General features: G+C 43.0%; 2 protein-coding genes and 1 non-coding gene across 12 annotated transcripts; all 3 read left to right on the top strand.

Moving 5' to 3' along the window:
• The first annotated feature begins 150,896 nt into the window (after positions 1–150,896).
• TAF1B (TATA-box binding protein associated factor, RNA polymerase I subunit B) lies at positions 150,897–206,427 on the top strand. 4 transcript variants are annotated; one of them, XM_005287733.5, is made up of 15 exons: positions 150,897–151,209; positions 153,481–153,579; positions 157,863–157,950; positions 160,850–160,947; positions 161,279–161,374; positions 162,883–163,021; positions 167,328–167,490; positions 171,977–172,076; positions 193,996–194,143; positions 197,373–197,550; positions 197,948–197,994; positions 199,393–199,483; positions 199,965–200,035; positions 200,794–201,019; positions 205,704–206,427. In XM_005287733.5, exons 1-15 carry the CDS (start codon positions 151,192–151,194, stop codon positions 205,867–205,869), a joined length of 1,728 nt encoding a protein of 575 aa, XP_005287790.2. In that variant the 5' UTR covers positions 150,897–151,191; the 3' UTR covers positions 205,870–206,427. The 4 variants fall into 4 exon arrangements, with proteins under 4 accessions (XP_005287790.2, XP_042704652.2, XP_005287791.2 ...); XM_042848718.2 differs by lacking the exon at positions 205,704–206,427 and adding an exon at positions 203,011–204,713 and having other exon boundaries at positions 150,898–151,209; XM_005287734.5 differs by lacking the exon at positions 161,279–161,374 and having other exon boundaries at positions 150,915–151,209.
• On the top strand, positions 206,039–281,292 carry GRHL1 (grainyhead like transcription factor 1). Of its 7 annotated transcripts, none has more exons than XM_065587716.1 (17): positions 206,039–206,179; positions 224,433–224,619; positions 228,524–228,594; positions 229,807–230,191; positions 231,003–231,079; positions 232,069–232,225; positions 232,744–232,855; positions 233,823–233,917; positions 249,163–249,321; positions 260,133–260,220; positions 263,285–263,424; positions 263,883–263,920; positions 264,816–264,904; positions 271,012–271,097; positions 276,015–276,079; positions 276,582–276,630; positions 278,959–279,152. In XM_065587716.1, the coding sequence occupies exons 2-17, from the start codon at positions 224,554–224,556 to the stop codon at positions 279,004–279,006; spliced, it is 1,725 nt and encodes a 574-aa protein (XP_065443788.1). In that variant the 5' UTR covers positions 206,039–206,179; positions 224,433–224,553; the 3' UTR covers positions 279,007–279,152. The 7 variants fall into 7 exon arrangements, with proteins under 7 accessions (XP_065443788.1, XP_023956321.1, XP_023956319.1 ...); XM_024100550.3 differs by lacking the exon at positions 206,039–206,179 and adding an exon at positions 219,455–219,784; XM_024100553.3 differs by lacking the exon at positions 276,582–276,630 and having other exon boundaries at positions 278,959–281,292.
• Positions 231,269–231,453, top strand: LOC135982705 (U2 spliceosomal RNA). Its single transcript, XR_010600262.1, has one exon. It is a non-coding gene; the product is annotated as a U2 spliceosomal RNA (small nuclear RNA).
• Positions 281,293–288,358: the final 7,066 nt, after the last annotated feature.

Raw genomic sequence — 288,358 nt, 5'->3', positions numbered from 1 at the left:
AAGCTATCCAGTTTGCTTTGTACAGCTGCCCTGTCCTCCTCATTATTTACCATTTCATTTATTGGACCAACTTCTGTTCCTGAGAAAGAAAAGCTTTTGAGCTACACAGAGCTCTTCTTCAGGTCTGGAAAAGTTACTCTGGGTGTCACAGCTAAATACAAGGTTGCTTAGCATAACTCAAAGGTGACCAACCTGTGGCTCCAGAGCCACATGCAGCTCTTCAGAAGTTCATATGCGGCTCCTTGTACAGGCACCGACTCCAGGGCTGGAGCTACAAGCGCCAACTTTCCAATGTGCTGGGGGCTGCTCACTGCTCAACTCCTGGCTTTGCCACAGGCCCTGCCCCTACTCCACCCCTTCCCGCACCCCTGAGCCTGTGGTGTCCTCACTCCTCCCCCTCCCCCCAGAGCCTCCTGCAAGCCATGAAACAGATGATCGTGAGGGAGGGGGAGGCGTTGATCGGTGGGGTTGCTGGTGGGTGGGAGGCACTGGGAGCAGAGTGGGGGAGCTGATGGGGGGCTGCTGACATATTACAGTGGCTCTTTGGCAATGTACAATGGTAAATTCTGGCTCCTTTTCAGGCTCAGGTTGGCCACCCCTGGCATAACTAGTTAAAACATTTCAAGGGACCAAGGTGAAGTGGCCCATTAACACCTTTGCAGTGGTAGGTGTCAATCTTTGGGTCATCCCCAAATTTTATCAGCAATGATTTTATATTTATTTTTAGATCATTTGATGAAAATGTTGAATGACATTGGACTTAGTACCAATTCTGTGGAAGCCCACTAGCAACACCCCATTTGATGATTCTCCATTGACCAATACTTTTTGAGATCAGTTAGCCAGTTCTTAATCCACCTAACATGTCCTTTAAAAAAATAGCACTATACAATATCCATAATCAGAATGTTATGTGGTCAAATGCCTTACAAGAGTATAAGTAGATTACATCCACAGCCACCTTTATCAACCAACGTTGTAATCTCATCAAATAATGAAATCAGGTTTTGTTTGACTAGACTTATTTTCCATAAAACTATATTGTCTAACTTTAATTACATTCCTAGCCTTTAATTCTTTCTCAGTTGAATTCTGAATCACCTTTTCTATTATGCTGCCTGAGACTGATGCCAGGCTAACTGGCCTGCAGATACCTGTTTCTAGCTGTTGGCATTAATGCAACGCTCATTTCCACAACCAGAGGCAGATGGAGAGCATGAGAGATGGTGGGGGGCATCTTGACAGCTGCTTTTCTCCCCGAGAAGGCTTTGATGAGGAGATCATGCAGACATGGGGGAGTGGAGATAGCTGATGCAGGTTTTAATAGCTCTGGAATCCCTCTATGCTGACTGGCAGTTCTGGAGCAGGATCACAAGCACAGCATGGTGGGATCACATTGTCATGCAGCTTAAAAGCTTTGGTTTAAACTTCCTGCCTCTTCTTTACATTCCAGACACTCTCACACCAATGGACTGTGCAACCAAATATTTGATTAAAAACCAACCACAAGCAGCCCAGCTGTCGCTACATAGAGAATGCAAATGATGATAAGTGTAAACAAAACCCACAGTAAAGCCAATCAATGCAATGGAATTGCACAGGACGTATTCTCACTTTCATTTGCAAACGAGGTTCAAAGCACATATAAACCCAGATAAAAGCCTGGGCTAACCTTGCAGTGAAGATGTACCCTAAGAGGCAGACAGCAGTTACAAGAAGTAGCCCAAGATGTAGTGGAGGCGGGAAAAGTGAAGTGTGAATGGAGTGTTTGAGGCTGGAATGGACACACATTTCACTGTTTAAACGCATTAGTGCTACCACCATGAGGTGATGTTCTGATATACCTGTATAAAGAGGGGTGGATCCCTGCAATCAAGAGGTGAAGGTCACACAGTTGCTGGGAGAGACCTTGGTCGAGACAGTGAAACTGGACAAAAGCTTTTTGTTTGGATTTTGGTTTACCGTGGAAGGGGTGGAGTTATTAGTTTGTCAGGAGAGCTAAACTATCCTGGACAGCAAGTGGGATTTTACAAGACTATGATAAATTTTGTACAAAGTATACCTTGTGAGGTATCATTTGAAAAGTCAATATTCTGATTATCCTGTTGAAATACGTGTAGCAACACTTTATGTAAAGCTATGAGAGTCTACTGTATTAATCAACAGAGGGTCCTGTGGCACCTTTGAGACTAACAGAAGTATTGGGAGCATAAGCTTTCGTGGGTAAGAACCTCACTTCTTCAGATGCAAGTAATGGAAATCTCCAGAGGCAGGTATAAATCAGTGTGGAGATAACGAGGTTAGTGGAGATAACGAGGTATAAATCAGTGTGGAGATAACGAGGTTATCTCCACACTGATTTATACCTGCCTCTGGAGATTTCCATTACTTGCATCTGAAGAAGTGAGGTTCTTACCCACGAAAGCTTATGCTACCAATACTTCTGTTAGTCTCAAAGGTGCCACAGGACCCTCTGTTGCTTTTTACAGATTCAGACTAACACGGCTACCCCTCTGATACTGTATTAATGTTACCCAGAATTACAGCATATTTTGTAATACCCACAAACCAGTTTTTCAGAGTCAAAGACACTGGCACCCCCAGACAGGTATCAAAGTCAAGAGGGCCATCACTTACTTAAGCAGCCATTCTTCAGCAACGGGAAGGTGAAAACAAGAACTTTATATTTCATCACAGAGATGGTTCCAACACTCCCGTCCACAAGAGACTACTTGTTGCCTGCACCCGAGTTGGGGGTAATCCTCAATGAAGGAAGGGTGGTATGAGAGAGAGCGGCAGCGGCCTCCATTCCACTTCTCTTTCTTCCATCTCTCTGCTCATGACATCAACAATCCTCAAAGAATTGAACTAAGGGGAAGTCGACCCAGGCATATGGTGAGACCAAACCTTTGCTTTTAAGTTCACTTCACTTATTAAGTTAGGCATTAGCTTGCATATTACTCTTATTTTCTTTTGTAACCAATCCTGACTTATGCATTATCACTTAAATCTCTTTTGTAGTTAAGTTTATCTTATTGTTTTATTTTAACCAGTGTGTGTGCACATTAAAGTATGTGGGGAAAACTCCATTTCGGATAGCAAAGCAGATGCATATATAATTTTCCTTTGATGAAATGACAGACTTTCTATGAGCTTGCATTGTTCAGTAGGGTGCCGGACAGTACAAGATACTCATTTCTAAGGGGAACAAGGCTGGGACTAAGAATTTGCAGGTACTTCCCTGTACGTAATTCATGAGTGACTGGTCAGAGTGCTCCTGTGTTTAGCTGGAAGTGACTTTGCATGCTGGCAGCTGTGTGAGCAGGCCAAGAATGGCTGTTGGGGCAGTAAAGCAGTGTAAAAGGCACCCCAGGCTAGAGAGTTAAGGGGACACAGCTGTTCAACAGTCCAGTTTGTACCCTGGGCACATAGGTGCCGACTCCATGGGTGCTCTGGGGCTCAAGCACCCACTTAAAAAAATAGGGGGGTGCTCTGCACCCACAGCAGGGCTGAATTAATCTTTTGTGGACCCCAGCGCCTGGACCGTGGCCCCGCTCCCCACTTTGCCCATGCTCTGCCCTGAGGCCCCACCCCTGCTTGGCCTCTTTCCCCTGAAGCCCCACCTGCCACTCCGCCTCTTCCCCTGGAGGCCCCACCCACCACTTGCACAGTGGAGAGGGGGCAGAGAGGAGTGAGCACCCACTGGCAAAAACAAAAGTCACCGCCTGTGCTGGGGAATGTCACAGAGACGACCTACCAGCAGGGAAATGGAGGTATGGCTGCATCCTGATGGCAAGAGGCAAGGGATTGTATTATTGGAGTGGTAATCATGTGCAGTGAGAACCCAGGAAATTAATGCTGGCAGGGCCCCATTATTTCCTTACACACCCCTGTGAGGTAGGGAACCGCTATGATCCCCATTTTACAGATGGGGAATGACACAGATTGAGAGACTTGTCCAAGGTCAAACAGGAATTTTTGGACAGAGCAGAGAATTGAATCCAGTCTTCAAAATCCCAGTCTAATACCCAAACCACTGGACCATCCTTCCTATCTGATATTGATTGATGCTGTTCCAGGTCCACACTCCTTAAATGGGTATGTGGTGTGCCCAGTAATTTTTGCCACCTTTCCTTGTGTAAATCTCCTAGGTTTCCCAGTGTAACACGCTATGTAGATTAGCATGTTCCCATTTTGTCCCTGTGGGACCTACTACCCCCTCTGTGGCTCGACGCAATTTCTGAAGTGTGTTATTGACAGAGGGCTGCAAGTGGCTACACATGGGGCAATAAGGACAGGGAGAAGCCTAGCCACCTAAACCTGCCATGTAGCAGCCCAAGTCCATTTGCAAGGGATTGCTATTATTTTACTTTTCATTATACAGGGGAGTGGATCATTTATTTTTTCTGAGTTACAACAAGTACATTGTTACAGATACCTGGTTCTTAGTTTGGTTATGATTTATGACCTCTTTTTCTGTATTTGACATAGACAATTTATAAATGAGAAAATGTTGCTTTTCAGCAGGAGGGCCTGGAATACTTAAAATTACCTCATGCGTCAGGATCAAGAAGACTGGCCATCAACACAGCTCCAACAGCACAATGGAGTGGTCTACTGTCAGGGTGAAGCGTAAGGGTAAACATGGGCAGTGGGTATAATAGGCCAGGGAAGGTTTAGCCTTCCCCGATGCTGCTGCCAACCTGCCACTGGACAACTGGGCCACGGTGGCCCCACCCCTTCCCCAAGAGCCCCACCGCCTTCTCCACTCCTCCCACTGTCCCCGGCGTCCAGAGCGCCGGGGGGAGGGTGGCGAGCCTGCCGCGGCTCTGCTCTCCCCGGCGGCGAGTCCCGGTCGGGGCTCCGCTCTCCCTGGCGGCCAGAGTGCCGGGGGGAGGGCGGCGAGCCCGCCGCGGCTCCTCTGTCCCCGGCGTCCAGAGCGCCGGGGGGAGGGCGGCAAGCCCCGGCCGGGGCTCCGCTCTCCCCGGCGGCCGGAGCCGGAGCACCACGCCGCCCCCCTCCAGGTGCCGCCCCAAGCACAAGCTTGGTGGGCTGGTGCCTGGAGCCGGCCCTGTCCCTGGATAGTTTGTATCTGGTACGCTTCCCTGTAAGAGTCCAAAGTGGAAATCCCCAGAGACAATCTGGGTCCCTTGAAAAGATTCTTGGGAAACTGGCAGTTTATTACATCACTACCACCATTTGGAATTACAAACTGTGATGCACCTGTGCATATACTTTACCTGCTTTAACTTCTCAATAACATTTATTTTTCTTAGCTAATAAATCTTTATTTAGTTTACTATATAATTGGCTGCCAGGGTTGTCTCTGGTGTAAGATCTAGAGTACCAATTGATCTGGGGTTAAATGACTGGTCACTTGGGAGTGGAAGCAACCTAAATGTGATGTGATCTTTGGTGTGAATGATCATTTATCACTAAGTCCAGTTTGTCTGGATGGCAAGATAGATGGGAGCATATAAGGGGACTCTGTGACTCCATGGTATTAAGACTGGTATCATGATCCAAGAGTTCACATTTGGAACTGGCATGGTGAGAACACACCACCAGTTTGGGATGTCTGCTCTGTTTTCTGACAATCTGCCCTGACATATGCACTCACAATTGTGAGCAACTTCAGACAGCGTGAAACACGTCTCCTTGGCCTTTACTAATAAAAGCACACAGCTAAGATGACCATTATGCCATGGTTTTACTCTGATAGTTCTAGTTTTTCACATTCTTCCAGGAACTTCATTGGCGAATCATGAAATGTCCAAATTTTGCATTCATCATTCAAAACAGGTTGTTTTTTAAATAACTTCAAAATGCTTGTGCAAGAAGAATTCCTAAGACCTTTACAAAGAACTGTCCAATAGAATGAGTGTTCAGTGTGCTGAACAGGTTCGAGTGAATCAAAAAGGCAGATGAGTATAGATGCTCTTAAAGCTGTTCTTTTGCCCAAAGTGAATTATCTACTCTAGTTCAGTGATGCATGCTGTGCTCTAAAATTAGTCTAAGCCCACCACTAATTTGCACTTTCCTCTGAAGCATGTGATATTGACCACTGTTAGAACACAGGGATTGCTATACTGCATCTGACCAGTGATCTTGTCCACCGTCCTCCTGTGTCTATTATGTGTTTACATAGTGCCTAGCCCAATGGGCTCTTAGCTCCGATGGGATCTCTAGGCACTACCGTTATATGAATAGCTTGTATTCTCTGCTTTCTAAACTCTAATGACTTGAAATAGAGATCAAAAGATGTTTTTATTTGGTTTAGTGATGGAAAAATCAAGACTAAGGGATGACTTGAAAGGTGTATTCAAAAGGAAATATTTTAGGGAAGTTCTGCAGCCTGTGTTATACAGGAGATCTGACTAGATGATCACAATGATCTCTTCTGGCCTTGTAATCTTTGAATGGGTGCACTAGAGTAAGCGAAATGTATATGCGCTCTGTTCTGTGTATGCAATTCCTTGTACACACATTTTCCATAGAGTTCAAGGCCAGAAGGGACTATTAGATCATCTAATCTGACCCAAGTTGTAAATACAATTTAGAAATAAAAAAAGTATGAATCATTTTGAAATTAACCTTTTTAATCTTATACCAAAACAGCTACAATTGCCTGTTACACTGTCTCAGTAACAGAAGAACACAGCTGTTCTGCAGCATCAGAAAGTATTCTCAGAGAAGCTGGGCTACTGATCAAGGGACCAAGAGGACACCCCCCCTAACCCCCAAAAGCAATATTGTCACTTTGTTGTTGGTTTTAAAATCTGAACATGTCTTAGTTGTAAAATATTTGTGAACATTTTTAGACTTCTGTTTATACAAACACTTTCCCTCGGCTAATGATGTCAATGCACTACTGAAAACATTCAAAGGCTGCCTCTGAATTGCTGCATTGAAATGCAAATACTTAAACATCTCAAACATGAAATGTGCCCCTCAAATCTAGTAGGCCTCAAACATCCATTGGAATAATAACAGCTTCCCTACGAAGACTGTTCCCTAATAGAGAAGGGTTTTGTCCAACAGAGCATCAGAGTAGGATCTATTTCCAGCTTTGCTGCTTTTATATGACCTTGGCATTCATTAAACCTCTCTGCACCTCAGTTTCTCCCTTCATAATATGGGAAAAATTATACTTATTTACCTTCGAGGGATTGGCACAAGGTGTGACGAACTGGGACTGTTCTTGCTGGGGTGTGTGAATGCTGACAGGGGAGTGTGACTAGGATGGTCTGCATCGGGGGATGGGAGCCGGCCCAAGGGAACATACCTGAGCTTGTAACATGAGAACCCAGGAGGGGGTTGGAGGTCAGATGACTCCGGGGCCCGGAAACTGAACAAAGGCTGTGGGAGGGGTCGCTGAAGGGAGAGTGCTGGAAGCAGGCTGGGAGGAGGCTGGAGAGATGGCTGGGAGGCAGAGATGGCTCTGACCCCCCAAGGGGGTGGGCTGGCATGCCCTGGGACCCCAAGCTGGACCTAACTGAGGGGGGCCCTGTTGTCTGTGCCTGCAAGACCTGTCTTGGACTGTATTCCTGTCATCCAAATAAACCTTCTGCTTTACTGGCTGGCTGAGAGTCATGGTGAATCGCAGGAAGCCGGGGGTGCAGGGCCCTGAGTTCCCCAATACTCCGTGACACAAGGCTAAAGCAAATGAAATTTGTAAAGCACTTACTACAGGTCCATAGTGGAAGGATGTTATATAAAAGCTATCAAGTGGATGCTGTTTTTGTGCCATTACCTGTATCATTACAGTGCTCATATCATATTTTTTCTTTTAACTTTTGTGATGCAATGGTTCAGCATGATACATCACAGTGGCATAAAAATGGCTTCAACAGAACTCTTTTACCACATAGTAGAGCTTTGCATCAAAGGGATCACAAGCTTCAATCCAAGAGAAAACATACTATTGATGCACTACGGTGGGAATAAAATAAGCCTTTTTGACTCATCTATAGTTTATAAATATGCATTTGTACCAGTATAATATGTCCAACCGATGATTCATGCACAGTTTCACATGTGTATGCACAATTCCAATGTATATTACTCAAAAAACTTCAGGATGAACTGATGAGTTTACTGTGGTATCATCTGTTCTCTCTCTCATAGGTTCCCCTGTGAGCATCTAAGTAAGCAGAGGTAGACAAGAGAGGAAGACACCATTCCTGTCTCATGTGACACAAATCCAATACAAAATGCATACCAACATGAGCAGGAGCGCCGCCAGCTTTTTTTCCGCCCTTGGCAGCAGAAGGTCCCGCCCCCGAAATGCTGCCCCTGACAGAGGCGGCGGAAGGTCCCGTCCCTGAAATGCTGCCCCCGACAGAGGCGGCGGAAGGTCCCGCCCCCAAAATACAGCCGATGACTGGGGTGGCCGAAGATCCGGCCGCCGCGGTCACCGCCCCCCAAATGTTAGTGCCCTAGACGACCGCCTAGGTCGCCTAATGGGTTGCGCCGGCCCTGAACATGAGCCAAAACTTGGGTACATAAGTTAATGCTGCAAGTGCACTGACTTGTTCTGTGGGGTTTTGATGTTTTAATTACTGTTTGCCAACAACAAGCAAATACCATAGCAACCTCACTGTTGCACAACTCTCCATACTTTTTCAATTTATTTCAAAGCAGACTCAAACTGTAGCTTATGTAAACACTTACATGTTTAAGCTATTAAAAATTGAAAGGAGGGACACCAATGGACACAGAGGTACCAAAAGCCCCAGTGAATGAGAGGGGTCTCTCCTCTGTTACTCTTGACAAGTAAAATCCAAACCCAGTAACAACTGCAGCAAAATTTGCTCTTATTCAAGTATCTCAAAGCACTTAGCAAATATAAAGTAGGCTTCACAACACTCATGTCGGGTAGGTGTTATCCCCTTTCCACAGCTGAGTAATAAAGAGTGAAGTTGAGCTATGTAAATTTCTCTGTATGACACCTTTAAATTTCTAAAGTCTTGTCTTCACACCAAAAGTGTAGTAATTTATTTATACTGGTATTTTTTGCAGAACATTTTAATTTTGATTGATTTCTTTATCAAAAAGTGAAAAAAGGTCATTTAATTTTTGGTAATTTTTTTTTAAATCAAAGATCAAAAGGTGTTTCTAAAAATGACTCCCCTAGTTTTGGGGTTTGAAAAAAATAATAAACTTCACAGGAAGTTTGACTGCCTCCCCGGCCCATGATTTCCAGTAAAAAAGTCATTGGTATTTCACAATAAACTCTACTGGAAATTTATTTTAAAAAATGCCTTTTTCTAATGGGCTTCAGATTGTGGCATCTTCTAAACTGGCAATTCAATTTTTGTACTTAAATCAACATTTTACATTGGAAAAAGGGCAAAGGTACAACCTTTGAGAGGAAGATTCATATTCTTAGATTCCAATGCCATAAGGGACCATTATGATAATCTAGTCTGATCTCCTGTATAACACAGGCCATAGAACTTCCCCCAAAATAATTCCTAGAGCAAATCTTTTAGAAAAACATCCAGTCTTGATTTAAAAATTGCCAGTGGTGGAGAATCCATCACAGCCCTTGGTAAATTGTTCCAATGGCTAATCACTCTCACGGTTAAGAGTTTATACCTTATTTCCAGTTTTCATTTATCTAGCTTCACCTTCCAGCCACTGGATTGTGTTATATCTTTCTGTCAGATTAAAGAGCCCATTATTAAATATTTGTTCCTCAAGTAGATACTTTTATACTGTAATCAAGTTATACCCTTAAGCTTCTCTTCGTTAACCTCAATAGATTGAGCTCTTTGAGTCTAGCACTATAAGGCTTGTTTTCTAATCCTTTAGTCATTCTCATGGCTTTTTTCTGAATCCTTTCCAATTTATCAACAACCTTCTTGATTTGTGGGCATATGCACAATGTGCCTCAGGCGGCACGTGACCAGGATTCATTACTGAATTTGGTCTGCTGGTCGGATCATTAGTTTCCCTGGCCTGGACACTGACGTCACGGGGAATGTGTCGTGAACACTGATCCATACCCTCCAGTCACACCAATGCAAATACAGAGGTAAAATAACCTCTCTACTCCTACTTGAGATTCTCTAGTTTATGCATCCCAAGATCGCATTAGCTCTTTTTGCTACAGCATCACTCTGGGAGTCATGTTCAACTGATTATCCACCCTGGCCCCCAAATCTTTTTCAGAATTACTGCTTGCCAAGACACAGTAAGTATGGCCTACATTCTTTGTTCCTGGATGTACATATTTACATTTAGCTGTATTAAAAACACAATGTTTACTTGTGCCCAGTTTATCAAGCGATTCACTTTGCTCTGAATCAGTGATCTATTCTCTTCATTATTTACCATTCCCCTAATTTTTGTGTCATCTGCAAACTTTATCAATGATGATTTTGTGTGTTCTTCCAGGTCATTGATAAAGATGTTAAATAGCATAGAGCCAAGAACCGATCCATTCAGAACCCCACTGGGAACTGCTCAATGATAATTTCACCATTTACAGTTACATTTTGAGACCTATCAGTTAACCAGATTTTAAATCATTTGATGTGTACATTTTATATTGGTCTAGTTTTTTAATCAATATATCATGCAGTATCAAGTCAAATGCCTGAGAGAAATCTAAGTAAAGCTTCAAAAACAGACTCCAACGAGAGACTGCTGAGCTGGAATTGATATGCAAACTAGATACAATCAACTTAGGCTTGAATAAGGACTGGGAATGGCTGAGCCATTACAAACATTGAATCTATCTCCCCTTGTAAGTATTCTCACACTTCTTATCAAACTGTCTGTACTGGGCTATCTTGATTATCACTTCAAAAGTTTTTTTCTCTTATTTAATTGGCCTCTCAGAGTTGGTAAGACTACTCCCACCTGTTCATGCTCTCTGTATGTGTGTATATATATCTCCTCAATATATGTTCCATTCTATGCATCCGAAGAAGTGGGCTGTAGCCCACGAAAGATTATGCTCTAATAAATTTGTTAGTCTCTAAGGGTACGTCTTCACTTACCGGAGGGTCCGGCGGCAGGCAATCGATGTTCTGGGATCGATTTATCGCGTCTGGTTAAGACGCGATAAATCGGTCCCGGATTGATCCCGGAAGTGCTCGCCGTCGACTCCGGTACTCCAGCTCGGCGAGAGGAGTATGCGGCATCGACGGGGGAGCCTCCGTGCCGTGTCTGGACTCGCGGTAAGTTCGGACTAAGGTACTTCGAATTCAGCTACGTTATTAACGTAGCTGAATTTGCGTACCTTAGTCGGAAGTGGGGACTTAGTGGGGACCAGGCCTAAGGTGCCACAAGTAGTCCTGTTCTTTTTGCGTATACAGACTAACATGGCTGCTACTCTGAAATATGTCAACATTATCTTTTTAAATCAAACTTGTAATAGAGTAAAAAAAAAGTTAGACAGGATCTATTTTCCATAAGCCCATGATGATTTGCATTAATTACATTATCCTCCTTTAATTCTTTATTAATTGAGTGCCATATCACCATCTCCATTATCTTGCCGAGGACTGATGTCAGACTGACAAGTTTATAATTACCCAGGTCATCTTATTTACCCTTTTTAAAAATTGGCATGACAACATTAGCTTTCTTCCAATCTTCTGGAACTTCCCCAGTGCTTCAAGAGTTTTTGAAAATCAACATTAATGGGCCAGTGAGGTCCTCAGCCAGTTCTTTTAAAACTCTTGATTGCAAGTGATCAGAACCTGCTGATTTAAAAAGTCTTACTTCAATAGCTTCTGTTTAACATCCTCCAGAGATACTAGTGGAATGAAAAGAGTGTTGTCATCCTTATGTCTTCCTGTGTATTTGGAAAGTGCCTGCCGGGTTTTTGCTCTTGCTGTAATCTAATGCATAGTAATTACATGGCTGTCTCAAACTAATGTTTTAGTCAGTGTTATGGAAGTCTGGAAGCCTCTGTTCTATTCCTAGCCTTGCTAAAGGCTACCTAAATGAATTTGGAGAACTCCATTAACTTCTCTAGCCCAGATCCCCATAGGTTTTTAGGCATCTAATTCCCACTGAAATCAATGGGAGTTAGCTGCCAAATACCTTTGAGAGTCTGGACCTTTATACCTCACTTTCCATATCTGTAAAATGAGGATTACACTATTTACTTTATGGGCTGTTTTATTACATCCATGCTTCGATGTCCTCTGATGGAAAAAGTGACAGCAGTGCAATCGATTGTTTTCAGCCCTGGATTCTTTCCGGTAAAATAGTCTTGTTGGCCAGACCTTAAAACTCTTCATATCAAACTGGTACGATACCACTAGGGAAATTAGAAATAGTGGATGGAAGATGCATGTGGTTTAACATTTACATGAAGAAGAGGGATTCTTCTTACAAGAGTTGAGAGTTCTTACACAACAGCAAGGTGTGGCGAGACTATAGCAACAGCAGCTGCAGTTAAGCATGTCCCACAACACTCCACTGGCTTCACAGAGTTCAATGGAATCACATCAATGGAGTTACACCAGAGAGGAATTCAGCTTTCCCTTTCAGTAACTCAGTGAACACCCAACTATTCCTAATCCAATTTTGACACAGTTCATACTATATTTTCAGATCCCATTTAGTCCTTGCTAATCAATCTTTTCTAGTTCAGCATAATTATACAACTGCTCAGTGGATATGTTGGATTATATTTATTCTCCTTGCAAGATTGGTCAGAAAATGTTAGGCTTTTAGTTTTTCCAATAACTAAATTCCTATTGAAGAAGCTCTTTTCTCTTTCATGTCAATAACAGTGATTTCTGTTATGTCAGGCATATTATCCTGAACTATTAATTCCCATCATGTTAAAAATAAAATCTTAAACTCTATCTGATGGTTAGATAGGAAAAAAATAATCCTTTCTAAACCACCCTGCTCCATTAGACCAAAATAGCCAATTTCCCTCGTAAAAGGGATGGCAATATTATACTCAGAGGAAAAAAATTACAATAACATCCAGGATTTTCACTTGAAGTAGAGATCTGGGTGACTGAAGGAAGAAATTGGATATGATCACTCATGTTTTCCATAAACTAAGAGCAGGATGTGTGCAGGATCCAGGGAAAGAAAAACAAAGCAAAACACAAACACATATAAGATGGCCATGTAAGAGAAAGCAGAGCATGGCTCTCACTCCTTCTCAAATCCTCTCACAGCTCTTGCCCTTTGGCAGGCATGCAGACTCCCTGAGCCAAATGTATCCCTGCTGTAACACCATTAAAGCCAAAGGAGTTATACCAGGGTTGAATTTGGCCCCATGAGTTTTAAGGAGCAATACACAGAATCATAGCTACGTGGCCCTCGACGACTTGGTACAATTTATAAAATTACAAGGCAACTGATGCGCTTCAATTTTCCCATTTAGTTGACTGAGTCAGACAGTGTGCATGAGAGGCACCAGCTGGCATGAACATTGTCTTCAAATTTATCTCTGAAGTTTAATGATGCAGAGAACTTGTTAGGGCTCCAGAGGTGGGAAAAAGGAGGTGGAGAACAACAACATGCAGCTGACATCCTACTGTGTTGTTGGATTAGGGTCACTGACCACATTCTCTTTTTGCTAACACAGTTGGCATACCTTACAGTGCGCCAGACATTTGCATTTCTGTGTTAACTGGCAGCTATTTCTCAGAATGGCTCTTGGGATCCAAAACAGCCAAGAGGATGTTTCCAAGCCTAAACAGGACAATTCTTTGGCCTGGTCCACACTAACCCCCCACTTCGGACTAAGGTACGCAAATTCAGCTACGTTAATAACGTAGCTGAATTCCAAGTACCTTATTTCGAACTTACCGCGGGTCCAGATGCGGCAGGCAGGCTCCCCCGTCGATGCTGCGTACTCCTCTCGCTGAGCTGGAGTACCGGCGTCAACGGCGAGCACTTCCGGGATCGATCCCAGAAGATCGATTGCTTACGGCTGGACCAGGAAGTAAGTGTAGACCTGCCCTTTGAGTCCATTTGCCTTTTCTGATTCAAGACTTGCAATTTTCCCCTTGCTGTTACTGCCTTTCCATCAAGCAGGAAAATGGCAGCTCAGAAGAGAAATGACAAATACAGTCCTGAAACCACTTTGTGGGTAGGTCTATACTTACCTCCGGGTCTGGCGGTAAGCAATCGAACTTCTGGGATCGATCCCAGAAGTGCTCGCCGTCGATGCCGGTACTCCTGCTCGGCGAGAGGAGTACGCGGCATCGACGGGGGAGCCTGCCTGCCGCGTGTGGACCCGTGGTAAGTTCGAACTAAGGTACTTCGACTTCAGCTACGTTATTCATGTAACTGAAGTTGCGTATCTTAGTTCGAAGTGGGGGGTTAGTGTGGACCAGGCCTTTGTCTTTGCTCATCATAGAATCATAGAATCATAGAATATCAGAGTTGGAAGGGACCTCAAGAGGTCATCTAGTCCAACCCCCTGCTCAAAGCAGGACCAATTCCCAGCTAAATCATCCCAGCCAGGGCTTTGTCAAGCCGGGCCTTAAAAACCTCCAAGGAAGGAGACTCCACCACCTCCCTAGGTAACGCATTCCAGTGTTTCACCACCCTCCTAGTGAAATAGTTTTTCCTGATATCCAACCTGGACCTCCCCCACTGCAACTTGAGACCATTGCTCCTTGTTCTGTCATCTGCCACCACTGAGAACAGCCGAGCTCCATCCTCTTTGGAACCCCCCTTCAGGTAGTTGAAGGCTGCTATCAAATCCCCCCTCATTCTTCTCTTCTGGAGACTAAACAATCCCAGTTCCCTCAGCCTCTCCTCATAAGTCATGTGCTCCAGACCCCTAATCATTTTTGTTGCCCTCCGCTGGACTCTTTCCAATTTTTCCACATCCTTCTTGTAGTGTGGGGCCCAAAACTGGACACAGTATTCCAGATGAGGCCTCACCAATGTCGAATAAAGGGGAACGATCACGTCCCTCGATCTGCTGGCAATGCCCCTACTTATACAGCCCAAAATACCGTTAGCCTTCTTGGCAACAAGAGCACACTGTTGACTCATATCCAGCTTCTCGTCCACTGTGACCCCTAGGTCCTTTTCTGCAGAACTGCTACCTAGCCATTTGGTCCCTAGTCTGTAGCAGTGCATGGGATTCTTCCGTCCTAAGTGCAGGACTCTGCACTTGTCCTTGTTGAACCTCATCAGGTTTTTTTCGGCCCAATCTTCTAATTTGTCTAGGTCCCTCTGTATCCGATCCCTACCCTCTAGTGTATCTACCACGCCTCCTAGTTTAGTGTCATCTGCAAACTTGCTGAGAGTGCAGTCCACACCATCCTCCAGATCATTAATAAAGATATTAAACAAAACTGGCCCCAGGACCGACCCTTGGGGCACTCCGCTTGAAACCGGCTGCCAACTAGACATGGAGCCATTGATCACTACCCGTTGAGCCCGACGATCTAGCCAGCTTTCTATCCACCTTACAGTCCATTCATCCAGCCCATACTTCTTTAACTTGGCGGCAAGAATACTGTGGGAGACCGGTATCAGAGGGGTAGCCGTGTTAGTCTGAATCTGTAAAAAGCAACAGAGGGTCCTGTGGCACCTTTGAGACTAACAGAAGTACTGGGAGCATAAGCTTTCGTGGGTAAGAAGACCGTATCAAAAGCTTTGCTAAAGTCAAGGAATAACACATCCACTGCTTTCCCCTCATCCACAGAGCCAGTTATCTCATCATAGAAGGCAATTAGGTTAGTCAGGCACGACTTCCCCTTCGTGAATCCATGCTGACTGTTCCTGATCACTTTCCTCTCCTCTAAATGTTTCATAATTGATTCCTTGAGGACCTGCTCCATGATTTTTCCAGGGACTGAGGTGAGGCTGACTGGCCTGTAGTTCCCCGGATCCTCCTTCTTCCCTTTTTTAAAGATGGGCACTACATTAGCCTTTTTCCAGTCATCTGGAACCTCCCCCGATCGCCATGAGTTTTCAAAAATAATGGCTAATGGCTCTGCAATCTCACCCGCCAACTCCTTTAGCACCCTCGGATGCAGCGCATCCGGCCCCATGGACTTGTGCACGTCCAGTTTTTCTAAATAGTCCCGAACCACTTCTTTCTCCACAGAGGGTTGGTCACCTTCTCCCCATGCTGTACTGCCCAGTGCAGCAGTCTGGGAGCTGACCTTGTTCGTGAAGACAGAGGCAAAAAAATCATTGAGTACATTAGCTTTTTCCACATCCTTGGTCATTAGGTTGCCTCCCTCATTCAGTAAGGGGCCCACACTTTCCTTGATTTTCTTCTTGTTGCTAACGTACCTGAAGAAACCCTTCTTGTTACTCTTAACATCTCTTGCTAACTGCAACTCCAAGTGTGATTTGGCCTTCCTGATTTCACTCCTGCACGCCTGAGCAATATTTTTATACTCCTCCCTGGTCATTTGTCCAATCTCCACTTCTTGTAAGCTTCTTTTTTGCGTTTAAGATCAAGGATTTCACTGTTTAGCCAAGCTGGTCGCCTGCCATATTTACTATTCTTTCTACACATCGGGATGGTTTGTTCCTGCAACCTCAATAAGGATTCTTTAAAATACAGCCAGCTCTCCTGGACCCCTTTGCCCTTCATGTTATTCTCCCAGGGGATCCTGCCCATCTGTTCCCTGAGGGAGTCAAAGTCTGCTCTTCTGAAGTCCAGGGTCCGTATTCTGCTGCTCTCCTTTCTTCCTTGTGTCAGGATCCTGAACTCGACCATCTCATGGTCACTGCCTCCCAGGTTCCCATCCACTTTTGCTTCCCCTACTAGTTCTTCTCTGTTTGTGAGTAGCAGGTCAAGAAAAGCTTTGCCCCTAGTTGGTTCCTCCAGCACTTGCACCAGGAAATTGTCCCCTACACTATCCAAAAATTTCCTGGATTGCCTGTGCACCGCTGTATTGCTCTCCCAGCAGATATCAGGGTGATTAAAGTCTCCCATGAGAACCAGGGCCTGCGATCTAGCAACTTCTGCTAGTTGCCAGAAGAAAGCCTCGTCCACCTCATCCCCCTGGTCTGGTGGTCTATAGCAGACTCCAACCACGACATCACCCTTGTTGCTCACACTTCTCAACTTTATCCAGAGACTCTCAGGTTTTTCTGCAGTTTCATACCGGAGCTCTGAGCAGTCATACTCCTCTCTTACATACAACGCAACTCCCCCACCTTTTCTGCCCTGCCTGTCCTTCCTGAACAGTTTATATCCATCCATGACAGTACTCCAGTCATGTGAGTTATCCCACCAAGTCTCTGTTATTCCAATCGCATCATAGTTCCCTGACTGTGCCAGGACTTCCAGTTCTCCCTGCTTGTTTCCCAGGCTTCTTGCATTTGTGTATAGGCACTTAAGATAACTCATCGATCGTCCCTCTTTCTCAGCATGAGACAGGAGTCCTCCCCTCTTGCGCTCTCCTGCTTGTGCTTCCTCCCAGGATCCCATTTCCCCACTTACCTCAGGGCTTTGGTCTCCTTCCCCCGGTGAACCTAGTTTAAAGCCCTCCTCACTAGGTTAGCTAGCCTGCTGGCGAAGATGCTCTTCCCTCTCTTCGTTAGGTGGAGCCCGTCTCTGCCTAGCACTCCTCCTTCTTGGAACACCATCCCATGGTCGAAGAATCCAAAGCCTTCTCTCCGACACCACCTGCGTAGCCATTCGTTGACTTCCACGATTCGACGGTCTCTACCCCGGCCTTTTCCTTGCACAGGGAGGATGGACGAGAACCCCACTTGCGCCTCAAACTCCTTTATCCTTCTTCCCAGAGCCACGTAGTCTGCAGTGATCTGCTCAAGGTCATTCTTGGCAGTATCATTGGTGCCCACGTGGAGAAGCAGGAAGGGGTAGCGATCCGAGGGCTTGATGAGACTCGGCAGTCTCTCCGTCACGTCGTGTATCCTAGCTCCTGGCAAGCAGCAGACCTCTCGGTTTTCCCGGTCGGGGCGGCAGATAGATGACTCAGTCCCCCTGAGGAGGGAGTCCCCGACCACCACCATCCTCCTCCTCCTCTTGGGAGTGGTGGTCGTGGAACCCCCATCCCTAGGACAGTGCATCTTTTGCCTTCCAATCGGTGGAGTCTCCTTCTGCTCCCTTCCCTCAGATGGGTCATCTAGTCCACTCTCCGCATTAGTACCTGTAGAGAGAACATGGAAACGATTGCTCACCTGTATCTCCATTGCTGGTGCATGGACGCTCCTCTTTCTCCTTCTGGAGGTCACATGCTGCCAAACCTCCTCACAATCCTTCTGTCCCTGCTGCGCCTGCTCTGAATCTTCAGAACATTGCGGCCGTAGAAGCATCTCCTGACGTCTGTCCAGGAAATCTTCATTTTCCCTTATGCAACTCAGAGTCGATACTCATTTCTCCAGCCCTCGAACCTTCTCTTCCAATATGGAGACCAGTTTGCACTTTGTACAGACAAAGTCGCTTCTGTCCTGTGGAAGAAAGACAAACATGGCACAACCTGTGCAGGTTACAACAGCTGATCGCTCACCTTCCATATCACCGTCCTCTTAAGAGCTTCCTCAACTGTTGCAGGAACTACTCAGAGAAACCTGCAGATGAAAGCCTCGGTGCGCTCTCCCCACGCGAACTCCCAGGCAAACTCCCGCTGTTAGCCTCTGCTGTTCGCCGCTCAGCTGGTTCGCTGCTGACTGCCCTTATATACCAGTCAGGCCCACTCTTGGGGGCCTCTTTGTTTGTCTCTTTGTTTTGGAGCTACTTATTTCCCACTACTCTTTTTCCTTTTGCAGCATAGGAAGCTGCTATAAACGATACCAGGGACCGGGCCAGTGCAGAACTGACTTCAGGGTGTATGGGTGCAAACTGGTCCTTTGCACCCCCACTCCTCAGCAGTGCCCCGCACTCCTTTGGGGCAGCTCAGCAGCTGCCCCTAAAGTTCACTGGAAGATCTTTATACAAGGAAGGCTTCCGTACCACCTCAGCAAAGGCTCAGCTCCTCTGACTCACCTCTGAACCAAGGTCTTCTCCATCTAGGGGAAAGATCCTTTGTTGGTGCCAACTGTCATAGCTGCATTGATGGAGCTATGACAATATACCAGCAGATGACCTGCCTCATTGTAAACACTTTAAATTATGAGGCATCTTTTTAACATTGTAACGATTGCTATGTCTATATAGCTTCAGGGGCATTTATCTGAACTTCTACCTTATCCTGGGCAGGGCCGGCTCTAGGCATCAGCGCTTGGGGCAGCAAAAAACTTGGAGCCGGCCCTAATCCTGGACCTGCTCCCACTGAAGTCAATAATAATGCTAATGAGAATTATGGACACACATCTTAATCTGCTACAGTTGCCATTCTAGCCTCACCCAGAGGAGCTCAGATTACTCAGACAGCAGGTTCTCATGTATTAGAATGTTAAACCATATTGAGAGCTACTGCAAACATCTGTTTACAGAAGGAAATAGGTTAGATGATATAAATAGGGCCAGAGTGAGTTTACATTACAATGCAAACAAAGCTGTTGAAAATCAAGTGAAAATTGTGTATTTTGAAAGTAGCTAAGTGGGGAAAACACATTTCTGGCTATTTATTGGCTAGAAATCTGTGTACTTTGAACTCCGCTGCAGATAATTTTAATAACATCTGATTTTTAATAAGGTACTTGGCAGCTGGGTATAGCTGTGTAATGACTTCAGTGTGTGAACTGGAAAAGGAGGTAGCTTTTGATTCTACTAAGAGATTAACATTGAAAACAGGCTCTGTCTGCCCTACTCGATAAAACCTGAATGCTGAGCAATCCCTGTGACCTTTTTGTGTACTCCATTACCTCTAGCCTTGTTGTCTTGATATTGGTTTTAACTATTATTTGACTTATTTTACTTATGCTATTAGGAGATCCTTACAAGAGGCTTTTCTCATTTAGGAAAAGTTAATCTGGTGGTCCAAACAGTTAAATGTATGGTTCAAAATATTTGATTAGTTAATAGCAATAAAGAAGAAAGAAGCTGTTCTTCATGTAAGAACTATACTAATCTAGATACATTCTAATAGAAAGTGTGTGTTTCTATAAATAAACCTAAATATTATGGATTTTGGGAGAATGGATGAACTAGGGCATTGGAAATAAAACAGTCTTTTACTTCTATATTGCTAGTTTTTAATTCAGTGCATGTAGTAGCGCCTAAAAGGCACTATTCTCAGATGGTTTTGTGGTGGACTGCGATAAATAAAGGGGGTGGGGAGCTCTCTTTTATGGACACCCAGCTAGCCAGTTAGCTATAAAACCCCTGTTAGTAACTGTTCTCTATTTGCTTTACCTGTAAAGGGTTAAAAAGTCCATAGGTAAAAAGAAGGGGGTGGGCACCAGACCAAAAGAGCCAATGGGAAGGCTAGAACTTTTTAAAATTGGGGAAAAACTTCCCCTTTGTCTGTCTGTTGTGGTTCTCCGGAGAGGGGGGGACAGAGCAGCAATGAGGTAAAAAGCTTTGGGCCAGGTATGAAAATCATCAGATCATACCTAGAAACTATTCATTTGAAACCCCAGATATGTAAGTAGATCAGGAAATGCCTAGGAAGACGCGATTAGGTTTATCTCTTATTTCTTTATGGCTTGTGGACTCCTCTGTGCTAACCCCAGGTGCTTTTGTTTTGTGTGTAACCCTTAAGCTGGACCTCAAGAAGCTATCTTGATGCTTTTAATTGTTTTTTTTTAAATCTAGCAAAAAGCCTAAGTTCCGGATGTATTTCTTTAATAAAATTTACCTTTTTTTTTTAAAGAACAGGATTGGAGTTTTGTGTCCCTAAGAGGTTTGTGCATATCTTTTTTGATTAGCTGGTGGCAACAGCTGATTTCCTTTGTTTTCTTTCTTAGCTCTTCCCTGGATGCAGGGGTGAAAGGGCTTGAGGGTACCCCACAGGAAGGAATTCCCAAGTGCGCCTTCCTGGGTTCTCAAAAGGGGTTTTTTGCACTTGGGTGGTGTCAGAATCTACCCATCCAAGGTCAGAAAAAAGCTGTAACCTTGGGAGTTTAACACAAGCCTGGAGTGTCCAGTATTAATTTTGAGAATCCTTACCTTCTGCACTCAAAGTGCCAGAGTGGGGAATCAGCCTTGACATGGACTTTGTGACCCCAGTCCAATTCCCAGTGTTTATATTGCAAAAACTGCTAACACCATGGACACAATTCTCACCAGAGAAACCAAATATTAAATGGGCCCTGGGAATGAAACTCATCTCTCCCTCACTGGGGTGGTGCCTAGAAGTCAAGACTAAGCATATTGCTTGAGCAGGTTAAGGAGGCCTGAACTGCTTGTGCTGGAAATGTTTTGTGGCTAAACAAGAGGACATAGGCAGCTCCTAAGCTGGCGTAAATGAGTATAGTGCCACTGATTTCAATAGAGGCATACTGAATTACACCAGCCGAGGATCTGTCTCTTTACCGCCAAGGCAGTCAACCCAGAAATCTTCAGCAAGTACTAAATTCATACACACAGATTTGGATTCTGATCCTCAACAGATGTAAATCAACATTGCCCCACTAAAATCAATGGCGCTACACCAATTTACACCAACTTAAGATCTGACCTATATTGTGAATTCACATCCAATTGTTCAGACACACACAGGATTCATTCAGATTCACATTGTTTTATAAGACTGAAATTAAAAGTATATAGAAAATGTTCTGGTCATTTCCATGTGAAAGAGCCAATGAAGGTTAACCTAGGTTATTCCCCGCAAAATTAATTTGGAAGCTTTCATTTGAAAAATTTCTATCCTGTTCTAGTGTGATGGCACTGTCGTCAAGGCTATAGTAATAGCTCCGGAAAGCTTTAGATTCTGGCTTTGAGGAAGGCCACCATCCATTCAGTGGGGAAGCTGTTTTGCAGCTCAAACCCACTGTCAAACAACAATGGATTGCTCCATGAGGAGCAGTTGCAGAGATGGCTGTGAGATGGGGAATTCATGTGAAGATCCTACTGTGTCAGTTGTTCTAAAATAAGTTGTTAATTCGACTGTGAAAAAAGCAATTCTAGCCCGGGCTCAGTTTTCAGAGTATGTGAAAGTGTTTCACAGTTCAGTGTATGATTTCTTCTAAAACAGACAGAAGACATGGGATTTTCCAGACAGGTTCAGGCATTGTAATACTTTCCTCAGGAATGCCTTACAAGTTCTTACAAATGAACCTGAAAGTGGGCTAAGTCACATTCCCAGCCAAATTAAAAAAAACAAAAAAAATCAGAGGCGAATTGTTTGCAGGAGAGAGGTGGCTGCTAACACAGGTGAGTCTGAATTAACTCTTTTTATATGCATGGACTAGCTGTGCTCCCGTGGGATTTTCCTGCTGGTTTCCTATTCTTTCCAGGACACATTTCTATTAGCATCGTAGGCCCAGTGCACGTGCATAGAATGGAATGTGTGCATTGGACATGGGGTAATTTGCGTTTCAGGTCAGAAATAAATCTCCTGGATTATTCTGGCTTTATTTTTTTAAAGTGGGTTTTGCACACTTGGTTTTGGCAATACCACTGCTGCCAAAGGGGACAGCAATACCATATTGAACTGCTATATCTTTCAGCACTATCTCAATCCCGATCTAGCCTCTTGGCTGGCAATGGCAAAACTCCCATTGACTTCAATGGTGGAGTAGCAGGCCCTAAATAGGTATTGCAAGCAGGTAATGGAAGAACCACCATTCAAATGGTCTTTCTGCTAGTTCATTATTTCCATGTACATTTGTCCTCTAAATCAGGAAGGGCAGAGAATATTAAGAAAAATGTATGTTTATCATAGATGTATCTATGCTTGCATGTGTGTTAGTTAACCAAACTTTTCTAAACCTTAAAGAAAGTTTGGATCTGTTTGAATTTGGGTGCAGGTTCTGCTCAGTTTATTGCTGTGACAGTGATGAATATAAGGGTACAACCTTTTACAAGACTATGATAAATTGTGTACAAAGTATGCCTTGTGAGGTATCATTTGAAAAAAACCCTCATGCTTTACTGAACATTATTGTCCTGGTAAAATGTGTGTAGCAACATTGTATGAAAATTTAAGATTTTACTGTACGACATTGCTGAGATATGCTCCAAGTTTAGAAAAGCAGCCCAAATCAGTTCTGCAGAGACAAAAGGTTAGCCAGCACCTCAGCTAGGAGTCAACATAATCAAGTGGACTATTACCGGGTTGAGCGGCCATTGGCAGGAAGAAGGATATGAGTGAGAAATATACATGTGGGCAGACAGACTTGCTGTCACTGAATCCCAGCTGGAGATGATTCTCAGAGAGGAGCGAAAGATATAAAAATGAGGAACAGTGGACACAAATCACCTCTGTCCCCTCATCTCTACGCACAGCATCAATGACGTTTGAAAGATAAAAGGAGCATCATCGAACTGTGGGAGGGCTCCTAGCTGGAAAGCTTTCAGCCAGTAAGATTGCTATAAGTGTAACGCTGACAGACCCTGGTTGTCGGTGGGTAGGATTGAACCTGGGGCCTCTGGAGCTTAGTGCATGAGCCTCTACCATATGAGCTGAAAACCAACCAGCTGATAGCTAAGGCTGTAGAGCAGACTCATTGTCTCTAAGTGGTCTTGGTGCCACTAGATGGGACAGAACACCACACCCAGGAGATGTGTGGGTTACATAAGCATATGGTGAGATAAATCTTTGCTTTGAATTCACTTAGCTTGTTAAGTTAGATATTAGTTTGCATTTTACCTTTTATTTCTTTGTAACCAATTCTGACTTTTATGCCTCATTACTTGTAACCACTTTAAATCTTTCTGTAGTTAATAAACTTGTTTTATCTAAACTAGTGTGTTTGGACTGAAGTGTTTGGGAAACTCCATTTGAGATAACAGGGTTTGTGCATATCATTTCTATTGGTGAAATGATGAACTTTCTATGAGCATGTACTGCACAGAAGGAAAGGGCTAGGCAGTAAAAAAACATTTCTGGGGGACAGGTCTGGGACTGGGAGTTTTCTGGTGTCACTCTGCAATATAATTCAGGAAAGGCTGACTGGAAGCACTGCTATAATTCAGCTGGGGAGTGATTTTGCATGCTGGAGGCTTGTGTAAACAGACCAGGAGTGGTTATTCTCACAGCAAAGCAGTGTGAAAGACATCCCAATTGGAGACTTGAGGGGACATAGCTGTCCAACAGTTCAGATTGTACCCTGGGGAATGTCACAATTGCCTTATCCAATTTGGTTGCTCACCTCTATTAACAGTATCTGTGGAACTGAAGATATAGGCATTGTTTTCCTCACTCAGTGTTTATTCAGAAGAACTATCATTGAAGTCACTGAGAAAAGACATTAGGATTTGACTCTGTATTTCTCTTCCTCTTAGGTTTGTTTTCTTTGAACAGGACAGTATATACATTTGTCAGAAAAGCTCTTGATTATTGGCTATGACTCATGAGTTCAACTCCCCTAATTGAATACAGTGTAATTGTTAAAACTATCACTTCAAATTACATGTTTTAAAAAGTTGCTTTTGGAAACATGTAATCGCAATATTGTGAAGCTATAGCATCAATACAGGGCTTTGAGTACATGAAGGAGTTCACACTGGAAACTGAAGAGGTCTGTTATTATGGGTAGCTCCTACTGTGTAATCTGGACAGAGTGGGAGAAAAAGAAAACTTCTGTTTGATGTTTCTGAAGCACAGAAGGGATAAATATATATCATGTGAACAATTATGAAATTAGAGGTGCTTGAACTATTCATTACAAGATGCATTCTGCACAAACTTAGCCCCTCTTTGGCTAGTAAATAATTTGTGAACCAATTCTGATTTTCCTCAAATATATTCACGATTCACATGCATCTGCCAAGCAGATTTTGAATGAATGAATAATTGTGAGTCTACTGGTCCCACATTGTTCATGGCATCTATCTCCGGTCCATGGCTGGTCACCTAAGACAACGGACCTATGTAGATTTACATCAGCTGAGGATCTGGCCCATGGTATTTTTATTGCCAAAACATTTTAAACAAGAGCATAAAATGACGAATAATGTATAAGGATTTGTACTAAAATTAGTGAAAATGGTTGCAAATCCAAAAGTTTCACTAATACCATGTGAGACTCTGAATATTCCTGTATCATATGGCCCCATAAAAGCAAACTGCACTCAGCATCTTTACTCACAGATCACAGCACTCAACACCTTTACTCACAGATTATCCCCCACCCCAAACTATTCCATCAGCTTCATATGAAACACATAGTCTACTAAATACAGTGTGTTGGATTAGGGCTTTGTCTACACTAGCACTTTTGCTGCAAAACTTTTGTCAGTCGGGATGTGAAAAAAAACACATACACAAGACCAACGTAAGTTTCACTGACAAAAGCATTGGTGTAGACAGCACCATGTCGGTGCTGACAAAGAGCGGCTACACAGGAGACCTTACAGCAACGCAGCTGCAGCGGTATAGCTGTGCGCTGTAAGGTCTGTAGTGTAGAAATAGCCTAGAACTAGGACAAGAATAAGAATTTACCTGCATGGGAGGGAACTAGAAATTCCCTCTCTGTGTCTTTCTGAGACAATTGCACTCAGCTTGAATATTCGAACTCTTATCACTTCATCTTGTGGCTCAACTGTTTGGTGTGAATATTTGTAATTCATGTCGTGCTGGTTAGCTACTCAAGTAAGTCCTTTCCACTAGTGTCTGTTCCCTGAATTGTGTCTTATATAACTTTAAAATGTGGAAATTTTACAGCCAAACAGACTCTTGGAAATTGATATTTAAGTGTAACATTTGCATTTCGTAAGTTTTCACACTGATAAAGCTCAAACACTCCAATATTCACAGGAAGCCAACAGGAAAGCATCATGAACACACCGAATCAAAACTTAATTCTGAATTTGCAGAAATCATTCCACTGTTTGTTCAGCTCTAATGAAAACCACAGCATATTAAATATGCTAAGGGATAACTATCCTTTGCGTGCAATCTGAGTTTGATGCACTATTTAAATAGCACCAAAGCTATTATAAGAACAGCCCTGAATCTGCCTTCTCTCAAATTATTACTTTGGCCTCATATTTAATACTATATGGATGATGTTATTACTGAATAGCAGGAAAAAGTACCTAGTATTTGTGCCTGCAACCAAAAATCTCTCAGGCCATGGTAACTCTTCCAGAGGAAAGGCCAACTGGACTGAAATGTCTGTTTCCTGTTTTCCTCTCTACACTATAAACCAATTACTATAATTTGGAAAGAAGAGCCTGAACCAGAGCCTTGGATCTGAACATTGGGAAAGTCTGGATTCAAACTTTGCTGATCAAGTCTATTTCTGATAATTTTTAAGTTCTGAAACTTTGATGACTGCTTGCTGGATTTCCTAGTTCGTATTACTGGATACAGAACTCTAACTACTCCTTTATCTTAGGCCTGGTCTACACTGGGGTGGGGGGGGAGATCGATCTAAAATACACAACTTCAGCTACGAGAATAGTGTAGCTGAAGTCGACGTATCTTAGATCGACTTACTTCGCATCCTCGCGGTGCGGGATCGACGGCTGCTGCTCCCCCGTTGACTCCACTTCCGCCTCTCGTCCTGGTGGAGTTCCGGAGTCGATGGGGAACGCGTTCGGGGATCGATGTATCACGTCTAGATGAGACACGATACATCGATCCCCAATAGATCGATCACTACCCGCCGATCCGGCGGATAGTGTAGACATACCCTTAGTGTATTGTTCAGAACTAAGGGCAGGTCTTAGGCTGTGACTTCATGCTAATGCTAATTTTAAAATGGGAGGTTAAAAAACTCAGTTTACGTAACATTTGTGCAGATCCCAAAAGTATGCTGTATTTATTGTATAAATAACAAACACACCATTACCATGTCTGTGTAAGTGATGATCTATCTCCAGTAAACACCAATTATGCCATCAGGGCGAGCTGGGAGGGGAATCTCATAACTGCAGTCAAGTCTAATAGCTGTGTGTGTAATTAAAATCTTTCTGACTCTGGTTGCTAGCTTTCTCATGTCTCTTCCTCTTAGCATATTTCTCTCCATAGCACTGGGTGCACATGATTAACTCTTAGCCCTGGTCTACACTACGAGTTTAGGTCGAATTTAGCAGCGTTAGATCGATTTAAACCTGCACCCGTCCACACGACAAAGCCATTTTTACTGACTTAAAGGGCTCTTAAAATCGATTTCTGTACTCCTCCCCGACGAGGGGATTAGCGCTGAAATCAACCCTGCTGGGTCAAATTTGGGGTAGTGTGGACGCAATTCGACGGTATTGGCCTCTGGGAGCTATCCCAGAGTGCTCCATTGTGACTGCTCTGGACAGCACTCTCAAGTCAGAGGCACTGGCCAGGTAGACAGGAAAAGCCCCGCGAACTTTTGAATTTAATTTCCTGTTTGGCCAGCGTAGCGAGCTGATTAGTACAGGTGACCATGCAGAGCTCATCATCACAGATGACCATGGAGTCCCACAATCGCCAAAGAGCTCCAGCATGGACCGAACGAGAGGTACTGCATCTGATCACTGTATGAGGAGACGAATCAGTGCTATCCGAACTCTGTTCCAAAAGATGAAATGCCAGAATATTTTTAAAAATCTCCAAGGGCGTGAAGGACAGAGGTTATAACAGGGACCCGCAGCAGTGAAGCCTACCAAAGAACCAGAGAGGCAAATGGCCACTCCGGGTCAGAGCACCAGACATGCCGCTTCTATGATGAGCTGCATGCTATTCTAGGGGGTGCCCTACAACTCCCCCACCCCTGTGCTTCCTTCCTCCTCCACCCCTCCCGGGCTACCTTGGCAGTTATCCCCCCATTTGTGTGACGAATTAATAAAGAATGCGTGAATTTGAAAAAACAATGACTTTATTGCCTCTGCAAGTGGAGATCAAAGGGGGAGGGGAGGGCGGTTGGCTTACAGGGAAGTAGAGTGAACCAAGGGGGCGGGTTTTCATCAAGGAGAAACAAACAGAACTTTCGCACCGCAGCCTGGCCAGTCATGAAACTGGTTTTTCAAAGCTTCTCTGATGCACAGCATGCCCTGCTGTGCTCTTCTAACCGCCCTGGTGTCTGGCTGCGCGTAATCAGTGGCCAGGCAATTTGCCTCAACCTCCCACCCCGCCATAAACGTCTCCCCCTTACTCTCACAGATATTGTGGCACACACAGCAAGCAGTAATAACAATGAGAATATTGGTTTTGCTGTGGTCTAACCGAGTCAGTAAACTGCATCAGCAAGCTTTTAAAAGTCCAAAGGCACATTCTACCACCATTATGCACTTGCTCAGCCTATAGTTGAACTGCTCCTTACTACTGTCCGGGCTTCATGGGCCATGGGATCAAGGGGTAGGCTGGGGTAGGTGTGACCATGCAGTGCTGCTGACTGGGAGAGCAGCCTGAGGCAGAAGCCTCCAGCTGGCATGATATTCCAGGCAGGACTGAATCTCCATTAGATGAAACTTAAAGAAGAGAATGACCTGGAGTCATTCCCATTTTTGTCCAGGCACCCCTGACCGACCTCACCAAGGCCGGTCAGGAGCACCCATGTCTGCCCAGGCTCCCCTGACCAACCTAACCGAGGTCGGCCAGGAGCACCCGCGGGATGATGATGATGGCTAGCAGTCGTATTGTACCGTCTGCCGTCTGCAAGGCAAGGCAAGGCAAAGCAAGGCAAGGGGATGCTGCTGTGTAGCACTGCAGTACCGCATCTGCCAGCAGCACCCAGGAGACATACGGTGACAGTGAGCTGAGCGGGCTCCATGCTTGCCGTGGTATGTCGTCTGCATGGGTAACCGAGGAAAAAAGGCGAGAAATGATTTTTTGCCGTTGCTTTCATGGAGAGAGGGAGGGAGTGGGGCCTGATGACATGTACCCAGAACCACCTGCGACAACGTTTTTGCCCCATCAGGCATTGGGAGCTCAATCCAGAATTCCAATGGGCGGCGGAGACTGCGGGAACTGTGGGATAGCTACCACAGTGCAACGCTCCGAAAGTCGACGCTAGCCTCAGTACTGTGGACGCACACCGCCAACTTAATGTTCTTAGTGGAGACACACACAATCGACTGTATCAAACTGATTTCTAAAAAATCGACTTCTATTAAATCGACCTACTTTCGTAGTGTAGACATACCCTTAGAGCCCTCAAAAACAACTCAGACACTTGCCTTGAAAATCTCTTAAATATTCCTACTAGTTTTCTATATGTCTTCTGACAGTCTGTTTGTTTTGTAAAAACTTGATAGAGAAATAACAGACAATTAGCAGGTTGGCTTATCTGCGACAAACAGGCTCTTCAGCATCTAGCTATCTGAGCCTGGTTAGGTGCTGTAGATATAGTGAATTCAAGCTATTAGTGCATGGAGTAGCTCTTATTTTCTACCAAGAGAGGCTGCAACTGAGGGGGAACTGCACTGCCATTCAGTTTTGTACTATAGCTTTTAAGCCACAATCAGGGGTGAAAGTAACTTAAAGGACTTACCGGTACGCCGGAGTCCTGAGCGGGCCGTGGCCTTAACCAGAAGAAGCGGGGCCTTTCAAGATTTAAAGGCCCTGGGGCTCCGGCTGTGGCTGGGAGCTTCAGGGACTTTAAATCACCCCCAGAGCTAGGAGCTGTAGAGGCGGCTGGGAGCCCCGGGGCTCAGGGCGAATTAAAGGACCCGGGCTCCAGCCACTGCGGGGAGCCCTGGGCCCTTTAAATCCCTGCCAGGGCCCAGCTGCTGGAGCTCCGGCGGTGATTTAAAGGGCCCGGGGCTCCCCGCAGCGGCTGGAGCCCTGGGCCCTTTAAATCACCACCGGAGAAGCCGGTCCAGTCCGGCACGGCGTACCGGCTTACTTTCACCTCTGGCCACAATTAATATGATATTCTGTTGGACTTTTATGCTGAGTAAGAATTAGATTTTAATTATTAAAACACATGAATTAAGGATTAACATTGTTATAATTATCCTGAGATCCCTGTGGACAAGAGCTGGGTGGATATAGCCACCTTAATTCTTCACTCTCTTTTAATTTGGAGAGGGCCATTTTTGCAATTCAATATTATGGTCAGAGTGGCCTTTTTCCTGTTCTCATAAAAGTCTCATGTTTCTGCATTAATCAAGGTAACGAGCCAAGTGTGTATTTGCACCTTCACACAGTCAGGGTAGTACAGTTTGTAAAATATTCACCCCCGGGACTTAATATACACAGAAACATAAATGCTACACGGGGAAAAAGGCTGGTGCTGGGGCAGTGCAGAGGGAGGGAGAGGGAAAAGTGACTTGAGCCTTGTCTTCCTCAGAGAAAGTGCCATTTGTTCCCTGTACAATGCTTGCAATACTCCTCTCACAGAAAGAAGAACAGGAGGACTTGTGGCACCTTAGAGACTAACAAATTTCTGAGGATGCTAAATATTGCTTGGAGTATACGAGGCTTATACTCAACAGGACTATATATCAGTCCCAATCATTTCAGCCGGGACTATTATAGTGCCAGTATGGACTAATACTAATTGCATTGGTTCAACTACTCCTCTCTCTGCTGTCCCACAGTGCATTGGTGGCCTTTTGAAATCTCCCAGAATGGACTGAGATCTATTGGATAAGTATTGTGACTGAGATGGTTGAAGACAGTGTTACTTCGGTGTGGGGAAAGCATGCAAGGGTTTTAACATGACCGAGCAAGGCTGGTGGGGCCACACTGAACCATTTGTGCTCATAACAATCAAATACTATCGGTTAAATTACAAATACTCCTGTTCTGAAGTGCAGACAAGGCCCTAGAAAGGATACCAGCTTACCATATAGGAATGGGGTCAGGGCAAAAAGAGACAGGCAGAATATGAACACATAGCCAAACTCACATAACTAGGGGAAAATCATGAGAGTTGGAAACACTGTGTTGAAATGACACTTAAAAAAACCCACACATGCACAAATTCTCTTTTTTTTTTAAATAGAATAATGTCATGGATTTTAAATAAATCAGCTGTATTGGTAACTTCTAAAATATAATTACATTCCAGTTAGCATAACATGCACTGTAACTGGAGGCTGCCATATTGACAGGAAGTATATAGGCAGAAGAGGAACTCATTTTGCACACAATACGAACAGCAGAGAAACATTGAGCCTGATTCTCCATTCGTTGCTCTCCGCCTTGGACAGTCAGCTAAGCCAGTGCACAGTGGGTGTGAAATGTTACCAAATCAGAATGAGTGTTTTACCCTCTCCCACTTGGTGCTGCTATAAATAGCCACACAAGGTACATGGCAATGGAGAATCAGGCCTGGTATATTTCTAAGTGTCGCTTTGCTCGGATAGCAAATGGCCTGTTTTCACCAGTGTTTGGACACTCAGTGGATGCCAACCCTGCAATCTGAGGTGGGATTGCAGCTTGGCTAGGCAGACCAGTGCTAACACAGTTACAAATCAGCGTAGAAGCAGCAGTACAGGCTTCAGCAAGGGCTGAACAAGCATAATAGGAACGCTGTCTATCTAATCTGTGTTGCTAACCCACACTGGGTGGAGATATGTCTACTTATGCCACAATCACACTGTGGCATCAACTGCAAAGGTCCTCAGGCCCTACATCTGTATATCTGAGTTATGGCAGCTACTGGGTGGCCAATCAGTGTACTTGCACTGGTGCTGATCCCAGGTTAGCTGTAAGCAGAGGTGAAAGTGGGCCGAAACGCTGTACCGATAAGAAGCCGATACCAGCCTGTACGCAGATGATGTTAAAGCGCTGCAGTGACTGCCCCTTTTGCCCCACCCCCCCGAGCCGCCGCCCGCAGGGGAGGGTGGAGGGACAAAAGGGGCAGCTGCCCCAGCGATTTAAAAGGGATGTGCTGGCCACCGCTTCCTGCAGCCTCCATTAGCCTGGAAGGGTGAACCACGGTCAGTGGGAGCTGTGATCGGCTGAACCTGCAGACGCTGCAGGTAAACAAACTGTCCTGGCCTGCCAGTGGATTTCCCTGATGGGCCGCGTGCCAAAGGTTGCCAATCCCTGGTCTATAATTTCCCAGGTCCTCTGTGTTCTTCATTTTAAACATAGGTACAATGTTTGCCCTTCCTTAGTCCTCAGGTACCTCACCCATCCTCCATGAGTTCTTGAAGATAATTGCAAATGGTTCCAAGATTCCTTCAGCTAGTTCCTTAAGTACCTTAGAATGAATTTCATCAGGCCCTGTGATTTGAATACATTGAGCTTATCTAAACATTCTTTAACCTGTTCTTTCCCTATTTGGACTTGTGTTCCTTTCTCCTTGTTGCTGATATTGATTGTGTTGAGTATCTGGTCAGTGAAGACTGAAGCAAAATAGGCATTGAACACCTCAGCCTTTTGAGGTCATCTGTGGTTAGCTCTCCTTCCACACTAAGTAGGGGACCTACACTTGCCTTCATTTTTCCTCTTGCTCCTACTATATCTAAAGAATCCTTTTTATTGTCTTTTATGACTCGTTAGGTGTAACTCATTTTGTGCCTTAGCCTTTCTGATTTTGTCCCTACATGCTTGTGCTATCTGTTAGTCTTTAAGGTGCCACCAGACTCCTTGTTGTTTTTGTAGATACAGACTAACACGGCTACCCCCTGATACTTGCTATTCTTTTGTACTCCTCCTTAGCAATATGTCCATATTTCCACTTTTTGTTGGATTCCTTTTTGATTTTCAGACTATTAAAGAGCTCCTGATGGAGCCATATTTGCCACTTACTATATTGCCTATCTTCACTTCACATTGGGATAGGTTGCAGTTGTGCCTTTAATACTGTCTCCTTGAGAAACTGCCATGTCTCCCGAACTCCCTTGTCCCTTAGATTTTCTTCCTAGGGAATCTTACCTACAAGTTGTCTGAGTTTATTAGTCTGGTTTTTTTTTCAAGTCCATTGTCCTTATTCTGTTGCTCTCATTCCCTCCTTTCCTTAGGATAATGAAATCATTATTTCATGATCACTTTCACCCAAGTTGCTTTTCACCTTCAGACTAACCACCAATTCCCTGGCGGTCAGAAGCAAGTTTAAAATGGCTGTCCCCCTCGTTACTTATGCCACTTTCTGAAACAAAAAAAGTTGCCCAGTACATTCCAAGAACTTACTAGAAATTGTGTCTTGCTATTACGTTTCTAACAGGTGTCTGGGTAGTTACTATCATATATGTAGATGCAATTAAATAGTGCATTTAATATATGCATATTTAAATATCTCTTTTCTCTTCCTAATACCAATGGTAAGGTAAATCATTCCCTTATATTTTCCCCTTTGCCTTAGTGGCTGAAATGCATGGAAGAAGAGTGATGGGTTACTTTGTACGCCTCATTCATACAGTGTGTCACTGGGCACTTCAGCATTCCATCCACTTCAGTCCCCATGGAAGTGGCTGCCGGGAGTCTCAGAATGCAAATATTAGAATCCTATTTTGCAGAGAACAAAAACCCATTACATGCTCTTAGTTAAACAGTAAATCAGAGAACACATTCTGTAAGATGTGTTTCTGTCTCTCCCCCAGTTCCTTCCCCTCTATGGGTCGTGTTCAGACAGTGCAGACACCAAGCTGTAAACAACATTTTTTCAGCAACAGCTGGCTCCATAAGTGGCTATTCTGGCTGCACTGTAGCAGGTTTTATTATGTAATTAGGCTGACCATGAGCTAAGTGATCATCTGGACGTTCCAAAATTCCTCTGCAGAGGAATTTACACATTAACAAAAAATAAATTAAAAAAAAAAATCAAGAAAACAATCCTTTTGTGAACTGGAGGTGAATCAGATAGGAACACCCCCACCCCCTGCTCCAAATGGCTCTGTCATTTGGTTCACAAGTTATTTTTCTCAAGGTTTTATACTTGGGGACAGATGACACTGAGTCCTAGATCTCCTTTTCATCTGACCTTGATTGTCTAGCTTCTGTGCATTCACACTGATGCAGGTGGTGAAGTGGAAGACAGCAAGCTGGCTGACGCTCTTCATGGACAATACAGAAATGGTGCTGGGTAGCAGGGCAACTTTCAGGAGGGATAGGCAAATATAATGCCTGACGTCACCCTTCACCAACACGGTTCACAGACTAGGGGATGTACATGTTTCACTGGAGCTTCTAGATTCCCAGACACTGAGAGTGACTCACAGTGGCCAGGATGGCCAGGAGACTAGAGCCTCTCCTGCAAGTCTTACCATAGGGACCTGGGTCCTTGATCAGCTCTATACTTGAAAGTATTATCAGGATAACTATTTTGGTTGGGAGCATGATTATTTTACCATTATAGGTACATCCTTGAGTGTGGACACAGTTTGACTGGTATAAAGGTGCCATGCATCCAGTGTAGCTTATTCCACTTCCCATACAGGAATACCTACACCAGTAAAGCTCCTTTATACTGATTTAACTGCATCCATGCCTGAGGAATTGTTTCACTAAAACTATCCCTGTTTAGTTAAAGTGGTACAATATTGTACGGTAGACCAGCCACTGCCAGGAAAAGGGGATGCAAGCAGCATCCTGGAAAGTGAGTGATGCTGTTTTGGGAAGATGGATAGCCAGGGCTGCTAAGGAATGCAAGGATTCAGGACAGACACTTAGGGTACGTCTATACTTACCTCCGGGTCCGGCGGTAAGCAATCGATCTTCTGGGATCAATTTATCGCGTCTTGTCTAGACGCGACAAATCGATCCCGGATCGATCCCGGAAGTGCTCGCCGTCGACGCCGGTACTCCTGCTCCGGGGGAGGAGTACGCGGAGTCGACAGGGGAGCCTGCCTGCCGCATGTGGACCCGTTATTCACGTAGCTGAAGTTGCGTATCTTAGTTCGAAGTGGGGGGTTAGTGTGGACCAGCCCTTAGGGTGCAGGGGTGGGAAGTGCAGGGTCTGGCCTATAGCATTAATTTAAATTAGGCATTTCTGCTGTGTATTCCTTGTATGTTTGCTAAGGGATAGACTAAATACCCAATGCTGCAAGGTGCTTAGTGCCCTCCCCTCCCACTAACTGTAATGGGCAGAGAGGGCCCTCAGCACTTCACAAGCTCATCCATTTCAACTGCATTTGTACTCTTAATACACTCAGTCTTTACTCAGAGTGTTCTTTTTTAAAGAATCACCATCATCTGAACATTCTAGATCTCTTTGGGATAAGACAAGAGTGGTGAAGTGTGTCATAATGAGTCCTGTCCCCGGTGCGGCTCTTGGCTTTAGGCTTTTACAGACCGTGTCAAAGAGAAAGTTCCACTGCTGAATTCCATAGGCACCTACTGGCATGCTGGGGAAGCGTTTTACAGAACAGCATGAGAACGGATTCCTTAGCAGGCCCTGGCCGAAGTGAAGCAAAGATGGGGGAGGGGGAATAGCCCAACAGCAGGGCAAATTCAGTGCTTAACTGAATGGAGTTCTAAGCTGGTGCAACTCACACTTTCCACCAGCTCCCCCCGTGTGCGTATTACACCTCTTAGATGCCATTAAATTAAAACCCGCTTACTGACATGTAACTTGCCTCCTCTTCAATATCACCTCTGAGTCGTGCCTTCCGAGTTTAAGTTTGTGTAACTCACATGCCAAGGAGCCAGAAGGGAGGAGCGTAGTGGGAAAAGCAATATCAGGAGGTGTTACCCGGGGTTGTTTTAACCCAAAGCTCTCGGTAACGAGGTGGTATTAGGCAATAAATCAAGGGAGACACGGCAGTCCGACCGATAGATAGGCACAAACAGGACAACACAAGAGTGCTTTCACTTAAAGCTAAACTTTACTTAGTCTCAAGCACTTACACATGTCTGCAACAGGTTAGTGAAACACCCCCAACCCTTGATAATTACCGAAGCTGAGCGTGGCTTTTGAGTGGCACCATGACAGGCTTCAGCTGGCCAGGCTTCTGTCGACCCGAAGATACGTCCAGAGGGAGCGTCCCTGAAGAGCCCCTCCTGAGAAGTCCAATTACCTCAAACTTCCCCCCCTTATTTATACATTAGTAATACAATGACATATCCCTTAAAGAAAATTTGCTAAGCAAGCAGGGTTAAAAGGTCAGACAACTTATGATTGCCAATTAACCAGAAAGATTTTTTTTTTTCAGAGTGTTCATGCCTTGGGGCCCTGACAAACATTCCCGGGGGCACATATAAACACACTTCTTGCTTTTTTACAATACATGCATCAGCAATTTTAACACTCTTAGCAGGAAGGGTGCGGGGTCAAGCTGTCCAGCCTGTGGCACCCGAAACCCCCGCCCCTGGTTACACTGAGGCTGCTGCATGACCAATTTACGACCTGCTGACTTGGCTACTTTTAGCAATAAGCAAAAATGGTTCAGTATGGCCTGTTAACTTAACTGCTGTTAGCAATACACAATAGTGGTTTAGCCACTTTACTGGTTTGCCAAAATCTTCCCAAACAGAGGGTTTAAGAATATGTAGATGAAAGCAGGACATTGCCTACTTTACATACACCTTCAAACTCCTCAACATGTGAATTATTATCACTTATCATTGGTCTCCTCTGCAGCTAGGCGTGTGCTTCCCAGGGCAGGCAGACAAACACATACTAGCTCTGCTCATGCTAGTGTGCTAAATCTAGCAGTGTGGCTGTGGCAGCGTGGGTGGCAGTTTGGGCTAGCCAGCTGAGTAAAAATCCACCCAGACCCCCAGACATGTACTCAGGCACTAGCACAGAGGTGGGCAAACTATGGCCCGCCGGCTACATCTGGCCCGCGGGATCCTCCTGCCTGGCCCCCGAGCTCCTGGCCCGGGAGGCTAGCCCCTGGCCCCTCCCCCGTCGTTTCCCCTTCCGTGTAGCCTCAGCTCACTGTGCCGCCGGCGCAATGCTCTGGGTGGCGGGGCTGCGAGCTCCTGGGGCAGCGCAGCTGCAGAGTCCCACCTGACCTGGTGCTCTGTGCTGCGTGGTGGCATGGCTGGCTCCAGCCAGGCGGCACGGCTGTAGCGCCGCCAGTCACCAGTACTCCAGGCAGTGTGGTAAGGGGGCAGGGAGCAGGGGGGGTTGGATAGAGGGCAAGGGAGTTTGGGGTGGTGGTCAGAGGGTGGGGGTGTGGATAGGGGTTGGGGCAGTCAGAGGGTGGGGAACAGGGATTGAATGGGGGCAGGGGTCCTGGGGGACTGTCAGGGAACGGGGAGGGTTGGATGGGGCAGGAATCCGGGGGGGGGGCATCAGGGGGTGAGAAGCAGGGGGGGGTCAGATAGGGGGCGGGCCACACCTGGCTGTTTGGGGAGGCACAGCCTCCCCTAACTGGCCCTCCATACAATTTCCGAAACCCGATGTGGCCCTCAGGCCAAAAAGTTTTCTCGCTCCTGCACTAGCACAAGCAGAGCTAGTGTGTCTGTCTACCTGTGCTGGGAAGTACGCTCCCAGCTGCAGTGTAGACACACCCCAAGACTCCCTTACACTCAGACTCTCTGGACCCGATTCTCCTCTCAGTTCCACTAGTGTAAATCTGATGTAATGCCACACATGCATCTGAGAGACAAATTTGGTCCTCTTGCACCTACTGGCACCCACTTATGTAGCATCTTTAAATTTGGCCTGGTAAATGTAATTGTGAAATATTTGACGCACTGCAGAACCACGAGAAGGGGGTCAAAGTGACCTTAGCAGAGATCTGTGGAGCAAAGTATTTTTGGAACTTAATAGTGTGCATGCACATGTGCTCATATGGGCGACAGGGAGTTGGAGAATGATACTGATAGCAGTTCCTGGCTAGGGAAAGGAGCAAGACAAATCACCCGGTACTTTACTTTTAGTCTGAGAAATATATCTGGCTAAAACCCAAGCTAAACAATGGGCCAAATTCAGAGGGAGACTAAAGGAGTTTAGATTTGTAAGACTAATACTTCCTTCTAACCCCCTCAGAGTATAACTTGCGGTTCTCAATCTGGTGAGAAGTGTGGACCATATTTAAAATATAGGAATAGTTTCATGGATCACCTCTTTTACAACCTTGTAGCAAGGACAGTACTGCAGTTATCTACATAGAAAAGCCATATTAGGAAAGTCTTTGTATTTTAATACAATTTAGCTGGAGGAAACAGGGAGAATGAGCTAATACCATTTGACCAGCCAGGTCTCAGCAGACCACCAGCAAGTTGTGCAGAACTGGCAATGATCCAGAGATCAGAGTTTGAAAGCTTCTAGTGTAAGTTGTTCCAATTTACACTCACGCTCACTTACTGATGTGTATCATAGAATATTAGGGTTGGAAGAGACCAACCTCACATATAGTCAATTTTGCCAGCTGAGTCAAAAGGAGCCTAAACTGTAATTCACATGCAAAGGGGCCAGAAGAGAGGATTAAGAAAAGAAAAATAGCAAAAAGGTAGTAAAATGGTGTAAATTAAAGCAGATTATATTTATCCTCCCTGTAGATTACCCACTGGGCCAGATTCTTGTCTCATTTAGTCCAGGATTACAAATTAAAGTTGATTAGGAGAACCTGATTTATCTTAGAACCTCCCGAGAGTTGCTTTTCCTGCTCCCCCCCCCACCCCCTATGTGTAAATGGCATGTGTGACCATCTGACACCAGGGCCTGGTTCTCCATTGCCTTGCACGTTCTGTAGCCACTTACTCCTGTGCAAAGTGGTTGTAAAACCCACTACCAAATAACAATGTTAGCAGTCACATTGATCCTGCACGGGTGCAAGTGACTACACCAGAAGCATCAAACCCCAATTATACAGCTACTTGGAGCCAGACCCTCAGTTAGTGATCGATTTTAACAGAGCTTCACTGATGTACACCTGCTGAGAATCTAGCCCATCCTCATTTAGGGCTCTGCGTAATTTGGCCCAGACCCTTCCGTAGAAGTTGTACCAGTTCACTACAGGCTACTCTCAACTGAATTTGACCCATAATGGGCCTTACTCACCTCCCACAGTGATTTTATACTGGGATAACCCCATTGACGTCAATGGAGTTACTGCTGTGAGAGGAGACCCCTGGCGTAACACTGATGTAAAAATCAATGTTGGTGAGATAAGAATCCAGCCAGGGGCTCTCACTGCTTCACAATCCCAGAGAGACTCATAGGGAAAAGTCAGTGTATAATTCCCATACATGCCACAGATGGCTGCATGTGAACTAGGCCATATTATGACATTGAAGAAGCAAAATAAGGTCAGGCAGTATCAGCAGTATTCTGTGGAATTCTTACTGTTATTTAATAGCATCATAACTAGGGCAATGATTTAATCTCCCTGAGCCCTTGAGTATGGTGCTTAGTTGACTATGAATAAAGGAAACTAATTTTGAAGGGCGTGCCTGCTTAGAGAGAGAGAGAGAGAGAAAGATCTCATATCAGCTCTGACACTGCTGAGTGAGGCAGTATTATGCAGAGGATATGACTTCCCCGTAGAAGTGACTCAAGCTCTTACTTGGGCGTTGCCCCAAACCTCCCTCCCATTCACACATAAAACTCTCACCTGAGTTTGGTGGTGCTATAAATCCAGACTTACTGGCCTGACTGGGGGTCTAGGCTAGGGCTTGGGTACCGCTTTCACTCAGGCAGGTAACCCACCCACCTGATTGTGAGGATGCAGCAGGCTAAATTATTGAAGCACTGGTAGTTCTTTAATGTCTTCCCAGTTCCCACAGTCCCCACCCTCATCCCTCTATGCCCAGAAGGAGATACAAGTTCTCCCACTGGGGGTTGGGCAAGAGAGAAGAGCCAGAGTGGCTCACATTACTATAGCACAAAGAACCATGGTATACGTCCCCAGAAATCCTAGTGACACACACAGGAGAATGCAGCACCAGTTAAGGCACTGTAATGCATGCAAGGCTTTGTTTGCAGTGTGGCTGCTCACCCCTGGGCTAGGCTAATCCAGGTGCTGGTCAAATCCTTAGGATGAGCGTGTGCATATGCGATCATATTTATTAGTAGTTCATGCTGCTTGTGTTAAAGAAATCTGCTATGAAGCCAGTTTTCAGAGGCTTATTAATTAGGCAGAAGAGTCACTCTAGGCACAAACCTTGTTTATATAATTGAGTATTTGCTCAATTTCTACCCCCCCCAAGAGGTGCTGGAACTATTTTTATAGTGGGGGTGCTAAGAGCCATTGAAACAATTAACTTGGGTTTGAATAGAGACTGGGAGTGGCTGGGTCATTACACATATTGAATCTATTTCCCCATGTTAAGTATCCTCACACCTTCTTGTCAACTGTCTAGAATGGGCCATCTTGACTATGACTACAAACGTTTTTTTTTTCCTGCTGATAATGTCTCATCTTAATTAATTAGCCTCTTACAGTTGGTATGGCTACTTCCACCTTTTCATGTTCGCTGTATGTATATATATTTCTTACTATATGTTCCATTCTATGCATCCGATGAAGTGGGCTGTAGCCCACGAAAGCTTATGCTCAAATAAATGTGTTAGTCTCTAAGGCGCCACAAGAACTCCTGTTCTTGAAACAAAACTGTAAACCCTGTATATAATGGAAACCACTTCAAGCCAGGAGGTGCTTCAGCACCCCTCGTTTCAGCACCTATTTCCCCCCCCCCCCCCCCCCCCCGTCAAGCAGTCTGGCTGTTTTTGTCTAACGTGAAGTTAAAAGAAAGGGCCTGCTTTGAGATGTCACTTCAGCCTGCATGAGACAAAGTCGCTCCACCTTAAAAAACAAACAAACCAACCAAACAAAGCTAGAACCTGATCCAGAGTTTATTGGTCCCTGGGACTCTGTCTTCGGTTTCAGCAGGATTTTGGATCAGGCCCTTTAGGGCAAACAGACCACTTAGAAGCAGCATGTTACGCTACCATGCAGGAGCCTGCTGCACAGACAGCACCTCACAAGGGTGGCACTGATGGGCTCTAATGAGAGCTGAAGCCAGGCTCCCTCCCCTGGCCTCTGCAATATGGGAGCCATTCAAAGCAAGACCACAGGAGGCCGGAGAACCCCCTTCTGACTGCTCCCCTGGAATTCATTGAGAAGATAAGGGCAGGTCATTTTACTAGACTGAAGAAAACAAAATAATCAATAGGCAAGACAAGGTACTATAGCTCTGAAGGAGGCCTCACTCTCCACTGATTTAATAATGGCTTAAGCATCAAAGCAGATTTCATGAGTGCCCATTGGCTCCATTACTCCCTTAGAGTTAGTGAGCTGGTTAGTAGAATAGTAAATATATTTTTACCTAGGCACCTATAAGGCAGTTTCAGGCAGACATAATTTTTCACAAGATTATTTTTTCCTAAAAAAAGTGCATGTGTCTGTGTCTGCGTGCACACCACTGCCCACACCCACTTACCTGCCTCCCTATGTTATGCTGAAAGTGCTAATGGCTGCCAAGAGGGAGGTCTTGGATTCAAAACCAAGCCCAGACTTCATTAAGGCCAATGGTTGTCACACAGCCCTGGCAGAGCTCCCCTAGCTGGACACTTGCCAGGCTGGTGTGTTTGAGTCCGAACACTAGGGGTGAAAGTAAAATTGAGCTCTTACTGGTTCGGGGACAGCTCTGCCCCCCGTCCAGAAGGGGTGGGGCCTCGGGTGGAAGGGGCGGGGCTGGGGTCAGCGTCCCCCAGCCAGCCTATCTGCGCTGCTTGGCCTGCACTGCCCGGGGCTCCAGCGGCGATTTAAAGGGCCCAGGCAGAAGCGGTGGCCGGAGCCCTGGGCCCTTTTAAATCACAGCCCCGGGGCACTTACCTCTTTTGACCCCCCCATCGGTGGCCGGAGGGGGGCGCAAAAGGGGCAGCGACATTAAAGTGCTGCTGTGGCAGCACTTTAAAGTATGTAATACAGGCTGGTACTGGAGGCTATTTTTTCCCGGTACGCCGTACTGGCCCGTACCACCTTACTTTCACCCCTGCCTAACATGCTAGTCCCATGTGCTCTCAAACATCCCTTGGTCTGAGCAGGCTGCAGCACTGTCTCTTGCCTTGCTCTCTGGCGCATTTCCTGGGCATAGGTTCTGTCTCTTGTCCCATTCCCATGAAGGGGTCTCACAGCCCAGCTGCCTTAGCTCTCCTAAGATCCCACAGTAGCTTGAGCACACCCTTTCCCAGAGCTCTAGCCATATGGGCGCTCTGGATTTACTGTTTAGCTCTTCAGGCACATACACTTAACAGATACAGGCTTTGAAAGGGTTCCAAAAAAGAGTCACTCTTTACTTTAGCTAGCTCAAGAAACAAACAGAGCTAGACAAAACACTCGTCTACTTCCTTAAAGGTGCAGTTCACGCTTAATGCAAAGTGCTAGATCAACAACCCTGGAGAATGAAGTTTTCTGCTTATCCACAGAGGGACATCACAGCAGCAGCAATCTTCTTCCCCATGCCCTGTCGGCGTACATCTAGTGTCTAGCTTGATAGGGAGGGATCAGCTAGAGTCGCTTGTTGTGTGTGTGGCCACTTAAAGCTGAATCCAATACCCATTGAAACCAAGATGCCTACTTATTTCAATAGGCTTGGATCCGCGCCTTAATTCTTGATGTCTCTATGGACTGTCAACATCAGTGCCAACTGATGCAACTGTTTTTTATGGCAGACATGAATGCCCAAGGAACTAGACCAACATGAGCAATTCATTCCAAATAGTCCATTAAATAGCCATCAGATAGTAGTGACTTTAATCAGCTACCCTTCCAGGCTGGATTTTCATCTGTTACCTGGAAGTCAGGGGCACTATCTCCTATGCCAGTCCCCCAAGCAATCCAATCCCATAAAACAAAATTCCTTTTTGCTTTCTCATGACCCCTGTCCCCTCCTCCCACCTGGGTTTTGCTCATAGAGATGCTTGGTGAAGAGAAGGCAGATTCATCCTCCACAACTTTTGAGCAGATTGAAAAATAATGTATCTTTAAGCTTCATTTTCTGTGACTATTACCTGGTTTCCATGGAAACCAGAATGACTTTCCCCTCTTTTCCCTGGGAGGACGTGACATTAACTGCAATACACATGGTTGTACCAAAATTTAGCAAAACAGCTCCAAAGGCAACTGCCTTTTAGCAGGAGAACCTGCAGCTAGTGCCGCTCCTCACTAGAGGTTTGTATTTGGAAAGAGAGCCCTCACTTAGGATCCCAACCTGTGTGGTGCTGAGCAACTTAATGAGGAGCTTCAGTGGGAGAGGACAACACTCAACACTTCACACTGCTGGGTGATTAGAAACCTAGTCACTTCTCAAAGCACACATACAACTTCCATGGTTAATGGAAATGGAAAACGACACATGTGCACATGTAATGCAGTGGCTTAGTACATGTGACCATGTCACTCTCTAGTGGCTGACAGAAGAACAGCCTTCTACTCCGGAGCTAGTCCTTTAGCTTAGGGATAAGGACCTGGGCTTTTGATGCTGAACGCTGTGTGTTCAACACCAACTGATGATCACTGTGCTCAAATGTGTGTGTCATGCAGCTGTGAATGGCCCTTACTGTGCCATTTACCCTTAGATTAGGCCTTCTCCCCTTCATTGCCAAAGTGGTGAACAAGCACCACTGAGGTTCCCATTTCAAGCAAAGGACCACGTGACAAAACCCCTGGGCACTGTTTGGAAAAGTAGGGATGTAAGAACCTAATTCAGTGGGTTTACTCTTAAGACTCTTCCCCCATCCCCCCAAGTATCCCACAAACGTGACACGTTTTTACAGCATCTTAAGTATGGCTGGCAAAGATGAAGCAGGTGAGCATACTTAGGATGTCTACCTAGCTAGGACTAGAGTCCCCTCTCTTATCCACACTTCAGATCTCTATCACAGACTGAACGCAGGGCTCAGCTGCAGCCAGAGGAAATTGCATGCCCAGACTGAGCGCCCTGTGTAAGAGAGAGATCCCCCAATCCGCATAAATAAGAGCTGCCGTGCAGCTCACAGCTGAACTGTCTGCACAGATTTTCTATAAACACTAGCTGGGAGTGAGAAGTGAACAGCTATTCTTCAGATTTGTTTATTTCCAGGCAGCTTTCACTTGACCTCTTTCTAAATAAAAGGGAAGAGCCTAGGCCCAGAACCTTCCCTCTGTGTTCTAGACATCCTCCCTCTCCTCTCCTCTCCTCTCCTCTCCTCTCCTCCTGCCCAGCCTTCCTCAAAACTCAGTCCCAAACTACCCCCTAGTGCTCTCCCATGAGCCGGCTCCCTTTGTTTCTTGTGGTTCTGTCTCCTTCACTCCCTATGGGCTGCTCTGTTCAATTGTCCACTTCCTTGTAAGTGGTCTCTTAGACTAGCGCATGTGTGAACCCCTTATGCTTAATGATCTGCACAACTTATATTTAATTCACTTCAGCAATCTTTCCCAGATCTGAAGAAGAGCCCTATGAAGCTTGTCTCTTGCACCAACAGAAGTTGACCCAATAAGAGATATTACCTCACCCATCTTGACACTTCTCATTATGTCAGCCATCTAATTAAGGGCAAGATTGTGGCTCTCTATGATGGGGCAAGATGGGTGGATGGAAGGGGTTCAGGGAGGGTCTTCTGCTCTTTGTGCAAGTGTGCCGGGGTAGGCTAAAAGGCAGGTACTTGTGTGAACATGAGGGGGAAGGTTAGTATCACTAACAATGCCAGACATGTGAAGGGAGGTGGGGTGGATGGGGACTGGCACTGAAAAGAAAGCACAATGCTCCTTCCCGTAGCAGCCACTCCTCAGTGGGATTCTGCCCACTTGTGTGCAGTGCAGAGAGAATGCCTCCAAGCACTTTGACCCTAGGTCAGTCCCCTCTGTATCCCACAATGCAACAGTGCTGCTAAAAGTCATACAAGAAGGTTTAGATTGTAAGCCCTTTATGCAGGGATATTCTCTTCTCTCAAGTGTTATGTCCATCAGTTGTACATCATTAACAACACTAATCTGTTCACTGCATGCGTAAAGTGCATGAGGAGGCTCTCATGAAGTAAACTAATAGATGGCAAATGCTAGCACTGATTTATAGTACTGAGGTATCATCTTATCAAATCATTCCATCATACCAAAGGCATGTTCTCAAGAGGCCAGTCTGGACTAGTGGTGACATATGCCATACAACACTGACTGAACCCTTTGAAGTGCGGGGAGGGCGCCATGCTTGTATGTGGCATTGTGGTTGGGATTCCCTGTGCATCCACGGACAGATCTCCATTTCTTCCAGACTAGCTGACCAGACAGGGATGAAAACAGAGGAAATGATTCATTGTTTCTAATGCTCTTTGTCTACAGGACTCTCTCTGATACAAGACATTCCAATATTGCAAGCCCGGCTGTAAGCTTTTGCCACGCCTTTCAAGAACATTCATTCTTTCAGTCCAGAGGTCAGCTTGGCTACATCAGCTACTTGAGACAAAAAAAGAGGATGGGGGAAGGGAAGAAACCTGACTCACTGTTTCCCTTAGAAGCAGATAATTTTTTGCAAGTGTTCTCATGCACAAAACTCCTTTCAGCATCAGCTGGGGGACAGAGAGACACACCAGTGCAGTGAGACTAGACTCTTAATATTTGTTCAGTGCAGAGTTCATGGAAACATGCCTGAGGATTTTCTCCTCTAGCTTTATGAGCGGCTGAGTTAGCACAGGACCAGAGTGAGAGTGCCCTTCCAGGGGTGCTGGAACAATTTTTATTGTGGGGGTGCTGAGAACCATTGACCCAGACTGTAAAGCTCGTATATAATGGAAACCACTTCAAGCCAGCTCCCCCTGCACTCCTAGTTCCAGCACCTATGTGCCCTTCTGTAGTTGTCTTCCTTTTATTGCCTTTATAACTACTCATGTGATAAAAAGACGAAATTAACAATACCCATCAGGGACAAAGTAGAATTTCACTACGCTGGTGCTGTTTAATTAGCCAGGCAGTGACAGGCTTAAATAGGTAAGCAGCAGAACATGGACTCCAGAAGGTATTTTTAACTGCAGTTCCTCCTTTGTACAGCGTTCTTCGCTTCCTGACCTAAACTGTTGTTTAGTGTGGACTGCTACACAGTGGCTATGTTTCACCCCCCACCTCCCTTTGTGGCTGTCCTTGATTGGTGGGTGAAGTGGTGGGACAAAGTTTGTAGAGGGACTATGGGGGTCTTTTGAGATGAAAGATGCTACAGCTCTCCTTAAATAAAGAAAGGCTTGGTAACATCTACACCAATATGAGATAGCACTTGCCTTTTATGTATTATTTCTGCTAAAGTGCGCTGAAAATTGAGACCCAGCATGAAAGCGCTATTTAAGTGAAAGGCTTTATTACAGAAATAAAGGAGGACTCTGTATTCCAAGGCGGATGCAGCTCCCTAGCACTGTTTCTAAATTGTCACTCGCTTCATGGCCCTTAGCGACTCAATGCATAAATAACACCATTTCCATAGAGTGGGAGATGTGAAAGTCCTTTAGAAGTGAAGGGGAGCGTGTCTGCCTCCAGAAGATTACCAGCTGAGGGGTATCACAGAATAATGATCATGATAACCAGGCACGCAAATTCCCTTGGATTCCTTCATGAATATAGCTGCTTTGTGATACTGAAACATAAATGGTTTGTTGCTGTAAGGCTAGGAGAATTGTTTATGCCATAATAACACATCAAAACAGCAACTGTAGACAGTTAAATATTTGTTGCTGCATCACCACTAATTTAGCAAGCATTAATTCTGTAGAAGAGAAATTATATTTTGACTCACATTAGCTGGCTGCAGAAAATTAAATTCAGGCAATAGCCCCTAAACACAACAATGAAATAAAATGTCAGCCTTTGCAGACAGCCCCCTGCAGAATAGCTGATCAAACTAGCATGAAAGGTCAGCTCAACATTTCCCTTCTCTCAAATCTCTCATCATCATGTCAGGAAACAGTGCCTTTCGTCCTGGAGGATCCCAAAGCCCATTACATTCCCAGACCAGAACACTGTTAAGGCTGTAAAAATGTGTCAGTTGCCTCTGTTAAGATATATCTTTCACCTTTAAGCAGTTGACCCTACTGCCATAGCACACCCAGTCTCAGTTCATGACATTGCAGGGGGTCCTTTGCCTCTAGCACCCCTACTCCCTCGGTTCTAGCTCTGCTGCACCCTGCATCTTTCACATCCTAGTCCTCCAGCCAGGTCACCTTTCAGTTCAGTCCCCTTCTGGGGTAAGAGAGTCCAAACAAAACCCTAGAGCCTTGGTGACCACATAGCAGGCCTTCAGACCAGAGCTGAGCTCAGGAGTCCTTTCCCAAGGCTTATCCTGCCCCTAATGAAAGGGGATATTGGGAAGCCAGGCTTACCCTCTCCTCTGGGCTCCAGTCTAGACTTTTTGGAATAAGCAATTAGGGTCTGTTTCTTACGATCCCTTTCTGCTTTGCTGGGCTGCTCCCCACCTTAGCCTAGATGCAGTCATGTGTTTTAGAGCTGTGCTCTCCAGTCCTACATTCATCGCTTCATGCAGCTTTTCTCAGGCTGTTGCTAAGGAGTTTTCTCCAGCTCTCTCAACCACTCTGGCAGCCGCCTGGAACCCCTCTTTCTTGCACTCCCCACTCCCAGGGTATAAGCTCTCTAACCTCAGCTCTCCCTTCCTTGGCCCTGCAGTCCTTCCTTTAACAGAACCACCCACTCCCCAACTGGGCTGAATCCTTAATGAGCTGTCTCCCCTCCAGGTGCCACAGAATGGGATAATTGGGATCTTAGTCAAACTCCCCGTTAACTCTTTATTTGCCAGGGTGGGGCATAAACCCCATCACAACAATGTTGTGGTGCAACACAAAATGAATGCCAGGAAATCCTAAGGGCCAAAGGTTGGTTTGTTTTGCAAATTGAAAGTCTGAAAATTCGGAGTTAAATTTTCACATCCATCTGTATCTTGGCCCTCTGACCCTGCCAGGCCTCATTATAGGCCTTGTCTTTGCTACAAAAAAAAGTATGATTTTAACAAGTTAACATACACAAGGTAAAATCCTAGTGAAGACAAGGCAGTTTGTAGTTCTCACATGAGTTAGCAGATTGAGATAAAAACTATGGGGAAGGTTTATGAAAAATGGCATGAGATTCCAATATGCAGCGGCATTGTAGCCATGTTGGTCTCATGATATTAGAGAGAAAAGGGGGGTGAGGTAATATCTTTTATCAGATCAACCTTGATTGGTGAGAGAGACACGCTTTTGAGCGTACACAGAGCCCGGACCAGAAGACTAGCTCTGTGTACGCTCAAAAGCTTGTCTCTCTCACCAACTGAAGTTGGTCTAATAAAAGATATTACCTCACCCTCCTATTCTCATGAGATTCTAACGTCCACAGAGCTTAGGCCAAGTATTCTGTAACTCTGCAGCCATGAAATTTGCCACAGAATTGGGCTCCAAAATGTAAATATTTTATTTTAAAATAGTATGTTTCCAGCCCAGATACATTCGGTTCACATTTTTTGAGGTTAACTGAAGCAATGTGGTCTGAGGCTTCAGACAGCTTGAAAGAATAGCTCTAAGACATGCAAACTGAGTCCCCCAGCTATAAAACAGGGATAATACAACCAAAGGTGGTGTTAGCCTGGGTTCAATTGCACCCAGAGAAATCATGAAATCAAGGGTGCAGAAAACAGGCAAACATACGCTTCTTCCACCCTGGTGCAGAAGGGAGGCCCCAGGGGAGGGAAGGGGCTGGAGAGTGAGGCCTTTCCACACTCACCCTGGGCTGGGGCTCCGGCCCCACAGGGCTGGGCGTGCTGCACAGGAGATGGCACAGTAGTGGGAGGGCTTGCTCTCCAGCCTCCCCCCACTGGGCTGGAGATTGCTACTGCTGGTGGTCCATGCCCCCTCAGCAGTTTAATACAGTGTACCCTTGACTGGGGAAGCTACCTTCACCCCTGCATAGAATACCTCTGTCACCATTTCTCTGTCTTATCTATTTAGACTGTAAACTCTTTGGGCAGGGACTTTTCTGCACTATGTTTGTACAATGTCTAGCACAATGGGCCCTGATCTCACTTAGGGCTTTCAGGTGCTACTCCAATGCAAATAATAATGTGAACTACCCCATTCATCTCAGTGGGATGATAGTTTTTTAAACCTAAAAGATGACATCAGTGCAGCAGAAACATCCAGCTAATTTGTCTATCCCATAACCCCAAACTCCCTCCCACCCCTCCCAGGTGCCAAAAGCCCCAATTGCCCCCTGTCCAGCTGCAAAACCTCTAGGTTTTCTCAGAAGAAGTGCTGCCATGATGCCATCAGGGCTAAAATATGTGGCATATCAACAACTAAGAATGTGGGACACAGCATAAAATACAAGGACGATAATATCAAAATAAATAAGTCAGGGGCTACTATCCTGCCTGTATTATTCAATTTCTTACTTCATTCATTAAGAGCCTCCATTTCTTAAGTTTGAATGGAGTTCCATACATACTACAGCATCTAGGGATCCTGCTTTAAAATTTGGGTCCAGTTTGCTACTGTGCCTTGGTTAGCAAGTTCATTTTGTGTCTCATCCAAAAACCAGCACCTTCAGTGACATGGTACCTCCTAGTACTAGGCTCTGGCATTAGTTTAGTTCTGACTCATAGGCAAGACGGCTGCCTAATGAATTATCCATGCCACTTCCTGGAGCGCCTGAGTTTTCCTTGGAGTTCTCATCCAAACATGGCTGCAGTCCAGTCCAGAGCTGGGGGGGGGGGGGGGGAAATCACAGCTTAAGATGACATGGCTGGATGCAACCTAGTTTTGAGTTTGTGTTGATTTTGCGTATCAGTGTCATTGCCAATGGGGTTTATAGGGCACTTCCAATTTCAAAACCATTACTTTCAGGAGTTGGTGACTTGCAGATAAAATGCACCTTTTTATAATATTTTGTATGTTTTAAATCTACAGAGGAAAGAGTGAATAATTAGGATCTGCAGTTCTTTTTCAGCATGGTGGTGATTTGTGCTGAGTTTTATTCTCAGGGAGCGCTCTGTTTTTTCAGGACATGGAGGTGGGAAGGGCTGTGAATCAGAGTTTACCTTTCAGCTGTCAGGGTGTTGCCTGTACAACAGTCACCAGCTTATATATTTTTTAAAAGGCAACAAGACTTCATTGGAGACAAAGATTGTTAGGCAAGAGGGTACTTTCCAGGTTTTCACCTATTTAAATAAGAAGGACACCTGGAAGAATAAACTAGATTTTAAATGGAAGCCTAAATTCATTGAGAGGGAGCTGGCTAGACACAGCTAGTATTGGATTCGTTTGATTGAAGTGGAGGGGAAGTGAATGGAACAACCCAGACAATGCCGTCATTCTTCCCAGCTTTGATTTCTGAAAGGATAGGCGCTTTCTGTAACATCACCGTGCATTGCAATCCCATGACATCAGTTCCACATTACCTGCACTGCAACATATGGATGAAAGAAAAAAAAAAACCCACTATGTAAATACATGGAGGATGAATAGAATTTTACTTTTAATTTCCACTAGCTCAGGCATCCCTATTGATTTTAAAAGGACTCTTTATGCCAGTAAGTCCTGTTCCTGAATTAAGAGATTGCTGGTTCGAGTCCCACATTCTTAACATTGCCCAGTTAAACCAGGCAGTTCTAGGTTTTGTCTCCCTCGTTTTCAGGTGGATTGTTGCCATTTTTAATTTGGCCATTTCCTTTCTTTCTCTCACTGAATTTTAAAAATAGGCTTCAAATGAATATTTGGCAGGTTGGCTGCTGGTTTCATTATCATCAGTCTGGCCCCCAATCTACAGCCAGTACGGGACTCTATTAGGATAAAATGAGCAAGTCAGCCAGTCAGTCAGCTGGATCCTGATATATCAGATATATGCAGATTGTAAAGTTTGATCTGCTATTGAATTATTCCTAAGATGATTACATTATTTCTTTAGGGGCTATATATATATAAAATCTTTTTTTTTAATATATCACATTTGTTTCCATAAACTAGTTTTTTTCATGGCACTATGCAGCCACTCCTATGCATCCACTGGAGGTAAAGGGCAAATCTTACTCTTTAACAAATAAAAATATTATTTAGATTAGATAGGGCCCAATATGTGCCAGGTACTTTCCAAACTTAGAAGAAGTGCCTCTGCTAGCTGCACATGGCATACATTCTAGCATTTTATTTTCATTTGAAAGAGGCATCTGTGATTACAGCAATTCAGAATCACACAAAAATAAATCTGATGAGAAATGCTGTGTTTAGAATTAGAGTAAAGGATAACCATTGGCACGTCACTAAAAGGAAATTCACAGATACTAATAATATTAGACACACCACCATTAGAAGGACAAGGTAGATGAGGCAATATCTTTTATTGGGCCACCTTTTGTTGGTGAAAGAGACAAGCTTCCGAGCTACACCCAGGGACTGCAGTGATAATTAAGGCTGAAATTTTAAAAGCTGAAAAAGGGTCTTGCGTGCCCAATTCCAAGAATTGAGCATCCAAAGGCCCTAAGTGCCTTTGAAAATCCCAGGCTAAAGAGCTAATAGTTCCAGTTGAAAACATTCACATATCTCCATCACCCACTGGTTCAGCATTTTCCTGGTATCACTAATATGTATTTCAGCATCACATTCCCTGAGGGTCCAATCCATGGGACCAAGGACTGCAGACTTGGACTGTATCATATTGAATTATTTCCCAATATATTTTTCAATAGTCCTCCTTCAATAAAGCATGTTGAATACTAGACCAATGTTCTAACTCAGTACACTGAAGTAAATGCTGGAACAGAAACAGCTGGTAGCTGGATCTGCTTGGTGTCCTATCAGTAACCACCCTGCACAGCTACAAGGGAGACCTGGGATCAGGTGCTGCTCCTGGTCTCCAGGCTACTAGAAGCTAACTGTGTTACATACTATGCTCATGGACTTCAAGATGTGATAGAACTCCCCAGTCAAATTTAAGGGCAATCCAGTCCTCCAGCCAGTAGGGTGAGAAGCAGACTTATAGTGACAAAAAACAGCTGATGGGGGCATGGCCTGGAGCCTTAAAATTCAGAGGACCTTGGCTTTTCCTATTATTTAACATATTAGAATATCCCAGCAAGTACTGGCCATAAAACTGGGGCCCTTAATGTAGGAGGCCTATAAGCCTCTGGGGGGAGAGGTATCTATTAAGTGGCAGTCTTCAGAGATTGGCAAGAGCTTGAGGAAACAAAATAGAACCTCTGTAAATGAAGAACAATGTACCCACCTTGATGAACAACTTGGAATAAAGAGAAAGCTCAGGTGCACCTGGCCACAGGTGCAGCCCAGCATATAGCAGCAGCTGTGCACCATGGCTCCATGAGCTGAAGAACATTTCCTGCTGTCAGGTCAGATATTTGTTTTTAAAGCTCAAGTCCAATCTTCCAGTGAGGAAAAATAGTGATTTGGAATGATGGTGTGAACTAGCGCATGCGGGCCTGGGGTGAAGAGAAGTGCCTTTCAGCACCCTGAGAGTGTGCTGGAATGTAATTTGGGGAAATCATACTCATACTAATCCAGAAAGATAACATTTCTAAGGGTGTTAGCATGCCCCATTGTCCATCATCACATGCATACCACTATCCCTCTACAGATCTGCCTGGGATTTGGCACGTATAGAGTCATGTCTGCAACAATTAAGCTGCATAGAATTTCTCTTGCGAGTCTTGTTGTTTTGTCTGGAGTAAGGACTAGTCTTAGGGCTGCCAATTTTGGTTGAATGTATTCCTGGGGGTTTCATCACATGATAATCTTCAATTAAAGATTAATCTGTAATTCCTGGAGACTCCAGGACAATCCTGGAGGGTTGGCAACCCTAACTAGGTCATGCCCAGCCTCACGGGGGAGGGAGCACAAAGGGAGGGAAGAAGGGCTGGATGCAGTTACAGTCTTTGTGCTCCCTGTGTACAAGGATTACCCCAGGCTAGCACTGGTGGTGGCACTAGGTATGCTAAAGGAGGACAGGCGGGAGGGAAGCAGGGTCATTTATCCACTAGCACTAGCCAGAGATAAGCTAGCATGCAGAAGGAGGACACATGCTCGGGACCAGCAACCCAGGCAACCGCCTGGAGTGTCTGGCTTGGGGGTGCCGGGCTCGAGTTGCTGTTTTTGGTGTTAGCGACAAAAGGGAAAATTGAATGTTGGAAGTAACATGTTTCAGGTATTCTGTATGTGGATTCATTTTTCACTAACCTCCTACAATGTTCTGGACTTTGTAGAATCTCATGGAACCTTCTAGACTTTCTGAGAACTACATTTTCCTCAACCTTCCTAGAACATTGTCAGCCATGCCCTCACCGGGGGGGAGAAGGGGGAGAGGAGAAGAAGAGTGGAGCCAAAGATGCTCCTTGCCTGGGGCACCATTTGGCCAGCCCCGCACATGCTGTACCTTTTAGGAGTGTCAGATCTGCTTCCTAACCTCAGGAGAAATTCTGACTGAGTCAGCCAGAAATCTTCCCTGGGCTCCCCGTGCAGCCTCCTGTCCTACTAATACAAGCTGTGGCTCCAAGCCACAGTGTTGCTCTAAGATTCTTTACATTTGGATAGAGTGGCACCATCCCTATTGACTTTAATAACCTAGCTGTTAATAGGCAAACTTGAACAGATCTCTCTAGCTTAGCCTCCACTCAGATCTATTCATATTTTGAGACTGTGGGCTATATTCTTTTCTCAGTCATATCAGTGCACCCCCCTGACTTTAATGGAACTGCATTAGTGTAACAGATAATCTGATTCTTAAAAACCCAAAGGACTTAACAGCTCCTCCCTGCCCCCCAGATCTGTGTGCAGAGGGTCCCCTCCACATGTGAATTTCAGTGATTGCTCCCCTAGCACCATCAGATGCCTGCCATTCATGGCATCACATTACATGCCTGGACTACAAGGATGTGTGCAATAAGGCAACCCCTGCCTGAGGTGCCTCCCTCTCACACCAGGCAACAGCATAACAAGTATGTCTGCCTGAATTTCCCCTTAGGCCAGCCCTAAAAAGAACAGTCTCTCTTGCTGCCCAATACCAAGTCCCATCTCCAGACTGAATTTATTTGTGGCATCATGAAAAGCACTATAGAATCACATTGCAATGAATAGTAACCATCACATAAGAGTCTTTGACCAGCAATCTTCCTCCATGTTTCGTGGCTTTCACACAGCCTTGAGAAGTACTCCATACTGCATCCCATCCAGTCAGCCACATCATCAAACCACGCTGACCGCCGGCACCCTCTGGCACCAGTTTTAGCAAAAACTTGCTTCATCTTCCTCCACTCATCTGATGCACATGTCCCACAAACACAAGTTTTCTTTGTCTTCTCTTGATGATATTGGGTACCTACTCGAGTTTGAGCAATTACCTCTTCGTTAGTTATGTGTGAGGTATAGCTAACGTGCAGAAATCACCTGCAGCTTTTCAATTTGAAGGCAGAAAGCCTCTTAAGGTCTCTTTTTTCTTAGTGTCCATATCTCATGTGCATATGAAATGCTAGAGACAAGAGACTGCAACAAATTTCATTTTGCACTTCATGGTAATACCTTTGCTTCTCTGAATGTACATTTAATCACATACACTAGTCTGTAGAACCCACACGGTAAAACCATTTTCCCACTTCCCACAATAAAACATGCCCTTAGCGAGGGGAATAGCTATCAAAGCCAGGTCATCCACTCATCAGTTCACCAGATTTAAGTTCCCAATTCTTTTCTGCCCTTGTTTCAGGGTTTTACTCTCCCAGTCGTTCACGTTGGAGTAACCATTCTTCTACCCAAACACAGTCCAGCCATTCAGCCCTCTTCAGTCTTCCAGCACTGGCTCTCCAGCTTAGGGAAATCAACAAGCTAGCCCATCTGCTGTTCTCTCCCCAATTCCTCTTTATTCGCAGAGATGACCTGCAGAGCTTTCTCTCCCAAGCAGCTCTCACATACCCCTTTCCTTTCTCTTCTACTCTGTGCTATGAAAAATCTCTTGTCTGTACTCGTCCTGATTCTCTTTATATGGTCCAGCTGCCTTCTTTTAAATCCAATTGGGAGGCAGCTAATCAGTCACAGGTGAACTAGACACTGCTCCCTCTTAAAGGGGAGAGTCACCATGGAGTTTGATCTTGATAGATCAAATTTTGCTTTCAGTTGCACCAGTATAAACCCAATGACCATAGTAACTACTCCAGATTTATACGTATAAAACTGAGGTCAGAATCTGACCCCTGGTCTTTGTACGCAAAGAACAAAAAAGAATGGATTATAGTGTGTGACAATTTCTTAAGACATGGCTGGGTTCCCAGACCTGTGGGCATTCACATTGACATCAGTGATCATGGGTCAGTCCTAATGAATGGACAGGGAAGTGGACAAGCGGCTGTTAAAGGGTGCAACAGCAAAGCAGTAAAATAAAAGATTTGAATCTTTGCAAAAAGATTTACAAAAAGAGACGGATAATGGAAATGGATAATGTGGGGCCAAGATTTTACTGGAAGTTTCCAGAAAGGTATTACACAACACAGAGAGTTCAAATAATAAGTTATCTAAAAGTAACTGACAGTCCTTTAAAGATATTGCTACAGTGTGCAATAGGAAGTACCATATGTGCACATCAACCCTCTGGGGACACATTAATAGGAGAAGACAGTTTGCAATAAGTTACTGCACTGACCCCTTTGCTGATGCTTTTGCAAATATAATTAATCAATGGATTCCCTTTTCAGCAGAAGTTCAGCATGATACAGCAAATAATGCATAGATTTTATGTCAGCAAATTCCCTATTAATCCTGGGAGCTATAGACTGTGCTTAAGTATCATTGGTTCTTGCAGTTGATTAGGTTATAATTAGAAACAGAAAGTCCTATCATTGGCTAAACAAGCCAGTTCTGTATGGTGGTTTGCAGATCCCAGTAACTGATGCTGCAGCTAAATTTCCAAGATTATGTAATGACCTATTCAGATCACAGCAATCCACTAGGGCAGTGTTTATACTAGAGTACTGTATTATTGCAGCTTGCAGCGAATCAAGATGCAACAGTTCAAAGAATTCATGCAAGCCATCCTGTTTTGGGTGCCACGGGTGCAAGGATGGCTTGCATGAATTCTTTGAACTGTTGCATCTTGATTCGCTGCAAGCTGCAATAATACAGTTCTCTAGTATAAACACTGCCCTAGTGGATTGCTGTGATCTGAATAGGTCATTGCATACTGTATCCACACAAAGCTCACTGCATTCACATCCAGCATTCACTGCAAGCACTGCAGGATTTCTGAAGCATTACAATTGTCCCACAATGCTCAATACAGCTCCTGTAACTAAAGACCTGGTCCCACTCTCATGGGGAACTAAATCAGGTCTCAGGTGCACAGTGACTTTGGTACATTTGCACCTATTCACATTCTCTCCTTTTCAGTCTGTTCTGTTGTCTGCTTTGGGAGGTTCTGTCCACAACAAGGATCCACACAAGCAGGGGCTGAGACTGCTACACCTTCACACTTATATTGCATAGGCATGACAGTCAGCTGCTCCCTCTGCCTTCTGCCAAAGGCCAGTAGTTTGCTACAATGAGCACAGTCACCTGTGGGTGTCACCACTTGAAGAGATAAGGATTTTATTAATTTCTTCAGTCTGTTTTTTAGCTTATGGTTCTCCCTCCCCTGTTATGTCATGGGGTTGTTTTTAGGGGCTGGGGACTGAACTAATGTTTCTCTCTCTCTCTCTCTCACTTGTGCAACGTTCTATGAGCTTTACTAGGCATGGACTGAGCTTGGGACCAGAGAGGAAACATCCCTGCAAGCCCCTCCAACCTGGATCAATGCTCAGGAAGGATGTGGGAAGCAGGTGGGGAATGAGCCTTGTGGAGGCAACAGAGGTAAGTAGCTTTACTTGGGTAGAAGGGATGTGGGAGGGCGGGTAGCTTTGCTGTGTATCTATTAACGAATGGCCTTGTTCTCTATTTCAGAGCTTAGGAGTGTGGGAGATAATGCTGAGGCAATGCCTGGGCTTCTGGGGCACCCCCCAGTAGAGTAAGTACAAGGGGTGAGAGGAGGAGTCCATGTTTGTATCTGCACACAGAGTACGGTTGCCAGCTTTCTGATTGCAGAAAACCAAACACCCTTGCCCCGCCCCTGTCCTGCCCCTTCACTGAGGCCCCTGCCCTGAGGCCCCGTGGCTGCTCACTCCATCCCCCCTCCCTCCATCGCTCATTTTCACTGGGCTGGGGCAGAGGATTGGGGTGCGGGGGGAGGGGGAAGGGCTCCAGCTGGGGGTGCAAGTTCTGGGGTGGGGCCAGGGATGTGGGGTTTGGGATACAGGAGGGGGCTCCGGGCTGGGGCAGAGGGTTGGGGTGCGGGAGGGAGTGCGGGCTCTGGGAGGGGGCTCAGGGCTGGGGCAGAGGGTTGAGGTGCAGGCTCTGGGTGGCACTTACCTCAGGCGGCTCCTGGAAGCAGCTGGTATGTTCCTGCAGCCCCTAGGTGGAGCAGCGGCCAGGGGACTCTGCACTGCATACTGCTCCCGCCCTCAGGCACCGCTCCCACAGCTCCCAGTGACTGCGATTCCTGGCCAATGGGAGCTGCGAAGCCTGCGCTCAGGGCAGGGGCAGTGCATGGAGTCCCTGTGGCCACCCCTGCGCTAGGGGCCATAGGGACATGCCAGCTGCTTTCAGGAACCATGTGGAGCTGGGGCAGGCAGGGAGCCTGCCTTAGCCCCGCTGTGCCACTGACCAGACTTTTAATGGCACTGTCAGCAGTGCTGACTGGAGCTGCCAGGGTCCCTTTTTGACCAGGCATCCCAGTCAAAAACCGGACGCCTGGCAACCCTAACAAAGAGGTGATAGTAGGACCAGATCATCAGCATAGAGTAGGCATTTTATCACTTACACTCTCTCTATTTTCTTTCCACTGTTGGAATGAACCCAGTAACTGGGTTCCCTAAATCTTCTTCGGTCTCTGCTCTTCCTTATATTTGGCACTATGAGTTTCTTTATGCCTTTCTCTTCCCCTCCATTGTCGCACAGTGCGTCTTCCCCCTGGGCTTTGGGAGCAACTAGGTTTTATTTGGAAAACGGGGGTGGGGGAGGGGAGGAATCAAGAAAGCCCTCCTATCAGCAGAGAGAGCTGGCTGTCAGTGGGGCCCCATTGTTGTGAAGGTGGGTTCAGCTTCCTCTCAGCTCAGCAGATGTTTAGAAGAGTTGTTCTGTGTTATTCAATGTAGGTTACTAACTGACCTGGATTGTATGAAATTGTCCTTAACTCTTACACAGCATGGCCTAGATTTTCAGGCAACTGCAAATAATGGATTATAAATTCTGGATAATGAGGATAACATTATTTTTCCCCTCATAGGAAGGGTCTTATAGGGGGATCCCCTCCTTTTCCCCCACTTAAATATCCCCTAACTTTAAAGGCATTGCGCTGTGGCCAACATACTTCCAGATAAGGGAAGCATGACATTAACTTACTCCAGAGGCTAATGTTGTTTCTGAATCAGCTGCGGGACACTAAAGTGAATTGAATGATGCAAGTTACTCCTTCCTTTCAGGAGGCTAAGTATTATAGGGGAATGACCCCACATCCTCAAGGTATCTCCTTCCAATGGTGTGTGGATGTCCCTGAATAAGGTGGGCCCCTAAAGGAGCGGAGATCGAGGATAGGGAAGGGTGAAAATATCCTCCACAGAAATGTAGGTCTTGGGCTGTCCCACAGTGCAAGGTATACCAGTGGCTGGGATTGGTGGATCCGGTACTTCCCTGACTATGGTGGATGTCAGTTCTTTCCGGGGATGGGTCAGAACCAGCACAGAGTCTAGTCTGGAGCTCTTCGACTGTGCCAGTGGTTGCCGATCCTTGGAGGGATGCTGCCCGTCGGCTCAGTCTGGTGTACAAGGGGGGATGGGCTCCCTGGCCTGGATCCAAGTGGAATCTCATGGTCTGCTCCATGAGGTGTTTTCGTATTTGGAGCTCATGCCCTCCTGGGTTTGGGGAGGGAAGGAGTGACAGATTCTGTATTTAATGGAGATGTGAGCCTCACCAAAGCAATAAAGGCAGTGCTGGTGCTCGTCGCTCACTGAGAAGGAGTGGGGACAGGAGATGCAATTCATGAACCCTGGGACTCTGGACACAGACCTTATCCATGAGGGGAAAAAACTCCAAGATAGGGAAAAAACTGAGCTAACTATACTAAATACTAAGACTACCAATACTAACCTACTAAAAATACTAAAAACTATTTACAATAGTTCTACTTACAGGTTGAGGAAAACAAAGGTAGCTATGGACACAGAGGATTCGGACTCAGGGCATGCAGTGGTAAGAAGGAACTGAAGAGGCTCTGGTCTTCACTGCCCCTTATGCCCTCAGTTCAGAGCATGAGGAAAACAACTGCACCAGCATGGAACCAAAAGACACTACTTGCTAAAATTCTCTGATCTCAGGCACATGGAGTGCAGGTGTACCCATATGTGGAATGCACATAGAGATCAGCATTCAGAGAAAAACAATCTCATAGACACACTAAATCCAATGTAGGCCAAAAATACTGGTTAAAGTCAACAAAATCAAGAATTCACAGGCTAAACCTCTTGTGTCCAATACTGGATTTGAGAGCAACAAATTAGGCAAGGTAACATTGTTTATTGGACCATCTTCTGTTGGTGGAAGGTACAAGGTTTCTAGCTTCACAGAGCTGTTCTTCAAGTCTGGGGAAGGAAGCCAGAGTGTCTGAGCTAACTACACATTAGAACAGATTATTAAGCATAAGGAGTTAATGCATGCTATAGAAGACCACTTAAAATGAGGTGGGCAATTAAGGGTTAGCAGGCAAATTGATGTAATGAGCCATAAAACCAGCGTCTCTGTTGAGTCCATGGTTTTTAGTGTCTAGCAGAGTTATGAATTTAAGTTCCCAGGCTATTGAAGACATTGTGCAAGTTTCTTTTGAGAAAAGTGTTCATCCATGGGTGATAGGGTGTTTTTTGTTTTATCATTTTTTCAGTGAATTTATTTGAGAACATAGTGATTGTCTGATTTCACCCACATAATTGTAGTTGGGAAATTTGATGCCCTGGATGAGATATACCATATGCTGTGGTAGGCACACGTAGGACCATGAATCTTGAAAGATGTGGTTGTGGGGGCTATTGGTCATCGTAGCAGTGGAGAGATGTCTGTAGGTTTTGCATCTGTTGTTCTGGCAAGGTGTGGTGCCGCTTTAAGTTGGTGTGTCCTGGTCTGTGGGGAGCTTGCTTCTGAAGATGAGCTTGGAGAGGTTGGGGGGCTATTTGAAGATCAGAAGAAGGGGTTTGGGAAAGATTTCTTTCACGTTGATGGGGACCACATCAACGATGGATTGTAATTGTTTGATGATTCCCCATATGACTTCAGTATAGCTGTGTGGTTAGTGGTTTGTTTTTTCCCCCTGTATTGAAGATTTTCCCAGGATATTTGGGTGGCCCTTTCTATGATGTGATCTACTTCTCTCGTCCTTGTTTAGTGAAGGCTGTTTTAAGAGTGTTTATGTGTGTATCCGGGATTTTCTCCTCTGAGCAAATTCTGTGGTGTCGGCATTTAGGTCTTCTGTCCAGTGGATTTAACAAATCATGCAGCGTGCATGCAAATTTAGTTAGACGAAACAAAAATAAATGTCTCAATGTTAACAGAGAAAATTGCATTACCCACTAGTCCTCAGCCTTGAATCAGTGGCAAATGCAAGTGTGGCCCTGAAATCATAAAAATCAACATATAAAATGTAAGAAGTTAGCTGACCTGACGGACAGTAGCTGGGCACTGAATCATCTCTATCTGAAATAAGGGAGTGCCTTACTAAACACAAAAGCAACCACTCCACAGTGTTGCCAAGTCTAGCAATATTATCATTAGCCTTGTGATATTTGATGTTTTTCTTAAAGCCCCAGTTTCATGTGATTTTGCGAGACTCTCAGCTTTCTTTCTTTCTTTCTTTCTTTCTTAAAAAGCAAGTCTCTAGCTCTCATGTTTGTGGGGAAAAATATTGAAAGCATGATCTGAGTGAAGTCTAACAGCTCAGAAACCAGTAAGAAAGAAAAAGAACTAAAAATTTGTGATTTTTAAGTTAACCTCATGGTTTTTGAATGCTTGGTGTTGATATGACTGATTCCAGCTGATCTGGGAGAAGAGCTCATGAGTTATCAACAATGTCTTGTCTACCTTGCCTCATTTAGCAGGATAGTGATTACATCTGCTGAGGGGCATAATTCAGGGAGACTCAGGCCTGGTCTACACTGGGATAACGTAGCTGAAATCGATGTACTTAGATCGACTTACCGTGGTGTCTTCACCGCGGTGAGTCGACTGCTGCTGCTCCCCCGTCGACTCTGCCTGCGCCTCTCGCCGAGCTGGAGTACAGGAGTCGACGGGAGAGCGCTCGGGGGTTGCTTTATCGCGTCTAGACTAGACGCGATAAAGCGACCCCCGCTGGATCGATCGCTGCCCGCCGATCCGGCGGGTAGTGTAGACATACCCATAGAAGGGAGGGGGATTCTCAGCCCTTCACAGAGATGTGTTTTGTAGGTTCCTTTCCAGGGATAAAGGAGAGACAAGCCAGAACGGGGAGGGAGAATCAAATCAGTATCTTAGATGTCTGTATACTGGCTCCAGTACTCAGTCTATTGAGTAATGCAGTACCCAAACAAACAATTAAATGTGCACAACAAATTTTAAGTGATCTTTGTTCTCGCTTTTTGCTTTTGGCCACCCTAGTAGTAATTTTCCTCAGCTCCACACAACTGTTTTCTGACACTCCCCCTCTTCTACAACCTACACAAACTAAGACTCTTTCAGGGAACATCCTCTGGTCATGTAATCTGGACCCTGAACAGCAGAGTCTGCATCAAATCTGTGTCTTAATGAAGGCCCAATTCCATACATTCCCCACTCCCCCCAACACGCCCATATGATCCGGCTGTATAAAATCAGGGTCAAGTCCTCAGCAAAAGGGGAGGAAATGAGCTCCCTCTATATAACTGTACTGCTAGCACCACTTCTGATCTGTGAGATGCAAAGGTCACTCTTGCTTTGCCGCCACTCCACAAAGTTTTCTGGCAAGGGAGAATTTGCACTGGAATTTTCCACTGAATACTGTATAGGCCCATGAGACAATCTACTAGACATTCAGTAGTCATTTCACATAGAAATAGTTAATGGAAGTCATTATTTCAGAACTCCTTCAATTATATGAGGATGAGCAAAAGCTTTTTTTGTGGCTGTTGCTTCTCGAAAGACACTCATAATTCTGCACCTCATCTGTCCAATAACGATCACACAGTCATAGTTAGCTTAGCTTAGTTTATTGTGGTTTCCTAACACAGCAGCACACTTTTATCTCACCAGCCCTCTTTCCTAGCTAGTCCTCCCTTAACTTCCTGTTCCTCCCACAGCACCTCCTTTCTGAACATCCAGGGATCATGGGATATGTGGTTTGATGCATACCATGCCACCCTTACTTCTGTGCTGCTGTTGGCATGGGTGCTACCTTCAGAGTTGGGCACCCAGCCAGCAGCCGCTGCTCTCTGGCCACCCAATCGGTGCTTAATTTGTGTCAGGGCTTGCCGGGACTAAGCCCCGGCATCTCGTTCATTATAAATTGAGCACTGCCAGTAAATTACTTACTAAGGAAGCCATAGGCAAATGATAGGCAGTGCATCACTGTTCGTGAATCTAATTATAAACATTTTTTAAGGTGAACTAGTGGGCCTCACAGGAAGCCTTGGCAAGCCACATTTGGCCCATGGGCTGTCTATTGAGTATCACAGGTGTATTGCCGTCCTTACCTCTGCGCTGCTGCTGCTGATGGCAGCACTCCCTTCACAACTGGGCAGCTGCTGCTGGCTGGGTGCCCAGCTCTGAAGGCAGCGCTGCTGCCAGCAGCAGAGCAGAAGTAAGGATGGCGTGGTATGGTATTGCTACCCTTATTTTTGCACTGCCGCTGGCGGTGGTGCTGCCTTCAGAGCTGAGTGGCCAGAGAGCAGTGGCTGCTGGCTGGGAGCCCAGAGGTGCCGGGGCTATGAACTGACAAGCCTAGAAGTGCAGGGCTCAGCCCCAGCAAGCCCTGGCACAAATCAAGCACTGTTTACTGGATCTTAAGTTCTTGCAATAGAACTGGCTATGACTGAGCTAAGACACCACCCATTTTTTCATTAGTGATGGAAATGGAACCAAAAAAGAATGTGAGTGGGAGTAAATGTCGCAAAGTCAACAGTGAAAACTGAGCTTTTAACCCAAACTGGACAGCAGATTTTCTTTTTTATTATGCCATCACATTTAAACACAAAACCTTTGTGTTTAATATGACAAACTACTGTATCTGTTTGTAAAGTTGTCAACATGAGGTGCCACTTTAAATCAAAGCATAGTAACTTCAGTGCGGCCTATCCTCCCGGCAGTGTTGCAGGACATGACAAAATTGAAAATCTGAAGTCTTCGTATCACACTTCAAATGTCATTCTCACAACCTCAGCAACTGTATAGGAAAAAGCAACAGCTGCTTCTCTTTCCCGGATGCCGAGCTTGTGAAGGAGTGCACATTGGAAATGCTGGAGGAGCTTTTTGCCAGAGATAAAAACAAAGATGACATTGTGAACTGTGTGAAACAAGTTCCCCTGTCTGATTCCATGGCAGTGCGAAGATTGGAGGTAATTTACGAGGATTGTTTGGCAGCCCAACTTTCTGATTTAAAAAATGCCAAATACATGTCTTTTGCAGAGGAAAAATCAAACAGTTTAAGTGACACTGCCTAGCGACTGCTGTCTGTTGGATTTTATGATGGTCAGTTTTCCAAGGAAGACTTTTTGTGCTTAATACCATTAGAAACATGCACCACAGGAGAGATCATTTTTGAAAAGGTAAAGGCTTTTTTGAAAAACCGGTTTAGAGCTGCAGAAAGTAAATTTGCTTGTTACAGATGGCGGTCCCTCCATGACAGGGAAAGAGAAGGGCTCTGCTTCACGTTTGGCAGTGATGCACCCTTCATTTAATACACTTCACTGCATCATTCACCAGACTATCCTGTGCGGTAAGTTGTCTGGGGACATGAAAAAAACAGTGGGTATAGTGATTGGTGAACTACATACGCTCAATTTTTAGCTTGCAGCATTGTCTTTTTAAAGCTCTTTTACAAGACATTTCAGCCAAATGCAGTGACCTGTTGCAGCACAATGACGTTTGTGGATTAAGTAGGGGTCATGTATTAGAGAGGTTTAGTGTGCTTCAAAAAAGAAATAATAGAATTTCTTTCAAATCACAAGACCAACAAGGCTTGCAAGTTCCTGGAATTTATGAATGATGTCCCCTCTATGTCACAGGTAGCTTTTCTGTGTGATATTACTGATCACTTGAATTCCCTCAATTTGCAGCTCCAAGGCTGTGCAAGCAGTGTTGAGGATCTGTTTGAAAAAGTGTGTGCCTTTCAGAGGAATCTTGAGATCTTTCAGACAGACTTAACAGGAAAGATGTTGCACTTTCCCACAATGCGTGTTGTTGCTACAGATGAAATTTCAATGAAAACAAGGCAAGAATTCCTAAACAATCTGATCAAAAATTTTATAATCTGATTTGAGAATTTTAAAATTCCAAAGGATTTGTTTTATTTGTTTGTGATCCCTCTGTTGTCTCTGTCGATGGACCTTGCCCTTCTGAAGCTAAGAACATTCTTGATTCAATTGATGAAGATTCAATCCAGAGCTCAGATGTCTTGAAGGCAAAATTCAGAGAAGTGGGACTTGGTGATTTCTGGACTCAATATGCTGACCAGTTTCAGAATAGCCAGAACCTAGCCATTGGTCTTTAATGATGTTCGGATCAACGTACCTCTGCAAATCTGGGTTTTCTACCATGAACATTATAAAAAACCAACACTGCAATCACCTGACAGATGAGCTTCTTCACCAGTGCATGCACCTTGCCCTGACCTCCTACAAATCACTTTTCACAAAGCTTGCCAGAGATCATCGATGTCCCTTCTCCCATTAGAGATCACCCCACACGGAGGTAATAATGTTGATTTATAAACTTTGTTAAAAGATAGAAACACTAATACTTACGTTGCCATCAAGAACTTTATTTATTGGCAGCTGAAGTTTATTTATTTCTTTATTTAAAATTTTGTCAGCCTTTTGCACAAATGGCCCGCCTCTTGTCATAAAATTCTCAAATTGGCCCGTGGGTAGACCTAATTGAGTATCACTGCCCTAGTGTGTGAGAAGAGAATATGGAAAGCACCCATAGGGATCTGGTAAGTGGGGGAGTGCCCGTTTTCTTATTTTTCCAAGCTGGTATTCCCCTCCTGCCTTTCTGTTAGAGATGGGCCAAGGAGGTAGGCTTCAGATCTGGGCTAGGAAATGGAGTTTGGTTTCAAGGCTGAACGAGGGCTAGAGGTCAGTTTCAGGAGACCCCAGCATCTCATGAGCCGTTAGCATTAGTTTTTGTTGGAAATCTCACTGGATCAGCTGATCTCACAGGATTTCTGCCAGCGTGGGCTGCATCTGAATCTGATCTGAAAAAGAGGTCCCTCCTGGCTTTGGATCTGTCCCAGAACCAGAACTGCAGGGCTGGCTTTGGACTGAGGGATTCACTAGCGCAGAATCCCCTACCTCTAAAAATTTAGGACAGGGGTTGGATCTGAGGGTCCAATATGGACTCATCTCCACATACCATAAATTACAGAGTCTTACACATTTCAGCTGCAAGCATTCTCTTTAATAATTTAAGATGCTGAGAAAACAATAAATCTGCCCTGAAATGCACCTGTCTTTCAGCCTTTTCTGTGTGCTCTGCACAGGACTGGGAGTCAGGAGATCTGGATTTTCCCCCCAAAATTCCACCACTGACTTGCCATATGGCCTTGGGTAAGTTACTTCACCTCTCCATGCCGCCATTTCCCCATCTGTAAAATGCAGAAAATAACGCTGTTCTTTGCAAAGCACTTTGAGATCTGAAGATAAAAAAAGCTGTGACAGTTCTAAGTATTTTGATTCTTATATTTTACAGAGTTCAAGTAATTCTTTTTGTTTCTTTTCCTAACATATGCTTAAGCTAACCCCCCAGCCCCCAATATCCAAATTTAGTAGCCCTGCACTTGTGAGCAACCGTGTAATTACTAAACAGGTATTCCTGACAGTGGAGAAAGGAAACAGTACTAGTAAGAAAGAGATCTTTATTGCAACAAACAACTTGAACCAAAATGTCTATGCCCATCTAGTTCTGGCCTGCTCTGTGACCTGTCTGTCCCCTGGTGTAAATGAAGTAAGAAGTCAGGAGTTTCTTTAAGTTATGATGCCTCCCATTGACTTGCTTATGAACTGCTCCACTGGCCGTAGAAGTGCTGTGTATGCTAAGATGATTCCCTGACTTGACCCCTAAACTGGGGCTTCCCAGAAGGCTGTGTAAGGCAGTTAATGATCATCTTATGCGGTTCCTGAACTGGGGGAATTCTCCTCCAGCTAGCTAAAGGGCTTTTACTCTCCCTGTCTGCCACCACAGTGGCATTCGGGGCCACACTAGGAGGGAGAATACCTCTCTCTGATTTAAAAATGAGTACTACACATTGACAGTGTCTTTTAAAAAATGAATTCAAATTCCTCTTCAATCTAATTGATCCAAAACCCACCAATGGCATTTTACTGCTCTACACCTATACCTGAGTTTTCCCACTCCCACTTCTGAATCAGGTGCGGTTGCCTAGGACTTCATTTCACTCCTCTCATCCCTCTAACCTCATTCTTTAATTTCTTATTTGTTTTAGTTTCTCTCCCCCATTCCAAAGACAGGCAGAGGAATGGATTTTATTTTTTTCTATTAAATGCAGTGGCCAATAATTTACTGGGCTGGCTTTGGAAAGAAGTGGGTCTTGCACTGTGTCTTGACAGCATTCAGGTTTGTGGCCATCTTAAGCTCTTGTGGAAGGGAGATCCACAACTGAAGGCCAACAGACAAAAACGCTCTATTGCAGATCCTGTGTTTGTAATCAGATGAGGAGCTGCATTTTGCACTAGTAGGAGAGATTTTTAAGTGTCTTTGAATTCATTACCAAGTACAGTAGGTTTCAGTAACTAAGCCTGCATGGATCACTGTAGCTGGAGCTGTCCCTGATGGGATGTGGCCTAATTTGGCCAGCTGTGTGTGGAAAGAGGAATTTTTTAGTTTCTGTGCTTTAAGACACAAGATCCACTGAGTTAAGAACAGCAGAGTCACAGAGGTGACTGAGTACTGAGTATGGCATGATTAGAGCCTCCTACTCATATTCACTGCAAACCAGGTGGAACTTTAACATGAAATACACATAATCTTTTCTAAACTCAGTTACATGTTGCTGCAGTCAAATACACGGAAAGAAAAAGGACATTGTAATACAATTTCCTTATTGCCCATGGAAACAACCTGTGTACACTGTGAGTTTAACTGTCCTGGTGCAAAGTCCAGTGCTGATGATGGATACACCAGATACTGATGAAGGTGAAGGGCGTGTCACTGTTTTGCATAGATTAGAACATTGCTATGTAATGAGCCCAGCATGGTAGTACTTTTTTTTGTTTGGTTAAATGGAGAAGGTTGTTTTGATGTAGCCGCAGAGCCTCTGCAGATCAGTTCTTTGAAGGCTATTTCAGTTCAGTAGCTCAACTAACCTCTGCAGTTCCTTGTGGGGCTCTCTTGTGAGGTTCCACATAGCAGCAGGTCCTCTTGCCATCCCCCTTCCCGTTACCCTGCCTGAGCCTCCATGTGCCCTCTAGCAATGCAGAACCATGGTTACAGAGGCTGCTGCAGGATTTCCCCCAGTCCTGCCTCTCTGCTTTGCACAGCTTCCCTGCCCGCCTCAGCACACCCTTTCTCAGCACCATCTTGGCTGCAGGCCAATGCAAATACTAAATGGCACTCAGACCCATTGAATGCTGCTCTGTGTTTGCATTGGCCTACAGCCAAAACACAGTGAGGAAACACCTTCTACAAGCAGCTTGATCTGAACCTGTATAGGTGATGTCCGCAAAGAGCAGGCAAGTTGTCAGCTCTGAGTCGCCTGACCCCAAGATGGGTCAGAGGAAGAACTCTAGAAGGCTGCCACTGCTTTCCTGCAGGAATCCTCCTGCTCATCTCCACATTGTAAAGCATAGCAGTTGTGATTTGAGGCTGGGGGTCACTTGACGTGAAACTCACTTGGTGCAAACCCCTGCAAGTCAGAACCACTAAAAACTGTCACCAAGCCCCACACAGCTGGAAGCTACAAAGCTCCACGCAGTTCCTACCTCGCTGTATATTTCTCCAGATCGCTGACCACGGCGAATGTGAGCTGCCCTAGGATTGTAAAGGGACATGATCCAACTACAAATCTTACATTTGAAACTATTTATTACCAGTGTTACTAATAATAACTTAAATAATTTAAATAAATCTATCAGCACCTCTGTCAGGTTGGGCAACGACCCCACTAGACTACATTTGCTTCTATAGCCCTTTCCCACCGTAGCTCTCAAAGAGCTTTACAAGAATTATTACTCCCATTTTCTGATCAGTTTCAGTTTTTGATTTGCAAACTCCTGCCTTGGTTCACAGTGCTGCAATGGTTGTGGTTCCAGCCCTGGAGGAAACTGATCAAATATAAAAGTCATGAATTTTGTTTTAAAAAACTTGCTTATTTGCTGTTTCATAGGGGTGGTTACCGGTAATATACAGATGTATGTTCAAACAAAATACACAGGTAGGTATAAAGGTTTTCAGGGTGGGGCAGATAAGAACAAACACAACTGGTACACTATTGCATAAGTATATGCACTGATATTATTATACATAGGTAAATCCACACATAATTGTTATAGGTATACAGCAACAGGACTATGGATATTTGGTTATACTTGAGTAAATATTCAAGTACTATTTATTCAGTAGTTAAATAAGCAGTATAGGACATGTAGTCTTAACTTGAGCTTGTTTGTTCTTGCTTGTTACATTGGATTCAGTCCTTGTCTTTTATGATACTGTGCTTGTTGCTGTCTACCAGCTTAGAAGGGTTGTCCTGAACTCTGGAATGCTTCCGGTAAGTGGGCAGGGTTATGCTTCAGTTAGAGCTTGTAGAAATCTGCCTTATAAACCTTTGGGCCTGGAATTTTGCATGTTTTCATACTGTGGACAACATCTTAATATAGGGAGCATTGTGTGGCCCACCTTGCGGTAAGACAGAATTTTCTCAGGGCTGGCCCCAGACTGCAGAACAAACTCCCATAAAAATGAAGCACACTCACAAACCACACCACCTTCGGCTCTCACTGCAAGGGGTACTTTTTTTTACTTTGCCTTCTGTACCATAAACACATAGCAATTTGATTGTTTGTATTTTAAAAACCTACCAAAAGACTACACCCAACCTCCCCCTGAGACGATGAGACAGAAAATGCACTACACCTGACAGATGTTGGTGATGTTGCTTAGTGTACTACTGCCGGGTGCCCAGACATTACAGTGATTAGGGTGGTATAAGAAGCAATGCAGCATAGAATAGTACGTGTTTGTCTTTTTTTTGGAGAAAAATTAATCATATTGGGTAGAATTTTCAAAAATGCCTAAGTCCCATTTTCAAAAGTGTCTTGGGTATTTAGGCTCCTAAATCTCATTGAAAGTCAGTTGCTTGCATAAGCAGTCCCATTGACTTAAGCGTGACTACTTGTGCAAATGACTGCTCACCATCAAAAAGAAGGGGTTCACAACCAGGCCCTGTGGGATCTCCATATGGATGACTCCAGGCATAGGCCAGTTTGAGAACCTTTGATCTCAGAGATGTAGTGAACTCTTCCTGTTTCTCTTTTTCTGGTCCTTCCAGGAGAGCTGCTGAGCAGATCAGTGAATTTGGCTGCTATCAGGAAATTCTATACTTTGGTGGTGAGATCAGGGTATTGCTCTTGCTCACAGCAAAGGTTTTGGCAGCCGGATAGCTAGCGAGGGTCGCTTCTTTTGCTTTGTTGGCAGTTTCATTGTACCCTGGGTAGAAAATCTGGAGGTATGCTCAGGAGCGCTCTGCTGCTTCCTCATTTGGTATGAGAACAATCTGCTTGTTCTAGTCCCGTTGTCAGAATAGTTTATATTACCAATACTATTGTGAATTGTTCCTAAATTACATATTACATGTACTAGGCTGAAGAGGGATTCATATTACTATGAACAGTTCATATCACTGTGTACAGTAGTTAATTATAATGATCCCACCCCAATTTAAGGACGTGGCGTATTTCATAGCAATGTAAAATACAATTAACATTTAGTAATCCAAAATAACAGTAGAAAATGAAAAAAAGCCAATTGGTCCATACCAAAATTGGGCAATAGGTTATTCTATTTAATTCAATTCAGCTGTGTTTTAGAGGGTTAGGTCTTTGGGGGTTATATTTCTAAGGGTGGGTCATTGTGGGCGTCAGGGATTTAAGTGTTTCGTTCTGCTGCTTTTACTCCTAAAGGCTACTTCTAGGTGTGATGGGTTGGATCACAGAAACCCCCTTGGGAGCTGCCACCAGATGTGCAAAGACTACCTCTGCTCCTGTTTTCCCTGCCAGCTCAGGACTCCAGCACCCTGTCTTGCTGAGCCGACTCTCCCATCTGCTCCAACATGGACCCAGGGTCTGAATCACTTGCCCCAAAGCTGCAGGTTTACCTGAAAACAGCTCACAGAAGTGTGCTTGTCTTTAGCAGTCAGATGCCCAACTCCCAATGGGGTCTAAACCCAGATAAATCCGTTTTACCCTGCATAAAGCTTATGCAGGACAAACTCAAATTGTTTGCCCTCTATAACACTGATAGAGAGATATGCACAGTTGTTTGCTCCCCCAGGTATTAATACATACTCTGAGTAAATTACTAAATAAAAAGTGATTTTATTAAATACAGAAAATAGGATTTAAGTGGTTCCAAGTAGTAACAGACAGAACAAAGTAAGTCACCAAGTAAAATAAAATAAAATGCGCAAATCTATGTCTAATCAAACTAAATACAGATAATCTCACCCTCAGAGATGCTTCAGTAAGTTTTTTCTCAGACTGGACACCTTCCAGGCCTGGGCACAATTCTTTCCCCTGGTACAGCTCTTGTTCCAGCTCAGGTGATAGCTAGGGGATTCTTCATGATGGCTCCTCTCTCACCTTTGTTCTCTTCCACCCCTTTATATATCTTTTGCATAAGGTGGGAACCCTTTGTCCCTCTGGGTCCCCCCCCCCCCCACTGGAAAAGCACCAGGTTAAAGATGGATTCCAGTTCAGGTGACATAATCACATGTCACTGCAAGACTTCATTACTCACTTGCCAGCCCACACATATACAGGAAGACTCACAGGTAAACACAGCCATCTGTAGACAATGGGAGTCATCAAGATTCCAAACCATCCTTAATGGCCCACACTTTACATAATTACAATAGGCCCTCAGAGTTATATTTTATATTTCTAGTTTTAGATACAAGAGTGGTACATTTATGCAAATTGGAGGATCACACTCAGTAGATTATAAGCTTTGTAATGATACCTTACAAGAGACCTTTTGCATGAAACATATCCCAGTTACGTTATATTCACTTTTTACCATATTTTTCTAAAACTATCCCAGTTATATTATATTCACTTATCATGTTTTTATAAAACCATACAGACTGCACAACGTCACACTAGGATCTCCCACTGGACTGCCAGTGATACCTCTTCATTGCTCTTAGTTCGGAGGATTTCTTGTCTCCATCTTTATGGAATGAGCATTTCTTAAAGCCCTTACTCACGCTGAGTTGTACTAACCTTATAACAAATAGGTCCACTGAGTTGAATGAGACTGTTTGAGTGGTAAAGTTCTACTGAGCAAAGTAAGGGTAGCAAAAACTGGCCCTAGGAATATGTATTGTAAGAGCTAAGCTCAAACTTTTAATGTAAATGAATGAACAAACAAACAAAGTCATCCCTCAGACTGTTACCCTCCTGAGTCCAGTTTGGCCAACCAGAGAATCCAGGCCCAGGTCTCTTGCCTCCTACTCCTGTTCCCTATTGACTGCACCATGCTATTTCCTTGTTATTCATGCATTAAAAAATGTAATCTAGTTACTGCTCTCATTTTTGTTCTGAATGTTGGGAGGAGAGTGTTATTCTTGGAGGCACTTGCCACCTTTCCAAGGCTGCTGCCATATTTGATACAAGATCTTTTCCAGTGAGGAACACTTAAAATACTCAATTTCAGTGCTGATGGTGCAAGCTTTTCTGGGGCTGTCTGAACAGCAGGGCCGGCTCCAGGCACCAGCGAAGGAAGCAGGTGCCTAGGGCGGCCAATAGAAAGGGACAGCATTCTGTCCGTTATTGGGGCAGCACGTCCAGGTCTTCGGCGGCACTTCAAGCGCTCTGCTTTAGTCCTCAGCGACACTTCGGCGGTGGGTCCTTCACTCTGTCTCTTCTTCTTCGGTGGCACTTCGGCGGCAGCTCAATCGGGTTTTTTCTTTTTTTTTTTCCCTTCGCCGCGTGGGGCAGCAAAAAAGCTGGAGCCGGCCCTGCTGAACAGGCAGCATGCTAAGTGAAGCACCACTAACTTTTTTCCAAGGTAAAATCACTTATTTGCCTGGGTATCAAGCACAGCACCTGGGTCTGGCAATTGACTTCATTTTCTGTCTGCATTCACCCTTGCAAACTTCTGTCCATTTCACCATTACCCTGTTCAGCTTGACCCATGCTGAGGGCCTCACTGGCGACCAGCTGAGAACCAGAGGAGGCACCATAGCAGTACTGTCTATCAGGTAACATAGCTCAAGGTTTGTGTGATAGAGTTCACTGGAGATGTCTGCACTTGTAGCTGGCGTTGATCTAATTCTTGGCTGCTTTCCCACCTACAGAGTCTTGTAGCAGATTCTCATTTGGGGTGGGGTATGTTTGCACATGGGAAAAAGGAGCATAACTAATATAAAGTATAATTAAATAGTGGGTAATTGCCCTTTTCATTTTCTGCACCCTGCCACAGGCAGTAATTACATCTTAGTCCATATCAAAATGCTCTTCAGTAGTTTAGCAACAAGGGAACAAAGCTTGTCTGCTATCATATTTATAAAGTCACAGGTCAGCAAGATAGCCAGGTAGTTGACATTTTGGGACACATTCTGGAAGGACCACTCCTTGAAAGTGTTCAAGAACAATAATTTAACAGGAGCTATATGTCATCTTTGGGCCAGATTGTGAACCCTTTACTCCTCTTGACGGGCAATTACTCACATGAGCAGTCCCATTGACTTTAATGGGTCTACTTGTGAGAGCAACTGCTCACCAATGGGCATAAGGGGCTCACAACCTGGCCTTTTATGGCCAATATAGAACAGATACCAATAGTCTAATCTACTCCATCAGCCAACACGTGATGATGAAATAGGGCTTTGCACAGCAGCACTGGTCAGATCAGACTGCTGATTATTTAAAATAGTACTATAGATATACCCTGCGCTTTACAACAGGCTGAATCCGCTAAAGAAAATGGAAGCCTTCCTTGAAGGGATTATATTTTGAAGAAACTATGTCCTAACAACAGAAGTGGGCAGAATACGATGGGTAAATAGCATCTAGGTAAACAGAGTGGCATGTGGTCATTGAGTTATTTCTGTTATTATTTGTATTGCAGTAGTGCCTACAGGCCAGGGCTCCACTCTGCTAATCATTGTACAACACAACGCAGAGATGATCCCTGCCCCGAAAGAACTGACGGTCCTGTGATTTCCATTCCACTCCTTAAGCTTTTCCCATCATATTATTCCAGTTGAGCAAGAAACGTTTTGTAATTCAATAGAATCATAGAAATGCAGGGCTGGAAGGACCCTCAAGAAGGCATCAAGTCCAGCCCCCCCTGCACTAAGGCAGGACCAAATAAACTCATACCATCGCTGACAGGTTTGTTTTTAAAAACCTCCAATCATGGGATTCCACAACTTCCCTTGGAAGCCTATTCCAGAGCTTAATACCCTTATAATTAGAAAGTTTTCCCTAATATCTAATCTAAATCCCTTTGCTGCAGATTAAGCCCAGTTCTTGTCCTGTTTTCAGGTGACATGGAGAACAACTGATCACTGAACTCTTTATAACAGCCCTTAACATATTTGAAGACTTATCAGGTTCCTCAGTCTTCTTTTCTCAAGGCTAAATGTGCCCTGTTTTTCAGCCTTTCCTCACAGCTCACGTTTTCTAAACCTTTTATAATTTTCATTGCTGTCCTCTGGATTCTAATTTGTCCACATCTTTCCTAAAGTGTGGCACTCAGAATTGGACACAGTACTACAGCTGAGGCCTCACCAGTGCTGAGTAGAGTGATCCAATTACCTACACTGTCTTATGTACAACACTCCTGTTAATACCTACCCAAATGATATTAGCCTTTTTCACAACTGCATCACATTGTTGACTCATTCAATTTGTGATCCACTGTTCCCCCAGATCCTTTTCAGCAGTACAGCTGCCTAGCCAATTAGTCCCTAATTTGTAGTTGTGCGTTTGATTTTTCCTTCCTAAGTGAAGTACTTTGCGCTTGTCTTTATTGAATTTCACCTTGGTGATTTTAGACCATTCTCCAATTTGTCAAGGTCATTCTGAATTCTAATCCTGTCCTGCAAAGTGTTTGTAACTCTTCTCATCTTGGTTCATCCACAGATTTTAGGAGTATACTCTCCACTGGGACTTTGCTCTTGCAGTGAAAAGAAAGATGCTGGCCGTTAGGTCTAGTCAACTCCTACTCACTTTGAGCACAACTGCAATGGAAAATTGAATGTAGGTTAATAATACATAAAGATGGATGCCCATCCAAAGAGTAAAACTTGTTTTAACTTTAAAAGTTTAGGCTACTATAGGATATAGCAGCCTGGGAGTGGATATTCATTGATAATAAGAGTTAGAACAAAATCGATGTCTCTTGAAAATGTTGCCTATTTGGATTGGTAGTTAATATTTTAATGTATTGGTTAGTACGTGTGACTGTTACGCCCTCAACTGACTAGAATTAGTAGTGATCAGATTTCGTTCATAGGCCTTCTTATACTTTCAAAAGCTAATGAGATTCTGCTTTATGTAAACAGATAGGGCTTTATGCTTTGGAGCAGGAAGATCACAGTGCTATCTTCACTATTACCATGAATTTCCAAGTGGCCATGGTTTGTAGCACAGTGACAACCATAGAGTTCAAGGAGGCCAAGGATTTGTTACAATGTTAACAAGCAAGAACACCAAATAAGTGTCTTTATCAAGAGGTTCAGAATTGACTTTCTTCATTAACCATAATTTGGGATAATAATTCAAGTGACATTTGGTGGTACTCTTTTATAAGGTGTTTTTGCAGCAGATGCCCATGGTTGTACTGACCCCAATTTAATTCTGCAGTTGCTACAGTTTAACATAAAGTTTATTCTGCAAAGGGCCTTGCGGGTATTGACTGTCACTTGTGTTCAATTTTCTGCAGCAGTTTTAAGGAAGTTTTTACTGCAGTCATTTGGAAAGCTTGGGACTGTGCCTGCAAGTTATGGCTGCATTTTCTGGCAAGAATATGACTGAAGAGATTGGTACAGAACTGAACATATCTGAGAGGGGAGGCTAGCTGAGCTGGCTCTTACGGCACCACATATTGCTGCTGTTGACTACGCTGGCCCAAATCAGTTAGAAATCAATGGGAGATTTGCCTGAACAAGGGCTACAAAATGGGCCCTCCCTGTTTGGGTTCATCCTACACTTACCCCTAACAAATACCTGCAGTTTCTCACATCTCTCACAGCAAAGTCATGTCTCTTCTGGGTGTGATCACTGTTCAGATTGCTGGCTTGCTCTTCCTGTCAGTGTGGAAAGCTGAGTGGTATAAGCAGAATAAAGCATCAGAGAAGCATCTGATTAAAATATACTGGAGGAATACTGCAATACATTTCTCTGTGTATTTGCTGGAATTAAAAAGGGACTTAACTTTGGCCAGGCTCCCTCCCATTTTGCATGAATGTTAGAGCAAGTGACCTAATGCTTGCAGAAAGTGGATATAAATTCATGTGCGACTATTCACGTGGGAAAGGGTGTATTTTATATGGGATGGGACACTGCTCCACACAGCAAAGAACAGCGTTCCTAAAACCTCTTGTTTGGTTCATATTATTCCTATTGATTTACATTTTTGATCTATCTACAGTAATGCCTAGATGCAGTTAAACACCAAGTCAATCCAAACCACGTCAAAAGAACATGGAACAAAAAGAAGATCCTCCCTATTTGTCTGGGGCAAGGTGGTCTTTTAGTAGCCCTCTTTTTTCCCTTAGTGGTGAAAGGCCTAGCAAGAACCATTGTCTGGAAGTTAAAGCCCGACAAATTCAAATGACAAATAAGGCACTCATATTAACAGTGAGGGTGATTATCCAGGGGAACAAACTACCAAAGGAAATGATGGAATCTCCCTATCTTGAAATCTTTAACTCAAGACTGGATGCCTTTCTGTAAGATATGCTTTAGTCAAATACAAGTTATTGTGCTCAATAAACAGGTAGCTATGGCTTGTGTTATACATGAGATCAGACTCCATGATCTAATGTTTCTTTCTGCTTCAAAAATCTCTGACTGCCCTGTCACTGGCCTCATGCCATTTATACCAGGAAGAGGATGTTAGCTCCCATGGCTCAGATGATCTCAGAGTCAGCTGCTGCAGTATCACAAAAAGCCAGGTCCCAAACCATTTATGGCCTTAAAGATCAAATCACTACCTTCTCCTTGAAATCAACTGGTGCTAGTACAGATTCTGGGGCACAAATGTAATGTACTCTCTGCATGAATCAGCAATGAGTATGTAGTCTGCGATGTTTTGCGCTAGCTGTGGTCCCATGTAGAGTGTGGTACAGGAACATAATATTTAAATGAAAAAGCATTTTGCTGAGATTATCTTGGTGCAAGCCCTAAGCATTACCTCTTGCAACACCTCAGCAAGTGTCACCGTGTCCTAAGCATCCCAACGGACCCAAAGACTGTGATGCAGAAATGCGAAGTGACCTGTCAGCCTGAGATAACACTAGAAGTGAGTGGCAGAACCAGGAATCATAGAATCATAGATTATAGGACTGGAAGGGACCTCGAGAGGTCATCGAGTCCAGTCCCCTGCCCGCATGGCAGGACCAAATACTGTGTAGACCAAGAGAAGAGAAGCCACACTTCCTCAGGCCCAGCCTGTAACCGTAAAAGCTTCTCTCCTCTACAGAATTTTTTTTTCATCCTATAAATAATTAAGTGAAATAAAAAGATGGGTCACCTGGGGCTACATTTTCAGAGAGGCACCAGACTCATATGTGCTAAATATACAATTGTATCTACAATTTAACACACATTAGATAAGTGCCACTTAAGAGGACAAAACCTCTGTAACGTGCTCAAATGGAAGAGTCAAAATAAGAGGACTGCTCCTGTTCATGTTTTGAAGGGTCTGGTGTTCCAGATTAGAACTAGATGGGTCTGAGACATGCAAGGCCAGATTCTCATTTATATTTAATGCCTCTTTACACATCACTTGGACATAATATCATCCTAATGTAAATGAGAATCTGGCCCGACAGTTCATAGCTGGCTTTAGTTCCAAAAAAGTTCAAGGAGGGGGTCACTAGCTATTGTTTTGGTTCAGGCCTGTCTTTAACATCAGAGTGATATGGTCTTCTGGATTTTCAGAAGACAAAAAGAACTTGCACCTCTCAGGCAGGGAGACTGATGGGAAAGTCTAAATGTGATAATTCCGAAATTCCTAAAGGCCTTTAGAAGGGAAAGAAAATAAAATGTTTTTAAAAAGTAACATTACCCTGGACAAGGAACAAACTTTCTTTGAAGGAAATTACAGAAGAATAAGAAAAAAGCAATATACGGTAATTGAGAGTTCTCATCTCTATTAATTGTTTCCACCTAGGGGATTAAGCTGTTAAGACTGAATGTGAATCATATATTGCAGCCTCTGCATACCATTAAATATTCTTTTGTTCAAGTGGTAGTAAGAGGTTCATCTTGTTGCTACAATGAGTAGTCATCCCTGAACCTCCCCCTCGCCCCCACACACACGCAAAAAAAGTAAGTTGGTCTTGGCATAAGATGTATCACACAGATGTTTCTATGCTTGGATGGTGGCATGGGTGCCGAGGATAAACTGTTCAGACTGATAAAGCAAATATCAGGTCAGACTTGATTAGGCCACAGAAAGAGGGTGGTTTCTATGGTGATGAACAGCAGCAGTTATGGGAGGTGTGGTGAGTAGGTGGCAGTGAAAGCCAGATTAGCTCCATGCAAAAGTGGTTAGTTGCTTTGGTGATTTTTCAGTCTGCGCACTAGAGCACTTCTTATAAGAAATATAAGACGGAGATGGAAGGATCATTGGATATGAGATATGCTTTAAGTGAGCTAGGGAGTAGATAACAAATGAGATAATGTCAAATGTGATGTATTTTGGTGATTATAAAGGTAGTTGAAACCTGTTCTGTGCTAAACCCCAGAACTGAAATCAGACAGACGTATACCATAACTTGATGAAAGTCAGGAAATTTATGTCAAAGGCAGATTCTCCTCCCTTGACTCACACACTCTGAAAAACAGAGGCAGATAGGTTGTCATGAGTTAAGATGGACTCTGCTAGAGTTTTAATGTCAATCCATTTACTGCTCCCCCCCCTCCCGAAAGACCCTAATCCAGCAAAGCGCTTAAGCAGATATTTAACTTAGCATTTCACCATCCCAGGGCCTCATCTAAAGAAGCAAGACTCTAGCAGCAATGTTTAAAGTATACATGGTGTATAAAATAATGTAATTAATAATTTGGGGGTACCTGGTTTGGCTGAATATCCCAAGGCCTTCCTACCTCCTCCAGGTCTTTTGGGGGTAAGGGTATTAAAGAGTCTGCTGAAATCATCTACCTGAGGCTGGACCTATCCCTTTACTTGAAAAATAGGGATGTGGAGGAAGGAAAACAATGGACTCTCCCCATGTACCCACACGTCAAGTCAGCCTACTTTGTCTGTGCCTCCTGTCTCAGCTCAGATCTCATCCCATGGAGCAAGTGCTCTGCGAGGTCTGGTGATGGGGAATAGTGCAGTGGAGGTAGCTGAGTCCTACTTTCACACAGAAGTGGGGAGATCCACGTGTTGATGACCGTCCATGCCCAGATCCAGGAAGGCACAATATGGCACTTCAGACCCCATCTAATTGATCCTTACAACACAAGCAGTAAGTACCATCATTCCCAGCTTACAAACCGGGGAAACTGAGGCAGAAGGTGACTAGCCCATGGCCATATGACTTGCCCATGACCACACATATAGCAAGTCACTTGGCAAAGCCAGGATTAGAACTCAGGAGTTCCTCACTTTCAGCGCCGTGGTCAAACATTTCATTTTGATTTGTGGAGTACAGGTTTGCTCCCTGCCCTTAGGTGGAGTGGGGTAGAATGCTCTGTGTCAGGTCAAAGTGGCAGACAGGGTTAATTTTCTACTGTACAGAAATGAACTGCAACACCTGGTATACCTGGCAGGGTAAGAGCAGAAGCCTGTGTCACTGTGTGTTCACTGCTATTTCTAGCTGCACTAACTACATTAAAGCTAGCACAGGTATACTTTCCCGAGCTGCAGTCACACCTCTGATTGCAATGTAGACATACCATAAGTCTCCAATTGCCTGCCATACAGTCCCTGAGACGGGGTGGAGGGCCAGATTCCGAACTCCCTTCCACTAACCCTGCATAAACCATAGGCTGCATAATCAAAGGGAGAGTAAGTACAGACCTGAAAAAGAATTTATTAAAGTGTTGCCTGTTAGATTTATGCAGGGGGGAGAAAAGAAGAGAAACTCCCCACCCCCACATTTTCAGGCAAGAAGCAATGAACATCTATATTGATCAACTATGTTGCAATTAATTAGTGGCTGCCAAGACTTCCCATTATTGTTATGCTGCAAACCATGACCGTTAAGAACTTCACACTGGTAGCAGGAATTGAACTGGGTCTTTCTTCTCCAAATTCACAGCCCCCCTCCCCACCCCCCCATGCCTGGTGATAACAGAAAATTTCCATTAATTGTTAGCATTACAGGGCCTAAAGACAGACAACTGAGCAGTCCTGATTCCATCCAATAGAGGGCGGTGATGCACATACACCCTAGCTAGTTCATTACATTTTAAAAAGGCAGCAAGATGAGTCAGAGGAATCCACATATGTATTATAGGCGTGCATAATGAGTCCAATGCAGATTGACTGCCTCGTCTGCTAGCAACATGATACTGCTTTATGTAAAGTCCTTTCAAAAATTAATCTTCACTTTCATAAATTTTTTAATTTGAATAAACTAGTAAAAAAAGAGGGAATAAAGAGAGACCTTAACAAATGATTCTACAAAAGGAACCTCATCTGCAAACAGGTTACTGTGCATATATGAATGACAATCAGGTCTTTTGAAAGTCAAAACGCCTCCACCAAGTGGGAGAGTTAAAAAATGATGATTTTCCCCTAGATTGCTTATTAGAAAGACAAAGGTGGATATCTGATGTAAATAATGGTGTGCAGTGTAGTTATAGCTGTGTCAGTCCCAGAATATTAGAGAGCCCGGAGGCAGAGGTAATATCTTGGTCCAATAAAAGATATCACCTCACTCACCTTGTCTCTTTTAATTGATTTTATGAACTCTGGTAACCGGGTAGCAAAGCGCACTGTACATGCTGAGGTCTGATACACTGATTCTTGAATTATATAATTAAATTGCCCGATACTATTTTCATTAAAAGGAATATTACTCCCACAAAACTCTTTGAACTTGTGTGCTGGCCCATTCCAGTGAGCAGTCCCCATGGACACTGGAGGGTTAAGTTCACTAGGCAGACTAATGACAGCAATCAGTGAACAACAACAACAACAACAAAAAGTTTTATCTTGGATGCTTTCCAAAGGATGTCACTCAGGTGAGATGTTTTCTTTTTAAAATGATTGCTTTCTTGTTTTGTAGTCTGAATCATTCTGTTCCAATACTATACTAGATATTTTTCATTGAATAGCACTTGTCGTTATCAACAGGGATCCTAGTTTTCTTTGATAAAACCCCCCCGCAAAATTCTCTGATAAAAAAACATAAACATCAGCATTTTTCCACAATTAAAATGAAATGCTGAACTTTAGTTTCCTAGCCACAATATATATAGGTATCAGGTGAACACAATGTTTTATTGATATATTTACAATTTTTAAGCAAGTTCAAAGCCTACCATTGCCATCATTATAATAAAATAAAATGAATAGAATGATCCAGTCACAGTGCATTGTTTCCTTACTGTCGTTGATGGTCCTTCTGTTTCAGCCTCTTGTTTTTCGTTTCTTTTCAGTTTATATTTAGCGCTTTCCATGTGTTCTACAATTGTCTGCCTTTGAACGTAATCTACAGCCTTGCTGCCTACAGTACAGAATAGCACATCACCATCAACGTCAAATTTGTCCTTGCCAAACTCAGTGACACGGTCTTTAGGGGTGATTTTTAAAGTTTTCAGCATCTTTTCAGAACTTTAATTACTCTTGTCTGGAGGCTGAAGTGAAATTTGAGATGCATTAAAACACGAACCCCTGTACGCCATTGAGTAACCTCTATCCACTGGAAGCAATGTATTGAAGTATAGCTAGCTATGTAAATTTAAAGTGCATTTTAAAAATCAATCACAATGTGGGAGGTTGTGCGCATTGAATAAGTGACACTGGTAATTTCAGTAACATGTAGTTAATATATGTTTTTATTTTTTCACAAAATATAAAAACTAAAGATTCTCTGTAAAAACGCAAATTCCACGTTTTCCCATGTCAAATGAATTTCTAGGATCCCTGGTTATCAGAGACCTCTCATGCAGGCAGTTGGACACTGTGTCAGCTTAGTATTGGCCCCTATGACACAGACTGACTCTCCATGGAAGCAGCATTGTGTGGAGGATGGAGCTTAGGGTTGGGAGACAGGCTGTCTTAAATTCTAATCCTGGCTCTGCCAGAAACCTTCTCCATAATTTTGGGTAGATCAGTTTGCTTCTTCAGTTCAGTTTCTTAGTTAACTACCTCATAGGGTTATTGTGAGGAGTAAGTACTTAATCTCTGTCAAGTGCTATACAAATGCTAACAATTATTATTCTCCCTAGTTTGTACTGGAGTGAAAAAAATAATTTTGCTATTTCCTGGGGTCTATGTTTCAAATGCTCTCCTGTCTGCTCACTTAAAAAAAAAAAAACAGACAACTCTGTTCATAATGGATGGATTCTTTTTACAAACACTTGTGTCTCCAGGGAATGAAAGGCTATAACCTTAAATATGATGCTATCAAAGAGAATTAGTTAAAACATTTATAAAGCAAACCACTGCTCAAAAAAGAGACTCCATACTGCAAAAGAAATCAGAAATAAAAGATATTACTTATGCTATTAGAAAGCTTTTGTTAGACAGAAAAATAAAAGTTAATTTAAGACTTCTGAACATCCATGTCAGACTCTGTTAGTTTACTCTTTCTCATGAATCAACAATCCACCACTGTTTGTGAATGATTGAGGGGGACTGCATCTCTCCCCTTTATTTTGCCTTTTAGTTTCACAAACATAGCCCCATTTCGCTCTCTCTCTTAGAGGTAGTCTAAGTGGTAGATCATGTGAACTTTTGATGAGCCATCCAGACAGATTGTCTTAAAGTATCTCTTCTTTTTAGCATATAATGGAATCATAGAAACATAGGGTTGGAAGTGACCACCCTCAACTTGTATTGATTTCAAAAGCTCTGAATCTCACCCAAGTGAGCATAAGGCGAAGAATGTCATATACAACTGAAACTGTAAGGAGAATTCTAGGTAAGCAGACTGTAAGTGCCAGAACTGGCATTTGGTCGGGGCATGACAGTTGACTTAAAAACATATCTACTCTTGTGGGAAGTACCATGACATCATTAGGTGGCAGGTGCCACCGGTGGCAAGTACTTCATTCTTCTTCTCATCCAAAGGAAGGTGTCTCCAAGAGCATAATGCTCACTACCACCATGCTGGGGTGGAGATAAAGGCAACTTTTAAAAATTAGTTTTACTGATTTATGAAAGCAATTACTCACTAAAGTAGAAATTACAGTAACCTTATTCCTGCAGGACACCTGGGGATGTAAATTAATAATTGATTCTGAGACTTAGTGCCACCAATTGAAGCCCTGATTCAGAATGTTACTAAGCATGTGCCTAACTAATCACATAAATAATCCAACAGAAGTGAATGGAACTACTTGCATGCTTAAAGTTAGACATGTAAGTAACTTGTTGAATCAGGACCTGAATGATCTTCTCTTCCCGCAGCCTCTAGTTGTTGCTTGAAGAACTTCCAACCAACTACTGATATGACTCAGCCCTGCATAACTTGTGAGATTTAACAGGATAAGAAGATAAAGTGACCTGACTGTCATGACAAGGAGCTTTCTATGAACTATGACAGTCAGGTCACTTTATCTTCTTATCCCGTTAAATCTCACAAGTTATGTAGAGTTGAGTCACATCAGTAGTTGGTTGGGAGTTCTTCAAGGAAAATCTAGAGGCTGCAGGAAGAGAAGATCATTCAGGTCCTGATTCAACAAGTTACTTACATGTCTAACTTTAAGCATGCAAGTAGTTCTATTCACTTCCGTTGGATTATTTATGTGCTTAGTTAGGCACATGATGGATTAAAATGTATGTCTTAATGTATAAGACATTAGATATTCTAATGGAGAAAACTTTCTGGAGATATTAATATTGAACATGCACTATCAGGATGTCATATAATCCAACAAGAACTGTCTGTTTTGAATTATTATTCATGGACATAGAATATGTATTTTTTTAAGCAGCATTGTCGATTAATGCTAGAAAAATCTAATTTGTAATTTAAATGTAAATCAGAGTTGACTCAGAATATAATTAAGCTTTGAACTAATAGGTAGTATCTACTAACTAGACAAAATTTTGTCTTTTGCCTAAGACTTAAGAATATATTATTCACTTTAAATGACTCCATGTACATCACTTGTAGGAATGTGCTATAAAAATGTAAATAGCACTCTAAAATTAGATTGCACACTGCTGTATTTTGAATCAATGCATTTCTGTGAAATTGAACAACTATTGTTCCATCAGAGAGTCAAATGAATTCTGTCTCAGTTTATACAGACTTCAGGGGCTACAAATAAGCTAAAGGAAACAAAATTAAGGTCACCATAGCAGCACAGTACAGACAGGTCTTCCCTGTGATTTTTGCTAGTAACAGAAATTTATATTAAAAATTCCCAGAATTGAAAGGCTATGGACTTTGAGCCTGATGGATTAAAGATCTAGGCCAAGATCTATTCTTCAGTGAGAAGCTATAAAAAGAGGCATTTTGGAAGAAAAAAAATAGGTGTCCACTAGATTAGGTGAGATATTGGAAGGACAGAATGGAAAACTTGCAAATATATCACTAACATATAGGATCTGTTGCTCCATCTACAGTATGGAGCTCAAGCATCCTTAACCCACACAGAGGAAGATTGTTCTCTGCTACCCTGGATGACTAGAGGCCTGAAGTTGCGTCTAAACCCAGATCTCCGAGACATCAAAATGAGCTTTCACAGCCACACATGCTCAGCAGAAGCTACTTTTTAAAGTGTAAAACATATAAAGAGTCCTTCTCGCATATCACATGACTTGAGTGGTCAATGCTAATCATCTTCTACAAAGGAAATACTGAGACATCATAGGCCCAAATTCTGTCTTCAGATACATGGGCCCAACTCTCATTGATAGGCAGAATGGAGCATTATTACTGAAAGCTGAAATCAGATTTTAGTAATGACGTGTTCTTCAATGCATAGATGTAGGGACGCATAGCTCCCGAATCGCTAGCCCACAGGCGCGGCAAACTGCTCCCATGGCTACGAGGCAGGAGTGACCTTCAATCCAGCGTTTGTGTTTGGGAAACTTATTTGGCTGATTTGATTGTACCCTCGCAGCTGGTGTTCACGCGCTCAAGAGATGGGTTCGTTATCTTATGTGCATGTATACTGCCTGGCTTTTCTATGCGCAAGAATGTAACCACTAAGAAGAGTTGTAAACAAAGTAAGGAGAGAAATAAAAACCCCAGGAAAGTTTTCCTGGGAGGCTTTTTGCAAGAGGCTTGTGAAGCTCTCTGGCTACCAACAAACCTGGCGTTCTGTTTCCTTTCCTGTGTCGTCACCACACATAGACACATCAGGGAAGCAACAGAGAGGCCTGATTTTGTGACATGGCACCTGTCAACCATGCTCCTTGAAGTGAGATTTCTCAGTCCCTTAGAAATGCTCAGCAGCTTTCAGGATTGGACCCTTGATGTTTTCTTAATACAAATAATGGGCTGGATTTCAATGGGAAATTGGCTCTTGTACAGACTGCAGCATGAGGGCTCTGTATCCCTACACAGTATTCAGAGGTAGAATGATGTATTGGACTATGTAAATGTATAGCAGAGGGAGAGAGAAGTCAGGTACAGGCAAGAGAACAAGATACGTTTCAGATTAATTTTAAACAGAGCTGGAGATTTGATATCGTGGCTTCTCCCTTAACTGGGAATTCCCATGCTTCTATTCTTTTGTATAATTGTTTCTCAGTCAAAAGGGCCCTTTCAGTTTAACTTCTAGTGGTTATACAGTTTTAATAATCACTGAAATCTTGACTGAGAGCACATCTACACAACAGGGAAGTTTCACCTGATTAAATTCAATGTGAATTTAAATGCATTTAGTTAAACCAGTGCAAAAGGCTGTGTAGACACTCTATTTCAGCTTATTTTCATTTGGTTTATGTTGATTGGGAACAGGCTTAAGGTAAACTGTAAAAAGCCGTTCTTTAACCGAAATAAAAGTGTCCAAACAGATTTTTGTGCTATAACTTTGTTGTGTAGAGAACTCCTAAGTTCAAATTACCACTGGTTTCAATAAGTGTTTTGCCTAAGCAAGGACTTCAGGTGTTGGCCCTATGTTTATGATTATCCCTCAGTGCTAACCCTGAGGTAACACTATCTCTTTAGCAGATTGCAATACAATAGTCCAGATCAAAAGTTAATTAAAAAATGCAAGTGTTGCATGGCTGACTAAAATTTAGGGTTGTAGTTTTTTGCAGCCTTATGTTAAAGGGTGACTAATGATATCTTGCATTGTTGGTGCTTGTTTATTCCAGTTCTCAATTCCACGGGAGAAAGGTTGCTGGAACACAAATCAGATTCAATACAAAGCACCCAGCTTGGGCTGTGGGACCCTTCTCAGAGTTTGCCTTCTCTTCTCTCCCCCATGGTTAGCGAGCCAACAGGATAAAAGTGAAGAGCTGCAGAGAGCTCCCTCTGAGCTTTGCTTGCTTTCCCCTCCAAAACCCGTTCTTCATTTCTTGCTCTCCTACTTGTGCTTTCCCCTCGGTGTTACTTAGCTTGGAGAAAAGGGAGGAGCAATAGGCTTCAAGAACAAATGTTTCCACTTGTAGGAAACATTTTATACTAGAGCAGAGAACGTCCCTCCTTGGTCAGACGCATTGCCATAGGACAGGGCCTATCACAGGCGTAAGTTGGGGTTATGTTCTTTATTAAAGGCCTTTTACCAAGCTGGAAGCAAATTGGGCCAAATACATTTTTGGGGGTACCTGTACTGAAGACTGTGGAGTTAGACTAAGGATGAATTTAGATCACTCATTACTAATTTGTTTAAGGTTTGACCAAAACTGAAGAATTAACAGCAAAATATTTTAGAAGGGCATCCCCACCAATCACATCTTTAAGCAAGATATTAAATCTAGCTGTGTGACTCCAGTAAAGAAAAATATTTTCATCAGAATTACATATTAATATTTTAATCAGACACTTTTGGACAGTGGGCTTGATTGGAAAGGAGTAGAAGTTCCAGCACTTGGGATATTTAAAACGGGACTGGACAGCACTAGAAAATACACTCTTGGGAACAATCCTGCACTGGAAAGGAGGCAGACTGGATGATGTACTCGGTCTTTTTCTCTCTAACTTCTATTATGTCTGTGATCTTGATGGTGATTTATTTATTTCATGTTACCACCTCCACTTGAGATGACCAGAAAGAGTGAATCTCATGAAAGCGACTCCCTTAGAAGTTGAGATCCACAACTGAGGAAGAAAGGGATACTAGAATTATTTATATTTTTACTTTATGAATAATTTTCTGGCTTTGATAAGTAAAATTACATTCAGGAAATATACATATTTTCCCCCCAGGCAGTTAAAATGAAAATGAATTGAAGAGTGACAGTAAGAGTAAATGTAGGTTTTAGTAAACTGCATCTTAAAGAACAATGCATTCTTGTATTCCTCTGTCCCCCCATCCCTGATATGGCTCATAGATCGTCGATCACAAACATCTTCCTGTGTGGTATTTGTGGCTTATAATATTTCAGCAAATTGGAATATTTCAGATTTGTTAACTTGTTTTAGTGTGAATAATAGTTTACTTGTTGGAGCAGGAGTTCCTTCCTCTTTATAGGCTGGACATTACAATCCACTTAAGTCTATGCACTACCTGGTACAGCAAGGCAGGAGGAAGAAAGCTGAATCGAGCGGAAAGCTTATTGAAGATGCACAGAATACCATCCTCAGCCAAGCAGAAAATTTTACCCCCCTTTAATGGTGTGTGAACTTCCATGCTCTTATTTTTCTTTAATTAGCTAGTAGCTAGCCACCCTGTTTCAGTTTTAATTAATAAAGAGGCATCTACAGTACTTGTATAGGCACTGATCCTGCCAGGTGATGAGCACCTCCTATGAGGTTCAGAGCAACCCTCAACTCCTGTTGATGCCTTTAGTGTAGTAGATGGAAATGAAGGGTCCTCAGCAGGATTAAGTCGTCTCTCACAATCCAAACTCTATTCACAATACACTATTTCACCGACAGGCTACGCTACTTACATGCATTCTGATTGCTAATTGCATCCCATTATTTCAGAAAATTCAGGTGAAAGAAAGTGCCAATTGCACATTTCTCCTTCCTATGTATTCTGAGCACCCGACCAATCATTTTATCTGATTCCATCACCCTGGCTTGTCGTCAAGATAAGATGGGTGCTAATGTAGGGGATGAAAATATGACACATTGGAGAAGTGTTAAAAAAATAGTTTCTCTAGGGAGGCTTCCCATTCTGAAGTAATCAGTTGGCAAGGGGAAGAAAACATGGGGGGAGGGGGGAATCAGTCACCATGCAACCAAATAACCATCAGAGGCTTAGTTAGTTTTTATGTACTGACAATAGGCTTGGGGCTATAAGACACACACAAAAACACACACAATCCCTGGAGGAAAAACAATTGGAGTAGACAGGGCACCCTGGAATACTCTGGGGAGGGAATAAGTTTAAAAAAAAATACAATTATATGTTTGACTCACTTGCTGATCACCCAGAACAGGGGTGGCCAACCTGAGACTAAAAAGGAGCCGGAATTTACCAATGTAGATTGCCAAAGACCCACAGTAATACGTCAGCAGCCCCTGCCCTCCATCAGTTCCCAGTGCCTCCTCCACCGGCACAGGGGAAGGAGCAAGGGCATAGCAGGCTCAGGGATGGGGCGGGAAGGGGCGGAGTGGAGACAGGGCCTGTGGCAGAATCAGGGGTTGACCAGTGAGCACCCCCCGGCACATTGGAAAGTTGGGGCCTGTAGCTCCAGCCCCAGAGTCGGTGCCTATACAAGGAGCCACATATTAACTTCCAAGAGCCGCATGTGGCTCCAGAGCCACTGGTTGGCCACCCCAGACCCAGAAGAAGTGATTCTCTTGGAGAGATCTGAATAAAGGCTGGATGGAAGAGTTAAATAGTGCAGTGAAAGAATGTGGGCCACGTTGCCCTTGGTCCTTGTGCGACAGCATGGAGGTGGAGAGGGCCTTGTGATTCTGATTTAATATTGATACTGCAACAGGACTGGCAGCCCATTGTGCCAGACGCTGAGCATTGGTCCACAGACTGGTCCCGGCCCGGAGACTCCGCTGCAACACCCAGAGGAAATCAGCGAGTTAATGATGGCCTGGGGTTAATTTGCACTTTGTTTCTTTACACTTATTAATTTTTTTTTTTTGCAAATTGTACTGAATGGGATAGAAACTAACAGACTTAGTAAAATATATATTGACATTTGTTTGTATCTAGATATCTGATAACTCCACAGCTAAGTGTGAGGGCCTTCAGAAGAGTATTTACAATCAGTAATTATTTGGATGGGACAGGAATTATGTTTGAAAATACACTCAGTTTTCTTTGGGATGTTCCTCTTTTGCTTTTCTCTCCAAAAAACACAATATTGAATGATGGCACACCATCCTGTACTGAATACAGTGTGAAATAATGGCTTCTTTTTAACATCTTCATTCATCTTAAAATCATTCCACTTTAGACTGGAAGTCTTTCAAAGAAGTTAAATCTCTACTACCGGTACCTCCAGCCTTCTGATGTCTGTCATTTAATGCAGGTGCTTCCAGAAGGCAGAGTAATATGGTTAGTACACTGGTTTGATAAATTTTCACTTTGGTATCAAATAAGGTTTTTCTCAGTCCATAATGTAGTCAATCCATCAAGAGTTAATCTCCTTAGTTTATGCAGCTCACATTGTACAACTGGCAGACCCCTTTGAATTAATGAGGATACTCTTTGCTACTTTGGAAAAGTGGTGTTGTAACAGGAACGTGCTACTCATCACTCAGTGACACCTCCTGGTGGCTCATCTGGGGAATTAGCTCACCACTGTCCACACGCTGTCCAGCCGTCGCTCAGCCCGTTGCCTCAGTCACTGGCTCTGCAGCCCCTCTCTTGCTGGCAGGAGCTGCAGTGCCTCTGCTTCGTGGCTTAGCCCTCCAGCCAAGTCAATCACCCTCCCCTTCCGGGATCTCACCAGAGCCTCTCTCAGGCAGCCTCCATATCCACTGTGCTGACGGTGCCACTCCCACCATGGCTTACAAGGGAACCCAGACCTACCTTCTACATTGGGTTCCAACCCAGGGGCCTTTGAACCAGCAGTTATCATAGAATCATAGATTATAGGACTGGAAGGGACCTCGAGAGGTCATTGAGTCCAGTCCCCTGCCCGCATGGCCCCTCTCTTGCAGTTCAGGTCTATTCTCTCAGCCCTCACTGCTCCTTCCCTGGATGCTGCTTACTCTCCTATTACAGGCTCCTACTCTCCCACCTTGTATCAGGGAGTGAGACTGCAGGCTTCCCTGCTGCAGCCTTCTTCTGTGTGGCCAGCTCCCTGACTTTATGGAAGCCCTGCCTGTTTCTGCCCAGGTAAGCATCATCCCCAATTAAATCTCATTGAATCCTAGCTCCCCTCCAGGTGCAGCCTATGGCTAATTGGCCTCTCTTGCTTTTATTCACCCTTCCAGGGCCTGTGTGGGGGTGAGCCTCCCATCCCAGGTGTAGTTGACTTGAACTTGCAATAAGTGGCAAAAAGACAATGTGGTTGCATCTTGGAAAAGGGACAATAGAGAAAATGTTGAAATGAAGCAGCGGTGAAGTCACAGAACAAGTAGAATCTTCTATGTACTTAAGAAGCTTGATCAATGCTGAAAGTTCCACCAAAAATGAGGTTTAAAGGAGATGTGCCTTAGCCACAAGTGCTGCACAGAAACTGGGAGCTAATATCCATGAATAATAATTAGCACTTACAGTGCTTACATCTTCAAAGCGCTGTACAAACTTCAGCTAATTAATCTGTTCAACACCCCTGTGGGCTAAGCATAATTATTCTCATTTTATGGACGAGGAAATGTTAAGCAACTTACCTTAGGCCAGACAGAAAGTCAGTGGTGGAGGAGGATTTAGAACTCAGGAGTTAGTAACTTTCAGTCTCAGGCCTTTTATTCCACTAGACCATTTTCTCACAGGCCAGGGATACAAACGTGTATGTGAAACTAATGAAAAGATTTCAGCTCATTCTTTAGCCCTCTGTGAGTGATGTGGTTATGCCAAACTCATGCCAATGAAACCATGACACTAGCACATATCCTCACATAATACTGTGTATATGGGAAATAATAGCAGGCCTCAAAGTTTGAATCTGAATCTGAGGTGGTGGTTTGGATCTGGTGTTATGGGTTTAATCTGTTATGAAGATAGGCATGATCTTGGAAATTCAGATTCAAATCTGAACTTTCCCAGAATTTGGCGAGAATGGGTTTTGCACCAGGTACAGATGCATCCCTATACACATATGTACAGAATATATTGTAACTTCACTTGCAGGAGACAGATCTGTCCTTGCCTCTTCGCCTGTATAGATTATATAAGTCTGTCATATCTTTGGCATGTTGTCATGTCTGTGCTTATGTATCAGTGGTCTGATTTTCAAAGATGCTGAATACCTTGCCTTCAATGGCACTCAGCTCACTTTGAAAATAAGAGCACAAATGTATAAACAAATTAATAATTAGTGGATGAGTCATAAAATTCTCATTCCTTCATGGCAGCGTCAAAGCTGCTCGGTGAAGGGGGGAAAAGTAGCTATTAGCTACTGTTAACTACATAAAACATATCAATCATAGGTTTCAGAGTAGCAGCCATGTTAGTCTGTATCCGCAAAAAGAACAGGAGTACTTGTGGCACCTTAGAGACTAACAAATTTATTAGAGCATAAGCTTTCGTATATCAATCATAGTCACTTCAATCCCGGAGGGAGGCGTCAAGGTAACCAAGCCAAGAAAGTTATAAATGGCTATTATAATATCCTAGGCCACAGTTCAACAGAGTACTTAAGCATGTGCCTAATTTTAAGCATGTCAGCCATATTAACCTCAATGAGACCATTTCTATGCTTAAAGTTAGGCCTGTGTTTAAATTCCTTGCTGAATCAGAGCCTTATAGAACCTGGCATCAGCAAACTGCCAGATGATTAAATAACCAAGCCCAGTGGAAAAAACCTTCATAATCTTTTTAGTTACTAATAAACAAACACCTGCTGCATTTTGGGTTTGACTCTGATCCCCCACCAATTTTACACTGATGCAACTATGTTGACTTTAATCACATACTCCTAATCCATAGTGTGAGATCAGAATCAGGCCTTTAAAGTGAAGTAATACACTACATGTAAGTGTGTCATGTTCTGTGTTTGTTGTCTCTTATTGATTCCTGATCAAATATATTCAGTTTAAAGCAAGGTGGTTGTTCTTATTGCAAACCTAGTATCTGACTAGACGATCACGATGGTGCCTTCTGACCTTGAAGTCTATGAGTCTACGACAGCTTGTGTTTTTCTATTTGTGAGCATTATCACCAGTAATAGAGTTCCTACAATCAGAACAGACACCAGCTTCCTGGTCCAGTCCTATGATGCTGTATGTATAATAAAAGGATATTGGAAACTTTCAGAAAATACTGCACCTATAACATTCCTTTTGTATTAAACATTATACAATGTATCCATCCTTGGTGTAACTCCAGGAAAATCAGTCGGGATAAACTTGACCCAATATCTTGAATAACATCCTCAGAAGCTGTTAAGGCGATTAGAAAAAAAATACAGTGACATATTCTCATTGGACAGTATAAATACTCCCTTTCTGGTTAAAAATATTTCTTTAAGGATACAAAACCCTTCCCAAACATACCGGATCTGGGACAATGACACTTCCTCACTGCAAATACAGTAAGAGGCTTTTGCCAGTAAAGGATATGCTCTGCTTTGCAAAGGAAACTCATGTTGGCAGGTTTCACCATAGAAACTCCAGTCCTGGCTGTAAATAGACAAACTCACCTACTGTCAAATGTTCTTACCTTGGGAATAACAAAGAAACATACTTTAAAAAAAAAAAAGACGGAGTTAAGTCACATGAGAATTGGGCTTCCTGGCCTCCGCTGTTCAAAGTGAAAATAAGAACATAAATGCAGCACCAGCTGCAGCAGTGCAAAAATAAAAACAAGTAAAAATGATTTCATCTTCTATCTACTTTGTCTCCTATTCCGCCATCCTTTCCTCTTATTAACCAGGCTGTGTATTCGGAGTGCCACAAGGAACACAATCCTCAGCCCTCACCATAGTTTACAGAAATTGTAAATTACAGCATCCCTTTAAATAGGTTAAAAGCCCTGTAGTGGAACGCACTGCGTTCTTTGTTTCAGAAGCTACCAGAACCATACCAGAGTAGCAGTGTGTATATGTAGCTAGGTCTTGCATGTTGTATATAGTTAGTAAACACAGTTATTTGGACTCAACCAAGTCCATGTAGTTCACTCATAATAAGTTTGTTGTATAAAAAGCAACACTACATGTACCCCCCACAAACCTGGTGACTAGGACTTCTGGGTAAAGGGACGGTGGTGGGGTGAGAAGGAATGATAGATGCCATCTTATACATCTTATACCTCTATATTGGGGTTTGGCCAGTGGACTATCTCAGTGGATCTGATCTGCTGGTATGAAGAGGCCAGAAACCTGGCAGATTTAGCCAAATGGAAATTCTCCTTGCATAAGCCACAAGAAGTGTGGTCAGGGAGAAAGGAAGCATGGCCGAAACTTCTATTCTCAGCTGATGGAATGGTGCCATACGCAGGTAGGAATAAGTTAGACATGCTGAGGATGCTTTAAATTGTGCAGAGTGCGGAACTGTCTCCCAGCTGGCTTCAGAACTGGGAAATTACAAAATTGGCAAAAAAACAAAACAACAACAACAACAACAACCTTTCCTCCCTCCTGGTCCTGACCCCTTCAGGTCCTGTGCCACACATAGCTTGGCCAGATCTAAGAATCAGGCGCAGAGTCTCCTCCTTCAAATCATGCCTTAAAACCACTTCTTTCACCAAACTTTCCCATGTTTATTTATTCAGAGATGATACCTCAGACTGTAACTTCTTGGGCTTAAACAATTATTCGGGGTACATGAGTTAGATTAAGGATTCTTTGGGAAGGAACACTGCATTTCTGTGGGGTTTGTAAAGTGCTTTGTACATTTTCAATTATATTTCAATAGAGAGACAAATCCTGCTCATCTTATTCATACCAGGGAGCTATTTAGTTTGAGCTGGTGAGGGAAATATCTGTGCTCTGAAGATGATTTGCCTTTCTTAAGGTATTTTATAGACTTTCAAGTTGTTGCATACCTCTGTGCAAGTGACTACTTTGACACATCTCTACAATGTCTAAAATGGAGAGAGACACAGAAATCCACTATGAATAATCAAATACTCTTGCCATCTCAGCAAGGCTGATGAAAGGCTACTAGGACCTAAAGGTTGACAAATACCTACTGTGAATTCTCCTACCGCTCTAAAGTTTTCTGTCTTCAAATAATAAATTCAGCCTACATTTTTGTCCCACTATCTCAGTCAGACAATAGTAATGAGGCACTGTGGGTGACAGACTGTTGAAGGCAGACAGCTATACACAGAATGAAAAATAGCACAGATAAGGCAAGATCAGTCACAGTAACTGAAGAGTGGACATCATAGAATCATAGAATCTGATTGGAAGGGACCTCAGGAGGTCATCTAGTCCAACCCCCTGCTCAAAGCAGGACCAATCCCCAACTAAATCATCCCAGCCAGGGCTTTGTCAAGCCTGACCTTAAAAACCTCTAAGGAAGGAGATTCCACCACCTCCCTAGGTAACTCTTTCTAGTGCTTTACCATCTCGCTGATATAAAGAGAGTCTATAAAAAATGAATATGCACCATCCTCTCTGTAATGCTTTCCCCTTAGTCACTCAGAAGAGCTTTCCTCTACCACTCATGTCAGGGAAAAGGTTTTCCCCTTGCACAACACTACACCCAATGGTGACTTCAAGTGAACTGAAAGACAGTCTCACACAAATGTCTTACCCTTCTTGTTTCTGGGAGGGGGACAAAGTTTTCCTCTTTTCTTTTTTATATTTGAGATCCATATAATATCTCACTTTCCTGTTTTGCTGGAAGACCACAACAACAACTTGGAATGATCTGACTAGTGACAGGGCATGAACTGCTGCTCTCCATCCTTCCAGCTGAAGCAGAATGGGATGCTAAGCTCTTGACAGCAGTTAGGAAGAGGGAGAATTGCAGCTCAGCTTATAACCTCATGCAATATCACCATTCGAGTACACGAAGGACCGTGCCATAGTCTTCCAGGGAAAAAACAAAGGAGCGAAGTGAGGACCCAATATTCATGATTTTTAATTTAATTTGAAAAAAAAAAATCCCAAACTAACCCAATCCAAAACAACAAGAAGCAGAAAATAAAATATTTTGAAAAGCATTTGAGGGAGCAGAATAGGGTGAGAACGAATATTTTCATCTTGTTTCTGTTTCTCTTTTCATCTTTAAGTTCTGGATTTGTTAGTGTCATTTTATCTTTTATATCTCAGGCAACATCCTTGATGCACAATATATACTGTACTGGTTGCTGTCGGGCCATATGAATATAACTATAAACTCTACTGATGCGCTAATAACCTTTATGGCATGCCTCAACACAGAACCATGTATCCAAAATTACCTCCACCAAATTTGGTCCAATAGTTGGCCTGGTTTTAAGTGAGGCCTCAAACGACCTCTACTTGTATACCCATAAGCAAGTTTGACCTCAGCACAGACACCTGGGTTACACTTTCTGTGTATTAACACAGGCATGCAGGTGATAGACTATTCCTATGGAATACCCATTGCGCATGACAGAATGTACACAGGTGTTAGTGCATAAATATTGTATACACAGATGTGTGTATTCATGCACACACAAACGGAAGCCATCTTTTAAAACATAGGCCCTCTTTGTCTCCTATACTTGCCGAAGCAGGGATTTGACCAGTGAATGGAATGTGCCTCTTGAGCTATTGTGTGATACAGCCCTGGATATCTCTTAGTATTACATACAGTTCCACTGAACTTTAAGATCTAAAATGGAGCCTTATGTCTGATATGCACAAACCTTGTGGAACATACACAGCAGTGGTGTCTGATAATTAGGACCCTACCAAATTCATGGCCATGAAAAATGCATCACAGACCGTGAAATCTGGTCTTTTGTGTGCTTTTACCCTATACTATATAGACTTCCTGGGGGAAATCAGCGCTTCCCAAATTGGGGGTCCTGACCCAAAAGGAATTTTCAGGAGGGTCGTAAGGTTATTTTGGGAGGTGGGGGGGGGGGGGTCACGGTATTGCCACCCTTACTTCTGCACTGCCTTCAGAGCTGGGCAACTGGAGAGCAGCAGCTGTTGGCCGGGTGCTCAGCTCTGAAGGCAGTGCCCTGCTCGCAGCAGCACAGAAGTAAGGGTGGCAATACCATACCATGCCACCAGTGTTCCCTCTAAATTTTCCCACCCATGTGTGGAATGAATTTTGTTATGTGCACCAATATGGAGGTGATGTCTGACACATCACCTCCATATTGGTGCATGTAACAAAATTCATGTGGCTCAGGTGGGGTTGAGGGGTTTGGAGTGTGAGAGGGGGCTCAGGGCTGGGGCAGAGGGTTGGAGTGTGTGTGGGGGTGAAGGCTCCAGCTGGGGGTGCAGGCTCTGGGGTGGGGCCAGGCATGAGGGATTTGGGGTGCAGGCTGCCCCAGAGCTGCGATGGGGAGAGGACTTCCCCCAGCTCTCTCTCCCCGCAGCAGCACCTGGCCTGCAGGGGAGGGGCGCCACTCCCCACTGAGGCAGCTTCGGGGCTGGGGCTGCAGGATAGGCGCCTCTCCCCCGGCCGCGGCAGGTCCGTGGCTGGGCTGGGTTGGGTCCATGGCTGCGGGAGAGGAATCTCTCCCCACCACAGCCCTGAGCACTTGCACAGCGCTTAATAGGCTGCTGTGTGGCCCTGCAGCCATGCAGCTTAGAGGGAACTTAGCATGCCACCCTCATTTCTGCGCTGCTGCCTTCAGAGCTGGGTGGCCAGAGAGTGGCAGCTGCTGACTGAGGGCCCAGGTCTGCAGGCAGCAGTGCAGAAATAAAGCTGCTAATACTATATCATGCCATCCTTACTTCTGCGCTGCTCTGGTGGCGGCTCTGTCTTCAGAGCTAGGCTCCCAGCCGGCAGCCACTGCTTTCCAGCTGCCCAGCTCTGAAGGCAGCAGCGCCACCAGCTGCAGTGCAGAAGTAAGGGTAGCAGTACTGCAACCCCCTCTACAATAACCTTGCAACTCCTCCCCCCCTCACAACTCCTTTTTGGATCACGTACAATACATTGAAATTTCAGATTTAAATAGCTGAAAACATGAAATTGACGATTTTTAAAATCCATGAAATTGACAAAAATGGACTGTGAATTTGGTAGGGCCTTACTGATAATCTATGACAGCCTGCAATACAGTGCATTGTGCAATGCCCCTCCCTAGTCCACTGGCCAGCACAGAGGAGAGAAGAGGCAAGTTCTTGCCCTCCCCACCACTCCCTATCCGTGGAATGTGGACTAGTGTTGCTGCAGACAATAGAATCCACCAGCTTTTGTGCATTAGGAGTGTAAGAATCAACACTGTCCTCTGCACAGGGATACAAGTATGTGTGTGTGTCCAGGTGAGAAATGGCTCCTCGTATCCTGTGACAGGGTAAAACAGCCAGGAAAGGGTGATGGGCAACCTGCCTGTCACATGACTCAGCGGGGGATGTAAGGGAAGGATGTCCCCCCCATCTTTCTGAGGGCTGAGTGAGGCAAGAGGAAAGACCCCTGCGGGCTGCAGCCTGTGCTGGTCAGGAGAATGGCTTTGTTTTTTGTTATTTGTTAGTTCTGTGTTCTGTTCTGTACAATAAATGGTTCCTTGAGTCAAGGGCCTAAAATGGACTTGGCATATAATCAGTTGTGTTATGCAGCTGTTGTAACTAATAATCCTATTGCCCTCTACAGAAACTAAAACAAGGGCCACAGGAGTCTCAGTTATCTGTTACTGGTGCAGTGCCTACTATGAAAAATCTGTCTTCCATGCTGAATATTTGAGTCTTGAAATGAAAACAAATTAACACTTCTCAGATTCAGACATTGCTTCAGTCTTAGTTTCTGGAGGGGAAAAACACTGTTTAGATGCAGCCATTTCATGATATGGTCTTACGGTCACAGTCTGGACAGTATTTATCAAGTGAACTGTACTTGTTAGTGTTATGTTATTATATTTCTCATATTCCTCCACTTTTTTGTGCTTTCACTCATTAGTCATGTGATCAGTCAGATTATATGTACTCTGATTACTTGGCTGCTATATAGATAAATAATAATTCATGATATGATCATGTTATCACTTTACCAATGTGAGCTAGAAACCCAGAGAACTGGTATAGGCTATTAATTGCAAATAATTAAAATGTTAAATGGATTAGTTCTTACAATGAATTTATTCTTGCAAATTAATAAAGTTTTAGCAAATCTACAATACAAATACCCTCCCCCCCGCCACAAAATAGACATTTGTCTGTATATGGAGATCATTACTCCCTTGTAGCATTGATCTCAAATATGAGACCATGTTGTAAATCTTGGGGTAATGCTAACCTTTTCAATGTCATATGACGACCTGCAACTCAGTTTAAATGGAGTTACATTTCAAGCACTTTCACATTCATTATACCCAAGTTATATTGTTATGCAATATTTTAAGTTATGGTTTTTAATTTTGGAAAAGTTTGGTTTTTTGCTTTACTTTTGTGGTTTCCCAAAAAAATATTTACTTAGGCAAAAAAGTCAAGACCCAATCAGATATCTACATTAGTCTGAAGTGTTTTTTGAAGAGTATCAAAAGACAGGAGAGCTGAAGTTCCGCAGTTCTCTTTTGAGCTACTTTGCTCTCCCTCACTCATTGGCAGGTGAATTCAGTCCAGAAACTTATGCAGTAAATCATTCAATATTTGTATCCTCTACATTGTAATGATCAGGATCTGAGTGTCCAAGGCACAGAGGAACAGGACCATTATTAGAATTCCAGAACCTCAGCAATAGGTAAGTTGCACGATATAGGGTAGTTTAGAAATTACAAGCATTTTTGACTACTTTTATAATGAGGCTGAGATATTTTAAAATCCCAGACCCCAAAATTGGTTGATATATAATCACTCTGCCTAGAACGTATAATTTATTGCTTGACTTACTCCTAATGTGAGAAAGACAGAAGATTTGAGTGATGATGTAGAGAATGAGGGAAATAGCTGTATTTTTAAAAATATAATATGTGCCTCAGTTTACCTGTGTGATATTATTCTGCAGGACTGCCAGGAATTAAATCAGAGGAGACTGTTAGGGGTAGAAACAAAGAGGAAATGGTAAGGATAAGACACCTGGGATAGGCAACTTCAAAGGACTTCAGATAAATATGAATGGGACCATGAATTGGGAAGATGTTATCTTCCAGGCAAAGCAGTTAAATCCCTGCAAAATGATTGGCATGGGCAGCCTCAAAAGGTCCAGTTACTGGTAAAATGGTTTCTGGTTGGGTTAGGACAGGGGTGGCCAACCTATGGTTCCGGAGCAACATGCGGCTCTTCAGAAGTTAATATGCGGCTCCTTGTATAGGCATGGACTCCAGGGGTGGAGCTACAGGCGCCAACTTTCCAATGTGCTGGGGGGTGCTCACTGCTCAACCCCTGGCTCTGCCACAGGCCCTGCCCGCACTCCACCCCTTCCCGCCCCCTCCCCTGAGCCATGCCCTCGCTCCTTCCCCTCCCCCCCAGAGCCTCCGGCACACCCCAAAACTGCTGATGGGGAGGGAAGGGACACGCTGATTGGCGGGGCTGCTGGTGGGTGGGAGGCGCTGGGAGCAGGGGCGGGGGGGCTGATCAGGGGCTGCTGACGTATTACTGTGGCTCTCTGGCAATGTACATTGGTAAATTCTGGGTCCTTCTCAGGCTCAGGTTGGCCACCCCTGGGTTGGAAGAAAGGAAGAGGAGCGACAGACTTGACACCTTGAAGGACCTCATGACATCATTGAATGCTCGAGAGCCATGTTATCACGAGAACCCTGCCTTTGCTTGGCTGAAATCCTTCATTGGGGATTTTTCATATGAAGAAAGAGGCTCTTTGCAAGCTAATGGTATTATATCATGTGTAGAAAATCCCTGAAGCTTCTGAGGGACACCTAGTAGAGAGTATGTGCTCCTGTTATATCAATAATACTAGCCCTATTAGCCCCTTTCTGGCCCTAAAACTGCAGATTCACGCACCTTTTCTTATAGAGTTCAATAGAAAATAATAGGTTTATTGTAGGTTTTTTGATCCATTTTATAGAATTTAATACAAAATAATATCCTTGATATAATTCTACAGGCTCATTTTGGAAAAAAATTCTCTATGAAATTCCCTCACTTTTAGATTAATTTTTATACACTCCTAAAGAGTTAAACTATATAGGACACTTCCATAAGGGCACATAGGTGCTTCCATGAGGTTTAAGGGGATAATTCTGCTTCTGTACCATTCCTACCCTTCCTCATGCAACAGCTGCTTTTGCCCTGCATTTGCTCAGTTTTGGGATCCACTATGATCTGAACTTTAGTGCTTACTTAAAGAAAGCTCCCAGTGAAGTCAGAGTGTGAAACACATGGTTTAGCACTTTGGATTTATGGAACAGAGATGAATATTCACGCGATTTATAGTAGTGTATGTCCAAAGAAACATCCCCATTTGTTTTCATCATGTTATATGCACACTCAGTTTATTAAAAACCTCACTAAAAGTTGGAAGAAAATACTGGGGTAATTTAATTCAAGGGGTCTTGTAATCCTGGTGCTAACATTTTCCTCAACATTTATTTGTTTGTTCACATACCTAGGCCATCCCATCCCCATGATTCTGGCAGCTGTACAAAACCTTTTCAGAATGCTTAAATGAAAGCAGGGATAGCTCAGTGGTTTGAGCATTGGCCTGCTGAACTCAGGGTTGTGAGTTCAATCCTTGAGTGGGCCATTTAGGGATCTGGAGCAAAAATCTGTCTGGGGATTGGCCCTGCTTTAAGCAGGGGGTTGGACTAGATGACCTCCTGAGGTCCCTTCCAACCCTGTTATTCTATGAAAATGAAGCTGGGCTCAGTGTCACAAAGAGAAGCAGCTTATCCTTAGGACAAAGGAAAAAAACACCCCAAAACAAGAGAGCTTGTGGGGGAAGTGAGGATTAAATGGCTGAAGATGAATTGCCCCAAACCAGGAGACCTTACACCTTGCCTCTGAAGACAGTTACTGGGGTACTTTAGCAGATATAGTCAGAGAACTAGCTACATATATAGGATCTCTGAACCAAAAAGGCCCAGATAAAGCCACAGGATAACCCAGCCAACCTCAGATTTGGAGTAATATCGAGGAAGACAGAACTGTCAAGGACCACATGGGCATTATATATCATCACCAAAATCCTAAACTGAATCTCTTGGCTGATTGTTGAGTATGGATGTTTCCCATTGTTGGTCTTGGTCACTTCCTCTGGTTGGTGGAATATATTTTGCAAAAATGCTGATGCTAGTTATTACAGAGGTTGCTAATAATTCTTTAGTTAAAGATGATAAGATAATGAATTCTTTTGTGTTCTGATTTTTAAGGGCTGGTAAAAATGTGCTTGTTAATGTTTAAAAATATGCAGTTAGTCCCTTGTTGTCCAGTAATCTCTTTTCCGATTGTGACGTTGTACTGTGTTGTTTGTCAGAAACATTGTATGGTTGGCTGTCTTTTTAAATTAGATGGTGGGGAGGGGTTAGCTATGCATGGAACATCATTTTCATGGGTTTCCTCCTTTAAAAAATCGTACATGAGGGTGGAGCTAGCCACCAAAAGGCAATTAAAAGCAATCCTTTGATATGCTTACATATAGAATCATAGAAATATAGGACTGGAAGGGACCTTGGTAGGTCATCTACTCTAGTCACATGCACTGAGCCAAGACTAAGTATTATCTAGACCATCACCGACAGGTGTTTGTCTAATCTGTTCTTAAAAACGTCCAGTGATGGAGATTCACCATCCTCCCTAGATAATTTGTTCCAGTGCTTAACTACCCTTATAATTAGAAGTTTTTCCTAATGTCTAACCTAAGAGTCCCTTGCTGCAATTTAAACCCATTACATCTTGTCCTGTCCTCAGTGGTTAAGTAGAACAATTTATCAATTTCTTTATAACAACCTTTTATATACTTGAAAACTGTTATCATGTCTCCCCCCCCCCCCCCAGTTTTCTCTTCTCCAGATTAAACAAACACAATTTTTTCAATCTTTCCCCATAGGTCATGTTTTCCAGACCTCTAATCATTTTTGTTGCTGTCCTCTGGACTTTCTCCAAATTGTCCACATCTTTACCAAAGTGTGGTGCTTAGAACTGGATACAATACTCTAGCTGAGGCCTTATTAGTGCTGAGTAGAGAGGAACAATTACTTCTTGTGTCTTGGTTACAACACTCCTGCAAATAAATTCCAGAATGATATTAGCTATTTTTGCAAAAGTATTACATTGTTGACTCATATTTTGTTTGTGATCCACTATAACCCCCTTTTCTGCAGTACTCCTTCTGAGGCAGTCATTTCCCATTTGGTATTTGTGCAATTGATTATTCCTTTTGTAAGATTAGTACTTTGCATTTGTCATTATTGAATTTCATCCTATTTAATTCAGACCATTTCTCCAGTTTGTCAAGATCATTTTGAATGTTAATCCTGTCCTCCAAAGCGCTTGGGTTTGGGGTTATTTATGCCCTTAAGTGAGGTTTTTTTTCCAGGCTTTCATTATTGGTTCCTATCAATAATAACTAACAGTATTTGCCCTATTCTGTTCACTCCCTCTGAAGCCTCTGGCACTGGCTACCTTTGGAAGATAGGATACTGGGCTAGACGGTGTGATGGGTTCGGTCACAGAGACCCCCTTGGGACTGTCACCTGACGTGCTAGAATTACCTCTGAGCCCGTTTTCCCTGCCAGCTTGGGACTCCAGAACCCTGCTCTGTTGAGCCAGACATGCTAGCCTGCTGCAACACAGACCCAGGACTGGTCCACACCCCCAAAGCTGCAGACTTTAACCAAAAACTACTCAGCACGTCACCTGTCTCCAGCACTCAGATACCCAGATCCCAATGGGATCCAAACCCCAAATAAATATGTTTACTCTGTATAAAGCTTATACAGGGTAAACTCATGAATTGTCCGCCCTCTATAACACTGATAGAGAGATATGCACAGCTGTTTGCTCCCCCAGGTATTAATCACTTACTCTGGGTTTACTAATAAACAAAAGTGATTTTATTAAGTATAACAAGTAGGATTTAAGTGGTTTCAAGTAATAACAGACAGAACAAAGTAAGTCACCAAGCAAAATAAAGCAAAAACACACAAGTCTAAGCTTAATACATTAAGAAACTGTTTACAGGTAAAATCTCACCCTCAGAGATGTTCCAATAAGCTTCTTTCACAGACTAGACTCCTTCCTAGTCTGGGCCCAATCCTTGCCCTGGTACAGTTCTTGTTAGTTACAGCAGCCATCTTAGGTGGAAAACAGGGGTGTTCTCATGACTGGCAGCCCCCTTTGTTCTGTTCCACCCCCTTTTATATCTTTGGCACAAGGTGGGAATCTTTTGTCTCTCTGGGTCCCCAACCCTCCTTCTAAATGGAAAAGCACCAGGTTTAAGATGGATTGCAGTATCAGGTGAAATGTTCACATGTCCTGTGAGACTCCAGCCTCCATTCTTCCAAGGCTGGCCTGCACATACACCGGAAGGCTTGCAAGTAAACAGAGCCATTTACAACCAATTGTCCTAGTCAATGGGAGCCATCAAGATTCTAAACCACCATAGTGGCCCACGCTTTGCATAGTTACAATAGGACCTGAGTTATACTTCAGATTACTAGCTTTAGATACAAGAATGATACATGCATACAAATAGGATGAACACACTCAGTAGATTATAAGCTTTGTAATGATACCTTACAAGAGACCTTTTGCATAAAGCATATTCCAGTTACATCATATTCATACTGTACTTATAAGCATATTTCCATAAAACATTATGGAGTGCAATGTCACAGATGGACCACTGGTTTGACCCAGCATGGCCATTTTTATGTTCTAATAACTAGGGAATTTATCAAATGATCCATCCCCATCCCTGGTGGTGCTTTTTGGGGCATTTAATTCAATTGGTATTATTTTTGTTTCTGATTTACATGACACTACACTGGGCTGCCTATGCAGCTCCCCTACTCCTGTAGTGCCCCCTCCTGGCCACTAACTCAAGTCTCTAAATCCTCATCAGTACCGCTCCTTCCTATTGTTATCACTCCTGGGCTCTGTGACAGCACATTCATCTATTTCCAGTAAACTGGCATCAGAATAATCTTTTCCAAATCCATCAGCAGCAGATGCAAAGAAATTCAACAAAAGCAGCATTTTTGTGGCAGTATTGCAAATCCTGAAAAGGGACACATTTAGAATATCTCAATTTTTTTACTAATTTTTCAAAATGTTCTTGTGGGTATATCCTTTTGGCTTTTACTAATCACTTGAGACATCCAGTTCACCATTGACAGAAGAAAATTATATATAACATAACAACCACCTGGATGGGTCATCAGCAGGATTGAACCTAGCACCTTTCAATCTACAACCACCACCCATGCTGCCTGAGCAAAAGGACTGACTCTGAACTAGAAGTAATAGACTCATAACTTCTTATGAGGACCAGCCACTAGAAGGGAACAAAGACACATACATATTAATATGAGTTACATTTACAAGGCCTAATTAGGATTTCTTGCACATCCATACTTGGAATTACTTTAAGATCAGAAGGATACACCATGGGAATTGAGAGGTATTTTAAGGTTGGGATGCAACCTTTAAATGCCCACATTAAATATAATTTTCCCATAAGCATTTTTATACAGTCTGTTTGGTTGTGCTCACTGATTATAAAATTTGGCTGGCGTGTCCTAGTTTCCTGTGTCATGCTACCTAGGCTAAAATTCAAGATGTGCCCTGTGACAGGTCGAACGCTGCTCACCTTATTCACATGAATAGTCCCACTAAAACTCTACTTGCCTGAGGGAGATATATATTGCAAAGATAGGCCTTGCTTGATTTTTTTCATAAAAAGAAAATGTACATGGACTGGCAAATCTCTTCTAGTGTTTAGCCCTGAATGGGCCCTTTTGGGGCCAAATCTTGTCCCTTCTTCAGAGGATACAGAAATGGGGTAGTTCCACCGTGCAGAGAGAGAGAGAGAGAAGGTTTGAAAAACTGGATTCCCAGCTTCTAGGCCACTGCACCCAGCCCGGCAAGGGTTCCCTGCATTTCCTAACTCAGTGGGATTTTGGGGAGGGATTTCCACCTGCTTCAACTTGGAGCCACTGACTATTGTCCCCAACCAAATGGGGAGCAGAAGGGATGAGGGCTACTTTAGTTTCTGGGCTGCAGTGGCATCCTTGGCATGGTTCCATTCTTGTTCTACAGCCTCCGTGGGAGACTAGCTACTTGGAGTTGGTGCTAAAGACAAGATTTAGTCCCTGAGGACTGTAACCAGCTCTTCCAAACTACTGAGTCAAACTCCTGCAGGACAAGTAAAGGAAAGTTCACAAAGGGCCCAGTCCTACTCCCACTGAAACAAATGGCATAACTCCTATTGACTTCAATGGGAGCAGGAACAGGGCCTGCAATATTGACTTCACTGGGAGTTTTAACTGCATCAGAACTACAGGGATTGGGCCCACTAGTGGGACATGGAATGGGCAATTTTAACAGAAATTAAGTGTATGAATATTTATGGGTTTTTATTGGTATTGAATATGTTAATGTTGATATAAATATTAAAATATAGTTTATATAATAGTAAAAAAATACTGGCTCCCTCAGACATTTGACCTAACTACTTCTTGCTCAAATTCGTGAGTCAATTTGACCTACCTTCCCTCAACTCTTGTTCCATCAAGATTACTTTTTTCTAGCACTGTTGTATAGGCCACAATATGACATAATGAGTATCAACTAGGGTAAGTATGTATTAAATTCATATCTGACTGATTCCCATACTTGCATTAAACATGCAAATGAAAACACTTAATAAAGGAATTACTTTTTCATGTTCTTGGGCAAAGTGAACACATTTCATTAATATGCACATATCAAAGAAGGCTCTAAATGCTGACTTTTGGAAAGATTTGTTAAAAAAGTTATAGAACAAACGGTTCATTTATTTTTTTATTATTTAAATATAAACTATAGTGAGAATCAATATAGCAAAACATTCTGTCAAACATTTGACAAGAAATATTCAAAGCAACTTCACCTTTTTGAAATATATATTTAATGATGCTCATTTACCATTTTAAGCAGTCATTGGAAACAAAAGCTTCATATCTTTAATATTTTAAGAGAATTCTATTTGTCACATTTGCCACATTGTGCAAGTGAGCAACTCCTTTGATGTACCACGTCAGTGAACAATTATTACCAACACAAAGCCAAGCAGGACAGGATGGCAATTGTGGGGACTTTAGAAAACAGGGTAGAAAACAAAACAACATATATAGGGACTGATTCTCATTTATATTTATTCACTGCTTGGTGTTAACTACATTTACATGCATTTTAAGATCCTTTTACACTTCCAGAGCAGATTGTAAATTAGAATCAGGGCCTCTGAGTTTTTTTGTCGGGGTGTGTGTGTGTGTGTGTGTGTGTGTGTGTGTGTGTGTATCCTCCATATCCCACCTCTTTCCTATTCCACCCTCAGAAAGAGGATGACTTCATGCTGCTCATGCAGGAGGCTCTCAGGGACCATAAACTCCAGATAGGTGGTATTTGACAACACAATAATATGTTCTGAAAGAATGGACAAAGGACTGAGAGTTGGGGATTCCTGAACTTTAAATGCAGCTTGACTGCTGATTTGGCTGTGTCTGTGTGGCCTCAAGCAAGTCACTTAACCTTTCTGTGACTCTGTTTTCCACACTGTAAAACTGGGATAATCATTACCTGTCCCACGGGGATGCTTTGAGTATTAATTAGTTAAGATTTGAGCAGCACTCTGAAAATATAAACACACTGTAAGAGCTGAGCATAAATGGCCCATAGGAATATAGAAGACCTCTATGAGCATATAATACAAGGAATTAAAATAAAAGGTAATTCTGTTATGTTTTAATGCAACATAGAATCACAGAAGTTAGAGATAGTGGAAGAGTCTTATGTTATGTAGTCCATCTCCCTGCCAGTGAAAGATTGTTCTATATTGCAGACATAAATATTTCTACATTTACCAATATTTTTGCCCAGCTTTGTTCTAAATGGCCCAAACGGGTCTGGATTGTAAAACCATGGGTTATATTGTCAGTATTTCACTCAATACATGGTGGTCTCTTTGGTTCAGTAATTTATCTCAGGCCTTGTCTACACTGAGACATCCAGGAAAATCCATCCAGATTAACTAAAAGGTGTGAATCTGCAATAGGTTAGTTAAACTGCATTCAATACCTGTGTGAACACCTTAGAACATAAGAACGGCCGTACTGGGTCAGACCAAAGGTCCATCTAGCCCAGTATCCTGTCTACCAACAGTGGCCAATGCCAGGTGCCCCAGAGGGAGTGAACCTAACAGGTAATGATCAAGTGATCTCTTTCCTGCCATCCATCTCCATCCTCTGACAAACAGAGTCTAGGGACACCATTCCTTACCCATCCTGGCTAATAGCCATTAATGGACTTAGCCTCCATTAATTTATCCAGTTCTCTTTTAAATGCTGTTATAGTCCTAGCCTTCACAACCTCCTCAGGTAAGGAGTTCCACAAGTTGACTGTGCGCTGTGTGAAGAACTTCCTTTTATTTGTTTTAAACCTGCTGCCTATTAATTTCATTTGGTGACCTGGGTCTGCCTCCTGGGTCTGCCCTGAAAGACACTTTGAATTGACAGATCACTACAACTCAGTCACCCTTAGGCTTTAGATGGTAACTCATTGGTGTCTATATGTTTTCTTGCTTTAACCTGTAAATAACTCTCATTTCTTTTTCCTAGTTAATAAACCTTTAGATAGATAGTTTATTACAGGATTGGCTACAGTAGTGATGCGCTGCCAAAATCCTAACAACAGGTTCCCTACCAGGTCTTCGGCGGCACTTTGGCGGTGGGTCCTTCAGTGCCGCCGAAGACCCGGAGCGAGTGAAGGACCCGCTGCCGAAGTGCCGCCGAAGACTCAGAGCGCTGCCTGGTGAGTACAAGCCCCACGTGTTTTTTTACGTGGTTTTTTTTAGTCATCCCTGCCAGGACCCTGTCGAAACTGTTCGAATTGGGCCCCACACTTCCTAAAGCCGGCCCTGGGGTTGCAAAAGTGTATTGGGGGCTGAGTAGGGAAGGCTGTGCCTCCCAAAACAGCCTGCCCCCCATCCGACCCCGACCCATGTCCTGCCCCCAACTGCCCCCCTCAGAACCCGCAACCCATCAACTCCTCCCCTGCTCCTTGTCCCCTGATCACCCCCTAACTGCCCCCCAGAACCCCACCCCCTACCCAACTCGCCCCGCTCCCTGTCCCCTGACAGCCCCGACCCCATCCACCACCCACCCCGACAGACCCCCGGAATTCCCACACCTACCCAACCCCCCCGTTCCCCGTCCCCTGACCACCACCCCAGAACTTCCGCCCCCTCCAACCGCTCCCTGCCCCTTATCCAACCCCTTCTCCCAGGCCTGGCCCCCTTACCATGTTGCTCAGGGCAGCATATATGGATGCCGCGCGGCCCGCTGGAGCTCGCAGCCCCACCCCCTTACCATGCCGCTCAAAGCGGCAGGAGCTGCAGAGCTGCCCAGGAGCGGTCCACAGCGCTGGCGCCAGCGGCGCGGCACGCTAAGGCTCTGCGAGAGGGGGGGAAGGCGGAGGAGGGGCCAGGGGAGCCTCCCCAGCCAGTAGCTCAGGCGGGCCGGGCAGGACAGTCCCGCGGGCCAGATGTGGCCCGCGGACCGGAGTTTGCCCACCCCTTTAACAACCGGTTCTAAACCGGCTTCTAAATTTAACAACCGGTTCGCACGAACCGGCTCCAGCTCACCACTGGGCTCCAGGCATTGTCTTTGGTGTAAGATTCAGAGAACCAACTGATCTGGGGCTAAGTGACTGGTCTCTTGGGACTGGAAGCAACCTGAATGTGGTGTGATTTTTGGTGCAAGTGACAATTTATCATTAAGTCCAGTTTGTTTGGGTGGCAAGATAGACTGGAGAGTCCAAGGGGACTGTTTATGACTCCATGGTAAGGCTGTTATAGTAATCCAGGAGTTCACCTTTGTTACTGGCTTGGTGAAATCTAATTGTAGAATACACCATCAGTTCGGGGTGTCTGCCCTGTGTGATTAATTTGAACAAGAGTGTTGTCAAGCTTAAAAAGAACAATAGTATTGTCAGTATTAGGCCTAAAACTTCCGGAAGCTTCACAAAGCAAACCTTGTAGAATTAGCTTTAAGAAGCAAGCTTTGCAAAAGGAAACAGACTTGTGGTCAAAATGCTCTGCTACCAGTTACCACATTATGCTAACTCCTATAAAGTTAGATAAGTTTTGTAAACCCCCCCCGGGCACAGCTTGTCTAGCCCACATTGACCATATTTAGAACATTTGGCTATTAGACAAACCACTGTTGAGACAATGGGCTATATGGACACAAGTTATCTCCTTGTGCATAACTTATAAAACTAAAACGACAATTGGCTGCAAGAAAATAAGTAAGCATAAATTATACAGCCAAAGAAACAACGCTAACCATATTAAAGAATTGGCCTAACCTGATTGGTTGACCTGGTTCAAAACACGGCGGGCAGATGAGATTAAATGTGTAGAGCCTCCGGTGGGCATGTGTGTGTGTGTCTTGGTCTAAGAGGTTATTCTCTTTGATTGGTCCGACCCACACCCCCTGAACTGAGGAAACCTGAAACACACCGACTATCTGTACCTGGCCAGTGCAAAGAGAGGTTGACTAAAAGGTAGCATATTCTCAGTAGGGTAAGGTTTTAAAATAAAATAGTCTGGTTGCATGCAGAATAAGGTAATGGAGTAAAGAAGTCTGGGTTGCTGACCTGATTTGATCTCAAGTTATACTGACACTATACTATTCAAAATGGTAGTGTCGGGATAATTTGATCTCAGATTATATTAATGCTGCAGTATTAAAAATAGTAGTAAAAGTTTACTTGTACTTGTGCTTGTCTTCTGTGTTGCATTTATAGCTGTAAGTCATGAAAAGCCTGTCTTGAGGAATAATCAGTAGTTTTAATTTTTTATACGGACACCACTTAACCTCATTACAGCTGTTTTGGGTGGTGGGAAGTAGTGATCACCCAGAGCCCCATTTGGGCCTGATGTGTGTCCCCTTCTTCCTATATCTCCGCACACTGTTTTTGATATTGTCCTCAGCTAGGCACTCACGGTTGTGAGTCACTCCAGGCAGTCTGACACCGATATAAGCATTTTTATAGCTTATTCTCCTTTCCATACAAGAATAAGTTATACTGATATAATTGTATCAACACTAGGGGGATGGTCAGGGCTGGCTCTAACTTTTTTGCTGCCCCAAGCAGCAAAAAAAAGCGCCGCCCCCCGACCCCCCCGCCAAGCGCTGCGCCGCCAGCCGAGCGCCGCACCGCCCCCCCGCCGAGCGCCGCCGGAACCCCCCCCAGAGTGCCGCCCGCCCCGCCGAGCGCCGCACGCCGGAGCCCGCCCCCCCCGCGCCGAGCGCCGCCGGAATCCCCCGCGAGCGCCGAGCCCCGCGCCGCCCCCCCTCGCCGAGCGCCGTGCCGCCGGAGCCCGCCCCCGCCCCCTGCCGAGCGCCGCCGGAACACCCCTCCAGCGCCGCGCCTGCGCCGCCCCCCCCGCCGAGCGCCACGCCGCCGGAGCCCGCCCCTGCCGAGCGCCGTGCCGCCGGAGCGCCCCCCCCCCGCGGAATGCCGCGCCGCGCTACCCCCGCCGCCCTTTACCAGGTGCTGCCCCAAGCATGTGCTTGGGTGCCTGGTGCCTGGAGCCGGCCCTGGGGATGGTACTGCTATAGTTATACTGGTATAATTAAAGTGATATGACTTAAACTTGCCTGCACACTAATCTTCCTCAACTATTATTTTATTTAACTTTGTACTTTGTATGTATGTGGGATACAGTTCGTAGGAAAGCCCCAAATGAAGGTGTTCTAGTCTATTTACTTCTATTTGTTTTTGTTGGAAGCCATGAAAGGAACACGAGACTCCACAATCAAGACATCTAAAGTTACAATTATTTTCAAAGGGATGGTGTCTCAATCCTTGCATTTGAAATACTTTTCTGTATGTACTGTGTAACCTAGTTGTTCACTGTGATCTCACATAAATACAGAAAACTATTGCTGTAGGTGGAGGCCTTCCTACAAGAATGCTATTAGGTAAATGTTATTCTGCTGATTCACAGCATAAATAACTTTTTAGTTCTGTGCAAACAGCTTTTTGGTGATGTAATTCTAGAAGTCAGTTGAACATCCAGAGTACTGTATTCTTATGTAGTCAGTGACCCCTGTTGACAGACTGATTGCACTGACTAAAAATTGCCTTCCAGATTGACTTCATGGTACTGTGCAGCATCCACAACCAAAATGAAGAAATGCAAATACATAGACTTCTTTTATCTTAACTTACTCTTCTGCAAAGTGAGAATCAGGTAAAAGTTGAGCATCACTTCTCTTTATGGGATCTCTTTCCCTTACTTGCAATCCATGCAATCTCACAACAAACCAGAAGTCTAGTACATTGTAGAAGCTGGATATTCAAATGTATCTTAAAACTGATTTTACAAGTGAGTCACTGGGAAAAGAGGGTAGATCTGAGCTTTTGGAGTCCAGTCCCCCAAGCTTCCAAGTATTTCCTAAGACATACAGAGAATTGACTTGAGCTGGAGAATAGTTCTCCATAAGTCATGTGAGCTGGGTGTATAACTCAGGGGTTTACAAAATACTGAAGAAGTCCATTTCATTCCATTATGAGGGTGCTAAGGGAATACAGTTATTGGGTAAGGGAAATTTCATGTAAGGAAGTGTCATTTAAATTTTGTATTTCATTCTTGTGAGATCACATTCAAGGAGTATTCATGGAGGAAGGATAAAAAAATGGAAATGTGCCCAGTTATAAAAAGAAGAATACATCGTAGTTATAACAACGAGGAAAAATGTAAAACTGACAATTTGAGACAGTTAAATCCTTTTAGCTAGGACACCTCTGCAGACTGCCTATCATCCTGATTAAGTTGCTGCCCAGAATAAGGAAAAAAGCCATTAAAAAAAAAAAAAAAAAAGCTTGTGAGATTTGAAATGAAATAACATACTATAGTGACTTCAAATGCAAGAATCCAAGCAGTATTAACTCAGCAACAGTGACTGCACTCTATTACTGATGGTTGAAATTTAATCTTAAATGTGGTGTTGGTTATTTATTCAGTTAGGCTGATATCCCGCACTGTGTGAAAAAAGGGGTGAAAAGAAAGGACCTACTAGGCACTACAGTCAGGGCCGGCTCCAGGGTTTTGGCCACCCCAAGCAGCCAAAAAAAAAAAAAAAAAGCCGCGACCGCGATCTGCAGTGGTACTTCGGCGGGAGGTCCTTCGCTCCGGGCGGGAGGTCCTTCGCTCCAGGCGGGCGTGAGGGACCATCCGCTGAATTGCCGCTGAATAGCTGGACCTGCCGCCCCTGCTTGCCAAGCTGGTGCCTGGAGCCGGCCCTGACTACAGTAATGCAAATTATTAATTAGAGATGTGGGTCCCCTCCATTCTGCTGTATTGTCCTTCTTGAGATGTGGAGCCTGGGGTAATTGTAGATCTGAAAGGGGGCATGGGCTGAAGATCACATGAAGCCTGAGGATCCAGGAGACGAGCAGGAAAAAGGCCTGTGGATTTCAGCCCGCTTTGCATCTCTTTCGCGCTCAGTCACTGATAGCATGGCAGGCCCTGGAAACTACCCAGTGCTCAGAACCTTCTGTGGAGTATCAAAGCTTCAGAGGGAAAGTTGATCACCACAGCAATAACTTCTGATCATACTGCTTTGTAAACGATGGTACTCTAAGAGGGGAACATAGTGCATAGAGCAAGTGTTCCCTGACTCTGTCTAGCACCACAGCCTAGGAGGGAGTGCAGGCACTTTTGTGAATGAATGCTCAGCATTCTCAGTAAGAGTTATAAGGTTATAAGGATACTTGGTCGTGTTTCTTTTAAATTGATAACGATACCCAGATGCTCACAATGAATTCTGTAGAAAAACAATTATTGAACCCTTGTAATTTGATAACCCAGGGAATCTAGAATTTCTCTTTTTGTCTATTTCTGCATTTAATGGTGGTGTTTAGAGTACATACACTGCATGCCCCCTGGCCTGGATATAAATAGCAGTGTAGACAGTGAGGCACTGCTTAGGTGAGTAGAGTAAAGACATGCCAGAACCTTACGGTACGTACCCTACATGGCTCTTTACATGCCTACGCACATCAACACTGCTAGTTTTCGTAGTGTAGTGTCCCGCTGCTTCCCCCCACCAGAGCCTTTCACTGCCATATGTGAACACACAGTGCAGTGTGGATGCAGCCTGCTTTTCACTGTCCTGCATAGCTAAACATACTGGTAGACAAGGCCTTACTTAGATACCACAAAAGGGTATTTAGCCTCTGATTAACCAGAGCAGATAATTGCTGATTTCTCGGGGGGGAAGGATAGCTCAGTGGTTTGAGCATTAGCCTGCTAAACCCAGGGTTGTGAATTCAATCTTTGAGGGGGCCACTTAGGGATCAGGGCAAAATCAGTACTTGGTCCTTCTAGTGAAGGCAGGAGGCTGGACTCAATGACCTTTCAGGGTCCCTTCCAGCTCTATGAGATAGGTATATCTCCATTTATTTATATTTTGTTTTATTTCTTTAGCTATCCAGGGATGGTAATGATCTTGCCTGGTCTTTTTCCTCTCTAGTGGGTAACATGTTAATTTGTGAAAAGAGAGATTTTTTTCATTCACATTTGCATTTATGTTTATGCCACACTTTCTTTCCGCAATTGCAGGTTCTTGACAGCAGCCTGTTGCAAAGGCAAAATGATTTTCATGCATTTTAAAAACCAGTATAGTACAGAGCATAAAAATGTAAAGACCAAATTCCCAAACAATTCTGAATTGAGGCTTATGGGATCTAGTGGAATTAGAACTATTAATAAAAAAGTAAAACAGGTCAAATTTTGCCTTCAGATGTGCGTACAGAATTCATAAGGACATCAAATTCCAGCAAGAATCAAAGCAATTTTCTTTCCTCTTGGTTTTATCTTTTTACACCACACACAACAGGACTGTATCTCTAACTCAAGCCCTGCATTGTTGCTAGGAAACAAAATGTATTTCAGTAACACTGCCCAAGTATTTGATTGTGTGATTGTCTTTCCCTTATTTAGTTAGAGAGTTTAAGTAAAACATATCATTTAACTGTGTCTGCAGTAATTAACAGAACCTAGCCATCTGTCTGCAAAAACTGTGTGTAAACATAAAACACATACACATGGTATGGGTTTCGTTATTTTACAATGGACTACATAGGGGGTGATTCTCCATTAAGCATAGAGTTCTGACAGGAGATGAGAGCAGAAATGTTGCCTAGGGAATACCCCTTGAAGGAAGGGGCTCCTATTCCAGAGCCCTCAATGTAAGTGGCCCACCAGGGATGAGAAGGAGGTAGTGTGGCCACAGTGCTGTGGTCTTTAGCTATTCTGCACTCCCAATAGTCTTTGCCAGCGTTTCTCAAACTGGGGTCTGCGAGGGTACTCCAGGGGGTCCACTGATCAACTCCTCCCCCTCCCAGCACCTCCTGCATGCCAGGGAACAGCTGTTCAGCAGCATGCAGGAGGCGCTGGGAGAGAGGAGGAGGAGTGGGGACAGAGTGCGCTAGGGGAAGAGGGTGGAATCAGGTCCAAGGCTGCCAGCCCTTCTGATCAACTTCTCCCCCTCCCTCCCAGTGCCTCCTGCATGCTGCGGAACAGCTGTTGCTTGGCATGCAGAAGGTGCTGGGAGGGAGGGGGCGGAGCAGGGATGGGGCATGCTCAGGGGCATGCTCAGGGGAGGGGGCTGAAAGAGGCGGGGAAGAGGAGGGACGGGTTGGAACAGGGGCGGGAACAGATGGAGTGGGGCCTTGGAGGAAGGGGTGGAATGGGGGCATGGCCTGGGGCTGAGCAGGGCGCTTGGGAGTCTGCGGAAAATTTTTAAATCAAAATGGGGGTCCTTGGGTTCCTAAAGTTTGAGAACCGCTGGTCTATGGGAAGCAGAGTAAGTTACGGAAGCTCTGAGCCTGCTCTACCTCAGTGGTTCTTAACCAGGGGTCCGGGACCCCTGGGAGGCCGTGAGCAAGTTTCAGGGGTCCTTCAAGCATGGTCAGCATTAGACTCACTGGGACCCAGGACAGAAAGCTGAAGCCCCACTGCATGGGGTTGAAGCCTGGGCCCTGAACCCTGCCACCTGGGGCTGAAGCCAAAGCCTGAGCAAAGTAGCTTTGCAGGGGCCCCAGTGGCATGGGGACCCAGGCAGTTGTCCTGTTTGCTACCCCCTAATGCCGGCCCTGGCTTTTATTTGCAGAAAACCAGTTGTTGTGGCACAGGTGGGCCATGGAGTTTTTATAGCACTTTGGGGGGCCTCAGAAAGAAAAAGGTTGAGAACCCCTGCTCTACCTTATACTCAGCAGGCCCCTGAGAAAGCCCAGAAGAGAGGGAGTGGAATGGTGGCTTCACGCCACTATTGCCTCTTCCTCCTCACATGCCTGCCTTTTACTCCCTACAGTCCCGCACCAAGTACAATCAGCCCCATGGTGACTTGTTAAGGTGGGCAGATCTTGTTTTCAGAAAGAACTTAATGTATATGTAATGATATAAATGCAATTTTAACAGAGTAAAATTACATTTTAAATCATGTTTAAAATGTAGAATCAAATTAATTTCTAGTGTGGCTTACCAGAAGTTGACGGAGTTTGAAGGATGAATTTAGCTCATGTCTAGAGGCCAAATTCTCATTTCAGCATACGGGTGTAAATGCAGAGTAATTCCAATAAAGTATAAGATGTTACTCCAGTTTCACGGCAGTGTAGCTGAGATGACACTCTGGGGCTAGGACTTTCCATGTTCCAGGTGAATGATACTGAAATTTTTGCTCTGAATTTTCTTTCCTCTATTTAACATTTGGGGCAAAGCTATTGTCTAAAGTTATAGGGTTTTGCTATGTACAGCAAACACAGTCAGCAGCAGTGCAATCATGGTAAACTAGCAGAGAAAATCTGATTGGAAACCCAGGAAACAAAGATGAGCTAGCCAGTATATTAAATCACTTGACTAAATGAGTAATTGTGGGTTTAAAAGAATCTTGATAATTAGTCCTGAGACTGATATAGCAACAGATAGCACTGGTATTGCAGTAAAGAGAGATAGTTTATTAGAAGCTGTCCTAACTGATAGAAGCAAACAGATAAAAATGGAAAGGCGGAAATAGAAAGTAAAAGACTGGATTATAAATCAGCATCAGTCCACAATTACTAGACTTAGAAGATGACAAAGAAAGTGTTACATGCAGTATAGCTGTAGCTGTATCGGTCCCAGGATAGAGCGACAAGGTGGGTGAGGTAATATCTTTTAGTGGACCCAACGTCTGTCCACTAAACTTTTGTTGGTCCACTAAAAGATATTACTGTTACGTTATTGACATGAACTGTGACCGTATAGACCATTGTTGCAACCAGGGTCCTATGGTTACACCAGGTCTTGTACAGAGGAGGACAAGTGGGATGTCTATGGAAAGTTGTAGTTTGCTGGTTATGATTATTCTGTCTGTATGTTGTATCATTTTTGTATTTGAAGTTATGAATATTGGCTATGTACTTGTATCTCAATGTGTTTGATTCTAAGTAGCCTCAGTGCGGCATTTGGTCAGCTTCTTGAGAACGGACTATTCTCAGTAAGTGCCCAATCAAGAAACACTTAACTGACAATGGACTTTGGGAGATACCAATCCACATCTGAGCTTTCCTGGGAACGTTCAAACTAACATAAAATGTACTGCCCTGGGAACCAGGAGACCATGCATTCTAGACACAGTTCTACTAGCTGATGTTAATAATTCTGTGCCCTTACTAACCGTTATCATCAATCAAGGCCCCACATGTTACACAAGCTGAACATAGAGCCCAGATTTCTAATACAGCACACTGAAGACTTAACCACACTCTGTCTCAAAAGCAGTTGGTCTCACGTTTGTCCTCCTTGGTTATGCTGTCTGCAAAATGTAGCTAGTCCTATATATGCAACCCACCAATTCAGTGTGTTATGCATCCTCCTCTAGTGGCTGATCCATAGATAATACAGCCTGCCTCTGCTGCCCAGTAACAAAAGTAGTTCTTTATCTCAAGTGGTACTGTCCTGAAGATTTAGTGTTCAAGATTTAGTGACAATGTGTGATGGTGGAGGGAGGAATATTACTGTTGCACCTACTGAATTTGATTTTGCCTTTTTTCTTAACAAATAACCAAACTAGAAACTACATTAAAAAACGATGTTAAAATATTTAGGTTGCAAATTAGGTACTACAACTTTATGAAACAGTAGATTTAAGGTTGCACAAGCAAACAATTTTTAATTTTATGATCTCATACAATGATTTCCTCAGGACCTCTGCTTCACTCAGTGCACAGGATGGATGGTGTTCAGGGGGAAAAAAATCAGGGGAGCGTAGTGCGGGAGATGGTTGAGCAGGACTTCCACCTCCTTTGCTCTAAAAGTTGGAAGTCTGAACAATCAGATGCTAGATGTCTCAAGCTGGGGTGCAATTACAGAGGTATTGAAAATGAATGGAGATTTTGCTCTTAGTGACCTGGTGCCTCAATTCCTTGTCTATAAAATGGTAATACTACTCTGCTATCTCACAGAGGTGTTGTGAAGATAAATAATTGAGGCTAAGACACTAGGGTACTGAGCACCATATACCCTGTGCATTGAATGAGGCAGGACCCTGCAGAACAAACAGTATGAGTATTATCATAATGCATATGCACAATGTGGACAATTTAAGGTTGCACAGGCAACCTTAATTCTGGCATTTCCCAACTTTTGCATGCATAACTTTTCACGGTTCATAACTTTATTTGAATATAGCATTTTTAGATGTAATACTAGTAGAGATTTAGCAGTACAACTCCCATTGATATTACTGATATCACTGGGCAACTTTCTGTACGCTACTGAAACTCTATCCCACAGAGACAGAATGAAACAGATGCTAGTGGATTCTTTAGACACTTAGGTCCTGACCAAACGAGGTGCTGAGTACCTTCTACAAAGTACTGAAGTGAATGGGAGTTGAGAGAGAGCTCCGACCTCGCAGAATTAGGCCCTCCGGCCATCCAACTGAACTAGCAAGGATGAAACAAGAGTTACTTTGAATACTAGGGCTAAAGAGGACAGTAACACTGCACCCCATATTCTTATTATATGATTATGACATAGTTATTATGTATTTTATGCAAGATATGTCATGTGAGAGGTCATTGGAAAGGTTATGATTTGCTGAATATGATTATCCTATTTGTATAGAGGTATCATTTTTGTATCTGAAGTTATGTATCTATTTCACATGTAGCTATTCCTGGGCAACACCCAGTAGGCAAAAGGTTGGCTGGCTGGCTAGGAAGGGTCCAGTCAAGTGAATCATAGAATCATAGAACTGGAAGGGACCTTGAGAGGTCATCTAGTCCAGTCCCCTGCACTCAAGGCAGGACTAAGTATTATCTAGACAATCCCTGACAGGTATTCGTCCAACCTGCTCTTAAAAATCCCCACTGATGGAGATTACACAACCTCCCTAGGCAATGTATTCCAGTGCTTAACCACTCTGACAGTTAGGAAGTTTTTCCTAATGTCCAACCTAAACTGCACTTGCTGCAATTTTAGCCCATTGCTTCTTATCCTATGCTCAAAGGTTAAGAGGAACAATTTTTCTCCCGCCTCCTTGTAACAACCTTTTATTTACTTGAAAACTGTTATGTCCCCTTTCTGTCTTCTCTTCTCCAGACTAAACAAACCCAATTTTTTCAATCTTTCCTTAGAGGTCATGTTTTCTAGACCTTTAATCATTTTTGTTGCTCTTCTCTGGACTTTCTCCAATTTGTATAGATGTAATGAGACATTAGAGAGAACAATAGGCCTTAGGAGAAGCTTATTTTCCACGTGGGGAGCCTTCCGGAGGATACTACAGACAGCCTCTGCATAATGGCTGCTGTGACACTATAGGGCATATGACCACATCACCTGTGCCTGACTCCATCTTGGGATGTCAGTATTTTTCCACTGACTGGCATGGGAACCAAGCTTTGAAACAAGGAGTTCCCACCATATGCAAAACTATCTAAGGCAGGGGAGTGACATCATCTTGATTCTTTTACTGACTCCCCCACCCCAGAAGATTCCTGGAAACACCAGAGGAACAAAGACTGAATTGGGGGAAGTGCTGGACCCAGGCTAAAGGGATTTTTAGCCTGTGAATGGAACACCTGGAGTTTCCAAGTTGTAAGCAAGTGCAGCTTTCCCCATAAGAATCTGCAGCCTGCTTGTATCATCACTTAGGCCAGCTAAGGATCTGCTATTCATATCCAGTCTATGTAGTATATTAAGCCTACTTTGTATTTTTTATTTGCTAGATAATCTGCTTTGAACTGTTTGCTATCCCTTATAATCACTTAAAATCTATCTTTTGTAGTTAATAAACTTGTTTTTGCTTTATCTTAAACCAGTGCGTGGGAGTCATAACTCGGGTGCAGAAAGATGTCGCATATTCCTCTCCACATTGAAGGAGAGGGCGAATTTTATGAGCTTACACTGTACAGCACACATTCCCTATGCAGCACAAGATGGTATAATTTTGGGTTTATCCTCCAGAGGGGTTGTGTGCCTTAGGGACTGGGAGGTGCCCTAGCTGAAGCCTTCCCATGAAGGGGCTGGTCAAAAAGCCTGTCTGCATGTACTGCAGCTGAGTGTGTATGTATGCTGGTGAAAGTGCAGGCTGAAGCCTGGAGGGCTTGGCAGCTTGTTACAGCAGTACAATGTAGAAGGGAGTCCAGGCTGGTGGGTCGGGGGGCTCCGTGGTACCCCAGTTCTGGGTGACCTCCCAGGGGGAACCTGTCACAAACACAGTACACAATTGTAGTAGGCTATCCCTTTCTAGCCCCCCTTTGGGGAGAAGCTAGGCACTGTTCCTGCCTCAGAGTCCAGTCCAGGGCATAGCCCTCTGGCTGTGCTCTTCAGGGTGTCTGTCCCTTTTCAGGGTGACTTACAGTAGTCCAAACAAAAGAATTTTTATGCTTCTGCAGCACACAAAAAGCAGAGTCCTGGGCCTTAGGGAAGCCAAAGAGGAAAAAAAAGAAAAGTCTTCTTTCTGAGAGCGCCAGGGCAGCCAAGGCGCTCAAGCTGTTTCCCCAATCTGCAGCCTCTGTTTCCAGGGAGCTCCAAGTTACAGCCTTGCTGCTTCAAGAGTGCCCCTCTGCACTGAGCTGGGATTCTCCCTTTTAAGGACCTGCCAATCTTCAGGGTTGACAAGCCTTACAGGTGTGCTGGGTTGAGGCTGGTTGTGTTGAAAAAAATTCTTTGACCAGTTCCTGACTGGGGTGGCAATCTGAAGGCTCTAGTTGCCTTAACAAAATCACTAAAGCATAATGAATACAGATAGCTAATTGCTCAAATGCATCCAAGACCAGGAACACTGAAAACCCCAAATAAAATCACCTTCCACATCCCATTGTCTCAAGACATCATACACAGACAATAAATATATTAGGTGCAGACAGTATAACATATGACCTATTATGCTGTTAAATCCTGACATACATATATATATATTTGGTGAACTGTTATTTCTAACAGGAAACTAGGAATCATATTCAAAGAATGAAACACAGTACAATTCATTGAATTGTACGTAAAGCTAATCCTGCATATCACATTAAATCAACATAATAGGTGCAGCAATGGAATAAAAATAATTCTTTATTTCTTTGCATAACACGTGTCCAAAATTTTATTCATTACAGAAGTCCTATCTAGACAGCAGTATGTGTAATAGAACAAGATTTTTTTATTCCCAGCAGTTCTAAATAAAAATCCACAAAGCAAACTTGAGAAATCCAAATTCTATGTGGCCATTTTCTATCGTTCTAAAAGAATCTTCACGTTTGTGTTGCACGATTCAACCTGCTGTGATAAATCTCACTAAGGAAACCCTGTTGTGACCCAGACCTTAGATATAAGCTTTTTTTAAAAAAAGGAGAAACCCCACAGTGCTCTCCAAGCAATAAGAAGTTCAAACAAGACTCATCCCAGACATCTAACATTCAGGAAATTAGATTGCTTCAGTAAAAGGAAACAAATTCCACTTTTTAAAATCAAGCCGTTTGTGCCAATTTATATCTTTCACCTGCAGTAACAGGTCTGATTCACAATTTACTTCATCTGAGCCAAAAATGTCTTTACATTCATCATTTTAAAGCTGAGAAGTGCCAGTAATAGATCAAGCACAGCTCCCTGCAGCTACTGGAATAGCAGAGTCTACAAAGCTGCCAAAAAAGAAAAAAAATATTAAACTCTATGACGACTTCATATTATTGCTGTTTGGCAAAGAAGGCAGAGCTGGAGACTGACATTTGCCACACAGCACATTTCAAATGCAAACAAATGTGAAAAATAGCTGGCAACGTGTGCAATAATGAATCAATAAATAAACCATTTCAATCCAACAGGAAGCCTGGAGAATGACATTACTGCGACAGAAAGCCTGAGCACTGAGCCCTTTCCATCGATCATGCAAGTTATTTAGGGTAATGCCCAGGGCCGCCCAGAGGATTCAGGGGGCCTGAGGCAAAGCAATTTCAGGGGCCCCTTCCATAAAAAAAAGTTGCAACACTATAGTAACATGTATTTGGAAATGTAAAAAATAACTGGTGAAATACATTCAAAAATTAATTTGTAATAATTTGAAAATACACTAAATACATTATTTAAAAACATTAAATGCTTTAATGGTATGTATACATTTGCAATTACATAATGGGCTGTTACTGAGTGATGGTGATGGTTGGTGCCAATGGGCTGTCGCTGCCTGGGGGGGGGGGTGCTGCTGTTTCCCAGGGCTGGGTGGGGAGCTGGGCTCTGGGTTGTGGGGTGCCCAGCTCACAGGGGCTGGGCTCAGGGCTGTGGGGAGATGGGGTTGGGGGGTGCCCAACTCAGAGGGGCTGGGCTTGGAGCTGGGGGTCGGGGCAGTGGGGGGGATGGGGTCTGGGGGGTGCCCAACTCAGAGGGGCTGGGCTCGGAGCTGGGGGGATGGGCTGTGGGGGGGATGGGGTCGGGCGGGTGCCCAGCTCAGAGGGGTTGGACTCGGAGCTGGGGGTCAGGGCTGTGAGGGGGATGGGGTCGGGGGGGTGCCCGGCTCAGAGGAGCAGGGCTCAGAGCTGGAGGTCAGGGCTGTGGGGGGGATGGGGTCGGGGGGGGTGCCCGGCCCCTTACCATGCCACTTACCCCCCTCTCCTGGAGCCTCAGCATGCTGCATCCAGAGCTCCCGCCGCTCGGTTGCAGCTTGCAGCCCCGCCCCCTTACCAGCTGAGATGCTGGGGGATGGAGGAAGACGGAGGCGGGGGGAGCCTCCTACATACTCATGGGGGCCCCTCCGGGGCCCTGGGCAAATTGCCCTACTTGCTCCCCCCTCTGGGCGGCCCTGGTGATGCCACCTGCCAAGGGCAAAAGGCAAAATGACAGAGGGAGAAAAGTTCACCAAAGGCTCAGCTTTAAACACAAGAACACCCTTTCCAGGCATGGTTTTATTGCATGGTTCTGCGTTTAACCAAACTGACACCAATTTAACAAAAGTCCCTAGCTAGACTCTTTCCATGTAGTTTTACAAGCACTAAATTAAAAAGAACAACTATCCCAAAACAAACTATGCATGTCAGCTTTGTACGAGTCCCCAGATCTCCCTGTCCTAGCTTCTGATCAGCACAACTCTCCCCTCTAGGGCCTAGAAATGTTATTGTGACTGAACATGGCTGTCAACAGGGGCTGACCATAGTTTAGTGGTCAGTGTAGATCAGGACAGACCATGTTCAACACCGTCAGCTAAACCGTCTCAAGGATTTTAGCATGGCTAACTGACAAGACATGATGCTAAACGTGGCTTGTTCTACCCTCCACTGACTGCTAAGTCACATTCAGCCCTGGGTCAGCTAATGTGATTGTTAACAACTGTGTTCAGAAAGTAAAAGTTTGTAGTGTAGATCAAATCTGAGCGTAACACCTTTCTTTTATAGTGTTGAATTCATCCCCAGCAGGTAGTGCCTACCTGAGCTGCCTTTGAGCTCTGACTGGAAATTAATCCCCCCATATCCCAAACCATTGGCTGGTTTGGCAGGGCCTTTTCCTAAAGACACCACCGGAACATGCCCTTCAGGGAACGCCAGATAATCTGTGTGACAGGTTGGATCACAGAAACCCCCTTGGGAACTGCCACCTGATGTGCCAAGACTACTTCTGCCCCTGCTTTCCCTGCCAGCTTGGGACTCCAGCACACTAGTCTTCTCCAACACAGACCCAGGGTCTGAACCATGTGCCCCAAAGCTGCAGACTTAACTGAAAGCAACTTAAGAAGTGTTCCTGTCTTTAACACTCAGATGCTCAACTCCCAATGGGGTCCAAACCCCAAATAAATCCATTTTACCCTGTATAAAGCTTATACAGGGTAAACTCATAAATTGTTCACCCTCTATATCACTGATAGAGAGATACGCACAGCTGTTTGCCCCCTCCAGGTATTAATATATACTCTGGGTTAATTAATAAGTAAAACGTGATTTTATTAAATACAGAGAGTAGGAGTTAAGTGGTTCCAAGTAGTAACAGACAGAACAAAGTGAATTACCAAGTAAAATAAAATAAAACACGCAAGTCTGAGTCTAACACAGTAAGAAAACTGAATACAGACAAAATCTCACCCTCCATGGTGTTCCAGTAAGCTTCCTTTTACAGACTAATCTCCTTCTAGTCTGGGTCCAGCAATCACTCACACCCCCTGTAGTTACTGTCCTTTGTTCCAGTTTCTTTCAGGTATCCTTGGGGGTGGAGAGGCTATCTCTTGAGCCAGCTGAAGACAAAATGGAGGTGTCTCCCAGGGGTTTAAATAGACTTTCTATTGAGGATGGAGACCCCTTCCTCTCTCCTATGCAAAGTCCAGTTCCAAGATGGAGTTTTGGAGTCACATTGGCAAGTCACATGCCCATGCATGACTCAGTTTTTACAGGCAGCAGCCATTGTTTACATGCTACCCTGAACATCCTCAGATAGACTTCTTATGTGGATTGGAGCTTTCCAAGATCCATTGTCCTTTAAGAGTTTCTTGATTGGGCACTTAACTTGCAAATTCCTTTCTCAAGGAGCTGACCAAATGCTTTACTAAGGCTACTTAGAAATCAAGCAAGTACACAGCCAATATTCATAACTTTGAATACAACAATGACATAGACATACAAATAGGATGAATAGATTCAGTAGCCCATAACCTTTACAGAGAGATATGTTACATGGCATATGTAGCATAAAACATATTCCAGTTATGTCATATATATACATTCATAAGCATATTTCCACAAAGCCGTATGGGGTGTACCGTCACAATCTGTACCACCACAGAGGTTTTATTATTATACTTCAAAAATCTAAAAGAAATACACCTCTACTCCTATATAACGCTATCCTCGGGAGCCAAAAAATCTTACCGCGTTATAGGTGAAACCGCGTTATATCGAACTTGCTTTGATCCACTGGAGTGCGCAGCCCCGCCCCCCCGGAGGACTGCTTTACCACGTTATATCCGAATTCTTGTTATATCGGGTTGTGTTATATCGAGGTAGAGGTGTATTAGAAAATTAGAAGCAGTGGAAACCCCAGATATATGGAAACTTAGAGAAGTGGCTGCTTACAGCTGCACACTAAAGCAGAAGATACACAAACACATCATTTTGCATCTGTGATAATTTATCCCCGTCAGACTCTGCACTGCAAATCAATGATATGTGTAATGGGCCACTGTTGTGAAAGTAATCTTGGGATTCAGCAAAAAGACAAGAGTAAAGCTACAGTAGAAAGCTCCACTTATGTTCACATTATATTGATGAATGATTGGGACATTTCCCTAAAGCTCCAATGGGCTCCTGATCTGTTACCATATCAGAAAACAGAAATAAACTAGCCCTCAGAAGCATATAGTTTTGAGTTCATGACCCTGCAAAAGAATGTGTGTGAGGGACCCTTAAACCCTCGCAGCCCCCTTTTGCAGTACTGGGGCCTAAAGCTATATACATCCCCGAGTGGGTTTTTAAAATGTGTACATCAGTTTAATGAGGAATTATTTTAATTAAAAACAGTGGGCCAAATTAATCTGTGTTATAAACACTATGAAATCAATGACATTGCACCAGGGATGAATCCAGCCTAATTTTAATCATTCGGACAGGTAATAAGTGACTTATTACCTGTAGCTTTTTGCTTAAAGGCTCAATTAATAAAAATAACATTTAAGCAGCTGTTGCTACTACACATGGTTTATTAGCAGAACATTGGTGTGCCTTGAACAATGTGAGCACAATCTTTTAAAATTATATATTCAAGGCAATACACAGAAGTTGTATATATATAAATAATACATGGATGCCTACTAGTTTATTGGGCAGCATCCAGATGCATAAATTTACTGAAAATGTGAGCTCTATTTACTAATTTGTATTTAACAAAGTCTCAAAAAATTGGTGTGTTATATAAAAAAAGTTGCAGAGTACATTAGTGCCTTGTGGGTGTAAAAGAAGGCGAAAGTGTATGTGCAGAAATAAACCGACGCTATGCCTCTTTCTTTAGATGAGATGCGATTTTTGGTATATTGAGGAATACTGTAATGGATTTCAGTACTGATGCATCATACTATCATGAAGGTATCCGAGTCTGGGACTGTAATAGCGTGTCCGGTTCTAGCACCCAACAAAAGAATGCAAGACTGTTTTGTTGAGCCACCTTGACAATGTAGAAAGTCACTCCACAAGCCCCAGAGCACAAGGGGTTAACCAGATCTCTGCCTTTCACATGGGAGATGGAGATGGGGCATGCAGATCAAGATTTTAGGGCTTGTCATCACTAGCAAGTTAACATGAAATATAGCTCGAGTGTTCCCATTAAGTCAACACTCATCCACGCACAAAAACCCATCTTGTGTTGGCTGGGGGAATAGGGCAGACTTCGACTGAGCTTCCTTTGAGAGCCACTATCTATCTATAGACTAGATGCAGGATAGTGCTGCAACATTACAGCTGAGAATTGCTAATTTTCCAATGCCTTCCCACAATTCCCTCAGCCCAAGGCCTTTTCTTGCCATCTACCTGTCCCTCTTTCCTGACCAGAAGCCACCTACACCTGCAAATAGGCTGGCTCAGCATTCTCTCCTCACAGTTGCACACAGCTTCCAGTACCAGCAACTGCACTTACTTTTATTTTATTTTTTAGACTAGCCACTGGGACCCTACAAGCCCCTTTATGCCAACTGGCAAAGGATGCACCCAACTCACTGTTAGACTATTTAGCCAAACAGTGTCTTGTAAGACAATGGTTTTCAAACTGTGGGTTGTGACCCAGTACAGCGTCACGGAATGTAAGGCACTGGGTTGCGGCAGCTCCGATCAGCACCGCCGACCGAGCTGTTAAAAATCCCACTGGCAGTGCTGCCCGGCTAAGGCAGGCTAGTCCCTATCTGTTCTGACACCGCGCTGCACCCCGGAAGCAGCCAGCAGCAGGTCCGGCTCCTAGGCCGGGGGGCCACAGGGCTCCACCCTGCCTCTAGCACTGGCTCCGCACTCCCATTGGCCCAGAACCAGCCAATGGGAGTTGAGGGGGGGCGGTGTCTGCTGGTGAAAGCCACGCGGAGCCACTTGCATATCTCCACCTAGGAGCCAGACCTGCTGCTGGCCGCTTCCGGGGCGCAGCGCAGTCCGTGGTACCAGGACAGGCAGGAAGCCTGCCTTAGCACCCCCGCTGACTGGGAGCCGCCCAAGGTAAGCGCGTACCCCAACTCTGTTCCCCAACCCTCTGGCCCAGGTCTGAGCCACCCCAAACCTTGAGCCCCCTCCTGCACCCCAGACCCCTCATCCCCAGCCCCACCCCAGAGCCTGCATCCCTAGCCCAGAGCCCTGACCCCCTCCCACACCCCAACCTCCTGCCCCAGCCCAGAGCCCCCTCCAAACCCAGAGCTCCCTCCTGTACCCCAAACCCCTCATCCCTGGTCAGACCCCAGAGCCTGCACCCCCAGCCCAGAGCCCTGACCCCTTCCCGCACCCTAACCCTCTGCCCCAGCCCTGAGTCCCTCCCACACCCAAAACCACTCATCCCCAGCTCTGTTGGGTCATGGGCATCAACAATTTTCTTCAACTGGGTCACCAGGAAAAAAGTTTGAAAACCACTGTTGTAAGGTATCACATGAAAATAGGTGACACATTGATCATGAATATTGTGTGATTAAAGCTACAAATCTGTCATGGATTCCTTGATTTTATGAGACCTCTGTGACTTCCTGTAATTTCCAATAATCCAGCCCCCGGGGGGTGGGGCTGGGGCTCTGGGTTTCTGCCATGGGCAGCAGGGCTGGGATTACTGCGATTTATTGTTTATTGCCTGCGTCCTATCTGTGACTTTTAATAAAAATACCTGTGCCAAAATCTTAGCCTTACAAGTGATGCGTGTACAGGTAGTGTAAAAAGTTAGGTAGGCGTGCTGGAAATATGTTCTTAAAATGTTGATAAACAAGCCTGCCCTAGACAAAGAAATGTGGATTTACCTGTCATCAGCCTAACAGATGAATGAGAAAACAACATGTCTTGATTACAAGCAGAGCCAGTGCTAGGCATAAGCAGACTAAACAATTACTTAGGGCTCCGAGCAGCTCAAGGGGGCCCCCTATTTGCTTATTATAAGAACTTGCCTGTTTTAGCATTGGGGGAAGAGAATATTCCTGCTCAGGGTCCCCAGTGGGCTAACACTGGCTCTGATTACAAACAAAGACAATGAAAATACATTTGCTTCTAAGGTAAACAAAGTGATCAAGCCAATGGAGAAAGCAAACTGACCAGAGAACGAAGAAGGAGCTTGGCCTGCACTTCAAAAAAGCAGCAGCAGGGGAGGGGAACTTTTTCTGGGTTCGCTTTTCAAAAGATACATTTCAAAACTCTTCTGGACTATAAAAGGGGACTCCTTTGTTTTCCATCCCTTAGGGGAGAAAGGACTCAGAACCCTCTGACTCTGAGCTGTGGATTCTCTTGTCTCAGGCTGCTGATAGCTTGATGTAAGCGAAAAAGATGCTTAGGCAAAGATTGAAGCTTGCTAAAGTATTAGGCACCAGAAAGCCTCTTTTATTTTGTTTTTAACGTTACCCGTCTCTTTTCTCGTGCTTAGTATCACTTAAATCTATGTTCTTTATTAATGAATTGATTAATAAAACAAGAATAAGTTTATCTCAGTGCTGTTGTACTAAAGTCAGGGGTGCATCCTCAGCTGAACCAATGGGCTGGTCTGTATTCTGTCTCTTGGTAATGTCTAAGAAGTGTCCAGTGACAGGGACTGGACACTGCGGATAGATGTGTCTGGGGAACTTGGATTCACTGAACGTTGCCTGCAAGAAAAGGTTAAGATGGCAGAGTCTCGAGGGGTTTGCTGGAAGGAACTCTGGATACCATATAAGTATGTCACTATATTACTGTTGCTAAACCAAGTCTGTGTAAGCTGGATACAAAGTTTCCAAAGCCTTGCAGTGATTATATAAGGCCTGTACCTGAGAGACCATAAACAACTCTGATTGGTTTCATACATTCATGGTTTTGGTATATTAATGTTTTTACCATAGTGTATGGTTACAGAGAAGAACCTCTTGAACTGATGGTTTGCAAAGCCAATAATCTTCATACAAAAACAAAATGGACCAACTTGTGGATAAATCAGTGGAGGCCAGGGACCATATGGAGGAACAGAAGACCAGTGGGGACTATGGAGAGTAGAGGTTCAAGAGGGGATATGGAGGCCAGGGGAGAAGAATGGAGAAGGGCAATAGACTTGGAGGCATAAAGTAAAGGAGTGGTGGCATGGAGCAGTGCTCTCCACTCTTGTTTGTGTGTGTAGTATTTTATGCTCTGTGGAAGAGAGGAGAGGCAACAAAAGGAAAGCTACTCTGTATAGCAGGGGGTGCAGGAAGAAAGGAAAGGGTGCCACTGGAGAAGGCTTGAGTGTGGCAGGAGATGTGAGCTACTGGGGAAGGGGGAATGGGTTTTGGTGGAGGAATAATTTTTGTATTGAAAGGGAAAAAAAGATTTTCCTTTAACCATTATTGAGCATGCTTAAAAAGGGAAAAGGAGCTAGGTCTGAAAATGTTTCCTCTGTTTCCTTTTTCAAAGTGCTTTTAACATCAAGGTGTTTTTGTTTGCTTGGCAATGAGGTCCCAGCTGCCCATCAGAGTGTTTTCAGTCTCAAGCTAGGTTATCTACTGCTGCCCATCTTGGAGAGTGCCAATGAGTCACTCCCAAGCTAACGCAAGTAGGCAGTGCACCCCAAACCACTGTTGCAACTTCTCCTTTAGGCCTGCAGGTGGCAGTTCTAAATATACACTGTAGCTAGTGTTCTCAAGTATGCTTTCCAAGATCGTCTCTAAGAGCAGGTCTGTAGGATTAGATAGGTACATAAAGGGTTAAATTACCTTGGCTAATATATATATATATATATATATGCTTTGCAGTTTGTGGAAAGTGCAGGTGCTTAGCATTGTGGAAGAGCCTTAAAAGATGGTATCCTTAATTGGAAAGACTGGGCTTGGAATGTGGCTGATAAGATAGGAGGAATATCTTTGAAGGAAAAGCCCCAATTATCAGGGATGGTTCTAGCCAGTTTTAGCAAAGAAAGGAATCCAAGAGGCAGTGACTACAGTCATGTAGGTTCTGATGGATAAGGTATAAAAGGGTAAACTCTTAAGACTGTTTCTTGCTAGAACCTGCCTGTCCAGTTGGAGCCAGCCCACGTGGGTTTGAGCATCTTGGAGCTAGTCCTGTTGTAAGTACCTGATCAATGCTTATAACTACATGCAACTGTATGGGTGGGATGATTGCTTAGGCATTTAAGGCACATTTGGAGCATCCAATTCAGCCCATTGGATTTAATAAAGGAAGTTATGGTCAAATTGGTGTCATGATGATATCCTGTATTATATTAATAAATAAATAAACAATACTACCACCACCAAGGTCCAGGGAGCAAAACCCTAGAAAAGAAGAGAAGAGAGGGGCTAAATAGGAAGCCACTCAATATATGCTCAGCTGCCTTAAAAAACAAATTCTTAGATTGGAATGCCTGGGAGATCAGAAACTCTATTTCCTTCAATGGCTTTGTCTCTTTGGTAGGAGGAGGCCATCATAGAAAGGAGAAGAAAGGCAGAGGAAGAGACTAAAGATAAGAGGAGAAGGAGAAGGAGCAGTACTGAGTACAGTGAGGAGAAGAGGGAAACTGAGGAGAAGAGATGGAGTCAGTTTGATACACATACATTTGAAATGATGGAGATATTAACATGGTTTCCTCCCAGAACACATTTGGGACCATGGATACACTGAAGCCCCATTTCTGGCACACTGTGTACATGGGAATGAGTGCTAGTTCCTCTTTCCTTAGCGATGGCCTCTGTCCATCTCAGAATAGCAGAAAAGGCTCCCAGGGGTTCTATGAAGACACTGACAAGATCTTTCAATCACTCATGAATAATCAATTACAAGCAAGTAGGATAATTGCTCTTTCGTGTCTTTTATCCCCAGATTAAACACTTTGGCAAATGCAGAACATTTTTCTATCTTCATAAAAAATAGGTTCTGCAGGGACATTTGTTTGACTATAAAAGTAAAAGGAAATACTATTAAGTACAGATATCAGATCCTCCTCAAGTCCTGCTTCTACTGTGATACTTACAAAAAATTCCCAATTAATAATGGCTAAATAGAGGACTGGTGGGGAATGCTGCTACACATTTAAAATGATAAAATCAGTTTACTATTTACCCATCTTGGACTATTCATAAGTTGTTTATCGTCTTACACTATGCGCTTTATGAGGCAAGGATTGCATCATATCATTTGTTGGGAAATCACTTAGCATATTTGGATGTAATCAAATTAAATATAACAACATGGGATGCTACAGCACAGATATTCCATTGATTCCAATGTGTGTTGTGCAATATACTCCATCAAGCTCTGCCATGTGCAGCTAACTGGAGAATTTACCCCTAAGGACAACATCCCCCAAGCAACTCCCATTAAAATCAATGGACGCAGGACTCTTACCATGGATGAAAAGCAGGATCATATAGACCTGATTTTTTTGTAGCAACATTAAGTTTTTTAATTTCTCTCTTCATTGTTGTGTCCTGCAGGGAGATGAAATGAGAGTGGAAGGACGAATATTCCAATAAATAAATAAATAAATAAATCTGTTGGGTAGCTAGAAAACTGATCCTCTTCACCTGTTTCAGATGCCAGTCCTACTCTACCCATGTTGGAGGAACCATTATTACCCAGCAGAATGTACATTTTCTTTTGTAGGGATAATTATGCTGGATGGTGTTTTTTCCTCAATAGCTGTTATATAGCTACTTGGCTATGTCTGTTTACTTATGCTTTCCACAAACACCTTCTTAAACCTTTTGAAGTGAAGGGATGTGCATGAATATTTATATTTGCTGTTAAAAGTTTCACAGTAATTTTAGACTGGATTTGTGGGTGGGATTTTTCAAACATACTTTATATAAATCTTGTTAGAAGAAACCACCCCACAAGTCTAAAATCACTCAGGAAAATTTTAATGTATGTTAACCATCTCGTTTGGGTGTCTTACAGGGTATTGCACAAACAATAGTGCTTTGTGGGCACATTTTTAAAAATGGCTGCCTAGACATGGTTTGTGTGTGCATCAGTGCTTAATGTATGCAGGATTGCAACAGGACACAGACCCTGGAAATAAGATTTCTAAAGACCTAGCCATGTCATCGAGGGGTGTATGTTTTTAGTATGTCCTGGGGAAAAAACCCTCTGATTGACTGCTTTCCCCACATGCCCATTCAGAGCTGCTGCAGGAAGCAGGCAGAGCTTTCCCCTGTCCCCTCAGGAGTCAACATCATTCTCACAGAAAGGGAGTGGGGGGAAATGGGAAAGAGGGAGCAGAAAGAGCCCTGCTGCTTGGAGCTGCTCTCATCCCTCCTCCACTGCAGTACCTTTTTTTTTTTAACCTGGGAAGGGGGAGTTGGGACCCCTTTGCATCCTCCCCCCAGGCCAGGGAGTGGGGTGAAGAACCCCCAGAGCTGCAGGAGGAGCAGAGATGAGGCTGGGTGGGGGAAGAACTCATGATGAACTGGGGACTGGACTGATTTGAGAGTTGGGCAGGGCCCAGGCAGATGTGGGTGTGATGATAGACCCACCATTACCACCACAACCACCATTTTTTTCAGACCACTTTAAGCACTAGTGTGTAGACCCTGGCATTATAACATAATCCATATGCTCATTCAAGACAGGCATCTGCAGGCAATTTCCCTTCAGCATGTTAAAATGTGGGATACATGCATGTAATGAGGACAGAGTTTTGTGGGCACAATGCTTCAGCATATTTATACTACTGGGAAGTGAGAACTAGCAATTTATTTGTAAAATTCATAATAGAAAAACCACACAACAGTCTCAAAGCTGCTGAGTGATACACATCAACCAGCATGTTGTAATAGACTTAGCACATGACAGTAAAATATATAGATGAGGGGGGGAGAAGCATATGACTAGGCTGGGAAAACACTGAATTTTCAGAGCCTGGGAACAGACAATTTGGGGAAGAAAGAAGGATGGAATATTTAAGACATTACCCATATAAGTAAACAGTGCTGAGAACACAAACTTGTTCAGGGGTGTGTGAATGGATTGAAAAAACAGCTGTACCCATTTGTGGTTACCTAATGCTGTTTCTGTGCATGATCTTCTCTTTGTTTACTGTTCTAAAGTGCTTAAATGGCATTAATTACTCTGGTGATACCGCATATACTGTTTATGCCTTTGCTTGTGTTTGTTTGTCCTTGTCCTATGTACATGGAAGAGATTTTTTACCTGACTTTCAGACCCTCTTTATTTTTCTCTCTAGTGACTGGCAAAGATTACTACAGTTAACTGGGATTTCAGAAAATAAGTCAGTGGAATCAATGAAATTATGCTTTCCCTGCATAAATGGTATTTTTGAATGAACATACAGTGCCATACTTGTATGGGACTAAGGAATGACATGTAGATAATGATGACCATAATTTGGTTGTGCGTATATATCTGTGTGTGTCCTTTCACCACACATGACTTTCATTGTAGGAAAACAATTTAGGGCACAGTCATCAATAATAAGATTTCCTGGGTGAAACCCTTGCTCCACTGAAGTCAACAGAAGACAGCCCGTTGACTTCAGTGGAGCCATGATTTCACCCACTGACTTCAACCAGAGTAGGCTCAGGCCCTCAGATGCTCAAGAACTTAGAATGTCTTTTTACAAGCACATACTGGCTCTTTCCTTGGGGCTACAATTGAATGCTCATCTGAGTACACTATGTGCCACAGATTTATACACTGTATCTGGTTCAAACATCTTTTCTCTGAAGCAGCTCATGTGAGAAAGAGATCCAAGTAGGATCACTACTGGGGAAGTGGAATTACCGCACCTTCCAGCATCATTTACATTCACAAAAGGTGATCATCTCCTACTGTTCAGAATTATACTGTGCAACAACTGGCACATGAGATGGGAAATGTAAAAGACTGTTACAGATATATTTTTCATAGTGCAGAATTGTAAAAGATGAAGCAAGAAACTGGGGGAAATGAGATACCTGTAGCAATAATAAGCTATTACATGCAACACACCAGCAGCATGATTTTATATTGATCTGAGAGACAACTCCTGGCCTCTAGTTCTGCAAGCATGGCAATGCAATGGATCCATCTGTAAATAAGGACAATGATACTTCTATCGGGGTAGCCGTGTTAGTCTATATCCACAAAAACAACAAGGAGTCCGGTGGCACCTTAAAGACTAACATATTTATTTGGGCATAAGTTTTCATGGGTAAAAAACCCACTTCTTCAGATGCCATTTGAAGAAGTGGGGTTTTTACCCACAAAAGCTTATGTCCGAATAAATCTGTTAGTTTTTAAGGTGCCACCGGATTCCTCGTTGTTTTAATGGTACACCTCTACCCCGATATAACACGACCTGATATAACATGAATTTGGATATAACGTGGTAAAGCAGTGCTCCGGGGGGCGGGGCTGCACACTCCGGCGGATCAAAGCAAGTTCGATATAACGCGGTTTCACCTATAACACGGTAAGATTTTTTGGCTCCCGAGGACAGCGTTATATCGAGATAGAGGTGTACTTCTGTTTCATGGGTGATGTGAGACTAAATTCCGGGGTGGGAAAGGTATACCTAATCCTGCCTCAGGACAACATGATTATGCTGCACCATCCTGAAGGTTGGTTCAACATGGTCATCACCCCAATGCATAGATAGGCTCAGGGAGCGATTGTGCCTGTAAGGCACAGTCTGGTTTGGGGATGGTCTGGAGCTAATAATGCAGTAAGGAAGGCCAGCTTGATTTTTCCAGCAGGAAGGCCATGAAAAAATAGATGGTTAGGATGAGAATAAAAGTAGAAAGTTCATAAGCCTTGAACTTTCTAATTACTTCTGTGACATGAACCAGCCGTGAAATGTGATTAAATAAAAGTATTTCTATGTTCTCTATTTCACTGTATTTTAATTTAAAAACCCCTTTTATTGCTCCCTTCTAAAAATATCCATGGACTTCACGGCTTCTAGAAACTAAATTATTTGTCTTCACATTTCTGAATCCTGTTATTAAAACAGGAATAATATGAACTCCTTCTCTTGGTAGGACTTTGGAGCCTAAAGAGTACTGATGAGAAAATTGAGATGCTATTATGAAGTGGGTGGACAGCATAATTCAAGAAAAGGGTGTCTGTTACTTTGCTTTCTTTTCTGAAAAACAGCAAGGAAGATGTCCTAATTTTGGATTTACTTATTTATCAGCACAGAGCGAGCAGCTAGGAAGTCAGTCTGTTTTCTTTTCATTGCTTTTATCTTTCCAAGAATGCTCCTGGTTTAGAATAAAGTTTGCTCATGTACTTTGTAAACTTTAGGCTATGTCTACACTAGCATTTTTGTCAGTAAAACTTGTCAGTGAAGGGTGTGGAATCATACCCCTGATTGACATAAGTTTCACTGACAAAAGTGCGGGTGTGGATTCTCTTCTGCTGACATTGCTACTGCTACTCGTTAGGGGTGGTTTAATTATGCCGGCAGGCAAGCCCTCTGCTGCCAGCATAGAGCAGCTACACAGGAGACCTTACAGCAGCACAGCTGCAACAGTACAGCTGCACTGCTGTAAGGTCTGTAGTATAGTCATAGCCTAAGCCCTAAGTGTATGTGTGTTTTGGGGCGGGAGGGGTCACTGTCTTGTGAAAGCTGATTCTATTGGAGTCTCCCTGGTGATAGGTCTGAGTTGTGAAGATCAGATCTGAATCCAAAGTCTGGAGGTGTTCTGATACAGGGTTTTGTTTCAAACCCATTCATAGTCCCCAGATACTCAGGATAATGATATTAGCTATTGAGCCAATTGAAATGAGGTGAAGAGGGATCTGCTGCCTAGTGGTACCTTGCAAGTAGCCCACTCAGGCTGTTTTGTTCCTTCTTCGACTGCTGCTTCATTTCCCAAGGTGGGCCCAGGGCTGCAGGATTCATTGCACTGGATGACTTTGCAATGCATACTACATTCCAAATCTGACCTAAATATACCATTTGAAATTATTTCATGGATGTGCTGACTGATTTTCTGGCTCCTTTACAAGGTAACCTTTTAAAATTACCGATGGGCTCATCTCTTCCAAGAGCTGACTAGTGAGAAATAGGGGCAAAGGACAGCTAGAGAAACAATTCTGAGGTGTAAGGCACCCTCATAAAGTAAGCCTTGCAGTCTTCTCCTTCGGAATTGGATTCTTATCTTCTAAACCCCCCTTTTATTGTGTCAAATGAAATTATATGTTTTTCTACCCTTTTTTGGTACATTTGGCTCTCATTTATCTGCCTTTTTAAACTAATGTTGAGATCTTGCTCATAGTGCAATGTCTGTGTGTAGGTGATAGCCTCTCAGAATCAGAGCTGAATAGATTCCCCAGTACTGTATGAAAGTGCTGTTCGCTTTGAAGTCCCATCTTTTGGATATCATTTTCCTACCTAGTTAAAGCAGTTGTCCCTGCTGTCCTTGCTAAATTCTGATTTCTAAGTACATTTTACTTCTCTAAATTCTCCTTTTTATTTCAGCTGGACACAGTATATCCTTCATTTCCTTGTCATAAGCTGCTGTGTGGTGTTCCTACATGCCAGGCATGGCAGCTTCTGGAGCCCTCCCATACACCTCCCCCCATTCTCCACCTACAAAACTGGGCAGGGGGAAGCTTGGGGCTTCTGCCCTGCAGGGAGACGAGTCTGAGTACTTTAGCCCTGCGGTTCGGCACCAGGGCAGAAGCCCCACACCCTGGTAGGTGCTACCTCATGGGGCAGGTTGTGCATGTCTTGTGGCTCTTGAGCTTCTGAAGATTATTGTATGAGGCTTGGAGGGTCAGTAAGTTTTGCCACTCCTGCTATATGCTATTCAACTGTTGCCACATTCCATCTTACAGGTATTCAATTTCCGAGGTGGTAAGTAGTTCTTGTATACAATGAAACCTGTCTGATGTGACCATTCAAGGCACTGACAAATAGAGGTTGCTTCATGAGGTAGCCTTCAAAGAGGTTTTAAAAACAAAACAACTGTACTCAATATGTTGGAGATGCTTTGAGGTAGGCTCTTAAGCCAAATCCTCTCAATAAGTGTGAGCTAGTGTAGAGGTTTCACTATATATAGTTCTCAACGTATAAAGGTTACTATTGTTTTGTTAGCAGTGATTTAGAATGTGGGAACTTTCTTCAGCACGTGCACTATCTGAAATGCAATTTAATAGAGAACTTTGCTGACATATAGTTAGTTAAGGAAGCTCCTGGGGCTGAAGTTTAGCTCAGTAGAAGCTGAGTGAAAATAATCATCCTGTGGAGAACTGGCTTGTGTGAGTAAGCAGACTGAGTTCCTGCCAAATTACACTGGGCCCATTTATCTCAACATTAGCAAATATAATGCCTGCACCTGGGTGCTTGTATCAGTCTTAAGCATGGCTTTTCCCTTGCTGCCTAAGGGTCACCCCTTTATAAAGGCATTTTAATGAGTATTATATGCAAAGTTCATTTTAAGACATAACAGGTACTAAAGAAACTGAAATATCTATTTGCAAGGAGGCTATATATCAAACACACAGTCTACTAAGGACTATTGTGGCAGTCAGAATGGCCATGATTGATGGAGTCAGAGTAGACATCTAGTGAAGTTCCTAGATCTGGCTCACTCCTGCAAATCCACAAGTCTGATGGGTGGCCCTGGGGGCAGCACCAGGTAGGGTCAGGCTGTGCACCTCTTTTGTGCATTGATGGAGAGTTTAAGAGCACAGGGTGCAGGAGTGTTTTTGCCCATCCTTGCAACATGGCCAAGAGCATGCAATGCTGCTTTTTAATATAATGAATGATTGAAGGAAGGCCAGATCTCTATGAGATTGTGACATCTCCTACAAAGTCAAATGACTTTATGCTCAGGATTTGGCACTTACACTGCATATGAAATGCCTCTACCTCCTCCACATCAGCTTTAAGAGGGTCCAGGTTTCTGACCCATCTAGCAATGCAGACAGTACACAGGTTTGATAGATCCTGAATTTTTTCCCAATGCAAACATTAGAAAGCAGGAGACATGTGTTGAAGAATGTCTGGTTTGCTGTGACCATTAGAACTCTGCTTGCAGCCTGGGTGACCATTAGTACTGCAGCCTAGGTGGATGAACCTGTCAACACTCCCCACAATACAATACTCGACCCCCACTTACACTGGGGATTCTGGTGGCCCAGCTCCAAAGTTCTGGACCTTGATGTTCTGGCATGAGACATTCAACCCCCTAGTGCAGGCAGCATCTTGGAGCCCTGGGACAGCAGGGCTGAAATTCTCCAACTTCTCCACAAGCAAGACAGCATCAGCGGTGTAGTCCTGGTCAGGAAACACTTCTTGACCAACCTTGATTCTGACACATGGAGTGGCAAATCTTAATATCCAGTAGCTAGCTATAACACCAGGTTTTGGACCTTGGAAGCATCACATAGTTCGAGTGACTGGGGAGCTCCATGGGGAATGATGGGAGAAGAATCATTATGGAACTGCTGTGGTATCCTAAAGATTATATCAGCCTCTGTGACTAGTTCACTTTCCTTGTGAAGGGCAGAATGATTGGTGGATCCCTACAGTGATGGATGCCCAGATCTCATTGCATCTACCCCTGTGTGCTGGGGCACAAGGAGTAAGGGCAGAAGAGCTGTGGCATGTAAAGAATGCAGACCTGCTGTGCGAGCGCCACAAATTCTGTGCCTACTCTTCACACCGCGGAACAGCTTCAGGATTCACTGCAGCTGCAGAACATCCTAGCATGTAGCCCCTAGGAATTTCTATACTTCACATTATATTTTAAATGGTAACTGCATTTGGTAAAAAGAACAGGAGTACTTGTGGCACCTGTATCTTTTTGCGGATACAGACTAACACGGCTGCTACTCTGAAACCTACATTTGGTAAGGTAATGAAGTCTACATACCATGAATTTTATATATTAAATCCACCACTGAATTTAAGACAATTTCATTTATTTATGCAGTGGCAGCTGTTTCTGGCCTCTAGTCTCACAAAACACTGAATTGCCATGACATTTCAGGATATAGTTATTTTATCACCGTGCCTCCCTCAATCTGCTACTTTCTGCATTGGTCCTCAGTGTCAGGCTCCTGCTCACCATCACAGCTACATTTCCTTGTTGACTAGTTTTAATCAGGGGAGGAACTGTGAGAGCTGGATCCAAGTATGTGCTTATGTACAAGATGAAATGTATACAGAATAGCTAGGATAGGAATTCACACCAAAGTTTAAGTGTTCCACCAGATATGTTGTGGAATAGGAAGTTACTAGATAGTACAAGGTGGCTCCTTATCCCTTTTTAAAAAGGGCGCTGTACTCCTGGTCTACTCTGAAAACCTGACCTACAGTATGTGATCATTGCAAAGTGTAGGGCGTGCTCCTCCCCAGGTTGGCATAGAGGAACATTCTAGTGGGCTGTGGGGTCACCTGCCATCCTGAGGCTAGCAGAGCCCCCCTCCACCCCCAGTCAATCATTTCCAAACTACTACCTTTCCCATCTTCCAATTTAGGATCATATGCTGTCCTTACTGCAAGGAGTTGTGTAGTGCTTATTCCGCTGGGGAGTTAGATTTTTTTCCATATCATTCTGTGGTAAAAATGGATTGGTACAAAAGATGGTAGTGTTCCAAGAAACAAAAGCCAGAACCTGAAATGGCTAAAGTTGATACAGGGAATTAGACCTGCAAAAAAACAAGAAAATATGATGCATATTTGGATTTCATTTCCATTAAGGTCTAATTTCTCCATTAACTGCAATGTTTAGTGTGTGCAGTAACTTTAGCAAATGATAGCCTGAAGCCAACAAAATTAAGATGACATTTAGAAACAAAACATGGCGATCTGGTAGAAGACAGATTTTTCTTTTTAATGGAAGCTATAAGAAATTAAACAAAAAGCCACAATGAAAAATGTGATATTCACCCCTGCAAGTGCTTTAAAAGCATCATATCAAGTTCCATACCAAGAATAAAAAGCCTTATACAACTGCGGAAAAACAGATTCTCTCAGCTGCAATTGAGATTTGCAGGATGATGCTTGGTGACAGTGCAGCAGAAAAGTTAAAAGTGATCCTGCTGTCAAGCAGTGCAGTCAGCCCCTGAATCTGACAGGTCAGAAAATATCAAGGTACATCTGATCTCTCAATAGCAATCCAGTTTATTTGCAATCCAGTTGGATGAAACAAACAGATTATCAAAAGCAGCTCATTTAATTGCTTACATTTGGTACTCATGAAACCATCAATATTGGAAGATTTTTTGTTCTGCAAGCCAATTAAGATGCAGGCAACTGGATCTGAACTGTAACATTTTAAAAACTTTATAGCCTTCCCACTTCAACTCATGAGAAGTTATGTCTGAATCTGCACTGATGGAGCCCCTTCTATGTCTGGAGGTAGGGCAGGCTTGAAAGCCAACATGTTTGAAATTGCTCCACATACATCGTTGACTATGACACACCACAAAGCTCTTGTAACTGGGGGACTTACTGATGTTCTGAGTTCGGTTATTAAAATCATGAACTTAACAAGGTGCAACCCACAAAGGCACGTCTCTTTGCAATGCTTTGTGCAGAAATGGGAGTGGAGCACAATGCTTTGTTGTTTCACACAGAAGTCAGGTGGCTATCCAGGGGGAAAATATTGCAGCATATTTATGAACTGAGAAATGAAGTTTATCTTTTTCTAGTGGTTTTGAATTTCAGCAATACGGACACACTGATATCCCCGCTGGCTTGTGCTTTTGGCTTACCTTGCTAATATTTTTGACAAACTGAATTCTCTAAATGTCTCATTGCAAGGAGTAGAAAGTACTATTTTTGACTTGCATGACAAGATATTAGCATTAAAGAGAAAGATAGATCTCCGGAAAACAAAGATTGAAACTGGTTTAAGTGTTCCATTCCCATTAACTGATGCTATCTTAGGCTAGATCTACACTATCTGCCTGAATCGGTGGGTAGAAATCGACCTCTCGGGGATAGATTTATCGTGTCCCGTCGGGACGCAACAATCGATCCCCGAATCGACGCTCTTACTCCACCAGCGGAGGTGGGAGTAAGCGCCGTCGACGGGAAGCCGCAGAGGTCGATTTTGCCGCCGTCCCTACAGCGGGGTAAGTCGGCTGCGATACGTCGAATTCAGCTACGCTATTCGCGTAGCTGCATTTGCGTATCTTAAATCGACCCCCCCCCCCGTAGTGAAGACCTGCCCTAAGAAACAGAATCTGAACAATTGAGTGTTGTTGAGCCAATCAAGAATCACTTGACTTCTCTCAGAGCCAGTTTGGATAAATATTTTCCTGAAGGAAATGCATCACTGAATGACTGGATTATCCAACCTTTTGTAGCTGAGGCAGTGACCTTGTCACCTCTCAGATAGGATTCTGGAGAAGCTGATTGAACTTTAGGGGGATAGGATCCTGGACATTCAATTAAAAACAGCCTTTGAGAAAATTTTGGTTAAAAGTCAGCTCAGAATATCCAGCTTTGTCAAAGTATGCGATCAAAGCTCTTTTAGCTTTGGTTCATCTTATTTGTGAGAGATCTGATTCACTGTGATGGCTGTGCTAAAGCCAGACTACTGTTCGAGACTGGAAATGGAGGACAACCTCAGAGTGCTGATTTCAAAAAAATCTCCCCACAAATTGATACTGTCCACAGAGAAACAGGCACACCCTGGGGGAGGGATAGCTCAGTGGTTTGAGCATTGGCCTGCTAAACTCAGAGTTGAGAGCTCAATCCTTGAGGGAGCCATTTAGGAATCAGGGGCAAAAAAAATCTGTCTGGGGATTGGGCCTTTTTTGAGCAGGGGGTTGGACTAGATGACCTCCTGAGGTCCCTTCAAACCCTGATATTCTATGATTCACGCTAAGCATCTGTGTATTTGAAATTTACAGGTGTAAGTAACTTAAAGTTACGTTAAGGTCTTGGAGTAGTCTATCAAGCATACTTTTGCATATGTAATTTTGTCTGGGTTGGGGAGGACCAAAATTTGTAACTAAGGGGGGGGGGGAAGAGTGGGGCCTCAGCTCAAAAAGGTTTGACAACCAGAGCTGTAGGAGACTTCAAGACAATGCACTAACAATGTGGTGTTTGAAATGAAAATCCTCTTCAGTAGAACTTGTTTGACTCAGTTTTCTTACACTAAAGCCAGAGGCCAGAGTCTGACAACTAGAATCATAGTTATCATACAATATCAGGGTTTGAAGGGACCTCAGGAGGTCATCTAGTCCAACCCCCTGCTCGAAGCAGGACCAATCCCCAATTTATGAAGCTACACTTTACATATTTGGATGAGCAGTAATGCTAAGAGAATACAATTCCAATTCAACAGAGTATTGACAATGTACAAAAGCAGAGTGGGACCTCACCAATGCAACCCCAGCAGAGAACAACATGTGTGGCAGGAAGAGAGGAGTGTAGTACTCCCAACCCACCCACCCAAAAACATCTCTCAACTGTTGGCCTGATACTGGGAGGTGGGCTTGCTGTTCCCTAGGAAAGGGAGCCTTGCTGCCATTCTTGGGTTGTGTCCCCAAGAAGCTGCCCCTTTCTCTCTGTAAGGGGTAACCTTTTGGCATACCACCACTCCAAGCAAAGGGCCTGCCAGGACATTAGGGCCCCCATGTTGTAATATGCAGTATTGCCAATCCCAAGCATTCAAAAATCATAGATCAGATTTCTCCCCCCCCCCCATCAAAAGTTTAAGCAGAAAAATAATGAGTTTTTAAAAAATAATAAATGTGAGGCTTGTTACTTGCCTTTGAGCAATTAGCGTTCATGTTCTCAAGCTTTTCCATACCAGAAGAGCTAGACACTCATTGTTTAATAAAATCTAGGATTGTCACATATGGGGGCCTTAAGAAAAACACCAAATATCACACAATTCCTGGGGTGGCCGGGGCAGAGGGAAGAAATCACAAAGCAACACTGCAGGTGTCTAAAATCCTGGATTGCCATAATCCATTCCTGTCTATAGCATCAAATTCAAGCTTTTTGCCACTACCTTCAAAGCGCTAGTCAACTCTGCCGTCTCCCTTCTTATCCTCTCCTCCCTTGGGTCAGTGACCAGGGCATGCATGATTGTGCCTAGTGGTTAGAGTCAGGCCTAGTGGTTAGAACAGGAGATAGTAGCCAGAAATTGGAGTCAAGGATCAAACCTGGATTCAGATATCAGAGCCGAGCCAAAATAGGAAGTCAAGAATCAGAGCTGAGAGTCAGAGCCAGGTTACCTGGAGTACAGCAAGGCAGGAGTACAGCCTGAATAAGGATAGAGCAGGAGCTATTAGAGCCAAGGGTAAGTGCTTCAAGCAACCAGGGCCCTGCTGCTGCTGGTCTTAAGAGCTGGTCTGCTGATCCCCTCAGCTGATCAAATGGTTTGGTCAATCAGGCACCTCAGATGGGGCCCAGCTGTGCTCATTAGTCTGCCTGCAGGGTAAGCTAGCAGACAAGCAATCTAGTTGCAGGTCCTTACTCCTGACACATTGTTGAACTTGCCCCCACCCTTTACACTTCACCAATGTTTCCACCTTTGTCCACTCACCTGTCAGCTTCTTGCACAATTGCATCTCTGTTTCTTCCATGTAGCCCCATCTGCATGATACATGCTCCCTGAGTTCATCCACCATCAGACCACTGAGCTCCTACAATGCTGCTTATAGTGAAGCTAGCAGACCTGGATAAAAATTACCTATTTCTTGTTCCCCTGATCTTAACCTCTGCCTACTTGTCTTTATGCCCTTAGAATGTGAGCTGTTCTGGATAGGGACTGTCCATTGCTGAATGTCTGAAAAGCACCTATCACAGTATGTGTGCTACCATAAACAAAACAAGCAACAGTGATAATAACAATACATTTTTTTGAGAGACCAAGCAGTGGCAGCTCTAAAGGTTGGCCAGTCTCTTTATACTTTGTAGACTCATTGAGGTCAAACATCGGCTCAAACCCTTCACAGGAGGTCCTGACAAGGAATTATATTCATGAAGAGTTTAGATCAATTGGAGAAGCTCTGTTAAAAGTTTCTGGAAAGCTTTTACATCCTGAAATCAATGTCATACATTACCTGTACCTTAAGGAAAGGCTGAGGTAAATTTGCTTCATTTCAAAATATGTATATTTGTTTGTTCAGCTGCATGATATCTGGAGTTAAGAACCAGAATTGTGATGCTAGCAATGGAACCCAGATCATTAAAAATTCAAACTGATGCAAACAGGGCATAGTATTTATCTGAGTCATGCATCAATCTGACTGCTCTGCATAATGATCTTAATTAGAAAAGTGAACTGAAGCATAAAGACAGTCTGTCTCCTAGCTTTGAAATTATCATACCCCTATCAGTATTTCAGTATGCTTGGGTAACTTGTAATTAGGGACAAAGGTTATACATAATTTTACATGTTGAATAACCGGTTTTATACATATCATTTTGAAATGATTTAAAGACAAGTTACAGGACTTGATTTCCGCAGTATGCCTGAAATTTTGTAACTCAGCTATCAGGCTGCACTAATTAGTGGATGAGCATAATAAATAATGAGTAATAATAAGAGTTGCATCCTTTATTATATAATATAATAATAGTGCATGTATAACTTTTCATCTGTAGATCACAGATGATTTTCCAAAATTTGGCAAGCATTAATATCCCTATTTTGCTGACAGAGGAAGTGAACCACTGGAAAGTTAAATGACTGGTTACAGGTCACAGAGTAAAGTCTTGTCTATATGGAGAAATTTACTAGCATATGGGCGTACTGTGGAGACACTCTTATTTTGGAATAAAAGTTCCTGTTCCTGGTTTAGCATATATTGCTTCCAAAGTCACACATGCTCAACCAGAAAAAAAGGCAAACCCTGCCTGGGTTCTGTCAGAACTTGGCTGAAATTGAACTGTCTCCATGAAACATTTCTATTTCGATGTGTTTGGAAAATTCTGATATAAAAACATTTTGTGGAAGTTTTCTGATAGCTCTAATTAGAACTCAAGAGTCCTGAGTTAAGCAGGTGCTGAAAATCAAGCACATATGTTTCATTAACTTTATGTACATTGAGCAGTACCATTGACTATTTACAGTGTGCAAAGTAAAGCATGTGTGTAAGTCTTTGCAGGATCAAGCCCTTAGATTCTATTTTAAGAGGTCTTCACATTTAATCATATTTCTGTACATTATTTCCATCTGATTTTCTGAAATGGTATTTCATCTTACAAATTCATTGGAAATTAGCACCTATTTCAGGCAAATGATAAGGCCTCACTGTCCCAGACTAGGATTTACACATGCTAAAAATATGGAAATTAAAACAACAAGTGGGAGCTATTTCATTAAATATTTGTTACATTTCTACAGGGGTGATAATCATCTTTTTAATATGCAAGGAATTTATGGGCATTACAATTCCCATTAATGGGCATTACAAGTGTTCATCCCACACACATTGAGAAAAAGAGGACATCCTGAGAGCTGGTACAAGTAATAGATTTTTTTTTCTTGAACATAAATTGTTCCCCTCTAGCTCCCAGCCCATCCCCCAAAATCAGTGACACCACAGCTGTCAAGTGACCTTCACCTGTTTCTGCATAAATGTTTTCATTTTTTCCCCATGTTTTCACTTTATGGGCCATTTTTTTAAAAGGGACTTAAACCAGGTTTCCTGTTTTGTGGGGACAATTAATTGCAGCAAAGACCCTAGTATTTAGGCATCTAATCATGAACATTGGTAAACACAGTATTGGAGACCATTTTCAAACATCTGGCCTTAATGTTTTTTAATTAAGAGTGAATTTTAAAAGCAATGTAATATTAATACTTTATACTTATATAGCTCCTTTCATTCAAGGATCTCAAAGCTCTTCACATATATGAAGTAATTGCCCTGCTCTACTCAGCACTAGTGAGGCCTTATTTGGAGTATTGTGTCCAGATTTGGATGCTACACTTTAAGGAAGATGTGGACAAATTGGAGAGAGTCCAGGGGACAGCAACAGAAATGATAAAAGGTTTAGAAAACCTGACCTGTGAGGAAAGACTAAAAAAAACTGGGGATGTTTAGTCTTGAAAAAAGAAGACTGCAGGGAGACTTGATAGCAATCTTCAAATACATTAAGGGCTGTTGTAAAGAGGATGGTGATCAATTATTCTCCATGTCGGTAGAACAAGAAGTAATCAGCTTAATCTGCAGCAAGGGAGATTTAGATTAGTGTGATGGGTTCGGTCACAGAGACCCCCCTTGGGACTGTAACCTGACATGCTGGAATTACCTTTGAGCCCATTTTCCCTGATAGCTTGGGACTCCCCAGAACCCTGTCTTGTTGAGCCAGACATGCTAGCCTGCTGCAACACAGACCCAGGTCTGGTCCACACCCCCAAAGCTACAGACTTTAACCAAAAACTGTTCAGTGGATCACCTATCTCCAACACCCAGAACCCAATGGGATCCAAACCCCAAATAAATCCATTTTACTTTGTATAAAGCTTATACAGGGTAAACTCATAAATTGTCCACCCTCTATAACACTGATAGAGAGATATGCACAGCTGTTTACTGACTCAGGTATTAATCAGTTACTCTGGGTTAATTAAGAAGCAAAAGTCATTTTATTAAGTATAAAAAGTAGGATTTAAGTGATTTCAAGTAATAACAGACAGAACAAAGTAGGTCACCAAGCAAAATAAAGCAAAAACACACAAGTCTAAGCCTAATACATTATGAAACTGATTACAGGTAAAATCTCACCCTCAGAGATGTTCTAATAAACTTCTTTCACAGACTAGACTCCTTCCTAGTCTGGGCCCAATCCTTTCCCCTGGTACAGTCCTTGTTAGTTCCAGCAGCCATCTTAGGTGTTAACTAGGGGTTTTCTCATGACTGGCAGCCTCTTTGTCCTGCTCCACCCCCTTTTTATAGGTTTTGTACAAAGCAGGCGTCCTTTGTCTGTGCTTGGCCCCCACCCCTCCTTCTGAATGGAAAAGGACAAGATTAAGATGGATTCCAGTATTAGGTGATATGATCACATGTCCTGTGAGACCCCAGCCTCCATTCTTTCTGAGCTGGCCCACACGTACACAGGAAGGTTTGCAAGTAAACAGAGCCATTTACAACCAATTGTCCTAGTCAATGGGGGCCATCATGATTCTAAACCACCGTTAATGGCCCACACTTTGCATAATTACAATAGGACCTCAGAGATATACTTCATATTTTTAGCTTCAGATACAAGAATGATACATACATACAAATAGGAGGAATATATTCAGTAGGTTATAACCTTTGTTATGATACCTTACAAGAGACCTTTTGCATAAAGCATATTCCAATTACATCATATTCACACTCATAAGCATATTTCCATAAAACATATGGAGTGCAACGTCACAATTAGATATTAGGAACAACTTTCAAACTATAAGGATAGTAGGAATAGGCTTCCAAGAAAGGCTGTGGAATCTGTGTCATTGGAGGTTTTTAAAACTAGGTTAGACCAATGCCTGTCAGGTATAGTATAGGTGCACTTAAACCAGCCTCAAAGCAGGGGGATGGACTAGATGATCTGTTGAGACCCCTTCCAGCTCTACATTTCTATGATTTTATAGCATGGAACCACTATGCATGGAATACCCATCGTGAGCCACAACACCAGGCTTCTACCATCTCCATGTTCAATTGCCTCAACTGAAAAAAATATACTTAGCATTTATATATCGCTATACATGTTCAAAGCATTGTACAGAGATTAACTAAATTAATCCTGACAAGACCCTTATGCTGTAGGAACACAGAAATTGCCATGTGAGATTGAAACAGTGGCCTGTCTTTGACAGTGGCCAGTACCAGAGCTTTAGGGACAGGTGCAAGAAACTCTGCAGAAGAAACGTATTGGATAACCTGTCCATAAAGAGAGTTTCTTTATAACCCCCAGTAGTTACAGGCTGTCTTATGCCCTAAAGCATAAGGGTTTATAGCTCTTCCAAACTTTGTTTTTTTAAATCCTAATTGTTGTAACTCTGGATGTTTTCCTCATTGTATAAATGTCCCATTTATTTTAATTATGCCAAGTATTTGGCCTCAGTGATATTTTGTACTAATTAACTCCACAGACCAATTGCATTTTGTATTACAAAATTTGTACATTGTATTGTACAAATAAGAAAACTGAGACAGCAAAGCACTGGCAGATACAGGATTTTAACTCAAGGTCAGGTCAGGATTGTGATCTCCTGACACACCTTCACCTTCCCAACAAAACCCTCATTGATCACCATGTTGTGTGTTAGCCTTGCTAAGTATCTACATAATCCTATTGTTATAACTTCTTCTCTTCTTCTTCTGGCCTCTCTGTAGAGAGCTGCAACCACAAAAAAACAAACCAAACCAAACCAGGGATCAGGAAGAACAAAATTAAAAGGGAGGAGGCTCTGGGATTTCTTCCCAGGACAAATGAAATAGCAATTTACATCCCTCAAGAACCACATCTCTTGCCCAAATCTCTCCCTTCTTCCCTTCACCCTCAGCTTCTGGGAGGTCCAGGACTTCTTATGCCCCAGGAGGATCCCATAAAGCTCAGATTTTGGCTTCATTTCCCTGCACTCATGGTCTACAGGAACTCCTCCCCACACACACTCCAAACATCTCCCCTTCTTTCCCCCTTTAGTACTTAGGAATTCCTCCATCCTTCTCACTTCCCATCACTTCTCACCTCACTCCTCTGGGACCTGCTTGGGCTGCTGCTGCTACCTTCTGTGATCTGATGAGAGAGAAGATCTTTATGCCACTATTCCTGGTTTTTCTCTTGAACCTAGTACATTTTTGGGTGCTGTGACATAATTAGTAAGAGTAGTAAGACTTCTCCATAGCTAATATGGTTCTATGATAAGTGTAAAAGGAACTCCATGGCATGGACTGTTGAACAGAATGACAGAAGCATTTCTCAAGTGGCTGTAGACACCAATCCTTTGGCCATGTGCCACATGGCCCTGCAAAGGCATGTGATTATGGTAGAACAGTTCATTGTCTAGTGTGGTATTGCTCAGATATTAAACAAACAAACATTAATAGAATGTTTCAGAATAGTGCCCTGTTTATGGACATGACATAAAACTGAGCCCTTGACAATTAAAAAGCAACAGTTTTAAAACTCAGAAAAGGAAAAAATTTTTTACACAATGCATAATTAACCTATGGAAATCATTGCCACAATGTATCACTGAGGCTAAGATCTTAGTAGGATTTTTTTTTAAAAAACTAGACATTTACATGCATAGGGACAACATTCACAGTTACATTGCATAGAAGAAGGACGACAAACTGTAATGGTTTAGGATATAAAGTAACTACTAACTGACAAAGATTAGGAAGAAATTTCTCCTTCAGGTAGGTAGGTTATATCATATTTGTCCATTATGTGATTTCTTGCATTTTCTTCTGATGTATTTCATAGAATCATAGGACTGGAAGGGACCTCGAGAGGTCATCTAATCCAGTCCCCTGCACTCATGGTGAAGTAAGTATTATCTAGACCATCCCTGACACGTCTAACCTGCTTTTAAAAATCTCCAATGCTGGAGATTCCACAATGTCCCGAGGCAATTTATTCCAGTGCTTAACCACCGTAACAGTTAGGAAGTTTTTCCTAATGTCCAACTTAACCCTCCCTTGCTGCAATATATGCCCATTGCTTCTTGTCCTATCCTCAGAGGTTAGGAAGAACAATTTTTCTCCCTCCTCCTTGTAACAACCTTTTATGTACTTGAAAACTGTTATCCTGTCCCCTCTCAGTCTTCTCTTTTCTAGGCTAAACAAACCCATTTTTTTCAATCTTCTCTCATAGGTCTTGTTTTCTAGACCCTTAATCATTTTTGTTGCTCTTTGGACTGTCTCCAATTTGTCTATATCTTTCCTGAAATGTGGCGCCCAGAACTGGACACAATACTCTAACTGAGGCCTAATCAGAGTGGAGTAGAGCGGAAGAATTACTTCTCGTGTCTTGTTTACAACACTCCTGCTAATACATCCCAGAATGATGTTCGCTTTTTTTGCAACAGCGTTACACTGTTGATTCATAATCTACACTGGCAAGTGAACGACAAAACTTTTGTTGTTCAGAGGTGCTAAAAAAACACACACACATCCCAAAAGACAAAAGTTTTCTTGAGGAAAAGCGACAGTGTGAACAGCGCTTTGTTGGCAAGAGTGTCCTCCCGCTGCTCATTGGGGGCGGAAGTTTTTTGTCCTCGGGAGAACACTTTCCTGACGACAAACACTGGCTACACTGTGCATCTTTTAGTGGGATGGCTGCAACAGCACAGCCGTGCAGCTAAAAGCTGCGTAGTGTAAACAAAGCCATATTTAGCTTGTGATCCACTATGACCCCCCCAGTCCTTATTGAATTTCGTCCTATTTACTTCAGACCATTTCTCCAGTTTGGTACAATCTTAACTCTTTACATTTAAAATATTGATTTGTTTGAAATATCATTGCAATAATGGTTTATTATAAAAAAAAATGAAGCGCAACCCACATTAGGAAAGAATGGATCTGAGTTCCACTAGTGTGTCCTGTAAACTTGGGTTTACAGCTGCTAGGTGATCCTCCTTTAGCTCAAGCAGCAAGGGCCACCTGCTTTTCGCGCTACAAATCTCGGGCTCAGTCATTAATCAGCTAAATGAGGGTTAAAATATTGAATGTAACTTCTTCCTCTGGCCCCTTTAGCGTGTGGCTGATACTCAATTCTGTAGGGCAGATTCCCTTCCCACCCAGGCTGTGCACAGGGAATGAAAATTGGCTCCACTTCCCCAGGGCCTAGGGGCAGTGCTTCTATATCCTGGGAACAGGGGCGGCTCCAGGCACCAGCGCAGCAAGTGCGTGCCTGGGGCGGCAAGCCACAGGGGGCGGGTGGCCTGCCGGTTGCTGTGAGCGTGGCAGTCAGGCAGCCTTCAGCGGCATGCCTGCGGGAGGTCCGCCGGTTCTGTGGTTTCGGCGGTAATTCGGTGATGGGTACGCCGAAGGCGCGGGACTGGGAGATCACCCACAGACACGCCGCCGAATCCACGAGACTGCCGTGCTTGGGGCGGCAACAAACATAGAGCCGCCCATGCCTGGGAAATTTCCCAAAATCTGGGAATTTTTGAGTAAAATGTTTTGAATGAAAATTCCCAATTTCCCAGGTTGAAACATTTTCCTCACAAATTCCCAGGTTTGGGGAAATTTCCCAGGATAGAGAAGCACTGTAAAAAACTTTATCTGGGAATTTTTCACCAGATTTGGGAAATTTTTACCACTAAGTTGGGAAAAGTTGGTCTCACGATCTAGAAGCATTGCTTCGGGTTGTCGGGGGGGGGGGGTGATGGAAAGAGGTGGTCGGGTCGGGACCGGGCTAGCCAGCGCTGCGCCCCGGCCCGCTGGCGGGCAGTCCCAGCGGAGCTGGGAGGCCAACATAGAAGCGGCCCCAGGGCGCAAGCCCCAGTAGCAGCACGTGCCGCGCGTCAGGCGGCACCATCCATTGCTACCGGAACCCAAGCGCGCGGCCCCGGTTCCCGGCCGGTTGCCTTCCCCAGCGCTCCGCAGGCCGTTGCTATGACTCGGGGCCCGAGGCAGCGCGAGGGGTGAGGCGTGCGGGTCCCAGGCATGGAGGAAGAGGATACGGTGAGTGATGGTCCGGAGCCGCCCCGTGCCGGGTTTACACCCCTCGGGGAGGCGGAGGGGGGAGGACCGGGAGCGGGGAGGTAATGGGGTGGTGGAGAAGGAGGGGTTTGGGTGGTGGAGAAGGAGTGGGGGAGGCCATGGAGGTAGGTTGGGGGAAGGTAATGGGGTAGCTGTGGTGGGAGGAGTGCGAGGACGTGGGCTGTGTGTGTGGGGAGTGAGGATTGAGGTGGGGCTAGAGGTAGGTAATGGGGTGGTTGTGGGCGGGGGTAGATTGGGTGGGGTTGAGGTGGTGGGGGCAGTTTTCGGGTGAGGAGTTTTTGAAGGCATGGGTTGGGAGGTGAGGATGGAGTAGGTTGGGTTGAAGTGTGGCTGTAGGTAATGGGGTGGTGGTTGTGGGGTAACACATTTTTGAGGGTGTGAATTGTGGGGGGGTGAGGAGGTGGGGGGTGGGGCTTGTAGGTAATGGGGTGGTTTGGCATGAGCTGTTTTTGAGGTCATGGGTTGGGGTGGGTGAGGAAGGGGAGCTTGCGGGAGGAGTGCAGGAAATGGGCATGGTCTGTGGTCTTTTTCAGGGCCTGTTGGTCTCCGGGTTGGTGCTGGGGGCTTAGAGACTGGGAGGCTTGGTTTAAGGGGGTGGTGGTTTTTCAGTAGGTAGCCGTGTTTATTTGTATGTAGCAGGTTTGTATCTTTTTATTAGATCCAGTGCAAAATAATCCTGAGCATGACTGAAATTCAGAAATACTGGAATCTACTGATCATTAACTACACCTCCAGCCCGATATAACACTGTCCTCAGGAGCCAAAAAATCTTACCGCGTTATAGGTGAAACCGCGTTATATTGAACTTGCTTTGATCCGCCAGAGCGTGCAGCCCCGCCCGCAGCGCTGCTTTACCGTGTTATATCCGAATTCGTGTTATATCGGGGTAGAGGTGTAGTTTCAGTCCCAGTTTAGCTAGAGTTTTGGAAACATAAGGTGGAGAATGAAATAGTTAAGAGGGCTGTTTCTAAGGATTGGCGGAAGATCTCTGATTTAAGAAAATGTAATGCTTCACATGGTTCATTGAAATAACGTTGCGTTTTGCATGATGAAAGGACACTGGCATAGATTTAGGAGCCACTGTGGGCAAATCAGCGCAAGTGACTTCTGGGGTGAGAGGATCCATGATCCTGCACTGACTGGTAAATCATGGGTTAGCTTGTCTTTCTTCTGCTAGCTGGATTAGACAACCTGATTTAATCTCTCGTTAAACCCTGCAAATCATGCAGATGACTCTTGAGTAAACTAACATTTTTCAAACAGAATTTTAGGATGTTTTTCAAAAACTATTTCCTCCATTGATTCTCTCCCATTTCCTCAGACCTTCCTTAATGAGACCTTAATTTTTTTAATAATCTCCTCTTTTCTTGGGTCTCTCTGGTCGCCTTTTATTCTTGCAGGCTTTCTTCCATTCCTTGTGTTCTCTAACTTTTTCCAGTATTCAAAAAGCTTACCAAAGTTTCCCTTTGCTTCCTTTTATGACTGTCCTCTACTATTCTCTTCCCTTCCTAATGTTTTCATTAATGCCCTGTGGTGTCATGTATCCTAGGCATAGGATACATGGGTTTTCCCCTGTGATAGTATTGCCACGTACAAAAGTTAACACAGGTCAGGTAAAGAATTAGAAAACATACATTACAGTGCTAGACCCAAGAATCTCAACAAAGCGATTTAACAAAGAGAAGGTTAAGGGGTGACAAAAAATGTGCTAATGGGCTCCTCAGTCTAGCAGACCAAGTTATAGAAAAAGATCCCATATCTGGAAGTTGAAGCTAGACAAAGTCAGGCTGGAAATGAGGTACAATTTTTTTATCCGTGAGTGTAGCTAACCATTGGAACAATTTTTCAGAGGTTTTGGTGGATTCTTCATCACTGTAAACTTTTAAATCGAGGCTGGAAGTTTTTCTAAAAGATGTGCCCTAGTTCAAACAAAAATTAATTCGGGGAGGCCCATGGCCTGTGTCATACAGGATATAAGACTAGATTATTATAGTGGTCCTTTCTGACTTTATAATTGATGAACTGAAGAAGAGATTGAGTTGTCCTAAATCTTATGTAACTGTTGATCCTGTAAGTGGTATGATCGCTCTGCCATATACTAAAATGTTTTGTTAACCACATTTTGTTTTGTAAATATTTCAATCCCAATAGTTTGCCTGGTAAGAAAAATTCATTTGGTCTCATTTATTGTAAGTGTAATACTAAAACAACCTTTACTTTTTTTCCCCTTAGAGAGATTACAGTGAACCTTGTGTACAGTGTTCTGTTGTAAACTGGGGTCTTACTGATGAAGGCAGATTTTATTGCAAGTCTTGTCACAACGTCATAGAGGTAAGTGTGTATTTTTAAGTATCAGAGGGGCAGCCATGTTAGTCTGGATCTGTAAAAAGCAACAGAAAGTCCTGTGGCACCTTTAAGACTAACAGATGTATTGGAGCATAAGCTTTCGTGGGTGAATACCCACTTTGTCAGACGCACGTAATGGAAATTTCCAGAGGTAGGTATAAATATGCAGGCAAAAATCAGTCTGGAGATAACGAGGTTAGTTCAATCAGGGAGGGTGAGGTCCTCTGCTAGCAGTTGAGGTGTGAACACCAAGGGAGGAGAAACTGTTTTTGTAGTTGGCTAGCCATTCACAGTCTTTGTTTAATCCTGATCTGATGGTGTCAAATTTACAAATGAACTGAAGCTCAGCAGTTTCTCTTTGGAGTCTGGTCCTGAAGTTTTTTTGCTGTAAGATGGCTACCTTTACATCTGCTATTGTGTGGCCAAGGAGGTTGAAGTGTTCTCCTACAGGTTTTTGTATATTGCCATTCCTGATATCTGACTTGTGTCCATTTATCCTTTTACGTAGTGACTGTCCAGTTTGGCCAATGTACATAGCAGAGGGGCATTGCTGGCACATGATGGCATATATAACATTGGTGGACGTGCAGGTGAATGAACCGGTGATGTTGTAGCTGATCTGGTTAGGTCCTGTGATGGTGTTGTTGGTGTAGATATGTGGGCAGAGTTGGCATCGAGGTTTGTTGCATTAATTGGTTCCTGAGTTATAGTTGTTAGGGTGCGGTGTGTGGTTGCTGGTGAGAATATGCTTAAGGTTGGCAGGTTGTCTGCGGGCGAGGACTGGCCTGCCTCCCAAGGTCTGTGAAAGCGAGGGATCATTGTCCAGGATGGGTTGTAGATCACTGATGATGTGTTGGAGAGGTTTAAGCTGAGGACTGTAGGTGACGGCCAGTGGAGTTCTGTTGGTTTCTTTCTTGGGCTTGTCTTGTAGCAGGAGGCTTCTGGGTATACGTCTGGCTCCTTATTTCCTTGTGCGGATATCGTAGTTTTGAGACTGCTTGGTGAAGATCTTGTAGGTATTGGTCTCTGTCTGAGGGGTTGGAGCAGATGCGGTTGTACCTCAGTGCTTGGCTGTAGACAATGGATCGTTTGGTGTGTCTGGGGTGGAAGCTAGAGGCATGAAGGTAGACCTAGTGTTCGGTGGGTTTTCGGTATAGGGTGGTGGTAACATGACCATCACTTATTTGTACTGTGGTGTCTAGGAAGTGGACCTCCCGTGTAGATTGGTCCAGGCTGAGGTTGATGGTGGGGTGGAAGCGGTTGAAATCGTGGTGGAATTCTTCCAGAGTCTCCTTCCCATGGGTCCAGATGATGATGTCATCAATGTAGCGTAGGTAGAGAAGGGGCGTGAGTGGACGAGAGCTGAGGAAGCGTTGTTCCAGGTCAGCCATAAAAATGTTGGCATATTGTGGGGCCATGCGGGTGCCCATGGCGGTAGCACTGGTCTGGAGGGATATATTGTCATCAAATTTGAAATAATTGTGCGTGAGGATAAAGTCACAGAGCTCAGCAACAAGTTGTGCTGTGTCATCATCAGGGATACTGTTCCTGACAGCTTGTATTCCATCTGTGTGTGGGATGTTTGTGCAGAGAGCCTCCACATCCATGGTGGCTAGGATGGTGTTTTCTGGGAGATCACCAATGCATTGTAGTTTTTCTCAGGAAATCAGTGGTGTCACGGAGATAGCTGGGAGTACTGGTGGCATAGGGTCTGAGCAAAGAGTCCACATATCCGGATAGTCCTTCAGTGAGTGTGCCAATTCCAGAGATGATAGGATGTCTAGGATTTTCAGGTTTGTGGATCTTGGGTAGTAGATAGAATAACCCCGGTCGGGGCTCTAAGGGTATGTTGATTTGTTCCTGTGTTAGTGTAGGGAGTGTCCTGAGTAGATGGTGCAGTTTCTTAGTGGGATCTGAGGAAAGTGGCCTGTAAAATTTGGTATTGGAGAGTTGTCTGGCAGCCTCCTTCTGGTAGTCAGACCTGTTCATGATGACAATAGCACCTCCTTTATCAGCCTCTTTGATTATAATGTCAGGGTTGTTTCTGAGGCAGTGGATGGCATTGCGTTCCGCACATCTTAGGTTATGAGGCAAGCAATGTTGTTTTTCCACAATTTCTGCCTGTGCACATCGGCGGAAGCATTCTATGTATAGGTCCAGAATGTCATTTCGACCCTCAGGAGGAGTCCATGTGGAGTTCTTCTTCCTGTGGTGTTGGTGGGAGGGTATCTGTGTATCAGTGCACTGTTCAGTGTTAGCTTGAAAGTATTCTTTGAGTCGGAGGCGGCGAAAGTAGGCTTCCAGATCACCGCAGAACTGTATCATGTTCGTGGGGGAGCTGGGGCAAAAAGAGAGTCCCCGAGATAGGACAGACTCTTCTGCTGGGTTGAGTGTGTAGCTGGATAAATTGACGATATTGCTGGGTGAGTTAGGGGTACCACTGTTGTGGCCCCATGTGGCAGGTAGAATTTTAGACAGCTTACGGTCCATTTTCCTTTGTAGAGAGGTGAAGTGTGTAATGTAGATCTCCTGTCTTATTTTAGTAAAGTCCATTTGTGTGGAGGGTTGGTTACTTATGAAAGTCTCCAGGTTGGAGAGCTCTTTTTTGATGTTTTCCTGTTTGGTGTATAGGATGCTGATCAGGTCATTCCTCAGTTTCTTTGATAGTGTATGGCATAATCTCTCACTGTGGTCTGTGCAGTATGTAGATAGCAATGGATTTTTCACCTTCAGTCCATTTGGTATGATGTCCATCCGTTTGCATTTGGAAAGGAAGATGATATCTGTCTGTACTTGTGCAAATTTCTTCATGAGGTTGATAGATTTCCATTCCATACGGCTAAATGCAATGCCTTGCATGGAGTCAAGTATCAGAGGGGTAGCTGTGTTAGTCTGGATCTGTAAAAAGCAACAGAGTCCTGTGGCACCTTTAAGACTAACCGATGTATTGGAGCATAAGCTTTTGTGGGTGAATATCCACTTCATCAGACGCATGCCACATTCACCCATGAGCCACACTGTTGATCAGGTGGTTATAGAAAGTGCAGTGTAACCTGCATTATTCAGATCTCGCTATGTGAAAAGCTTACTTAAACAGGGTAGTGGTTTCAAGCACGAGCTGTGTAGTTATTCCTCTAACATAACAACATGAACAGATTTTTAAAAGGCACAAATGGCTGTTAGATGCCTAACTCCTGAAAGTCAAGTGATTTAGGTGCCTTATTGCCATTTGTGCTTTTGAAAATCTACTCCACAAATATTTTTTATTCCCTCGGGCCCCTCAAACCTTGCGTCAGAGAGTGTCCTTTCCTGGCTACCTGCCTGCTGAACAGGTCAACATTAGGTAAGGTAGCTTCTTGAATAATTAGGCATGCTGGGTCTGCAGAGGTGCACTGAGATGTTTCAGATGCCCTTCAGACAGTTGAGGTTGCACTGTATTTAAATTTAAAGAAAATCCTTCTTTCCTTAACTGTGCTGATAAATATTCTTTAGGGTTTTTTTTTAACTGAATGAATTTAAAGAATTATTTCTTTTCTTCATTTATGCTTGTTTTCTTCTTGCATTTCACTTATTTTGGAGAATGAAAACAGACTAGTCAGTTTTGCTCTCTTCTCAGGTGAGAGCAAAGTTGCCAAGTTTAAATCCAAACATAAGTGTCTTTGTTCAATGATACTGCTATGGTTTGTCAAACATAAACTTTTATTTATAATTTATTCACAATCCTAAACTTTGGTTAAAAGTGTCTACTTTTAACTTTAATGCATATACATTTTGGTGATCTAAAAAAGGTAATGAAAAATGTCAGTGTTTTGTTGAAGCTTAGTTAAATATTTACTGCATATCTGATTACATGTGTGATGTCTAGTTGTATGTAGATAATTTCAGTATATAAACACTTTTAAAAAATTTTTTCAAGCATACTCATAGTTACTTCAGTATCTTGATTTAGTGCATGGATCTTTTGTCTCTAATTTTTTTTCAATGTACAGTTAAATTTAAGTATTTATCTTACAATAACTTTGACACTTCGATTTCCAATATTTTCTAACAGTGAAGCCTGTTTAATTTTCCACTGCATCATCCAGATGTTCCTGTTTGTTTATCATTCTTAAATTTAAGATTCACAATTTTTTGAGACTTAGTCTTTTCTCAGTTAGGTGTAATGATTAGAAGTAATTCTCCAATTAAGTTATACAGCAGAGGCAGGCCATGCAAGTAGGGATTGCTCTTTTCTTGCTAACATTACACTTTTATCAATTATCTTGCAGAGGACTAAAGAGGTTTTAACTTCTGATGTTGTTCCTAACACAAAGATCCAGTCCATCTCCAGAGGATTTAGAAAGAGAAAAAAAATTGGTATGTTTACTTTTGTCTATATATTACTTCTACATTTTGTGTAACATATCTTTCTAGTTGTGTATAATTACTAATTTTCTGGTAGTACTTACCAGCTTGGTTAGTGTGAGCAAATGGGTTTTTCTACAGGACCATACAAACTGAATTGAGCTGAAAATGACCCTTTTGTTCTTGCTGGGCCTGCTCTAGACACAAGCTGCATTGGTTTAATTAAAGATGTGATATTAAACAGGTCCAATTTTTTGTTTATACATTCTTATATGGGTTAAAATTTGGTTTACATTATATTTGCCTGACTCTGTAATTTAACAGTGATGCACTAATGTAAACCAGGCTTAAGAACAGTGTAAAAGAGTTTCCATGCACAAAGTTGTACCAGTTAAACTGACTTAGTTAAACTGGTGCAACTTCTGTGTGTTAAGTCTCTGTTCTCTTGCTGAAAAGTGCTTTCAACAGGAGATGTAGAAATCATAGAATATCAGGGTTGGAAGGGACCTCAGGAAGTCATCTAGTCCAACTCCCTGCTCAAAGCACGACCAGTCCCCAACTAAATCATCCCAGCCAAGGCTTTGTCAAGCCTGACCTTAAAAACCTCTAAGGAAGAAGATTCCACCACCTCCCTAGGTAAACCATTCCAGTGCTTCACCACCCTCCTAGTGAAAATTTTTTCCTAATATCCAACCTAAACCTCCCCCACCGCAACTTGAGACTATTACTCTTTGTTCTGTCATCTGCTACCACTGAGAACAGTCTAGATCTATCCTCTTTGGAACCCCCTTTCAGGTAGTTGAAAGTAGCCAGCAAATCTCCCCTCATTATTCTCTTCTGCAGATTAAATAATCCCAGTTCCCTCAACCTCTCCTCATAAATCATGTGCTCCAGCCCCCTAATCATTTTTGTTGCCCTCCGCTGGACTCTTTCCAATTTTTTCGCATCCTTCTTGTAGTGTGGGGCCCAAAACTGGATACAGTACTCCAGATGAGGCCTCACCAATGCCGAATAGAGGGGAATGATTACGTTCCTCAATCTGCTGGCAATGTTCCTACTTACACAGCCCAAAATGCTGTTAGCCTTCTTGGTAACACTGTTGATTTATATCCAGCTTCTCGTCCACTGTAACCCCAAGGTCCTTTTCTGCAGAACTGCTGCCTAGCCACTCAGTCCCTAGTCTGTAGCTGTGCATGAGATTCTTCCGTCCTAAGTGCAGGACTCTGCACTTGTCCTTGTTGAACCTCATCAGATTTCTTTTGGTCCAATCCTCTAAAATAGTAATTGTGTGTCTTTAAATTGTGCTCTCAAGGTCTCTACCAGTCCTATGATCATATGCTGTTATACCTATTGTAAAGCTATTGCTGAAACTGGATAAACGTACTGTGAAGGTTGTGGCAGTCATTTGTTCTGTTGTCTTGGCCACTTACATTGAGACACCTAAAAAAGTATCTGACTTTATAAAGAATCTTAGTGCTGCTATACAAACTGCTGTGCCACAGTGAAAGTGGTGGTAGAACGCTGAAGTGCTGAAGATTAGGAAAGGGAACAACCCTTGTGGCTCTGCTCCCTTCAGGCTTTTCGGGCTCCTATGACCTGATCAACCCACAATTTTTGTACCGATTTTCAAGTATTTGTTAGGGATATGGTAAAAAATAAAGTTAGATTGTTATAGCCCCTAATGTGGATGCAGTTATATACCATTATAAAGGTGCCTTATGCTGATACAGTTTATTCTCCTAAATTTACAGGAGTTAGCCATACCACTATAAGCACATTGAAACCACGATAGATAGTGGTACAATCCTGGTATAAAACTGGCATAGTTAAAGCAGGATAAAAATTATGTTTAGACAAGCCCTAAGTGTGGGTCGAGGAGAAGGGAAGCTGTTGGAAGGGAGAAGCATTTGTAGATGAAGTAGATCATGAAGAGGGAAGAGGAAACTGAGGCAGACACTTGACATATAGAGGAAAGAAGGACATTTACATAACACATATGGTGAACGGCATAGGGGAAATGAGAGAGTGGATAAACACACAGAAAATTCACAAGACTAAAACCCAGTGTAGGAGGAATGAGTGCACACAAAAGTAAAGGCACAATTAAAATACGTAAGACTTGAATTCAGGAGACAATAAAGGGAGAAACTGTGGAGAAACATACAAAGGGGGATAACATAGGAGACAATCATACAGAACATATAAAGAACGAATACTTTTTTCTCCCCCATTCACTACTGCAGTGGGTTCCAGTTTTTTGTGCTGGGAAAGGGAGAGGAATAAGCACACCTATTCTTTCCTTCATGACTAGTATCTTGTGTTTTATTTTAAAATTCAGGTCACCTAACAGTCATAACATACATTACAAACACCAAATTGATAACTCTCACTTTGCTACAACTGTTTTGGTTCTTGAGAAATGTTTGGGGAAACTGTTGTAGTTTGGCTGGTTTTGGTTTTTCTTAATTTAAGATTCTAAATTTCACTTACTTATTGAGGTACTTTAATCACTAAGGCTTGGTCTACACTAAACCCCCAAATCGAACTAAGTACCTTAGTTCGAACTTACCTCAGTCCACACGTGGCAGGCAGGCTCCCCCGTCGACTCCGCGGTACTCCTCTCGCCGAGCTGGAGTACCACAGTCGATGGCGAGCACTTCCGGGTTCGACTTATCGCGTCCAGACAAGACGCGATAAGTCGAACCCAGAAGTTCGATTGCCAGCCGCCGAACTAGCGGCTGGGTATAGACGTACCCTTAGTATGTTTTTGGCCCTTTGCTCCAGCATTTGGGATTTTCTTATTTAAAAGAGGTACCTAGTCCCTGCACCAAGAGATTAATATATTAAATATTAAAGTGTAGATATGTAAAACCAGAACAATCCCAACAATTTTTTATTTGTTGCTCTTTAGATAAAGGCTGGGAATGGTATGTTTGTGAAGGTTTTCAGTACATACTCAAGAAGCAAGCTGAAGCTCTGCAAACTTTAGGAGTGTGTCCACAGATGAAGGTATGTTGATCTGAGCATAAGGTTTTGTATTAGTACATATAGTCTTTATGATTTTTACTTAAAGAATATAATTATTTTAAGGTAGACAGAATAATTTGCTCTTAAAAACTGACAGGAAATGGGCCAATAGATGAGGGGCCGAGAAAGAGAACCTCTGAAAATAAAATTTACCAGGAACAGTAAAAGTAATTTATAATTTTATAAACAAGGTTTTCGTGAAAGCTGGCTCAGAACATTTTTCAAGATTCTTGAATTGTAAAGTCACAATTTGTTTTTTCAGACACATGATTTTATAAGATATAGACTAATCATTCATTATTATGCTTATCAGGATGAAATTCTATGCAATTTCTGGAGACGTTACCTTCAGAAGAGCAAACAGGCATATTGCACCACACCAGCTAGTTATACTAGCAAAGCATTATCTGTAAGTGAAGTTCATAGCTGATAAGCAAATTATTTTGCATTTATCTTTTAAAATGTTGTTTTTGTTATTCAAGCCATGCATACAACTTGCTCATTTTAATGAAGCCCATTTTCTAAATATATTTTGCCATTTTAAGAAAATATCTGTTGTGCTGATGGAAAATTGTTCATTTTTAATATCTTTGCTATTGTGTAGCCAGCCAGCAGATGGAGCACAAATTACAATGCACTATATTTCTAGAGCTGTGTTGACGCTGACATAATCCACAAATGATGGCATAGAAACAAATATGTTATGGGTATGTTACGCTTCAATACAACACCTGAGGCTGGCCCATGTCAGCTGACTTGGGCTCGGGCTACAGGGCTGCTTAATTGAGATGTAGATATTCAGACTCGGGGTGGAACACAGGCTCTGGCACCTTCCCCTCTCATGGGAGTTAGCAGACCCTGGATTTGTTAACGTATGGCTTAAACATCTACTCTCATTTGTAACCCCAGATTCGGAATTGTTGAATCCTGGGTCACCACCTGTGACCTCCAGTGTCTACACTGCATTGTGCAGCTCTGAGTCCAACTACCCATATCCCAGACTTTCTAGTGCCCTGTCAAAATGCCTGCTCTAACCCTTTGTTCCTGGTGCAGTGTGGGAAAACTTGACTGTCCACCACACTTGACTATCCAGAGGACAAAGAAAGTTATCCTGTGGGGTGATTTTGGCAGACTCACAGAGCACGAGTCCAGTGGTGCTGCGTCTACACTGCAGAGCAATAGGGCTTGAACCCTGGGTCTGGGCTTGACTCAGGCTCAGACCCTCCATCCCTGTAGGGTCTTGAGACCATGGGTCCAAGCTCTGGGTTGACACAATTTGTGTGTTGATGGAAGGGGGTTAGGCTTGAGCCTGAGTTTGACCCCTGGGCTTACACTGTGGTGTAGACATACCCTAAAGGGCTATCTTGGCTTGTGATCCATAGGCGAGACTATTTGCAGATGTGAATCCTGGTGGTCATGCAAGTATTTTGTGTGGAGAGTGGTTCTTTTTGGACCTATCTTTGAACCTCTCTTTGGAAGAGCCATTCCTGTGGAGTTATCTGATCTCACACAGGTTATAGAGCTAGTCAAAAAATTATTTAGTTCTAGAATTTTCCAATCGGCTCCAAATCTAACAGTCTTCCCCCTTCTCAAATTGCATATTTCATGAATATTTATGATTCTGTGTATTGGATACCTCCTGGGTAGTATGGCAGGTTGGGATGGCTACCTAATCATTGGAATTATTTTGTTCTGACAAACACACTGTTAAAATGAGGAAGAGCTTTTTGAAAGGGTGGTTTCTAATGCTATGAATTTACATGATTAAAAGCAAAAATATTCTCGGTATGACTTGCTTTAGCTTACACATAGACTGTCAATCACATGTTTGCTAACTGAGACATTATTGAGCTTTTACAGGTCAAACTTGCGTTAGAACTAACATGGGATAAAACTGTAACTTATTTAAAAAAACAGATATCTGACATCAGTACAGATGTGGATAGTGAACCAGAGAGAATAAGTATTCATGGCTTGTCATCTTTCTCTGAAAGTGATGGAGATTTACAGACAGAAAGCAGCTTTGGACATGTTTCTTCCATTGGTAATGCCTCAGGTAGGAGCAGATATAATTTGAAGTCACTGTTCTATATTGTTAGGATGCATTTTAAAAATGACTGTTTGTTTAGTACTAATCAGAAGTCTTTGTTGCTTATATAGAGGTAGAAAATGTAGATGGAGGATTTCCTTCTTATTTATCAACAGTGTACTAGTCATATAAATAGTCACGGTCCTTCTCCAAGGAGTTAAAGGCTAGACAGACACGTGAAACATGAGGGTCGCTGAAAAAAGTTCTATTTTTTCTTGGGGGTGGGTGGGGGGAGTTGTTTGGTTTTGTTTAGGGGGGTGATGGTGGTGGTTGTGGACAGGGTTAAACTTTACCTGATGACTGCTACTCAGGGTAGAAAAATAATGAGCCAGCATGCCCCTCAGAACCATGCCTTCAAAAGCACTGCAATTTTAAGGCAGTAACATATGTGTAGTTAGTGACAATTTTGTCACTCATATCTCTATTAAGTTTTCAAAAATATAGTTTATTGTGTGTCTTACTTCTCTGTTAAGTATCAGAGGGGTAGCCGTGCTAGTCTGAATCTGTAAAAAGCAACAGAGGGTCCTGTGGCACCTTTAAGACTAACAGAAGTATTGGGAGCATAAGCTTTCGTGGGTAAGAACCTCACTTCTTCAGATGCAAGACTTCTGTGTTATCTTCTTTCAATTTCTGGCTGTAGTTAACTTTTTCTTTCCTTTAGGCAAAGAATGTGTTGTCTTCAGTGGTTTTTTTTTTTTTTTTAATCTCTTCCATTTTTTCCCCTACGTTATGCTCTCTGGTTTCTCTTCTATATTTTCTGTCTGTATGTTTTTCTCCCCCCATAACTCCTCTCTACCATAATTCAGTTTTTTAACTTCCCATCAATCTCTCCTGTCCACTCACAGACTTGGAAATTTTACTAGACGCTTACTAGCCATTGTACTAACCCTTCTAACTAAAACCCAATACAAAATTGGAGGGGCAGGAGCACTGTCTGGATAGAAGCCAGGAATACCACAATATCTGTTGTTGGACATAAAAGCATCTAAGTAGATTTGAACTTTTACGTCAACTTCAATCTTGTCCATAACCTATTTTCACGAATCTCTTTGTTTGCATCTCCTTTTGCTTCCCCGGTGCCACCTCTATTTTGCCCTATGTCAGATGCTGCTGCCATGTTTGTCTTGCTCCTGTTCGCATTTTTTCTCCCTTTACGCAGCCTCATATGCCTGGAATCTCATCATTCTTTCCTGTGCTCTTCCATTTGGTCTTCTATTAAAATGCAGCTCTTCTGAAACCTATAAACTCTAGTTTTCCCTTCAGTGAAGAACATCAAGAATAACAAAATTATAAAAGAAAAAAATCCAAACAAAAATAATGGAAACAGTAAAACACACGCTTAGCTTTCCCATTCATTAACAACACGTGTTTTATCCCATTTCCCATCCTATGTCTTTACATTTTCTACTTAAGTAGCAGGGTCTTCAGAGCAGGGATTTTTGTCGTCTTCTATATTCACATAGCACACTGGCACTATACAAATAATAGGTAGGGCAAAACTTTTTAGTGAACATTTACTGTTATAAATGTTCCAACACAGGTTGCTTTACAATTCACATTGTCTGTAAAGCTTCTTCCTTCCTTAGTTCCTTCTTCCATTTAGGACGGTTCCTTTCTGCAGTAACATTTATCTTTTATAGCAGTTGTAGAGTAACAGATATAATTTTGAGGAAGGCAAGTAATTACCAGATCCTTCCTATACTCCTGGGGGAATTCTGCACCACTGTGCATGTGCAGAATTTGTGTTCCCTGCAGAAAATTGACTTTCTGGTGGGGAAGCAAAGGGAAGCCACAAGAGTGGTCATGCGACCCTCCCCAGCAGTATGTTTCGGATACCCAGGGCAGCTGGCAGAGAGGTAAATCACTGTGGGGTAGGGACAGGACTGGTGAAGACCCAACTGATGGCTACTACCGTGTGCCGGGCTCAGCTGCTCGTCCTGGCTGGGCTTGGGAGGGCGGGACTTCCTCTTCCCCTGCACGGCATCAGGGGCTGTCAGACTCATCCCCAGATTTTTCCCGTGCATCCAGACCCCCCTCATACCCAGATGCTCCCGCCAAACCTCACCCCCATCGACTCAGGACACTCCCTCTCCCCCCGATGAGCTTCACTCCCCCTGCAGCTGGACCATGCCATCGAGCCACCCGGATCCCCACTCCACTGAGCTCCAACCAGCTTCATCTGGATCCCCACTCCCCCAGCATCTGGGACCCCCCTGCAGAGTCCCATTACCATTGCACCTGGAACCCCCCAACAAGCCCCTGTGCATCCAGACCCCCTCCCACCTCACACACACAGATCCCACACTGAGCCGCCTGCACCCAGATTGCCCCACACAGAACCATCTCAACCCGCACCTGGATCTCTCCACACTTGGATCCTGCCTTGCTGAGCCTGCCTGCCACACCTGGTGCACCTGGCACAGAGGGGCAGGCCCGGTCCTTGCGCTGCGTCAGGGTTGGGTGCAGCCTAACCACTGAGTCTGTATACCGGGGAGAAGCTGCACAGTGATCTCCCACCTCTGTGCAGCTAGTGGCCTCTGCTCCCCAATGCCATGCTGGAGCCTCCACATTTATTTGACTAATAAAATTTGCAGAATTTTGCAGAATTTTTATTTTTTTGGTGCCGAATGCCCTCGGGAGTATTCCTAGCTTATCATTGTTTCACACTGTGGATTACAAAAATGGAGTCCAGATTTTTTTAAGTGATCGCACCTGTTTTTATAAAAGTACTTTAAAAGTCAATACTGTTGAATTCAGCAACATAAAATTACTGGTGCGTTTTGGTTAGCTGTGTCTAAGAGATCATATGTACAGAGTAGCTGTCATTTGTATAATGAAAGTTAGTCCAAATGAGCAGTATTGCATTTTTTTCTATGCATTGGCTACTCATAAATTGTGTATAATTACATTTTTTCTGTGCTGTTTCATTGAATTATTGATGGTTTGCTGAGGGGGATTTGGTACCCTTTTAAAATGCTTTTCTAATTAATAAACATTTTATCTTTGTTATGTTTATCTGGGGATAATAGCTCATTATTCAGCAAGCTGATAGGCTAACATTCCATTTGGTGTAGTCTAGTCGTTGTTTGAGAAGCCTATTAAATTCTTAAGTTGTTGTTATGATGTTTAATTGTATGTTGTGTCAGGTTTAGTGCTGACTGAGCAATGTGCCCTTTATAACCTGGAACAAATGAAAGGAAAGCTGCTATGTCACCAAGACAGCTACAAATAGAACAAGAGGATTATTTTTAATTAAGCCATATATAAAGTTAGCAATGAAGTTTCAACCACGAGGCCTCCTTTAGACACAGCTTATACATATAAAAGGTGAAATTGATGATTGAAAGGATTACCTGACATTCATACTTTTGTTCTGTAACTCGCATGCACACAATAGATGTTCTAGGATAGCTTTTGTGTTGACTTCGCCATTTTTACCAGACATGCACTGGGGAATCAGTTCCGTGATAACTCTATTTTAAATGTCTTTGCGGCATCTTTAATGCCTGAGATAAAAATGTAATTCTCTTTATGAGGGCACTTCTGAGAGCCAAGAATTGCTGAGTTCTAATCCCCAACTCTGACACATTCAGCTTTGGCGAATCACTTATCCTTTCTTCCTTGATATCCCATGTGTAAAATTAGGATAATACTTGTACCTACCTCATGGGATGTTGTGAGGGATTAGTCAGTGTTGGTAATGTGCTGTATAAGAATTAAGTATTAGCACCTTTCTAGAGAGCCAAGTTTAAACATGGTTATCACTAGAATGGTGCTTTCAGGTTTAACATTTTTGTATAGACTGAGGTGACGCACACAGTTTTTCTGGTGTGCCAGTGGGAATTTCCCCTAGAGAATGGCCATACTGGGTCAGACCAAAGGTCAATCTAGCCCAGTATTCTGTCTTCTGACAGTAGCCAATGTCAGGTGCTTCAAAGGGAATGAACAGAACAGGTAATCATCAAGTGATCCATTCCATAACCCATTCCCAGCTCCTCAAATATTTGTTACTTACCCTGATCTCTTATTAGCGAGTCTGTGGAGCTACATTGGCACTGGTTCTCAGCCAGCTTGTCTTCTTGTGTTGCAGTAAGAGGTACTTTGAGAGTTAAGCCATTTAGAACACTAACGCCAAAGCTTTGATTTGAAACCGTAATGGCTAAACACAGCTTGTTGGATGATCAATTTCTCTTGTTCTCTGCATATTTACATGTTCAGTGTAGCATATTTTGTCTATAAAGTTATTTTATATGTAATTTTTTTTTCTTATCAGCAAGAGAAACCACATCTATCTGCTCCGGATCGGTAGATGGTGGCTCATATTTACTTAAGAGGAAAAAAGGGAACTTGAGGATGTCTATGCCAATGACACTTTCATTCTGCTATATTGCATTACTCTGGCTGAGAGAACCAGTGACATTATCAGATCTCTTAAGGTATGAATAGTCTCTGTGAAATATTTGCTGCTGTTGTAAGTAATGTTTTTTTAATTTGGGTTGCTTGCTTGTTAACTAGTTGAATTATAGGTAGAGCTGATAGTGATCCGATATTTTGTTTGCCTCACACTTTCCATGATAGAAGATTCTTGCAACCATTTTTTGAGAGTCTCTAATAGCTCTGTTGTTTGCAGCAAGTGTTTGAAATTTGTCAGGGAGAAAGTCCTAGTGTTAGAGAAGTGCCTTTTCTTTGTCCCATGAAATTATTTTCAGATTTAGTTGAGTTGTAAATAGATATATATTGCAGTTTCACTTCTCTCATTTGTATTCCTGAGGAGAATGTTGATAGCCTGCCTAATAACTGAACGAATACTCTAAAGATCCAGGTTTGTGGTACTGCCAGAACATCAGCAGCAATACAAACCATAAATCTGGCATTTTCTAGCTTTCATTTTCTTGACCTAAATAATTGTCTTTTTAACACATTTTTGTATGCAATAAAGTATAGGCATAGACTCAATGACAGACCAAATTGAGAAAAAAAATATGCCCAGAAATTGTGCGAATATTCAGGCTTGCCATTTTAGTTCTTTGTAGGTAGTTCATGAATATTTAAAACAATAGAATAATAGTCGTGCTAAATGCTCCACCTTTTTTTTGTGTGTGTGTGTGGTTTTCCCGTAAAGTGGTAGTCAGCTGACTACTGCTCCTCCCCTGTGATTCGTGCTTGGGCACCACATCAGGCAACCAGACAATTTCTAAGGGATTTATATTACAGCACCAAAAATATTCTTATTGCTATTTGGTGCATTCAGTACATAACCTTGCAATTAACTCATCTTAAAGGGACACTGTGGTTAAAAATAACATTTTTAAAATGTTCCTACATATGTTTCAAATAGCAATATTTGAAAACTAACATTCAATGTGCTGTTTATTTTTTGTATTCATCTCAACAAGTAAGACTACAGTTTTAACATTGTAGACTTCACCTGGCTGTAGAATAATACTGTAATGCAATCCAAACCTGGCTAAATCTAGCTATGTTGGCAAGACCAAAATTGTAACCAGTTTGTTGTACTTCTGTTTTGTGGCCTTGGCATATTGTTTTTTTCATATTATACATAAGACCTAGGGCTTATCCACACTTGGATTACCATATTTAAAAGGACAGAGACTATAAGCCCCATCTCTGTTTTTGCAATAGAAAAGTGTTTGAAACCTTGTTTAAACATAGTTTATTCTAAATTCTAAACAACACTTCATAAAATGAGTGTGGACGTGCCAAAAGATGTTAGAACTGCTTTTAAAAAATATTCTCGAACATGGGCTCTTTGGGTAGGTGTCATACGAAAATTGGATGTTTTCCCACACAATGTTTACCTTCATTGTAGTATTTGTGATATTCTCTATATTTAGAATGGAGAACATGTCACTTAGATTAACTGCTGTGAGTGATAACTAAGGCTGCTTGGTCGCAGAAGTCATGGATTCTGTGACTTTTCATGACCTCTGTGACTTCTGCAGTGGCTGGTGTGGCTGACTTCAGGGCCAGCTGCTCAGGCGCTCCACAGCCAGCTGCACTGGCTGCTGCTGGAGCGACCTGGGGCTAGCTGCTCCGGTGGTACCTGGGGCTAGCTACACTGGCTGCTGCTCGGGAAGCCTGGGGCCAGATGGCTCCAGGGACTGCCCAAGCAGCAGTCCTGGGGGAGATCCCGGGGAGCACCCGTTCAGCGGTCCCCAAGCAGCTGGCTCCAGGGACCACTGGAAGAGCGGCTGGTGTGGCTGGCTCAGGGAGTGCCCAAGCAGCAGTCCTGGGTGTGCCCTGGGGACTGCCCAAGCAGCAGGGGTCCCAGGGTGGCTGGAGCAGGGGCCCCAGAAGTAGAGATTTAGTCAGGGATATTTTTGGTAAAAGTCATGGACATGTCGTGGGCCATGAATTGTTATTTATTGCCCGTGACCTGTCCATGACTTTTACCAAAAATACCTGTGACTAAATCATAGCCTTAGTTGATAAGTGTCCAACTTTGTAATGGGTCCTTTATACTAGGGCTATGAGGGTTCTTTAAAAACAGTTGTAACAGGTAGAACCATGTTTAGTGAGTACTGTGTTTAAAGTGTATCAAAATACATCTTGCCCCAGGCAAATATAGACTGGTCCTGTAGTGCAGTTGTCTAACACAGTTCTCCAGGGGTCGGGGAGGAGAGGGGATTTTATTGTCCATATTGGTTTTGAAAACTGCATCATTCCGATCCCAGTGTAGACTGGACATTTCAGTTATATAATTAATTCCTTATTTGTGAATCAGTGATGTCAAATTGATGGAAGAGTGCACAGAATTTCAGAATAAAAAGTACTAGGCAAGATAACTTTCTAAAATCACATTAAAACTGTTACAAATGTTGCAATCATTCTATTTATTTAATGTATCTTCATTTTAAAATAACTTTGAATCTAGTATTTCTAGAATAATTCAGCATAAATTTATACTGTAGTTCTAACTATACTATGAATTTAAATTCCAGATCTCAAAGAAATGGTCATAGAGTGCAGTCATAGGGAGTGATTGACATTCACTTACAGTAGTTCTTCTTAAATGGAATGTTGATAAATAGCAAGTAATATACAACAAGTAGCTTCTTTTCTATGACTTAAATCTTCTTGAGGAATGCCTGTTTAGTAATTTCTCTAACTTTGTTTTTACTTATAAAAGTGAGTTGAAGGAAGGGATATTCTGTCTCTGCCCTCTAGTATGTGGTGTTTCTTTTACTTCCTTGACACTGTCTGCCAGGGCCTAAACAAAGAGAAGTACTGCATGTTTGTTCAGTGAAATTTTGCAAACAGGCACTGACTTTTTAGGAATATGTCATCTCAGTATTGGGCCATCCAAGTTCCTGGTGTCCTTTTCTAAAATCAACATTGCATTTTCTGTTACAACAGTGACTTCTTTCATTTTTCTTTTTTTTAAACCACTGCTCTTTACTGTTTTTGTTCTTGCTTATTGAATTAAGGTAACTGCCCAGATATCTAGGTATAAGCCTCTCTCCCCCCCCTCCCCACCTGACCAGCATAAGTTACATTGACAGAAGCGCTGGTGTGGACAGTGCTATGTTGGCGGGAGATGCTCTCCTGCCGACATAGCTACCGCTGCTTGTTGGGGGAGGTTTAATTATGTAGACGGGAGAGCTCTCTCCTGTCGGCATAGATCAGCTACATGAGAGGTCTTGCAGTGGCGCAGCTGCATCGGTACAGCTGTGTTGCTGTAAGGTCTCTAGTGTAGAAATAGCCTAAGCGTGTGATCCTTGTGACTTAGTACTTGGTACTGGTGTATTTTAAAAATAAACCAAAAAATCTTCCCTAACTCTACAGTCAAAACCTATGCTGTATCTGAGTATGTCTTAAACCTCCTGCAGGAAATTTAATTTTCTTGTTTTTCTCTTTGTAATAAACACATTTTGCAACATTCATACCAACCAGAGTATCACTTCCTACCAGGAATCCTATTTTAAAAATCCTGGGATTTTAAAAAAAGTGTAGTGAATTTAGCGTTCATGAAACCTGTTGGTTTGATAACTTTCTAGGCTGAGGCCTGCTGTTTAGCCTCATCATGGGTAGTATAAAGTTTCCACTAATGTGCCTTAATTCCGACCTGGAGCGGCCACCTCTTATAGTGAGGTTAATTCAGTCTCCCTCTCAATTCAAAACTTGGTTTGTTTGCTGATAATGTCCAGCTGGGTGCCAGATATTGGTAAGTGTTATGGTGTTTTTTGTGATTTAAACAGCTGCCTACTAAGAGCTAGACCACAACTAATTTCATGTGAGCTATTGAATAGCCAGCAGATGACACTATTGAGATGGGCTGGATTTGAACCTGTGATCTCTATGTGAAAAAGCCCATGTTATTACCACTCTCTCCTCCCCTCATTTCCCCCCCACCATATTTTTTGAAAAATTAAAAATCCGAAGTGTGTTTAGACATTTATCTAAAATAAATGCATTTTATATATTGATAAAATACATAATTGTATGGTTTTCTGATTTAGTTACATATAAGCTAACAGTTCTATGACCCTGATTGCACGAGCTCTGCATACTTGCTGTGGAAATATTAAACTCTTCTTGCATGTTTAGTTAAGTATGTAATGGATTTGGGGAGCAAAATGCTATAGCCCTATAACAGTGTTATCATAAAAGTGTACTTACTGTCTTCTTAAGAGCATAGCCCAATATTGAAAATATTTTAATTAAATTATTCTACCTATTCGTAAGAATTGACTGTATAAAGAATGTGCAGGGAAAGCTGGATATAAACATGTCTGTAGTAAACTCAGTGCCCTAACTTTATCTAAGAGTCACATCTGAGCTTGAATTTTAATATTCTAGCTCTCATGTTAAAGAACAGGCAGCTTTAAGTGCCATTTAAAAAAAAAGTACATGATGCTTTAAACTAAATGTTGATTTGACTTAAACTCTTTTTTTATTTAGGTTTGTTATAGATGGTCACATTCCTTACTTGAATGCTTTTCAGTATTTTCCAGAGGAGATGAAATTGTATGGAGTTGATCTCAAGATCTTTCGTGTAGAGGTGACTTTTATCCTTTTATTTTTATTTAATAAGCTACATATCTTATGGTATATTGTACTCCTGGGTTATGGTACTGACAATTTGAGTGAATCTACCTTTGTTGTGATATTATTTTGCTTCCTGGTAGTCATGCAGGAGCCAGTGAGCAAATTATTCTGATTACTTTCATATTTAAATTAGAATAATTAGGTTGATAACTTGATAAGTACTGAACAGGTTTTTCTCATAGATTCCAGGGCCAGGAAGGACCATTGTGATCATCTAGTCTGCCCTCATAGAACATAGGCTATAGAACTTCTCCCAAAATAATTCCTAGAATATATCTTTTAGAAAAATGTCTGATCTTGATTTAAAAACTGTCAGTGATGGAAAGTCCACCACGACCCTTGGTAAATTGTCCCAATGATTAATTACCGTCAAGTGTTTGTTTGTATTATGTTTGCTTATCTCTTCGGAAATACAGAAACATAAATAGAATTTAGGCTCTTTTTCCCATAAAGGCAAAATATCCTTTGAATACTCAGTTGAAATCTCCCTCTTTTTGGAAGCAAGTTCTATCAGTTTATAGTATGATGTGTTCTTGCTATATTTATTGGATTTTTTTCTTTTTTAGTGTTTCGTGTAACAATGTAAATTTTGCTAAAGAGATCACGTTAATATGTTCTGTCCATATGAAAATAGTCTCCCTGCTGCTCGTACTTAGCTGCCTTTCCCTTTGGCCCACTTTGTAGAACATCTAAAGCACTTACTGCCTCGTACCCCTTCTAGCTATGGGATTCTCTCTTTGAGGGCACTGCACAGTCAGATCCTCTTCTGCCTGATGAGAATTAGAGAAATTAGTGGCTTCTGCGTGTGTGGTTTCATTTCCTCCTCCCTTTCCCCCGGGAAGGAGAACTTGACAACATCCTGTACCTGACCATTGATGCCCTACCAAGGAAGGCATTACAAGAGCTGACTGGAAACAAGAATTATGTTTCATGAAAAATTTTGAGGATTCAGAATTTTCATTCCACCTAGAAAGAAAACCGATCTTTTGACTTTCCCCAAAAAACGAGGGAGGGAAGGAGAGAGACCAGAATACCCCAGAATGTCCAATAACCTGTTGGCTAAGGCACTTGCGTGGAACATGGAAGACCCAGGTTCAAGCCCCTGCTCTGCCTGATTCAAGAAATATGTTAGCCAGGCAGTCAGATTGCACAGATTATGCTCTGAGGAAAAAGTCTGGGGTGCACATTTTAACACACTTAAAACCACGGTCACCAAACAAGAACACTTCACCAGAGAAGTAGACTGCATCATTGAACAGGCCACCCAAATACCCTGTATTGAAGCAGGTTCTCTCAGGAAAAAGCCCTTTGATCACACACTCCTAGTCCATAGACTCGTAGGACTGGTAGGGACCTCAAGAGGTTTTCTAGGCCAGTCCCCTGCACTCAAGGCAGGATGAGCCGACGATTCATTGTAATAAGAGCAAAAGCAAAAATGTGATTGTGGTCCATGCTCACAATTAAATGTGCACACTGCGTCGTAGCAAACAGATTAATGTATGGATGGCAACAACTCTGTGTAATGATATGCAAGCTTAACAGAAATTTGTCAAAATGCACAGCGACATCGGGGGACCTGATATATCTGGAGGAATCAGCTTTGCTAGTTATTCATTGCTTGTGGGTAAAGCTTCATGCCCCTCCCACCCCCCTCCAGTTTGAGAACCTCTGATCTAGACTATCCCTGACAGGTGTTTGTCTAACCTGCTCTTTAAAATCTCCAATGACAGAGATTCCATAACCTTCCCAGGCAATTTATTCTAGTGCTTAATTACCCTGACAGGAAGTTTTTCCTAATGTCTAATCTAAACGGCCCTTGCTGTAATTTAAGCCCATTGCTTCTTGTCCTATCCTCAGAGGTTCAAGAGAACAATGCTTCTCTCTCCTCCTTGTAACAACCTTTTATGTACAGTACTTGAAAACTGTTATTTTGTCCCCCCCTTAGTCTTCTCCAGATTAAACAAACCCATTTTTTCAATCTTCTCTAATAGATCATGTTTTCTAGACCTTTAATTGTTTTTGTTGCTCTTCTCTGGAATTTCTCCAATTTGTCCACGTCTTTCCTGAAATGTAGTGCCCAGAACTGAACACAATACTCCAGTTGAGGCCTAATCAGCGTGGAGTAGAGTGGAAGAATTACTTATTGTGTCTTGCTTACAACACTCCTGCTAATACATCCCAGAATGGTGTTTGCTTTTTTTTTTTTTTTTAACAACACTGTTACACAGTTGACTCATATTTAACTTGTGATCCATTCTGACCTCCAGATCCTGTTGCACAGTATACCTTCCTAGGCAGTAATTTCCCATTTTGTATGTGTGCAACTGATTGCTCCTTCCTAAGTGGAATACTTTTACTCTTAAGTCACCTACCACCCCACACGAGAACTCCCATGGGGTATCATTAAACATTAACAGCCCATACACGATAGGGACCACATGCTGAAAGAAAGCTTTCCCAACCCCCGCTTCTGGCTTTCAAGCAACACCCTCCAACTTTGCCAAGCTCATCATGAGAAGCAAGGTCTCCCTACAGACCAGGACACGTCAACTCAAAGCAGCACCAGACCCTGCCAGAACAACAGATGCAAAACCTGCAAACATATCTCCACAGCTACGATGATCAATACCCCCACAACAAACCTTTCAAGATTCATGGGTCCTACACATGCATATCACAACATGTGGTATATCTCATCCAGTGCACTAAATGCCCCAATAACTGTGTGGGTGAAAACAAAATATCTTTATTCTCTCAAATGAACTCTCACAAAAAAATGATAAAAGTCAAAAACACTATGTCACCTGTGGACGAACAGGTTTCACAATGTAATAACTCCATATCTGACCTCTCAATCCTCATCCATTTAGGAAATCTGCACAGCATCTTCAAAAGACAAGTCTGGGAACTTAAATTCATCTCTCTGCTAGACACTAAAAATCATGGACTTAATAAAAACATTGGATTTATGGCTCATTTCAGCAATCTGTAACCCACTAACCCTCCTTTGTTGTATGACTGTAGATGTGTTAACTGCCTGCTTCACCTTGAATGTTCTGTTCTACCTTGTATTTAGTTGTGACACTCTGAGGGTATGTCTACTCTGCAATTAGACACATGTGGCTGGCTTATGCCAGCTGGCTCAGGCTACGGGGCTGTTTAATTGTGGTGTAGACATTTGGGCTCAGGCTGCAGCCTTTGCTCTAGGACCCTGTGAGATGGGAGGGTCCCGGAGACGTCCTTGAATGTCTGCATCACAGTTGAGCAGCCCTTTAGCCCAAGGGCCAGAGTCAGCTTGCAAGGGCCAGCCTTGGGTGTCTAATTGCAATGTAAACATACTCATAGTATCTTTTCCAGGCCTGAAGAAGAGCTCTGTGTAAGCTCGAAAGCTTGTTTCTTTCACTAACAGAAATTGGTCCAATACAAAATATTATCTCATCTACCTCGTCTCATTCATATTCGAAATAGGGCTGAGCTGCAAAATATCACCGAGTTTTCCAAAGTGTTGAGTGTTCAGAGGTCTGCCCTTGGATTTTGCATCTCTCTAATTCACTGTTTATAGTCAAAAGTACAGTTGAAAGATGGCTGTGGTGATTATGATCTGTGAATATTTTTCTTTCTTTACTTGTGACCACCTAATATCTTGATTGCTTAATAAAAATGGCTTGAGTTAAACAGATGCCACAAATATGCAGCAGAATCAATTCAGCATTGTTCAAACAAAGCTAAAAAGGTAAAAGCCGTTTTGTTTTATAAATCTGTCAAGTTTTAGTTGTTAAAGCAGTAGGAGTCTTTTATTTTCCCTGTGAGTGTTGGATGCAGAATAATTGCTAGTTAGCCTGAAGGAAAATATAAAATCAGAATTTCCCATGGATTATGAAGCGAGACTTACACAACAGTTTTGATAACTTCCTGCCATGCGTGACAGAAACAAGGATTGGACTTGTGGGCCTATATGTTAACCTTAAGGGCTCAGTTTTAGAAATTAGTACTTTATATCAAATCCTTATGGATTTCAAATAATCTGCGCTGGTTCATTATAAAATTTGTTAGATGATTGTCAGTAAATCTCCTTTTAGGATTAGGTTTACATTACCTAATTAATCCAAAGAGAAGTAATAGCTCTGCTACACACTCCTTCAAAAAATAGTTCAGTACATTCACAGCACTGAATCTACTTTATGGAAAACTACATTAATATGGCTAATAATGAAAAATGAATATTTTTTTAGTGTATTCTGGTCTTGTATTTAAACTGGTTGGTTTTTCTTTAGATTTTTTTTTTTAAGGATTTTTTGTGTGTGCACGCAATGCTTACAATAAGCACTTATTATAAATAGATTTTAAAAAATGTTTGAATGCAAAAGCATTTTGGGTTTCTAAAAATCATCCATTGTTATTGTTTTTCTTTCACTTCTTTAGCACACATTCCTTAGCTAGCCTTACAAAGATTAGTCTGTATTTAAGATAAATGGATTACTGTGTCCTAATAAAAGAAAATGATCACTGATGTTTCCAATTTTTTGGAAAAAAAAATTTGGAAAAATTTCTTTAATACATTAGTAAGGATGACTTAAGGTTTTTTAAGATGACAAAATATTTAACTATAAGTGTGGTTAAGCTCTGGCATAGGCTTCAAAAGGAGGTTGTGGAATCCCTGTCATTGGAGGTTTTTAAGAATAGGTTGGACAAACACCTGTCAGGGATGGTCTAGGTTTACTAGGTTCTGCTTCAGTTCAGGGGGCTGGACTTAATGACCTTGTGAGGTCCCTTTCAGCCCTATGTTTATATGGTTCTATAAAACAATATTGAACTACTGTTTTGAGGTCCAATCCCACAAAGATATGTATGCAAGTAGTGTCCTTGAAACAAATTAGAACCGTTCATGTGGCTAGCGATACTAATGTGCATAAGTCTTTGTAGTATCAGAGGAAGTCTACACTACAAAATTAAGTCTACTTAAGTTATGTCAACGTACAGCTACCACAGTAATTACATCATTTTTTTTTTTGTGTGCACACTACAGTCCTGTCAGCAGTGCGTTTCCTCAGTAGGAGCACTTCCCCCGATTTAACTGTCATTGTGAGGCAGTGACAGGCCGGAGCTCCAGGCTGTCAGCCACCAGGGGCTGACAGCTGGAACAGTCAATGCAGTGTCTATACTGACACTGCCTCAACCTAACTACATTGACCTAAGCGTTACGCCTTTTGCAGACGTTGAGTTATTAGGTCAGTGTAGTGGGTAACTTACATTGGTGGGAGCAATGTTGTAGTGTAGACACTTAGAGTTATGTCAACATAACCTGCATTACGTTGACCTAACTCTGTAGTGTAGACCAGGCCTCAGTCCCTTAAAGCCTGTTATTAAATAGAGCTCTGAGATGATCCCTTTAAGTCAGGTTTGAGGCACAGGGACAGCACTATGAGGCAGTTTGCTAATCCTGTTCTGTGGATTAGAGGACTAAATTTCCTAGCTCCTACTTCCTTCAGTCCACTATAACACTGCCTCTCCTCTTGGTGACTCAGTAAGGTGTCACTTTTCCCCCTCTGAGTCAATACTGAATCAATGCCCTAGCAAGGCGTCAGTTGGCATTGATTTGTTAGAGTTTGTGTCTTTTGGGGTATGTCTCTCTGCACAGTTATTTTGGGCTCTTGCTTGGCTGTTGCCCCTAGCCCCTCTCTTCTCCTCTCCCCTGTATTGTCCACATATAAAGCCATCTCACCCAAGTTTGGTGGTACTTTAAACTCAGGCTGGTTGGCTTCTCTGTGGGTATAGGCTAGAACTTGGGTGCTACTTTCACTCGGGCTGGTAACCAATGTACCTTGCAGGAATGTTGATAATCCTCCAATGCCTTCCCAAAATTCCACCTGTTCCCAGAAGGACAGACAAATTGTCCTACAATTCACTGGGGGAAAGTATCCTAGAGCAGCTTAGCTTAGTGCAGCACACAGAACCATGGGATATGCCCCCAGAAAGCCTATTGATGCACTTGGGTGAGCGCAGCATCAGTGAGGCCATAGTAACTTGGCTGTGTCTTTGCAGTATGCTTGCACCTGCATGCTGTTAAGCAACTACCATGTTTCACCTAAAAAATGAGTGCATTTCAGTAATTGACTGTGATTTCTGTATATGTAGTTTATTTGGGATCTTTTGAAATCAAGGATTCTATATAAATGTATTATTTCCTCAACTTCAATAGCAGAAAAATTAGAAGCTGCTTAACATTCACTGTTTGGGTAAGCTGTGAAAGTTTATAAACTAGACAGTATTTCTTTAGTTATAGGTGTGGATTTATTCTTCCTAATTATAGTACTTTTCTAGGAGGGGCTGATGAAATGAATCACTCAGTTTTAGAACTGTACTTACCTACCTCGTTCCGCCTACTTAAAGAAGAGTAAAATTCCTTTTTATTTCTGGTGTTCTGTATCTTGCATCAGGCCACTCTGTTGAAATTCTTACCTTCAGTTTGATTGAAATAATTTAGCTAAGTGACACAGATGTAGTCTAGGTTTTGAAATATGTCCCTAAAATGAACACACGAACATGCTAAACCATTTCCTCATCTCTTTGGAGTTTTTAATATGTAAGAAGTTCCCCTATTTTTAATTTTGACTTGTAAACCCAATGAGTATTTTACTAGTGCTTGCATATGTCATTTGCTATTACTTTACTTCATAAAATAGCTTGGGTTGAAGATCTGAATTTCCCATTTTTCTGAGTAAAATTGTAACGCATTGGTCAGAGAGCATGTGCGTCCATGTCTGTCCATCCCCTCCTGTTCCCAGATGGGGTGTGAGTTTGTTAGCTTGTGCTGTAAAGACTCAAGCATTTCAGCTATGGAAGTCCCCAGTTCAAACCTTAAGTGATGGCCAAGATGGTGACTGTTAGATATGCACATGTTGAGACCATAAAGCTTCATCATCAACCAGATCTCTGTTATATCCAATTTCCATAAAAATATTTAAGTATTCATGATATTTAGTTTCCTCCATTTCCTGGTTTGTCAGGTCAGAAGTAAGAAAACAAGTCCTTTAAAGTGTGGTTCTGCTCTGAGAAGTGGCACTGCAAAAAATGTTATGGTCATGGTAACCTGTACATCTCAAAAAGAACAGGAGTACTTGTGGCACCTTAGAGACTAACAAATTTATTAGAGCATAAGCTTTCGTGGACTACAGCCCACTTCTTCGGATGCATACAGTCTGTACTGTATGCATCCGAAGAAGTGGGCTGTAGTCCACGAAAGCTTATGCTCTAATAAATTTGTTAGTCTCTAAGGTGCCACAAGTACTCCTGTTCTTTTTGCGGATACAGACTAACACGGCTGCTACTCTGAAACCTGTACATCTGTTATTCCATTTCTAAAGTATTCCGTTTGCAAGTTTAAATTTTTTTATTTGTTTTTAGACTGACAGCTGTGCAGACTTATTTTGAGATCTGAGAGTCAAGCTGAGTTTTTTACTGTACTTGCATCATCTTCACTAATAAAGGTTCTACAGGCGTTAAGTGACACCTGTAAATTCCCTTGCTTTGAATGGCTTTCCACATGTGTAATTGATCAAATTTAGTACACAAGCCTGCTGCACAAAAAGGAATAGAATTAAAATTCTCTGAGCTGTGGTGACTCTGCACAAGTAATCAAAAGTAAAAGCAGAAAAAATATGCATTTGTAAATAGCATAAACAGATGTAAAGGTATATACACATAAAATCAGGTCTGAATACGGCGTCGCTTTTGCAGGTAAAACAGTAATTTAAAAATATGGCACCTGTAACCCATCATTTCTTCCAGCTCATGATTAAGGGGCAGATTAAAATTAAATTATTTTCCTTATTCTTCTCTCTCCCTTCTCTTCTTTTGTTCTTTTCATTCTTCTTTCCTTTGCAGATGTAAATGCTCAATTACTGGGCCCCAATCAGCAGGAATGGATCTTGAAAGAGAAGCCCATCACCCAGTTCCCTTGCAAAACTCCTTGCTCCACTGTATTCACATTAAACTGCTTGGCTTACCAAGCTCTGCAAGTAACCTAAGAAGGGTGGAACAGGGCAGCAGCAGCTTCCCTTTCAAACTCTGATCCTGCCAAACAGTAGATTTGTAGTTGTCTTGAACATCTACTCAGATTGCTCTTGCTGATACAGCTTCAGGGTTAGAAGGAAGAGTAGGAAGAAAGGAGAATTGGAGTGGAATGGGGAAAGAGGGTTTAAACAGGAATTCAGATACAAACAATGTTATGTCTTCTATATGGAATATTTTTTGGCAATTACTATTACACTAGAAGGTTTTCATTTGGTTTCTTTTTTAACAAATCATTTTATGAAGATTCATTGACAAACAACTAATTGTTCTAACACGGGAAGGAGTGTGGTTTTTTCTGCTAGTTTTGTGCCGCAGTGCACTCCAGAAGTGCATATGTTGATAGGTGAACAGGCACAAACTATTGAATGATGTTTGCTTACATGTTCCTTGGTTTTTAGTTACTCAATTTTATTCTGTTGGCATGCCCTGTTATCATATCTGATATGCCCAGAAAATGGAGATTCCTTCTGACCAAAGATTTAGTGGGAAAAGATTTCCAGAAAATTTCTGTTTTGGGAGAACCAAAGTAAAATTTTCAGCTTCTGGGTGAAAGTAAAATTGACAAAAAACTGTCCAGGTGGGCAACCTGGGAGCCATCACTTCAGATTTTCTGTCAGAAAATCAATTTTTCAGCAACATTGAAATTTTCCTATGGAAAAAGTTTAATTTTGTGAAACAGGCATTTGCTGTTTGGAAAATAATGATAGTGGAAATTTCCTGACCAGCTCTACTTGCCTGCTGCTCTTCTAGCTTTTAACCAATTGTATTTGGTAAGCAGGTACTTTACTGAATGATGCTAGGCATTACAGTGTCATTGTAAAATCAGTGGCTGGCTTCGTATCACTAATGTTTGATTTGTCCAGTTAAAAATGTACTGTAGTAAACAATATATTAGAATAATCATGCTCTTTAGTCTACTCCTTTTATGCTGAGTATCTTTGCTTGAGAATGTAGAACTGAGGACTCCTCTGAAAATATAGTACCTCAATTGGGTGTTTTATGCTCTGAAAGGCAGAGGAGGAGTATTCAGAGACTCTTGAATTATTCATTTATATATTTCATTTGTGTAATTCAAATTTAAAGTGTATTTAAGCATTGTTCTATCTCAAGCCTCTAGCTAAAACTTGTGCTGTCCTTTGGAAGACAGCGTTGTACAAGAACACATGATAACATATCAATCTTAAACAAAGAGCTCTGCTCGGCCTTACCTATGATAGGTGCTGCTGCTGCTCCTCCATAATGTTATTTAGCATAGCTGTTTGCAGCCCCGTTTTACTAAAGATGACTCAGAATTTGTTTGCTCTCAGTGTTAAAAGATTGAACAGTGAGAACACTTAAATCTAAAACTCTCACAACCACAAAATGGTTACATTAATCTTTTCCCCCCAAAAGGTATGCAGGTTGTATAAATTAGATCTAGGTTAATGTCATCCTTCTAGGATTTCAAGTGGATGTTATGATTTAACGTTTCTTCTCTTCAGATGTATCGTTTTAAAAAGTGTGTGGGTGGGTGGGTGGTGGGGAAGCCTAGGTTTCTTTACCATAGGCTAAAAGTGGCCCCATTAAAAATAGATGTATGTGAAATCTTTGCTTAAATATGTCTACGTTTTTGTTTTGGAGGAGTTGTTAGGACAGCTTGCTAGTGAATGTTCATCTCTTCAGCATGGCTCACCTTTTCATCTTGATTGCCAAGTCTCTTTCACATTGGTGAATAATGTTGTCATCCCAGCACCAGTGAAAGGAAGGAAAAATCACAAAAAATATGATGGGGAAAAATGCAGTAAAAGCAGAAGCTTAATAATGTTAGATTAAATTGATAGAGCATGTGGTAGCCACTCTGGAATAGAAGACATGACAAACAACGTTTTATGAATTATTCAATTTATTTCTCTCTAATATTCCAATTCTACTTTCACATTAAACAGATTATTTATCTGTGTATTTCCAGACTGTTTGAATCAGATTTCTGAGCATTGTCTTGTTCAGCTCTTACAGAAATTCAGGGCTTTGATTCATGGATAAGTTAAACTGATATAACTTACATACAAAAAAAACTACATTTAGAAGTTCTTTTGTTGGCAGAGGTAAGCACTTAAAAGTTAGGAAATGCCAGAATTGAGGTTTCCTTATAAGCTTAATTTGGTCCCCTTGTGTGTATGCATTATGATGCATACTTTAATTACATGATCACATACTGTTTTTAATATCGGACCCATTTTTAGTGCATAGCATGGATGGTGCTTGGAAAATGAAGCAGCTGTTTACTATTTATTTTTATCCTCATAATTCCAATGTGTGGCTCCATGCCTTATTTACTGCATGCCATCCAACCCCTGCACTGACTACAGAATGCTTCAGTTCCTCATGATCTCCTCTTTGGCATTCATCACTGTAATATCAGCATGCCTCAGTCATTAGTGAATTTATCTTTACACCTTTCCTGTGAAAAGAGAGTATTATTATGATCATTGTACGGTGGGTAAACTGCGACAGATAGTGACTTGCCCAAGGATACACAGTGAATCTTGCAGAGGCAGGATTGGAACTGAGGATGACCACCTCCTCCCATTGGGACTTGTACTCCTAAATTTCTTTGGCTTTTTGAAAATCTCCCCCCCCCTTTTTTTTTTAAATGAATTTGAAAAAATCATTTAAAGACATACAATTTAAGGGCACGCTATTGAAATTAGACAATCTCAAATAATTCAAGTTGTCAACATCCCTTATAGGAAACTGCCAGCATTTAAAATATTCCAGTCTCCCAGGTTTGTTGGATTGTACATTTGCATTTTTATTGTAGGCAGCTTCCTGACGGTAGGTAAATCTGTTAACCAACTCTTTAAGACTGATCTGTTGGGAATTAAGTTGAAATGTTTGTTCATTTCCACAAAACTTTCCCCACTCCAGTGACAACTGTACATCATTCTCTACTTCTATGTATCAGTCCCTTTGTGAGTCTTTAGGCCCTATTGCATAGTTGGATCTACACAGTGCAGGCAGATTCTTGCCTCCAAGGAGAGCTCTGTTGAAATCAGGATCAGGGTTTTAGTTTGTAAACTTGATGCAGCAGGAATCCTCTTCTTTGCTTGGCAAGTTTGCCCAAATTTAAAATGCTATACACACCTTTTTAAGGTAATATTATGGTAAAATTATGTTTTATTGAAGAATGCATTGTTTCACTTTGAAGGGTAGTGTGTCGTGTATTGTGGCCACAATTAAGATTACATCATGGTTAAAGCACATATTACATCTTTTAAAGCACTTATGTTTTACAAGAAGCAAACTTGATTGGGCAGTGGCTAAGAGACTTAGATTATTTTTGGAGGTACAATTTTTAGAACCAAATAAATTGGTTTACACCATAAAAAGTAAACACAGAACAGAGATGGTTACTTGGTGGTAGTTTCTAAGAATGATAGCAAGTGGGCCGCCTCTTTTTTTTTCTGGCTACTGAGGTCGGATTTTTGCCAGTGGGAATCCTCTGAGTGTCATTTCATAAAATTCTTATCTCTATTCCCCTTTCCCAGAGATGTTAGATTTGACACAGAAGCCAGTTAAGGCTCTGTTGAGTTTTTAGAACTTAGTAAAAAATATAAATAGAAGCATATAAGTTGTGCAAACCAACTCTGCTGCCGTCATTTTTTTCATTCCAAATCATAAACACCAGTTCCCGCCGCAGTCCTGCTACTGTTTTTGGAGTACATTTTAACCCTTCTATTTGGTGGGATCCCCCCCAAATGTATTTTTTTTTAAATGTATTGCAGATATGCAATTAACAGGTGCCAATAGCCCTTCTTTCTCTTCTGAAATGACTTCAGAATGATAATAAGCAAGGGTGAGGCTTTTTTAAAAGCGCTGAGGAGGAAGTTCACTTCTGACAGGGTTATTGTAATCAGGTTTATCATGGGAGCCTGCTGTTGTGTAACAGAAACTCTAGCTTGTCTCTACCTGTCTTAAAGCATTGCTTAATGAAGGAAAACAAACCTAATAAAATATTTGTGAAATTCTATAAAACTTGTTCGCAAGCTTTAAATTTTAATACTTGTTAGACAATTCAGCATAACACTAGGTAGCATTTTAAAACTTATTAAGCTTAAGTGTTGTAATATAAGTCATCATTATCACTCAGATTTGCCTTGTGAGCATGTGCAAAGCAACACTCAACCATGTGTCTTTGCCAGTTTAATAATATATTAGAACTCATTCAACCAGAACTTTTTTTATCCAAAATTACCCAATAACCAAAGTAGTGTTATGCATCCCCAAGAAGTATTGTATTGAAAAGTCTTCCAGATAGAATGGAGAAATTGAATTTATTTGGCTATCTAGCAAAGCAGGCTTTTTCTGTATTCAGTATTCATCCTCTGATCCCTGTTTGTTTGTTTGTTGTTTGTTTGTTTGTTCCCCTTGTGTGGACAGTCCTGCATTCTTCAAATAGATATGTGATATGATTGCACCATTAGGTAGTCATTCTCCATAGCATCCCAAGGATTTGCTCACAGAAGTGCATTGATCATTCTCTATATGTTGAACCTTTTTAAATGAAAGCTTTTCCTGAATAAAAAACATTCCTCTGATGCCCAGCACAGCCCTCTGGAGTAAGTTTTGGCTTCTGAAACAACACTGGTAGCTTTAACTGAGAGTTTAAAAGGTGTGGTTATTCTAGGAGATGGACAGTGAGCCAATGTTGCTTTTCATATGATTTGATAAGGATGATCTTGGCTGCATTTTTAATATCCTAGAGAGTTTAGGAAACCATCTCAACAACATGCATGCCAGGCTCTACAAGGTGGACAAGTCTACTGCTACTATTATCTTAGTGCTTCGTTCCTGTGGAATCTTGTAAAACTTATTTTTAAATGTGACATTGATCTGTGTATTTCTTTTCTTTTTTAGTGGAGGAGTACTCACAATTTTTTTCTCTTCTTTGGAATATTGAACAGTTATCTAAATGGAGTTGTAAGAATTTCACCCTTTATTCTTTCCTGCCATTTGTTCACCTTTAGTAATCTCAGGCACGCCCCTCCATTATTACATCAGCAGCAACATGTGATTCATAGATATTAGGATTGGAAGAGATGTGTGCAGTCATCTAGTCCATCCCTTATATCACTGCTCTATATTTCTTAAACATTCCTTACAGATCCAATATTTTTTTTTTAGTAAAGTCTTTTGCTGTGGAAAATGTAAGCACGCCATATTAGAAATGAACTATAAAACAGAAGTAACTATGCTATTTTCACTGCCCAAGTTGAATGTGGTGCAAAAAAAAATAAAAAGTATTCTTGGTGGAAAGTAAACTTGATTTTTAAAATCTTTCACTTTTAATAATCTAAGGTGTTAGGAATACATTATATGGTAATTGCTTTGATGACATTCCAGAACAATTTTAGAGCCCTTAGTACCTGGAAATATTGTAAAAGTTCTTCCGGTCAATGCATTTTGGTGAATTCCTTTTCCATATGGGTACCTGACTTTGCTACATGTCTTTGAAGAGACATTTCATCTATTTGATCTGAACGTGTGTTTGTCAACCTTGGGGGATGATCCCAATGAGCTTGCAGTTTGGCAGGTGGATAGAGTTTAGGGGAACAGGAAAAAGTCCTATACAAATCATCAAAACTCACTATAGATAGCATTGGCAGAAGTGGGTTTTTAATACGTACTTAAAACGGGGAAAGTAAGGGTCTTGTGGTGCATGATCTCAAGGAGCTAGAACCACAGTGGAGGTTGCATAGAAGAATGTTCAGATGATTGAGAGGCTGACAAATGGGTAGAGAAGGGTGAGAGTGACTGATCTGAGAGCAACACAAGGCAAATAAGGAAATTCCATTTTAATGTAGGAATTTTTAAGCTGACAGTCTCGCCAAGGACATCTATCTAATACGAAGTACTGAGTCACCAGCTCATTCTCATTCCGTTTCAAATATCAGTGTGACGTTGCAGTCTATATGATTTTATAAAAATATGCTAATGAGTGAATATAATGTATCTGGAATATGGTTCATGCAAAGGGTCTCTTGTAAGGTATCATTACAAAGCTTATAATCTACTAAGTGTGATCATCCTATTTGTATAAATGTACCACTCTTGTATCTGAAACTAGAAATATGAAATATAACTCTGAGGGCCTATTGTAATTATGCAAAGTGTGGGCCATTAATGGTGGTTTGGAATCTTGATGACTCCCATTAACCAGGACAGCTGACTGCAGATGGCTGTGTTTTACTTGTAAGTCTTCCTGTATACATGTGTGCTTGCAAGTGGGCAATGAAGTCTTGCAGTGATATGTGATCATGTCACCTGAACTGGAATCCATCTTTAACCTGGTGTCTTTCCATTGAGAAGGAGGGGTGGGAACCCAGAGAGGGACAAAGGATTCCTGCCGTATGCAAAAGATATATAAAGGTGTGGAAAAGAACAAAGGGAGGGGAGCCATCATGAAGAATCCCCTAGCTACCACCTGAGCTGAAACAAGAGCTGTACCAGGGGAAAGAATTGTGCCCAGGCCTGGAAGGTGTCCAGTCTGAGGAAAAATCTTACTGAAGCATCTCTGAGGGTGAGATTATCTGTATTCAGTTTGATTAGACATAGATTTGCGCGTTTTATTTTATTTTGCTTGGTGACTTACTTTGTTCTGTCTGTTACTACTTGGAACCACTTAAATCCTACTTTCTGTATTTAATAAAATCACTTTTTACTTATTAATGAACTCAGACTATGTATTAATACCTGGGGGAACAAACAACTGTGCATATCTCTCTATCAGTGTTATAGAGGGTGAACAATTTATGAGTTTACCCTGTATAAGCTTTATGCAGGGTAAAACGGATTTATTTGGGTTTAGACCCCATTGGGAGTTGGACATCTGAGTGTTAAAGACAGGAACACTTCTGTTAGCTGCTTTCAGGTAAACCTGCAGCTTTGGGGCAAGTAATTCAGACCCTGGGTCTTTGTGGTGCAGATGGGCATGTCTGGCTCAGCAAGATAGGGTGCTGGGGTCCCGAGCTGGCAGGGAAAGCAGGAGCAGAGGTAGTCTTGGCACATCGGGTGGCAGCCCCCAAGGGGGGTTCTGTGATCCAACCCGTCACAATCAGTTTGGTTGTAAATTTCACACCTGGCACAGTTATTGGAACTAGTGTCAGCTCTGTTATGAAATCAGCTAGTGGTTATATTAACACTTCTGCATCACCCAGAAGCTATGGCTCCTTACTGCACCACATTTCAGATTATTAGACACATGCAGGTTATTCTAGTTTACAAACTTGATTTACTAGCTCTTTTACAATAAATAGCTTACTGTGTTTTGTGTTTATATTTGCCTTTATAAAGAATATATGTGTTGCACCAACTTTTGGGTGTAGTTATAATTTTTTAAAATCCCCCTACCCCCCCAAATCATAGCTTGATCTTCACCTAAGCCTTCATATTGGAATAATCAATATCCTAGTCAGTGGGCCTTGTCACCCTAGCACATTTTTCCAAACTAGTCTGGGGAGAGGTGGCTGGTCGTAGGCTGCTTCAGATAGGTGAGAGTCTTTTCAGATAGTCCCACAAGTATTGAACCTCTTCATTTCAAAGAGGCATCTGGACACATGTAAAAGTACACCTCCACCCCCGATATAACGCTGTCCTCGAGAGCCAAAAAATCTTACTGCGTTATAGGTGAAACCGCTTTATATTGAACTTGCTTTGATCCGCTGGAGTGCGCAGTCCCGCCCCCCCCCCCCCCAAGAGCACAGCTTTACCGCGTTGTATCTGAATTTGTGTTATATCGGTCGCGTTATATAGGGTAGAGGTGTAGCTGGAAAATAGGAGGCAGGATTGGCCTCTACCAGGTTCACTGCTAAAGAGGAGATGGAAAAAGGAGACCCTTTCAGCGACTGCAGCTGCTGACCACTATCAGTAGGGGAATGTTCAGAGGTGTAGAGAACAAGACAACTAGTCAATATGCCCAGAGGAGCATGGGAAGAAGAAATCCTGATATCTAGACTGCATATCCAGGAACGAAGGGACCAAGTGGAAGCAAAGCATGGTCAAAAGGAAAAGGAATAATCAGTTCAAAAATTTACAGGGAGAGAGGAATAAAACAGAAGAAGAGAAAATTAAATCAACAGCAAAGACGACTGCATAGCAAATTCAAGAAGGATAGATCCTTATCACATTAAAGTGGGATCACCACTTGTTCCCTTCGTTCCTGGACATGCAGTCTAGATATCAGGATTTCTTCTTCCCATACATGCAAAACAATTGCTACAAGGATGTTATGTGATCACAAATGAGAGGAGAAATGGTCCATTGGCTTTCTCTATTGAGATGTGATCCATGGTAATAAAAAGTTTGCAAACCCTCAGTCTAAGAGAAGCAGGAAGAAAATGCATCTGAAAAGTTAGCCAATAGGTTCTCAGTTTTTTACATGTTGATCAGCAACATTCTGATACTGTCATAACAAGCATGAGAGGATGCAATCTGGGCTCACCCAAAACAATTACCTGTTTCTATGCCCTGATTATTCATAGTAGCAATTTGGATCATCTACTTTGTGGGAACTAGTTTGTCCTCCTCTTCTATTACAGGAAAAAAATTCTCCCAGAGAGCTCTGAATGATAAAAGAATTAGCTAACTGAAACAATCCAACAAGTAGCACTCTGGATACCATATTCTAGGTGCTAATTTTCCTACAGAATAGTCTGCCTTGTGAGTTAAATTAAACAGTGAGGGATAAAAGTATAGTAGATATTCTCATGTAGTATCAAATTCCCTTATTACCTTCTAGATTCAAAGTATCTTGTTTTATAATATGTGGGGACAAGAGATAAAGGACCTTTCAAAGACCAAAAAGTTGCCCAAGAGCAGTTGCATCCACATACAGACAAGTCACTGAATCTCCCACATCAGTCTTCAAAAAACTCCAGTTTGCCAAAAGTATGAGAAGACTACTAGCTGGTTGTCATACGTATTATAATGGTTCTTCTGTCTTTGATCCTTGGAATTTTAAAATGCCGTCATGAACTTGTAGCTGAGAGTTACAAACTGTTTGGGGGACTCCCAAGGACTGGGAACAGTAAACAAAAGCACAGTAATTCCAGAATGAGATGGATAGGGGAACCCTTGTAAATATTTAGCACAAACACAGCTGAAAATATGTAATGTGAAGAGAAACTTTGGGATTAGGTAACAAAAAAAATTATACTTGGGTAATCTGAGGCATATGATCTAACATCTCCAACCACACCTTCCCTGAATTTAATCATGAGGTGCTGGAGGCAGGGCATTCTCAGTTGAGAGGGCCGTGACTCCAAAACTTGCTTCCCTTGTTGGTTAATCGAAGCCTGTCTTGGTTGACTTTCAGGATGACTTGTTCTATCAGGCTTTTTCTGGGGAGGGACACACAAGTAGATGGGTGGAAGGTGATGAGTTTTGAGGCAGGGCAGTTTGACGTTTGCTATAAGTTTGTCTACAGTGAATGTATGTGTATCCAGATATGGGAACGTATTTTATAAACCCCCCTTTACTGTAACATGAATACATTATTTGTGTGGTAGACTCTGCAGAAGTAGGAGTGACAATTTTCACATGGGGACTTCACTGCAAAAGCTAATAGCTCTTTTGACATTAAACTGTGTAAAATGTTTGTTGTGATTAAGATGTTTCAGTGCTTTCTGAATGATAGAGCTCTCTACAGCCATTGTCATCTTCAACTAACTAGGTTCCTGATAGAAAATTATCGTGTGTGTTGTTTAACTTTAACTTTGCTATTTACAGACATGAAGAAAACAGAATCACTACTATGTGCTTTTGGCAATGCATAAGTCACTCAATCTAGCATTGTAATTATCTATCCCTTTGTAATAGGAAAAATACTTGAGTGTTACAGTAAATGTAAACAGGCTGTTGGGGTTTAAACCACAGGAGGAAGGAGGAATCAAGAGAAGGGTTTGGTTGGGGAGGCCTTGTCATGAATTAGTGTGCCCCTCCCAGTGTATTGTATGTCCCAATTCTACTAAATCCATTGTGAACACATACCCAGGGGAGAGCACTCCTGTCTATTTATACTCAAAAACATCCTTAAAAAGAGGCCACACTGTAGTATTTAGGTTGTTGGTATCCTTTTAAACTATTTGTGGTGGTGTTTTTCACTGCAAACAAAATACTATTATTTAGGAAGTAGTATTTTACATCACTTAAAAAGCTGATCTTTACCATCTTATCATAAAATTAAACCTTGAATTTGGTTTGAAAAAATTGAACAAAAGCTACTTATAATCTTTTGTGAAGTACCGTGAATGCTTAAATAACAGTGGTGATGTTTGTTTAGTGACTTAAAAAGGATGCATTTAAGCTGCTTTGAATTCCTTATGTACCTCACTTTTCATCTTTAACACGGGGCCTGATTGATATTTGGGCAGATCAGTATTTGCATTTCTTAGTCTCATGGGAAAGTTCTGTCTCCACTATATCTAATTAAGTATATTATTTTTGCACTGTATCTATTTGCATTATTTGTTGATTTTCCAGTGTGCTCTTTCAGAACACTAGGAAAATGATGCATACATTTCAAAATCAGTGGGATATCAAAGAATGTATATAATTTCAAACTTGAAATCCTGACTATTTAAATTTTGTTCAACGATTATTCTGTTGTAAAGCTGATGAATTGTTTCTTAGAATGATTGGAGGGGACTGTAAACCTTGATTTTTGTAGTATTCTGGTAACACATGTATTTCTTCTTTCTCAAGATAAGTCTAACAGGTGAGTAGATTACATTTCATCACTGTTTGTTTAGAAAACAGTTATAAAAGTTACTCCTGTAACTTTAAGTGACTTCAATAGAACTATTCACATGCTTAAAGTTAAGCACATTCTTAATTAATTGCCGGCTTGGGGCACTTTTTAAAAATGGAAATACTGTTAGCAATCATTCAAAACTGTTAAGTGTGAATGACAGTTGAATTGCCTATATTAAAAGAGTTAAACATCACATAATGGAACAAAAAGAGACTATTGAATTTCAGTTGTTGTTGGTAGCATAATTATTCGGCTTTTTTTTTAACCTGGGTTATAAAATTTCAAAAATAGAGGTCCCAGTTTAGCAGTTCATTCTTATTCAGCGGAGCAGTAAAGCCTGCACTGAATTAAGCGTGTGCTTAAAATTGACACTATAGTGATGTATGTGCTTAAATATTTTGCTAAATATGAATAGACATAAACACATGCTTTACTACTTTGCTGAATTGGGGCCAGAAACATTAAATAGCAGAGGAAAGAAAGGGGGAGGAGAAGCAGCTGCAGGGAGGGGAGGGGTTTTTAGTGGATTATAGATTGTTGCAATAAACCATAAATTCACTGTCACTATTCAGTCCACCTACTATAAAGAACTCAAAGAAGACCCCACACAACAATTTACACAGGAATTTAAGAATCTCATCAAATCCCCCCTCCTCAAACAACTCCAAGAGATTCTACATACTCATCCTCCACGAACGTCTGTATGCTTCCCAAGATACACAAATAAGGGAACCGATAATATCTGGCCACGGCACTCCTATTGAAGGAATATTGGGACTCATAGAAACCATCCTCAAACCACTCATCACACAAAGGGTTAGCTTCTTCCAACTAACTTCCTCCACAAACTTCACAATATTCACAACCTTCCTCAGAACACCATCTTTACTACCAGGAGGTCACCTCCCTGTACACGATCATCCCTCCAATGATGGCTTAGCTGCCTGCTCTAATATTTACAAGACAATGGACAACTCTCAGATATCCACCCCAGACACATCGCCAAATTCATCCATTTCATTCTCACCCATAACAATTTTACATTCAACAAAACACATTTTATCCAAATCTTGGGAACAACCATGGGTACTAGGATAGCGCTCCAAAATGCCAACCTCTTTATGGGCTACCTTGAAGAATTGCTGGGCAAATGCACCATGAAACCAATGGTGCACCAGAGATGCATCGAAGATATTTTCATCCACTGGACAGACGACTTCAGCTCCTTCTTAGATTTTCACCAAAACTTTATTAACCACCACCTGTCCATTAAACTCTCTCTGAAACAGTCCCACACCAGCATTAACTTCCTGGACACCATGAGCAGCTTCAACAATGGAACCCTAGAAACAAATATATGCAAGAAACCCATTGATCACCATCCCTACCTTCATACATCCAGTAACCATCCGAAACTTACAAAGAAATCTGTTATCTACAGCAAGACACTCAGATCCAGAGAATATGCTCTGAGGAGGAAGTCCAGGATATACATCGTAACACAATCAAAACCACCTTCACCGAACAAGGATGCTCCTTCAGAGAAGTAGATCACATCATGGAATGGGTCACCCAAATACCCAAGAGAACCTGCTTCACCACAGAAATAAAGCCCTCTCCAATCGCCCACCTCCAGTTGTCACCTGTCACCCCACACTGGCACCCATATGGGGTATTATCAAACAAGTACAATCCATACTCAATGAAGACCACCATCCTGAAAGAAATCTTTCCTGAACCGCCTCTTCTGGCTTTCAAACACCCCACCAACCTCTCCATACTCATCATCAGAAGCAAAGTCCCCACAGACCAGGACATGTCAACTCAAAGCGGCACCAGACCATGCCAGAACAACAGATGCAAAACTTGCAGACATAGCTCCACTATTACAATGATGAACACACCTTTCAAGACATGCCTATCACAACGTGGTGTATCTCATCCAGTGCACTAAATGCTCAAATAGTAACTATATGTGGTTACACCCATAATTACCACACTCTTGAATAAACTCACACAGCAAAATGATGAAAGACAAAAATACCCCATCTGTGGGTGACCACTTTTCGCAACGTGATCATTCAATATCTGACCTATCAGTCCTCATCCCCCAAGGAAACCTGCACACTTTCAAAAGATGAGCCTGGGAGCTTAAATTCATAAGTTTGCTAGACGCTAAAAATCATACACTGAATAGACACACTGGATTTATGGCTTATTACAAAAATCTATCATTCACTAACAACCGTCCTTGTCTCCTTGTGACTGGAGGGATGGTAATAGGACACTTTACCTTGAATGGTCCCTTGAAATATATGTGAACTACTTATACTAAGCAATCTGTTCTACCTTGAGTAAGTTTTCCAGACCTGAAGAAGAGCTCCATGTAAGCTCAAAAACTTGTCTCTCTCACCAACAAAAGTTGGTCCAATAAAAGATATTACCTCACCCACCTTGTTACTCTTGAGAAATGAGGTCAAATTCTGCTGCCCTTTATGTTCTTTATTCCTCAGGTAATCCTGTTGAGCTCATTTTGACTAAATAACAGAGTCTCACCATAAGGAATGTTTTTATCTAGAATTAATGTTACAGTGGAAGCTTGGAGATTTTTCTTCATGTGGTTAATAGATTTGAAAGGAGACAGTTGCAAGATTATTTCTATGAATAGGTATGGAAATTTGAAAGGGATTTTTGTATGAAGTTATGTTACAGAGCTACAGATTTGGTTATTTGTCTACCTTTGAGATGTCATGCTCCATTTGCAGTGCTTTAGGGTTTTTTTGAGAACCCAAAAATATGCTTGCTGCCTCACAAACACATGTCATGAACAAAGTTCCAGCTCCAAAGAGCATCCTGCATAATACCAATGCTTGTAGAAGTGCTCAGGGAAGGGCATGAACGTTTCTATATAACAATAATGTGGAATTTGAATTAAGAAAGGTTAGCTAAAGATGCTGGAGTAAAAAAAAAAGCAAAACAGAAGAAACTTTAAACCTATTTTGTCTTTCAGTCTTGGCCTGTATATGAAGATGTGCATAACAAGATGTCTGAACTTGCAGCGTTTTTAGATTTGCCTTGTTTTCCAGCTATAACTGATAGCTGCTTTCTTCATCCAAACATCTTGTGCATTAAATATCTGATGGAAGCCAACTTACCTGGTAAATACTCTCTAAAACTTACCGTCTAATTAAATCTTGATTTTTGCATTCTATAAATCTGCTAAGGCTCTCTAGCAAAGGAACTGATGAACTATTCACATACTAGCCTTATCATACTGTTATGACAGTGCTTCCCCTCTTCCTTCTAAGTTTCTTAACATTTAGATATGGAACCCCGAAGATAATTACTACAGAAATAATGTAATAAGTTGTCTGAACATTGAAACATTATGGGCTTGATCCTGCAAGGCTCTGAGCACCCTGACCCCGACCCAGCAAAGTGCTTAACAATGTGCTTACTTTAAGCATGTAAATAGTCCTGCCAATCGTCCTTAGGACTGTTCATATTCTTAAAGTTAAGCATGTGGTTAAGTACTTTGCTGGGTTGGAGGAGAGCACTTTGCAGGATCAAGCCCTATGTGTGGTACTCATTTTTAATTTCATGAGAGCTGATGTTCATTGTATACATGAATTTTTATAAGGTTGTTCTTGAGTGCCACTGTAGTTGGGGGACACTTCCTAAAAACAGAGTTTAAAGTGGAAATCATGGAGTTCATATTGCAATTGCTTCTGTTGCTTTAATCTCAATGTAAACATGTTTTGACATACATTTGAATAGCTAGTATTCATTTTTAAAAGTGACTTTTGAGACTCTTATTTTCTATGCAAGCTGTAACTAATTTCAGTAAGTTTTCAGTTGAAGTTATATTAAAATATATAAAATCTGATCACAGAAATTGAAAGAAATAATCCCATTTTTCTCTATACCATTATCTGAAGCTCAGCTGGAGATTTCTCAGTATTTACAAACTGAAATGAAAAGTACCTTGTGATTCTAGTTCTCTGGGGTCACGGTGTCAGGGACTGTAAACCAGTTTCTGACTTGCCTGATTTCTGAGTTAACATCAGTATTAGTGCTATGTAAACATTTCATGTTTTTTTGTTTAAATAGTAAACATTCAAGATTGTCTAACAAATGACTATAGAAACTAGTATATATGCTATATATATTGAGCTTCTATGCTGCAGGTATCACAAATGTCCCAGTTTAGTCAAGATGGCTGATTTCACCAAATAATTTAGAAATGGTAATTTATTTTTTTCATACATATCAGATATTTTATGAGTATACAACAATTCTTCTCACCGTGTGAGCTTACAATTCTTATTTAAGGTCACATTTGAAAGTGTAAAAAGAAGAAACCTCACATTTAGGGCTAAAATTCCTGACTGGACATTCCATCTTTTAATCATTCTGTGCCTGTGTAGCTTTGCACTATATATAACATCACATAATTTTGAAATCTTGAAATATCAACGAAGTGAATTGAGGATGGTCTGTAGGTCTGCAGTTTTCAGACTTACTACAAAGAAATTCAGAGTTGTCAGACCTTTTAAAATTATTACAAAAGAAGAATAGTTACAAAGGAACAACAAATGGAATCTACAATAAAACTTAACATAAAAAATTTGTGACTATCTGAAAAAGGAATAACAGGATGGGAGAGGGATTTGGACAAAGAAATTGATCTGGATGACTGTGTCTCTGTAAGGGAAAAGGGATATATATCTTCAATTTGTGTAGCTCATAAAGAAAATTTGTATAAATTACTGTGTAGCTGGCATTTGACTCCAATTAAGATCCATCCTGTATTTGTTACTAGGAAAGTGCTGTGTTAGAGGGGTTGCAGGGAAAGGGGAAAATACTTGCACATGTGATTGTGTCCAGGAATTAGACTGTTTTGGGAGGAAATTATTAAAGACATTGATTCTATGACAGAATACCAACTTGTTAGAAATCCCCTGATCTGCTTACTTATTGCTCCAGGAAAGGATCTACATTTAAACAAAATGACAAAATATATTTTTATTGTTAGCAGCTAGACTTTGTGTTGCACATTACTGGAAATAGGGGATCCTTCCTCCTTTGGAATTGTGGTATAGTAAAATATGGATTGTCCTTGTAATGGAAAAGCTGTTGTAGCAAGAGAATCACCAAAAAGATGATAGTTATTTAAAAATGTGGTTACCATTTCTAGCTTTCTCAGAGGAGGGAGGGCTTTCCAACCTGGAATCCAGAAGCTTTAGCCAGGTTCTTTGGATATTAATCTGATCCTGAATAAGTAATGTATGCTGTAGTATGTTAACGTTTTATTGTAACTTTGCCTTAATAAAAACCTTAAAAAAAAAAGGGGGGGGGGGCTGGCTGGGAATATATTATGTGATGTAGGCTACAGTGAATTGATAATATCCCCTTGGTACAGTGTGGAATTATGAGAAGTCATTTTTTCTTTTAATATTCACTATTTAAACATATTGAAACTTTCTTGTGTAAGAGTTGCTATTGTTGGTAACATTTTATTTTCAGGGATTGTAGTGGTTTGATGCATATTCTCTGTTGTGTGTTTAGTGTTGTGTATGAGGGTGACAATTGGAAAATTATGGATCAGGTCTTGTACTAATTTAACATCTTACAAGCAATAGCTGTTGTGGGAATAGAAAGTATAGCTGAACTGATGTACGCAGTCAGAATATAGCAAGATATTGCTAATCTTTTTGGAATCTGATGATGTAATCAGTTCCTGAGTTTCTTGCTAAACTGGAAAGGTAAGAAATGTGGGGATTTTGCACCAGTGAAAATAAATATACAGTAATATTGGACTGTTCAGATGCAGTACAACTGATGTTGGAATAATATTGATGTCTCTGAATTTCTTTCCTTTTGTGGTTTAAACAAAGAGTAGTTAAGATTAGCATTATAAACTTTAAACTGTGTCACTTCAGGCCTTGTTTCTGCAATCACTTACACACACATTTAGTTTTATTACTGGGAGTAGTCCTATTTAAAGCTACAGGGCTACTTGAAGTAGTAAAGTTAGACCCTGATCCTGCAAGTTAAAGATTGTACAACATGTATTTAAGATCTGCCATACCTAGGGTATGACCAGGGTGGCCTAGCAACATCATTATTCCATCCAAAGGGTCCAATGAGTATTTTATTCAGTGTAATTTTTCTTCCCTATTTCATAGTATATATTTTAAATCATACTGGCCTACCTCATAGGAGTGTTCTGAGGGTTAATTTAGTTAATATTGGTAAAAAGTTGTATTTTTAAAAAATCTGTGTATTTATAAGGTGTTAGAAACTGGCATATTGCTAACCGGCATATTTAGCATGTCTGTACAGCTTATTTAACAATATTTTACTTTCCTTTTTTTTCTTAATTAGATGAATTGCACAATTGGACTTGCAGAGTGGTAAAAAAGATCAATGTTGGAGAAACAGACTTTCTGACACTTGATCCTGTGAATAAATCAGCAAGGAAAGTAAAATATGATGTTCTTGCTGCAGCCATCATTATAGTGGTGCTCAAATTACTATTTTTACTAGATGATCAGTATGAATGGTAAGTATGTTTTATGAGCAAACTTTCACGTCAGAAGGGCCCAAATTTTCTAACGTTGCACTAAAACTTTTTTTAAACCGCTAACTCAGGCCCAAAGAATGGAAAGCAGATTCAATAATAGGCAATGTCAGTTTCTTGCTATAACTCATGATCTATTATTTAATGCTACTGTACCTTTAGCTAACTAATAATTTTAGTTTAAAAGTAAGCAATAGTTCACATCTCAGGTGACTACATTGATAACCAAATCTGATTGTTTTAAAGGTAGGATTAAGGATAAAATGGGTGGAATTTTTGGTGTCAGTGGTTTTGTTTTAAATACATTTTTTTGAAAGTTTCAGAAGTGGAAAGTATGATTCCAAAAAACAATCCATCTGATAAATATATATATTTTCAGGTTAAATGCAAACTTTGCTGGAAAAAGAAATCAAAAGAACAAAGAAGGTATGTCAGTGGAAAGAATCTAATATAATTTTTAAAATGAAATTTTGTAATTAAACTAAGTAGGGCATGGACTTATTAACCCTAAGAATGTCGGGTTCGGGGGAGGTTTTTTGGGGGGGGGGGGGGGGTTGGCTTTCATCAATTTTTTTATGGTGCATCAATTACTCCTTTGGGGTAAATTTAAAAATCTAGAAGCCCATTTGCAGAGTTGTTGGATCTGCATTAGCATACAAATTAGTATGAACTGTTAATTTGTAATGTTGGGCAAGACTAGATAGAAATTTAAAACATTTCCACTTTATTTTCTGAAAAATATTTAAAGTTTTAATAGCTTCTGTTATTTCTGCTCTTGCATTCTTTGAATTCAACTCAAAAGTTTTGGCTATATCATGTATATTTTGTTCTTCATGGAATATACACATCACTGCTTTTTGGAGTAAACAATACCTTGTAAGTTCAAAAATTAGTTATTTAAGCATGTTTTATTTGAAATATACTCCTCACCTTGGTTCTGTTTGGAATCCTTATAATTACTGTACAATGCTTATTTACTAAAGTCATACGCCTCTTGTCATGGGACAGTAGGTGCTAGGTAAGTTGCTTAAACGCATATGTGGTACAGTTCAGGCATAAATTGAGAGGTACTTATTCTCAAATCACAGAACAGGGGTTTTGGGGTTTTTTAGTGCTATATGTTTCATTACTCTATTTAATCATAAATATGGAAGGATGATATGACATTGGAGTTTTGGAGGGGCAGGAGGAATATGGGTTGGCATTTTGTTTGCAGGATGCCTAGCAGAGAAGGCTATTTTTCATTGTTTTGGGAGCTGATTAAACTTTTCAGAATCCCATGAATACTTTAAAAAAAGAATAAAAAGAATACTTTAAAAGTAGCTAAAATTCTTGACCTGTCAACCTTCATTATTCCTTTGAACAGTTCACATTCCATATGTATGGAGGCCAATTCATGTTGCAAAGGTGAAAGGTTTATTCTCTAGAGAGGGAGGGTTAAATCTAAATCAAACCACCTCTTTAAGGATGAATCGTGGAGCTTAGGGAGAAAAATGCCTTATTAACTCCTGCTATTCTTAGCAGCAGGGTAAGGGCCAACGAGTGAAAACCAAAGAAGTGTAAGGTGTTTATATGAGCTGAGCTAAAGACACACAATTCACTCCCACTCATTTGGCTCCTCCACATCCCTGATGGTATCCTATAGGTTTCTTCACTGCCTGCTGCTTTGTTTGATTTATTTTTTAAGGCATCTAGAGTCTAGGATATGCAATATACGTGTTTAAAAAGAAAGCTCAGGGTCTAACTGCTGCTATCTTTCAAACATTCTGTATTTTATTGTGCACTCTCACTTTTCCTAAAACTAAATTTTGGATTTTACTTCAGGCTGCCTGTGGTTTGATTTCAAAAAGTGGTACAAGATTATGAAGAAGTCTGTGGATGTGGAACAGAAGAAATTAGATGAAGAAAGAGCCCGGTATGCTATTGTTCAGTACCTCACTTTTTTTGAGGTTGAACATCTGGGGTGAAATCCTGGCCTCAGTGACTTCAGTGGGGCCAGGATTTCACCCTTATTTCTGTCGCATGAGCTTGGAGGAGTAAAGCAAATTAATAAATCCTTATGCTCTTTCTCCCATCATGCTTAGAACTTTGGCATGACATATTCATTAAATGGAAACTCTCTGTGACTAGTGACTGAATTACTAAAGCTATCAAAACTGATTACAATAAATGGTGAAAAATTGATGAAGAGCACTTCTTCTACCCCCACAGAAGAGAGACTTCTCTTATGCATGGTGGGGAATAATGGTACTGGGCACTTACCAACTTGAGGTTATTCCTAAAACATTGGATACTTGTAATAACAATCCTGAGAAATGACTGCCTTTTCTTGTTTGTTTGGCTATGGTTGTGCTGGTTTTTATTTTTTCACCAGGTTGTATTTCTTTCACTGATAGGTGTCTGTGGAAATGTGAAAAACCACTATTCTACTCAGCCAAGGAAAAATCTGTAGTTCTTAAGAAAAGACGTGAGTATAATTTCATTTAGCCAACAATGTGAGCAATACAATACTAATATTTTCTTGTCTTTTTTCCCTGTTCAAGTTTTTGTTTATCAAAGGGATTTAGAATGAGAGTACCAGAATACATTGTTTATATTACAAGAGACTTGAAATGGATTTTTTAGTAATTGAACTTTTGCCCTTTTTATGCTATTTTATTATGTATAAAGACTGCCTGTGTTTTTTAAGCTTTCTTTTTACAGGATTTTTATTGTAAAGGTATTGGGAAAGTCTGTTTGGTCTTCACTTTTTTTGCTGGAGTACCTCTTGGGAGTCTGAGCATGTGTTGTGGGCTCTGATAGCATAACTGGTGGGGTAACGGTGTTTGAATTCTTAAAACATCCTTTCTTCAAAATGTTCATTAGAAAATGGAGTTTAATATGTTTTTTAAAAAGACCTCTAAACAATCTGATTTAAAATTACTTCTCCTCTCAGGTTCTCTATAACTTTCAGTCTCTTTACTTACATGGAGTCATAACTTTAATAATAGTTCCAGTCACCATAGAGGTTTTTAGAATAGACTGACTTGAATTTCAAATGTAAAAAGGAAGAAGAAGAAAAATAAACATTTCAGGCTTTCTCTATATATCATGCAGAGGTAGGAAAAAGCACAAATTCAAATTACCTTTTTAAAACAGAATTTTAATGTTCCATGTAGAAAGGTAAACTCTGTGGGAAAATGTGATGAGACATTGTGGCTTAGGTTTTTGTTTCTCTTTGTACAGAAATGGTAGTGAACTTACAAAGACAGTTTGGCGCACTGTCTGGTTCAATGCAAGTTGCTGAAAAGCAAAGCCCTTCAAGTTTCCAGTTAAATTGGACTGAAGAAAACACAGATGGGAATTGTTTTCATGGGCATATCCTAGAGGGAGTTTTGCAAGAAAAAGGCAATTCACTTACAACCATGAACACCAAGTATTGGCTGTGTACAGTTAAACTATGTAATGAGAAGTAAGTATCTGACTCTAGTTGGAAATGTGTTGAATGTTCATGAAAAAGTTTCTCCTTAAAATTAAATTTTTGTAAGGTATTTTATTTTTATTAAACAAGATATTTATTGTGAGAGTTCTGGACTGAGACTGTGCATTGACTAGTGACTTATCTATGCTAAGCTGTTTTTTTAATACATATAAAAAATTAATCGTGATAAAAAAAATTAATCGCAATTTATCTCACTGTTAAGAGAAAGCCAATTTAAATTTATTAAATATTTTTGGATGTTTTTCTCCATTTTCAAATATATTGATTTCTATTACAACACAGAATACAAAATGCATAGTGCTCATTTTATATTATTATTTTTATTACAAATATTTGCACTGTAAAATTGATAAAAGAAATAGTATTTTTCAATTCACCTCATACAAGTAGTGTAGTGCAATCTCTTTATCATGAAAGTTCAACTTAAAAATGTCGATATTTTTGTTGTTTTGTTACATAACTGCTCTCAAAAAAATTCGTATGGCCCTTCATGCTTCAGCCACCATTCCAGAAGACATGCTTCCATGCTGATGATGCTTGTTAAAAAATAATGCGTTAATTAAATTTGTGACTGAACTCCTTGGGGGAGAACTGTATGTCTTTGGCTCTGTTTTACCTGCATTCTGCCATATATTTCATGTTATAGCAGTCTCGGATGATGACCCAGCACATGTTTGTTTTAAGAACACTTCGTAGCAGACAAAACGCAAAGAAGATACCAATGTGAGATTTCTAAAAATAGCTACAGCACTTGACCCAAGGTTTAAGAATCAGAAGTGCCTTCCAAAATGTGAGATGTACGAGGTATGGCTCATGCTTTCAGAAGTCTTAAAAGAGCAACACTCAGATGCGGAAACTACAGAACCCATACCAACAAAAAAGAAAATCAACCTTCTGCTGGTAGCATCTGACTCAGATGATGAAAATGAACATGAATCGGTCCGTTCTGCTTTGGATCATTTTCGAGCAGAACACATCATCAGCATGGACACATGTCCTCTGGAATGGTGGTTGAAGTTGAAGGGACATATGAATCTTTAGCGCATCTGGCACGTGAATATCTTGTGACGCCGGCTACAACAGTGCCATGCAAATGCCTGTTCTCACTTTCAGGTGACATTGTAAACATGAAATGGGCAGCATTCTCTCCTGCAAATTGTAACCAAGTTTGTTAGTCCTACTTCAGCCGATCGCTCAGACAGAGTGGACTTGTAGGCTCTAAAGTTTTACATTGTTTTATTTTTCAGTGCAGTTATTTTTTGTACATAATTCTACATTTGTAAGTTCAACTTTCATGATAAAGAGATTGCACTACAGTATTTGTATGAGGTGAAGTGAAAAATATTATTTATTTTTTTCACAGTGCAAATATTTGTAATAAAAAATAAATATAAAGTGAGCACTATACACTTCGTATTCTGTATTGTAATTGAAATCAATATATTTGAAAATGTAGAAAACATCCAAAAATATTTAAATAAATGGTATTCCATTATTATTTAACAACGCAATTAATCACAATTTTTTTAATTGCGTGTTTAATCGCGATTAAATTTTTTTTAATCACTTTGACAGCCCATATATATATATATAGGTCTTGGGTCGGAAAAGTCATACTGTTGTATGCAATAGATGCTGTCAAACTAACATGATATATATTTTTTATGGGATTACAGTATGGTTGATAAAGATAATAGTGTTGATGTAATATACTTAGACTTCTGTAAGGCGTTTGATTTAGTATCACAAAATATTTTGATTAAGAAACTAGAACAATATAAAATTAACATGGCAGACATTAAGTGGATTAAAAGATGGCCAACTTTCATCTGACTGCAGAAGACTACTCAGGAGAATGTAAGAGTTCAATAGCATTTGCCTCTTGCGGGACTGGAAGAGGAGTTTACATTTCAAATGGTGTGTCTATCTAGTCTCCAAAATCTTGATTTTTTTTTTTTTAGACAAGGTGGCCTGGCCTAAGGCCAGTTTACTGTTCTGCCACTGGGTCATGCCATGAAAAGCAAACCCAGCTACTGTTCAGCCAGTGGATTAGGTTGGGGGTGAGGAAAGGACACTGAGATTAAAGATCATCTTGGATTCACACTGCAATAATGGGTTTCTGCTGTCTTTTGTGAGAAGGAAGATTGGGATATCTGAATTCAGTCTCGTTGCATTTCATGCCAATATATTGTATACCCAAGCCTTAAGATTTTATTTACTATAAAATATCACATTTAAGAAAACAAACACTACAATACCAGCTATATTATTTCAAGTTTAATTTATTTAATCTGTTTTTGAAAATGACCGAGTCTAAAGTGTGTGCACACTTTGTTGCCTTTTCAGTGTACTTGCTTATTATTCGTCTACCTTTTTTCCTTTTCACTTTGCCTTTTATGCATTCACCAAGACAGAAGTGGGTTGGAATAATGTAAACATAGTGTCATATCACAAGAGCTTTTGTTCTGTAGGTTCATTCTCTTGTTTGAACAAGAAACTTTTTAACAGAGGGTGAGAGAAGAATCCTCTTTACTCATATGCATAAATCTGATACACATTGGATAAGTGGTTTTTTATGTATGTTTGCATGAACAATCTCTCTTCATGCAAATTTTGTATTTAAGCATGTATTTACATATGTAGTACAGTAGAACATAATATGAAATGCAAATAGTCATAGCCATCAGAAATCAAGAATTGAGTTTAAATTCTTATCCTTTAGATTTCCCATTGTATCATCTATAGTGCAAGTAGTTAATGTAGTTACAAATATGACCATTTGTTTAATCTTTTGAAAATGCGAAAAGAGCATTCATTCCCTCAGCTATGAGATTTTGTGCAATGGAGATGCCATAGAGCTAAAAACAAACCCCAAAAATGTTTCTTTAAAAATCAGTTTATCTGGGACTACTGAAATGCTTTATGCATATGGCTATTTCATGGCCTCACTACAGAGCATAGTTAAGGTTGCTTTGAATTTCCATATGTTAAAATGTTTGGACTTTTAAAGCTTACCTTAACTGTGAGTTTCTTGTGTTTATAACACATAGTTTTGAAGATAATTATAAGATCCCTTTAATGAATTTTACTCTAATTTCTTTTATACGTACGCTTCATTTTAATGTAATTTTTTGTCTGGGAATTTAAAAAGCACAGGGTCCAGACATCTTAGCTCCTTTAAGCTATTCTTGGAGTAGATAGTAAGAAAAATGCCTTTGAGAAAGAAAATGCAAATTCTGTGTATTTGATGTCTGTATGAAAACCCTCACTCCCATTAAAATCAAATAGGAGCCCTGCAATGCCACGTTAACCTGTTTGTATCAGATCATTAGTTTTGGTTGACAAAATATATTTTGAGAGAGCAGAACACTTTGAAAAGAAGTGTTACTTCATGGGCCATTGTGTTTCCAATAGTTAGCCACATAAAAAATGCCTGAGTATCTTTCTTTCAGCTCCATTGATGTGCATAAACATGATGTTTTGATCTCTTACAAGTTCCTAAATGCAAATTTGGATTTTTTTTTAATCATCACTGTCAACCTTTTCTAGTCCTTTGTATGTTTCTCCCTTTCAAATATTTTTATTCTTGAACACTGAATTACAATAAAATTGTGCACCACTGTAAAATTAATTTGAATAAAGTACCAACCTCCCAAAATTCAAATGCCATGTAATCCTGATTTTAAAATCTTGCTATTTCAAACACAAGAGGCTAATACTTCCTAAAAACAAAAAGAAGTGCTAAAAATATCAGTGGAGATTTGTTTTAAGTAACCATACATATAGTAGTAAGCTATTATAAAATATTGATTCCAGGAAGAAGTGTTTTAAGGAAAATTTATTTAAAGGTAAACTGCAATGTACAGTAAAGGTCCAGTCAGTGTGGACAGAGATGGCTTGACTTTTTTTGAGGCTGAAACACAGTTCTCCACTCCAGCAACATTTGACAGCAGAAAGCTTGGTCCAGTATCCTCTATAGTAACCACCTCAGCTATGGCCAATGGAATAAGTGCACTAGCTGAATGTTTCTGCTAAAAAATGAATAGTAGTGAAATAGTTAATAATGCTGACATTTAAATTGTCATCAGTAGGCTCAGAATTACATCAGTTATGATGAATAAGAGCAAGTCACACCCCTTGGAGCTATTGTTCCAGGCAGTCTGCAGACTCTGGAAAACATGACCGCACCTGATACATTCTGTTCACATTTAAAAGGTTTTGCTCCTCTTAAGCGGGGGAGGTGGGAAGGGAGAGGAATAATTTTCTTAAGTGACATCTTAGATTTGACAGCCAAATTGTCTCAATCTGTAGGGCGGAATCATGGAAAATATAGGGTTTTAGTTAAGACCAATGTGTACCTGGTTTTGGGAAACATGGACAGCACACCATTCTTACCTGTCTCTAGAACTAAGACCTAGCCTAATCTGTTTGTGGCCCCAGTCTTGCAAAGAAATACTCCATTGAGACTCTGAGTGGGTCCATAGATTGAAGCCATAGATCAATAATGGTACTTATGATATAATAAAAAACACTCAAATTAGAGGAAAACTCGAGTATGTTTGAATGTCAACAAGATAAATTCGTGATTCAGGACATACTTAACCTATTTTTTGTTTGTGTGTGTGTGTGTGTTGTTTTTTTTTTTTTTTTGTAGGATATGTGGGCACCTGACACACTATAAAGAATCAGACTTTCCTCAGAGCTACCAGTTTGTGTTAAACCTGTTCTCCTTCCTCCTAAGGGTACCAGCCTCTCTCATCCATGAAGAGGTGTGTTTAATAGAACACAAACTGTTTAAAACAAAACTCCACAGAAAGTAACACAAAACAAAATATTCATGTCCAAGAAAATGGAAAGTCCTAAAGATCACAGAACTACCAGATGGTAAATGAAAAAGTTAAGAACTATGGCCCCAGTCCTGCAACTGGATCCATACATACAGACCCTTACACCTGCACAAAGCTCCACTTGATCTCAGCGTGATGCTGTATGGGTGGATCTGCCACTGCCGGTCTCACTGCCAATTCATGGTTTCAATGTATCTACATTACAAAGAACAATGGGAAACTACATGAGGGAAGAGTTACTGAAGCAACTGCTTACCAAAGTTTACATCCACTTGTATTAAAGGTAATGGGAAGTTTATTATAAGTTTATTATAGTAGTTTTTTGTCATACATACATACTTGCATGTGTCTTGAGTGCAAAGTACAGCAAATAGTCCTCTAGATTATATTAATTGTTCATTTTACTGAAGGATTTGCATTTCAAAGTAGTCTGTATCTTGTTGGGGTTTTTTAACTTGTATGAGAGCAAACGTTACCTATTTCTCAAAAGAACTATTTTTTTACATTTGAAATAAAAAAACTGCTAAAGAACAACTGTGGGAAAAGAGGTGTTTAACAGAGGGTTTTATTGCGGTGATCTTACATTTGGGTTGCAACTCACTATTCTGAAACATCAGATTGATTGGAAGAAACCTTGCAATATTCTTTCTTGGCCTCTTTACATTTCTTCTCTTCCTATTCTCCTCCTCACCCTTCGCTATGCCCAAGCTTCTTACCTAGCTATTATTTTATATCCTTCTCCCACTCCAGCCTCATGGTTTCTTCTGTGCTTCCCCTTTAACACCTGGAACTCCTCCCTCCCTTTCCTGGGTTTCTCTCCATCTTTCTTCTGCAAGGCTTACTGACAGTGATCATAATTAAATTATTCCACTTGTCACCTGATGATGTGTTAAGTCTCAGCCATCTGATAGCTGTCCAAGTCCTAGCTTTATTCTTCATGCACTGAGTAAGTTGCTCAACGACACCAGCCAGAACAGACAAGATGGAGAGAAAGGTGGATGCCAACACCATCATAGCTAGGGCCCTACCAAATTCATGGTCCATTTTGGTCAATTTCAAAATCATAGGATTTTAAAAATCGTAAATGTCATGGTGTTGTAAGGGTCCTGACACAAACAGGAGTTGTGGGAGGGTTGCAAGAGGAGGTGTTGCGGTACTGCTACCTTTACTTCTGCGCTGCTGCTGGCGGCGGCACTGCCTTCAGAGCTGGGCAGCTGGAGAGTGGTGGCTGCAAGCTGGGAACCCCGCTCTGAAGGCAGAACTGCCGCCAGCAGCAGCGCAGAAGTAAGGATGCTATGGTATGGTATGGTATGGTATGGTATATACACCCTTCTTCGCTGCTGTCTGCAGGGTTGGGCCCTTAGTCAGCAAGCACCATTCTAGCTTCCCAGCTCCTAAGGCAGCAGCGCAGAAGTAAGGGTGGCATGGTATGGTACTGCCAGCTTTACTTCTGTGCTTGTGCCGCCTTCAGAGCCGGGCATCTGGCCACCCAGCTCTGAAGGCAGAGCAGAAATAAGGGTGGTAATTAGGGATGTAAAAGCAATAACCGTGTAACTGATTAAAATTCTATCTGTTACACAGTTAAACATTTAAACAGAGATGCGGGGGGTGCTGCAATACCCCCACATTTTAGGTGGGTTTCCACTGCTGGCCCCATGCTCAGGGCTCTGCGCAGAGCAGCAGCAGAGCCCTGGGCACACCAGGATGCCGGGTGGAGGGCTGGCAGCCAGGACCCTGGGGGCACTCGGGGCCGGCAGCCAGGACCACAAGCAGAGTTTAATCACTAACAGAAACCAATAAGCATCAATTTTATCGGTTAACCTGGTAAACTTTTACATTGCTAGTAGTAATACCGCAACCCCCCTAAAATAACCCTGCGTTCCCCCTGCTTCCTTTTGGGTCAGGACCCCCAATTTGAGAAACGCTTGTCTCCTCTGTGAAATCTGTATAATATAGGGTAAAAGCACACAAGACCAGATTTCATGGTGGGAGACCAGTTTTTCTAGTCCGTGATGTGTTTTTCATGGTCATGAATTTGGTAGGGCCCTTATCATAGCCCATGTTTTCACATTGTGCCTTCTAATGGGCTTACATACATTTGAACAGGAGTAAGGAGTAAATACCATGTAGGCTGGAATCTTTGTGTCAGATAAATGGTTGCCTAACACCATTCTTTGGTCTCTCAGCTAAAATTAATAAATGCCAGTACCTCCAACCCCAATAGGGAGCACAAATGTTACTAAATTCAATTATACTAAAATTAGCTGACATCTAAAATGATTACCATGGACAGCATGTCCCATCTGGGGGTGGGGGAGGGCTCTCAGGGTTTGTCTACACAGCAAAGAAAAACCTGCAGCTGGCCTGTGCCAGCCGACTTGGGCTTGTGGGGCTCGGGCTGCGGTGTTGTTTTCATTGCTGTGTAGACTGGAGCCCCGAGCTCTGGGATCCTCCCACCCCACAGGATCCTACAGCCTGGGAGCCAACCTGAGCCCAGAAGTCTACACAGCAATGAAACAGCCCTGCAGCCTGAGCCAGCCACAGGTATCTAGTTACTGTATATACATAATCTTAAAGAGCTTCCAACTTCTCTCATGAGCAAGGAGCCAGGTTGCTGTGGTGAGGTAATCCCAGAAGGTGGCCAGTGCAGTGGGTCCTCTCTAGATATGATGATCAGGTCCCTTCTGAAAGGGTTTTTATGATCAGTCATAGTTTAAATAAAATTATAAAGTTGAAATCTGAAGACTGAGAATGGGTTTTGGAAATGGAGATGTACTGCCCTAACCATCTGGAACCAAGTGAAGAAGCAACACTCAAATTGTCAAGATCACAGGGAGAGGAGCCCAGAAATGGTTAGGAAGTCAGAGATAGGTTACAGAAAGCACCTGGAAAGTCTTACACACCAAGTGGAGATTCATTCAAAACTGAGCAGAAGGTCAGTGAATGAGATATTCTGCTACCTGGAAACAAAAATCTGAAACTTAGGGTAGTCTTAAAACAAACAGGGAGTCAGAGTAGTGGGCTTGAGATTGTGACATGCTCTGATACTAGGGAGATTATCTAGTGCCAACAACAACAAAAACAAGTGTGTGTTGAGGGGGAGGGAGGAGATTGAGATGTGACTTGTGTTCATTCATACTCAATGATTCATAGCGCTTGTACAGTGCTTAGGTGCCTTAGGCATATCTAAGATCTAAATAGAAATTGTACTGGGCACGTCAGACAGGTATGAAGAGAGAGACCCAATCCTGATGATTTTATATGTAAATTGACTCAGAGATAAATTTCATGGATGTGTTTTTAGTGCTCCACTTTTTGTTTAGATTTTAAGATTTGTTATCTATGTTGACCCTTCCTAGAGTTTTTAGGCCTTTTGGAAGAAATATCTGATGTGGTTATGCAATAGGCAGCCCCAGTTTCTATTTTCATCAGCAGTTAAATTCTTGTTAAAGAATAATGTAAGTGTCCTTGTCACTTTTTTAAAAAGTTTGAAAGACCTTCTCCTTTTATACACTGCCTTAATTGTAAACTACTTATCCTTTTATTAGTGGAAATGTATAGTATTTATCATTTGTTTCAAGTTCACTACTAAAAGACACCTTACTATATACAGTCATAGTTTTTAAAGTAATTCAAAAGGCTGTATTTAACTTCATTTGAAAGACTACATATGCTTAATTACAGACACAGCTTTCTTTTAAAACTACTGTAGTGGTAAAAATACTATGTGCATACTCAATCTACGAATGTAACAATGCGCCCTTAGATGTTGGAATAAATTAAAGTTGTGCTTTAATAAACAGGAATAAAGCTTGCAATTCATCACCAAGCAGTTTGTGCCTCCTGGACACAGAGGGTAAGAGTCAGATTTAAAAGTAAAGGGTGTGCCTCTAATGTGCTTGATGTCGGTACCATCCAGTTTAATTCATCAACAAGCTGATGAACCACAGGGTGACTTAATCTTCACTCAAGTGTAGTTGTGCTCTCTTGGGACACAACTACTTTGAGTCCACTCAACACTGCGCTGAGGTGGAGCCACATTTCTTAAGCAGACAACTGGGGCTGGATAGCCCAAGGCTAGGGTGTCCACCTCAGCCCAGCAGCTTTAACTACTTATTCTCTCTGTTTTTGTTACATCTTCTTTTTATAATCATTTGCTAACAACATTCAAGGAAAGTCAACATTTCTTGCTCTGCTCTTTACTTTAGGTACTTGAAAAGGGGAAATTATACAAATGAAAATAATTGATACCTGCTTTTGACCTTTATCATTAAAAGATGAATAATCATTTTACAGTGCAAAGATTAAAATGCACTGAAGTATTTAGCAACTTTAAGTCTTTCACAATGTAAAGTTATTAATTATCGATCTGCATGAGATTGTGAGTACTTTAAAACTTATTTCCTCTTCCCCTGTGGAACATATGTATGCCTTGGCTTTGTGTATTGTTGTATATTAATGCATGTTTCCAGCTCCAGGAACGCAAATATAACCTCATGACTTAGAAGAATTCACAGAACTCAACTTGCCCTTCTGTTGACTTAACTAAGAAAGAAAGAGCAAATGAATACACAAAGTGTTACCCTGTCTGAGCCTCTATCAAGATTTACTTGCAAACATTATATAATAGGAAATTTTTTATTTTTGAATGGAACCTTATGACTCTCAAAGGAATTTGAGAAAATTTGAATCGTACCTCCACTTAATTGCCTGTCTCAGTTCAAACAGGTTTCAGAGTAGCAGCCGTGTTAGTCTGTATCCGCAAAAAGAACAGGAGTACTTGTGGCACCTTAGAGACTAACAAATTTATTAGAGCATAAGCTTTCGTGGGCTACAGCCCACTTCTTCGGATGCATATAGAATGGAACATATATTGAGATATATATACACACATACAGAGAGCATGAACAGGTGGGAGTTGTCTTATCAACTCTGAGAGGTAAGACAACTCCCACCTGTTCATGCTCTCTGTATGTGTGTATATATATCTCCTCATTCCATTCTATATGCATCCGAAGAAGTGGGCTGTAGCCCACGAAAACTTATGCTCCTAATAAATTTGTTAGTCTCTAAGGTGCCACAAGTACTCCTATTCAGTTCAAACACTTGACAATGTTAAACTAATAGTCATTTAGTTACACAAACCCATTGAAAACAATTTATTAATTGAACTTTAAAAAAACTTTTACCGTTCTCCAAATATAGTCATATAAAAATTGACTCCATTCTCTTCTGCCTCTAACGTGGTCTACAGTAGGGCATTTAACTGGTGGGTTAGCACCAGTGTATGTATCAGTGGTACAGTGTGAAGGCAAGCCAGGCGGGTTCAGGTTTGTTGTCTACCATCCGAGGTGTTCACAGTTGTAGTGGCATTGTTTGTAGCCCACAGTCCGCAGCACAGCTTCCTAAAGCAGTGGCTTGTGGGAGATTTTGGAAAACCTTCTGGCATAATTTGAGAATAAATCAAACTCCCTTAATCCCCTGGAAGAGTTCTGTAAATCCCACTCTCAAAATGGAAGTCTGAATAAACTCTGTTGTTTCCTTGCTTGGCAAATAAGGTTTCTGCTGAAGCTCCCAAAAGGTACTTGTGAGGCATCTCCAGTAATAGTGGTGATTTGGTGGAGGGCAGTACTTGTGGAGATCCATAGACTAACTGGAGTAACGGGGGCAATTTAAGGCCTGGAATTATTAGATATCTCACTTAGCTTGTTGTCTTTTTTCCTACCACTCTTGGCTTGAGTGAGCCACCCATCAGCTTGATTATCACATGTGTCTTGTTCTGCTTTAAAAACATTAGTGAGACAGAAGGAATTTATTTAGGACTGCTTTTTATGCATCTTTCGTTTCAAGACCAAATGAAATGTGTTTTCAGGTAGGTAAGAGTCATATGTACTATCTAGGTGAGTAGGCTGGTATGTGGGCCAACAGATGAAATGTAACTTGTGCATTGGCCATAGTACCCTATGGGGAATTTCTTCCAATAGAACTCTCCTGTTTTCTCCTGTTTCAGCTGCTCTGTTATTTTCTGATTTTCCTCCACCCCTCATTTGTCCACCATTCTGAGACTGGACATGTGACATAGCTCAGCCAGCCATTCTGTATGTTAAGTTCAGCACTTCTGCCCTGACTTGGAACACTGGCCATGCAGCCAGAAAGAAGAGCTGAAGGAGATGCAAGACTCTGAAAATTGAAACAGGTGTGCAGGAACCAGCTCTTCCCACTGCACTAATGAGAGGTAGAAAGAAATAAGAAGTAGAGTGAGGCTAGTAGAGTAGAGGATAGGTCAGTGCTTTTGTCATGACCCGGTAGTGGGTCCTTGCTACAGATGCTAATGGCAACATTCATAAGAACCAAGAAAACTCTTCCCCTGCCCCCAAATATGAAAAATCAGCTCCCAGCTGTATATGAGAAATCAAAACGCTATATAACCGCTCAGCCCCCGGTTCTTTCTCCTGTTAAACCCGCTCAGCTGCCATGGGCAGGATTGTGGGTCTGTGCAGTTTGCAGCTAGAATTTTGGATCTGTCTGGAAATCCTGCGAATGCAGCAGTTTAAGGGGCATAATCTATTCTGGCTTGTCATCCACCTGGGCTGCCCATCCCTACTGATCAGACCACAAGGTGTTTCCATGGCATCTAGTAGGACAGGGGTTCTCAACCTTTTTCTTTCTGGAACCCCCCCCCCCCCTCCCCAGCATGCTATAAAAACTCCACAGCCTATCTGTGCCACAACAACTGGTTTTCTGCATATAAAAGCCTGGGCCGGCGTTAGGGGGTAGTAAACAGGGCAATTGTTTGGGACCCCATGCCACAGGGTCCCCCCCCCCCCAAAGCTACATTGCTCAGCCTTTGGCTTCAGCCCCATGTGGCGAGCTCATGGCCCTGGGCTGCAGCCCCATGTAGTGGGACTTCAGCTTTTTGCTGAGGGCCCCAGTGAGTCTAGTGCTGGCCCTGCTTGGTGAACCCTATGAAACCTGTTTGTGGCCCCCTAAGGTGCCCTGGACCTCTGGTTGAGAACCACTGTAGTAGGATATCTGGCTGAATGGAGAGGTGGATCCTGGGATTTCACCCAGCATCTCAAACAGTGGCTAAATTACTCACTCCCGTCCTGATTGATGATTATAATCATGAGCTGGACTTCAGGTCCTTTTCATAGAATCATAAAATCATAGAAATGTAGGTCTGGAGGGGACCTTGAGGTCATGAAATCCAGACCCTTTTTGTCTTCTTACAGCATGGCTTGATGCTCCTGATGGTGCCCATTTCTGCCTGTTGCTTGGCTAAATGGTCACATTCCAGAGTATTGAGCATTATTTTGTTCAACTGGCTCTCAATCTCCTCTCCCCAGATTGACACCAGTGCCTGAGCATCAGCCTAATAAGATGAGCCATCTCAATATAAGATTGTGGTAAAAATTGTTCACCGTGAAAATGACTTGCAACTGAGATCTGTAGTGTGCAGCACTGTCTGTACAGGTAAGTGGCCTCTGGCCAACTCAGCCGTGGGAGGTGATTAGGCAGGAACACTAAATAGTGACTAGGATGCTGTGAAAAGACAGCTGATGGAGCAGCCCCAATGATACAATCTCCATCCATACTGAAACAGTAGAGGACCATGTGGTAGTTAGATTTGCACAAAGCAAGTCTCATCCTAAGTTCAGTTGAAACACCAATGCAAAGGTGGGAGCACTTTTATGCGTGGATAGGAAGAGTGTTTAAAGGGACTGCAAATAGGACTGCCTAGTGGTTAGTGTGCCAGATTCTTTCCAGTATGTGCCAAATTCTTTCCTGTATACAGAGCTCAGTTGAATTAACAAAAAATAATATATAAAATGTGAGCCAAATGAATATCAGATGACTTTGTATTATACCCCTTTTCGGTATCGTGTCTAATTTAGACTGGCGGAGCCTGGCCTCCTAGCCTCTGACTCAGTCTGGAAAAAAATGGCAACTATTTCAGCTGTGGGTGTGTAAATACTTATTTAAAATAACCAATCAGCTCCTTAAAGGATGCCTATAAAACATAGTTTAGCATGGAGAGATATAAATGAAGTGAAAAGAAAACTTGTTGTTCTACTACTTTCCCATTCTTTCTTCATACTTTCTATATTTTCCCTTTATTTTCTTTTTTACCCACATTTGTCATCTCTTCCCTCTTAATTATTTTCTTCTCTCTCTTTCTTACCCCAGGTGCTCTCTCTCTCCCATCCCAACTGCCCTCTCCACATTCCCTGAGTCTCCTTCTCTGACTTTTCATTTAATCCTCCTCCTTTCTCTCTTTGCCCTCACTTATTTCCCAGTTTTGCAGGAACTTCAGCTCTTGGGCACTTCTCCCTCCTTTCTAATCCTCTGTCTTGGGGTTAGCTATGAGGGGAATTGGGATCCAAACTCAGGGTCTCCTCCCTTTTCCAAACCCATGCCCCATGTTCCAGGGGCCACAGGGAACCTGTTGCAGAAGGGGAAGGAAGCTTTTGCTAAAGAGTTAGGGAGACAAACTGTACAGAGTGCTGAAATCCTTCCTGTTTTCTGTAAAGTAGTTTGGGGGAAATTTAGCACTTTTTGTAGACACCTACATTGCTAACCCCTAACATGGGATCTGTCCTATGGGCAGGGACTTTGTCGTCATACAGATTTTATATTATAAAGCACCTTGGGCTTGACTCTCCACTGCCTTGTACCTTGTGGAGGCATTGACACCTTTTCAGAGTTAGTATAACATTTTATTATTTTTTTTATCATTAGGGTAGTGCCGCATTGTGGTAGGCACTGTACAAACACATTTGTAGACATTCCCTACCCAAAAGAGCTTATAATCTAAATAGGCAAGACACACACTGGGTGATCAGTGTGATGGCAGCAAATGGCAAGTAAATTCCACAATTTTACTTTTATGTTTTTCCTTTTGGAGGGGTTCAGTTAAGAGGGGATTTTCTAAACAGAAGGGAAAAGTGAAGCGGGGGGGGTGAAAGGGACAGGGCGGGGGAAAACAGAGAGGGGAGGAAGTAAAGAAGGTATATGGGGCAAGAGTGGAATGCGGCTGAGGTGCAGGGACTGTGTGAGGGAGGGGGGTGGAGCAAACAGCCAATCAACACAGGGCAGAGAGTCTCCTTTCAAAATGCTACGCAGTCAGAGTGGTACAACTATACTCCACTTTGCACAAGTGTAAATGACTCTACAAGATGCAAGATAGTAGAGAATCAGGACCATGTCTCCACAATGTAACCCCATTGCTAACATCCCCTTGGGCCTGTTGCATTCAGTGATTTATGCAGTCGTGTTAGTGACATCAGAGATGTATTTACAATGGTATTACAAAATCTAGGTTGTGACTGGCAGGTTTATACCATTATATCTCCTCACCATTGAAATTATTGCAATATCACTAAGGTTATGTCTATACTTGGAGCTAGTGGTGTGATTCCCAGCTCCAGTAGACATACTTGTGCTAGCTCTGACTGAACAAGCGTGCTTAAAAATATTAGTGTAGCTGCGGTAGCAGAAGCAGTGGCAGCAAGGGCTAGCCATTGCGAGTATAACCTGCCTGGACCTCATGGATATGTACTTGGGATAGCTAGCCCATGCCACTGCTGCCATGCTCCCGCAGCTACACTACTATTTTTAGTGCACTAGCGTAATAGTGCCAGTGTCTGTTTGAGCTGGGAATCAGACCCAGGCTCCAAGTGTAGATGTAGCCAAAGTGGACTGTTATCAATGAATCAATTGGGCAAGAAGAGCAGTTCCTTTAAAAAGGCAGGAACTTCTATTTAAAGTTTTAAAAATAAAAAACCTGATAAACATTCTATTTGGAAAGAAATGTAGAACAGGGGTGGTTTTATTTTGTTGGCTGTGCTGCTGTAAGGTGTGCAGTGTAGACACAGTATCAGGTGGTGATTGTACCTTTTTGGATGTATAGATACATTTGGTTGTTTGCATTAATGGTGGAACCCAAGAAGGCTTTGAAGCTATCACTGCTGCAGTTTTAGTTCTGTCTTAAACTTTCCCTTCTTCTGTGCCAAAAAAGTTCTGTTAGCCGTCTTCTATGATGGGGGTGTGTAATTGCATTTGGTTACAATATGATTCATCAGTATGTGCAGAGTTCACACACATTTCTTGTCTCTTAGATCTTCTCTAGACTAATTTATTTTATGCATGGAAGTAATGCAGAAAAATAAATGACTATGAGGCTAAGGTGGAGCGAGGGGGAAGAATGGGAACCAATGTGCGATGAGAGAAATGTATTTATTAGAAATTGCAGTAGTGCCTTGGGAACCTCGTCGAGTCAGGGACTGTCTTTGTATTTGGGGCTTCATTCTACACAGAAGAGACAGACCCTGCCCCAAAGAGCTATATATTCTCTTGTCTTTTATGACATAAGAATGGGTTTGGCTGGGGTGGGGGGATGCATGTATGTGTATGCATACTTATGTATAGCTTGACAAAACTTCATACCAGCAAAGTGTCTAATGTTAAAGGGCACCTTACCAGTATCCACCAGGAACATGCCATTAAGTGATACCATCTCTAAAACTCCTCTGTTGGATCAACCTGCCACTCCAGAGCTCTTCAATACCATTTCTGGGGTTGCTGGAAGGGGTTGCTCAAGGGGGTGAGGAGATTTTACCTCCCCACACAAGCTAAGTGGGCGCTGCCCCTTGAGGGAGTGAGAGGCCATGAAACAGGTTGTTCTGGTCCCAAATCATTTACACTACTGTAAATCTGAAATTACTGCATTGAAGGCTAAGGCAACATGCTGGATTTGACACCAGTAGTAGAGATCAGAATAATAACTGTCTTTTTTTTTTCCTCAGAAAAGATGTTTCAGTGCTTGCTTTGTATCCACTTACGCTGCATTTTCGCAAAATATTTTCCATAATTTACCTACCTCTACTTGTTCTAGTGCAAGAGTTGATAAAGTGTAGATGGTGTTCACTACTCCAGTTGTCTTCACTGGTAGACAGGCTTCTCGCAGGATTTATCCCCTACCAGTTGACATGAAGGTTCTTGTCTTTAGTGTTGTGTTTAAAAGGTCCTGTTCTAAGAAGTGCGTTAGTTAACACAATTTAACATTCTAGTGAAGACAAGAAGACTCAGTATGTTCAAACCAGGTTTGAGCTACACTTGTGCTGTAGTGGGAAATTTTCAGAAAACATTGTGGCAACAAGCTCCTGAAATTGTTCAAGTAAGAGAGAGGGGTGTGCCCAAATACTTTCTATACTTTGTAACATGCAGCTAGTAAGGTGGACTAAAGCAAGCCTCTAGTTAAGAGATGGTTGTGTTTTGCAGTGGAAAAGTGACTTGCCCACAGGAGAATTCCCCTCTAACAAGAGTGATCCCAGTGTTCAGAGGAAAGGTGGACAATAAGGAACTATAACTCAGTTTACAGTTTAATATAACCAATTCCCACTTGGGACTGGAACAAGGCCTAGGCCTGTGCTGCAGCAGCCAGTGCTTGCCTAACTGACTCTTCCACTTCCCAATTTCTGTCATACTTAGGTGTCTTTTCACCTGTGTTGTAACATAAGGGTACAAGACCCGCATCATCGGCTTCTCTCCAGCTCGGGTCTGGTCGCTGCTGAGGCTGTAGCAGAAGCAGGTTGGGGTAAAGGGGAAAGGACAGGGCCGGCTCCAGGCACCAGCCTGGCAAGCAGGTGCTTGGGGCGGCCACTCTGGGGAGGGGCAGCAGGTCCAGCTATTCGGCGGCAATTCGGCGGATGGTCCCTCACTCCCGCTCCGAGCGAAGGACCTTCCACCGAATTGCCGCCGCAGATCGCGATCACGGCTTTTTTTTTTTTTTGGCTGCTTGGGGCGGCCAAAACCCTGGAGCCGGCCCTGGGGAGGGAGGAACTTTAGGGGGCTGTGTGGTGGGGTGGGCCGCCATTTAGGGTCCCATGGGTGCTGCCATGGTGGGAGGGGAGGCTGGAGGCGTGGAGGGGAGGTGCAGTCTGGAGCTCAACCGGCACCTGCCCAGCAAGCGCAGTCTCAGCCTCTGGCGGCCGAGATTCTATTTAGAAGCTGCAATGTTGCCAAACCCCGCCCTTCTCTCGAGCCGCCTAATCAGGCGTCTCCCTGGGGAGTTGGGCGACTGAGGCTCCGCCCCCAAGGGAACTCTGCAAGCCAATGGGAAGCGGCCCACAGGTGCGATCCACCTGCGGATCCCAGAGCCACCTAAGCTAGCCAGAAAAGCCGACAAAACCCGTTTGTGCGGCAGGCTGCGCGCTGCTCTGGCTCCAGCCCCCTCCCCAGTGCCCGGGCCGCCGCCAGCCACCGTCCCAACCCGCCGGGCCAGTTCTGCCACCCGCTGGCTGCCAGACATGACACAAGACTACGACAAGTAAGTGAGCGAGCAGGAGAGAGTCTGGGCAGGTCCGACCAGCGCTGCTGCCCGTCTCTTTCCACCGGCTGGGGATCCTCGCCCTGTCTTGTGGGCTCCTGCGTCCCGCTGGGGGAGGAGACTCGGGAGTAGCGGCTGAAGGTGGCTGTCCGTGTAGCACTGCAGGATCCCTAGGAGGGGGTGGCAGCAGCCGCTGGAGTGAGTGGGGACTAGCGTCAGCCTCTCCCTGCTGATGGATTTGGGGTGGGTGCCCCGTAGCCGGGCATCTAACCCTACTTGGCCCTTGGTGAAATAGCCCCGCTCCTTTCAAGCGGCCCGGCCGGACGCGGGCGGTGAGGGAGGCGCTGAGCAGATCCCTGGGGTGTCCCCCACGAGCGGGGCTGTGTGTGTTTGTACGTTGGCAGACTCCGGAGCACCTCTTCCTGCGGCTGCCGGGGGCGAGGTACGGAAACTTCAGCCAGAGCCTAGCGCCTGCCCTCCTTTCTCCTTCCACGGACCCCGCCTTCCCAGTGCAGTGCGGGGCCTCTGGGCGTGCGGGTTTCTCTCTGTCCCGCGTAGGGCCGGCAGATGGACCCAGGGTCAGGCTCTCCCCCCTCTGAGCTGCATGGTGTAAATCGAAGTTCTTGCGTTAAATCCGCCGAGATTCCCCCCCGTCGATTTTCCGAACCTGTTCTGCCCCCTGTTTAAATAAAGCACTCGCCCGGGCGCGGATCGGGTAACCGTAACCTCCAAGTCAGGCGTTGATTTCTGGCAGAGGGAAATCTAACGTCACGTCTTCCGCCCGGGAGGAGAACTTCTGGCTTAGGCCATAGGTTTCTGTAGTGGCCTCCGAGCTTTAGCCTACATCTTTGGGACCCATCCACCCCCTTCCCTGTCTGCGTGCAGCGAGGGGATCTCGAATGGCCCGCTTGCTGCCGGGAGAATCCGTAAGGATCGGATGGTCACCAGGATCATCCCGTGTCTGAAGTTTAGTTTAGTGCTTTGTTTTTGGAATCTCTCTCTCTCTCTTCTTTCCCCCACTTTGTTATAATCAAACTATCGAGAAGACAGTCCGGCTTTGAAACTCGACACCTGTACTGAGGCGTTGGTCACCATCTTCCTCCTCCTCCTCCACTTCTCTTTAAATGCTGAGTGCGGCGAATAATCAGTCCGTGTCTGTAAGGAGGAGCCTCTCAGCCTTCAGAAGTGCATAGGGGGCTGTAGATATTCACCCCGCCCACAGCACTTGTTTCGATGGGCTTTTCTAATGCAGGATCTTACCGAATTGCGCTGTGCTGCCTTTTTCTCCTCTTGAAGATTTAAGAACAAGGGCTGGGAAGTGAGATCAGCGTTAACTGGGACATCGTTATTTGAGGCACACCTAGGTTTTTTTAATGACTTGAACATTGTTGCTCTAATTTAAAGAGATTTCCTGGGCTTGGCCTTTGGCAGTGTTAGACCTTGATGCACAGATTTGTAAAAACTGTCTTTTAAAATACTACAAGCTTCTTATATGCTGTAGGACCAAGATCTGATGGATTTTTATGAAACCCACGCTACTGGAAAAATGGACTTCCCCAGGTAATCTGGTGTTTTTAGCAATGTCAGTTGGAAAATCTAACAATCTTTACCATTTTCAGAAGTCCAAAATATTATATTGTAAACTCTTTGGAGCAGAGACCTTGCCTTTGTGCCTGTATGTTATAAAGTCAGTCACTATTTGCTCTGTACAAGCAGGTACTGTGGTGGAGCATTGTATATAGGCAGACACTTGGACTGGTCCTTACTGTATGTGTAATACACAGATTAAATACAAATAATTAGTTTTTAGTTGCAAAGAAATACTTCAGAACTGCTTGGGATTGAAAAAATTGGGTTTGTTTAGTCTGGAAAAGGGAAGCCTGAGAGGGGACATAACAGTTTTCACGTATGTAAAAGATTGTTACAAGGAGGAGGAAGAAAATTTGTTTTTCTTAACCTCTGAGGATAGAACAAGAAGCAATAGTCTTAAATTGCAGCAAGGGAGGTTTAGGTTGGACATTAGGAAAAACTTCCTAACTGTCAGAGTGGTTAAGCACTGGAATAAATTGCCTAGAGAAGTTGTGGAATCTCCATCATTGGAGATTTTTAAGAACAGGTTAGACAAACACCTGTCAGGGCAGATCTAGATAATACTTTAGTCCCGTCACAAGTGCAGGGGATTGGACTAAGTGACCTTTCGAGGTCCCTTCCAGTTCTATGATTCTATGATTTCTTGTAGCATTTGCAGCATGGATAATGTAGCTTGTTTTCTATTCAAGAACATGGAATACAGAGCAATACCTAAAAATTACTTTTAAAATGCTTTTTTCCCCACCAAGATCTATTTTAAAAACTCAAGTTTGTAAAAGTTATGAACATGTTATAAAATTTAAAATATAAGAATGTGTGCTTTAAATCTCTCCTCTCAAATTTGGAATGTATGCTTGATATTTAAAACAGTGCTTCTTATTACATGTGGAATACTCCTGCTTTCTGAGAGAGAAATGTGCATGTATGTATAATGTCAGACGTTCCAAAACTAATTTGGTGCTTAATCTCTGTATGGCGGTTTGTTACACGTTCCAGTAATGCTAATCAGTCAATCATCAAATATGTACAGGGTTTCTTTGTGAAATATTCTGAGGTCCTTGTTAGTGGTTTGAGATCTATCAGTCATTCAGTTACTACTGGGTCTAGATTTTGACTATCGAACTACTAAACAGGAGTAAGACTTCACTTCATATTTACCAAAAACTCATGTTCAGATGTCTGGGTTTTTTACAGTATATTTTATAAACAACACAATATAGTACTGCAAAGTGTAGATGTTTCTATTAGAACATATTTGTGCTTAAAGTGTTGGATGCTAGTAGTTGAATTCAAACTGATTTGCAAATACATTGGTAACCTTTATCATTAGCTATTTAGATGTGTATGTATGTATCGCATACTACTTGTTTGTGTATACAGAACCTAGCACCATGGGGTCCTGGTCCATGATGAGGGCTCCTTGGTGCTATAATAATATGAATAATAATAATTATTCAAAATTGTTCAAGGTGGCCAAATAGGGTGATGGTTGCCAGATAAGTACAGAGAGAGAGAACCTTGCTAATTCTCAATTTTGACCTGGAGACTCATTACAAATGACTATTCTTTCTTTCTTTCTTTCTTTCAACTTGATAAACTGGCAAATATAAGTCTGAATGTATTACAATATGCTTTGTTTACTTGGACAGTTGTAGGCTGGGTCTTTTATAAACTGTCATTCTAGTAAGTGGGCTGTATGCTACTTTGTAAAAGTAAATGTCTTTAAAAATGGGAGACCTCATTAAGGCCCTCTCAATCATAGGGAATTTTGTTGAGCGTTTCCCTAAGGGAGATGAGACGTAACAGCCTCATGTCTAAACATCACTCTGTCTTCTGGACTGTAAACTCATTGGCACAGACTGTCTTTATCTCTGTGTTTGTTACAGCACCAACCCCACACTGTGTAAGACAAATAACAATAAAAAGCACTCTACTATTGAGTGTGAGCTAGTAAATGGATTATGACAATGGGATTTTTTTTTCTTTTGAGAGAGAATTATTGGGTTTGCAGATTAGCAAAGTCAGAAATAACAGGTTCTACTGCATGAACAAATTGCGCGGACACACAAAAAGTAGGAAAAAATTGCAGGAATAAGTGTGAAATGAGATCAGTACTGGCACAATATCACTACAGTGCAGAGAACACACATTCTGTAAGGTTTTCCTACTATTTTCAATTTGGTCAAGCAGAAAACGAATCAACTTTTTTCAAGTATTTAAATGCACAATAGAAGACTTATTTCTAAAACTTGCTAATCGCATCCAGTACTTTATGCACAGATCACGGCCAATATACATATCGAAACCTAAAACTCATCACAGGTCTATCGTCAGAAAAACACATGTTTGACTGTCTTTTATAAATATGTTCTCATTTTCTTAAAAGAACCTGTAATCCTGTTAAGGGATTGAGTTACTGCCAAACCCTACACTTTGTTGATAATTCTAAAGATAATTCTTTCTACACTCCTTTTAGAGGAGGTAGGTTACCTTTAGGGCAATTGTGCATTTTATTTGGGTGTTGCAACAAGAGACAAGTCTTACCAAAAAAACACGTAGTTTCTGAGTTTACTGGATTTCAGTTTAGTGCTTGTTCAGTTCTGAATGGTTTTGCATTTAGATTAATTTTTCTTCCATACGAATCTTCTCACATTGCTGAAAGAGAATGGTATTATGGTCTGAACATCAAGTTTAAATGCCAAGTGAGGTTGACTCAGCCCCTCAACTTTAAGAAGGTAGATAAAATGAGTTCCATGCAGGCTACTACAGGTGGTTCAATCTTTTTTTATGACCTTAATTCGAGGGCCTGTCCACTCTGTGTGGCCATCTAAAAATTCCTAGTCATTTCCAAAATAGGTGTTTGCCCTGTGTCCTTGGAGAAAATTCAAACTCATCCCATTGTTGCGCAGTTTGCTGTGTGCTAATTTGCTACACTCTACACCAGAGGTGGCTCATTTTACAGACTGACACACAGCCACTCTGTGTATGTATAAATCCCCCTTCATCCAGAACTTGCAAACTCTTACTCACATGAGTTGTCCTTAAATCATGCAAGTGATCCCCATGACGTCACTGAGTCCGCTTGGGTGAGTAAGGGTTTACAGATTCAAATCCATAGTTTGCAAAGCACTTAGTAATTTTCCTAGGTGAAAGGAGTTATAAATGCAGGACATTTATTAAGTTGACAATAGTGTTTTATTCCTTCAATATTCTAATATGTTTCAATCTTTGAATAGTCCTGGGAGTAAGTTCAACAAAAAAGATGTTCCTATTTCTTAGGGATGGTGGTTGTGTGGTGGTTCTTTTTTTTAAGAATTGATCTGTCTCTTGTTTCAACTTTTGAAAACAAAGAACCTGTAGTAAACATCAGCTAGGCCTCTGTGCACACTGGGGGTGGGAATAAGCATGGGGGGAACTGTCTGAACTGGTTTGAAACCAGTTCAAGCTAACATGGTTTAAACATTGTTTGCCTGGCCAATGTGGATGAAGCATATATTTTAAAAACTGAATTTAAAATGTTAACTTGTTTAGGCTGGTAAAATTGTGTTTTGCTGCAAACACCATCTCCCCCCATTTCCACCCATGTGAGTGCTTGGAGTTTTCTCCTTCACAATAAGAACAAAATGTTTTGAACAAATCTAATCATTTTTCATGGAGGTAATACCCACACTTTTTGGGGGCGGAGGGGGAGGAATTGTGTTTAGGTGTTTTTTCTTTCCTGGTAGCCCACTGGGATTCTCTTTCAAGACATTGTCACAGATTATCTCAAAAGTAAACATACAATACACAACTTGACTTCTATTGCCAGAAAATTGGACTGCCTTGTTGATTTACAGTCTCCTTTGGCTACATTCCATCTATAGTATACAGGTAATCAGCAGCTTTTAATAACTTTCAAATATACCCCAAGAATTAAGTAAGTTGTCTTCTGAGGGAATTGTCAGACATGGGAAAGTAGAGTTAACTCTACTGTCTTGCATCTGAAGAAGTGAGGTTCTCACCCACGAAAGCTTATGCTCCCAATACTTCTGTTAGTCTTAAAGGTGCCACAGGACCCTCTGTTACTTTTTACAGATTCAGACTAACACGGCTACCCCACTGATACTAGAGTTAACTCTGTTTTATAACGATAGTGGTATTTGTTAATGCAAACTCTCTCTAGTCTTGCATGACAAAGCATGCAGCCATTGACTCTATAGTGCATAGAGAGAGCTTGAATGAATTAGTAGCAAGTTATTGCTGTACAATATCTCTTTTGTTTAGTAATATGCTAATAGTATTGTGAGTCTTAGGCTAATAAATTCACAACATTTTTAATGTTCTATGTTGGATTCCAAATACTTGTTAGCAGGCCAGCTATCATCTTCAGTAGTTTTGTGATCTCACTGATGTAATTCCATTGAGTTCAGTGAGGTTACTCCTGATTTCCACCGACATACATGAGATGAGAATTGTATCCCGTGTCTTTCTGTTGACTAACCATTGTGTCACATTGTCATAATATTAACATAGTAAAAACCTGATAGCTAATGCTTAAGTGTTACAAAGTTTGTGAAACATGCTTATTATATACTTTTTGGATGCATTGTAACAAAGATTCATATTTTTATGACCAAAGCAAAAGGCCCGTGTTGGTTCTTCAGAATGACTCTCTCTACTCCCAGAGGCGTCCATACACCAGTGAAGATGAAGCCTGGAAGTCCTTCCTTGAAAATCCCCTTACAGCAGCCACCAAAGCCATGATGAGCATCAATGGTGATGAAGACAGTGCAGCTGCCCTGGGATTGCTGTATGACTATTACAAGGTAGGTTGGCACCAGTAACACCTAACAGCCAAAGGTGCACTTGTTTTGCCTGCAAATGCACCTGAAATAGTAATTTGCTAGGGAATGTAATGTAGCTGTTTGCATAGTAGCTATTAATAGTGTAATGAGGACTCTGAGTTGGTGGTTCTAACTCTTTTTAAAAAAAGAAAAAATTTAAAACCACTTTGATTTTCCGACAATAGATTTCTTTTAAGCTAAATAGAAACCAGTCATTCTGGAATCTTTTTTTGTGATATGTCAGGGTACTTGTGCAGTCTACTGACTCATGTTTTTCAGGATGCAGTTTTTAATAGTTACTAGCTGAAATGCTGGAGAGTGTATGTATATGAATATAAAATTGTGGGGCAAGGGACTCTTTGTGTTCAGTTTGTATAGTGCCTAGCACAATGATACCCTGGGCCTCATGGGCACTACCACAATATTCATATTATTATTTATTAAGATTTAGGTTGAGATTTTCTAAAGAGCCTAATACAGCCAGGTTCCTGAATCCCATTTACTTTCACTGATCTGTTTACAGGATCAGAACAGGGATGGTCTTCATTTGGTGTCTGGAAGAGCACTGAGAACATTGTTAATTATTGACACTCACAAACCTATTTTCCAGCCTTTAGAACTACTACACTTGTTATATACAAAGTACATGCCTATTATTAAGAGTTTAACCAATTTTTCAAGCAGTATAGTTGCATAAAACTGCATGGTATGTGTATATAGAAGTATTTTGTAATCTTTAATGCAAAGCTCAGTTTAGTCCTTAGTGCATGTGACAAAATAATTGGTGTAAAGGTAGTTATAACTGACACTTGTAGGAAAGCTTGTTTTCTGCCTTAAAAAGCCATACCTCTCTGTACTTGTTTGTTATGCCACTGAAAAAGCCTTCTTGTCAGAGGATTTTAATCTGCTATATCCATTTTTAAATGTGGAAAAACTGGGAAGAGAAATTTGGTGGATGCTGTAGTGAAGAGCTTTTAGTGAAGCACAAAGAATTTGCTGTGCATTGGTATTTTATTCAGGGTTTCCTTCCCTACTCATGCAGTCTATAAACTGTAGGAAAGGTTTGGGAAGGGCAAGCTTACGAGCGAAAAAAGTATAAAATGTTGGAAGAATTCATCTGTCATTTTCTGAGACTAAGTTAAAGGAGCAGATGGGAGCTTCCAAGGTCTGGAGCAGAAAATTTAAAGCCTGGTGGGGCTGCCACCTGTAAAGGTTTTTGTAGATTTTTTTTTTTTCCCCCCCTGAGCCAAGACTAGCCTAACTCCTGACAGTGTGGCTTGGAACGCCTTACAGCAACAGTTTCAAAGTTAGTAGTGATTTTTGGGTGCCCAACTTGAGACACCTTGAAAGGGATTCATTTTCAGAAAGTGCTGAGCACATGCACTCTGAAAATTGGGCCCCTTTAATATGTCTTAAATTAGGCACCCAAAAATGGAAGTTCCTAAAATCCCTAGTCACTCCAGAAAATCTTGACCTACATTCTTCTGATGCTCTCGTACATTCTCTACGCTACTTAAAAGCCACTGGATTTTAAAGGTTTTAATTGGAAGCTATTTAGAAAAGTACTGTTTCTACTAGGGTTTTCTGTCATCAGCCTATAATTACTATTACAAAAAATTAGGCGTTTCCAATATAATTTAAATAGTTTGCATTTGTCAGGTAAAGGTGCAGTATCTGATCATGCTTACGCAGCATGTTTCAGTGCTGGAAGGTCTGGAGTTATGTCCTTCTAATGTATGAATGTATTCGTTCTTGTTCATTTAAATGGTATGTGTTATCAATGTCTTGTAGCTTTTGTGTTTTATCAGAGTAGCCTGGAACCTCGGGATAAGTAAAATTTAATGGCCAAATAATAAGTAAGAGATCTGCATTTGTATTTTTTTTTAAACACTATATTTAGGAAGTTTTAACAAGCTTACAAATCTTTGCCATGTAACTATCAGAGACAAAATAATTACAAAAGTAAGCTTTTGTATACAGATTATACAAGAATATAGTAATCTGATCTCTCTTTAACAGGGTGTTACCATAGTATAGAGTGAGTATCCGTACACTACTCCATGGCATGTCTATTACCAGGCTGTGTGGGTGAGGTTCGGTGGCCTGCAATGTGCAGGAGGTCAGACTAAATGATCATTATGGTCCCTTGTGACCTTAGTCTGAGATTGAATGCAAATATCCTGTTCAGGGCCGGCTCCAGGCACCAGCTCAGCAAGCAGGTGCTTGGGGCGGCCAAGGGGAGGAGGCAGCACGTCGGGCTCTTCGGCAGCGGGTCCCTTGGTCTCTCTCGGAGGGAAGGACCTGCTGTCGAATTGCCTCCAAAGAAGAAAGTGGCGCGGTGGAGCTGCCGCCAATCGCAATCGCGGCTTTTTTTTTTTTCCCCCCACCACTTAGGGCGGCAAAAAGCCTGGAGCCGGCCCTGATCCTGTTCACCAGTATCCTGACTTTAGAAGATCTCAGTTTAATCCCTAATGTACATCATATCTCCCCCACAGCTTTATAAAATACTGGTTGGGGTTTTGCAGGTTAGGACTGTAAGTAGCCTTCATCTTTAAATAGTAAAATGTTGTAAAGTGGAGAACTAGATAGCTCAGATGATGGGTAATAGTGGAATATGGAGCATTTTTCTTTGTCCAGGTTGCCGCTTCATATCTAGCCCAAGTCAGTAGATGACAAAAAGCCATTACTGAGAGCTGGTCAGTGACTTACATCAGAAGCATCATAGTCTAGTCGATAGAAAATCACCCTTTATAAACTATTTATAAATATACCCTTAACATAAATAGATATTTTAATACATTTTTAGAGTCCTAAAGGTCAATAGGTTGCTTATAACCATGGTTTATAGGTACCTTCTGCTGATGTGCTTATAGCTATCTATTAATCCTGTAACTATAAATATATCTTTAATATAAAGTGTGACTGGACAGGATATGGGACTGGGTGTTAGGAACTCATCCAAGTTCTGCTGTTGATTTGTTCTATGGCCTTGAACAAATTGTTCATGGCCTAATTTTCAAAGGTGTTAACTCCAATTGAAGTCAGTGAGTGTTTGTGGGAGCTCAGATCCACTGAAGAGCAGGCCATCAGCCTCTCTCTCTCTCTCTCTCTCTCTCTCTCTCTGCTTCCCCATGTATAGAATGAGGATATCATCTACCTTACAGAGGCACAGTAAGAATTAGCTAATGTTTGCATACTGCTTTGTGAATATAAAAGACTCTATAAAAGCCAAGTATTGTCATTATTAAACTTCGTGGTCTCATTCTAGTTCCCAGGGAAAGTCCAAGACTAGTCCCAAAAAATATCCAACCAAAAGTGTCCGCAGAGGCAAAGGTGTGAATGGGCAATGAGAAACTGATCTAGACAACCCCTGTGGGTAGACTGAGGATGTCGCTCTCCCCAGCTGTTGAGCTGATCTAAGTAATCAAGCTAAGTAATAAAGTCACCAGACAAATTGAAGCCTGTTCGTTTTCTTTATCAGAGCTACTAGTGACAACTCTTTATTTTCCCTCCAATTCCATTATTCCAGTTGCTGACACTTGATAAGAGATGGTGATCTTTCCAGCCAGGTTGGAAACTTGTCGCTGTCCTAAGGTTTAAGCAGTTTGTCTTGTTTTTTCTATGCAGGAATCTTAATTCCAAAGTACCACTCCGTTGTATTAGTTTGGGATTCTTTTAGTAGCGTATGGAATAGCCTTGACTTTTCAAAACAACAGTGATGATGATACATTTTGGCATTGTAAAGAACTTTACAGGTGTTAACTGCACTTTAAATAATTGATGCATAACAGAGTGATACTTAGCTTTCCAAACTGGGGGGGGGAGAAAGAATGGGCTAACCTTGTTTGGATAAGAACAGGTAAACTCTCATGTCTTATACCTCCAGGTTCCCAGAGAAAGAAGGACTTCAACAGCAAAACCAGATGTCGATCACCCTGACCAAGATCATGGCAAAAGGTACTGGATTCTATTGTGCACTTTTGCTTTAACTGACATCCTGATATATCGCTAAGGCTGCTTAAATGAAGTTTGCTGCCATACCTGCAGCAGCTCTCCTGCATTTGTAATGGAGATTGCAATCCTTTCTTCTGCACCATCAACTCTTGTAACAACCCAAGGGTTAGATGGTGACGTTACCACAGGCTTCGGAGTCAGGGACAGCAGGTACTTGAGGTGCCCCAGGACCAACTAGAGATTGAATTTTGACTCAGAAAGTCAAGGCTCCATCCACTTCTCATCCCTGCCCACCCACCACCTTCTGTGCAAGAGAGGGAATAGCAATGCAGTGGAACTGCTCTCTTCCCCCATGCGTGAACTAGTGACAATATCCCTTTCAGGGGCATAAGGAGGTGGCTGGTAAGCGTTTACTCCCCAGGGTTTATACAAGGTGGCTCATGATTGAGTTTTAATGGGCAGGTCCTGATCTTCCAACTACCCTCAAGATCAGGTCTTACATAAACCCCATCAGTTACTAGGTGCTACAGGACTGGATGCATTTGGAATATGTAGTCAGGATTAATTTGAATGGGGTGCCATAAAACATTGCAATGTATTTGTGGTTTGTTAACCTGTGGTTCTGATGCATTAGTTTCACTTGCATAAATTTTGCAGTCTTTTCTTTTATTCGGGGAGGGAGCGGAACCCACCAACAAACCATGGGATCATAAAATATCATGAATATAAATTAACCTTAAGTCCCACTCCCTGCTGCCCTCTTCCTATAATGCTAAGCTGAAGAGAGAGCTGACCAAGACAAGTTTAAATTGCTCCAGCTCTGATAACAAGATGATTCAGTCTGTTGAGGAACACAGAAACCAGTGTGGTGGTATAGTATGTAAACTTATATATAAGCCAATCAAGTGAGTCCCTCGGTGCTTGATACCCTGTCAGCGGGGCCCTTAGTGTATTGTGTTTTGGGTGACTCAGTTTATGGGCTGTTAATGCTTTAAGGTCAAGTATAGTATACTAGCTCAAAATTAGGGTCCTAGGAGTCAGAAATGGATAAGCTTTTTATAAATTCTAGAACCCTTACCCCTAGATATAGTTGATCATCACCAATACAGGGAGCTGATATTCTGTTTCACCTTAGCCAGAAGCCCAATAAATGTTTCTGGATCTGCTGTTTAATGTTGTGGTGTTTTGGTTTGAACCCTTTTTTTTCTCTTAAAGAAACAGCATCCCAACGGAACAATCGCTCATCTCTACTGGAGAAAACAGAGTGCAGGTTCTGAAAAATGTGCCTTTCAATATTGTTCTTCCGCACGCTACCCAAATGGCCATGGACAAGAGAGGCCATCTGACGACCCCCGACACCACTGTCACTGTTTCCATTGCCACAATGCCCACTCATTCAATTAAAACAGAAACACAGCCACATGGATTCACTGTGGGCATCCCTCCCACTGTCTACCACCCCGAGCCCCCCGAACGGGTGGTGGTTTTCGACAGGAATCTCAACCCTGATCAGTTTAGTTCCAGTGCTCAGCCTCAGAACTCCCAGAGGCGCACGCCGGACTCCACCTTCTCAGAGACTTTCAAAGAAGGAGTGCAAGAGGTACAGGGGTCGCTCACCATGTTCTCTATGTGCGTGTGTGTGTGTTTGCGCAACCCAATCAGTGCATGGGTATCGCGTTGCACCTCTAATAGTGGTGTAAACCTGAAATCTCAGTCCAGTGGATTAGAAATAGAAGACAAAGGTCCATAGGTATAATTTAGTGAATTAAATCTATAAAACAAAAAAATCGTTATCAAAAGCAAATGGCTAATCTTACAAATGACGGAAGTTTTGGCTAAATAGCTTGTGGAAATAATCTGTCAGCGGCAACAGTGAAATAAATAGTGGGTCAAGTTTACAAGAACTCTGCACCCGAAGCTCCCATTTAAGCACCTAAATAAACTGGTCAGATTTTCACAAGTGCTCAGCGTCCATTGTCCTCAATGGGAGCTACTGGGTGCTGGGCGCTTGTGAAAATCTGGCCAGTTTATTTAGGTGCCTGAATGGGAGCTGAGCTCATACAAAAATCAGACTTTATTTTTAATTTGTTCTATTGCATCTTTTGAAATCTACAGGGTTCACCATCGCTTCCCTTCAAGTTCTAAGTCCATATTAGTGATGTCCATAACATCCAGTAGTTAGCAAGCTTCAGGCAGGCTTGATTTTAAAAGCTGGCCCAGAGTGGGCTTGCTAGATCTTGTGCTTAATTGGCATATAAAGCATTATTTGACTGGGGCCCATAAACAGCATACAGAGTATGCTAGCCACAATCCCTAGTTATCAGATATTAAAGCCAGCTGAAGCAGGGTTGTAACCTGGCAGCTGTTGAATTTTTTTCTGGTGCTGCTGAATTAATTATCTGTATTTTCAGGTTTTCTTTCCTGCTGAACTAAATCTGCGGATGGCCAGCATGAGTTCAGAGGACTACGTTTTTGACAGCATTGCTGGGTAATACTTCAAGCTTTCTATTGTCCTGCAGCCGCCTGATCTCTTATAGCCAGTTTGTTCATGACTTACTTATGAATTCTCTTTTGGGTTGCCTTTCTTTAGGCATGATTCTCAGAGGTGCTGTGCACACCTGGTTTTAGCTGTGCTGAGTGCTTAACAACCTGGAAAGTCATGTCTGCAATATTTAGGAAAACTATCTTTGTTGGTACACTTGATCAAGTGTAGTATCTGTTCTTATCAGTTTAATATCTGATACGTCCTCTATCTGAGGACTATATATTAAATGGATTTTTGGAACAGGGAGATGGAATAGGAGCTTGCTCCATCCACTCCACGCATCGACCTGGTATCTTTGTTGGGTTGATAATGGCACTGTACTGCCATCTGGGAGTCTTACGTTGATTTCTAACCAACTTGGTATGGGGTGACCCATCTAGTCATTTAAGAGAATAATAATTACTGCAGAACCCTCCTGGAACTGGCTCCCAAGTGCCTCACCTTGATAGATGCCCAGAGATGCTTGTCTGCTCTCTCTACATTGAGAATCTACAGCAGGCACTGGAGGTTGCTGTGTGTGGATTTTGTGTATGGAGACCTACGATGGGGAATGGGTGATGTGGGGTTGGTTTGTTTTTTATTGGGAATGAAACATTGGTGGGGGGAGGAAGGGACCTAGCAGCCTTTGAATGACTCTTAACAGCATTTTGGTCATTGATAGAAACTCTTCTGTTACATAAATAAAACATGTTGCAGTAAGCCTGAATAGGCAGTGTCCAATCCTACGTGTTGATTTTCTCTGCAAAGAGCTTTTCTAAATGTTCTCATGAAGAGGATTGATTGTCAACAAAGAGCTAGTCTTGCTTCCCCCTCCCTTCCCTATTGAGGGTTTAGTGTCTCAACTAATAAATCTTAAACGTCTCCAAATTAAATGTAAAACACTTTGCTAAAGAGTTTGCCAGGAAGCTATCAATGTCCTTTTTGTCTCCTAGGAATAACTTTGAATACACCTTAGAAGCTTCCAAGTCACTTCGTCAGAAGCCAGGGGACAGCACAATGACATACCTAAACAAGGGTCAGTTTTATCCGATCACCCTTAAAGAAGTCAGCAGCAGTGAAGGAATCCACCACCCAATCAGCAAAGTCAGAGTGAGTGGAAATTCTTACAGCTTCTTGGGAGAGGTGTTGTGGGTATTTGTTGCTTATTGGAGGTGCTGGGCTACGGTTGAAGTCCTGTAGTCACACAACAGTCTAGACTGAAGCCCGCAGCAGCAGGCCCAGCTTTCCCCTTCTGCCATGCCAATGAAGAGCAGAAGAGGTTAAATTGGTCTCCAGGCCTATTCGGTCACTGGTGTCTCTGAGCCTGCCAAGCAAGCAAGTCAGTAGTGGTGATGGGTCTATGCGACGTGGACACCTGGAAGGAGAGCATCCAATTCTCTTTCTGTGGGCAACTTCTGACCGCCTTGTTCTTTTATGGCCCTGAAGAACATTAGCTTGTTTGTTCCCATTCTAAAGAGGATTCTACTTTGCCAGGCGTAACTTGGCTTTTCCTAAGTTTTGCACGCCAAATGCAGAAAACCTGATACCAAGTAAAAGCTTCCAAAACAAATTTTCTCTGTGGCTTTTAAAGTTTTTTTTTCTCTTCCCTACCCGTCCTCTTCATGAAGAGCGTCATCTTGGTTGTGTTTGCCGAAGACAAAACAAGAGAAGATCAGATCAGGCACTGGAAGTACTGGCACTCAAGGCAGCATACAGCCAAACAAAGATGCATTGATATTGGTAAGAAACGCTCTAATTACTGGTATCAAACTCCAAGCCTGATTTCCTTGGCAGGGTTTGACCTTCTATTGGTACTTCATTTTTAAAGGGAACCTTCAGACTAGGCTGAGTACTGTTCTTAACTTTGTGGCAAAACCAAAGGGATGTTCTTGGCCAAGGTATTTTCAGAAGGGACTAGGTATTTTGGCAGCCTCAATTCGGGGGTGTGTGCGCGAACTAATGTTAGATGCCTTGAAGATGCCAGATTTTCAGAAAATGCCAAGTGCTCCCCTCGCCATTTGAAAGACTGGCCCTTTTTTAGATGTCTCAAGTTGGCGCATCCAAAAATGGAGGTGCCCCCAAATCACTAGTTGCATTTAAAGATCTTGGCCAGTATAGTTAAACTGCACTCTCTGGGCTTTGCAAGCTTTCTAAACAGTCAATGTTTTTTTCAGGGGAAATACTTCAGTGCTCCTCGGTCTCCTTCCTGCTGGTGCTCTTGCAGTGAGTCCTCGGTTCAGTTAAAAAGAAAACACTGCAAATTTCCATTTGCCTACAGACAAGGCTGTGACTGGCTGGCTTCCAGATTTCCTTGGTTGAAAGCTGGATTGTGCTCCCAGCCCTTTCCTTCTGTGAATAAAGGCAGGGATTAAGCACTTGGCACTTAAAGATTTGCATGCGCGTCAGCTTTATTATTGAAGGAGCTTTACTGAGAGCTTATACTCTTGTCATGCAGTGTGACATTTCTCATATGTAACTATAGGGCATGGCACAGATACATGCCATACTTGGCGTCGCTGCCTTTCCCACTTTAGTTTTTGTTTTAATTCTTCTCTTTTTTTTATAATGAACTGCTTTCAACCTTTAACAATCCGCCTCTGAAAGCCTTTCAGAGCCTTTAACCCTTAGGGTACTGTGGAAGAGCTGCAGTTGCTATACAGTTTGTCTGCTTTGTATGATTAAGATGCTCTCCTCTCCTTCCCGACAGCCGACTATAAGGAGAGCTTCAATACAATCAGTAACATTGAAGAGCTTGCATACAATGCCATATCCTTCACTTGGGACATTAATGACGAAGCAAAGGTATGTGACCCATCTTACGTTTCCTGCTCTTCCAGCATATGGGGAAAGAGAGGGGTGTGTGTGACCCGATGATTAGCATGTAATGAGTTTGTTTACAGTCTTGTGTTAAGAAATAGGCAAAATTTTGCTGGCTAAGAGGGCTTGCATGAGCAAATATTAAAAGCTTTGCAGTGACTTTAAGTTTCTTAGCAGGGAAATCTGTACTGCTGGACAAATACTGACACATGGAAGCACCAAACTTCTTCCTAAACAGTGCTGCAGAGGTGCTGGAGATATGATTTAGTGTAGCTGGGAACCAATATGTGGTGCTGTGATAGTTGCCAATAACTTTTTGGGATGCTCCAAAAGAGGGGCCAATTTGGCAATTTGCCAGGAACCTAGACTACTGCACCTAAATTGCATTAAACAGAATAGATTGCAGCTGCCCTTATTTATATGCAGAGGTATATTCCACTGAGGCTGCAGATCCTAGCATGCAATGATCCATTTTAATCTGAGTGGCCTCTAGGTGAACTCATTTGAGCCACCATCTGACCCTCACCCAGTGTTTTGGGCCACTGTGTTAGGTGGTAGATGTACTGTCAGCAATTTTCCCAGCTGGTGTGCTTAGTTAATTGCAGCTGTTGCTGTTTGAAGCCGTAACCCAAGTAAACGTGTGGAGGAGATGTGCATCTTCAAAGTTCTAGAAAACCTGTCTAAAGACAGCAAAGCAGGTCCAGTTTTGATCAGATTATACCACTGTTGAGCTGATGTAGTTGCAGCTGCAAGGTGGCGGTAGAGGGTTTTCTGTAATTTTATTGACTCTTGCTGGTCAATTATGTAATTCACCAAGGCTCATCCCTATGCTGGTGGTATAGGGCTTAGTCTCCAGTTTACAGAGAGTTTTCCTTCCTGTTTGAGACCAGCTGATCATATCCCGCACATCATGTTTGAAGCTAGTAACTGACACAGTGAAGATGACTGAGAATATATATGGCATCTGTCATCCAGAAGGACTCCGAAGTGCTGCACCTGGAAATAGTACTAATGGGAGAATGGCAGAACTCCTCACTGAAAAGCATTTCAGGGTTGTTTGTCTGGAGCTCTACATGTCAGTGCTTTACAGCACACGTAGAAGACAAAGCCAGTGCCCAGCACAGTCTGTCAGTCTCAGAGATGCACTGGATGACCGTTCAAGAGAGAGGTGTGAAGACCTTGAGGAAGGAAACAGTGTTGGCAGCTTAATGGAAGTGGGTTGTGGAGAGGTAGAGGCACTTAGGAGATGGGCAGTGGGAAGCTGTTCCAAGTATTTATTGCTAAATAAAGTAAATATCTACTCCTCACTGCCTAGATCTGACGACTTTTGTGCCTCCAACCTGAATGGTTTTGTAGCAGTATGTTTTCAGTTAAACATCACTAGTGAGTCTGGTATCAGATGCCAGTCTTTAAAATTCCTTGAACTTAGAACCTAGTGTCCTGGCTTTGTTCATGCCACAAGGGATGGTTTCCCATTTTACCCTGGAATTGGGCAGCAAGGGTGCCTTTCCCGTGCAAATGTACTGAAAGGTTTGAATGCATTTTGAGGCATGGAAGTGCTGGACTGTTCAGAAAACTGGATAGAATAATAGCCATCAGTAGATTGTACAGAATCCAAGAGTAAAGAGCTACACATTTTCTCACTGCTGCAGATTAGATTAATAGTACTTCCATCCAAGGAACTCAAAGTCCTTTACAAACACGAATTAACTGAGCTTCAACAACCAGGAGAAGTAGGTAAGAACTATTTACAGATTGGGAAATAGAGACCATCTGTTTCACTGTTATGAAAAGGCTAGTTTAGTTCTTGAGACAGCTGTGGCTGGTAAATGCACAAGCAGGAGAGTAGACAAGGATATGAACTAAAGGTGGTGTTGATCTTGGATACGTAAGTGAACTTCATTACAGATACTGTGAAATCTGCTGCGCACCTGCCTGACCAGGGAGAGGGGACAGTATTTTCTGGGACAGTGATGTGCATCCTGGCTTTATGAAAGTGGGATTGAGACCTGAATGTCTGGGAATAACTTTAGAGGGTGGCAGAGGGGAACAATTCTCCTCTAAATCACTGGTTCAAATCCAGTGCATGGTAGTAGAGACTAAAGTAATTTCTGTCCCATTGGTCTGTGATGTCCTGTGTGAAATAAGCAGGTGGTCTTGGCCCGTTTTTTTTCTAGTGAATGGGTGTTCACATCAACATTACCACTGAGATAATTGGCATCCTTACTGGCAGTCAGCCCAGGGGTTGAATGTGGAGAGAGTGAAGTACCTTTTCTCTCTCCCCTACCCCACTGCCACTCCTCCAGGTGGGGTTGAGGTGCCATGTTGGAGGAGTTGTGTGGGGAAGCTTGTGCTGCTTGTTCTGTGGCTAAATGAAGACTGGCAGCTTCCAGGGGTGTCAGTTTGGCATTACACACACACACACACACACACACACACACACACACACACACACACACACACACACACACACACACACACACACACACACACCTCTTGAGCTGTAGGTTAGACAGACCCCCAAATTAGTGCTATAAGGCCTTTGACCATGAGTCCTGACTGTTGGAAACTTACAAAAGCAAGTAAAACTGATATTTTGAATGTAAGTTTTTTAGACTGAAGCAAGCGGGGAACCTGTGGGCCTGAGTGTGATGGTGTCTGTGCTTAGCACTCTAGCTATCTGTACAGTGCACCCAGGGGTGAGGCTCCCAGCCTGGGGAGCCACTCGCGCTATGAGGCTTAAGCTAGCACTCTAAAAATAGAGATTGCGGCTCTAGCAGCGTCTTGGGCTAGCCACCCTGAGCTCAGACCCCGTGCAACGTCCACGCAGGTATTTGTAGCGCACCAGCTTGAGTCTGTCTGCCCTGCCTGGGAGGCTCGCTCCCAGCTGCCACATACCCTAAGGTTTTACATGAGACAGATCCACAAAGGGTTGCCTTTGTAGCAAGCGCACTGGGTTGCTAGGTCTCCTATTTAAACCTTGTTGTTTTTTTTTTTTTTTTTTTTCCTTGAGCGAATGTATTTGACAGTGAATCTTGATCCACTTACTCGTCTACGGAGCTGTAGCTCTTTCCCAACTGTGTGATCTTATCAGGAGGAGCCTGAGCCAATTTCAACAATTTTTTATTGCATGGTTCATTTACCTCACATTTTTTGACAAAAGCTTGTGTGGTGCAGTGTATGGAGAGGGTGGGGAATGAGGCAAGAGTTGAGCTTCCCATGTTACAGGGAAGTCCTTCAAAGCAATAAGTACAATGCTTTATTTTTAATGATGACAGTGATATTACATTGATAAAGTGCTTAACAAACTGATGTACTGTGGAGCCTTGATTTTCGGGAGGGTGCTTACTCAGCCCCTCCTGTTATCTGAAACGGTAGGCCCACAGCCAAAGGATTCGTCCTGGGATACTGTGGCCTTTTCCCCCCCCTCCCCCACTCATTCTGGTTTCTAGTCTTCTGTGAGAATGGCTTAGGCTGTTGCTGAATGTTAGAGATTTGCTTGTGCTAGAGAAAGTTGCAAACAGTGGTGGGTGCTGTGCGTCCATACCTGCCAGGGGTGTGCGCAGAATTTTTACTTTGCCTTTTGTGGGGGCATGTTCTATGCCTCCCACCCCGGTCCTGGCAGGAGCTCGGTCTTCCCTCCCCCGGCCCCCACAGCCCCAAGGCCGGAAGAGTTCTATGCCCCCAACGATTATTGGGAGTGGGGGTGGGGGGCTCGTGTTGCTGCTCCCCTCCCCCCCCCCCGTGCATGCCCCTGATACCAGTTGTCTTGGCAAGCTCAGGTCTTCGTTCATGTGTATGATGTAACTTATGGGAAAGGCAATCTGAGCACTGGACTGACACCTATAGATGTAGCTTTTTTTAGAAGGGTGAAGTAAAATATCATCCCATGACGCTGCCTCCAGCAACTGTGATACAGTGCATTGTGGGTACCATAGCCTTTCTTCCCAGCACAAATCCTTGAAGTGGGGTTCCTGGGAGTAACAATCCACAGCTGGGGAGATGCTTTGTCAAAAGAAAAGAAAAGTTGGCCATGAAAATGTACATTTTCTAATGGAGTTTGTATGCGTCATGGATTTGATAAAATATAATGGCACTGTTATGGCATGAAAATATTCTTTATCTTTTAAAAATGAAAAGCCTTAAGATTGCTTCATTCCAGTTTATAAAACAGAAAGCTCCTTTTTCATGAAGTAGCTGGAAACAGGTGTTTAAGGGACCGTGTGCATTGCATTGAGTGCTGCCTGGTTCTTTGCAGTATTCTGCAGGGAGAATACCTTCCAACTGTGCAGCTGCAACCCCAGAGCTTTGCATGTGCATTGGCACTGTGATGCATCAGTAACCTGATGCAGGATATAGTGATGGCAAGGCTTGCTCTGAGCAAGTAGTGACAGTGTAGCTGACCGTTTGTGCACTGTCTGTACACTCATGTATGTAAACACGTGTGGGAGGAGCTTGTAACTCTGAAATCAAATAGTGTAGAGAAGCTGTTCCGTGGTATGGTACTACTATCCCTGCAGCAGCTCCCCAATGCCCCCTGTTGGCTACTCTGAGACAGCACAGGAGTCTCTAGAAAGCCACACAATGATGGTGGAGTAGGTGGGTCAGAGAATTCACTGGGCTGATCAGCGGAGTGTTAAACCCTATCAGGGCTGAGACCCTGGCACTGCCTTCCCCTGGGGTGGTGAAGAGCTGTGGGTGCTCCAGAAGGGTAGGAGGAATCCTGGTCTGAGGGGCAGGGGAGAATCCGTACACAGGGGGGGGTGATTTTTGGAGTCAGGAAAGGGAATAGGGATTTGAGAGGAGGGGGGTGAGAGGTGAAATGAAGGAAGATTGAAAGATATCCTGGAAAATGCATTGAAACTGAAGGGGGGAGAGAATACTGAAATGGGGGGAGGGAAAAACGCTGAAGGGTGGGGAATGCTGAAGGTGACCCACATATGGAAATGTGGCCACTTCTGAGAGAAAGGTAATAGCAGTTTAATAGTCCAGCCCAAGCCAAATGTCTGCACCTCAGTTTTACTGTCTCATAGCCCGAGCCCCGTGAGCCAGAGTCAGCTGACCCAGCCCAACCCCGGGTGTTTAATTGAAGCATAGACATTCCCTCCCTTGTGTTCATTAATGCTAGGGTATAGAAGGGAGTAATATGTACAGCACTTCTGGCATTTGGTGCCAGAGAACCTTTTTATATATATATTGTTGAGAGAGAGATTTTATAGAGCTGGAAGGGACCCTGAAAGGTCATCGAGTCCAGCCCCCTGCCTTCACTAGCAGTGACCAAGTACTGATTTTGCCCCAGATCCCTAAGTGGCCCCCTCAAGGATTGAATTCACAACCCTGGGTTTAGCAGGCCAATGCTCAAACCACTGAGCTATCCCTCCTCCCCAATAGAGTAAAAACAGCAAAGAGTCCTTGTGGCAACTTAGAGACTAACAAATTTATTTGGGCATAAGCTTTCGTGGGCTAGAACCCACTTCATCAGATGCATGGAGTGGAAAATACAGTAGGCAGGTATAAATACACAGTACATGAAAAGTTGGGAGTTGCCTTACCGAGTCGGGGGGTCAATGCTAATGAGGTCAAATCGATTAGGGTGGATGTAGCCCATTGACAAGAAGGGGTGTGTATCAACAGAGGGAAAATTATTTTTTGTAGTGACCCAGCCGCTTCCAGTTTTTATTCAGGCCTAATTTGATGGTGTCAAGTTTGCAAATTAATTCCAGTTCTGCACTTTCTCATTGAAGTCTGTTTTTGAAGTATTTTTGTTGAAGAATAGCCACTTTTATTGAGTGTCCAGGGAGATTGAAGCATTCTCTTACTGGTTTTTGAATGTTACAATTCTTGATGTCTGATTTGTGTCCATTTATTCTTTTGCGTAGAGACTGTCTGGTTTGTCCAATGTACATGACAGAGGGGCATTGTAGGCACATGATGGCATATATCACATTGGAAGATGTGCAGGTGAACGAGCCCCCGATGGTGTGGCTGATGTGGTTAGGTCCTATGATGGTGAATAGATATGCAGACAGAGTTGGCAATGCGGTTTGTTGCACGGATTGGTTCCTGGGTTAGTGTTTCTGTTGTGTGGTATATAGTTCCTGGTGAGTATTTGCTTCAGATTGGGGGGCTGTCTGTAAGCGAGGACTGACCTGTCTCCCAAGGTCTGTGATAGTGAGGGATCATCCTTCAGAATAGGTTGTAGATGCTTGATGATGCGCTGGAGAGGTTTTAGTTGTGGGCTGTAGGTGATGGCTAGTGGCTTTCTGTTACTTTCTTTGTTGGGCCTGTCCTGTAGTAGGTGACTTCTGGGTACCCTTCTGGCTTTGTCAACCTGTTTTTTCACTTCCCCGGGTGGGTATTGTAGTTTTAAGAACGCTTGATAAAGATCCTGTAGGTGTTTGTCTCTGTCTGAGGAATTGGAGCAAATGCAATTGTATCTTAGGGCTTGGCTGTAGACAATGAATTGTGTGATGTGGTCTGGATGAAAGCTGGAAGCATGTAGGTAAGTATAGCGGTCAATGGGTTTCCGGTATAGGGTGCTGTTTATGTGACCATCGCTTATTTGCACTATAGTGTCCAGGAAGTGGATCTCTTGTGTGGACTGGTCTAGGTTGAGGTTGATGGTGGGGTGGAAATTGTTGAAATTCTGGTGGAATTCCTCAAGGGCTTCTTTTCCATGGGTCCAGATGATGAAGATGTCATCAATGTAGTGCAAGTAGAGTAGGGGTGGTAGGGGATGGGAGCTGAGGAAGCATTGTTGTAGGTCAGCCATAAAAAAATAGCATGCCGCTGACTTGGAGGTATAAATCATCCCCAAATCTGAAGTAGTTGTGGGTGAGGACAAAGTCACAAAGCTCAGCCCCCAGGTTTGCCATGACATTATCGGGGATACTGTTCCTGACGGCTTGTAGTCTATCTTTGTGTGGAATGTTGGTGGAGAGTGCTTCTACATCCATAGTGGCCAGGATGGTGTTTTCTGGAAGATCACCAATGGATTGTAGTTTCCTCAGGAAGTCAGTGGTGTCTCGAAGATAGCTGAGAGTGCTGGTAGCGTAGGGCCTGAGGAGAGAGTCCACATAGACCAGACAATCATGCTGTCAGGGTGCCAATGCCTGAGGTGATGGGGCATCCAGGATTCCCAGGTTTATGGATCTTGGGTAGCCGATAGAATACCCCTGGTCGGGCCTTAGGGGTGTGTCTCTGTAGATTTGTTCCTGTGCTTCTTCAGGGAGTTTCTTGAGCAGATGGTGCAGTTTCTTTTGGTACCCTTCAGTGGGATCAGAGGGTAATGACCTGTAGAATGTGGTGTCAGAGTTGTCTAGCAGCCTCTCGTCATACTCCGACCTGTTCATGATGACTACAGCACTACAGTGATCCCTAAAATTGGAGATAGTTTTAGTATTTTTTTTCACTTTTTCCTGCCTAAAGAAAGTTGCAGGGAAACCTGACTTCAGTGACATCTTAAATGACAATAAGCTGTTTAATTGCTCTACTAAAGGTGGAGAAGAATTGTACCCAAACAATTTTTAGATAGTTTGGTCTCATCTCTTGAAACAGGAATCTGCCTAGCATGGGTGTTCGCTGTACAGTGGAACCTGCCCATGTATTGTAATAAGCAGGAGTCTGTTTCACTGAACTTACTTTTCTGAAGAGGGTGGATCACTTATTGTGATTTGACACAAGACTTATTTTTGTCTGGGTGGTTCTGAGATACTATTTTAATATGTTCTAGCATAATTTTTGTTTGGCGTTCACTGTAGGAACAGTTTTAACTTTCTCTGTGAATATTGCATATATTTTGATGGTTCATTAGAATGGCATCCATATATCATATGTCTCAATAAAATAAGGTGTTGCCGTCTTTGGCTTCATTAAGAAGGTTCAGGTTTGGTTAGTTGGGAATGAAACTGTGAAATGTGAATGGGAGGATGGTGAGTCAAATGCCTATTTGCATTTCCAATAAAAGAAAAGTGCCAGGTTAAAGCAAAGGCTGTAAAACCACAAATATCTGGGGCAAAAGTGAGTGCAGCATATGACATTTACATAGTAAACATACACATTTCTGAGGAACAGATTTTTTAAATAAATCATCGTGGAATTCCGGAGCGCAAACCCAAGTTTCACTCATTCATAACCACTGCAAACTGGAAGCAAATTTTTGACTTAGGTTCTGATGCATGAGAACCGGTCCTGTGCAATACAACACAGGACTTAGTGATCTAAGCTTCTTTTTTCCGTGAAGTTGCCACCTTTTGCTGCCCAGTGGTAACAGGAACACAGGTACCCACAGCCTTGGGATGTTCCATTAGAAGAGGAGCTAACTGAATGTCTTGAAATATCTATTTTTGCTGTGGAGTACTGTCCAGTTTTGGGCCCCACATTACAAGAAGGATGTGGAAAAATTAGAAAGAGTCCAGTGGAGGGCAACAAAAATGATTAGGGGGCTGGAGCACATGACTTTTATGAGGAGAGGCTGAGGGAACTGGGATTATTTAGTTTGCAGAAGAGAAGAATGAGGGGCGGGGTTGATAGCTGCTTTCAACTACCTGAAAGGGGGTTCCAAAGAGGATGGATCTAGACTGTTCTCAGTGGTAGCAGGTGACAGAACAAGGAGTAATGGTCTCAAGTTGCAGTGGGGGAAGGTGTAGGTGGTGAAACACTGGAAGGCGTTACCTAGGGAGGTGGTGGAATCTCCTTCCTTAGAGGTTTTTAAGGTCAGGTTTGACAAAGCCTTGGCTGGGATGATTTAGTTGGAGATTGATCCTGCTTTGAGCAGGGGTTGGACTAGATGACCTCCTGAAGTCCCTTCCAACCCTGATATTCTATGATTCTATGAAGTGGAAATTTGGTGGTGCCTTGCACACTTCGCAGTTCTGTTCACAGTGTATGTGACTCCATGAATTAAATACACACTGGGCTTAAATGTTCTCCAGATGTCTGTTGGCTCTAAGGTAAACTGAAAATTGGCTGACGTATCAGAGAGAGCGTTACCTTCAGGAAATGGTTCCAGGACTTATTTTGAACTTTAGCAGTTCTGACTCACCAAACTGAAAACCTCATACTTGCCAAGGAGCCAGTCTTCAATGAAGACAATTCACATCTGATAAATGTGAGGAAATTCTGTTGGGAAATAAGTATGTTACATGTGCACAGTAAGTTGATGAATATGCGCTCTGCATGTGGAGCTAATGAAGACTTTGGTACAGTAACTTAAAGAAATGATTGAGTGGTGATTTGATTACAGTCTATATAAGTACCTACATGAGGAACAAATACATGATAATGGCTGTGCAGGAGTTTGGGGTGGTGGTGAGAGTGGAGGTCTGGTTGGTCTCTGGGATCTGACTGGAGAAAAGTATTACACGATCCAGTGGCTGGAGGTTAAAGCTAGATGCATCCAGACTGGAAATAAGACACACATTTTTAACAGAGTAATTAGCCGTATTAAGGATTGTGGTGGATTCTTTATCAATGATTGCCCCCCCTCCCCCCCAAAAGATACACTTCAGGAATTATTATAGAGAAGTTCTATGGCCTGTGTTGTACCAAAGGTCAGATTAGATGATCATAGTGGTCCTTTCTGGGCTCGGAATCTATGGAAGCTTAAACTTGCATGCATCTGAAGAGATGCAAATGATGCTGCAGAACCTTCTATCAAAACTATAGGCACTTTGCCTTCAGGTATATTAGAAGAGAATTGGAACTTCATCTGAATGCTGACTATAAAAAGAGTACCTAATGTGTCTGAATTATTGGACCATGTCTTACTCCTCTGGGTACAAGAATAATGTAGCATGAATGGAAATTAATAGGATTTGATTTGCCTGCGGTATTTCAAAAAATAAAACCACAGTAAATATTAGGAGCATAGGAATTGATTGCCACGCTGGATCAGGCCCTGATCTGGAAGCATAAATATCTCCAAACCCATTTTGTTTGTTGCTTTTCGGTGATTCATGTTTTTTATTATTATGCATACAGTGAACATAATTTCCCTTCATTTGAAAGCTCCACTATTTAGGCTTCTGACTAATTTAAATTGAGGGAATCACCTGTGTGGTGCCAAGATAAACTGAAGAGAAGGGATTTGGGCACACAGGACTTCATTAAGAAGCCATCCTTCAACTCAGGGACCGGGAAGCTTCTGCAGTGCTTTGATTGTGCTTTAATTATACTTTTTTATTTTTCCTGGTTTGTTTGAAAGGCAGGTCTTGTTAGTAAAAGTGGCTGTATAGAAAAGTTTTTGGCTGTGTCTGCTGCTCTTCCTTGAGGGCAAATCGCAGATATTCTGACTTGATTTCTCTTAACTTTTTTTAAAGATCCCTGCATTTATTAAAATTAATGAGTTTCTTGTAGATTTTAAGGTAGGTGTACACTAGGTTTCCTTGAGTTAGGAGATGGTCTTGTGGTTAAAGCACAGCCTGAGAGTCATGAGATCTGGATGCTCTGCTCTGCCACAGGCTTCCTCTGTGACCTTGGAGAAGTTGCTTTAATCTTATTGCTTCACTTTTCTGCTCCCTAAAATAGGAATCATACTTAGCTTCCCAATGCCCCTCTGAGGTCTGTAACTTACTTACTGTTGGTAATGTGTTTTGAGAGTCTCTGATGGAAAGGACTATAGAAGTGTAAAATAAAAGTTAACACATGCATGCATCTTCCCTGATACTAAATTGTATATGCAGTATTGCCAACACTCTCACAGTTCTTGCAATATTTGGTATTTCCCTCCCTCAAATTCCCAGCTCCAGGAGCTGTGTGATTAGGAGGGAATTTGAGCTTACTTTTATTTTTACAGGAAAGTTTCTGGACCTCTTAGTTGCAGAGACAAGCTTAAAAATGTGATTCGGGTATAACCTAAAATCTCAAAACAAGAAGGCAAAAATAATCCCAAATGTCTCTCTTCAGTAACAATCTCATGCTTTTTAAGTCAAGCCATTGACTTTTTGGGGCCTGACCCATGGGTTTTGAACATTTGGGGCTGATGACACTGTGTGTTTTAAGTGTCATCTCTTTTTAAAGCTGAATCCTGGGAGGTAAGATGAAAATGAAAATGTTTTTGAAAAGTAACAAGCAAATCTTAATATAGCCAAGAATGCGGAACTGCCCTTAGAAAAAATAGGTTGGACAGCTGAAGAGGAATCTTGCTGAACAGGCTAAAGATGCTGAGTGACTTTTGTGGTTACATTTTTCTTCTGAAAATGTTGGGGTGGGGATGTAGCTGGGTCAGTCACTCACCCTTATTTCTTTAAGAACTTGATTCAAATCTGTCCTAAACAAAGTGACTGAAAGAAATCAAGTTTCCACTTCATTGGAAACACCGTTCCCAAGAACCCAGCTGTAGACTCCATTCAGGTGGGATTTTAAAGCAATCTCAGTTTGGCATCAGACGACTAGCATATTGCCATGGAAAGGATGAAACTCTCACACTAGGTTTGGACACATCATGTTGAATTAAGCTGAGTTTCTGCATATGGACAAGTTTAGACTGGTTCCTGTTGTATCCAAAAAGGGTAGAGCGAGAAGACTGGGGTTTAGGCCTCTCTCTTCCTCTTCTAGAATGCAGAAGATTGAATAATGATTTCTATCCTAGAAGTAGATTCAGTCTTTAAAGCCAGACCTAATCAAATGAAGACTATTTTCAAATGGAACAAAAACCCTTGTCCCCTGGTAGATGAATAATTGCAAATTCACATGGAACTAGTGGATTAAATCGGGATGTGTATATTGAAGTCCATCAATGCTGTACATGTCTAGCATCGAGACAGAAACTTCTAACTTCAGACTACAGTGCTGAGGATGCTCTGCTTGGTCAGTCGATTAGAATTTACATAAACCTCTCTCCCCACCCCCACCCGCACCCCGGCAAATGCAAAGAGAGCTGTAAAGAGAGACCTAGAGTTTGAAAATGCCAAGACCTCCCAACCAAAGGGAAATGGCTCTAAGGTAGGGGTCAGCAACCTTTCAGAAGTGGTGTGCTAAGTCTTCATTTATTCACTCTAATTTAAGGTTTCGCGTGCCAGTAATACATTTTAACATTTTTAGAAGGTCTCTTTCTATAAGTCTATAATACATAACTAAACTATTGTTGTATGTAAAGTAAATAAGGTTTTTAAAATGTTTAAGACACTTCATTTAAAATTAAATTAAAATGCAGAGCCCCCAGGACCGGTGACCAGGACCCGGCCAGTGTGAGTGCCATTGAAAATCAGCTCGCGTGCCACCTTTGGCACGCGTGCCATAGGTTGCCTACCCCTGCTCTAAGGACTAAGGAATTGATGCTTATCTAGTCTAAAGATTCTGCCCCTGCCCTCTTTACCCTCCCCCCACCCCCACTTTGGTGCTTAGAGGTATAATATTAAATCATAGATTTTTGAAAGTTCCATGGGTCTATTAAACCAGTCGCAATGGCTGTATCTGCACATGTTCTTGAGAAAAACAGTCCTTGCTTTCTCTTAAAGATTCCTACTTCATTAAAGTGATACAGACACAAGGCACGTACACAAATAAACATTTATTATGGTCAGACTAAGCTATATATATGCAACCAATAAAAATCAGTACTAATTAGAAATAACACTTCTGCTCATAAGGCAACATTATCCATTATACAAATCCAAAACCAGAGGAAACTCCTGAAAGTCCTCCACTCGCCCCCTTATGCAATGCAAAATGCGCTCTGAGATGTTCCAATCCTGCAGACAAACATCTGTTTGAAGTCAGAGCATTCTACCTGAGTACAGGCTGCACGAGCAGGCCCTAGATCTGCATTGCACTAACTCTTATAAATAGCTCAATATTGGCTGTGTTGATATGCCCACACCAACTTGTAGGGGATCAGGGAGGAGTGGGTGGCTTAGAAGCTGGCAAACAATTCTGGTCAATTTGTTGTCGGCGATTTACTTTTAAAACTCTTCATACTTTTTTCCAGCAATGCTCTAATGGTGCTTAGCTACATATTTGCCTCCTTTAAATCAAAGACTTGAAGCACTGTTGCTTTAGAATATTTCACAAAAGTGTATAGAATCAGTTTGACAGGCTCATAGGGCTTTAGCTGTTTCTTCCATGCACAGCCCATTCAGTGCACAGCCTAAAATGTCCGGTAGCAGTAGTTGGTTCATTCTTATAAAATTCTCAAAAGTGAGGCTAGTTGCTGCCATAATGATTCATAGATCTTTATTGAAAAATGTTTGAACAGTTCATATGTGATCTTTTCCCAGAGATTGTGGGCAACCAAACAAACATTAAGGGACTGATTCGTAAAACTACACTGATTTGTGTGCATGGTTAGAGTGATAATGCCTTACTTTGGTAAGGGTGCGTGCCAATAGCTACCTTCATAACTGGCCATTTGCATGAAACTCTCCTGACTCGTACAGTCATGTTGGCTGTGCTTCTTAATTGTACATGCAGTTGTTCATATTAATTGCATGTGCATTTTTGAAAATCAAACTTTAATAACAATTTAATCAGGGAACCTCAAATCTAGTGCAGATATGCACCTTCTTAAGCTACTTCAGTGCTGCAGACAGTATTCTTATAAAAAAAATCCCTTGGAAACAGGAATAACTTGTCTCACCTAACTTCCTCCCTCTTTTTATAATACTTGTAAAATGTGTTGCAACCTATGACGACAATGCTGCATAAAAAGACCTTTATTTTTTAAACAGTGTGTAAGCTGTTGAAAACTTAACTTGGCAAATTGTAGTATCAGACAAATACCAGCAGGGGTCCCTCACTCACTACTGATATTTAGAATTTCAGTTTATTATTATAAGCAAAACAAACTTGCAGTTAGATGTTGGAGCAATATTTTTCAAAGTCTTGGTTAAGGTACTTGCTGTGGCCTCTGGCTCTGAAATCCTTGCTTTCTTTAGAGGATGGGAAGGGATTCCTATCTTTTTTTATTCTTGAAAGGAAGGAGAGAGGAATCCATTCTAATGCTTTGGCTGATCTTGATCCATAACTTGCTGGTAATTCATTGTCTTTGGTTTCCGCTGCTTCTAACCCCTCCATGATAATGAGGACTACCCATATATAAGAACCTGGCATTTGAATAGGTGCATCTTTTGCGGAAGTACTAATTCAGTGTGCCTCTAAATAGGAAAACTAGAAAATTCCCTTCCTCTGCTACTACTAAGATCTTGCATTATGAAATTGAAATTATTTTGGAAAAATTACTTTTTGCATTAACTTTTTCATTTAGTTTGAACAATGAAAATGGATTCATATTCCACTTCACAACATCCTGCTCGCGCTCAGAAAAAGGAACACTGCTGGGAAGCATTCAAGACCCTGATCCCATAAAGATTTAAGCACGTGTTTAACTTTAAGACCCATAAGTAATCTCACTGCAGTCAATGGGATTGCTTGCATGCTTAAAGTTAAGTATGCCCTTAGGTCTTTGCTGGATTGGGACCTGTATTAAATAACTATATTTAAAAACTCATCAGTCTCAAGAGTAGAATTTGATCATGGCGCTAACATGGTTTTGCCACTGTCCAGACTGATTTCAATTGTGCTTGCTGCAAGCATGTCTGACCCCTGTTTTAAGTAAGGTTTTTAAACACTGTTCTTTTGGCCAGTGAAAATGGGGCCTGAAAGGGATTTCTGCCCCCTAAAAAAGGGTTACAATAGACAAAATATTTCTCTGGGCATAAAAATAAGTTAACTAGAGTCTGCATGAGGTTTGATATTTGTTGCTGTAATCCACACTAGGAGGATGGGTCTTTGTATCCCCATTAGTGGCTGGTCCACTGATTCATGTGAATAGTCGTTTAGCTTATGTGGTAGAAACTCACCGTTTTAGTTCTGAAGGTCTAGGGCCAGGTCTACACTAACCCCCTAATTCGAACTAAGGTACGGAACTTCAGCTACGTGAATAACGTAGCTGAAGTTCGAAGTACCTTAGTTCGAACTTACCTTGGTCCACACTCGGCAGGCAGGCTCCCCCGTCGACTCCACGGTACTCCTCTCGCCGAGCTGGAGTACCGCAGTCGACGGCGAGCACTTCCGGGTTCGACTTATCGCGTCCAGACTAGACGCGATAAGTCGAACCCAGAAGTTCGATCGCTCGCCGCCGAACTACCGGGTAAGTGTAGCCAAGGCCTAGGATTCAAATCCCACAGCCAACCCAAGTGAAGTCGTTACATTGTGACTCAGTATGGCTGGCTGAAGCAAACACTAAGAATGTATTAATCGCTGCTGATGGAAGCTTTTTCCTTTTTTTGCAGGTTTTTATTTCTGTAAACTGCCTCAGCACAGATTTCTCCTCTCAGAAAGGAGTTAAAGGGCTGCCCTTGAACATTCAGATTGACACCTACAGCTACAATAACAGGAGTAACAAACCCGTCCACAGGGCCTACTGCCAGATTAAAGTCTTCTGTGACAAGGTAAGGTCAGGCCAGCCTGCAAATGAGGGCTTGGGGAAGGCTGTCCCTCCAGCTCTGTTTAGTATAAATGACCTTTTCGTTTATGATTCTAACACATGCTATTTTGGATAATCTCTGAAAACTCCATATGTGTTCGGCATTTGTAAGGGAAAAAATTGGTGCAGAGATGCTGAAGTGACCTCAGAAAAATTTGCTGCCTTCAGAATGCTGGAGTGTTGCAAAATGTTTTTAGGCACAGTCAGTGTTGACTTTGGGAATGTTCATTGGGAGATGACACTGAATGTCACAGTTGCCAACAGCAAATAACTCTGTATACTTGGTTTTCAGTTCAAACTTGAAACTCTATTGAGACAGGGAACAAGTCTTTTTTACCAAAATCACTAAATATGGAATTTTTTATTTCTTTGTGTGCTGCCGCCTTGTTCTCATTATCAAAACATCTGAGAACCTCACCAGTAATGAGTTTGTTTTCCTACTGCCCTGGTGAGATAGGGAAGTATCATTTAATAGCATTTTATCAGTGGGGAAACTGAGGACAAAATTTTCAAGTCTCCACTAGTTTTGAATGCCTCAGTTATGAGCGCTCCGCTTGGCGCTTATGGTTTGGTTTTTCTCCACAGATGTAGAGCTCCTAAAGCTGTGAGTGCAGCATTGTAGAAGGTGGAATATTTCCTGAGACTGTGCGAAGTTTTAAAAACTTGACCAGATTTTCACAAATAACAATTTTTCGTGGCTTACAACTCATCCAAATCTGGGCAGACTTTCCGAGGCCCAGTGAAAAGCACATCTCTGAGCCCAGGGCTTCTCCCAACCAAATTCTGAACTCTTAACCCCAAGTGCAGGCTACCATAAAAAAATTTGCCTAACACTGCATGTTTAATCGTAATATTTCTGTCACTATCACTCCAGTTCTAATGCATGGATGGACACTTACCCAGCCTTCTTCTGCCCCACCATAGGGTCTATACTGTAAGCAGGGCCAGAACAGTGTCTTAGGCACATGTGAAAATGATATCCAAAGTGACTTAGACTCCCAAATCCTACAGACTTTCCTAAGCACATAAGTTGTTTGAAAATGGGAATTAGGCACTTATGAAAATGTTACCTTTAGTTCTTAAAAATTACAAAGGGTTTGCAGACTTCCTGAGGGTTTCTTGTGCTCACTATTTACTCGGCATTATAAATCTGGCTAGCATGCCCATACTGCACTACGCAGACCTGACTCGGGTCTGCAGCTTGACCTATTTCCAAACTGGACAAGGCTTGGATCAGAGTCACAGCAGGACTTGGCTCTGACCAACCCCCATAGCAGGTCCTGAGTGCTTGCGGACTCAAGTCAAACTATTTTATGTGTAAATGGAAGGGAGTGTTGGGCTCAAACTTGAGTCAAAGCCCAGGCTTAGTGTGCAGTATAGATCTACCTAGAGAGGTTAAGTGACTTGTCACATAAGAAGTCTGTGGTGGTGAAGAGAATTGAACCCAGGCTAGTGCCGTAACCCCTGGACTACCTTTCTTCAATAAGTCACAAGCTAAAAAAGTAGACTTCCAAACTCCCTCGCTTTTAATAAACCAGTTGTTAATACTATGGCACATCCACACTCCGCTCATTGGTTCAGAGGAAAGTGTTTTAGTCTGCATCATAAATTTCAGCAAATCTAGTTAGTTACCCCATTTATATAATTTTTCACTATGGATTTTTGTCTGGTCTCTCTCTTTGCATGACTCCTCCCTGACCTACATTGTAAAATATATTTGTTGTATTTAAACTGGGGGCATCTCTTCGCACCCAAAAAATATTGTCAAGTTGAGGATGTAATTCCTTAGCATGATTGTTACACATAGACAGTCCCTCACCCAGATTCTGAAGTGGAGTCACATGGGGAACACATCTCTGTCAATACAGATCACTCAAATATTGGCTCAATCTCTGTTTAAATAGTATAAAAATAGACTTGACCTCTATTACACCTCTATTAGTTGAGTGTCCCAACCCCCAGCGGTGCCTCCATCTGACTGCAGAGGAAGTGGCCAAGGCTTGAATCTTAAGTGATCCATCTACTTATCTTAGGTACTTAAGAGGCCACCATTACCATAGTAACTGAATATCTCTCTGAGGCCTTGGCTACACTTGCAGATGTACAGCGCTGTGAGTTAAACCTGACTTCATACAGCTGAGTAGTGAAAGCGCTGCAGTTTGTCCACACTGACAGCTGCCCAGTGCACTGTCGTGGCCGCATTTGCAGCGCCATTGGGAGCGGTGCATTATGGGCAGCTATCCCACAGAGCACCTCTTCCCATTCTGGCACCGTTGGTTGTGGGAAGGGGGTGTGAGTGTGGGGCATTCTGGGTCCTGTCCCAACGCCCTGTGATGCATCGCTTCGCATCCCAGAAATCCCTTTTGTTTGCATCCACCTTTGGTGCCATCTTTCAACGGTTTCTGTGCAGCACGATCTGTTGTCTGCAGGAAATGGGGTCCGAATTGCTGAGGCGTATGCTGATTTATCTCGCCAGCACGTCACCTTTGGCTGTCGAACTATTCCTTAAGATCCAAAGTGACAGTGAGAGTGAGGAGTGTGACGATGCTATCGAGCCGCGTAACACGTACGACACAAAATTGCTTGTGGCATTCACGGACATACTCAGCACCATGGAACACCGCTTTTGGGCTCGGGAAACAAGCACCAAGTGGTGGGATCACATCGTCATGGAAGTCTGGGATGATGAGCAGTGGCTGCAGAACTTTCGGATGAGAAAAGCCACTTTCATGGGACTGTGTGAGGAGCTCGCCCCCACCCTGCGGCGCAAGGACACGAGATTGAGAGCTGCCCTGCCAGTGGAGAAGTGGGTGGCTATTGCAATCTGGAAGTTGGCAACTCCAGACAGCTACCGGTTGGTCGCAAACCAGTTCGGAGTGGGAAAGTCGACCGTTGGAATCATGTATCAGAGGGGTAGCCGTGTTAGTCTGAATCTGTAAAAGGACCCTCCGTTGGAATCATATTGATGCAAGTTTGCAGGGCCATTAATCGCATCTTACTCAGAAGAACCATGACTCTGGGTAATGTGCAGGAAATAGTGGATGGCTGTGGAGGGGCAATAGATGGGACTCACATTCCTATTCTGGCACTACCCCACCTAAGATCCGAGTACATTAATCGGAAGGGGTATTTCTCTATGGTTCTCCAGGCGCTTGTGGATCACCGTGGGTGTTTCATTGACATTAACACAGGCTGGTCCGGAAAGGTGCATGACGCATGCCTCTTTTGGAACACTTGGCTGTTCAGGAAGATTCAGGCCGGGACTTTTTTCCCAGAGCAGAAGATCACAGTAGGGGAAGTTGAAATGCCCATTGTGATCCTTGGAGATCCCGCTTACCCGTTAATGCGTGGCTCATGAAACCCTACACAGGGAGCCTTGACACAGCAAGGAATGGTTCAACTACAGGCTGAGCTGGTGCCGAATGACTGTGGAGTGTGCCTTTGGCTGTTTAAAGGGCCGCTGGCGATCTCTGTATGGGAAGCTGGACTTGGCCGAAAACAGCATCCCCGCGGTTATATCCACGTGCTGTGCCCTCCATAATATTTGTGAAGGGAAGGGTGAAAGCTTCACTCAAGCATGGACCTCAGAGGTTCAACACCTGGAGGCTGAATTTGCACAGCCAGAGAGCAGGGCTATTACAGGGGCCCAGCCCGAGGCTGCAAGGATTAGGGATGCCTTGAGGGAGCAATTTGAGGCTGAAAACCAGCAGTGATATCTGGTGCCCTGCACGGGAGTGAAGTGCAGTAGTTCCAATCTTGTGTTTGCGAAGCAGACAAGCAGACTTGCAGTGCCTGTTTATTTCCTGGGCTAAGGAGTCTTTTACTTTTATGCAATAATAAAGAATGTTTTCAAAGCCAAGAAATCCATTTATTGAAAAGAAAACCTTTATTTATTGAAAAGAAACAAGGGGGTGGAGTGGGGAACGGTACAATCACAGATTCGCGTATGTCCTGTCTGGTGTGCTGTGCAGTGAGTGCTGCACTTCAGGACAGCTATACTGCATGGTGATGGGGGTTGAGTGCAGAGGGTAAGGGTCGTGGTTTTCAGGGCTGGGTGGTGAAGATACTGGTGTTGGAGGCAGCTGGTGGTGTGAAGAACACGGAAGTTGGGGAAAGTGGGTTGGAGGTGACAGTGGGGCACAACGGAAAGAGTTTTGGGACAAGGGCTGTGGGGGGTGGGGGCGTTTGCGGTACTGCTCCTTCTGCATGGCTATGAGCTCCTGGATAGCATCTGCTTGGTGCTCCAGGATGCTTATGAGCCGATCCGTGCTTTGCTGCCAGTGCTCCGTGCTTTGCCGCTGGTGCGCTGCGTTTTCCTGGCGGATCCTGCTTTCTCTCTCCCTCCAGTTCTGTGCTTTCTCATTCTCTTTAATAGATTGCCGCATCACTTCTTGCAGCACGTCTTCTTTGCTTTTTCGCGGTCTCTTCCTGAGTCTTTGCAGTCTCTGAGCAGGCGATAAGAGGGACGGCTGAGGTCTCAAGGTTGATGCAGCTGTATAGGCAAAATGCAACATTTAGCAGAGGCAGCATTGTTTATACCAGACAGAGTAATGATTCCCTGCGCACTTAAGGAGTAGAAAACACACAGGGTCTACACAATAGCATAATTTTCCCGTCCGAAACAGAGCACACACATCCCACGGGAGTCTCAAAATGGTGAGTAAGGGGGACTGATTGTTTCAGGGCTGCACTATCCTCTGGGTTTCTGTGCCTTGGGGAGAGCCAACAGCTTCAGGGAGCACCTACATTGAACACTGTCCCAACATTTTCCACAGGAGTTTGTCCTGGACGATACCTCGCTGCAATGCGGCTTCCGCCCTGGCCCATATGCAGCTTGCCTGTGTGCAGCAATGGTCCCCCCACCCCTCACGGCACAGTGGCGCGGACACATTAGCCTGGCTGGGACAAGGACCACGGTGGCTCTCACGATAAACCTGCGCAAGTGCATTGCACATGTTCTGGATGAGACATTCGAGGAGATTACCGAGACCGATTACCGCAATGTGATAAACCACATCAATGCGCAATTCCGCATCTAGGCATGCATGCCTAACCCTCCTCTCCCAAAGAGCCCGCACAGAAAAAATTCCTTCCCGAAAAAAAAAAAAACCGCTTACCGGGAACCTGCTCTTCTGTTTGTCCTCCACCAAGTACCGGCCGCTGCGACTGGCTACCTTTCTCCCGGCTCAAGAAGAGCTGCTGGCTCCAGGGATTCTGGGGTGTCTCCATCCGGCCCACCACCCTCACTCCCATTTTCCTCCTCCTCCTTCCCCCACCCCCCCCCCCCAGCTCTGAAATGTCCATGGTGGTGCTCGGAGTGGAGGTGGGGTTAACCGCAAGTATCGCATCCAGCTCTTTGTAGAATCAGCAGGTCACGGGGGGAGCACCCGAGTGGCCGTTTGTGTCACGGGCTTTGCGGTAGGCACTCCGCAGCTCCTTCGCTTTAATCCTGCACTGCAGGGCGTCCCAGTCATGGCCCCTTTCCATCATGTCCCTTGATAGCTGCCCGAAGATATCGTCATTCCTACGGCTGGAGCGCAGCTGGGACTGTACAGCTTCCTCCCCCCAAACACTGATGAGGTCCAGCAACTCGCCATTGCTCCATGCTGGGGCTCGCTTGGCGCGTGGAGGCATGGTCACCTGGAAAGATTCCCTGATAGCACTCCATGGCACGCCGGTCTGAGCAAACAGGAAGGGGATTTTTAAAATTCCCGGGGAATGTAAAGGGTGGGTCACATGGTTGGTTACCCGAGGCCAGGGCAGTAGAGTTTGAACTGATAACCAGAGCGGCTAGAACAGGCATTGTGGGATACTGCTGAATACTTCTGGAGGCCATTCACAGCGCATTGGGCGGCCACACTGGCGCCGCAGTGCTGCTGCGGCAGCGCAATACATGCTATTCCTCTCGGGGACGTGGAGTACATGCAGCGCTGCAACCACGGAGATACAGCGCTGCAAATGCCTTGCCAGCCCGGCCTCCTTTCGTAGTCGTCAGTCGATGTGACAGGCTAGTCAGGCTGAACAGCCTGCTCCGCCGGTGCCACAGCAGGTGGAGTGGCACCGGGCTCCTTGGCCAGCACCTTGGTACCAATGGGCCCCGTGGTGGGGGCTCGCTCGGTGGCCAGAGCCTTGGAACGACCGTCAGCCTCCCTTTCCCGGCCTACCAGAAAGGAGTCAGTGGGACGTGCATTTTCAGTTCCATGCCCAGAGGGTGACCAAGTGGTGGGACCTCCAGTACCGGTGGGTATGCAGAATACCTCGCCTGCATCCTCACTCTCCCCTGATGAGGCAATTATGGCCCTTCCTCCCTCTGTTCCACAGAAGGACTCTTAGGCCCACCAGGAACTATTGAAAAGGGTGGCATCAAGCCTCAACCTTCAGGCGGAGGAGGTGGAGGAAACCTTGGACTCCCTCTTCAATGTCCTATCCGCCTCAGTACCGGGCAGGGTGGCTCTTCCACTCCACGAAGGGGTGGCAAAAATTTCAAATGCCTTGTGGCAAACCTCGGCTTCCTTGCCCCCCATCTCTAAGAGGGCAGAACGGAAGTACTTTGTGCCCTCCAAGGGGCATGAATACCTGTACACCCACCCTGCCCCCAACTCACTGGTGGTCAAGTCAGTCAACCACAGGGAGAGGCAGGGCCAACCAGCCTCTACTCTGAAAAATAAAGACTCAAGGAGGTTGGATTTATTTGGGAGAAAAGTTTTTGTCCTCGAGTTTCCAGTTAAGGGTGGCGAACCATCAGGCTCTCCTGGGTCGGTATGAGTTCAATTTGTGGGGCTCTTTACCCAAATTCAAGGACTCTCTCCAGGAGCATGACAGGAAGGAGTTCAAAGCTCTGGTGGAGGAGGGTACAGCAGCTGACAGGGCAACCCTGCAGGCAGCATTGGATGCTGTGGATACGGCTGCAAGGTTCATGGCCGCCGCGGTGCCCATGAGAAGGGTGTCATGGCTCCTGCTGTCTGGGCTGTCCAGTGAGGCACAGAACTCCCTGCAGGACCTTCTGTTCGATGGCAAGGCCCTGTTTGCGGAACAGACGGACGTGAAACTGCACGGCCTGAAAGATTCCCGCACTAAGCTTAAGACACTTGGCCTCTATGTCCCGCCTCTGGCTAGGCCCAAGTTTAAGCCTCAGCAGGCTCCCACCCAGGCCACTCACTGTAAATACAAGCCCCCTTATAAAAAGTCACGGGACTGTAAGAAACACCCACAGAAGCAGTCTCTGTCTGCCCCCCAGCCTGGGTCCTCCACAGGTAAACAGGCAGGGAAACATCAGTTTTGATGGGATGCCCGAGGGCGACCTACCATTCACACCAGGGATCCACCCACAATAAAGCTTCCCTTCTCCAACCGGTTGTGTGCTTTTCTCCCGGAGTGGTCGCGGCTGACTTCAGATCATTGGGTCCTCAATCTTGGGGCTACACCCTCTAGTTTACCTCTACCCCCGCCCAACCACCCTCCACTCCCGTCCCTCCTCTGGTCATTTTTGTGAATGGCTGAAACTGTGTGTGTCAAATCTGCAGATAATTTGGAGTCAACCAAAAGTGCATTTTTCAGCAAATAATCTATTTGCCCAGTGTGAATTATAAAATCTGCTGTCTTCATTGTTAGCCGTTCTTGTACACAGCCAGCAACTGCCTGGAGTTGTGATTTTTGGCCGTCTTGAATTCGAGAGGCTCTTAATGTGCTCCTGTAACTCAGAACCAGCATCACTTTTTAAAAACCAAGTTCCATACAGCTGTATGGATGTGGGTGTGTAACAGAGGATTTCCTCAGCTACATATTGGAAATGCGTGTGTGCGCACACACACACACACACACACAAGGTACAACAGAGAAATTGCGATTCTGAAATATTACATTTGAATAACAGTAAATACTTGACTTAACCCTGTGTGAACAAGAAAATATAGGGCTGAGGCAAAATCTGAACTGACCCCTATGGCCCTCAGTGACTCTGTACTGCGGCTGCATTCCAACACTTCTGCTATGTTAATGTTGCAGGCTGATGTTGTGCCCCTTCAGTCTGAAGTTACAGTGGGTTGTATAATGGTGGCAGCTTGAGGTATTATTATTATTTTTTTTTAAATGCCATCCCATTTTTTAGGGGACAAAGTCAGACCGTTAACATAAGCAAATGTTACCCATGATAGAATATCAATGTATCCATGCTGCTTGTTTTCACAGCACCAAAACATTAGGTATCTTCTAGATTAAAGATGTTGGTCGCTGCCTTGAAGTGCTGCAAATCTAATATTGGGTCATCTTTTTTTCCTCTTTGAACTGATTATTTCTGGAGCTGGCCTCCCCTCCTCTATTTCTAATTTCCGGTCGTCGTCTCCTCCTTCCCCTTGTGGTGTCTATTCTGCCAGTTCTTCCCCCAACCCCGCACCATCTCTGGTGAGGTTGACCTGTTGGCTAGGGTGGCAAGAACAAAGTCATTCTGCCTTTCTGATTTCACGTCCCATCTTTATTAAGGAACTGTACTGGCCCCACTCACTGAGGCATCTGGGGACCTTACTTTAATAAAATAATGTTTATTCTAGCTTGGCAGAACCCACTGCTTGTTAATCAAAAAGCCCACCACCGGTTACAAAGATTGATCATAAGTCTCACTAAACAGATGGGTCTTGTAAACCACAGCTCAAATGCCATCTTTCCTGGGCTACTGACCAGTTCTCCATCCTGGTGCTTACTTTCGCCAACCCCTTGAATTTACTTAGGTGCCAAGCGTTCTAGTGTCATTCTGGGTATAGCTGTATATCTTCAAAGTGCCATGCAACCATTAATGAATCCTCACATCTCCCCTATGAGGTAGGTAAATATCTCCATTTACTGGAGGGTTACTGAGATATGAAGAAGTTGGGTGACTTAGCCCAGGTCAGAGAGAGCTGGTGGCAACGCCAGGATTAGAACTCAAATATGTGCATTCTAATCTCTAGACTATACTGCCTCGTAACAGCATCGTTATAGCTGTGATGTGTTGAGTTGTCTGAACACAGTTATTAACCTACATTACATTGTATAATTGTTTCTTAATTTATCAGATGTCTTGCAATGTGATTGTATATAAGTGATTTCTTGCTGTCAAGCCCCAAAACCCTTTGTTGGTTCTGCTACAGTGGCTTAGCCCAGCAGATGAAGTTACGTTATTGGCTGTCAGTACTGCAAGGGAATTGATTTTGAATCACTGAACTGGGATGGGAAGAGTCAGCACTTTGAATTCTGGCCTGAAATCCAGTCATTTGGAAGTGACTCTTCTTGCTTAGCCTGTATATTTTCTGACACAATTTTTTGTGGGTGAGAATAATAGGACGATTCTAGATGACTACAGCTGTTGCCAAATATTACTATTATTTGAGAGGTTTTTCCTGATCAGGTTGTCAAACTTCATTGTGTTGGGGGAGAACTCGTGTGCAAGGGCCTCCATTTTTATTTTGGTATTGAACATTGGCAAATGGTTCAGAAATGCAAGTACTTTAACTGCAGAAACTACATTTCTGCTGTGTTTTGTGTGACATGTCAGTTTCCCCCAGTGTTAGAGACCCAGTTTACAAGCCAATCTGAGTTTTCCTTTTACAAAGCAGATCACCAAATCTTCCTCCCCATGCCAAATTTTTCCAATGCATCCTATGTTCTGGGCAGGCAATGGGATTAGGTGTTTGGCACATGCGGATGAGCATAGGGATGCTGCCACTTTGGTTATGATTGTTCTGAATCCAAAGTTAATAGTCTGGCCTATATATGGCTTCCTCTTAGTTTTTAGACTAATGTAAGGAGACTCCATCACTGTTTCATTTTGAATTATTGCAATAGAACCTGTTGCAGCACCACCTACCCACTCTGACAGGTCCCCACTGAGATTAGGTCCTTGTTGTGCTAGGTCCTGTACAAAAATCCATTTAAACTCTGCCTCACAGAGTTTACAGTCATCCCCGTTTCATAGAACTGAGACACAGACTAAGCGACTTGCCCCAAGATCACACACGAAGTCTCTGGCAGAGTTTGGAAACAAATTCAAATCTCATTGGGTCCTGACCCAGAGCCTTAGACCATCCTCCTTCCTGAGATATCTAAATGCTTATACGTCATAGAAAATTTGACTAGCTGTTTCTTTTTTTTGGTCACTTTTTTTTTGGGTGGGGGGAGGAGGGACTAGGAATTCTGTAAATGTGAGGTAGTTCTGCTTCCATCTAGTCTGTATTAGGTGTGTGTTTGATCCCATAGCAGCTAGCACTGTTCTGAAGGATGAAAAGTGATGCTTGTATTATTTTTAGTCCTGTGAAAGATGGCACAGTCACTGCTGACGAAGACTCTTTGACATGCTAGTATGTCTTGTTCCATCCTTGTAAAACTCTAGGAGATCTGAATTTAGCTTGATTATAGCATCAGGAATATTTTTGATTAAAAGTTCAGTAAATATTATTAATCGGAGAAAAATTCAATGATCACTGTCTTATATCTTAGACACTGCTAGTCTCTTAAATATATGGAAATAACTGAAGTAACTGTGTGGTAACTCGCATTTTACCCCAGTCCCATACTTAAAACAAATTCAGGTGATTGTGAAACTTTCATTAAATTTTGATTTGATGATAGCACTTCAGAATAAGTACCGGACAGATTTTCTGGCTGACCTGATGAAGTGGTCAGTGTGAGACTGACCTCCATGTGTTCTATTATGTAAAGATCAACGTCATTGACCTGAGGGTATAAAAACAAACTGAGGATACTATTTTTTTTTTCTCCCTTCCTCCCCAATCTGTCATCTGACAGGGAGCAGAGAGGAAGATCAGGGATGAAGAACGAAAACAAAGCAAAAGAAAAGGCAAGTGCACTGACCCCAGCTCCCAGTTGAATGCCTGTAAGTAGAAATTATTCCACCAAGTGTTTAAATGGTAGGCCTCATGTCACTTACAGACTACAATTTGTTTTCAGTACAGTGGAATTCTCCTATAAAAGGAGTTATGGAAGAAAAATAAAAAAGGCAAGCAATAAAATAGCTTCACTTTAATCCACTGTATATGGGATTGTGAACTGTATTTTGCAATGCACAGGATAAGTTAGGAACCTCAATTCTTCTTCACTCGAAAAGAAACTCTATGTGCACTATGGATGTACAGTGGAGCCCACTCAATCCCTTTTAGCAGCCGGAGAGAGTAGAGGGAGAAGGCAGTGCTATTTGGACCAGCATGAAATCACACTTAGCACTTGCAATCTAAGATAAGTGTTGTGCAAGGCACTTAAAGTTGGGTAAACAGTATTATCCCTGTTTTACAGATGGGTAACTGAATGTTAAGGGCCTTGTTTTGAGAACTGGTGGAGCACCTCCAACTCCAACTGAAGTCAATAGGAGCTGGAGATACCCAGAACCTCTGCAAATCAGGCTTAAGGGATTTACTCAAGGCTATGCAGCAAGTCACTGGCAGAGTCTGCAGTACAAACCCAGATCTCCTGATTCCCAGCCTGGTACTCAACCCATTAGAGCTGAGCTGCCCCTTTTTAGTTAATAGTCTAGTTAGACATTGTTTCTACACATGTAAAAGTAAGCCCGAGGGGCTTGATGCTGGAATGAGCAAAAGATTTTCTAGCTTTTTCTTTCCAAATGTGTTTGCTTTTCATTCTTAATTCTCTCCCGCAGATCATACTTTTATGTTGACTCCTACAGAGCCAATGTTTGATGGTCAGTTATAGGTTAACAGAGTTGTTTGATGTAAAGTTTATATCCCTGTTTCTCCTTCACACTGTGCAGCAAGGAAAAGTGTGTGTTCCTTGCTCTCCTCTGCACTGTTTGAAGATAATGTTTTGACGTGCTTGTCAGAAGCTCTGCTTTTAACAGTCTGACTGGTTCAATAAGCATTAACCTCACAGCTTGTTTAAACAGGGTTTCCTGACACAGCAAATGCGTGCTGGCAGTGTGGCTTCAGAAGAAGGCAATGACACAGGGAAACCCAGTTGCTAAAGGGCAGTTACAGGGAGAGCAGAGTTTTTAAATGTATCATAAAAAGAAGGCTCAACGCTTTGCTAGTATTTAACAAATGTGTGTGTGTGGGGGGGGGTCTCCTATCCCAAGTTAGTAGCCCAAGCAGGATCCAGAGACCACTGTGCACAGTACTAGAGCTAATGGCTGAGAAATGGCAATTGCATGCTAAACCCCCCATTTGTAGAAGTTCATATCTTTCTTCATAAATGCTGCTTATGGGGCTAAACTTCCCATGCTTGGGCTGAGCCCAGATGTGTTGTTTATTTCCCCATTAAGGTTTAATACATATTGTTTGGCTATTTTTGAGCTATAAGTACAGTAACCAGACAGCAAATGTGAAAAATCGGGATGGGGGTGGGTGGTAATAGGAACCTGTATAAGAAATAGACACAAAAATCGGGACTGTCCCTATAAAATCGGGACATCTGGTCACCCTAGAAGCATTACAGTTGCTTCCAGAGACACAATTGTTGTATGTATATGGATTGCTCCATAGTAGAGCTGGTTGGCAATTTTTGGTTGAAGTTTTGGAAAATCAGTTTTCCCACAGAAAATTTCAATTTTTGACTAATTGTTTTGAAATTTTTTCAACTTTTTTCCATTGGAAATTCAAAATGAAATATTTCATTTTGGGCAGGCTTCACGCAAATCAAAACACTTCAGTTTGTTAACCCAAATTAAAATATTTCATTTTGGGTCAGTTTGACATTTAATCTCTGTTCATCAGAGTTGCTACAGTGCCTCATGGGAGCTGTAGTTTGGGTACCTCATATTCCGTTCTCTGTAGGCTAGGCTTCCTGGCTAAACTATATCTCCCATGATGCACTGTGGTTTTCCCACTGGTTGAACTGACATGCTACATCCTGGGAGTCATGTGACCACAGTGCCTATAGTACATGTGGTCCATCCCAGAAGCACCCAAATGACAATTCCCATGAGGCACATAGTGGCTAACAGGAGTACAGATTAATATTGAACTAGACTGAAATATTTTGTTTCAATTCAGAATGGTGAACCAAAATTTTTCACAGAACCTTCCATTCTGCAAAATGTTGGTATCTTGCCGAACTCTATTCCACAGTAGTAACAATGCTTCTGTAGTGCTTTCCATTTGAGGATCTCCAAATGCTTTTCAATACTCAATGACTGAAGCTTCACTAAGCCCCTGTGAGGTTGAAGTCTCCCCTCCTGTGCAGAAAGGTACAGTGAGTTACACAGGAAGTCTGTGGCAGAGGCGGGACTAGAACCTAGATGTGACTCTCCCAGTCCTGTGCCCCTAAGACCATCCTTCATAAATGTTTTTAAATGTGAAACAAATATTGATCAGCTCTGTGTGCTTTTAAGAGGTGATATGCTACCAGTATTGAAACAAGGCATGCCCATATCCCAGGGTGCATGAGCTCACAGAGAAGTGAGCTACAGGGGGAAATCTATTAATTCATTTGTTTACCCATTTAGACAAAAGCCTTTTCTCATAACCCCAGCCAAGGAGGGAAGCAATGCCACCTGGCAAACACTTCCTGCCACTCACTGGAAAGGCTGGTGGTAGATTCCTGAAAAAATAGGAGTGTAATGAAGAGTACAGTGTTCAAACTCTGTCATTTGAAATTAGGGTGTGTGGGAGGAACTGCATCCTTTGGGAAGATTTTACTGAAAATACCTGACATGTGACACATTCCAAAAGGAATAAGCATCTTTGGCCAGGGTAATTTAGTGGCCCCCAGAATAGGTGACTCTATCAGAGAAGGGGAAGCCTTGCCCTTTCCCCTCCGCTCCCCCCAAAAAACTTGGGAAATTTTAACAATGGGGTCCCAAGACCCTCCCCTTCACATCCATCCCGGCACATCACTGCTTAACAGCAATACATTGCTCTTAAGGAGTAAGGCTACAACTATGTCATTGTTTGAAATATCCATATATTACAATCTTTGATATTTCTTTACAGTTCCCGATGTCAAAGTGCCAATGCTTCCTTCCCACAAGCGGACAGATGTCACTGTCTTCAAGCCATCGCAAGATCTTGACACTCAGCCAATTCTTTTTATCCCCGACCTTCACCATGCCAATCTTCAGCGTGGGACTCATGTATGTGATGCCATTGTGTGCCCATAATATAAAATTAGGGGCATTGTCTGCCTGTGTAATGATACTGTACATAGCCACTGGGCTGGTTCTTAAATGTATAACCACTGGGAGCAAAAAGTTACTGTTAAGTATGTGATCATATAAACCTTCGTGCTTCATGGCATAAGCCAAGCCCTAACAAATGTGGGTTAGGAGGAAAACTTGCTTTGTGGGCAGGTAATTCTTCACCTTCCTGTGAAGCATTTGGTGCTGACCACTGACAGGATACTGGTCTAGGAGCTCTGGTCTGATCTGTATGTTCCTATTTTGGCTTCTCAGGTCCACTTTTTAGCCAGCTAGCTAGCTACACAGACTGTAGTAGGTTCCAGTTAATGGTCCCATGTCATATACCATCCAATAGTCTAATTTAGAGTACCTTTCTCTGTACACTCAAAATCTCTTCTTGTTTTGTTTTAAAGGTCCTTCCTGTTGCACCAGAAGAACTGGAGGGTGAAGGGTAAGAGACTCGCTATTTCATTCATTCTGTAACACTATTGAATTGCATGGTGCTGTAAAATCAGCTAGGAAGGTGAGGTCCCTGCCCCAAAGAGCTTGCCAAGTATTCTAATATTAGGCCTTGGCTACACTCGCGGATTCACAGCGCTGCCGAGGCAGCGCTGTGAAGCACAAGTGTCTTCGTGCCGCCAGCGCTGCGAGAGCTTTCTCGTAGCACTGCAAGTACTCCACCTCTCCGAGGGGAATAGCTTGCAGCGCTGCGAGCGAGCGTGCAGCGCTGCAGATGCTGATTACACTGGCCCTTTACGGCGCTGCACTCGCTGCGCTCGGGGGGGGGGTGTGTTTTTTCACAGCCCTGAGTGCAGCAAGTGCAGCGCTGTGAATTGCCAGTGTAGCCAAGGCCTTAGGTGTTTTACTCCTCCCCTTATATAAGCCCCAGACCATAGTAAGACCTGTAAGCAGCACAGGGCCCAGGTTGTCAGTGATGCTGTCTTCTCCAAAATGGAAAATCTTGCGTAGCAGGCACTCTCCATCACCATGCAGCCAGCTTCACACTCAGGCTTGCCAGTGTGTGCCAAAAAATATTCACATTCCAAAGGGACTTGCCCAGAATCTCCAGGTAAATAGCTGATTTGGTGTTGTGCTTAAGCAGCACAAGGGGACTCTGTTGTTGGAGAGAGAGAGCAGCAGAATCGAAGCACCTGGGCAGTTTTAGATAATGTGTATTGACTTGTGTAGAAAGCAATGCCCATTGTAACTAGGGAAGTTATTACTCTGGTTCTGAAATTATGTTCATCATAAGATCCATGATGTGGCAGTTTCCCTGCTTCCAGGCAAGGAGGCTGCTCCTGCTGATGCTGCTGTTGATACATTTCTCCCCTCCCCCCTTATTGCAGCTCTAATATGAAGAGGGGGCCTTATATAACTGAAGATGATTTTATTGCACCTCCCAATAAACTGACCAGAATAGAGGAACCAAAACGAGGTAATCTATTTATTTATTTTTTGAAAAAAGACACATCTGTTGCATTGCCATGTCATGAAAGAAAGCCAGGTCAGGGGTAGGAATGCTTTTCTTTGGGTGGGTCGGGGAGGGTAGTGTCTGATCTTTTTTTGATGTGCCCATCTGATTCTTATCTGTGCATCCGCTGTGCATTTTATCTGTGCATTTCCTCCTATTTGGGGAGGAAAATATTCCCTTTTTTTGCCTCAGCAGGGGAGCCAGCTAAACTGGCAAATACATAATTTTGGTTTTAATAACCGTAGGAGTTTTTGTCTCGTGATCAGGACTCCTGGGTTCTATTCCCAGCTCAAACACTGACTTGCTGAGTAAATTTTGGCAAGACACTTAACTTCCCTGTGTCTGTTTTTCCCCATCTAGAATTGCACCACTTTCTCGGGGGCTTTTTCTGATGGTTTGTAACCTCCCAGCACCCTGTTGAGTAGGGAAGTGCTATCATCCCCATTTTGTAGATGGAGAAAGTGGAGCACGGAAGGGTTAAATGACTTGTCTCTGGAGTCCCAGTTACAACCTTATCCATATGGCTGTCCTTCCCCTCTGGCTGCGATAAACTAATGAAGATGTTTGCTAAGGGAAAATGAGAATTAATGAGAAATTGGTTTCTTTACTAAATCATAAAATGGGGACCTTATTCTATGGGTAGCTGCCATAGCATCATATTTATGTTCTATAATAATACCTAGCTTTTATATTGCACTTTTCATCAGTGGACCTCAAAGCACTTGACAAAGGAGGCCAGTATCATCATCTCCATTGTACAGATGGGGAAACTGAGGCACGGGGGTGAAGTGACTTGCCCAAAGTCACCCAGCAGGCTTGTGCAAGAACCAGGAATAGAAGTCCAGAGTCCATCAGTGCTTTGTTCACTAAGCCACACTGCTTCCCTTGTATAGATGGTTATTGCTGTGTTCGCTTTTAAATCCACCCTCCTCCTTCTGCCTTCATTTTCAAACTCTCTTCCACCAAAGGAAAATCTCCAAGCATCCAAGCTTAATTCACCCTGTTTGACCTAGATGTTACAGTATATTGTTCCAAATCACAGGTGCATCAGAGCAGTGAGCTATAAAACATAGTTAACAATATGTGCCACAATACCTAGTAATTAGAGCGTGAATTAAGGACTTTGAAGCTGTTACATGTCCACATTTCCCTGCTCTTATTGGCTTATTACTCAGCCTTAATGTAGTTTTTAATGGGGCTGTTTTTCTGTGTAATAGCTCCGTCTCCATGAGCCGGAGGACACTGTGGTTGTCTGGCTTCTCATTCTTTCAGTCCGATCTTTGGAGTGGGGAATCAAATCCATATCCTACTAGATGGAGCAACATGATTGCTAATAAATATTTCTGAACAATAGCAAGGAAGTGAAATGGGGAAGCAAAGAGGGGGAGAGACAAGACTAAAATGGGGGGGAAAGTATAGACAGTTGCTATTCCTTCTCTTTAGTTTCTTGCAAGTTCTTCGAGTGATTGTTCACGTCCATTCCAACTAGGTGTGTGCACGCCGAGTGCACGGACGTCGGAAACTTTTTCTCTTAGCAGCTCCTGTCGGGACGGCAGGGGAGCCCCCTAGAGTGGCGCTCTTATGGCGGTGTATATAATGGCTCAACCCCCCTTCAGTTCCTTCTTACCGTCCGTGGCGGCGTTGGAATGTTCTCTCTCTCGCTTGCGAGTGATCCCTTAGCCTTTCAGTCTTCTAGTTAGAGTTGTTCTTAGATAGTTATCAGTTAGTTAAATACCATTGTATTCAGGTGTCTGGAAGCTAGTTCCGGCACCAGCCTGGGGTTGCGGGGCATGCCACAAGCCCAGGGTTTCAAAGCTTGCGCCACGTGCCGCAGGTCTATGCCTAACAGTGACTCCCACGACTCCTGTCTCCAGTGTCTGGGAGAGGCTCATCGGGCAGAGCGCTGCAAAATCTGCAAGGCCTTCAAACCGCGCACTAAGAAAGAAAGAGACTTTCGCCTAAAGCAGTTGCTCATGGAAGCCACGTTACAACCGCTGGCCCCTGACCGACCGGAACCGGGCCCGGCTTCCTTGGTGCGAAGTGCCCCGGCATCCGTGTGGGACCCGGCACCCCCAGGCACCGTAAATCGCCAGCCCCAAGGGGGGACGACCAACCTCAACACCCGGTCGACCTTTCCAGCACCGAGTAAGCGTCACAAGAAAGGGGAAAGAGGGCATTCTCCCCAAAGAGCTGCCCAGGTGCTCAGAGAGGCTCCCGGCACACAAAGACAGGTTGCGAGCCTGAGTCCGTTACCCAGCGAGTTCAATGCGATGAATGTCTAGAGGAGGTCCTGGAACACCCCTCTATGCCCGACACTTTCGAGGCAGCGAAAGACCTCATTGAGTTGTTGACGCCAAATCCCCTCCCATGCAGGAAGAACCCTCCGGCACCGCCTAAGAGGGTGCCCTCCAGAGGGAAGCCAGCAATGGTGCGCTGCTCGAGGTCACCATCTTGGCACTGCTCATGGCACCATTCCCATTCAAGCTCGGCGTCCCTCTACTCCCCGGCACCTGCGACCCAGCGCGAGGTTACAGCACCGGAGGCGAACCTACCAGCGGTACCCGTGGCGACTACACGCCGGTCCACGACTCCATCGCTTGCCCAGCACCAGCACCGAGTGAGAGGCACTGGTCCCGAGACTCCCGGTACTGTGCGCGGTCCCGGTCAGCCAGGCACCACTCCCCATCCCGCACCTCACGGCACCTTACAGCCACTCAACGTTCAGCACTGCCCTGGTCCTCTCCGTCGGCATCCTCCGGCTCCGAGGCCAACTCCGGTCGCTCCAGCTATAGCAAGCATCGAACCGTGGCCAGCAGAGAGTCACACTCAGCATGGCAGCCACAGTGGCCACCTCTGAGTCAGTGGCCCTTCTGGACCCCATGGGCCTACCATCAGCAACAGGGCACCATCTCCAGAGCCTCCAGGTCCGGGCATTCCATGCGATGCCATTCCAGATCACCACACACGTACACATCAATGGCAAGGGAGGCTACTCTCTCCAGGCTGCCCTCAGATCCCCAAAAGCAACTGATGATGGCAGACCCACTGCCCACGGCGGTACCAAGCACTACAACACCTCGAGAGGCATCAGCCCTGTTCAGGCCCTGAGGTGACCCAGGCGTATGGGGACCCACAGGAGGGTCTAGATGAGGGCAACCAGCAGCAACTCACATCCTCCTCTTCCCCAGATGAGGCGGTGGCAGGTACATCAGTCTCAGGACCACCACCAATCGACCACAGGACTCACCAGGAGCTGTTCCGCAGGATTGCCCTCAATATGGGTCTCCAGTCAGAAGAAAAATTTGAGCAGGAGGATCCGATGGTGGACATCCTGGCTCCCAAGGGTCCCTCCAGAGTAGTGCTCCCTCTCATAAAGACCATACAGACAAATTACAACACTATATGGCAAACCCCGGCCTCTCTCATGCTGACGGCTAGGGAAGTAGAAAGGAAATACTTCGCCCCTTCCAAGGGCCACAAGTTCCTGTTCTGCCATATGACTCCCTGCTCCCTAATCGTTTCAGCAGTCCGTGAGAAGGAATGACAGGGCCAACAAGCCTCTGCCCTAACGGCCAAGGAGGCCAAGCGTCTGGACCTCTTCGGTAGAAAGGTCTACTCATCCGGGGGCCTCCAACTACGTACCGCCAACCAGCAGGAGATCCTTAATAGACCTAACTTTAACTCTTGGATGGCCATGTCCAAGTTTAAGGATCGCCTGCCCCAGGACTCGCACTCGGAGTTTGCTGCGTTAATCGAGGAAGGAAAGGCGGTGGCTAAGACTTTGCTACAAGCCTTCCTCGATTTCAGCTGACTCTGTGGCCAGAACCATTGCCTCGGGGGTAGTCATGCGACACACAGCGTGGCTACAGGTGTAGGGCCTCCCTCCGGAGGTCCAGAACATCCTCCAAGACCTCCCATTTGAGGGCTCGGGGCCTTTTCTCGGAGCAAACAGACTCCAGGCTGCACGGCCTTAAAGACTCTAGGGCCAACTTGAAGTCGCTAGGGATGCATATGCCGACAACCCAGAGAAATCCCTTTTAGGAGTCAGCCTCCGCAGCAGAGGCAGTATCAACCCTGCCCCAGGCAGGAGCCGTATCGCAGGCAGGGCAGAAAGAACAGGTGTAGACAGCAGAATAACACGCCTAACCAAGGCCAGAACAAACCCCAGCCCGGAAACAAGCAAGGGTTTTAAAGGCATGCTCGAGGACAGTGTACCAACCCAGTACCCGGATCCATCCCCTCGGTTTTTAAACTGGCTATCCCACTTCTACCGTGCGTGGTTCCGTATAACATCGGACCTCTGGGTCCTATGCACAGTACAGGTGGGATACTCCCTCCAGTTCTCCTTCCCTCCCACCCACCTTCCTGTCCCTCTTCAGGGACCCCTCTCATGAGCAACTCCTTATGCAGGAGGTCCGTTCACTCCTCGAGATAGGGGCGGTGGAGGAGGTTCCACAGGAGCTAAGGGGAAAGGGGCTTTATTCCCATTACTTTCTAATCCCTGCAAAGGGGGCTCTCTGACCCATTTTAGACCTTCACAGACTCAACAAATTTATGGTCCAACTCCAATTCCACATCGTCTCCTTAAGCACTATAATCCCGTCCCTGGATCTGGGAGATTGGTACGCTGCCCTCGACATAAAGGACGTCCAGTTCCATATCCCCATCCATCCGGCACACTGCCGCTTTCTCCGCTTTGTCAAAAAACAACATCGCTACCAGTTCACGGTTCTCCCGTTCGGCCTGTCCACACTCCCGAGTGTTCACGAAATGCATGGCGGTGGCGGTGGCCTTCCTGCGGAAAAGGCAAGTCTGAGTGTACCCGTACCTCGACGACTGGCTACTGACAGGTTGTTCCAAGGACGAGGTCCAGTCCCACGTGATAATGGTCATGGACACCTTTCATAGACTGGGACTCCTCCTCAATGTACCCAAATTGTCACTCATACCTACGCAAAGGATAGAGTTCATAGGGGCAGTGCTAGACTCGGTACAGGCAAAAGCAAGCCTTCCAGAGCCCAGGTTCCAAGCCATAGAGATAGAGATTGTCAAAACAATGCTTCCATATCCCACCACGACAGACAGGTGTTGCCTGCAGCTAATAGGGCATATGGCAGCATGCATATATGTGGTCAAGCATGCCCAACAGAGACTCAGGCCCATACAAGCGTGGCTCACACTGTCTTACCACCCATCCCGAGACCCCCTGGACCTTGTGGTGACGGTCCTGGGGCAGGTACAAGAATCCCTGCGTTGGTGGCTGGACTGACCAGTGGTCTGTGCAGGGGTCCCCTTCGCCAAGCCCCAACCTTCTCTGACATTAGTAACAGGTGCATCAGATCTGGGCTGGGGCACACACTTTGGGGATCTGAGGACACAAGGCTTGTGGTCAAGGGACGAGATGCCTCTCCATATCAACCTGAAGAAGCTCAGGGCGGTTCGTCTGGCCTGCCAAATCTTTCATGCCACTTTGCAAGGTCACAGCGTGACAATCCTGACAGACAACACCACTGCCATGTTCTACATAAACAAACGGGGCGGAGCTTGGTCCTCACCCCTCTGCCATGAGGCTCTTCTCCTCTGGGACTTCTGTATAGTCAGATCCGTTCAGCTGGAAGCGTCCTATCTTCCAGGGGTATAGAACAGGCTGGCGGATCGCCTCAGCAGGTCATACCATGTGCACGATTAGTCAATCAGATCGGACATCATACAGTCAGTCTTCCAAAGGTAGGGTTATCCCCAAGTAGACCTCTTCGCCACCAAGAGCAACACACAATGCCCTCAGTTCTGCTCATTCCAAAACGACAGTCTGGGCTTGATTGCCGACGTGTTCCTAATACTGTAGGGTGAGGGGCTGAAGTATGCCTTCCCTCCTATCCCACTGGTCCACCAGGTCCTTCTCAAAATTTGCTGGGACAGGGCGACAGTAATCATGATTGCTCGAGATAGATTTAACTATATCCTTGCTGCATTATTTTAATGTGTGTTACTCTGTGCTTTCACAACACTCACTTATGCCTCGTCCTCAAGAACAAATATATATTAAAGCACTCTCTCTGATTTGCATTCAGTGTTGCTGTATGTCCGAAAGGAGTCGGAAGAAGTCTTCGATGCACTTATGCTGAAGACACCATCTCTGAAAGGTCTAATGGAAGCTGTAAGTATCAGGGCAGTTCATAAAACCTTGTGTCCGATCTGTGAAACTATGAGCATGCCACCTGGTTCCCTAGTGTTAGATCCTAAATACTTAGCGTATGACTGAGCTTGAATCATAGCCGCAGTTTGTCATCTAAATATTTCTGTTGCTTCCAGTTAAAAAGTAGGTGCTGGTTCTCCACCTAAGTGACCTTTGAGTAAAGGGGAGAACACTGCAGTTAACTCCTCAGCTTCTACTTAAAGCTGACTTTGAAAAATAGAGCAAGCAAAAGAGTTCCTTCCTGGCATCCTTCATTGGTGCTGGGGTGGCCTTAGCTCATCAGGGGAGCAGCTAAGTCTGCGGTGGGCTCCAGCGAGCTTAGTGGTAGTTCCTGATACATTCTAAGTAGTGATCTCAGTCAAGAATAGCTGGATTCTAGAAATATTAAACACGTTTGCCTGCGATCTATTTTTCTATACTTGAGAATTCAGCGTTTGAATAATCTCCACATAAGAAAGTGGATGTAGCTTAAATTTTAATGTAACTAGTGATTTTTGGGAGCCTCCATTTTTGGGTGTCCAACTTGGAGACCTCTTAAAGGGGTTTGATTTTTGAAGAGTGGGTGCTGCTCAGCACTCTGTGAACACCAGGTACCTTTTAGGTGTCTCAGACTCGATGTCCAAAATCTTGAGACCCCCAAAATCACTAGTCACATTGGAAAATATACACTCCTAGGTTTGTTTTTCATGCAGATCCTCTCTTCACCGAGCTGCAGAAGAAGCTTTTTCAGATTTTTCCATTGGTATCAAAACTAATCCGCAGGGTCCTACTTTGTGACTGTTTTTCATAGTTGGGGGTAACATTTTAATTAGTTGCTGGAACAGTTTCTGGAGCATGTTCAAATGACTTCTATTTTTGTCAGTCTCTCATTACTTTCTGTTTTCCCTCCAAGCCTAGCAAATCGGATCCTCATTCCCAGGGACTATTTTAATGCTAAATTTGAAGGTGTTTTTGAACAAGGGTTAGAGCAAAATATCTGTTTTTGCAATGGGAAAAGTGTTGGGTGTTTTTTTTATTATCCATAATAAAAAATGGCTGAAGGGATTTTGCTTTAACTTTATATAGACATGCCCACATGCACTCAGAAATAAAATTCTTCTTAAGTCTGAGACCAAGCCTGGAAAATGTAAATTAAAAAAGTGAATATTTCAGGAAGTTGGGAGCGTGTGAAAACAGGGAGGTTGGAATGGAAACTGCTGTGCACCCTTAACTGTAGCTCTTGCTACTGGCTACAACAGTGTGATTTTTTAAAGCTGTCTGTGCTGTGCCACAATGTAGATTACTGGGGTGTGAATTGCAGAACACACCAAAAGTTTGTGCTCTAACTGCTCTGAGTGGAGGCTGCTGGTACAAACTAAAAAGGTCTCTAGTTTCAAACAGGACTACGTTAATACGAGCTAGATACCTTTTTAGTTTGCACCAGCAGCATCCACGCGGGGCAGTTAGTGCATGAAATGTTGGTGCACTTTGCAATTTACACCCCCATAGTCTGCATTGTGGTGCAGTGTCGACAAGCCCTTAGACTGCAAAATATCACCCACTCCTCCAATTGCCTGCTGGGGTGCAGCCCAGGGAAAGTGTAGAGGCTACTTTGGGGAGTGCCTGTTGAATTTACAACATTGAAACTCTTGGTCATTTGATTTTGCTTGTTTGGTCTTTGTCCAACCGGTGCCTTGTTAAAGTTGAAGGGTTTGAGTGTTGTCACTTTTATATCACCTTATTAGCCTTAGCCTTGGGATCCAAAATCCATTCCCTAATCTGAGATTCCATCATGGCTGTTGCATCTAATCTTTGGGGTTAAAGAGGGAAGAAGAGGAGTTTATCGACCCAATTGTAGCATGTTCTACTCAGACCCGGATGTAGGAGCAAGCAGAATGTCTGCACTAGAACAGGTCTAAATCAGGGAATCCCCCGTTACTGCTTAATGCAAGATGGATATTTGCTATCAGTGTGAGATTAGAACAAAAACAAAACTGTAGATAAAGCAGCTTGCCAAAGAAAATTGGATGTAGAACAATAGCAACCACTTTGTTATGGGTTTTATGGTGGTGTATGTAATAAAACACTTAGAGGTGACTGCTGTTTTTATACTGAGCTCATTTTGCCAGTTTATTGTTGGATATTTGCAGTCATCTTCTTTCCTTATAGCATGTGAGTTCCTCGCCTCATCGCTTCTGGGAGGTGGGGGCTAGCATGTCCTGCCCTCTCCCCAGGAGTTTCTCCATTTATACTTCCCCTCTTCTAGACCACCCCCACCACTCTGAAATCACATAGTGTAACTTCAGTAGTAGACCTGGTTGGGGTGCCCAATCCCTTTCTCTGGCACTGACAAAGAGCAACACTGGCTTCCACTGTGGGCTGTAAAGTAGCTCCTGAAATTGGGAGAGTTTGTGCAAAAGGTATGTAAAATCCAATTCAACTACCAGTGTGTTCTCTTGAGTGCAGAGAGGGCTGAAGTGTGATCAACAGGGATCCTAGAAATCCATTTGACATGGAAAAATGCGGAATTTGCTATTTTTATAGAGAATCTTTAGTTTCTACATTTTGTAAAAAAATAAAAACGTACATAATTAGTAACTACATTTTACTGAAAGTACCAGTGTCACCTATTCAATGCGCAAAACCTCCCCCTCTTTTGGTTGATTTTTTTTTTTTGAATGCACTTTAAATTTACATAGCTAGACATACTCTAATAACCTCTATATACGGGGAGCAGTTTGTGACGGATTGGACCCCTCTTCTGGGATGCCCCTTGATGTGCTGGGGTTTAACTGAGTCTCCCCCTGCTCAATTAGCCTGGGGGTTCCCTCTTACTGCTTTGCTGAATTAAGCTCTCCGGCCTCTTGCAGCACCCCCTCACCCCCCCCCCCCCCCCCCCCCCCCGCTGCAGTCAGACTGAAGTCTGCTCTGTGTGAGAGGGCTCCCCTAGCACTCACGTGCCCACCCCTTTTGGGAGACAAACCCAAAATACTACTGTCTTGTACTGTAGAGAAATATTTGTACAGTGCAAGCTCATAAAATTTGCCCTCTTCCTCAGTGTGAAGAGTGATGTGCACGACTCCTTGCCCCCCCGTTAGAAATGACAAAAACTGGGTTTAATAATAAACAAAACAAATTTTATTAACTACAAAAGGTAAATTTTAAATAATATAACAGACAGAACAAAGCAGATTACTGACCAAATAAAGCAAAATATGCAAGCTAAGCTCAGTATACTTGAGAAACCAGTTACGAAATGTAATTTCTTACCCTAAGTGTTATTTTAGGCAGGATGCAAAGTTTCTGTGGTTCAGAGTTCCAGTTGTATTTCTTTCCAGCCTGAGACAAGGGTCCAGCCTGGACTCCCCACTTGCCTTCCCTTCACATGGCTTTAGCAGTGTTTGTTTCTTGGGCAGACAGGCCATGGAGAGGAGGAGTCTCGTTTGCCTTCCTCCCCACCCTTAAATAGGATTTACATAAGGCGGGAATCCTGTTTCCCAAATTTGACACACACCCATTCCCTTCCAGTGGAAAGTTACAAGAAGTTCCAGGTAATGTTTAGTATCAGGTGACAAGACCACCTGACTCTGTAGGATCACAGCGTCCATGAGTCAGTGGCAGTATGGAGTGTCCGCAGGAAGGCCAAGCCTTTGCACAGGCCATTGTCCTCGCTGATGGGCCATCCGCCCTGTCTGGCTTTTTCTATTGTTATACCTGAAGTGTTAGCAGTGGGCGTCACCCAAAGTAGCATAGTTGAAATACAGATACATAGTCAATATTCTTAATTTCAGATACAGAAATGATACAGGTATACAAATTGGATAATCCCATTCAGTAAATTATAAGCTTTCCAATGATATCTTAAAAGACTCACTCAGTTATGTCATATTCATATCATAAGTCCATTTTCATAAAGAATATGGAGTGAAATGTCACAGGTTACATAATGGAGTACAGGAGTTGGTGTTTTAAGGCATCTCAAATTTCACTTCAGCCTCCAGATGTGAGTAATTAAAGTTATGAAAAGATGCCGAAAACTTTAAAAATCACCCCTAAAGACCGTGTCACTGAGTGTGGCAAGGACAAATTTCACATTGATGGTGATATGCTGTACTGTTGGCAGCCAGGCTGTAGATTACATTCAAAGGCAGACAATTGTAGAACACATGGGAAGCGCTAAACATAAACAGAAAAACGAAAATGAGGCTGAAACAGCAGGGCCATTGACAACAGGCAAGAAACAATGCACTGTGACTGGATCATTCCAGCATTTTACAAGTTTAAATATATCAATAAAACATTGTGTTCAACTGATACCTATCTATATTGTGGCTAGGAAACTAAAGTTCAGCATTTCATTTTACTTGCAGAAAAATGAGGGGTTTTATCGGATAATTGTATTTCTTTTTTTAATCACGGAAAACGAAGATCCTTGGTGAGCGATGCCCGTTTTCTTTAAGGCCTGCTCTGCCATACATAAAGCCACCATGCGTGGAACCCAGTTACCACCTGATAGCAGCAGTCGTGGTTAAAACATGATTCAGTTGTTTATTGAAATCAGAGGGTTTGCTCAGTCATGAGAACGCTTTTATTTAGTTGTTTAAATATGGACGTTTGAAAAATTTGGCCAGGAACTTCAAAGTGAAAATAAGAAAATTAAGCATTGAAACGGATTGCATTCCTGTCCTAGTAATTAATCCACTGGTAAACTGGAAATAATAATTAAAAATTGGCATGTCCTGTCGATTGGATTATTTTTTAGGAATGTCAGTGTCAATCTTGCAAGGCAGGGGTTTTGTTTGATTTACATCATTGTATCATGCATCTGAGTAAAAGTGAAATACAAAGTGGCCTACAGTCTCCCTGATTTAGGGACTGTGTTTTCTTTTTATGTTCTAGATATCGGACAAGTATGATGTTCCTTTTGATAAAATTGGAAAAATCTTCAAGAAATGTAAAAAAGGGTGAGTATGTCTTGAGTAGCATCTACCGCAGCTTTCCAAAGACAGGGTGATAGCTTGTGTTATTGTCCGGCCTTTAGGAAAAGAAATACACATTATAAACCCCCTGCATGCACACGTGCTCCCTTCATACACAACACAGATGCTAAATCTGTTCCAAAATTCACAGATGGATTACAAGACCAGTAGGGACCAGTTTGATCATCTAGTCCGACCTCATGCATAACACAGACCACAGGATTTCCCTGAGTTAATTCCTGTTTGAACTAGAGCATATCTTTTTTAGGAAAACACCAATCTTGATTTAAAAATTGCTATTGATGGAGAATTCATCACTGCCTTTAATTCCCTCACTTTGTTTGTTTAAAACAAAACCAAAAAAACCCTGCACTTTATTTCTAGTCTGAATTTGTCTAGTTTCGGCTTCCAGCCATTGGATCTTGTTTATACCTCTGTCTGCTAGATTGAAGAGCCCTCTATTATCAAATTTCTGTTCCCTATGTAGGTATTTACAGACTGTAATCAACTCACTCCTTATCTTTCTCTTTGTTAAGGTAAATATATTGAGCTCCTTGAGTCTTTCACTGTAAGGTTAAGGCATGTTTTCCACCCCTCTAATCATTCGCATGGCTCTTCTCTGAACCCTCTCCAATTATTTATCATCTTTTTTGAATTGTGGACACCAGAACTAGACACAATCTTCAATCCTTAAATGTTGCATGCCTTTGGAATGTGCTGTAAAGAGCTGTCCTCGTGTGAGTCAAAGGACTAAAGCAGGACTGCCTGGGAAAGCTGTGAATTGAAAGTGTGCTTTGCTAACCAAAGGCAATTCGATTTAGGCAGGCACCTGTATCCATAGAGACCACTTCAGGAAAAGAGGAAGTGGTCTGATCTGTCCAGATTGCAGCAATTGAACTGCCATCCCTGTTGTCTTTTGTTGTCCCATCCGTAATTGTTAGGTTGTAGCTGTGTTTAACTGGCCATTTTCACCTTGAATGGTCCCTTGAAATGTGTGTTCGCTTCTTATGCTAAACAGCCTGTTCCTCCTTGTATTTAGCTGTGACACTCTGGATATGTCTACACAGCAAAGAAAAACCCACGCTGGCTTGTGCCAGTTGACGTGGGCTCGCGGGCTCAGGCTTTGGGGCTGTTTCACTGCTATATAGACATCTGGGCTCGGGCCTGGGCCCGCAGGGTCCTAGAGTCTGTGCTCCAGCCCAAACCCAGATGTCCACATATCAGTGAAACAGCCTTACAAGCCCGAGTCGGCTGACATGGGCCAGCCATGGGTGTCTAGTTGCTGTGTAGACATACCCTCTGTCTTTCCCAGACATGAGGAGGATCTCGGTGAGGCAGACAAGCTTTTGAGCTGCACAAACAGAAGTTGCTCCAATAAAAGATAGTGCCTCACCCACCTTCTCACTATATTTGTTAGGTGTCCAGCTGAACCAGTTCAGAGCTTTGTGAAGTGTCCATGTGTCTTGAAACTGATTTAGCTTCACAAAGATTGTGGGTCAGGAGAGCTGTGTTGAAAAAGGTTTTCCCAGCCCATGAAAACCTTCAAGATTTCAAAAAATTTCCTGTTGTGCTGTGGGACAAACCTCTGACCTTTTGATATTTTCTGCAAAAATAGAGGCCACACCCCAGAATAACCAAAGCCCAGTGGTAATGGCACTTGCCTGGGATGCCTCCAGCATCCTGATTCAGAGCAGGGGCTTGTACCTGGGTCTACTGCATCTAGGGTGACCAGACAGCAAGTGTGAAAAATTGGGACGGGGATGAGGGGTAATAGGAGCCTATATAAGAAAAAGACCCCAAAATTGGGACTGTCCCTATCAAATTGGGACATCTGGTCACCCTAACTGCATCCCAGGTGAGTGCCTTATCCACCAGGCTATTCTGGGATGGGGTCTGTCTCTGTCTCTCCTGTTGGAGTTGTTCCACGTTTTGTATAAATAAATAAACATTCATTGGGACAGCAAGCGAGAGACTGACTCTCTGGCCCAGTGCTTAGGGCATTCACCTGGGATGTGAGACCCCGGTCCAAGTCCCTGCACCAGTGAATATTTAATTATTCATACAAAGTGGAATCAGGAGAACCAGGTCCAAGACCATGCTCTGTCGGTGTCTTGCATTCAGGTGAGTGTCACAACCAGGCTTGTGTGTGTGACTCTCTCCCAGCTCTGTTTGTCATTTTCGAAATCATTCTCCCTCCCTTGCAGCTCTTTCAAATTGTGGACAATGGTTTGTAAGTGTGGCTTGAAGTCACAGCAGCAACTTTTGAAGCAGATTAGATCAGTTAAACCAGTGGTTCTCAACCTTTCCAGACTACTGTACCCCATTCAGGAGTCTGATTTGTCTTCCATACCCCAAGTTTCACCTCACTTAAAAACTATTTGCTTACAAAATCAGACATAAAAATACAATCGTGTCATAGCCACACTGTTACTGAAAAATTGCTTATGTTCTCATTTTTACCATATAATTATAAAATAAATCAACAGGAATATAAATATTGTACTTACATTTCAGTGTATAGTATATAGAGCAGTATAAACAAGCCATTGTCTGTATGAAATTTTAGTTTGTACTGACTTCGCTAGTGCTTTTTCTGTAGCCTGTTGTAAAACTAGGCAAATATGTAGATGAGTTGATGTAGCCCCTGGAAGACCTCTGCATACCCCCAGGGGTACATGTACCCCTGGTTGAGAACCATTGAGTTAAACCATAATAGGAGATGAAGGGTCACAGAGGGGTAGCAGAGATCCCAAGTTATTTCTGGGCAGTCCAGAGGTGTTCTTAGCTTTAAATTAGCAATACTTAATGCATTTCTGGTAACTTCTGCACTTTACGCTGTAATACTTACCAGCCTTACTTCCTAGAATCCTGATCAACATGGACGACAATATTGTGAAGCACTATTCGAATGAAGACACCTTCCAACTACAGATTGAAGAGGCTGGAGGATCTTACAAACTCACGCTCACTGAGATCTAAAACCAAAGCCATCAAATCTCTGTGGATTTTAAATGAAGGTCTCAGATGAACATTTTTCTGTAATTTAGTCTTCTGGGTAAAACACGAATCACTTTCTCTAGAAGAAACCCAGTGGGTTGAGTTCTTCCAGGGATCGGAGCAGTGTTTGTTTAGCAAAGTCGATACAGTCACGTTTCTGTTCTTCCGAAAGGACAAAACAATGCTCATTAACTCAGTGCACTTGAAATGAATGAACATAGATATCAGGAATTAAATAATATTTATGTACAAAACATTAGCAAATGGGGATGGGGAGAGAAGCCTTGAAATAGTGGTGATATTCTAACTTCTATTTATCTATTAAATATTCATGTGAGCCTATCAGCTAATGATGTCTTATTGGACTGCTCTCTGCTAGATGCAGCTGCACAGCTCCCATTCATGCTAATGGGAGCTGCAGGTGGATGTGGGAGACTAGACTCAAGAATGTTTACTGCTGAACAGGGCATGTTGCTGAAATCACTTGTATAATAGTTTGGGGAATGTAAAACTGCCTTGCTCATGAAGAACTTACCTAAGTTACCGTGTGAACTCATTTGACATGAAGCTGTATTGTATATAAGTGCAATATATTTTTGAAGGTTTGTAAATGTGTACATATGAGTCATATATAATATATATATAAAAATATGGTGTTCATGTATATACAGTGAATATATGCAATGAAGCCTCCCTAAAAGGATACTATATACAGGCAAACAGTTATTTAAAAACCTAGTATGCGCCAAACCTGAGCGCACGTTGTATATTCATAGCACGCACAGAGATGACTTGTTTAAAGAGGATTTTCCTAAGCAGAAGGAATGATGCCTACTATACAGCAGACCCCTCTGTACAGTGAGGTGTGGTGGGTTAGGCTTGTATTGTACACTACCAAATAAAGTTCTACAATGGCTGTTACTCCTATTCTGTACCTGTAGTGAGATTGTGTATTCTCAGTCTTGAACCTAAGAGGAGCTGTGGGCTTGTGCTTCTGGGGAATAAGCCAACCTCTTGGGTTTATGAAGAAGTTTTCCCTATGGCCAGCTATTCTGTAGCTGCCTGCTCCAGGCTTTCTCACACCACCTCCTGAATCTGGTGCTGGCTACTGTCAGAGACAAGATATTGGACTAGATGGGCCACTACGCTGATCCAGTCTGGCAGTCCCTATGATTCTGCAAACTTGATCCTGCAGGTGAATAGATAAGGATTGAGAGATTAAGGCCCAAACCACCAGTAGGGCCATGTAGCACAATGCTTGCAATCCAAGAAGGTGTAGGGGGAGTGGGTCCTGCAGGCTGGCAAGCAGACCATGCTCAGTGTTCATCGTGAAGCATCAAGCCTGTATCTGTGAGAAGAGAAACTGAGCAGTGGCTGCCTGTGACTGAAACACTGTTAAATATTTTAATATTTAATATTAAAAAATATTTAAAATTGCTGCTATGCATTGTCATAGCCTTTACTCTGACTATTCCCCTGTCTTCCCACACCAGGCCTGCTTCCCCTCCATTACTCCTCAGTGATCAATTTGTGCAGGGACAGAGATCTGCTGACCTACTGAGCGCTCCATATTCCATGCTGTGTGAAAATCTCTGTACAGGTGTTCAGCAAACATTGAGTGCTCAGTGCTTTTGCAGACTGCAGACAGCCTGTAGGACTGAACCCTGAAAGAGAAACATGCCTGTAATGCCGTGGGCATATTGATGAGACTGCACCCAACGTGTAATCTCTCCTGAGCACATCCTGGTTTTAAGAAAAAAACCCGAAGTCTGCTGTACTCCAAGTTTCTCTGAATTTACTGCAATTTGGGCTTTCCATTTATGAATTCAGGGGGGAAATGTTACCGTGGCAAGGGAATTCTTGTACACTCACATAGAAATACAAATTTATATTCATTTGTATTGGAAGTGGAAGTTTTATTACAGAATCCGTCTAGGGCTAGGGAAGTAGATTTAGATCATTTGTAGATGTAGACTTGATATGAATGTTATTTCTTATTACTGTTACCTTAATGAAGTATGTGACTTAAATTAGGGATTGTTTTCCACTATAAAATACTCTGGGAAACGGGTCTTATAATAATAGCAACGTTGTATGCTTTATCAAACTGGAGTTTTTGGTCTTGCGTACTGTTTTTTTAATTGTATAATTGAAGATGCATTTTAAACCAAAGCTATTAAATTTTATATGTCCATTTCTAATTCCGACTCTCTCATGTAATTAACAAACTTTAGCCTCCCTTCTGCAATTTTAAAACGAAACAAACAAACAAAAAACCTTGCCGCCTCATTTCCCTTACAGATATCAACCAACAGAGACATCCTTTGCTTTGTTTTTATCTCCTCATAGCAAACACCAAAACTGTGTTAATATTAATTGGTTTCAAGCCAAACAGATCACTTGAGAGAGTGTGTGCGCGTACGCATGCATATTTTGACAGTTATTAAGGTAAAGGATCATTGGGTGGCTCCACTGAAATTAACGGCAAAACTCCCATTGGTTTCAATAGAGTCAGGATTTTACCCATTGTTCTTCTAATCTAATGACTGTGGAGTTCTGCTGTCGCTAGTATTCTAGTTCTTTAATTGATTGAGAGGTTTAAAAACCGTTCAGAAGATGTTTCTCTCAGTAGAACCTCTTGTCCTATAGAAAGCATTTTCTAAACTCTCAGCCTGTCCCCGAAGGCAATATGTACTTTAAAAAAAAAAAATGGGAAGAGCTGCTGCATCATAAGCATCAATTTGCATAGCCTGATTGCCCATCGGTAAACACAGTCGGCTCATTGTTTACAGTTTGGTACCTCTGCAAACGTAATTCTGTCCATTCAGTAGCCCTGAATGGAACACTGGGCATCACCCGTCATGCCAGTTCTCAAGGGATCCGCCTCTCCCTGCTTTTAGCTGGAACTGGGTACCATGGGCTTTCCTAAGGGAGCTGACAGAAGCCAGTGTAGAACTACAGGTAAGTAGCTGAATGAGTGGATCCTTCCTTATCTTGTCCAGGCGGGGAATTAAACTCAAGGGTTTTTTTGCAGGGTGGTGGGGTTTATTTGATTTATTTTAGTGCTAGTGAAAAGTGCCAGACTGGTCTGGAGCGTGAAGATCTCTGCTTAGCCACAGAAGAGGTACAGTAGGGGGGATGGCAGCACAAGCTCCCCCACCTTGACCTGCCACACTTCTCCGCCTATAGTGACTCGGCTGATTCTACTAATGAAGGTGCCGGTGGGGGGGATTTGGCTTTTGTGACATGAGCACCTGACCTGTCCCTAGTGAGCACCAAGCTCCTATCACAATCTGCTGTGGTCAATACAAACCTGCTCAGTGCTTGTTTCAGACAAGGTGAGCGCACAGGCAAAAGGCTCTAGAACCCACTGCCACTCCTCCAAATGCGCCTCTCCTTCTATTGGACTCCAGCAGTGTCTCCAGCTCTTGTCTGCAACTGTGGATTCAGAATTACCTTGCTGTGTGTGTTTCCTCCCAGTGCTCCTGCAGTGAAGGCTATTTGTAAAGAATGCTCCTGTTTCTCTGTGTAGTAGTGGGTGGGCCTTGCAAAATTACTAATTTTTTTAATCTACAAACAGCAGCTTTGAGAGAAGCTGGAATGCTGCTGGTGCTGCAGTAGCTCTTGGGGAGGCAGCTGACTTTTCTCTGGAACCTGTTTACTTGTTTGGAAGACATTTTACTTTTTTACAGCCAGGACCCCTCTTTCCCATGGCTACTAGGCTAAGCACAGCCTTAGCAGAATTGGAACTCAGCACGTCTCCTAGTGGAAAAGAGGCTCCTGGGCACACAGGGCTCCCATTGGGGAGGAGCAGCATAGCTGGCAGAATGTCTCCGCTATAGCAGTGTCTGTATCACTTGTATCCCTCCCCCCTTAAGGGCAGGGCCGGCTCCAGACACCAGCGAACAAAGCAGGTGCTTGGGGCGGCCAATGGGAAGGGGCGGCACGTCTGGGTCTTCGGCGGCGGGTCCCTCAGTCCCTCTCGGACCAAAGGACCCGCTGCCGAGGAATGAAGTGGCACAGGTTGGTTTGTTTTTTGTGTTTTTCCTTCGCTGCTTGGGGCGGCAAAAAAGCCTGAGCCGGCCCTGCTTAAGGGCCAGCAGATCAGCATCCCTGGCCCTGACCTGCTGCATTCTGGGCATAGTAAAACCCTACTGAGTGTGTGTGTGTGTGTGTGTGTGTACGTTTACACACAAGCATGTTGGGAGATGCGGAGTCATGAAACCCTGCATGCACCAGGGTTGAGGCAATTTGCATTGGTTCCAGTGCAGGCCAGCCCTCAGTGGCAGAGTGCCACTGCCTGCAGTGATATGCCCAGTCTGTGAAGACTGCAACTCCTATGGATGGGGGAACTGAGCAGTTTAGTGGATGCAGAGCCTTTCATCTAGGGCGGCTAGATCAAATTCAGCCTAAGGTGGTGGTGTCCAAAACTTACCACGTCTGGCATTGGGCTTCATGAAATGGGTTTGATCTCAGGACCCATTTTAAAAAAACCCAAACCAACCAACCAACCACAGTTGGAACTGTTAACAAAGCAGCTCTTGTGAGATTGTTGTGGAAAAGCTGGCACTGCTATTGCCTGTGCTCTTTTTGTCATTTCATTCTCCAAAGATGTCAGTCTGGCAGTTTATTCACACTCTCTGGCTAATGGGGAAAAAAAGTTTGGTTGTGGGGCTAATCCTCTTATGTGCAAAGGAGAGGCCTGATGGAGCTGATGTGAAGGTAAATCACCTCCTAGAGATTCAGAACATGTACTTTTCAACCAGTCCGCCTACAGCAGGCTCTGAGTTACCTCTCCGAGAGGTGAGCTTTGTCTGTTACAGCTGTCCCCCTGCTGTTCTGTTTGTGCTGTGTGGCCGCCCCCCGGCCATGGAACTAACCAAAGTCACAGCCTGGCCCTGTTCATGGAAATGGCTTGTGCAGACTGACTGGAGCCATTGCTCTGCTCAGGGAGGTGGGGGCTTTTCGCTCCTTTGTCTAGTTGCTTTGTTCGGACCCGGCTCGGTGTAGGGGGCTCTGCCCAGGTATGCGAGACCTAAAGTGGCCACATAGCTGAGCATACGAGTCATACCTGTGACTCAGAACTTGTGCAGGCATGTCCTGTGCCTACCTGCAGTTTCCTTGCCTTCTCTCCGCCCCTGGATTAAGGGGAACCAATCAAAGTTACTGGCGGGAAACTGCCTGAATTTGCCCTTAAAAACAGACATTTTCTGATCAGACCCCCGGAGAAGGTCCTTGCTTTGCCACCTGGTCTGATCAGCTAGGGGTCTTTGGGGGGCCCGATCCCCGCTCTTGTTTGTTTTTGAGCGTACCCCCGTTTTTAAACTCCCCTCCCACGAACAATGAATTTGTGCCTGGAGATCTCCTGATTATTGTAAGCGAATCGAGCCCTCTCTGTGTCCTCTGATGCTGAAACTGCTGTTCCTACTGCTGCTTTGGGGATTGGTAAGGAAAAACCTCTTGCACACTCCCCTTGTTTTACCTGCTGGCTTTCTTTCCCCAGCAGGCAGACCCAAGCTAACTCCTTGGTCTGTATCTGTAATCTGTTTCTTGCTCCGCAGCGCCTTTGCTGCTGGAAATAAGCCTGTGCTGCTGCTAGTCTGTGCCTTCCTGGACTGTATCCTGGGCTGCCAGCTTGCAGCCACCCCACTGCTGCAGCCACCACTAGTTAATCCCCCTCCCCCCCCCCCCCTTGCAGCTGTATCCTGGGCACACACCAGTCTGCCCTCTGGAACTACCCTTGGTATAAGGTGCACCCATTAGGTTAGATTTAGCTTTTAGTCTAGATACATTGTAATTTCATTTTGCATAGCTGTGGTTAAGTTAGGTTTAGGAAATTGCATTGTACTCTGTAAGTTAGGCTTAAAGAATTGTTGCATTGTGTTTTGTTACTTGCTAATTTGTGTAGTTTTGGTTAAATTAAATCATAGATAAGATTTTACTGTGTTCTGTATAATTGTCTCTCTGCTGTTTAAACTTGCAGCCTGTCTGCTCTCTGTGTCTCCCTGAGTTTAAATCTCCCTCTGCCTTTGGCCTCTGCTCCACCACAGGCTCCTCTTCCCCCATCCCCCAACCTCACTTCTCTCTCTCTCTCTCTCTCTCTCTCTCTCTTTCTTTTAATCCCTTCCCCCACGTGCTCACCCCGTTCCCACTGCTGCCAAACCTCAATTGTATTACTGAAGTCTAGCATAAAACCCCATTGGTTACCCTTTTTCTCTCTAACACACCTCACATTTTACATTTACACCACTGTGACACATTTTTTTACCTAAAGTTGTTGGTCAGTTAACACATTTTACCCATACTGTTGGTTATATGCTGCTGTGACACACTCTTTACATAGAAATTGTTAGCTACCTGTTACATTTATACTTCAGTGTTAATTGATTACCAACTGTATTGTACCCCACTGTATTGTACCCCACCATTGAAACCCCTTATCCTATTTACTAAAAGAAATCCCTCCCCAATTGTCTACCTTAAACCCCGTACCCCTCACTATTGAATTTTCCCTGGTTTTGCATTTTCTTAATAAAGTGTATTTTACACCCCACCAGTGCAGTAGTTGTCCCCCAAGATTCCCCTACCTGCTGGTAGGGACAAGCTTGAGCTTTATAACAGAGGGGTGGCTGCTGCTTTGACTTCAATCTATTTTTTTTTTTTAAACTTGAAATCTGAATTCTAAATCTGCCCCAGAGGCTGTCAGGCTCCTGGCAGAAAGGTCACAGTGACAGCTCTTTCCCTGGCCTGGTCATTAGATGCATCACTTATGGTGCAGTGAAAGGTATTTCAGGTCTTTTTAAATTTTATTTTTGGTAATTTAAATATTTGCCTTCAGTGTTTTTTGTTGGTTTCTTGTTTGTACGGGGCTATATTTCCATTGTCCGATTGATTTCTTTGCCTGTGCACACGGTTTGTGAATTGATGGCATGCTCAGCAGATTAAGCTTGATTTATTTTGTAATATATAAAATATGCCCATCACACAGTCTCTGGGTGTGTGTACAAATATACCAAAGAAAACAATCCGGTGCCCAATGTCCACTCTACTGAACTCCACTACTCCTCCTCTATCCTCAATCTTTCCGGGCAATCGCCTGAATCAACAGATGAGCTGTGCTCTGCCCTGTAGGTCAATGAACTTAGTCTTCTGTTTGACCAACATGTTGAAGAAGGGGGGAAAAACAACAACTATAGAGTAGAGGGTCCTGCACTGAGACTGAATTGGAGTTCACACCTAGCTGATCTCAACAGCCATGATGTTACAGAAGGGAAAGGCAATCTGAAAGGAATCCAGGACCCAAATCACGTGGGGCTCATGCAGCTTGATTTGCACCTGAAAGCCAGTGCTGGCTTTGAATAGCAGGTGTAATGCATGGTCTATGACTGACTCTGTAGCACTGTCAGCACAGGTGGGGGTGTGGGGTGCAACACCGTGTGCCCAACAGTTAGCTGCCCCAGGAGCTACCAGTCTGGCACAATGAGCCAAGTTGGCCGAGGGATCTGACTCCAGTCGTTTCAACAGAGTTGCATCCACTTGTGCCAGTAGTAATTCTAGCCCCAAATGTATAAAGGCAAGAGAACTCCATGCAAACCCGAGTGCTACACTAGGAAGTGCAGGGTGGTCCCAGTCCCTCCAGCTAGACCGCTCCATGGAAAAGGTAGGTGTTCAGGCATCTGAGCGAGGAGAGTAGTGGGACTGCGTGTGCATTCCCTGGGAGGTTGTTCCAAGTAGGTAGGTGGTGGGAAAGAAGGTGTAAGTCTGGAAGGGATGGAGACAAAGGGAGTGCTCAGAAGAGAGACTGATGAAGCCCATACATATCTCCAGACACAGCTACCCAGGAGAGTTACTTGAGCCCTTGGATTGTGGTCACCTCTTGGGGTGGGGGGAGGGAGGAGATGGGGGAGAGTTTGTGCCCAAGAATTGGGTGGCTCACCTGTTTGTCACCACAGAGCTAGGAGTACTACCTTGGGCTCTGGCTCGAAAGGTCGGCCCCAGACAAGGATATTGTTGGGATTCTCCCAGCAATATGCTACCTTTAATTTTACTCTCTATTTAAAAAAAAGAACTACATGGACCTTGCAAACAGTAATAAATAAAGTCCAGTAGATCACTCCTGGGGCCAGGCGGGTCTCTAGGCTCTCCATGGCTTAGCTTACCTTCAAAGACACTGTAATAACACTGGTCTACAATTTTTGAGAAGTCGTCTGCTTCAGAGATAAGTGTACTATTTATTATGTATTTTGATGTGCTGAATTCAAATATGACAATTAAAACAACTGGCTACTGTTTCTAAGATATTTAAGTTTTTACATTTTATGTCTATGTATATTGTGTAGATAGAGTTTTAATCATAAATTGTAAGCCTAGGTCTTTTCATGTGTTTATGGTTGCTTTACATGATAATATTTCACCTGTCCTGTTTATGTAACACTTTTTAAAAATCAGCAAAAGGGTTATATAAATAAAATTTATTATGAAACAAAAGGCAAAAACCTATTATGTACATAGTTTAGTCCTATTCAGTGTCTACTCGGCGCTTCTTGGCTTGTCTCTTGTATTCATTAAATGGAGCATCTCTTGTCACTGTCCAGCAATAGTCTGCAAGCATTGATGGGCTCCATTTACCCTGATAGCGTTTCTCCATTGTTGCAATGTCCTGGTGAAATCGCTCACTGTGCTTGTCACTCACTGTTCCGCAGTTGGGTGAAAAAAATCTAGATGAGAGTGCAAAAAATGTATCTTTAGTGACATGTTGCAACCAAGGCTTTTGTATGCCTTGAGGAGGTTTTCCACCAACAACCTGTAGTTGTCTGCCTTGTTGTTTCCAAGAAAATTTATTGCCACTAACTGGAAGGCTTTCCATGCCGTCTTTTCCTTGCCACACAGTGCATGGTCAAATGCATCATCTCGAAGAAGTTCACGAATCTGAGGACCAACAAAGACACCTTCCTTTATCTTAGCTTCACTTAACCTGGGAAATTTTCCACGGAGGTACTTGAAAGCTGCTTGTGTTTTGTCAATGGCCTTGACAAAGTTCTTCATCAGACCCAGCTTGATGTGTAAGGGTGGTAACAAAATCTTCCTTGATTCAACAAGTGGTGGATGCTGAACACTTTTCCTCCCAGGCTCCAATGACTGTCGGAGTGGCCAATCTTTCTTGATGTAGTGGGAATCTCTTGCACAACTATCCCATTTGCAGAGAAAACAGCAGTACTTTGTGTATCCAGTCTGCAGACCAAGCAAGAGAGCAACAACCTTCAAATC

The sequence above is a fragment of the Chrysemys picta genome, chromosome 3 (assembly GCF_011386835.1).
Source record: "Chrysemys picta bellii isolate R12L10 chromosome 3, ASM1138683v2, whole genome shotgun sequence".
In the NCBI taxonomy this organism is placed as follows: domain Eukaryota; kingdom Metazoa; phylum Chordata; order Testudines; family Emydidae; genus Chrysemys; species Chrysemys picta.
Note: the sequence above shows the minus strand (reverse complement) of the source record. Positions and strands in the feature narration are given on the sequence as shown.

What these genes read in the sequence shown, in the direction of transcription:
- TAF1B (XM_005287733.5), top strand. An exon ending in TTAGATGAAGAAAGAGCCCG is followed by an intron (nt 199,484 to 199,964) that starts GTATGCTATTGT and finishes TTTCACTGATAG; the next exon opens with GTGTCTGTGGAAATGTGAAA. An exon ending in TGTAGTTCTTAAGAAAAGAC is followed by an intron (nt 200,036 to 200,793) that starts GTGAGTATAATT and finishes CTCTTTGTACAG; the next exon opens with AAATGGTAGTGAACTTACAA.
- GRHL1 (XM_042848717.2), top strand. Translation starts at nt 219,738, where the DNA reads ATGGATTTTTATGAAACCCACGCTACTGGAAAAATGGACTTCCCCAG. An exon ending in CAGCTCCCAGTTGAATGCCT is followed by an intron (nt 260,221 to 263,284) that starts GTAAGTAGAAAT and finishes ATTTCTTTACAG; the next exon opens with TTCCCGATGTCAAAGTGCCA. An exon ending in AATAGAGGAACCAAAACGAG is followed by an intron (nt 264,905 to 271,011) that starts GTAATCTATTTA and finishes ATTTGCATTCAG; the next exon opens with TGTTGCTGTATGTCCGAAAG.